Source organism: Carettochelys insculpta, chromosome 2, assembly GCF_033958435.1.
Source record: "Carettochelys insculpta isolate YL-2023 chromosome 2, ASM3395843v1, whole genome shotgun sequence".
NCBI lineage: Eukaryota > Metazoa > Chordata > Testudines > Carettochelyidae > Carettochelys > Carettochelys insculpta.
The window spans coordinates 72852013-73140370 of NC_134138.1; the positions used below are offsets into that span (position 1 = coordinate 72852013).

The following is a 288358-nucleotide window of genomic DNA, read 5'->3' on the forward strand; positions in this document are numbered from 1 at the left end:
ACAGGACTCTAATGCCTTTATTCATATTGGTTAACACTGATAGTATCTGCACCATCAAAATTATCATACTAGTCTTAATCTTGTATCAAGTGCATTATTGGCAAGCATGTTCACTGAAACAGTCAACTTTATGTGAATATCACAGAAGGCTCATAAAACACCAATTTCAAATTTGGAAATATTCATCCCAGAAACTGGTACCATCCTTAGCTACAATTTATTACATATGCTGCTTTGGCCTACCCCTTGCTTATGTATTCAGGGGTTTGCTCTTCCAATCAAACATCTTCCAGACCAGAAGGTGCCCTCTGAGTATCTGAAAAACAAAACTGATTGAAACAAAAACAAAACTGATTGAAACAAAAACAAAAACAAAACTGATTGAAAAATGTTTTAGTAACAAACCACCACATGGGAACACTCATTCTATTTACAAAGGCCAAGAATAAGACGAGACTCTCCCATAGAAGGAAAGCTAGTGGATGAAGAGTGAAAAATGAAGAGGAGAAAATAATATAAGCTGTTTATGTGTAATAATGGCAGTACCTTACCTGTCCCCCCCCACCTCTATGCAACGCCCACGTATTTAATACATAAACAGAAATTGCTTATCATGGTCATAAAATATGCCTACAATTAGTGAGACAAAAGGAAAAGAGATATGGATTGTTTGTGTTATGATTAAATAATACACATTCTTCTGTTGGCTCAGGCTGTGTGCCTGTGTGAATAAAGTGTAATTTGTATTCACTGATTCCCTGCATTGTTTGCCTGGCTCCTATTTATTTGATGCATTGTTTCATACAATTTCACACACTTTAAAAATCAGAAGGGCCCATGAGCTCATCCTCTCTAGCTGCCTGTCTAATGGTACTTTATAGTACGTTTTCTTATACCACGCTGTTCCAGCAGCAAAATTATAATGGCTGGTCTCCAAGGCCTAGCACATCCTACACTAGGGGAACTCCTAGTAGGAGGCCATACCAAGCCAATGGTGTGAGAGCCAGGGCTGAAATTCCAGGAGGGACTTTGAGGGTACATTTACAAAGCAAAAATTATGCCGTTGTAGTGAATCATACAGCCCTTGTTCTGGGGTTGCAGGGCTCATGGTGCATGGCTAAAAATACTGGTGTAGACATTCAGGCTTTCACTGGAGCCAGGCTCTCCATTTGTTTCCCCTCCTCCCCTGGCCAGATTTCGGAGTCTGGTCTCCAGCCCAAGGCCCCTACACAGCTATTTTTTTAGGTACTGCAGCCTGAGCCCCACAAACCTGTCAGTTGACTTGAGCGCTGAGCCCAGCTATCAGGGATCTTTTCTTGCTTTGTAGATGTACCCTATAAGTTCCACCTTCAGCGTAGGCCAAAGATATGGAGTGCCTTTAATAAGCTCAGAACCCTACTGTTGTGTGGGAGAGAAAAAAGGATTTGAGACCAAGAAGATAGGACATGGAGTGCTCTGGAAATATAAAAGAATGGCTACCTTTTGTTTTCTTTTCGTTTAAAGATTGAAGCTGAAGGGAAGATAGCCAGACTACACAATGGATTTTGTACGTATGTCATTTTGCTTGCACAAAACAAAAAAATCCCCAAAAAAGTTCTCCACAGAGGTGAGGGGCTGGATTTTCTTAAACTGGGACAGCTGTATAATTGCCATTCAGCTACACAGATTCTGACCTGGGTTTAGTAAAGAAATGCACTTCCAAAATCTCCTTTTCTTAATACAATTATGCAACAGGATGCGCTATTTGCTGAGTAGCAAACTTATTTGTAGCAGGTAGCAAAGCCTATTTGTTGCCAAGTATCCAGATACCACTTGTAGTTTTTAGTCTCCTTGTTGTGTCGTATTACTTCATTCCTCAGGATACTTCAACCACAATAACAGTAGCTCAACCAACAACATTGTTAACCTTTCAAACTACCAACTCAGCACAGCAGAGGAGTCTCTCTTATCCCGGGGTCTTTCCTTCTGCCCTACCTCCTCCACGAGCTTAATACAATTCTGTGTTGACCTTGAAGCCTTCTTTTGCCGCCTTCGTCTAAAGGAATTTTTCCAGCACACCTCTGAACAACAGTCTGACTCTCTCGACCCCCACTACCAACAACAAAAGAAGAAGAACTCTATGTGGACTCCCCCTGAGGGTCATGGTGAAAGTCTGGACTTCTATGTACAGTGCTTCTGCAACCGTGCTCAGGCTGACATTATACACAAACAATGCCAAATGAGACACAATCTCAACTATGCTGGACGCTATGCTGTCCAGAGTCTCAAAAATAACCCAGACATCATAATCAAACCAGCTGACAAAGGGGGTGCTGTTGTCATCCTGAATAGGTCAGACTATGAACAAGAGGCAGCCAGACAACTCTCCAACACCACATTTTACAGACCTCTCTCCGCTGATCCCACTTTGGAATTGCAAAGGAAATTACAACAACTACTGAAGGAACTCCTTGCTTCTACTCAGGACCTCACTAACTCAGACACACCATCTGAGCCGCAGCCTGGATTATTCTATTTACTTCCCAAAATCCACAAACCTGGAAACCCTGGACACCCTATCATTTCAGGTATTGGCACCCTTACCACCGGACTGTCCAGTTACGTGGACTCCCTCCTCAAACCCTACACCACCAACGCTGCCAGCTATATCCGAGATACCACCGACTTCCTGAGGAAATTGCAAAATGTCGGAAAAGTTCCTGGTAACTCCATCCTTGCCACAATGGATGTAGAGGCTCTGTACACTAATATTCCACATAAAGAGGGATTACAAGCAATCAGGAATACTATCCCTGATGCCACCACAGCCAATCTGGTGTCTGACCTCTGTAACTTTGTTCTCACATACAATCATTTCCGTTTTGGGGACAATTTTTACCTCCAGATTAGTGGAACTGCTATGGGCACCCGCATGGCCCCACAATATGCTAATATATTTATGGCTGACATGGAACAACGATTCCTCAGCTCTCGTCCCCTATTACCACTCCTCTACTTAAGATACATTGATGACATCTTTATGATTTGGACCCATGGTACACAGGCTCTAGAAGAATTCCACAGAGACTTTAACAATCTACACCCCACCATCAGCTTATGCCTCGATTACAACATGCAAGAGATACATTTCCTGGACACTACAGTACTAATCAAGAATGGCCTGATCCGTACCACACTGTACCGAAAATCTACTGATCGCTATACTTATCCACACCCTTCTAGTTTCCATCCTGCACACGTGACTAGATCCATTGTTTACAGTCAAGCTCTTAGGTACAATCGCATTTGCTCTGATCCAACTGACAGAGACCAAAAAGTACAAGAACTTTACCAAATATTCATAAACCTGAATTACCCACCAGGAGAAGTAAAAAAACAACTCGACAGGGCGAGATGAATACCCAGAGACCAGCTACTCCAAGATTGGCCCAAAAAAGCCAAGAACAGAACACCACTGGTCATCACCTACAGCCCCCAACTCAGACCACTGCAACAAATTATTAAAGACCTACAACCTATCCTTAATCAGGATGCCACACTCCAGAAGGCCCTAAGTGACATGCCTGTTCTCTCCTACAGACAACCTCTCAACCTCATGAGGATCCTCACTAACAGCCACAGTCTATACCCCAGGAATACCAGTCCTGGAACCTTTCCCTGCAACAAAGCCCGCTGCCAGCTTTGTCCACATGTCTTCTCTGGAAATACCATCACTGGACCTAACCAGGTTACTCACAGAATCACAGACACTTTCTCATGCTCCTCTACTAACATCATATATGCCATCATGTGCCAACAATGCCCAGATGCTTTGTATATTGGACAGACGTCTAACTCCCTTAGACAAAGGGTCAATGGGCATAAAACAGACATCAAAACACTCCAGATCCACAAACCAGTTAGTCAACATTTTAATGGTATGGGACATTCTGTCAATGACCTAAAGGTATGTGTGTTACTGAAAAGGAATTATCGCACCGTTTTGGAAAGAGAAACAGCCGAGCTGGCTTTTATATTCAAATTCGGCACATTAACACATGGTTTAAATTGTGATGGGAACTTTCTGAGTCACTATAGGGGCTTGTCTGCATACTTGGCTCAATCTAATTCTTGACCTTTCCCCCCGACCCCTCCACTCTCTGATTTGCTCACCTTGATTATCTTTTTCTGATTTGTCCTCCTTGCTTACTGTTTTTGGTTCTCTGTGCCTTAAATATTGAGTCTGTTCTGGTCTGGCTATGGTCTGAAGAAGTGGGTCTGTCCCACGAAAGCTCACCTAATAAACCGTTTTGCTAGTCTTTAAAGTGCTACTTGACTGCTTTTTGTTTTGATAGTGTATAGACTAGCACGGCTTCCTCTCTGTTATTTTCCTACCAGGTGTGCTTTCTGTGGAGGGGGGGCAGACTCAGTGAGGCAAGCTGCTGCCCCTTACAAGAGTGGGGAAGCCGTTCCTGTCAGGGGCAGCAGCCTGACCCTTGCTGCCCTGACAGGAGCTGTTTTCTGCTCCTGTCAGGGGTGGCAGCCGCTCCTGTCAAGGGCAGCAGCCACGAGTTAGGCTGCCGTCCCTGACAGACAGCTATTTGCAGTGCCGGTTCGCCCAGATGGTTTCTCAGGACCATGCCACAGGCCTCTGTCTGTGCACCAGGTTCCCCAGCTAGGAGAACCAACACTGCAAGCAGCTGTCTGAGAGCTGTGCACGCAGCTGGAAGAAGCTGGGGGACACGTGGCTGCTCCTCCATCTTTCCCCCGTTGCTGGCTGTCCCAACCCGCCCCCTATTTACACAAAATTTGATTTACACGGAGGTTGCCCAGGATGCAACCTCTGCATAAATCAAGAGGTTACTGTATTTCTTATCAGGCTATTCAGACGATCTATCACTCTTTACTCACTATATTTTCTGGAGGCTCAACAACTGAAAAAGGTTACATTTTGAAAACCACTGAACAGACACTATGAAAGCACCAGGGAAACAGACAGTTTATAGTACGTTTGCCTAAACATTTTATGACAAATATCAATGCGGCTTGTTTTTTGGCCACAGATGAGAATTTGGAACACCATCACAAACATATAACCAAACGCTCCCATTCATGTCTTATGCCCCCTAGAGAAAGATAGATCGTAGCCCACAGATGCTCTGGTTCTATTGCATTGTCATTTCCTAGCATGGATCTTCCTAGAATGCAGGGGCCTGGAGCAATAGAGGTGAGCTGTTGTCTTCTGCATGTCACCCTTCTGCCTCTCAATGTTCTGGTTTTGTGGCACTGCCATAGAATCTGCCTAGCCTCATCACACAAGCTCATTGCAGTGTTGAAAGGTGACCAAGGAGATGCTTCTGTTACTGCAATGGCAATACTGTGATGTTTTAAATATTGTAGGCCCCAAGTGACCTATATGTAGTATGCAATACATTTCCCAACAGACCATGCAGACATCCTCTTACCCTTCTTCTTTATTCCTGCGATGACTCCCATTTAGATCCTTCACAGGTGAATCAGAGAGGGGCTGCAGGAGAGATAGGGCTGCCGTGCAACAATAGGGGGAGTATTCCCTTGGTCATCTAGGAGATTAGACCTTTCAGATACCCTCCATGCTACATAAAGGCTACGTCTACACGTGAAGCCTACATCAAAGTAGCCTATTTTGATGTGGCGACATCGAAATAGGCTATTTCGATGAATAACATCTACACGTCCTCCAGGGCTGGCAACGTCGACGTTGAACGTCGACGTTGGGCAGCACCACATCGAAATAGGTGCTGCGAGGGAACATCTACATGCCAAAGTAGCACACATCGAAATAAGGGTGCCAGGCACAGCTGCAGACAGGGTCACAGGGCGGACTCAACAGCAAGCCGCTCCCTTAAAGGGCCCCTCCCAGACACAGTTGCACTAAACAACACAAGATACACAGAGCCGACAACTGGTTGCAGACCCTGTGCATGCAGCACGGATCCCCAGCTGCAGCAGCAGCAGCCAGAAGCCCTGGGCTAAGGGCTGCTGCACACGGTGACCATAGAGCCCCGCAGGGGCTGGAGAGAGAGCGTCTCTCAACCCCTCAGCTGATGGCTGCCATGGCGGACCCCATTATTTCGATGTTGCGGGATGCGGATCGTCTACACGTGCCCTACTTCGACGTTCAACTTCGAAGTAGGGCGCTATTCCCATCCCCTCATGGGGTTAGCGACTTCGATGTCTCACCGCCTAACGTCGATTTCAACTTCGAACTAGCGCCCAACACGTGTAGCTGTGACGGGCGCTATTTCGAAGTTAGTGCCGCTACTTCGAAGAAGCGTGCACATGTAGACACGGCTAAACAGTGGTAAGTGTATGGTCCCAAAACAGCTTCATAAGCTGATTTGCAAGGGAACAATGCATCTTGCTGCCTAGTCCTATTAATTCCCTGAGAACACCAGGCACCACAATTTAAAAACCAAGACAATTTTATCTCCATGAAGGTTTTGTAGAAGAATGAAATGTCGATTGAGGCAGTGTGTGTGTTCAGCACATTCTGACAGAATGTGCAGTGCAATTAACAGATTTCCTCCCCTTCGCAGTAGTCCCCGAGATCTGATTTCTACCCGCTTTGTGGCATCATTGCTTCTAGTTGCTGCCCATAGTCCCTCATCAACGTCCATCTGCATGTGTCTGACAAACTAGAAAGATGTTTAAAATAGCGACAAGGTGATTTGCTTTTTGTTTTTCACTATTATTATTTAAGGTCTACTTAAGAACTTGAACCACTTCAGCACATTTTCTAAGCTACATAGTGTTATTGATTTCTCCCATTTCTGCTGCATGGGGCACTTAGTAAAAAAGCAACAACTCAGCTGATCTGCTCAGTAGAGCTGTTTTGCATGCTCAGAATGTGTTGCTGAGTGGTTAAATCAAAGACAATCCTTTTAATGTAGCCAAACTAGTGTGGCAGGCAATCACAAGGAATTGGGGTAACTTTATAAAGATCACTGTCAATACTACAGGTTGAACCTCTCTAATCTGGCACTCATGTGTCTGGCAACATCTGTAGTCCAGCATGATTTTAATTCGCTGGATATCCACTTATCATGGGTGTAGATAAGTTTTCTCTGGTTTCCATAAAGTTTGTTTACAGCTACCAGTTCTGGCTCTCAGTGTTCTGTGCTGATATTTAGCTGTAATTGACCCCTAAATGTCTCCTAAGAGCCCAGTAAGCAGTAGAGGTGTTGGTAGTGTGCTAGACAATATTGACCTCCTCTGGCATGGCAAATTCTCTCGTTCAGCGCTGGTCAGGACCCAAGGCTGCCAGACTAGAGAGGTTCAACATGTACTAATAACGTGTCTGATTCTGATCTTATGTGGGAAGTAACCCCATTTCTTCTTCAAAACTGTGCTCCATTTACTTAATTGGTGCTATATTCAGAACTGGACCCAAAAGCTTCCATTCTGATCAAACAGATCAGTCCATTAAAAGACAGCAGTAACCCCTCCTTCAAGATGAGTGTAGCAAACTGAAAGTTCTGAAGGTGAGAAGACTTGTTTCTGAAGCTCTTACAGAAAAGTGGAATTTTCATCTGCTTCAGATAAAAAATACCCACTGAACTAAAACGTATAGGCTGTTGGATCTTTGAGAAGCGCTGCTGTAATTCAGATCTTTTCACAGGCTTTCTGGGAACCCTTATAGCTCGTTCTCTGCATAAGCATCTTACTGGAATAGTTCTGCCATTTCCAGGTAGATCTTGTATTAGGGGTCATGCAACTTTTGCCATCTACCCCTATTCTGCTTTAATGTCTAACAATTATACCAATTAACTGGATATTCACAAAAAGGACAAAATCTCTCCTTTCCTATTTAAAGCCCCATGAGTTGTGATGGGTGGACAGTGCTGCTTGCATGAAGGGCCTCTGAGCCTCCTAACCAGTGAACGGAGGACGATGCTGTGGATTGTAGCTTAACCCTCACCCAAGAAAGCAAGAGTAGAGGCAAAACTAACAATGGTCCGAACTGAACAGAAAAGTCTCACAGTGAACCTTGAACAAAGTCACAGAGAGATGCTGGCAGAAGTGAAGGGAGTTCACAGGTGGGGTCTCTGGAACAAGGAGCCCTGACAGCTTTGAGATGGGGAGCAAGGACAAAATGATCTCGCTCGACTGCATTGTGTAGGCTGTGGGCTTTATATGCTCTGGGAGGAACCTGGGAGTGCCAGCTGCAATTAAAAACCTTATTTTCAAAGGCAGTTCTCTATTCAGGCAGGGAAAGCAATGCTTCTCACCATTTAAACTCTGAGGCTGCTGTGCTGAGCAAAGGCAGAGCCATTTGCTTTCAAGGGCTGTGTACTCACTGGATTTATGCATATAATGACCTTGGCAGAATTACAGACAAAGCCTTTAATAAAGAGATGAATTGTTTGTACACAGTTTCTTTAAAGAGTAGGCATTAATGTACTTCTCCTCCTCATCACCAGATATACAGATTCTTTGTTCCCTTTTGCCTCCCTTGAATAAATCTATTGTCAAGTGTGGAAAAAAAGCACTCCAGACAGCTGTTCAATTTCCACATTATCGTTCCTATAGCACCCCAAGATAGTACAGATTGCATCTCCCCTGTCTGGCAGGGTTGGGACCTGACAGGTCTCAAACAAGAGAATGTGCTGGATGAGGTGAGTCCAGGGCTTCTGCTCCCCAGACAGCCTGACACTCCCAGGGCTGCTGCAGCCCCAGACACCAGACTCCCTCCTCTGGGACTCTGGCCACAGTCCAGGCTACCAAGGGGCAGGCTTGGCAGGGATCTGCTCCAGGCCCAGCTGTTGTCAGGCAGGCAGGGCTCCCGCACCGGCTCCATGCAACCCGGTACACTCTTGTTGGGCAATATCTGCAGTCCTGCCAAATGAGAGAGAGTACCAGATTTGAGCAGTGCACCCTGTAGATCCAAAACAGTATTGTGTAGCTTTTAGCATCATCCTTCAAGACCCCAGCATCAGAACAGGCTTCAGAAGTAGTCATGTTAGTCAGTTTCAGTGAAAACAAGAAGTCAGGTGGCACCTTAAAGACTAACAATTGTATTAGGACACAGGCTTTTGCGAGTTGTAGTTCACTTCATCAGAAGCATGAAATAAAAGGAAAAGAAATAGATAGTGGGGACACAGGAGGTTAACATGTTCTGTGACTGACTTTTGTATGTTTTCACTCTTGATGTCTGATTTGTGTCCATTTATTCTGTTGCATACAGACAGTCTGGTTTGTCTAATGTCCATAGCAGAGAGGCATTGCTGGTACATGATGGCACATATCACATCAGTAGACATGCAGGTGAGTGAACCTTGGATGGTATAGCTGAGGAGGTTATGTCCTATGTTAGCATCGCCGTTGATGTGTGAACAGAGTTGGCAAAGGGTTTGTTGCAGGTATTGGGTGCTGTATTCATGTTTTTGTGGTGGGGTGTGTGGTTCCTGGTGAATATGTGTTTCATGTGGGGTCGCTATTGGTAAGTGGGAGCTGGCCTGCCTCAAACAGTGACTTTCTACCTTAGTAAGTCCAGGGGGTTTTTTTGGTAATGAAACTGATTTCCCTTAACTGATAGGAAGAGATGCAGTACATTTCCCTTCAGTGGAGAGCATGCAGTGATCTTAGGCAGACAGAGAGTGGGAATTTGGAAGATTCCCAATTTAAATATAGGATTTGCTCTGCTGCATTGAACCATTGTTCCCCTAGCAATTATACATTCCTTTGGCAATGGCTGTCTGTCTGTGCTTCTGAGGAAAATGACAAACTCCCCCTGCAAATTCTGCACCTGGTCATTGCAGTGCAGGGAAGCTAGGGAATTCTTTCCTACCCTGGCAACAAACAGTGTAAACAATGAGGTTTTATTGGCATGTACAATTGCAAGGAATATTATGCGTCAAAATATCTGTCCCACTGTAACACCCAAACAGAGTGTTATCAATTGTTGCAATCTATTGGGGATCGACAGATGTTGTTACTGTCGATCATTTACCAAGTTTTGATTAAGTAAATGCACAGCCAGTTGGATCTCTGAGAAGCATTATTGTAGTTCAGATCTTTTCAGAAGCTTGTGCGTTATAGTTTGTTCTCTCCATAAGTATCTTACTAGAATAGTTGCTACGTTCCTAGGCAGCTACCCATAGGATATACCTACACAACCATAACAAAAAGAAAACTTTATATAGCATCAACGCATTACAAGGAATTCCTGCAACGGTGAATTCTACAGGTTATTGAGCTATCCTACAGCTATCCAGACAGGCAAACTGTACCTATTTTCAAAATAGCAATCATGTCATTTACTCCTTTTACTCCAGTACTGCATGGAAATAGATTACAAAATTTCCTTATCTTCACACAGGCTAATATAATGAAGTACCCCAGGGCAACTGGTAAAAAAATTGTCTTCTAAATAGTCCCAGTCTTTTCAAATCTCTGACGCAGACAGCTTTTTTTTCTTAGTAACTGGAGATATACTATACAGTGCTAGTGATGGGAATGTCTGATAAAGCTTTTGAAGTAGCAAATAGGTGGATTCACCAAACCATTTGTCCTGTCTTTCTTTGGCGATGGTAAAAGTGGCTTAATCCTTTCCAACAAGAAAGCATCACTTTGTTTTATTTATTTTGTGTGACATTAGCCGTGTCTACACGTGCACGCCACTTCGAAGTAGCGGCACTAACTTCGAAATAGCGCCCGTCACGGCTACACGCGCCGGGCGCTATTTCGAAGTTAACTTTGACGTTAGGCGGAGAGACGTCGAAGTCGCTAACCCCATGAGGGGATGGGAATAGCACCCTACTTCGACGTTCAATGTCGAAGTAGGGACCGTGTAGTCGTTGCGCGTCCCGCAACTTCGAAATAGCGGGGTCCGCCATGGCAGCCATCAGCTGAGGGGTTGAGAGATGCTCTCTCTCTATGGTCACCGTGGGCAGCAGCCCTTAGCCCAGGGCTTCTGGCTGCTGCTGCGGCAGCTGGGGATCCATGCTGCAGGCACAGGGTCTGCAACCAGTTGTCGGCTCTGTGTATCTTGTGTTGTTTAGTGCAACTGTGTCTGGGAGCGGCCCTTTAAGGGAGCGGCTTGCTGTTGAGTCCGCCCTGTGACCCTGTCTGCAGCTGTGCCTGGCACCCTTATTTCAATGTGTGCTACTTTGGCGTGTAGACGTTCCCTCGCAGCGCCTATTTCGATGTGGTGCCGCGCAACGTTGAAGTTGAACATCGACGTTGCCAGCCCTGGAGGACGTGTAGACGTTACTCATCGAAATAGCCTATTTCGATGTTGCTACATCGAAATAAGCTATTTCGATGTTGGCTTCACGTGTAGACGTAGCCATTATGCAACAAAATGCTGCTATTTTTCATCTGAATGTTTATTTTTAACCCACCCCAGTGACTTGGCGTTGACTGACTCAGCTATCCGCAATTGCTACAAAAAGGGACATTTACTGAAACAGGCGGCTGACTCCAAATATTTGCACACTTCCAAAAGCCTTTCTCATTCTCCTGTTAAGCAACAGCATGTTCTCCTTATCCACTTTTGAAATATAATTAATCAAAGCAATTTGTCTGCACACATCACATGAAGGAAGTTATCAGGTTATTGACTTACTAGAAGCATAATAGCTTTCATTACAACATGAGATGTTTATAGAGGAGATGTGGTATAATACGCAAGAGAGGCAAAGAAAGCCAGAGACCAAGCAAACAAGAAAAACATGCTACAGTCTGGAAAAGTTTATGATAATATTGTCTTTCTTTTTAAGGTGAACAGTTTCAGAGCTCTGGCTCACCACACACTTAAGGCTGAACCTATATGTTCAAGCTAGCAAGTAACGAAGCGGGTCTATGCCCACAAAAGCATATGCACCAAGATATCTGTTAGTCTATAAGGTGCCACAAGACTTCTTGTTGTTCTCGAAGCTACAGACTAACATGGCTACCTCTCTGATACATGTAACTAGCATTTGTCTGATTGACCTGTCTCTGATTTGCTGACCCTGAAATTGGGTAGTGTGCCTCTTTGTATAAGGACTGATCCAAGGCCCCCTGGAGTCAAGTAAAACATAGTTTGCCTCTGAAAAATGATGTAAGCAAATGTGCATCTAACTGCGCTATTTCAGCACATCAGACAGACAAGGTGAGTGAAGGAATATCTTCTATTGGACCAACTTCTGTTGGAGCAAGAGAAGCTTTTGAATTTACACAGAGATCTTCTTCAGGCTTGCAAACTGACTCAGATCAGGTTTACACTATGGACCGGGGTTAGCAATCTTTCTGAGGCAGAATGCGGAAATTTGACCTTTTGACATCTGTGTAAATTCTGAGTGCCAGTGACAGTTTTAAAAGTCACTAATAGTCCTACTTACAATAGCTTCATTAATAAATAAATACAGATGCAGAGCTTTACCATTTAGGTGGTGGTTGGTTGCATTAGGGGGTCTTTTGTTGATCCCCAGGTGGCAGGGCTTTGAGCAAGTTCCTAGATGCATGTGAGAGGAGGAGTGGCTCATTTAACACTCTTGGCACCCATGCAAGGGGTTGTTGACCCCTGCTATAGACCTATAGCAGTATAATTATGTCACTCTGAGGCATGAAAAATCCCCATCACTGAGAAATGTAATTATATAACCTAACCCGCTGTGAAGGCAGTGCTATGCCAAAGGAAGAGCTTCTCCTGTTGACATTGCTCAAACCTCCCTGGGAGGTAGATTAACTGCATGGGTAGGAGAAGCTCTCCCATCAGTGAAATATGATTGCTCAGAGCTCCAGTATGAGGAAGGAGAAAAGCCAGTTGAGTGTCTTTGGGTTAAGTTTAGAGGTGGAAGTAACAGAGGTGATGTTGTACTTGGTGTCTGTTATAGGCCGCCAGATCAGGGAGAGGAGGTAGATGAGGCTTTCTCCAGGCAGCTTAGTGAAGCTTCCAAATCACAGGCCCTGGTTCTCATGGGAGACTTTAATCATCCAGACATTTGCTGGGAGACCAATACATCAGCACACAGACAATCCAGGAAGTTTTTGGAGACTATTGGGGATAACTTCTTGGTACAAGTGCTGAAGGAACCGACCAGGGGCCATGCGCAACTTGACCTGTTGCTCACAAACAGGGAAGAAATAGTAGAAGAAATAGAAGTGGGTGGGAACCTGGGCTGCAGCAACCATGAGATCGTAGATTTCAGGATCTGGACGAAAGGAAGAAGGGTGAGCAGTAACATACAGACCCTTGATTTCAGGATAGCAGACTTTGACTCCCTGAGAGAATGGATGAGCAGGATCCCTTGGGAAACGAAGATGAAGGGGAAAAGAGTTGAAGAGAACTGACGGTATTTTAAAGAAGTCTTACTGAAGGCACAGGAACAAACAATCCCGCTGCGTAGTAAGAAATGCAAACATGGTAGGCAACCAGCTTGGCTTAACAGGGAAATCCTTAGTCAGCTTAAATTCAAAAAGGATGCACACAAGAAATGGAAATGAGGACAGTTGACTAAGGAGGAGTATAAACATACGGCTGGAGAATGCCGGGCAGTAATCAGGAAAGTGAAAGCACAATTGGAACTGCAGCTGGCAAGGGATGTGAAGAGTAACAAGAAGGGTTTCAACAGGCATGTGAACAATAAATGGGTTATCAGAGAAGGTGTGGGGCCATTACTGGATAAGGGAGGTAACCTAGTGACAGATGATGTAGGAAAAGCTGAAGTACTCAATGCTTTTTTTGCCTCAGTCTTCACGGACAAAGTCAACTTCCCAATGACGGTCCTAGATGATGCAGTATGGGAAGGTGGAGGGCAGCCATCTGTGGGGAAGGAACAAGTTCTGAGCTATCTAGAAACATTAGATGTGCACAAGTCCATGGGTCTGGATTTAATGCACCCCAGGGTACTGAGGGAATTGGCAGAGGTCATTGCTGAACCTTTGGCCCTTATCCTTGAAGACTCTTGGAGATCGGGGGGAGATACCGGATGACTGGAAGAAGGCAAATGTAGTGCCCATCTCTAAAAAAGGAAAGAAGGACAATCCAGGGAACTATAGACCCGTCAGCCTTACCTCAATCCCTGGGAAAATAATGGAGGGAATCCTCAAGGAATCCATTTTGAAGCACTTGGAAGAGGGGAAAGTGATCAAAAGTAGCCAACATGGATTCACCAGGGGCAAGTCCTGCCTGACGAATCCGATTAGCTTCTGTGAGGAGGTAACAAGCTCTGTGGACGTGGGGAAGTCAGTGTATGTGATATACCTTGACTTCAGCAAGGCTTTTGATACGGTCTCCCACAACAGTCTTGTCCATAAGTTAAGGAAATACGGATTGTATCCTTGGACTATAAGATGGATAGAAACCCGGCTTGATGGTCGGGCCCAACGGGTAGTGGTCAATGGCTCAATATCTGGATGGCGGTCTGTTTCAAGTGGAGCGCCTCAAGGATTGGTTCTGGGGCCGGTGTTATTCAACATCTTTATTAATGACCTGGATGAGGGACTGGGTTGCACCCTCAGCAAGTTTGCGGTTGACACAAAACTAGGGGGAGAGGTAGATATGTTGGAGGGCAGAGAGAGAATCCAGAGGGACCTGGATAAATTGGAGGACTGGGCCAAAAGAAATCTGATGCGGTTCAATAAGGAGAAGTGTAGAGTCTTGCACCTGGGGCAGAAGAATCCCAAACATTGTTACAGGCTGGGGACCGACTGGCTCAGCAGCAGTATGATGGAAAGGGACCTAGGGGTTACGGTGGATGAAAGGCTGGATATGAGTAAACAGTGTGCCCTTATAGCCCAGAAAGCTAACGGCATACTGGGGTGCATTAGGAGGAGCATTTCGAGCAGATCTAGAGAAGTAGTTATTCCTCTTTATTTGGCACTGGTGAGGCCACATCTGGAATATTGTGTCCAATTTTGGGCCCCCCAGTATAAAAAGGATGTGGATTTGCTAGAGCAGGTTCAGCAAAGGGCAACAAAAATGATTAAGGGTCTGGAGCACAAGACCTATGAGGATAGGCTGAGGGATTTGGGCTTGTTTAGTTTACAGAAGAGAAGACTTAGAGGTGATTTAATAGCAGCCTTCAACTTCCTGAAGGAGAGCTCTAAAGAGGAGGGGGAGAAACTGTTCTCAGTGGTGTCAGATGGCACAACAAGGAGTAATGGTCAGAAGTTGAAGAGGGAGAGGTGTAGGTTAGATATTGGGAAAAACTACTTCACCAGGAGGGTGGTGAAGCATTGGAATGCGTTGCCCAGAGAGGTGGTGGATTCTCCATCCCTTGAGGTTTTTAAGTCCTGGCTGGACAAGGTCCTGGCTGGGATGACTCAGTAGGGGTTGATCCTCCTTGAAGCAGGGGGCTGGACTAGATGACCTTCTGAGGTCCCTTCCAGCCCTATGAGTCTGTGATTCTGTGGTATCACTTTCTCTAAAGCACTACAGTGGCATGGCTGCACTGTATGTAAGGACAAGGCCTCTGACTGTCACAGCTAAACACAAGGAGAAACAGAGTGCTTAGCCTGTGTAGTTAACACAGTTTAGGGAACCATCAAGGTGAAGTGGATTATTAGGTGATCACAGAGAGGAAAGGTCATGGGGGAGGAGGGAGACAGCTAAGGGACAGAAAGGAGAATGAGGAGCACATTGTAAAAGGCCAGGAGTGGATGATCAAAGAGCGGGAGGAGCAAACAGAGAAGTTGGCGTCCTTAATCATATTCCAGACATACTCCAAGGTTTCTGTGGGCCACACAGAACTGCCTTCTGTGCCTTCTCCAAACTCTTCCTACACAATCCCTGCAACTTCCAGGAAGGCCTCAGTACCTTGTTCACTCAACACCTTGGGACAGCTTCCAAAACCACAGCTGGACTTACAAATATCCATCAGATCCTGCACTGTTATCTCCCTTCCCACCATGCCTTTGACATGTTGTCAGTTGATATGTAATAAAAACAAACTCTCTGAAATAAAACCAAACTTTATTTAGCTCCTATAGATGGTGGTTGCTACTGGTACTAATTTATTGTGGCAGTTTGGTCTCTTGCTGACTACAAGTCCTGGTCAAGAATCATCACAGTTTTCCTACAAGGCAGCAAGTTAACGAAGCAAGGCAGAGTGTTGTATAGAAAGACACATTACAGGTGTTCATTGTCAAAATGTTGCCTCAAAGCCTCCCTGTTCAAATAGTCCTCTGTTGTGCCCCTCTAATAGCCCTGGTATCTGGCTGCTCAAATGTGTCATGCTCCATCCAAGAGGAACTTTCTGTTATGGAGCCCACAGCAAGCTTCTATGAGTGCTGCAATCTTGTCCTCATTTAGATCTAACCTGCCATAGTGACAGCACCAGTGCACTTTTAATCAGCCAAAGGCACATTCTACGGCCATTCGGCACTTGCTCAACCTGTTGTTGACATGCTTTTTGCTGCTGTCCCTGTTTCCCGCATCAGGCTTCCTGAGCCATGGAAGTAAGTGCTAGGCTGAGTCTCACAGGATCAGTTTGGGCATTTCAACATTCCCAAATCTTCTGGAAAGAAAGTCTCAGCTTGGAGCTTTCTACACAAGTCAGTGATCCTGAAGCTGTGTGAGTCATGCACCTTCTCAGACCACCCCATGGTGATGTCAGTGGAATTCCCACAGTGATCCATAAGTGCCTGAAATACCAGAGAGAAGTGTCTTTTTCTATTGATGTATTCTGTTACAAGACTGCAGTCCAGTGCCGAAACTGGAATACACGTGCCATCTGTCACCCTGTCACAGTTAGGGAATCCCATTGTCAAAAAGTCAATCACTATTTCATGTCCACTGCCAAGAGTCACAGTCCTTTTTAGCATGATACTATTAATGGTCCTGCACATTGCTTTTATTTTAAAAAAAAAGAAAAAAAAAGGGAGCCAGTACTCATCTGGCTCTCCAGCCAATACCATGGCAAGGGCTGCCGAGGTCCTAGTACTCGGAGAACTGGCAAGTACCAGCACAAAAAAAGCACTGATTTTGCACATTTGCATTACTGAAGTCCCCACGGTCAATCTCCCAACTCCAAACTGATTCACAACCAAGCAGCAGTGCTCTGGAGTCATCAGCTTCCATGCAGCAATTGCTGTGTGCTTTTTTCTCTGAGAAGGCAGCTCTTGTTTTGGTGTCCCTGAGCTGCAGTGCTGAGCCGAGGACTGCACATGGTTCCTGGAAGGTGGCTTTCCACATCTGAAAGGCCCGTAGCCACTGATTATTATCTCAGACCAGCATAATGCTCTGATCCCAGTATTCAGTGCTTGTGGCCAAAGGCCAAAAATCATGGCGCGCCATGCTCAAGTCCTTTGTGAATGCCCAGAGAAATCTGTGGTGTTTCTTTCCACAACACACATCAAGTCAGGCAGCTCTGATTCCTGTTCAGCCCGGGAGCTCATGATATATTGTTTGACCATCTATGGTGTGGGCATAACAGTAACCACAACAGTAGAGAGCAGTGTGGGATGCACCCTTTCAGACAGAGATGGTGGGTAGACAGTAAACAGGGGCCACTAAAAAGTGCCATGAAATGCCCTGAGAAACAGAAGAAATGCAGGGATGGAAAGAACAGTATCAGGTAACATTGAGCTATACTCACAATGCACTGGGATCACCTCAATAGTCTCGCACCTCTTACTTGCAGGTGGTGGCGCAAGTAGCATAATGAGACTAGGGCTACACTGCAGCCTTATTTAGAAACAAGATACCTTATTTCAAAATAACACAACTACACACCAATGTATTCTAGAATAGCACCCAATATTTCCAAATAGCATTTCTGCACACATAGCTCTATTTCGAAATAGTGCCATTGGAGCCCATTTTGGCTTATTTAGAAATAGCACTATGTTATAACTTAACAGCACCTATTTAGAAATAGCAATGTTGAAATAGGCGTTATTCCTCCAACAATAGCTGCGTCTACACATGCACGCTACTTCGAAGTAGCGGCACCAACTTCGAAATAGCGCCCGTCGCGTCTACACGCGTCGGGCGCTATTTCGAAGTTAACTTCGACGTTAGGCGGCGAGACATCGAAGTCGCTAACCTCATGAGGAGATAGGAATAGCGCCCTACTTCGACGTTCAACGTCGAAGTAGGGACCGTGTAGACGATCCGCGTCCCGCAACGTCGAAATTGCTGGGTCCTCCATGGCGGCCATCAGCTGGGGGGTTGAGAGATGCTCTCTCTCCAGCCCCTGCGGGGCTCTATGGTCACCGTGGGCAGCAGCCCTTAGCCCAGGGCTTCTGGCTGCTTCTGCGGCAGCTGGGGATCTATGCTGCAGGCACAGGGTCTGCAACCAGTTGTCAGCTCTGTGTATCTTGTGTTGTTTAGTGCAACTGTGTCTGGGAGGGGCCCTTTAAGTGAGCGGCTTGCTGTTGAGTCCGCCCTGTGACCCTGTCTGCAGCTGTGTCTGGCATCCCTATTTCGATGTGTGCTACTTTGACGTGTAGACGTTCCCTCGCTGCGCCTATTTCGATGTTGGGCTGAGCAACGTCGAAGTTGAACATCGACGTTGCTGGCCCTGGAGGACGTGTAGGCGTTATTCATCGAAATAGACTATTTCGATGTTGGCTGCACGTGTAGACGTAGCCAATGAGTGTTACCAATTTCAATACAACACACCCGCTAATTCAATTTTATTTCAAAATAGCGCTTGTGTAGTCTAGATGCTAGCAAAGTTATTTCAAAATAACAGCTGTTATTTCAGAACTACTCTGTAGTGTAGTTATAGCCTGAGATAGCTAGTCACTGCACTGTTCTCATTGTGGATACTAAAGCACCAATTTTGGATGCACTCTTCCAACAGAAGGAGTAATGTATAAACACGCACAAGTGTTTTAATTATACTGTTTTTTGGGTTTTGGCATAATTTGCATCAGCAAATCTTTGTTGAGTAGACAAAGCCTGCGATGATGACCTTATCCAGAAGACCTTACTTTTTTCCCCGACATTTTAGAACATTTAAAAAACAAAAAACAAACAACCCTAAAATGATCATATGCAAACAACTCTAAAATGATCAGATGCCCCTCGTTACTTTGATTGCTCTTAGGTGGGGGATGCTGTGTGAGGTATATCTTCTCACAACAGTGCCCAGGAATTTGATAACATACTGAAACAATCATCGTTTGGCGCTCAATGCTATTGTAGTAAGACATACTGTACCCTTCAAATCTGTATCTGTATTAAAGATATTGAAATATGTAGGACCCAGAAACTAAAGGCAATTTGTTTTAAAACCTTAAAAAAGTGAAAAGCATGAGAAGAGTAGTTATGAGCAGCCAGATTTAGCTGACACTAACAATAAAACCAAAAATTGTAAAGGTCTGTGATTTTACATTGTCACAGAAATTTGATACAAGTTTTCATCTCAGCATCAAGCTTAAAAATATCTAATAGAGAGTAAAACCAGACAAGAGCAACCTACAATTTTCAGCATGAAATACAAAGGTTTGGCTGTTGACTAGCTCAGGCTGATCCCCTCTACAGAATATTCTGTCTTCAATAAGCACATCCTTTGGATACCTTTTCATTTTGTCTGATGTATTTTAAAACCTCAATTAAAAGTTTAGGGAGGGATAGCTCAGTGGTTTGAGCAAAGGCCCCCTCAACCTACTGTTCTGAGTTCAGCCCTGGAGGGGGCCATTTAGGGATCTAGGACAAATAGATTTAAAAAAAATGGGGGAGGGATGGTGCTTAGTCCTCCCATAAGAGCACAGGACTAGACTCAATGACCTTCTGAGATCTCTTCCAGCTGTATGGGATGTGTATCTCCATATACAAAACAGAGTGACACCCTTAGAAAAGGAAAACAAAAAGCAGTCAAGTAGCACTTTAAAGACTAGCAAAATGGTTTATTAGGTGAGCTTTCGTGGGACAGACCCACTTCTTCAGACCATAGCCAGACCAGAACAGATTCAATATTAGAAAAGGAAGACTCAATATTAGAAAAGGAAGTTTGCTGTCTAGCCACAGAAGACATGAAGCTCTACCAATGACAATTGAAGATATTTTACACTGCCTAGTGTTTAGATACCACAGTCACAGATGTAGCATAAGTACATAAGATAGACAATTAATGTGCCTCAGCCATATTTTGGATGGAACACAATGGCTATGTCTACATTAGCTCCCAACTCTGAAGGGAGCATGGTAAGTAGGGTGTCGGGAGATTACTAATGAAGTGCTGCAGTCCATATTCAGCACTTCATTAAGCTATTTCTCCCCCCATGGCAACTTCCAAGTAGTTGAGTAACTGAGGAGTAAAGGGACTTCGAAGTAGCCCAGGCACTTCGAAGTACCAGCGGGTTAGCCTCAGCTACACACAAGCCGGCACTTCAAAGTTTGCCACTTCAAAGTTGCCATGGGGGAGAATTAGCTTAATGAAGTGCTGTATATGCACTGCAGCACTTTATTAGCAATCTTCCAACACCCTAGCTCCCTTTGAAGTTTGACTGTGTCTACACTAGCTCCCATGTGAGTGAATGTTCCATTGCATTCACTCCTTACACATTATTACAGTTATAGGTGTACAAAATACACCTTGGGAGATCTTTGAAAATCAGTAATTCACTGGTCAATAATTTCATGATGAAATGCTTAGAAGACTTGTTTAGACCTACTCATTGATCTAGTCTGTACCCAGCTCAGCTCTTGTGACCCATATTGTGTCACACAATGAATCCTGACTGATGCTAAACTGTGGTAACTTTCACAGCTGAGAGAGAGGTTAGAGAGTTTAAATATTCTTGTATGGAGAGGGGAGAGTGGAAGATGGAAACGAAAGGATTTAAATAACATCATATGAATCAGCTGTATTTCCTTTCTTTTTTAAAGCAGAGTCTGTTTCCCAAACACTCCATTTCTATTGTCTTTTGCTCTATTGTACTCTAACACGAAGAGAACAATTTTGCTCAAGAGATTTCTGACAATAGAAAATAGAAGACAAAAGTCCTCACTGATGATTTTTAGGCAACAAATAAAAAGCTGAACAAGACAGTAATTAAAGTAAAAGCCTGAAAGCTCTCCATTCTATGGGGTAAGAAAAAAAAGTCTCCAAATCCCAGTTTAATTTTTCTTGTCATGTAGACTATCCAACTCCAATGAACAGACAAAATGTTCTAGTGTCTCTCCCTTTGTGTATATGTTTTTAATTCTTCTTCTTGTACTTACATTTCAAAAGGTTGAGAAATTGGAAGAAGGCTCACACACAAAAGAAAGTTGCTGAACATTCTTCAGACTATTAGGTTTTAACCCTATTTGAAATAATGAATAGTGATATGTGGTAATTAAATATAAAAAGTAATTAAATAGGTCTTATTAATGAAGCTGACCAAGAACAATTTACTCAAGAGAGTCATATTCACTTTTGTAGAATTGCCTTTCAATGGGAAATGGAATTTTCTTCAGCTTCCATAACTTTAGTCAAGCCTATCTTAAAGGGCATATGCAGTTTTAGATGTTTAAGAATCTGATTGTTTTATGAAACAGAGGCTGTGTCGACACTGATGAAAAACTTTGAAATGGCCATGCTAATAGCCAAATCAAAGAATACTAATGAGGCACTGAAATGAATATTCAGTGCCTCATTAGAATGTTGCCGGCCATGGCTCTTCAACAGCGCCGTGGTTCGCTCTTCTGCAGCTTGTTTACATGGGGGGGTCCTTTTCAAAATGACCTGGTCAACATCAAAATCCCCTTATTCCTATCCTAAAAAGGAAATCCTATCAGCTGATAGAAATGAGAGGATTTCGATGCTGGCAGGGTCCTTTAGAAGGGAACCCCTGTGTAGATGAGCCGCAGGCAAGTGAACCCCAGCACTTTCGAAGTGCCATGGCTGGCGGCATGCTAATGAGGTGCTGAATATTCATTTCAGTGCCTCATTAGTATTCTTCAATTTGGCCATTAGCATGGCCATTTCAAAGTTTTTTTTGGTCAGTGTAGACATAGCTATAGTGTTATAATATGGGAAACAGAAGATGGTCTTGGACTCTGTGGAAGTCACCTCTGTTTACCCAGTTTCTACATCCTGTCACACAGTTGCCTAGATTTTCTGCTGGGTCAAGTATTTACTATCCAGGATTCCACCCTCAACCCTCAGGGCAGAGTGGAGGTGCACAAAGCCAGTTGGATGTAAACTCTACCAGGCAGAGTGGAGCAAACAAACAATCTATATTAAATACCCTGGTTGGCAACACTTAGTGGCAAGAGAAGGATGCAGGTAGAGGAACCTGGGCCTACCCTACGCCACCAGGTTCCAACCCAGGGCCCTGTGGAGTTTGTAAAGTCCCCGTTAAGCACTCACAGTATCAACTCCTATCATATTCCCTGAGTCACTTCCTACTGTTAAGCCAACTTTGAACATCATCTTGGTTGGAAGTGACTTGGCATCCCCATTGGTCTCTGCGATCAGCTGGTCCTGCACAGCAGAATCAGGGTCCACAGCCTTGGTTATCCGAGAGGTTCTTGTGCAATGCACCTTCTTCTTCCTCAGCCAGACCAGACTATGCTGAACAGTTGCCTCTTTATCTAGTTCCTCACACCAGGCAGCAGCAGCAGGAGTTGGGGGTGTGGCCACTTTGGAGAATGTAGTCCAGATTTGTTCTCTGTAGGGAGATAGAGGACCTAAAGAGTTCTTATGTTTCTATAGCTATGATGATAAAAAATACTAAATTAACCCTTATTACAAGACTTCAGGCAAAGACCTGGCTATTTTTTATACATTATACAATTTATTAACATTTTATGGCCCTGATCCTAAACCTTCCCTGCGGGATCTTTGATAAAACCTAGGTTGTGGAGAAAGGGGATGCATTGATACCAATTGCAACCTCTCTTCTCTAGATCTTCATCCATCTGGGTATCTGGCTGGTCCCTGGCATAAATCAAAATAGCCTGAAGGCCCCTCTAATTTATACTCGCAGCAAATGATCTGTAGGGAAGTTACGGTAGTGGAGGAAAAAAACAAGCAATCCTGTAGCATCTTAAAGACTACCTAATAAATGAAATTGTTAATGAGCTTTTGGAGCAAAAATGAGAAAATAAGTGTTACCCATGAAAGCTCATTACCTAATAAATAAAATTGTTAGTCTTTAAGGTGCTACAGGACTGCTTGTTTGTTTGTTTTTTGTGAAAATACAGACTAACAAGGCTGCCCCTCTGAGGCTATTTACAATACCAGAGGTTCACCAAGACAAAGAGACAGCTTGGCAACACACATTATGGCACTGGCCACACCTCTTTGTTTCATGAAACAAATTTTCAAGGGCGTAATTGATTTTACAGGATTTTTCTGCCAATACCCAGCACCCCAGCTGTACAACCCTAGGTACAATTTTGTTCTGAGCCACTCACGTGCAGTGCAGCCATTTTCCCAGAGGCTCAAAGCAAACAGAATAATCCCTTACAATGGAAGGAGTTTTAAAGACAGGAGCTTTTGAAGGCCAAGCATTTTCTGGGCTCTGAGGAGACAGACTGAATAATGAGAACTGGAGACACGGCAGCATCTTCATGCCAATATTTCTTCCACTAGTGCAAGTATTTTCTGTGCTTTGTGGAAACACCAATGAACCTGTGGTAAAGAGGATGTCTGTACATGGTGCATATGCCTGCACACCTAGAAAAGGTCTGTAAACACCCACTATATATATGATAAGCACAGCCCTGATTCTACTGAATCCCTTTCCAAATAACTTTATCCTCCCCTAGTAAACATTTCACAGGACTGTGAGCATCTCAGTTCTTCCTTCATTGACACGATTGCCAGTTCCTTCTTTGTCCCCAGGTTCCCAATAAGGCTATTGTTCTTACCTCCTGCTATCCTGAGTGTCTATTCCTTTGCATGCTTTGGCTACTGGGTTCCTGCCCTATAGCCAAACCATAATTTTCACTATGATTAATTCCCATCACTTACAGGGTGCTCACATTAAACATAAAGCAATACCTTTCCTCAGTACCATGCCATGGTCTTTTTGTAACCCTTGTGTGGCTTACAGGCTAAGGCTTGGTTCCCTGTGTGATTAGAGGAGGACTCGTAGAGAATCAGCCTTTTAGTAGTATAATTTCCAGAAAGATCAAAGTTTAGTTATTAAAATGCAAATATCGCAATCATATGAAACTGAAACATCAAGATGGAACATATCTGCTTTGCAACTCAGAAACCATTCCTACATACTGTGACATTTGGGTAACATCTGAGGACATTTTTTAACAAATCTAACTCTTGGCTTGTCCCTTTGTGTAAACAGGCAGCTTTCCCCTTGGTAAAATAACCTGAAAAATAAACTTGCTTCTGGAGTTACCTTTTCCTTTAAGCACAGTCTGCCTTCAGTTTAGTTCTTTTATTTAATCTGTTTCCCAGGGCAAAAATAGAGCCTTTAGTCTGAATTAATAGATGTGGAATAAAAGCAGCATCAGAACTTGTCTTTACATCTTCTCAAATTACTAACGTACCACAGCGAAAGGCGGAGTGATGGGGAGTACGAAAACTGAGGAGTTATATAAGAAAGATAGACTCAGTTAAAACACTTATTCTCTTTGAGCAATAAAGAAGTATCAATGGCTTCCATTTAAGCCCATTAATTTAGTGTACAGAGATGCCCCTGTTTAAAGTACCATTGCCTGCAGCAAGAGCACAAACAGCTAGTTATCCGGCCAGTGGCATTTCATTATTTTTGCTCCTAGTATCAGCCCTAAATTGAACCAGAATCTAATTTTCATATGCTTTTATTTGGATTAAATGTAAGTTATTATAATGTAAGGTATAGATATACTGACACGACTCTAAATTAGAGAGAGAAGCACATTTGATCAAAGCTATAACAGTTGGCAAGCCATCTCTGTGCCTATGATTTTCCATAAGTTTTGAAGCCTACCAGCCTAATAGAAGTCAATGGAGAAGTTACAAGACACAGTGGCAAATAGTTTTGGCTACCTTGACTATATTGTAATATAGTGGGAATCATCTTCTAGAAATAGGTGTGTGTTTTTTAAAATTAACTGTTAAAGGAGAGACTAGAACCTTTCAAAATAACTGTGTCAATACATTTTTATTGAGGGTTTCCACAAAACCAATGTACTTATGTTGGTGCAATTTAGTAAAAACTATTCTGAGACCAATGCAGAGAAAATTGATATTGATACATGAACTAAGGTATTTTGTTAAGATAAAGTCATCTTCAGATTTAAACTGGTATTGCCCAGCAGAACCAGGCATGGTCAGTTTTAAGCTGTCCTCAAACCAAGGCTTGGAACAAAAAAAAAAAAAAAAACCACAATGAAGATTTGCCAAATGTAAACAGGACAAAAATGAAAAGTTAAAGATTTTAGATTTGTTCTGTTAGGTATTATGGTTCATGGAGGAAGAAATACCTCATAAACCTAAATTTTACACTCTGTGTGAGAGAACTTAGCACTCAGTATTTAAAAGACAGATATCCTGTATCGTAGCTAAGGAGTGCATGTTCACCACAACTGCCAAAGTGCTTAGGTCCTGACCTTGAGAAACCACCTCTGGGCCCCAGATTATATGCACTATTTAAGTGCTCTTTTTCAGTCAAAAATAAAGAGAGACGTACTAACAAAAGGACGACAAAAATGATTAAGGGTTTGGAACAGGTGCCATATGAAGAAAAACTAAAAAGACTGACTTTTTAGCTTAGAAAAGAGGAAACAAAGGGGGTGTAAAATACAGGTCTATAAAATCATGACTGATATGGAAAAAGTGAATAAGGAAAAGTTATTTACTTATGCTCATGACATCAGAACTAGGGGTCACCAAATTAAATTCATGGGTAGCAGGTTTAAAACTAACAAAAGGAAGTTTTTCTTCATACCCCACATGGTAGGCCTGTGGAACTCCTTTTCAGAAGAGGTCATAAAGACCAAGACTTTAACAGGGTTCAGAAAAGAACTAGATAAATTCATGGAGGGTAGGTCCATCAACGGCTATTAGCCAGGATAGGTAGGAATGGTGTCCCTAGCCTCTGTTTGTCAGAGGCTGGAAATGGATGATTGCAGAGGGATCACTTTAGCGATCGCCTGTTCTGTTCCCTCCCTCTGGGGCAACAAGCATAAACCTCTGCTGGAAAACAGGATACTGGGCTAAATGGACATTTTGTCTGACCCATTGTGGCCGTTCTTGTATTCTTAACAATCACACTCCATCTAGCTAACTCACATCAGGAGAAGCTAATGGACTGTGATGGGAGTAATTACCAATGTAAAGGACAGAATATATAAGCAATGACATGACACTGGATGTAATTATTTAAGACATCCAGGCACTTCAGCTGCACAGACCAAATGCTTCAGCCACCTATTGACTATTATAGCAGGTTTATATCATGTTTTCTAAACTAAAAGGAAAACCCCATCTCCTGAGCTATCCATAGCCACAAAAATTAACATACCTGCATCCACAGACACAAAAATTAGCTCTGGAAATCCACATCCACAGCAGTAGATACCTGAAGATTTGCAGGGCTCTACCCATATCAAGTGCTGGTGCTGGATATCTCCCCAGTCAGAAGATTCTGTACATAAAACCACATTTTATAACTCAAACATAACTAGAAAAATTCATGATCCCCCCACCCCAAATGTTCCCCATTTTCCAAAGTGGAAGGAGCAAGTACAGTCTCCAAACTACTTTTAACTCCTTTTTTGAACTTAACTACAATTCAGGCTGACTGTTTCAAAATAATTATGTATCACAGCCGGGAAAACGAAAGCACAAAGGCTAAATGATTTGTCTGAGGAGACAGAGGGAGTCAGCATAAGAGATAGTATTGGGTGGGGGGTCTCAAATTCCTGGCTTGCAGGCTTGGGCAAACAACACTTGCATTTTAAACAGTTTCTGTCAAAAATCAAAATTTACAGACCTACTGCCCTGGCTGTTCATCTGCACCATTCCACAAAGCCAGAGATCAGTTTAGCCTTTTCTTTTGAATGGATATTTTGATAAATTCAGTTATTCAAACCAAATTTGAGCTAACGGAACATGAGCAATGTGGTCATGAGCAGCCGACAATTCAGAAATTTGAAGATTAAGAAGGAAGATGCACCTTAACACCACTCCCTTTCATGTTCTTTATGTTAGTGTATGACCAAGAAATTAGAGAAACCATTTCTCAGACTCTGAACAATAGGCTAAAGGTCCACTGTATAGATAAAACATGCATACGATGAAGTGAGTCTTAGCCCATGAAAGCTTATGCTCTGAACATCTGTTAGTCTATAAGCTACCACGGGACTTCTCATTTTTGCATATGTAGACTAACACAGCTACCTCTGATACTGTATAGATAACTATGCACAGCGTTCCAGTGTGTTTTGTATTGTCTTCTTAGATGCACTCTTCTGTTCTGCTACCCCAGCTCTCATCCTGTGTGCGTGTGGCAGAACTGCCCAGTTTCTGTTGCTCTCTGCATTCTGTGCTTGCTGGATGGCACGATTTGCCCTTGAGATAATTATTAATTTGCTTTATTGAACTGTGGGAATGTCAGCTGCACAGCGGTTGTTTGTGGCAACACTGATCCGGAGGTTTGAAACACAAATCTCGCCAGCAATTCTAAGGTTATTTTATCCACAGTTTATTCTCACTTGACCACATCGTGTTAAAATTTTGCCATATGATAAAATACTATTTATCAACACGGAAGACCAGTAGTTGCTATGGAAATGTTCTTTTGTAGTATAGATAATACTTACTCCTGTCACAAAAGCAGGGGACTGGACTAGATGAGTTCTCGAGGTCCTCACCAGTCCTACGACACTATGATGATTAAATTTATTGTCTTACACATTTAAAATTCTAGGTCAGGGTGATTTTTTACTATATGAGAGTGTAAACACAGAGCTCCTGAAAAGCTTTGTACAAAATAACTCCAAAAGAGTAACGGTGGTGGTATTATTATTCTTTGTTTCCATTATCTGCAATACAACAGGTGCTTTCAGACACACAAGAGAGGGTGAGCCCTGCCTCAGGATGCTCACAGACTAAGGAAAGAAAAAAAGAGAGAGGGGTTAGGGGAACAAGAAAAAAGGATTTTTAAAATATACACATTACCAATATTTGCAACTGGGAACACTGCAAAAGTGACCTTCAGTAGGAAAGTGAAACCCTGACTATGCTGAACTAAACAACAAAATTCCTACTGATCTCTGTGGGGCTTTGACTTCACCAAGCGGGTAAGCCTTGCAAATAAGCTCAGATAGATCAAACCACATATACATAGCATATGGAAAATCTGTGTTATTTATTGTTAGAACCATGTGGGAACACACATCATTTTATTGTAAATATTTGAATCAATTTTCATATGCAACAGCAATATAATGTGATTTGTAGAGTCACTGAAGTCTATTTCAGGTAATTTGTTTGTTGGTACATGCAATCATGTGCTTCATTACCATGGAACACTTTAATGTAATGCTAGAAGCAGTTAAGTAGAAATGTATCACAAAGATGCCTCTGTATGAAAGAAAGCATGTTGTCCAACCTGTATGCTTTTTTTACACATTGGGCTGGACTATAAAAAAAATACTGCACTTTTAATTAGATGATTTTTTATTTATTTATAATGACCAAACTATGCTCTGCAGTAGTTCTGATACAAATTTTAGGAACCAAATTGATTGGGTTTTGTTCTGTTTTCCAGTTCCTCTCCTCCCCGGCCCAGGATTTTCACACTCTGTATTTCTCTCTCATCTAAGTCTCATATTTAACAGTTACCTTAAATGCAATCTTCTCTTCAACCTTTCCTTACAGCTCCACTTCTATTTTATCATTCTATTCTAGTTTATAAGGCAGTGAGTATTCATAGGTAGAACGATATCATTTTAGCAATGGTTACAACACTGCAGGTTGGCTCATATTTAGTGACTGTACAAACAAAACATGGAGGAGCTTAGTTAAGTGTGAGTTATATCAAGCTGGGTCGTAATAAAAACATGCTTGTGTTTGGAACAACTTAATTTGCTTTAAATAAGTTTCATCAGAAAGACTAGCAAGTACACAGAGGAGGAGGGGGAATTACCAGACAGAGCATAATAAATGTAGAAACAAGAACAGTGAAACGATTTCATATGCATGAACAATCCACTGAGCTAAAACATGTAAATACATATTTATATTATCATGACTGCTTGGTGGAACCCAGGACAGGTTAGGATGCAAAGCTGTTTTTTGAGATATAAATTTATTATTACATGCTCATAGATTTGGGAATCATTAACGTTTGGGATGACATTTTTCTGAGCATGGTCCCATGGCCCCTGGCCCTGTCTTATGTCTGATTTTCTGACCTTGCTTTATTGGAACATTTGAATACCAGTTTGGCGTATGTCTGGTGAAACAAACAAACCAACCCATTTTTCATTTTAGAAAATTGCAGGTTTTTTTGGATGCTATTAGAGCAAAATCTTGACTTTTTAAGTCAGCACTGAGCATGTGCAGTAGATAAGTGTTCTTCAGGTGCATGCTGAAAAGCTGTACTGTGTATACGTGCACTGTTGTGGGTTCAAAGTACCTAAGGTCTCCAAGGCAAAGCCAGCAGCATTGGTCAGCTGCTTATGGCAAAGAGGAGTGAGGACCAAGGTTTATAAGTTTCTCTGGTCAGGTGACATCACTCAAGATTTTTTAAAAGAAAGATATACAGGAAATATAGTCAAATGACCCCAAACCCTGTTAACTCAAAGTTGAGGCTGCATGCACAAGTACCTACAGCTAAGGATGTTACAAAAGTAGCTCCAGCAATATTACTTGGACAATTAAACATATATAGTGCTAGACTGTGCCACTCTTATGCTTTGTGGGTGGAACTATCCTGCATAAACCGTTCAATTGATCCTAAGAGCACAGCTAAATGATATGGCAGTAAGAATGCTTGAGCCATGTGTTTCCCCCATGGCTAAGTCTTATGACACTCCACAGGTCTGAATATTGCTCACGCAGAGGCGGCCTAATCTTTTTTAAGGATTCTTGAGTACTGAACACCAGGCCTGAAAGGCATTCACCCAAGAATTCTGATGCAATTTAAGAATGAAGTGCCTGAGCTACTAAGAAAACGACACAAACTGTCTTTCAAATCAGCTACCACACTGGAGTAATGAAGGGTAATAAAAACTGAAGCTGTCTTTTAAAAGTCTTTCAGGATGACACTGGGCATGACAGATTCATGAGTCTAACTCCCGAGTTGCATCAGGTATAGGGTTGAAAAGTCACACAGCATCATATATTTTTCAAGAAGGTCTCCATTTAGCTACAGACCAGATCTTACTCAGCCTAGTTTAAGTGATGTGACAAGTACAAAGCTTAAAGTTGAATCTTGTTTGACAACACCCTTAATTAAATTTCACCCTAGGGTAGTGTCCCAGGTTACCTGTGTGACATGGACCGACCAGGTACCAAGTCTTGCCACGGCTTTAAGGCTCATTTGCATTCATTGCTGGAAATCAGTCCAGCTTGCCTGCATTAAAGTGGTTAAGATGGGTACTGAACTTGGAACAATGCGTTTAGTGTTTAGACTTATATGTTGCTGCATGCATTGATCTAATTTATAATAGCTTAAACATTACTTTATGGAATGTGATAAAGTCTTTGCTTTATAATTATAAAACACTTGCTCTGAAATCACGAATGCATTCAGGAGGGGTAGTTTGCTAACTACCCATGAGGCTTATCGAAACTAAAGAGCCCATTGTGTACCAACAGGTTAAAAAGACTTTACTAATTGCCCCCTCACCATCATGAAGAGACTATGTGCAAAAGGGCCCATCCCAGCAGTTGAATTCTAGAAAAAAGAAATGAAAATTAAGATGAGGTTAGACAAATGCGTGTCAGGGATGGTCTAGATCAGGGGTTCCCAAAGCTTTTGGCATCACGCCCCCCCCTTTAGATTTTTGAGAAACCTTCACATCCCCCAACTCCTCTTCACCATCATCCAAATCCCCTTTTAACAAAAAATTCAGTACCTAATTTAAAATAAACACAAAACTTGATATAAAAATGTTATTTAAAATTAAAAATAAGCACAAGTAGTTTTTCTTGGCTCTTTGTGGGTGCCTGGTGCGGCTCCAGCTGGCCAGTTGCCTGAGCCCCATGCCAACTGCCAGAGCTGCCCATGCCAGCCACCTGCCAGCCCAAGACCTGCACTGCCAGAGGCACCCACCCAAGCCCGCACTGCCGGGGCCAGCCATTTGCCCACCAGCCGCCCGCCCCAGCTGTGGGCCAGGCACCTGAGCCATGCACCCAAGCACCACGCAGGCAGGGCCGGCCAGCCACCCAGGCCCCGTGTTGCTGGGGCCAGCTGCCCATTTGCCAGCCTGAGCTGCCCAAGCCTCCCGCTGCCAGGGTCAGCAGCCCACCCACCAGCCCAAGACACCTGAGCCACATGCTGCTGGGGCCAGCCGCCTGAGCCCCAAAAGCCCTGTGAGCCACCCATTGGAACTCCTCCTCTGTCACAAAGTGAGGCACCCCCAGCCCCCCACTCTTACCCCAACTCCCTCACCCAAGCCAGGCACCCCCAGCCTCCCACCTAACCCTGTTCTTCTTCTCCCCTCATCCCACACTCACCACCTTAGCAGAAGGCAGCTAGCTCCACATGGGTTTTCGCCAGCTGCCTGCTTTTTATAGTGGCTGCGCTGGGTCGCCCATGTAAAATGGCAGGGGCTGAGAGCCAGAAGTAAAGGCTGGCTCTTTCTTCAGGTGGGGAGGGGAATGATGGGGGGAGCTGGGTCATCTCGCGCCCCACCTGGAATTTCCAGGGAGGGACACACCCCAGTTTGGGAAACCATGGTCTAGATGGTACTTGATTCTGCCTTGAGCGCAAGGGACTGGACTTGATGTACTCAAGGTGCCTTCTGGTTAGTCTGTAATTCTAAAACAGTTGACAAGCAAATTTTTCATCTCTTGCTTTTCTTTCAACTCTCACAAGGCTAAGCTATAAATAGAAGCAGAGATCCCCCTATCAACATAGGTTAGCCCTAAAAAAGGTTTGGAGGTGATAGAGGACTACCACTGTCACCTTTTAAAACCATGCACCGCAACTTCCGTGCATATATGTATGCCTGCTTGCTTAAACCTGGTAATATCTCATTTCTTCTTCCTAGTTAATAAATCTTCCATTCTTTATTACAGCATTGACTACAAGCATTATCTTTGGTGTAAGAGCTAAGGTAGAAGTTGATCTGGGGTAACTGACTAGTCCATTGGGACTGGAAGCAATCTGAATCTTTTGTGAGCTTTGGTGTGTAACAACCATCTCTAAATCTATCTTGCTGGGGTGTCAGCATAGATTCTAACTCCTGAGGTGGCTGACTGTGACTCCGTGGTAAGACAGTTATAGTGGTTTAGAAGTTCACATTGGTTATTGGGTTGGTGAAGTCTAATTATAGAACACACAACTAGTTTTAGGTCTCTGCCCTGCTTCTTGACAATCTACCCCAAGGTTAGCGTTCATGGTTGTGAGCCACTGCAGAGAGTGACAGCCATCAAACGGCTACAGAAATGAGCTTCACTCCAAAACCAAGAGAATCTCCTGATCCCCATAGGCGAAAACAAAAGAAGTTGCCTCTTATTTGAATGGCTTATAAGTGACAAAGGTATATCAATTTTAAGTATTCATCTGTGTTTCTCATGGTGAGCATCATGCTCCCAAAGGTGGCATGACAGATTAGGCAGGGGGCAGGGGGGATGAGATGGAAAGATTTCTCAATTGTTCCTTACAACCTCTGCTTCCATTTTCTCTTTAAAGCATAAGTCTCTGGATGTAGTGACTCTGAAGAAAACTTTCAAAACATGAAGGTAGTGTAACTAATCAGCCATCTGCCTCAATTCACGATAGCTCTGAGGCATAAGTACAGCTGTGGGGAGGATTCTGATTGTTTGAGATTTGGATTCATTCTGATTTGGAATGAAAAACAAAACTTTCAAAATTCTCCAGAAAGGGGAAAGTCCTGCGGGGGCCCAGTAGCTGAGGTAGTCTGGCTAGCCAGCCAGCCTGGTCTCTGGAAAATCTGGCAGACTGGACTGCCAAGGAGCTGCAAGCTCACAGCCAGGCATCTAGGCTTTTGTCTCCCACTCAGCCCACCAGGCAGGCTGCTGAAGAGCTGATGGATGAGCTGGCAGCATACTAGTATGTATTCCATCAAACTTTTTCTCAAAAATCAACCCATCTGTTTAGCTTGTTTGGCTGCACTACCCAACACAGAAACATTTTGTCAGAATTTCAGGCCAACTCTAGTCATGAACCGCTGCCTTCTTTTCAATGGGTGCTAACTTACAGGCCAGTGCTAATACTCTAAATCCTAACACTTAACTATTTCACTGCTCATCAAAGAACATAAACCAGGGGAGCAAGATTCAAATTATGACCATCTACTGTACCTTTTGCCGTGGTTTGAGGCATGTGCTGTTATGGTTGGTGCAAAGGATTAATTGGAGGACCTGGACAATGAATAAATCAAAAGGGTTAGAACTTGAACCCCACTAATGGGGAAAGGACATCTGCATGCAGAGACAGTGACCTTCACTTTTCCACAGGGTACCCAGCTTTCCGAAATTTGGAAGCAGGGCAGTAAACAAAGTGGGAATGGGATAAACAGTTCAGTTAAGGGGAGATGAGACCCATAAAGGAGAAGCTGCTGAATGGAAAAGAAAAGAAGGAGAAGAGCCACTGCTACTGCATGATGCAACAGCAAATACTTTATCAAAAATAATGTACAGACATTTTAGGACAACAGTTTAACTTTGGGCATTTCTGACTTGAAAGGGGCTTTGCCCCCTTCCACGTACAATTTTTGTGTATTGAGTCAATTATGTGTGTTTGAGAACTAAATGGGGATCAGAATGACAATTGTTTCTCCTGGGAAATGGACAGCTTGGATTACATTACACATCCCATTGGCTAATCAATCGTTTATCATAATTTGTACTATGCATAGCAAATGTATACAGCCTTGAGTAATGTCTGCTTTGCTCAGATAGACTGGAATGGCTCCAAAGTACTTCCCAAGCATCTGTTTCTAAATCTTCCCGTATATGTACTTATGTATATCCCATGCATTTGTCCATCTTGTTCATTAGTGATGCACTGGAGCAGCTAGCTACTTATCGCACCGGTTAGTAGAAAGGCAACATGGGAGTTACACTTAATAATTAGATTGTCTTCCGAAGGACATAGCAAAAATTGCTGAAAGAAATAAGTGCTGAAACCAGAGGAAACTCAGAGACAAAAATTGCCAGATAAGGAAGATTAATAGTCTGGGTGTAAATTAATGAAAACAATGACACCGTTCAAACTTCAGTTCTGTGCTTAGGAATCTAATCCAGAGATGGGGAGTTGTCAGAAACATTTCAGGGATGAGCCAGCCTGGCAAACAGCGGCACCTATTATTTCTAATATATCACCCTTCAACGTAGGCACAAGGCCATTCAGGCCAAGTAATGTTCAACTCCCTGAATGTTTTACAAAAAAAAATGCATGAGTCAGAAAGGACCCAGTGCTCAAAACCCATTTGAAATGGGACTGGGAGCATGGAGAGAAGGTGGTGGGGGGCATTCCTGTAGGGCAATGCATTTTTGAAGGGCATGCCCCTACTCAGCATGCTAAGAGGCTGTATGGTGAGAGCAGGGCTAAATTGAACAGCTCCTGTACATGCCATTTTCCCTTGCAGCTCACTGGATTTTTATATAAAGATTGATGCGCTGCTGGGAGTGGTAACTTGCTTGTGGAATCTGCCAGACTAGGTATCGTGCAGAGGTGATGGAAAAGTCAATGGCAGTGTGCTTCCAGAGGGAGCATGGGGAAGAGCAATGCTGGCTAAAGGGCTGACATTTTCCAGGACGACTCCTGTCCTTCATGGGGCTGGAGGACACTCCTATTGCCTTCTCAACAGGGTTGGCACCCACCCCGTTTTCACCCCAGGAGTCCAGGTTTTGACTTGGGTGTCTGGTTGCCATTGGGCAAGTTCTGATATCCCATTCCTGCCCCCCCCCAGCAGGGAGGGAGCAGAGGTGCAGCAAGAATGGGGTCTTAGGGAGGAAAGAGAAAAAGAAGCAGGTGGGGCATTGAGGGAAGAGGTGGAGCAGGGATGGCACTTAGGGGAAGAGGTGGAAGAAGGAGTAGGGCTTGGAAGAAGAGGCAGAGGTAGGAGGTGGACTTTGGGGACCCAGTTACCAGCCATTAGAGGGGTAGCAACCCTATTTGTCCCACTCCAACGCCCCTTCCCAGAAAGGAACATTTTTAAAGGAAACTCATTGAGCTGAAATGGTACAATTTCTGGGCCCACTGTCCTCTGCCCCTGAGTTTTCCTGCTAGAAGGTATGTTAAGGACCTAAGGCATCAGAAACAGGCTGAGCCTGTCTCTGTATTCCCAGTCTAAAGCAATTGTAACTTTATATTGAGTCAGGCACCTTGTATTCAGCGCTAGGCACCAGGGTGCTATGGCGAGTCAGAATTATTTTTTTTTTGAGCACTGAAGAATGAAATTGTTTAGCATGATCAGTCTGAGAAGCTTGCTCACTCATCACAACAACTAGCTCTGCCTTTGCAAACTGTTCACAAGAAAGCCCTTGTGGGCAGTGCATCATGGCAAATGTTATTGTCAGACCTTATTTCTACTATCCATTCTCTTCTCCTGTTTGCATCCCCCCTTTCCACTACAGTACACCACTTTTTACCTAGCACTGAGGTGAACCTCAAATGAAGTGAAGCGTATTTTCCCTAAACCTTTAAATAGACTCACGCATTTCAAGACCAGACAGGACCATTGTCATTATCTAGACTGACTTCATATTTAACACAGGCCATGGCCTCTCGAGGTCCCTTCCAGTCCTACTATTCTATGGAATTTCCACAAAGTAGTTCCTATAGCAGATCTTTCAGACAAAGATCCAGGTGCAATTTTAAAAGTGCCAGTGAGGAGAATTTGCCACTCCTTTTAGTAAGCTCTTCCAATGATTATTCTTTTTTCTCTCTTGCATTCTTGTTTTATTGTTATCTGCTAATTATACAGCAGTGCATTGCAGGTTTCAGCAAAAACAAGAAGTCCTGTGACAGCTTATAGATTAACAGATATATTGGAGCATAAGCTTTCATGGGCAAAGACCCACTTTCTTGGATGCCTTTGAAGGTTTCAGGACACCACGGTTTTTAAAGCTTGTAATAACTGTGGGGAAACATACATTTGGAAAAATTAGTGTCTGTTAGGAAAAGCTTTCTGAAAAATCAAAATGTTCTGAAAAGGCTCAACTTCTCCCAGATATTCCCAAACTTTTTGCCTTTGTGACCCATTTTTGAGACTTTCTGTTCTGCGTGACCCCAGACAACACCAAGGCAACATAGCAGTCAAGGAATCCCAGGAATGTATACATTAATTCAATGCTCTTTAATTTGACTCGTAGGCTTGTAGGTTGTGACAGTTTATTGACATCCAGCAGTTTGGTGGAAATCACATCGAGGCTACGTCTACACGTGAAGCCAACATCAAAATAGCTTATTTCGATGTAGCAACATCAAAATAGGCTATTTCGATGAATAACGTCTACACGTCCTCCAGGGCTGGCAACGTCGATGTTCAACTTCGACGTTGTGCGGCACCACATCGAAATAGGCGCTGCGAGGGTACGTCTACACGCCAAAGTAGCACACATCGAAATAAGGGTGCCAGGCACAGCTGCAGACAGGGTCACAGGGCGGACTCAACAGCAAGCCGCTCCCTTAAAGGGCCCCTCCCAGACACAGTTGCACTAAACAACACAAGATACACAGAGCTGACAACTGGTTGCAGACCCTGTGCCTGCAGCATAGATCCCCAGCTGCCGCAGAAGCAGCCAGAAGCCCTGGGCTAAGGGCTGCTGCACACGGTGACCATAGAGCCCCGCAGGGGCTGGAGAGAGAGCATCTCTCAACCCCCCAGCTGATGGCCGCCATGGAGGACCCAGCACTTTTGACGTTGCGGGACGCGGATCGTCTACACAGTCCCTACTTCGACGTTGAACGTTGAAGTAGGGCGCTATTCCGATCCCCTCATGAGGTTAGCGACTTCGACGTCTCGCCGCCTAAATTCGAAGTTAACTTCAAAATAGCGCCCGACGCGTGGAGCCACGACGGGCGCTATTTCGAAGTTGGTGCCACTACTTCGAAGTAGTGTGCACGTGTAGACACAGCTCTAATCTCCAAGGTGACATCAACAGTATGTCACTACTGAGATGATAGACACAAGTGTGCTGAATTCAGCTTCACACAGACATGTGCCCATGAAAGGCAACATCCACTTCAAGGACTGTGCTGAGAGAGAAGGATATTCATTCCTGACAACGAACCAGAACTCCGAGGGAGAAAGCTGAGTGTGTATTCCCCACAAGAACTGATAGCAGGGAAGTTAGATGAGCTGCTCAATTTCAACAGCTGGCAAATCCAGGGCATCAGGCTTGCACTGAAAGGGGTGACACACCCAGTCATATTTGTCACTTTCAAGGTGGGGAGAAAAGGATACAAACTGCTTCTCCAACTGGCTGAGGCTCTCAGCTATCACCTGTGTGGGAAGCTGATGCATTTCATTGTCAGCCAGGAACTTGCAATGCTGTGGGAAGGGTTCCTTGTTTGTCTGCCACAGCTTATTCTTCCAGAAACCAATTTTGTTCATGACTCCTCCGATCACTCAGCTGAAGGATGTGGGTGTTCATTTCTGGCAGACGTGTAGTCAATATATTCAGCCTCCCAGATATATCTGTGATACAGGCAAGAAGGCCCATCTTGCTTTGGTCGCACAAAAAAAAAAATCAACAAAATCATTCTTTTTGCAGTTCATCGCCAAGGCACAAAACTAGTCTGTGTTCAAATAATTGCCCCAGTACTTTTCTTGAGAGTCAATGACCTTCAATGAGGATCACCACCACACAATTGGATCGCAGGCCTTCACACATTTTTGCAAACAGACCCAGGCCAAGAGGCTGAGTCTAGATGTAGTTCATATAATTGTAGAACAGTACATAACAGTAACAAAGAGGTAAATGTGTCAGTCTGTGCTCCAACAAAACAAAACAGCAGAAATGTAGCACTTTAAAGACTAACAAAATGATTTATTTGGTGATGAGCTTTCGTGGGACAGACCCACTTCATCAGATCCAGTGGGTCTGTCCCACGAAAGCTCATCACTGAATAAATCATTTTGTTAGTCTTTAAAGTGCTACATTTCTGCTGTTTTGTTTTGTTGTAGATCAAAATGGTGGCCTCCTACTATGGCCTTTGTGTGGGCAAATGGCACAAGCCTGTGAGCTGACTCTAGCTGGTTGGATCTACGATCCCCATATGCTGATGGTGCAGCCCCACTTGGGAAGCTGGCTCAGTTTGGGAACATAAGCCCTAGCCCAATGAACATCACTGTATCATCTGCACCAGGAGCCAGCACAGTTTAGACAAATACATCTGGCTGGATTACAAATATAGCACAAGATCTTAAAATCTGTCACGTGCTCATATTCAGCCATTTCTTGGACTCACTCTAATATTTGGCACTATGATTCCATCAGCCAATCAACTTGCCATTTACTACCTCTGAATAGTCTGTCAGAATTTGGGTGCTCATTTTGTATGCAATAAATGAAGGCTCAGGGAGCCTTGTTTTCAAAAGTGTTTAATACATTTTGTGCTTTTATGCTCTTATCCATGCGTTGATGCAGCAGACGAACATCAGACCCCATGAGGGCCAGCATCCATGCACGTGCAAGCACGCAGGCTTGCCGAGGGAGGGAAGTAGCAGTGGTGGCAGCTGGACCTTTGGGCCACTTTGAAATGCTGTGGAATGCTGTCTCGCCACTCTGCACACAGCTCCGAGGGAGTGTGGGGGGGAAAACCAGGGCTGACTTCCATAAGACATTCCTCCTCCCCCTTTGGCCCCGCCTCTTGTGGGAGTGGACAGCCAGGTCCCTGCCTCCCACTTTGCCCCCCCAGCCATGGTGGTTGTCGGCACTGCTGCTTGCACAATCATGTGTAACGCACACAGCTAGAAATGTGGTTCACTGTCCCACATAGTGGAAGATAGACCAGTTACAGAGAGAAAGCATGAATGTCCTCTACCGCCTTAGCTGTGAGCCAGCTGGCTTTTAACTCATGCAGTAGCAACTCATGCATGAAGCTGCAGAGGCCTTAGGCTTGAGTCTGCCTATCAGCAGTCACACATGTACATCAGATACCTGTAGCATCTCAGTCATGGGGAAAATTTAGCACTATCTAGGAAGGTTTTTCTGCATTACATTTAAATTACCTTTGTGAAGGCTGAGCAGACCTGTGGGTACTGGTATGTCCATTAGCTAGTTGTTCAGAGCAGTTACAGTGAAGAAAAGGCTTTCCCTCTTTCTTCCACATGCAGAAGATTCAGCAGTTCTGAGAAATAGTCTGTTCCATATTTCATTCACGCCGGCTATGTCTACACTTCGAAATGTAAGTGAGGCACTGATTTACATACCTCATGCTTCATTAGCATAATCTCTTTTTGGAAGATTCTTTAGAAAGAAAAAATGCTGTGTAGATGTGGCTTTTTCAAAAATAAACCCCATTTTCAAAAGAACTCTTCTTCCTGATTTTTTTAGGAATAAGGGTTCCTTCAAAAACACTGCTTTTTTTCCTTTAAAAGAATCTCTTTCAAAAAGACATAATGCAAATGAAGCATGAGATATATAAACTGGTGCCTAATTTGCATTCCTCTTTTGAAAGAGGCCTGCAAGTGTAGATGTAGCTGTGGAAAGTTATAAAGCCTCATTCCTCTTCCATAGTCTGAGGCAAAAACTAGTAATGCAGAAACCTCAAAAAGGGACTAGCAAGGTCAGCTCAGCTTGGCACCCCCGAGTTTGGGGGTGAAACCGCGAACCCCATCAAAGTCAATGGCAACTTTCCCTTTGTCTCCAGTGGCTAAACTTTTTGTAACCCATCCCTCTGCGCAGCTAGGCTGAAAGTGTTATGAGGCGTGGCTTAGTTGTCAGGTTACTGGTACTTCTTGCTGTCTCTTTTGCCCTAGCTCGGCATTTTCACTTTCTAGGTAGTACCAGGAGCTGCAGACTGGGGCATGGGTTGCTATACACAACCCCATCACAGGCGGCAGGTAGGGAGGCTGTGTGTCTCCAAACAGCCAGGTGTGGCTCCATCCACACTCAGGCCCTTGTTTGGATGTGCCAAACAAAGGACTCCAGAGGCTGGAGACAGGCTGCCCACCTTCCTGGAGCTGGGGTGGCTGCAGCTTCACTGCCACATGCTCTTCCTGCTGGTGCTAGCCAGCCCAGAGCAGGGCCACTGGACACAATGTGTGTGTATAGGGGCGGGGGGCTTTGGGATGTGTAGAAGGGGTGGGGTCTTGAGTGGAAGGGTCTGGGGGCTAGCCATCCCCCAACTGTCAGCCATTCAATGTGCCACCCATGTGCCCCCTTGTGACCAGCTGGTAACTTGCCTAGCTCTGTTCTGCTGTGATTTAATCCTCCCCTCATTGCTCCCCACCCCCAGACTCCCTTTGCTTCACTGCAGAAAATGGTTTCTGTGGGGAACCAAGGAGAAGCCGCCCAAGGGCTCCCTCCCCACCTGCCACCACTGCCCCAGTAGCTCAGATGCTCTGATCTGGGTAGCTGGGAGGGAGGTTAATCACGTGGGGGTGGCAAGGGGGGGAGCCTGGGGATGCCCCTAGGTGAAGGGGAGGCGGAGAAAAAGAGATGGAGTTCTCCCTCTTCCTGCCCTGCACAAAGCAGCCAAGGCAGGTCAGATCAACCCCCAGAATCTTCCCCTGGACGCCGGAAGCTCTGTACAGGGGTGGGAGGTAGCTTTGGTGGGGTTGAGGTTAGGGGGTTCGGCCTCTGTGGGAGGTGTTTGGGGCTGGGAAGACAGGGGATGTAGCTTCCTATAGCATGATCCCTCTCACACCCACGTACCCATAACCATCCCACTGAGCTGCACCTGCATTCGGAGACACCCCCTTGCACTGAGAACCCCCCAAAGCACCCACTGAGCCTCACCCCTGCATCAGGAGCCCTCACACCTAGACCTCTACCATACCAAGCCCCAACTAGCTGCGTCCTGACACCCACCTTACTAAGCCCCACTCATTTAGCCCCTCTACATATCTGCCTCTGGATCCCCTGAAAATCCCATTCCCCTGCCCCCAGAACCCTGTGCATCCTGATTCACTCCTAGACCTACCATCAGGCTACCCACACCCAGACTGCACTACACAGAACCCTGGTATTCTTGAGGCAATAGTTTGCCCTTTAAAAAAAAATCTGCAAAGTTGTGTCTATTTTGCTTGTCAAAGCATCACAAAAACACAATCACTATATATGCACACGATGTGCTGTTATTTTTGGTAATTTACTTCAAAACATCAGCAAATAATTCCAAATGGTGCAATTATTAAATCTATATATCTATATCTATATCTATGTATGATACACAATTTAGCAGAATTTTAAGCCATTGTGCACAGAATTTTAAATATTCTGCACCAAAAATTTAAATCTTTTGGCACAGAATTCCCTCAGGAATAATGAGAGAACTGCAAAATGAAGCCGAAATCTATGGTTTCCCACCATTCACACTGGTCTGCAGTCTGGTTTAAAGAACAGGAAGGTCCCAAATATTCCACATTATCCATAGCAGCTGGGCACTCTTCAATCACCTCAAAAATAGCAATTATGATCTAGCAATTAAAGATGCTAAAAGGCTCCCTCTTTAAAGGTCAGGGTAACAGAACAAAGCCACCACCCAACTCCCCATTCTCAATCTTCCTCCGCTTACCGAGTGTCCTCTGGAATGGTGGGTGAAGCATTCAGCATGAAGCTTTGGCATATCTGATACATAAATTCTTCGCGATGCCAACTACAACAGTGCCACGTGGATGGCTGCTCTCACTTTCAGATGACGTTGCAAATGAGTAGCAAGCCGCACTAGCCCCTTAAAATGTAAACAAAATTGTTTGCCTAAGCAATTGGCTGAACAAGGAGGAGGATTTGGTGGAGTCCGAGACTCTAAGGTTTTACGTGGTTTTATTTTTGAATGCAGGGATTTTTGTGCATTATTCCACATTTGAAATTTCAGCTTTCATGATAAAGAGATTGCACTACCAGACTGCTAGTAGGTGAACTGAAAAATACTGCTTCGTTTGGCAGTTTGGACAGTGCAAATATTTGCAATCAAAACCAAAATGGGCACTGTGCACTTCGTGTTCTGTGATGTAATCGAAATCAATATATTTGAAAATTTAAAGACATCCAAAATATTGAAATCATATGCTATTATTAACACCATGATGAATTGTGCAATTAATTGCAATTTTTTTTTTAAGCACTTGACAGCCCTAAAAGAAACGAAAATGCTGGGTGAACTAGGAAAAGACGTGAACAGATTATACTCCCACATGCGGTCACGAAGTGGAGGGCATCCTGCTGCTAATAAAATCGGCAATCAAGAAAAGTGAAACAAGAGCAATCAGAGGCAATAAGACTTCCATGCCACAAGGAACTTCCCTACACGTAGGCAAGAATGTCAAAGATGTGGCAGACACAATCACTGTTCAGCTATGGTGGGAAAAAAAGACAGGAGACACTGGCTATAACGTACTTAGGCCATAACTTTATTCTTAAATGACCAAGAGGAGTCAGTAGATAGACATATACTGTCGTGCTAATTTCATAATCATTTCAGTGTATGCTGGGAGAGGCAGGTTCTGTCAGCCTCCCTGTTGTTCTTCTTGGTCTCCAGCCAACCTGCTGCTGGGATCTCACTGCCACCCCCGAGTGAGGGTGAAGGAGGAGATATAAAGGCAGAGGAGGGGTTGAGTCTGTTCCATGCCGATCATAGGAGCCCCAACCCTTCCATTTTCACTCTTATAAAGAAAATCTCATTTAAATCCTTTACCAAGCCATTTTATCTGATCACTGTATTCCTTCCCTATGGGCTGCCTGCACTGGGCAGCTGCCACAAGGAAGTGTTGGCAATTAGCTTGGCTATCTCCCCCCATACCTAATCAATTTCAGTCATTTCCTAATGTCCCCTTTAATATTGGCCAAACACTGTCAGCTTCTATGTCTGACGGGTGGACTCCATTCTTCCTGAATATTTTATGTCTGGGTATGAAATTACCGACCCCGTTATGACACCCGGGAATTCAGCCACATCCATATTCACTTACTCTTTGTCTTGTCATCCCATAGGGGCAAAACAGCCCATCACCCCGACCCCCAATCACACACTGTGCTGCAGCATATCTAATTAACTTTTACTCCCTGGAAAAGCTCCAGGGTCTGCCCCAGTTCCTCTCAGCTCTGAGCATTAAGGCGACGACTTTACACACTCCACAGGTGAAAGTAAGCCAGCGCCACAGGAAGAGAGTGGCTGGGACTGTGGACACCACTGGGTGCCACACCCTCTCTCCCTCCCTCCCACTCTCCTCCATCACCAGAGCCCAATACTCCAACTCCAAGGGCCCCTGACCCAGCACCAGACGGCTGGGGAAGCGAGACCCCAGCTCCAGCGGACCTGAGTCTGAGCCAGCACCACAGCCCCTGGGTGGTGCAGCCAGAGAGACCCCAGGCTCCAGCTCTGGTGGCTGAGCAGCACAGTGGCCCCACTCCCAGCCCCAAGCTCCCCCCAACTCCCTGTCCTGAGTCCCCAACCCACACTCTAACCTCCTGCCCTTAGTCCCTCACATTCAGAGGTCTAACTGGTGTTGTTGTATCACAACCAGGCAGTGCAACCCCTGCCCTGAGCCTCCCACCTAACCTAACAGCACCTGTAAGAAACATAAGTTACTTTCATCCCTTACATGTTCCCAAATCATTGTCCCCCAGGTGAACCACAATTATATCTTTGGGCCCACACACAGAACGTCAGTTGGTTTCCTAACATGCCCCTCCTCCTGTGCCAGATCAGGATTGATCCACTAGCGAGGCTCAGCTGCAAACTTCTGGACAACTAGAATGCCCACCTATTTGCCCAGTAAACAACACTGAGCAGATCCACACCACCACCTGCCTGGCTTATCTACCAGCATCTGGAATGAAAACACAACAGAAAGTTAATGGAGATTCTCCCGGAGGGTAGGGGAGAAGAGGGTGTCTCATGATCACTCTATGTTTCTGAATGCCTGAAGAACTCATGGATGACAATGGACCACAAAATTGTTCCAGAAACTTTTGCAAATGTAGGGAATGTGGCAGAAGGAACGCAATGCTGCTGAAGGCTGGGAGGAATGTGTCTCCCAGAGGTCATCTGCATGAGAATGCAAAGGTGTGCATGTGTGATACCTTTTCAGGCAAAGCCTAATGGGTAGCAATTAAGCCATGAGATTTGGTCTATTGTAAACATGTAGTTGTAAAATCACAATTTAAGCTGACACAATGTGGGAGTTGTGAGATCTCACCAATGCTCTGGGTTGTTGTGGGGGACAGGGCAGTCACCTTAGCTGTGTAAGACATTGATTACACAGGGCTCCCTGGTTTAAAGCATTGTGAGAAAGAAGGGGAGGGGCACTGGTTGAGCCAGCTTGCTGAGTGCTATGGCCCTGCCTATACCTTGGCCATATAGCTATAAGCCTGGCTTGACTAACCCTCCCCACCTGTTGAAAGATAGAGCTGGATACTAGGGTGTTTGTGAAACCCCATATAAGAGATACCAGGAGCTGAAATCACAGAGTGGCAACTGAGGCCACGCAGAGCTGAAATCACAGGGTTCTGCCTTAGAGCGATCCCAAGCAGTGGGGTTGGGAGTGACAACGGTGACCAGCGGGCGGCTGGTAGGAGCAGCGGCAGATGACAGCGACCAGTGGGCTACGGCGGGCGGCTGGTGGCAGCAAGGGGAGGCTGCAGACAAGTGGACAGCTAGTACTGCCCTGGTGATGTATCTGCGGGCTTTGGGTTTGGGACTGCACCACAGAAGGTACACCCTGTAACTGTGTGTGGGGTAAAGGGCCAAGAGCCCCAGCAAGAGACTGGGTTCTACTGCATATGGGGATGGTATCTGGGTGAAGGAGTTTTGTCTCTTCTTTGCTTAGATATACTGCATCTGTCACTGTAACCTTGGGGTAGGTTATGGTCATTAAACAAGCCATTTCTATCTCAGACTCTGTGCTTGCGAGGGTGGGGGAGAACCGCCTTACAGGCACCCAGCACAGGGGTGAAATTGTCCCAGACCCCTGGGTGGGGGCTCGAGCCAGTTGGTTGTATCCTTGACAGGAAAACCCCACAAGAGTTGAACCTGGCCCTTCTGGCAGGCATCTGGCATTAATAGAAGGGTTACACAAACACCCTATCTGTTCCCAGAATGGAACGGCATGGCTAGGAGAGCAGTCCACATTGTAATAAAGGTTCTTCAGAAATGTAGCCTGGATAACACAATGCCTACTGGGTTAGTGCAGGGGTCGGCAAACTGTGGCTCTTTTAGGAGCCACTTGCGGCTCCAAGCACTGCTGTTGCTGACTCCACTTGTGGCTTTGGAAGCTGCCACCACTTAAAACAAAAAACACAGTTAAAATGGGTTCTAAGTTTTTTTTTCTTGGTTAAGTGGCTGTAGCTTCCAGAGCTGCAAGTGGAGTTAGCTGTGGCAGGGAGCCCTGGAGGGGAAGGCCAGCAGGGCAGGGAGCCACCTACGCACTGCATGTGGGAGAAGGAGAGTGGGGGGAGGGGCGGCCGAGCCTTCCCTGCCAGAGCTGTGCTGGGGAAAAGGAAGAGGAGGCCGGGCAGCTGCTGACCTGCAGAGGGAGAGCGAGAGGGCTCTGCCTCCCCGTCATGTTGGAGCTGCTGTCCAATGTGAAGGGCTGCTCAAACCTCTTGCCACATTCAAATCAGCATGTGCAGGGCTGGACTGCATGGCTTGCCGTGGTTGTGTTGGGCCCAGGGTGCTCACCGGGCACAGTGAATCCACCAAGGCGCTGCCGTGTATCTGTCCTCCATCCTGGGCTTTCAGCTTCTCCCAGATGGAATCAGTCACTCCCCTTTGAACGGCCCTTAAAATAAACACCCACGTGTCAGAGTGGGGCAGCAGGAGAGGTGGTCATCTCAGGCAGGTAAATCTTGTGCATGGGGGGGGGCTGGTTTGGGGCTGACAGGGGTTAAGCCTGGGAGTAGGGTAGTGGTGGTTTGGAGCTGATGTGGCTTAAGCCTGGGGATGGGGGACAGTTTGCAGGATGGAGGTAAAGCTTGGGGATAGGAGGGTGGATTAGGGGCTGAAGTGGGCCAAGCCTGGAGATGGTGGTAACAGCTAAGTTGTACAAACCGTGTGTGCTGTTCTTAAAACAGAGGTGACAAAAAGTACAGTTTGATGTTATTTATTAAGGACGGTCTTCTATTCACACGCTTTGTGGTTCTTGAAGTATTGATTTTGTAACTGAAATTGAAAAAATGGCTCTTCTTGCTATTTAGGTTCCAGACCCCTAGGTTAGTGGGATACACCTATGGGAGAGGCTGAACAACCTTCTCAGCTTCTCATGGGAAAACATCTAAGGACTCAACTTTGAGTGACAAGTCATCACAATTGCTCCAACCCAAGAGGATCCAGGCAGACATACAAATCACACAAAATTGATACAAACAAGGTAGAAGCATTTGATTCATGAAGGCAAAAACTCTATCTCCACTGTAAAATGGAGGAACACTGTATACCCTTCCAAACGGAGCACTGAAACCTGCAAAGGCAATAGACCAACCTGCTGCTCCACAGTCTTATTTTATTGAGACATACGAAGGTGTTATCTAGAAGAAGCAGAAAGGGTTGGATGAGAACTAGGAGAATTGTGCCTGAGGGAAATGAAAATATGAAACAAACAGAATCTGTGTCAACCGTCAGTTCAGAAATGTGAGTGATACAGATCAATCCGCTGAATCTAATGAGCTGAGTGATCAGTTCTAACACAGAAAAAAGATAAAATGGGACACTGACATGCCCCTTATTATCTGTACATGAAATGAGAAGACAATCTGCTAGATACAAAGACTAATTGGTCTTATTATGGATTTAAATAAAAGTCATTGGTGCTAAATTAAGTTTCGATTCAGTTAAGAAACAACGAACTTCAGTTATGTAGGATGAATCTAATGAAATGAAGGAAAGGCAGATGTAATGACAGTAGGGGCTTTGGAGAATGAGCCAAAGTTACTCATAGTATTGAAAAGGGGAATCATTCCATAGTGAGCCTCATTAGAAGCACAGCGCAAGAGCATTTGGAGCATGGCAGGCAATGGGCCACACCAGCTGTACAGGTCTTGGTGATAAGTTAAGGGAAGTGTTCACTGTAAGTTAAAAAGCCTCCCTTATCTTTTCTCGTACTATAATAGCAAGTTGGCAGGAGCTATGACAGAAAGCACTTACTCTGGTTTGCAATGAATTTGTGGATATTTGAAGAACTAGTTAACCAGCATTCATGAGTCTTGAACATTTTATGAATTTGAGCCTGATTGATTATTCATCTGAACATTTGAAATGAAGGAACATTACCGGTTATTTGCTGATAAGGGTCAATTTTCCTGTGTAGACGAGAAAAATATAATCAGTGACAACACCAGGCCATTACAGACCAGTCAGTTTAACTTCAGCACCTCAAAATATAATGGAGTACATAATTAAGCAATTAATTTGCAAACAGCTAGTAGATGGTGATAAGTAACAACCAGAATGGATTTGTCAACAACAAATCATGTCAAATGAGCCTAAAGCTTTCTTTGATGGGGTAACAAGACTTGAGGATGGGGGAATACAGCATGTGTAGTACATCGTGACTTTAGGAAGGTTTTGATATGCTCACCATGACCTTTTCATAAACAAACTAGAGAAAAATAACCTAGAGGAGGTGCAAAAAGAGGGTCCGTAACTGTGGAAAGCCACTCCCAGTTGTTCAGTGTCAAGCCGGCAGGGCAAGTCAAGTATGACCTCACAGGGTCTGATTCTGTTCAATATCTTCATCCATGATTTAGAGAATGGCCTCGAGAATACAAGTATCAGAGGGGTAGCCAAGTTAATCTGTATCTTCATAAATAACAACAAGTCCTGTGGCACCTTATGGACTAGCAGATATTTTGGAGCATAAGCTTTCGTGGGCAAAGACCTGCTTCGTCAGATGCATGAATGGGGGAGTTTCAGAACAGGATTTAAAGAGGGAGTCTCAGTAAAGGGGAGGGCCAGAGCTGACAAGGTCTATTCAATCAGGGTGGTTGTGGCCCATTATCGGTAGTTAATGCGGAGTTGTAAGCATCAAGAGAGGAGAAACTGCTTTTGTAATGGACCAACCGCTCCCAGTCTCTGTTCAATCCTTGGTTGACGGAGACAAATTTGCAAATGAATTATAGCTCTGAAATTTCTCTTTGCATTTTATTTTTGAAATTTTTTTGTAGGACTGCTACTTTTAAATCTATTACTGAGTGTCCAGGGAGATTGAAGTGTTCTCTTACAGGTTTTTGTATGTTACCATTCCTGATGTCTGATTAACGTCCATTTATTCTTTTACATAGAGACTGTCCAGTTTGGCCAATGTAAATGCAGTGAGGCATTGCTGGCACATGAGGGCATATGTTATATTAGTAGATGTGCAGGTGAGAGAGCCCCTGATGGGGTGATTGATGTTAGGTCCTGTGATAATAAAGGTGGTGTAGATATGTGAGCAGAGTTGACAGCGAGGTTTGTTGCAGGGATTGGTTCCAGGTTTAGGGTTATCTACGAGAGGTTACTATATTCAAAGGCAAGTGGATATTAATAAATAAAGCCTTAAGAAGAGAGACACTCTCTTGAACGCATCACAGACACTCTTGGATAGAAATAAGGCTACAAAAAGCTAGGGATTTAGTATACCAGTCAGATATCACCAGTGAAACTAATGACCTGCTAAGGAACTCAAAGGGGTAGCAGTGTTAGCCTGTTTCAGAAAAACAAACAAACAAAAAAACAAAAACAAAACCAACAATGAGTCTGGAGGCACTTTAAAGACTAACAAATTTATTAGTGTTAGGACATAAGCTGTCATGATACCATAAACACCCTAATAAATTTTTTAGTTCTTAAAGTGCTACCAGACTCCTCAGTGTCTTTGGTTTGGTTTGTTTTTTTTTGATAAGTTACTGCAAAGCATGGGCAGACTCCCAAACAAGTCAGCAGAAGGAAACTTAAGGTACATCATGCTCCTGACAAACCCTGGAGTAAGGTGGGAATTGACCATTGTCTTGTTATAATTGACCATGGCTCTGACTTCTGAGAATTAGAGGAACTAATGAACACAGACTAACAGGCAGAGCAATGAACACTTCAGTAGGCATGACATGCTACACTGTGTCATCCCAGATAGAGTGCAGTTCCCCAGCAAGGAACTTGCACACTTCACCAAAATTTAAACATATCATGTTCTCCCCTACAAGAGTCTGTACAATGGCAAAAGTGAATCAGCCATCAAAACTGCAAAAACTCTCTTAAAGACAATCTTACAGGATAAGGAGAATAAGCAGCAAATGATACTATGTTGGAGAAAAACAACCAGGCATGATCAGAAGCTTTGCAAAATATCTAATACCCAAACATTAGAGAACAACAAACTAAAACCTATTATGGCAGGCCGACCATAAACCTTGTAGAGATACAATCTGGAGAATCAAGCGTAATCATTTCCTTAAGTTTGTGGACAGTACCCAGAAAAGGGAAACCTGCACATGGAAAAGGGAAACATGCATGGAGAAGAAAACCCCTTGCCTTACACTACTGTGGCTGTTATCAAAGAACCCATGAATTCATCTGTCCAGTAAAGTATCTTACAGCCAAACAAACCCAGTGCAGGCTGAGAAAGAACTGTGAGATCTTAATAATACAGGTAGAATATAGCAAACTGACTTTCTATCACAAGTACAACAGATATGGAACCAACAGAACATGCCTTCTAATAATGTGAAGGGAAAAGCAAAACTGAGAACACCAACAAACCAAAACCAGTAGCCTTTCCTAACATGATTAAAATGTATGCATGTATGAAGAGAGTTCCAGTCATCATCCAGATACTAAGACTTTGTACTGAGTAAATCACTGGCCCATCCATTCAAATCATCTCATCTGTTACAGTACATTCCATTAAGTACTGTTCTGTTATTTGCTGCATTGTTTTATACACATACTGTTACTGAACAAAAAAGCAGTCCAGTAGCACTTTAAAGACCAACAAAATAATTTATTGGGTGATGAGCTTTCATGGGACAGGCCCACTTCTTCAGATCATAGCCTTACCAGAACAGGCTTAATATTTAACGCACAGAGAACCAAAAATAGTAATCAAGGTTGACAAATCAGAAAATATTATCAAGGTGAGCAAATCAGAAAGTAGAGGGGCAGAAGTGGGGGCGGGGAAGTCAAGAATGAGATAAAGCCAAGTATGCACCAGACCCCTTATAATGTCCTAGAAAATTCCCATCCTGGTTCAAACCACATGTTGATGTGTTGAATTTGAATATAAAAAGTGTTCAGCAGCCTCTCTTTCCAAACTGTTGTGACAGTTCCTTTTCAGTAAGACGCAAACTTTTGGGTCATTAACAGAATGGCCCACTCCATTAAAGTGCTGACTGACAGGTTTGTGAATCAGGAGTGTTTTTATGCCTGTTTTGTGCCCATTAACTCTTTGTCTAAGAGTTTGAAGTCTGTCCAATATACAAAGCATGTGGGCATTGTTGGCACATGATGGCATATATGATGTTAGCTGAGGGACATAAGAATGTGCCCGTGATTCTGTGAATAACCTGGTTAGGTCCAGTGATGGTATCTCTAGAATAGATATGTGAACAAAGTTGGCAACAGGCCTTGTTACAAGGAAAAGTTCTAGGACTGGCGTTCCTGTGGTATAGACTGTGGTTGTAGGTGAGAATCCTCATAAGGTTGGGAGGTTGTCTGTAGGAGAGAACAGGCCTGTCACCTAGAGCCTTCTGGAGTGTAGCATCCTGATTAAGGATAGGTTGTAGGTATTTAATAATGTGTTGCAGTGGTTTGAGTTGGGGTCTGTAGGTAATGACCAGGAGGCTACGTCTACACTAGCCCCAAACTTCGAAATGGCCACGCAAATGGCCATTTCGAAGTTTACTAACGAAGCGCTGAAATGCACATTCAGCGCTTCATTAGCATGCAGGCGGCCGCGGCACTTTGAAATTGATGCGCCTCGCCGCCGCGCGTCTCATCCTGACGCTCATCCCATCAGCTCATGGGAATAAGGGACTTCGAAGTAGGAGGGGTCCTTTCGAAAAGGAGCCCTGTTGGGACGAGCTGCGCGGCGGCGAGGCGCGTCAATTTCAAAGTGCCGCGGCCGCCTGTATGCTAATGAAGTGCTGAATGTGCATTTCAGCGCTTCATTAGTAAACTTCGAAATGGCCATTTGCGTGGCAATTTCGAAGTTTGGGGCTAGTGTAGATGTAGCCAGGGAGTGATGCTACCTGGTTCCAGTAGGACAACCTCAACTTCCAGGAGCCCCTTCGTTGGCACAGATACAATGGCTCCAGTGAACAGTGGGGGTGCCGAGTTCTCAGGGACCTGTCCTGCAAATGACAATGTGGCAGCAAAAGGCTACTGAAGAACCCACACCACTGGTGCCGGGGGGCTGGGGGGCAGAGGTGCACTTTGCATCTGGCAATGCCTGAGGAACACTGTACTGTCCCACTCTCCCTCACTCTCTCTCACAGACCATGCGGGGCTATGGCTGGCTCTCCTTTTTGTCCTCATGGGAGTACAAAAACAATGGGAACTCAGTGACTGAGGGGCAAAGGGTGGATTCCTTCTAAGCTGAGGGTCTGTCAGTGCCAGTGTCAATGGCTCTGGCATATGCACAATGTCTTGCTCCATTAGAAGGTGCAGATATGGCATGGGCTATTTGGAGAAGGTGCCAGGAAGCACGTGGGATTACGCTGCTCCCTCAAAGCCAGCATCTACTCTGGCATGCAGTCTGTGGCACAGTCTTCCTTCTTGGCTCCTTTTTTAGGGAGACAGCAATTTCCTGTTCTCTGCACCCTCTTTTCCTGTTCTCTGCACCCTCTACACAACTGGGCAACACCAACGTACCATGCTGAAGCTAACAGTGGGACACTCCACAACGAAGCACTATCATTTGTTGCTGAGTCCAACCACTGGTCTTGAGATGCAAGTGCAAACTCCATGAGCAAGGCCTTTGACCAGTCTTTAATTGTCCTCAGATGAAAGGACCTGCAGGTTCTGCACTTACCTGAGATGTGACCTTCTCCCAGACAACGAAAGCAATCAGCATAAGGATCTCTCAAGGGCATAGGCCTGAGACACCATGGTAAGCCTGAGACACTATGGACAGGCTCTGAAGCCCCAGCCCCAGGCTAAGCCTCAAAGAGGGGACTATCAGCTATCTAGCACTATGTACAGGTACTTAACAAAGCAAAGAACTAACTGCAAGTGAAAATCCAGGGAGCACTATGCTAAGACTAAGCTGAGCACACAGTTCCAAATACGGTCATAGGTAGCAAGGAACTGAGGAGGAAGGAGGCTAGAGGTGCTCTATACAGCACAGCATGCATGCGCCACTCCAGGGGCATCTAACCCAGCTGCCCAATGGGTACTGCTGAGGAAAAGAAATTTCTGGCACTGGTGCCTGTGGTGCCCACATACACCTATGTTGAATGGACGTGAACAATCACTTGAAGAACAAATTCTTACAACGTGTCTCAAAGCTAGTGCTAAATTCAGCTCTATCACATTCAGTTGGAGTCTGCTTGTTGATTTCAGTAGGTGTTACATTAGGATCTTGGTCATAAGGATTTGCATAAAACTATGTTACAGTTCTCAAGACAGGGGCTCCTGTTTTCAATGACACTAAGGTCCTTTTGCTCACCTCTGGCAGTGTGAAGGAGTCAAAGTGGGTGCTCATTTATTCCAACTGCCAAAATCGCATAAAGAGGTCACATTTCTCACCTACTCCTCCAGCTGTACATAAACAAGTGTCTTAATATGCAGTAAACTATTCTCTCTTCACAATAAATAGTTCTCAGAAAGTCTGTTTCTAGTCTTGATGCACGGTCCTTTCCTGTAACAGAGATTATTCACAGCTCCATGCCCCGGGGCCCCATTAAGCACTTTGTTTTTTATTGAATGAATGCAGTGATTAGAATCAAACATATAAAGCCTCCGTGGAAATTGCAGCGAAAACTGAGAAGTCAGCGATACTGATTGGCTGCATTGTCCAAACATATCTTTGGATGGCTGAATTCCTGCCAAAAACATTTCCTTCAGCGTTTACCCTTCAGAAGCCCTTGATCAATCAGACAGTGCATCTCCTTTTTAACATATGTCTCTAATGCAAAAATCTAATTCAAAACTCTCTATCAACTCAGAACCCTTCAAAACACATTGATTATGACATAATTTAGTAGCTGGAATAATTTTTTAAAATGTCTATCTTATTACTATGTTCTATAACATGAAATAGCGAGTTTTCATATTGACCTCTTTCATGGACAGGGAGTTACACAAAAATTTCCCTCAGTATTTGTACAATATGGCAAACACATTTCAAGATTAACTGCATGATGTCAAGTCAATGACATAAAAACAAAAACTGATATTTTGAAGACAAATTAGAGCTCCCTCTGCTGGAAATATACCTGCATTGTCCTTTGCTGTGACACATTTACCCGTTATCATGCTCAGTTCTAGCATTAGCCTGATTGTTGGTCACTTCAGAGATCCTGCTGATATGTAGACACAGTTTGGCATGAATGTTGCACTTGTTCCAAAGGCCACAGAAATCAGTAAGAAATACACTTCATGTGCATTGTACAAGGTCCTTTTAGAGGTAACAAACAATCTGCAAATACTTGCCAAACCAAGGACGATAGCACTGCATCCCCAGGATAATACCAATGTGTATTTATATAGTATTTTTTCAGATGGATCACAAAGCACTGATAAAAGAACTGACACGCAGTAATAGTGGTGTAGGAGGGGGCACTTGGCTACAAAGATTAAATTGCTATTCTTATTTTAAAAACCAAACCAAATGAAGCTAGAACTGTGAGGTGACTCACGGTAAAGGTGAGTATCTTTAATAACTGGATCCCCTCTGCAGAAACTCTGCCAAGGAACAAAAAAGTCACTCATTTTTCGCAGATGATTAGAAGCCACAGAAAGGTAGCATTTATCAGTCAGTCAATTTGCTCTGTAAACTCTTTTGTATTTAAGCACCTTTGACATTAAAGTTAGGACCCAGTTCTGAAAATCTTACACCAGCAGCCCCAATGATTTCAATTGGATTAACTCAGCGAGTAAAGAGAACTTGCGCAAGCAGGGACTGTCACACCAGACTCTTGGTACTCTGTCAAAAGTGCAACATAAGTTTGTATGAGGAGCTGCTTCATTACAGATAGCTCACCAGCCCAAACCACTGGGGCAGTAAACAGAATTTAGTTAAACGTGCATCCCATTGCTTCATAAGGAATCCTAGGAAGCAAATGCAGAATACTAGCATATGTCTTACTCAGTGACCTACTTACAAAGCTTTCCTATTATTTTCAGCTGCCAATAGCTAGAGATAACATGTTTATCATCATTCTTGAGACACACTAAATAGACAACATAAGAGCATTTTTATTTTGGTTTTATGTTATTTATTTCTTAGCTGTATATTTGCATTACAGTTGGCTTTTAATCCCTTAAAGAATTACTCTCTTTGGCAAAACAGCAACTGAACTGCGTAGAATTCACAGGAAAATACGCTTGAAAAACCAAAGTGATGTCCATGCCAGCTCAAATCCATGAAGCTTCATACACATCAGACTTGTGCTTGTACTTTAAATCTCTCCCCCTCTTTTTGACCTTTGCTGGAAACAACATAGGTGTATGCCATGAATCCACCCAGAAGAACGTGTTATGAAGGTAGGCTGCCTTTTACATGTATTTTCTATTCATGAATAATCACTATGTAAAGATTAAAAAAAATGAACTTTTGTGTTAAGTACTGTATCTCACAAGTGAGTCCATGGGCATGTCTGTACTTCAACTTCAGCCCCTCTCCAAGTCTTCCACACTTGAAAAGAACTGAAAATTCCCTAAAAGAAAGAATGCCGTGCTCAGCTGAGAACGGTAATACTTAAGGTGTAGAGGCTCCTTTAAGTACAATAAACCTGACATGTAAACACTTTTAATACTGAAACGTATACATATGCATTACTGAAGAACAAGTAAGAAGAAATCAGAGATTTGTTGGGAATAGATGCCATTGAAGGGAACAACAGCACTGACAGGTGAGTGTGCGGTAAGAAAGAAGTCCGGACAAACTCTTCTAGTTCTGCCAAAAGATGTTTCTATAGTTACAGTAAAAAGAATCAATGTTCTGCAAAGGGGTTTAGGCAAGAAATCTTCTGCTGGAACTACTATTTATCCAAGATTTACCACAGCAATGCAATTAATTACCCACTATTTTTAACGAAAGGTTAAAAAAAATCTAAAGCAAAGGAAAACCACCACCAAAACCTGCACCAGGAGCTATTTATTAGCATAACACTCTTCTTTTTAAAGATTTAATAACAACTGAAGTATATACAAAGTCTTACAGCATTTACACAATAGAAAAAGTTTCCTATTAGCTGATGAAGTATAAGGTAGTGCTGCAATGTACTTCGAAGCATGAATACAATAATAATGAAGCAGACCACTGTACTTTCAGCTTCTCAGCTACCACATCACAACTGTCAGTTGGAATGACAGTTAGTTAAACCATTGGGAAGACACAGATTGTCAACAAAATTGTAACAGATTGACGTGCAGCACTAACCATCATAAGGGGGAAAAAAAGCTACATACTGTCATGTTTCTACACTTTCCTAGAGCTGTAACAAATTTTCACAGCCTTAGATATAACATATGCAAGACAACATAATTACAATTTCTCAGATATAGTTCAGCTATCGAGTGTATTTACTTCTGAACAGGAGGCTTTATACTGATATGGCTGTGTGTTTCCATTTTTGTTCATGAACTGTTCAAACAGGTCTACAAAAACTTAAAAGATGGCATGGAGTTTGTAGTCACAATGTGCTTGACTAATAAAAGGCATTCAGTCTCAGCTATAGGATCTAATCATTCCTGTCAAAAGTTCAAGACTAGGAATCTTTCTTTAATAAGAAAAGAAACAAAGAACAAAACGAAAACAGAACCCAACATATTACAGAAGACATTGCCATCAATCAACTTTCTTTGACACCTCCTAACTTCTCCAACAGTGTAACATAAAGCCATTAATATTTTTAGACTAACTCAAACTCAAGACACATTTAGGCTAGGAAATGTCAAGCAAATTTGCTAGACTACTTTTGAGGTAAAGATGAGGGAACTTAGAAAATGAAAATCATAAGACACCAACGCCGTTTTTTTTTTAAACAAAGGAGGATTCCTATCCTTTAAGAAAAGACGCATTATTGTCTGCAGTTTAGGTACACTTCTGTGTGAGCCAATAAATCCCATTCCGCAGAAGATCAAGTTTCTTTGCCTATTGTTGTATGTCTAAATCTCTCATTTTGGCCAATTTTGCCTTTTCTTTCGAAAGGATTCAGTTTCAACTTAAAAGCTAGTAATGTCAGTTGGCAATATCTGTATTTAAGACACAAACACATGAGATATAAAACCCACAAAGAACTATATAAATATTGAAGTCATGTAACCTTTTCATGTAAACAATTTGATTATAATGAAGAGCTAATTAGATTCTTGTCTTAAACTTTTGGCAGACAATGTGTACGGTCAGCCAGTATTTGTAGTTAGTTACTGTTCAAGTGGAAGCCAGGTCAGTTCACATGTTGACAGGCATGCAACTGAAAAACATTGCACAACAAGCAACACAAAGAGATTCGAGAAGTGTACAAGACTTCAAGTAGACTTCACAATCCTTCACAACTGAATATTCACAGACAAAGATACAGCCTTTGCTTATTCTACTGTGGATCTCCTCTCACACATGGGATACTTTCTGTGACTCTCTAGCTTGCTTGATGCTATACAACCACTTGATGATTCTGGCATTTCTTTCAATTGCAGAAATCCCATATGGCACACGGTCATTGGCACTATCATCATTTCTAAGGTCACTGTTGCTGTCCTGAGACTGTTCACAGTCTGAGCTAATCATGCTTGCACTGCGAAAATTGAGCGATATAATATCAGAGTTAGCCCTTGCAAAATTTTCCATCCCAAGGTTTTCAAGCTCTTCAGGATCCAGTCCACAGTAATTAAAGAACCGTTCAACATCTGCATCAACACGAAAGTATCTGTCACTTAAGTCTGATTTTGATCGTTGTAGGGAGGGTCGTCGACTGACTCCGCAGCTGGATTCTACTGTGTCGATATCTGGGGATTTCAAGGTGGTGACGGCAGTAATTCTGGGTTTTGGAGGCAGAGGTGGGGCTGAGCTACTGCAGGGTATTGCTTTTAAGGGCTTACCACTAGTTACTTTTCTAATGTCCGATGAGCTGTGGGAAACATGCAAGAAAGTCTCCGCTGACTGTTCTAAGAGCCTTCTGCTCACGTTGGAGTTGCTTTCTTGAGGGCTACTCCGGCCCTGCGTGGGGTAGACCTTTAAAGATTCTGCAAATGAATGCCGGTTCAGCTCCGTTGAATCAGATCTATGAGGAGGCCAGTTTCGTGAACTGAGTTTGTGGCCTGAACCTGAGCTGGAGCCTTCAGAGCTATTAATGATGTTTTTCAAGATCTCAAGTTTTAAATTTTCTCGTTGAACACCACTTTCAGTCTTTGCATTGTTGTTGAATACTTTGAGGGTAGGGCTACCCAATGCTCGCTTGGCGGCAGGGCAAACTGGTGGCTTTGCAAGCACTGCTGGCTTTACAGGCTCTTGTTTGGCATTGATGACCTCTTGGCTCTTTACATATTTTGCCTTATCAGCTTCTAGTCTCTCCACAGCACTAAGTCTTTTTGGATTAGGCTCTGCCTGCCTGCGAAAATAATCTGGTCCTTTGTTTAAGATGCGAAGAGGAACGGCAGATGTGAAAGTGACAGCAGGACTGACAGGTTTCACCATGCTACCTGTCTGTAGTGTTTCTGTAGGCATGTTTGGTGGTCTTTCTCCCGCAGCCGTTTTGGATTCTTCTCTGGGAGCTTCTAAATGCCCGGTGTAGAAACATGTACATTAAGCACAATGAAGAGCAGATGAATCTTGGAATCAGGAGTGTTAGCAGCAGCGCCTCATCTCACCGCTCATTAAATAACACTGTTTCTTTTTCAAAAGGCAGCTTTTGTACAAAAAGGCCACTAGACACAAGTCCGTATTAATCTGCTCTGTTGATTCCTTTCTTCTCGCTGAAAGATGTGGGAGTCTCGTCGTTTTCTTTGTGCTCAACTACAGGCAGTGATCTGAAACATAAAATAACCAACCACATGTTAGTATCAGTGTGTGACATCACAGCTATAGCAACAGAGAAATTGTGTACAATCTTCCTGTTACTGGCTGAGTTACAGCTGTGAGCAGTTCAGAGAAAACAGGCAGTCCCGGTTGAAACATTCTATCAGACCTTTGCCTAGTGGCTTACGTCTTTTTGACAGACTAAACAAACCTGGATTAATCATTCTCTCTTCAAGGATATTTCCACGCATGTATTATAAAGAATTTTTAAAGTAAGATTTTCATTATTAATCACAATCTAAATTTAGTTGCAGAATATTATAATTAAAAACATCTACACATTTAGATATGATTGCTTATATCCCCATTTCCACATCTTACACCCTCTCACTATCCCTTGACTGCCTTTATTTTACCTTTCTTTTCTGGGGGTGGAAGGAAGGGAGGGAATGTGGTGCTGTATGCATTTGGTTGGAATGTGCCAATTTGTGAGTGCTTGTGCAGTCTCACCTAACAAGTGTATTGATAAAGTGGAGTTGGTGAAAGATCATTTTCCCATTGATGTTAGTGTGTTTTAAGCTGGTCAATTCATGCATGTTTTATCTTGAAAGCATTCAGGATATATTGCCCATAAAAATAAAACTTTAAACATCTTCATATTTTCCATCATATTTCTGTACATTAAAGGCTCGGGATGATGAGCATGTTTGCAAAGCTAAGAGCAAGTGGACAGTTGTAATGTTTCAAGTGCACCCAGCAGGCATTACTCTGGTATCAAATTCATAATTAATATATTGTCTAGCAAAAGATACAAGTTGCATTACAAAATCTGTTATAACCTAACTCACTGAACTTTGATGATGAATTTACTTACCAAAATATACTTACTTAAATGTTTCATGGCTTAGATTTGGACAATTTATTTATGAGTCTTGAATGTGTGTAACTTCTGCTTCTTAAATGTTGACACAACTGTCCAAGTATTAAATAGATTAGTTGGGCTAACTGTGAATGAAGTTTACATTATCTGAATTATTTTAAGATTATGTAATTTAATTTTGGTCACACTGAAATAAAAAGCGCAAACTCAGTAACGTTGTTTTCAAGCGCTTTAACAATTTTTCCCTCATGAGACACTCAATGGCACTTATTAATGTTTCTACTTTTCAAAGCAGTGATTCGGTAAGTGACTGTTAGCCTACAACCGCACTATCATGGAAGATCGACCTGCTCAGGGTCAATCTCCCATGATTTTGTTTCACATGTGTGAAATGGCACTTTCTGGGGTCAAAGTCAACCCCGGTACTCCTCATGAGATGGGAGGATTAAGGAAGGCTGAAGGGAGAAACGCTCCCAGCAACCTTCTTGTGTATAGGCAGCCATAGCAGTTGACTGCTGATAAGTCAATTTTAGCTATGCAATTGACATAGCTAAAATTGCATAATAGCAGTTGACTGCTATACCTAGTATAGACACAGCCTTACATGCTTTATTACTTCCCCGTTAAGTTGTTCTGGCCTCGTCAATATCCCACTGCTCTTATCACTGAAATTATTTTTAGGAGCGTCTTTACCAGTATCAAGAAATGCAGGTGAAAGCCTCTTACAGCAGAGAGTGACTGGTTTAGTATATTTTTAACGTGCCAGATACTCAGTGCATTTCCATCATATCAATGATGAACTGAATTATTCTTATCTTCAGTGTTTAGTACTCAGCTGAATTACCACAGAAAGCTAAGTGATTAAAATTAAAGATACACTTATTTTGAATATTCAGGAAGGAGCAAGTATTTGTTTAAGCAGATAAATTATACAGACATTGAATATTCTGTCTAAACCATTCAAGGTCAAAGCAGGCAAATAAAGTATACAAATACCGTAATGAGATTATAAGAGAAAGAGGAGCTCTCCCCATAAGGCCTACTGTTAGATGTATTCTCCAAGTACAAACTAATATATTTGGTTGGGTGATAAAGCAGACACAGTTTCAGTCTACTTGAAAAGGCAGTGCAACGCTAATTAAGTCTCTCTGAGTGGTTTATAAATCTTAGGGTTAACTTCTCAGCAGTCTGACTTCTTTAATTTCAAGACAGTATTTCAGAAAGAAGAAAAGTCCTCTTCCCTCATGGAATCAAAATAGTTATCAATATTTTTGGTTTGTAATTAGGGACCAGATTTTAAAAGATAGTAAGCAGAACTGTGTGCATACACTTGTGTGAACTTATGTATGCAAATATGTAATATGCATACACAAATCAAGTCGAATAGTAACAAAGAGGAAGCAGTGCTAGTCTATACACTATCAAAACAAAAAGCAGTCAAGTAGCACTTTAAGGACTAGCAAAATGGTTTCTTAGGTGAGCTTTCGTGGGACAGACCCACTTCCTCAGACCATAGCCAGATATATTGAGTCTGTTCTGGTCTGGCTATGGTCTGAGGAAGTGGGTCTGTCCCACGAAAGCTCACCTAAGAAACCATTTTGCTAGTCCTTAAAGTGCTACTTGACTGCTTTTTGTTTTGACAAATCAAGTCTGTGCATCTAATCATTTTACAGCTTAGTTCTATGTTTGCACAAATACCTGACCAGTATGTATGTAGGTCATCCATGTGCACAAACTGGGTACACACAAACTGTGTACAAGCATTGGTCATAAATGTCATGAAGAACGATATTTTACACTGAAAAATAGTGCCTGCTCTTCAATTGTTTTAAAAGTATCCAAAGCAAGACCACAACCATCAACTCCCTCCTCAACTGTTGTCATTAGGCCACTATGATCTTGCCTCAGAAAAATGTCTGTTAGCTCCATTCTCCCACCTGGGAAACAGATCAGCACAATACTATGGAGATATTTTGGTTATTCTGGGAAAGCAAAACACTACTACAGTATGAAGATTACTCTGGAAATTCTTGGCATACTACTTAAATAGTCATTGGCTCAGAACAGCCGCAATAAAGAGCAGAGAACATGCTAAGTACCAATCACTGACATCAAATTAGTAATTAAAATAATTAAAAAGAGAACAGGATCAGTGTGTGTGCACGCAAGTAAGCAAGTATGTGGGCAAAGGAACTGAAACAAAAGATCTTTGAAGTGAGTGGAAAGGTTCTTTGAATGGAAGAAAGAAAATCAACCTATCTCTATGGTTTAAATTGTTACTGATGTATTGTACTTAAATAACAAAATACATTTGATTAGAAAAGTCTACAAGCAATTCCAGGTCAGAGAACTGAGTCTACCAGTCAGACGAAGTTACAGAAGATGGTAACTAAAATGTACTAATTTACTGAAATTATACACCACCACCCTAAGTACTCAGCATTTCTGGAATGTACAAGAAACATAAAACAAGCCAAAGTATTCCTCACTAGTACTATTGTCAGTATCACATTCCTGCACAATATTCAAGTTTACTTTTCCAACATACCACTCCAGTCTTACCAAAATGCTAACAACATTAATTGACAAAAAAAAGGGCATTTCATTTCCCTATATCTCTGTTTGCCTTGTGGAGTGTATTCTTTCCGTACCATGCAAGCAGCATACCTTTAACTGTGTTTACATGGGGAGTATCAACAACAGTGGACACTGAAATCATGTTAACACTGAAGCACATCAGTAAAAGGCAAGCGGGGAAATCCTGATCCAAATAATGTCAATGGGAGCTTTGCCATTGACCTCAATGTGGTCACAGTTCTATCCAAGGACAAATGCTCTTCTCACACCAAAAGGGATAAGGCTGGAGGGAAGTGGTATGAAGCATATCAGCAAAACATGATAAAGATGATCAGCCTTATCAGCTTTGTCTTGCCTGAATTTTAAAGGGGGATCTCAATTTTATTTTCAAATTTATAAAACATCTATCACCACCTTTAGATATATTTACAAGTGCACCTCCTTGGTATGGAACCCTGGACGAGGGATTTTGCTAGACCAGGGAGGTAAATGACAGCCACAGCCACTTCTTTGACACCATCTGTTGTTTCTCCAATCCAGGAACCTGGCTTCCAGGTCCTTGCTCGGCCACGGTCGCTGGCTTCCCACCAGTTCCCCAGCCCCATAGCTCCCTGGCAGCACAGGCCCACCATTCACTGCTGGCTCCCTGGCTTCTCAGGCCCCGCTGGCTTCTTCTCCCCAGCTTACCACCCGCAGCTCCCTGCATTCTGCTGGTCCCCCTGTGGCTGTGGCTGCAGCTGCCTGGCCGGGCTAAAGCTCCCAGCCATCAGACTCTGAGCTGGCCCCCGCTCCCAGCTGCTAGGGCTCTCTGATAAAAGAGCCTCAGATTTCAGAGGTTCAACCTGCACATCAACTATATAAATCAGATGAATTAAAAACATAACTTCACACAACGAATTGACATAACAAATACAGCTAATTAACATCAGCTCAAAGGAGTAAAAGGAAATCTCTCATGTCACGAGAGATCTCATTTGCCTTGTGCGGGGTAGAGCAAACACAGGATCCACTGGACCAGTGTGGAGAGTACACTTCAGAGTTGTGGGTCCCATGCTGAAATGAGAGTGGTGCTAAGGACTGACTGATTTAGGGCCCACCCTTCTGGCCTTGGCCCCACCCTTTCCTGTGCATGCAGCCACGCCCCCTCCAATCTTGCCCTGTGCCCGTAGCGGCTGTTGGCTCCACTGCCTGTGGTAGTGAGACTCCAGGGGACACAGAAGACACAAAGCTAAACTAAGCCCCCCGAGCCAAGGTTACATTCAGAAAAGAGGAACTTGTGAGAGAGTATGTGAAAAGAAGAGGCCAAAAATTCAAGGAAGGCTTAGCAATGGTAGTCAGAAGTGCTCACTCGGGCTGTGATATTTTTGTGGCCCCACTAACATAATATCTGAGGGTCTCACAAGAGAGCCTCATATTGGTGAGGTAGAACACTGCTGTCATCCTCATGCCCAGTCTACTTCTAGATTTACAGCACATATCAACATGCACATCTATTCTCTATACTGAACCGCCTAACAAAACGTTTAAAACAATTTTTGAGTCTGCATCTTAATAAATCTAAAAATTCCATCCATTATCATCGAATAAGGAATTCAAAACTTTAATAGAAACAAAAACGCTTTTTAGTTAATTTTCATAAAGACTTGTTTAATGACTTAATTAATCCAACTGAAAGGATTTTTTTTGAAGTTTAAATTAAATATTTCCTTCTAAGATGAAACTATTCATTACCAAAAAACAGCAATCAGTTCATATTAATTCTATTCTACTGTGCAGTTAAACATGAGAAGTTTAGACTTGAATCTGAGCATGCTCTGAAATGCATGAGACTTGTTACAAATGCCAGAATTTAAGCAGAGAAATAGTTTCCAAAAATTCTATTTACATACAAATGCTAATAACGTGGCTGAGCAACCTAGTACCACTAGGTCACAAAGGCAGGATGTAAGTAGATATTCATAGCTTGACAGGAGCTAGAGTATGTCTTCGATGGGAAAAAAAACCAAAAAACAACAACTTCTACAATTAGAAACATTATCGTCAGATGTAGAATGATGCATTGTCATATTTGCAACCCAACAGCCATAATTTACCATCCTGTTTCTGGATAAATACCTTTCCATAAAACTGTCCACAAATACTCAAAAAATATAGAAACAAAACCCCCTTTTTCCCCCCCTTAGAGACCAAAATCATTATGAGACAAGTACAAGTCCCTACATTGTTTAGAGGAATGTTATGAGCTGTATTTGTAAAAGCAATAATGGAAATCAATTCTGTTTTCTCTGAACCAAGGTCTGTTCAGAACAGAATTCACTGAGGGATAAGACTGTCATTTTAAAGTCTCTGGAAGAGACCTAAAAAGGTTTATTAATGCGACTTTTTTGTAAGTACAGCTCTTCAGGAAGATTTTATTCTCAGTGTATGATTGATTAGAATGGTTCACTAAAAACTCTGCAGGGGCTTGAAACATTGCCTTTTCACTCTCATACCTGTAAGACTATGTTTATTTCTATGACATAAACTGATAAATATTTTAATAGATAGATGCATTTTCTATACATGTATCTTATTTCCTTCAAACTTTCAGAGATTGCATACAACTTTGTTAGATGAATTAAGCTTCACTGTAATACCTAAAACTGTAAATATTAAAAAAAAAAACAAAACTCCTCCTCTTGGGTTAATTAAATGCATGGTATTAATAAGGGAAAATGTTAAGTAGTTATTTTTTTCATGATTTATACTAAGAGTTTTACCCTTTGAGCTTTTCTTAGCGCAAAGTTTACTAGGCTATATTTAAGTAGTTTTTACTTTGGGTTTTCATGTACTTGAACATTTATGCAGTATTGATAATGGCAAGGAAATAGCTACCTAAAATATTTTGTTGTGGGGTTGAGGGAGTTATTTTTACATAAAATGTAATGCACTACATATTATAGTTACTATTATTTGTATTACCACAGCATCGGTAATAGGGGAACCAGCCTACGATATGGGACACTTGGGCTCAATTCCTAGCTCCAACACAAATAATATATTTTCTTGGGCAAATCACTTAAGTCCTCTGTACTTCAGTTCTCAATGTACAAAATGGGGACAACACGTTCTTATTTCACTGACATGTTGAGAGGATAAAGATTAGGATGTGCCCTGAAATTTACTCATAAAAAATCTTTTATAAGAAATAGGTATTAATTAATTATTATTATTAAATACAGTATTGTGAGGTGTTGCACAGAAAGATGCTCAGGTTTTAGACACAACCTGGCTGTGAGAACTTGGATTGCTATCAGAGTCAAAGCAAATCCAGTAACATACTCAGGTTCTAGTCTAAACTACACAATAGAATAGAATTAATATGAACTGATGGCAGATGATCCAGTCTAGGTCAATCACAGTAACTGAGAAAGAAGGCAGGAAAGGAGAGCTCTGGGCAAAAGATCAGGAGATCGGGTTTAGCTATGTTGAGCTGACAGCTTGAAATCTGCAAGAGACGTCAGGTGCAGGTTGAGATTTTAGTTTGGATCATCATAGAATCAAAGTGGAGTAGGGTTGGAAGAGACCTCGGGAGGTCATTTTGTCTAACATTCTGCTCAAAGCAGGATCAACATTGACTAAACCATCCCAGCCAGGGCTCTGTCAAGCTGGGCCTTAAGAACTTCTAAGGAAGGAGATTCCACCACCTCCCCTAGGTAACCCATTCCAGTGCTTCACCACCCTCTTACTGAAACAGGTTTTCCTAATATCCAACCGAGACTTCTCCCACTGCAATGTGAGACCATTGCTCCTTGTTCTGTCATCTGTCACCACTGGGAACAGTGTGGCTCCATCCTCTTTGGAACCTCCCTACAAGTTGTTGAAGGCTTCTATAAAATTCCCCCTTTTACTCTTCTCTTCTGCAGACTAAATAACCCCAGTTCCCTCAGTCTCTCCTCACAAATCAAGTGCCCCAGCCCCTAATCATTTTCACTGGTCGCCGATGGACTCTTTCCAATTTGCCTATGCTCAAATGTGGCCTCATCAGTGCAAAAAGGAGCATAATAATCATCTCCTTTGATCTCCTGGTAATGCATCCCAATATGCCATTAGTCTTCTTGGGAACAAAGGAACACTGCTGACTCTCATTCAGCTTTTCGTTCACTGTAATCTCCAGGTCCTTACTCACACAACTACTGCTTAGCCAGTCAGTCCTCAGACTGCAGCAGTGCATGGGATTCTTTTGTCCTAAGTGCAGGACTCTGCACTTGTCTTTCACAGAATCACAGAATTCTAGGACTGGAAGGGGCCTTGAGAGCTCATCGAGTCCAGCCCCCTGCCCTCATGGCAGGACCAAGTACTGTCCAGAGCATCCCTGATAGACATTTATCTAACCTGTTCTTATAGATATCCAGCGATGGAGATTCCACAACCTCCCTAGGCAGTTTATTCCAGTGTTTGACCACCCTGACAGTTAGGAACTTTTTCCTAATGTCCAACCTAAACCTCCCTTGCTGCAGTTTAAGGCCATTGCTTCTTGTTCTATCCTCAGAGGCCAAGTGGAACAAGTTTTCTCCCTCCTCCTTAGGACACCCTTTTAGATATCTGAAAATTGCTATCACGTCCCCCCTTCATCTAGTTTTCTCCAAACTAAACAAGCCCAGTTCTTTCAGCCTTTCTTCATAGGTCATGCTCGCTAGACTTTTGATCATTCTTGTTGCTCTTTTCTGGACTCCTTCCAATTTCTCCACATCTTTATTGAAATGCAGTGCCCAGAACTGGACACAATACTCCAACTGAGGCCTAAGCAGCGCAGAGTAGAGCGGAAGAATGACTTCTCGTGTCTTGTTCACAACACACCTGTTTATGCATCCCAGAATTATGTTTGCTTTTTTTGCAACAGCATCACACTGTTGACTCATATTTAGCTTGTGGTCCACTATAACACCTAGATCCCTTTCTGCCATACTTCTTCCTAGACAGTCGCTTCCCATTCTGTATGTGTGAAGCTGATTGTTCCTTCCTAAGTGGAACACTTTGCATTTGTCTTTATTAAACTTCATCCTGTTTACCTCAGACCATTTCTCCAATTTGTCCAGATCATTTTGAATTTTGACCCTATCCTCCAAAGTAGTTGCAACCTCTCCTAGCTTGGTATCATCCGCAAACTTAATAAGCATACTTTCTATGACAATATCTAAATTGTTCATGAAGACATTGAACAGAACCAGTCCCAATACAGACCCCTGCAGAACCCCACTTGTTATAGCTTTCGAGCAGGATTGAGAGTCATTAATAACTACTCTCTGAGTATGGTTTTTCAGCTAGTTTTGCACCCATCTTATAGTAGCCCCAAAAGTTGTATTTGCCTAGTTTATTGATAAGAATAGCATGTGAGATCGTACCAAATGCCTTACTAAAGTCTAGGTATACCACATTTACCACTTCTCCCCCATCCACAAAGCTCATTATCCTATCAAAGAAAGCTATCAGATTGGTTTGACATGATTTGTTCTTTGCAAATCCATGCTGGCTGTTCCTTATCAGCCACCATCTAAGTGTTTACAGATGATTTCCTTAATTACTTGTTCCATTATCTTTCCCGGCACAGAAGTTAAACTGATTGGTCTGTAGTTTCCTGTGTTGTTCTTATTCCCCTTTTTCTAGATGGGCACTATGTTTGCCTTTTTTCAGTCTTCTGGAATCAGTCCTCTCTCCCATGATTTTCCAAAGATGATCGCTAATGGCTCAGATACCTCCTCTATCAGCTCCTTGAGTATTCTCGGATGCATTTAATCAGGTCCTGGTGACCTGCAGACATCTAACTTTTCTAAGTGATTTTTAACTCATTCTTTTTATTTTTTTCTTTTAAACCTACCCCTTTCCCACTAGTATTCACTAAGTAAGGCATTCCTTCTTCAGACTTCTCAGTGAAGATCAAAACAAAGAAGTCAATAAGCATCTCTGCTATTTCTAAGTTTCCCGTTACTGTTTCTCACTCCTCACTGAGCAATGGGCCTACCCTATCCTTGGTCTTCCTCTTGCTTTTAATGTATTTATAAAAAGTCTTCTTGTTTCCCTTTATGCCAGTAGCTAATTTGAGCTCATTTTGTGCCTTTGCCTTTCTAATCTTGCCCCTGCATTCCTGTGTTGTTTGCCTATTTTCATCTCTTGTAATTTGTCCTAGTTTCCATTTTTTTATGATTCCTTTTTATTTTGAGATCATGCAAGGTCTCCTGGTTAAGCCAAGGTGGCCTTTTGCCATATTTTCTATCTCTCCTACACAGCGGAATATCTTGGTTTTGGGCCCTTAATAATATACTTTTGAAAAACTGCCAACTCTCCTCCTTTGTTTTTCCCCTCAGTCTTGCTGCCCATGGGACCCTACCTACCAGCTCTCTGAGTTTACCAAAATATGTCTTCCTGAAATCCATTGTCTCTATTTTGCTGTTCTCCCTTCTACCCTTCCTTTGCTGAACCTCATCAGATTTATTTTGGCCCAATCCTCTGATTTGTCTAGGTCAATCTGAATTCTATCCCTACCCTCCAGCATATTCACCTCTCCCCACCGCTTAGTGTCATTTGTGAATTCACTGAGGGTGCAATCCATCCCATTGTCCAGATCATTAATGAAGAGGAGGAACAAAACAAGGTTTTGACCTCTGGGGTATTCTGGTTGATACCTACAGTCAACTAGAATTGTTGATTGCTACCTGTTGAGCCTGATGATGTAGCTAGATTTTTATCCAATCCATACTTATTTAACTTGCTGGGAAGAACACTATGGGACCTTGCATCGAAAGCTTTGCTGAAGTCAAGGTATATCACAGCCACCATTTTCCCATATCCATAGAGCCAGTTACATCAGCATAGAAGGCCCTTCATGAATTCACATTGACTATTTCTGATCACATTCCTCTCCTCCAAGGCTACGTGTTCACTTAGGAAAAACTTTGAAATTGCCATGCTAATGGCCAAATTGAAGAATACTAATGAGGCGCTGAAATGAATATTCAGTGCCTCATCAGCATGCTGCTGGATGCAGCACTTCCAAAGTGCCGAGTTTTGCTCACGCATGGCTCATCTACGCAGGAGTCCTTTTCAAAAGGAGCCTGCAAATATTGAAATCCAGTTATTCCTATCAGCTGATAGGAAAAAGGGGCTTTCGATGTTTGCAGGGTCCTTTTGCAAAGGACCCCCCATGTAGATGAGCCACGAGCGAGCGAAATGCAGCACTTTCGAAGTGCTGCAGCTGGCAGCAAGCTAATGGGGAACTGAATATTCATTTCAGCGCCTCATTAGTATTCTTTGATTTGGCCATTAGCATGGCCATTTCAAAGCTTTTCCTAAGTGTAGACACGGCCCAAGTGTTCCAAAATGGATTTCTTGAGAAGCTGATCAATGATTTTTCCACGGACTGCATTGAAGCCGACCAGTCTATAGCTGCTAAGACTCTCCTTCTGCTCTTTTAAAAAGATGGGCACTCTGTTTAGTTTTTCTTAGTCATATGTGATATCATCTTCTCCCTCCCACCCGATCACAATGAGTTTTCAAAGATAATGGCCAATGGCTCTTTAATTGTATCAGCCAACTCTCTCACCATCCTCTGATACATGAGGCCTGGCCCTACAGACTTGTGCATGTCCACCTTTTCTAAACAGTGCTTAATCTGTTCTTCCCCTGAACGCTGCTCACCACCTCTCCTTATGGTGCTGCCCACTGCAGAGGACTGGGAGCTGACCTTGCCTGTGAAGATCAAGGCAAAAAACTACTGAGTACTTCAGCTTTTATCACAACATTTGTCACTAGCTTGCCTTCCCCATTCATTAAGGGTGCTGGCCTGGAGTGGAGCCATCACTGGCCCTGGGCAGGGAGCCCCAGCAGCCAGGGGTAGGGAGCCCCGGTCGCCCATTCAGTAAGGGTGCTCCATCAGTAAGTCCAGTTCAATTCACAGAGGAGTTGTTCCAGTCAATGACCTCTGGGAGAAAGATCAGATACTAAACTGAAAAGCTGGCTTTCGAACAGAGCAGGTAAAACACTGAAACTTTGAGGACTAAATATCTTTCCTTATACAAAAAGATAGTGATATAATTATTATGTAATTTTTCTTCCTGTGATACAGTTTCGGACCTATAAGTACAGCGGAACCTCAGAGTTACAGACACCTTGGGAATGGAGGCTGTTTATGACTCTGAAATGTTTGTAACTGAAGAAAACATTGTGGTCATCCTTTCCAAAGTTTGCAACTGAACATTGACTACGGAGAAGAAAAAATGCTACTTTACCTTTATTTTTATTAGCTTATTTTTAACTTTTAATACTGTACTGTATTAGCTTCACCCACCAACCCCCGCCCAAAAAAGAGCGGGGGAGCAGGTTTGGGTGGGTAGGGTGGGTTGTTGGTTTCCTGCTGCCTGATTGCACACTTCCAGTTCCAATGAGTTGTGTGGGTGACTGGAGTTTGTAACTCTGATGTTCATAACTCTACTATAACTGTCTTTGATAAGATATTATAAAATTGCAGATTGTAAATATTGTAACAATTTGATAATGTATCTCGTTCTCTCCAAATATTGTACCTTATGCTTATTTACATACCAATAGACTGACTTTTGTCTTGTTCACAGCTTTCAGAGTGTGCTAGTGTCCAAGTTCTGGGAACAGCAGTGTTCTTACTGCATTTGCTTTACAAGTGGGAATAACAATGTATTCCTTATGTCCAGAGACTTGTTCTGCTCTCTTCTAAGTAAAGACTATTGCATGAGCTGAAGTTTGCAGGATGGGCGATAAGTCTGTATATTCTTTAAAATTCAAACAATTTTATGCAGAGGCCTGGAGGCACAGAAATTGATGGTGGGAATTATAAAATGCATATGTATGTAGAGTGCAGTGTACATTACTGTATGCACACCTCTAGTAAATAGTACCACGATACTGTGATTGTGTCTCAGAAACACACAACGATAGATTGCTTCACAGGGTTCTTAACTTACATGAATCTAAAAATATAAACCCATTTGAAAGGAAATGCCAACATTTCCCACTTCATTTCAGCTGTGACAAAGCAAGATAAAACACGACCTAATTAATGCAAACCAATCTCTTTCATGAAGTTTTTACCCTCTGGCTCTATCAGTCATAGAGGTCCTTGGATGCTTTCAGCATTTGTCCTCAGCTCTTTCTGTCAAGGATGTATCTTCCCTGCTGATAGCGATTCACATTAAATGCTCTTGGGTATTGTCCAATATTATTGCTCTATCGTCTCTTTGGTCAGTCATCAGGATGGACACCATATGGAAGTCCTTCCAAGAGAAGGTCTGCCTTCCATGATTCTAACTATCTGCCCTGCCCAGTGAAAACCTCCATAACTCTAGAACTCACAATCAATATCCTTACAGAGTTCTACATTGTAAGATACAGATTTGTATGACTTGACAAAGCCAAAATTCACAGTAGCCTACATGTTTATTTTAAATATTAATTGCCTTTTCAGAAACCTTTAGCTCGCTTGCCCCCAGAAAATGGCCTATTCAGATTAATGAACCAACATGACCCTTTATGGACATTACAACTATTCTATTATTTTTATACTGAAACCTGTTCAACATCAATAAGACACACTTAATTCAAACAACAGTAGAGATAGTGCAGGATAGGAACAAATATATTCCCACCCAAGGAAGACAGCAACTTAAGGAGAAAAATAAGTGAGAAGAAAATGGAGGAAAGCAAAAGGGAAGGGTAAATGGAAGCAGGGGAAAAAGAAGAGAGGCAAACTGAATAAAAAAACAAGCAAAGGGGAAAGTCAGGAGCAAGGGGTACTGTGGAACAAGACAAACGAGCAGGAAAAAAAATTACAAAAAAAGGCAAGAAATGGAAGGAAAGGGAACAGGCAGATGAAAAACAGAGAGAAGGGGACCTTTACAGAGATGGGGAAGGAGAGGAAGCTACAGGAACAATATGCAAGTTGCTGATAAGACACAGAAAAGCATGAGATAAAAATGAAAATGGAAATGGGCATGAAAGTCAGATCCATTTCTAGGAGGAGGGGGAAAAAAGACTGTAGATAATCAAGTCAGCTGGGAGTTGCCTGCTGTCAGTCAGGTAAGAGAAAACAGATTTGCTGTAGATTTTATGGCAAATCCAGTTTTCCTTTTGACATTCTTCCTTCTTCCTCTCTCCTACCTTTCCCATTTAAATCTATTGCAATATCAACACGCAAAAGTGCTTTGCTCACAGAGCCCCCTGAAACTTAAAGCACATCCAACATCTTCTCCTCAAAAGAGCCATTATTTAGGAAGATGACTCAGATTAAAGAATGGGAAGCAATTTATCTGCTGAGGTGGCTCCCAGTACTATTGTTATTGGAGCACCTCACAATCATTCGTGTACTTACCTGCTTATCACCCCTGTGAGGCAGAAAGTATTATTATACCCATTTCATAGAGGTAGAACGGAGGCACAACCTATGTAACTGGACTCGGATGCATGGGAGGTTTATGGCTGGGCCAGAAAACAAATACTTCTACAGCACAGACAAGGACCATAACTATAAAAGATAAATAGCCAAGTTCTTAATAGGTGATTCTAAACAGGAGTGGGCAAAATACAGCTCTGGGCAGAGAGTAGCCAGTGGCTTTCTGCTCCATGTAGATCACTGCTCCAGACACTGGGAGGGAAGAAGAGGCTTTGCTTGCTTCTCCCATCTCCATGCAAAATATCTCAGCTCCCACTGGCCAGTTTCCATTTTCTGGCCAACAGGAGCTGAGAGATTTTTGCTTGGGGAAGGGGGTGGGAGAAGCATATGAAGCTTCCCCCTCACCTCTGGCATCAGAAGTAGAGAGCTATGCGAGACAGTCAGCAATTTTGAGTGGTCTGGGTCTGCAGCAGCAGAGATCCTCCCTCAGAGGGCTGCTGGCCAGGAAACATCCAGGTAAATCTCTGGCCAGAGCCTGCCTCTGGCTCTCCAGACCCTCCCTCTGGCCCCCTCCTGCCCTCTCCCTCACATAATCCACTCTTTGCCCCTCCTCCTGCACCCATACCCCCTTCCCAAACTCTTCATCCCATGTCACAACCCTCTCCTGCCCTCGGTCACAGACCAAACCCTGCACACCAGTCCCTTGCCCTGGGTCAAACCCCCTTCTGCCCCTCACTACAGCCAAACCCCCTGGCATTTGCTCCTGCATCCCAGACTCCTACTTCCTCCACCCAATCTCGACCCCAGATGCCACAAGTGCTCCTGCATCCCAATCCCCTACCTAGGCTCCCTTTTGCACTCAGCCTCCGTCCCGGGTCCTGCACCTTCTCCATTAGTATCATGGAAGAGTGTGGCCCTTGACCAGTTTCCAAATTCTTGGTGCACACCCCCATCAAAAATGATTGCTCGCCCCGGTTCTAAAGTCTGGATCACAGAATCCCCCGGGGTCTAGACGCTTGCTACTGCTAGCTGCCACGATAGCAAAGATCCACTTGTCGCTTGATGATTGCGAAGTATGCTTTCCAGGGTCAGCCCTCTGTTAAAAGCAGTACAGTGCTCCTGAGTAAGCCTGCAGACAGATAGTTGCACTGTCATGGCTACTGCTCGTAGACTGACCCGTCTTTTCATTGTGAATGTTTGGAACTTTGTGGGTAACTGAAACTGACAAAAGTCAAGTGAGGCCAGTTTCACATCACTTCTGTGGAAAGCTGTGGCCTGAGGTCCTAAAGCTATTCACATAGAAGGAGTACACAGACATGAAGGATGGGGTACATTTATCCCACTTTTCATGTCATTTTGTACTGGACATACTTATGCATTCTTAGATAATTCCTTCTGTAATTAGTTACACAGAGCACACCCAGGGCTGCAAGTTTGAAGAAGACATGCTGTATGTTTCATACATACATAAGAGGCTGAATCTTCAGCTTCAAGCTGAAGGGCAATGCAACGCGGAAGCATACCCCGAATGCTATTGGGATGAGGAAACTGTGTGCACTGCTGCAAGTGTTGATGTTCACTGACGGATTGTGGCAGCAATAAGTTGACTTTGTGAGGAGCACGTGGGGAGGTGAAGATAGTCAAATTCGAATTTATGAAATCCTGCGTTACAAACTCGATATTAATAAATTCAAATTTATCTCGTAGTGTCGACATAGCCTCAGTCTTCTAAAATGAAAGTCTGAGGTCATGGTAACAGAATACCCAAGGATTTCCACTAAGACTGGCCTTGTTGCCAGCGAATTGTTGCATTTGTCTGGCTTCCCAATAAATAAATTGTGCCAGTTCTCCAGGGTTCCTGAAGAACATACAAAGTAAATTGTGAAATTGCTAGAAAAAGGTCGTGTCACAAGGGATTCACAAAACATGTGCTTGGTCGCAGAATAACAATGACTGCTAAAGGTATACAAATAAAGAGAAGCAAATCAATGTTCTGTGGAGGCTTTAATCATGGTTTTCGTGTCTAATGTGAAGGCTTTGGAGCAAAAGACAAAATTCTGTTCAGTGGTAGTGAAATAAATGTACACTGCAGATGGAGCTAGTAGGCAAAGCTGGCAGAGGAATGAGGAGTCACCAATATAGTTGTTGGCTATGAAAGATAAAAAACAATCAAGGAAGCTAGTTTAATTATTCTTTGTTTCACAATATTTATAGTAACACACACACAGTTTCACTGTTAAGCCTTCAAAGGCTAATCCAGCACAGGACGTACTGTTTTCCCCCCAAAAATCAATAATACCCATAATAGTCTTCATTTTCTGTGTGTGTATGGGTGGCCAACTGGTATTTGGGGCACTGATCTGGGTGTGCTCCAGTACGGAAAGATTTTTGAACCCCTCACCAATCAGAGAATCTATGTACAGGCCAGTCAAAAAATCACCCTGTGGTTGGTGCCAGGGTAAAAGTGCCAGGGAAAACTTAGAGGGAGGTATATTCAGATTACAAAATTGAAATTTTGTAGAGGAGGGAGACGTAATGGCAATTTAATCAACAACTGAATCTGAAACAATCTATGCAGTACCTAAGGAACCTAAAGAATTCATATGTTAAATTCAATATTTAAATGTGACTGTGATGGTAACAAACCTCTGCACAGTTTGTCAGTCCAGCATATTGCTTTTACAAGACATATTCCACATAAATTTATTGATCAACACAATACCAAAGGCAAATCTTAGATTAGACTAAAAGAGACACACGGTGCACTGTTTTACACCTGTGTAAATACACCATATTCTATGGGATGGCACAAAAATTGGTGAAGAATTTAGCCTATACCCTTGATCGACAGAAAATTTAAGTTAAAGCTATTAACCACTCACAAGTACAGTTAAAAGCATGAAATCTTATTTCACCGATGGCCTGCATTAACATAAAAATTAGTCATATATAAAATTATGTTCAATTTCAAACTGTTCATGCAGATAATACAGGTTGAGCCTCTCATCTGGACTCTCTGGTCCAGCAGGACCATGGACATTGCTGGACCAGTGAGCCCCAGACACAGAGGTAGCTAGGGGCTGGGTGCTCAGATGGTCTGGTAGGCACTCCCACCAGCTTGGAGCAGAGCCATTGCTGTCGCTGGTCAGCGAGCCCCAGCAGCCAGGGGTAGGGAGCTGCAGCAGCCCAGGGCAGGAGCCACTCCTCGCCCCAGAGACCAGGGCTGGGGAACTGCCATTGGTCCTGGGTGGGGAACCGCTGTCGGCCATGAGAGGGGAGCCTCGGCAGCAAGGAGCATGGAGCCTCCTGGGACAGGGACCTGATGGGGACAGCGAGTCCCACTGGCTGAAGTGGACGGCCCAGAGTGGCTGGACCTTCCCAGGTCCAGCAAAATCCCTCGTATGGGAAGGCTAAGATCCCAAGGGTGCCAGACCAGGGATGTCCAACCTGTAGCTCTATAACGTAAAGTATTAACTTTTTTGTTTTATGCCAGTTAGCTATTACAGGCCAACATATGTGACATGCACGTTATTTCTCCCTGGTTCTCAGTCTGGCCTCAGGTTTACGGTACAGCAGCCTAGGGGAATCCTCAAGAGATCATACAGCAGATGGAGGCAGCTAGAGCACCACTGTATACACTGCTCCTCTCAGGGGAGGAAAGGAAGGAAGGATGCTGTAGGAATAGGTTACAGGGAAGCTACCACTGGGTACTGCTGCTAACATGAATCAGTTACAGTGAGCCTCTACTCTGAGCTGGCTGCAAAAACAAAATAAGATCTAAAACTACCAACACCCAATGAAGTATTTTCTCTGGTTCTTCTGATTCTTCTTTGTTTCTGGAGCAGAAAGTCCTAAGTTTTATTCTTACTGCATCTGTGCGATTAGATAAGAAATAAGATATGTTTGCATAATTTTTAAAATACTGGATGTATTCTATGGTTTGTGAACATGTGTTGGCATGTTATGATTATTCCCTTGTTATTTTACCTGGCCAAAGTAATTCAGGAGATTTCTGTCAGTGAACAGTGTCTTCTTCAGCATGATGGACAAACTTAGTGTTCCTAATTTTAACCCCTTTTCATCTTGATCCTTCGTTCTCTCACCTGCTATAGGTAATTTAGTAAACTTAGCGATGTGAAATTTCTACCACAGGAACACAGGCTCAGGCCAGAGAGTATGTTTACAAGTTTCCACAAAACTGACTTTTAGGAAAAAGCGCCCACAACAGCATCTTGCGTAACAGTCTTTCACAAGGGCATAATACAGTGCCAAAGCCAAGATGGATGAGTTGCTCCTAAAGCACAGACTGATTCTCAATACTTAATGGCTGTGTTTACACGTGCCCCAAACTTCGAAATGGCCATTTGCATGGCCATTTCGAAGTTTACTAATGAAGCGCTGAAATGCATATTCAGCGCTTCATCAGCATGCGGGCGGCAGCAGAGCTTCGAAATTGACGTGCCTTGCCGCCGCGTGGCGCGTCCAGACGGGGCTCCTTTTCGAAAGCACGCCACCTACTTCGAAGTCCCCTTATTCCCGTGAGATCATGGGAATAAGGGGACTTCGAAGAAGGTGGCGTCCTTTCGAAAAGGAGCCCCGTCTGGACGCGCCGCGCAGCGGCAAGGCTCGTCAATTTCGAAGCGCCGCTGCCGCCCGCATGCTAATGAAGCTCTGAATATGCATTTCAGCGCTTCATTAGTAAACTTCGAAATGGCCATGCAAATGGCCATTTCGAAGTTTGGGGCACGTGTAGACGTAGCCAATAAGTGGTTTAAGAATAGGAGTAAGAAGTACTTATGAGATAACTCAAACAGATTGTCTAGGCCTTCCTAATAGTTTCTTGTTCACTTCCTGTATCAGAAAAAAAAAGGATTCAAGACACCATATCTAGACAGATGTTAGTCTTTTAAACTGATGTTAGTCTTTTAAAACCATGACACATATTAAATTATATCCAGTGCACTAGATAAATTACCTAAATTGCTTCCTGAACTGTTGGACAGAAATCAAAGCTGACCAATCATAAGGTGCAGAAGCAAAACAGTGTAGAATCCATGTCTTATATTCAAACTATGCAAAGTTAATTTTTCTAATGTTACCAAATCAGCCGTTATCCCAAGTGTGCATTTCAATATAAAGGCGTGCAAATATCTAAGAAAGAAACCGTACTCTGCCAGAATATTTTTCAGTAATGAATCCAAGATTGGAAGCCAAGAAGATTGACAAGCCTCAAAAACGTATTGGATCTCATTCTGGGTCTCTACATTTCAAAGTAATAGAGATAAATAAAAATTATTCAATGAAAGCTAACAGTAAGACACCCTCAATGCTGCACTCGAGTAAACTCCGAACTTCACTCCTCAATCAAGCTGCGTCTCTTAACATCCTTAGAGTTGTCAAATCTAAGCTCTTCAATTTTATTATTATTAAATGTCAGAAAACACTCCTGCTGTCTCACTGATGGCTCTGTAGTTGGATAATGTCCATTTAGCACTCCAGCACTGAATTTGCAATAGACTCTGGGAAAACTACCCAGGAACTCGGGTCATGTGGTGGTGTCTAAGCCACAGAAACCTGGTGTACCAATAAGCCACAGAACGACATCCTGATCTCCCAATCTGGATGCAGAATGAAAAGTGAGTGGTCAACTGACTTCCAGGTGATTCTTCTGGGGATACTATATGGGGAGAGAAACAGGGACTCTTCAGTTTAGAAGGACTGATGGAGTAAGTTAGCCATCTGCCTCCGCAGAACATGGTGGGGAGAAGAAGGCCATAGTCACTCTCCAAAGACATCTACAAACATGTCTTTCTCACTAGAACATTACTACAGTATGTGGGGATTCTGATCTGTGGAAAGTAAGTGAGCAAGAAAGAGACTTGAGAGAGAGAGAGTGTGCGTTATCTCACTGTTTTGTGCTGAGACCAGCTAAGAGTGGTTATTGAACTAGGAGTATTTGTTCCCTTCATCGTGAAGCCAGAAAAAGGAGACTTATGTCTCTTTCCTGTAAAGTTAGTTTTACAGCAGCTGGACAATGATCTTCTTCCTCCCCAAACCACAAATGGGGAATGTGGACTCAAAATAGGTCACTTAGCCTGCAGAGTTTGGGGTATTCTAGTCTAGAGCAGAAGGAGAAGGGTTTGCTGCATCTCTAAGAAGGGCAATTCTTTCCCTAGCCTTGAGCTCAAAGAACAGGTGTTCTTAGATTAGGCGCAACAGTGTGTTTTCTCTGCTCCTTGGGAGTGACAGAGTAGCTGCTGATTATTTAGCTGAACCTGGGTAGCCATAAACTTCAAAATTCATGGTATTCATGTGTATTTATAATCAGTTCCCTCTACCACCTGCATTATCACTTCCTGCAGACATGGGGTTTTCCTTGGGGGACTTCCAATCCAAGCATTGACAAGTCTCAACTCTACTTAGAGAGGGCAATCAAATAAAAGCACTATTTATTTTACTAAAGAAAATCATGACAAGGAAAAAACAATTAAATTATAAAACATTTTAATTATTTTATAAAGCAGTAGCCTGCTCTCAGCCTGCCTTTTTTATACAATGATAAAAAATACTTATATATAGTTTGGCTGGCTCTTTACAATTTATTTGGCTTTTTCCCTCCCTTTTTTCCTTTGGTGAGTGAGAGGTTGACCCTAAACAGCATCAGTTAAGCAATACTGCCACAAGAAAAAATAAATATGTGCAACTTTTTCTGAACTGACTGGGAGATTATAGCATACAAACATACACACATACAATGGAGCGGGTCATCTGGAAAGATGCACAGCTACCTCACACGGAAATGAAAAGAAAGAGAATTCAAAGATATAATCAGCTGTTCACTCAGGAATGCAGTGAGTGTATAATACAGCAGGTGGTTAGCATGGGGAATGTATGAGTGAAACTTTTAAGAGCCATGCAGCAGCTCATTTACAACCAAAGTACTGAAAGCTTGAAAATAAAGTAAAATTGATAGTTAAAAAGACCCCTAGCTATATAGTTATCTAAACCTCTCTTCCTCTTGGGCTTTTTCATTCATTTTTCCCAAAATGACCTCTAAACAGAAAGAAAAGATATAGACTAAAGCCATATGGGTCTAACGTTTGATTACCAGGTAGTGAGATCTAAACTTTTGGTGTCAGGCACTGGTTTAAAAATTAGTATAAAATATATCTACTTCAAAGGAAGGGACTAGTGTCAGCTGTAATAATCTCACAGTGAAAATTTAGTGCCAAAGTCAGGATTTCCAGCTCAGGCACTGGCAGCAGAAAAGTAACTATCAAGTCTATTAAACACACATACAAGGTTTTGGAAAGACAACGTGGGTGACGTGATATCTTTTATTACCCAACTTCTTCAGTGAGGGAGATGAGCTTCTCTAGAACTGTGTGTGGTTCAAAACATTTTTCTTTCACCCACAGAAGTTGTCTCCATATAAAATATTACCTCACCCACCTTGTCTTTCTGATATCCTGGGACCAATACAGCTGGGATCACACCGCATACCACTTATTTGTTTTTTTTTAATCTGAAATTTAAAATGACTGGGATGTTTAGCTGTGATAACCCGTGTTTCCTGTAAATTGTGTGTTTGTGAGGCTGCTCAGGAAAGATTCAAATGCCACCTAGCTGATTAGCAGAGTGTCCACAGGTAGTTCTTTTTGTTTCTCATGGTGGTGTACATTCAGACATGCCTTGATGCACATAAAATTTATTCCACGCATGGATGGAAGTAATCCAGACATGACTGGAAAAGACTGGAGGGAACATTGGACATTCTATCACTGCCTGTCTCATCTCAATAAAAAATGGAAAAAAGTGAGGAAAAAGTGAGTGCGAGTACAACCATCCTAATGAGGTAACTGGAACCAGATTTCTGACAGTTAAAACTGAAAATTAGTAACCTTGTACTGAAGAATTTTGAAAAACAACATGAAGTCCTGTGGCACCTTATAGACTAACAGATATTTTGGAGCATAAGCTTTTGTGGGCATAGACCCACTTCATACTGGTTTTCCATGTTTTTTAAATGTAGATTAAGTTCTCTTTCTGGTCTTCCTATCCTTAGTTTTGACTCTGAATAGTACAAGTATCAGATTGTTTTAAAATAAAGCAGTTATTGAGGTGCATTAATAAATAGTACATATAATAACTGTTCTATCAGTGCATAGCATTCTCCACCCAACACCTGAAACCATATTACAACTTAGATATACTATTGTTATCAAGGGGTGCATTATTGGACACATTTTATAGGTGGGTAAATTCTGATACGGAAAGGGTTTTTCTTTCTTTTTTTTACAATTTTCTTTTTAAATTATGGGTTCCTAAATGTGGACACTGGGTCCAATTTTAAGATGTACAAAATGTCACAGTTCAGGGCAACTGCACCTATATTCCCCTTCTGTGGTCACTCCACGCTCCTGGCTCCTCTGCTATTACCTCTCCTAAGTGGAGACCTGTGCTTCTCTCCACTTGAGCTTGGGTTTGTTTTTTCCCCAGGCTCACAGCATGGGCAGGGAACTGAGCATATTCCTGACAAACCAGACTACCTCAGCACGATAGCATCTTAACTTTACTTTCTCTTGAAAAGCTACAACCAGCCATAAGTCCCAAGTTATGTTACAAGTTATCCCTCACATCCTTCTAAGCAAGTACATTTAGTCTGAGGATGAATGTGTTCCAGAGAAAACATACTAAAACCATAAAAGAACCTGCACGCATATGAAGACCACCAGAGATCACCTCCAACTTCAACTAGGGCTCTGGTCAGAGTCAGTCCCTTGAAAACCACACAGGGTGCTTTCTGTCATTACCAAGTCCATAACAGCTCAGAATTTCTGCCACCCTTTATACAGCTTGGGCCTTTTTCCCTGAGATTCTGGGAAGTAATCAGCAGATAATGGCCCCTCTTTAAGAGTGTAATTTCAAAAGCCTGAGTCTTTGCATAACTGAAGATGGGTAATTTGCATTCATTTCTCATAAGAGGTTCCACAGGCAAGCCACTTCACCCTGTTTATCCCAGAAGTTTCTTCTTCTCTGGGCCAGCATTCAGTATACTCCTTGGTGGTTCATAATGCTTCCCAGAATCCACATCCCATCTTCTGCCTCAGAAGATTACATATAATTCCATCCTATGATAATACAGAAACAGAGGTGACCAGTGTGAGGATTGCAGGAGGGGCACTGGTCAAGTGCCCCTCTCCTGCCCCCTCCCCACCCCTGCTCTGCCCATGCCACACTCCTTCCCTGCCCCGCTCGCCTCTGCCTTCCGAAGAGCTGCACTACTTTCTGTGTGCGAAAGGACACTCCCCTTCTAGACTGGAATGGTGCAGTCTAGAAGCAGCGCTTTCAGGCCATGATGCGGCAGGGGAGGGTTGGGCCTGCCCCATACTCGCTGGAAGTGTCACGGTGCTCATGATGGGGGGCAGGGGCATGAAATGTAGGGGTGCATGTGGCCCCTGAACATCCCCCATACATCACCTGTGCGAAACAACTCACTTAGCACAACAGAATGAAAAAACTTTCTTAGATTTAATTCAACAAAGTCTCCCAAGATTAGTGCAGGAAATTGCTATATCTGACACACTGAGCATCATTATCATCACCATCAACCACCACAGGCTTAGTGCCCACTGGTGCCTGATGCCTTCCTCACTATTTCTTTCCATCTTTATGCTGAGAATACACAACTCAAACAGGTCCTGAGTGGTGTGAATGCTCAGCCCTTCTGTAAATCAGAACCAGGAGTCCAAACTTGCAGTACAAGACAGTGGAGGATCAAGTCCTGAGTATTATCATCTACAAGTATCAGCAGCATTTGCAAAAAGCTCAATGGTGTTCAGATGCTGCTACGCATCAGTAAGGGAAAGATGGAATTAAATTCCTAAGACAGACAAACAGTAAGAGAAAAAAAATGCACGTGCCCCCCCCCACCCCCAAAACCAAACCAAACCAAACCAAACCAAAAACACAAGCGAACAGCCCCCTGAAGCACAGTTAGATGACTGCCAATATTATCAACCCATGATACTGGTGTTCAATAGGAATTCAAAGCTTGCTATATTTGTGGGTGTCATCCTTCCATATTTGGCACATTATTTAATAAAGTTTTGTAGGAGATAAAGTAAGAATATTGGTAGCTAAATAGATGCCCTCCTGCAGAGCCAGTCCCTCCCACCACCCAGGCTCCCTATTCTAATTCAAAGCAGGCAACTCACCAGAGCTGCTGCTGGGGCTACCATGTGCTTCTTCCACCAAGCAGTGGGCCATATGCATGGAGCAGGCAGATGGCACTCCCTGTGTGCGGCTCTCCGGAGGAGCCACATTTAAAGGCTCCAAGAGCCACCACGTATTATGACCTAGGTATGAATGCATTCACCATGATGTCATGTCCTATTCTTCATATGTGGCAAGTAGCAAACATATTGGACACCATGGTGTTAAATCCTCTGAAACTAATCACACTGCTTTGGGGAATGTTACAATACTTGGACTAATGTAGGATCTCCAAGAGAGAAATCAGGTGTCTTAGTTTCTCCTTCCTCCACTTTTAGACATGGATAACTGGTCTGTTTATAGTAGATCCACTCAGATTCCTTCATTTCTTTACAAACATAAAATATTGCTGGGGAAGAATCTATATACAGAAAAATTCTCCTAGGCCAGTATCCATAATACTTGATTTGCTGGGTGTCAGCAATACTATACTGACAGCATCTTGGGAAATCATTCGTTTTGCTCTCAAGGAGAAAGTCTTGGGTATTTCCCCAACTACACTCCAGAGCTTCTGGGGAAAAAGGGCCTTTGCGAAGATTAAGAGCAGATTCTGGGCAGTGAGCCAATCCCTGACTGCCCTGCTACACTGAGTCTGGATTTTGCTAGATGAGTATATGGTATCTGCATAAGAGCTCTCAAAGTACCAGAGGCAAATCTGGAAGTTCAGGAGATGTAGAGTTCCAGATTATTTTTCCACTTGAGACTTGAACAAAAATCAATCTTAGATCTGAATGTTTGTTGTTTACTCATTTATGTGTATATCTTCTGTTTTAATTGATGCTGCCACAGAATTATTTTATACTTACATTCAGATATTCACAAGAAATAAAACAACAACAAGATGGTGAAAGCAGGTCCCGAACCCTGAAGTGTCTTCTATCGTAATAAAGGAATTGACAGATAAGAGTATAATACAAACCCACACTAGAAAGAGAGGTGAAGGACAGGTTAGGAGATAATGATTACAGAGTTGCTCATTTTAGGCATCTACATCTCCTGATGCTCAAGTGGGCGCCCGTGAAAGATTTTTTTTTTTGGCGGGAGAATTCTGGATTAACCTGCAGGATGGATAAAATCCTACATAGGTACAAGGGAGAAAAAGATGCCCTCATTGTGAGCCTGTCCTATCGTAGTCCCCATGTCCTATGTCCCTTCCACATCTCCCTCTGGGAGACACCTTTCCTGCCTATTGTTTGCTGAGAACCTTCTCACTCACCCAACAGACTCCTCCTACATGAACCCCAAGATCCATTTGCCTACCACTGGCTTGGAGGTTCTGCCTCACTCCCCCACTGGCCGCAAGACCCCTGCCTGCTTCAACCCCTCTGTTTGCCACTTGCCTCCTCAGTCACCCCCACCCCAGAACACTGCACCCACTGGGAGATCTCATCTCCTCACCCCTTGCCAGACCACCCTGCTTTCCCCTCCCTGCTGCTCATGTCCTCACCCTTGTGCCTCTTCACCCCTCACCTCATCCCCCTTCTTCTCCAGCTGTAAACACACTGTAATTTTTTCCAGGTGGTGCTGCAGTAATGAGTTTTCAGGTGTGATGCGAAGGAGGCTTGAAGTTGGAGAACAGGAGCATGAATTAGAATCTTCGTGGGGTGGAACACATGGGGAAGAGCAGAAAATGATATCGAGACATGTAGCTGAAACTGGACTATTCCAGTCTCGACTCTTCACTAACTTGCCCAACAATGACAGTGTCCTTAGACTCACTCCACCCCCGGCATTCTGCATTCCATCCCTACTCACAAGTCAGCCCTGCTGTGGGCCTGGGCCAGAGAGCTGCAATGGAATGTACACATTAATATTGCTCACAATAGAAGCTCTGCGTGTGCTTCTTTTGGTGGTGACTCTCACTCCCCACACAACAATACATTGCTTACTGTGGCTCAGTCTCTACCTACCCTTCACCTGTGATCTGTTTTCTTGACCTTTCATCCTTGTGACACTGCGACCCCTGTTCTTCACAGTGATATTTTTATGACATGATTACAGCACAATCATAATGTATTTTACGCAAGATAAGCTATGTAAAATGCCATTGGAAAATATTTGCTGAATGTGATTATCCTATTTGTATGCATCTATCATTTTTGCATCTGAAGTTACGAATATTGCCTATGTATCTGTACATCAAATATAGTTACATCAGTCTAGACCAGCGATGGGCAGCCAAGACTAGTGAGTGGGCCACATCAGTGGCCCTCCTCCATCTCAGTGAGCTGCCTGAGCAACCTGCAGCCCACAGCTGACTGGCGTTCCTCCTGCAGCCTGCACACACTCCCTCTTTTCCCCTCCTCCCTAAAGTGCCTCTCCCACACTGGGGCACTAGTGCTCCTCTCTTCCAGCCAATTGGAGCCAAGAGATTTTGCCGGCTGGGGGGAGTTTGAGCTGGAGCCACGTGTGGAGGGTTTGAACTGGGGCCGGGAGTACCCACAGCTGCCACTTCCTTGGGGCTTGGAGCAGCTGGGAGGAGCCGCCCCCCCCGCCGGCAGGGGATGAGCCGGAGCCGTGCGCAGGTGGTGGCTGAGCTGGGGCTGCGGGGTTGAGCCAGGTCCGTGGGCGGGCGGGGGAGAGAGGGATTTTGAGTTGTGCTTAACTTGCACATTTCAAGGGTTTACTGTACTGTATGAACAGACTGTGGAATTGTATGATCATTTGATTCGGTGCCTGTTGATGGTGGGAAAAGAGCTAGGGCAAGGAAAAGTTCATAGCCACACTACAGTCGGGGGGAATTATTAAGGTTGTGTAATCTCTTTTGTTCTGTGTTTGTACAGCACCCAGTATGATGGGCTCCCAGGTGCTATGATTATATAAACAAATAGTAGCATCTCTGAGTTAAAGGAACATTAGGACTGTCTCTACACGGGCACAAATCTTCGAAATAGCCATATTTCGAAGATTACTAATCAGGCACTGAATTGAATATTCAGCACCTCATTAGCATTAGGACACTTCTGGCCACAGCGCTTCAAAAGCACCACTTTCGAAAGCGTGTGGGTCAGTGCGGCTACACGGGGGTCCTTTTCAAAAGGACCCCACACCTTTCGAAATCCCCTTATCCAGCTCACTGACCGGAATAAGGGGATTTCGAAAGGTGCGGGGTCCTTTTGAAAAGGACCCCCATGTAGCCGTGCCAAGCCGCACGCTTTCAAAAGTGGTGCTTTGAAGCACCACAGCCAGAAGCTTCCAAATGCTAATGAGGCACTGAATATTCAATTCAGTGCCTCCTTAGTAATCTTCAAAATGGCCATTAGCATGGCTACTTCAAAGATTTGTGCCCATGTAGACACACCCTTAGAGCTGAATTCTACAAATTGCAGAGATGGTTGTGAAGGTACAGAAAATGAAGGTAGTTGTCAGCAGAGTGTACAGCTGTTCACCCCACATCGAGCAGAGCTTCTTGTTCCTTTACTACTGCAATTATGCTACTGTACGTGTGCCAAACATACAAAATTGGCATGCAAGTGGGCAGAATTAAAGAAAGATTGGGAGCTATGTCTGACCAATTCCACTCTACAGTTATTCCCAAATCACGTGACATTTCTCCAAATCACACATTAGGAAACGGGCAGTTTATCTACAGGGAATCCTATGCAGTCTTCCAGTTTCTGGAGTATATATGACATATGTAGAAATAGACTGGGTTACAGTTATGTGATCTAGTCTTTACAGCTCCTGGCAAGTCACATTCAGTTACAAATTTGCAATAAATAGCTTAATGTAACTGGACCGCATATAACATTCTTTAACTAGCCAAACTAAGGTTTGTTCTGCCTTCCCCAGATCTTCTTTCCTCCACTGCAAAGCCAAAAGAAGTAATATATTTTCACATAATAAAATCTGGCCTGGCATTCCAGGTGGACAAAAACACTGGATGGCTAAGGATATGTTTACACAGCAGCCTTAATTCGAAATAAGCTATGCAGGAAGAGCTGTTTCTGGAATAGTTTATTTCGAAATAAACACTGCCGTACACAAAGTGCATTTCAAAATGGCATGCAGCTAATTAGAAATACAGCACCTACACACACAGAGCCTATTTCAAAAGAGAGCCATTGGATGTACTATAGTTTAGACCAGTGGGGTGGGGGGAACCTGAAATAGGCTCTATTCCCTGTCCACACAACCCCTATTTTGAAAGAGCTCTGAATAGCTATTTCAAAATAGGTGCTATTCCTTGTAGAATGAGGTTTACCAACTTCAAAATAAGCTAACTTCTATTTCAAAATTATTTTGAAATAGCGGTTGCATAGTGTAGATGCTAGGAAAGTTATTTTAGAATAAGGGCTGTTATTTCAAAATAATTTTGCTGTGTAGACGTGCCCTAAGTCACATAAGCTTGCCTTTTCCATTTAGTGGAACTAAATAACGTCATTATTTGAAACTACCAAATTTTCACAGTCAGTACTTCAAAAGCCACTTTTTTCAAAACATAGAAACTCTAGTAAAGATGGCCAGGTGTTTTAAAACATGCAGCTCTGCAACACAGATCCCATTTCTCTCAGTATTAAAAATGGTGACAGCTCCCCTTTCTAATGTACCAATCAACTGAAAACTAAACACATTTAAAATATTCACTTGGTTGAGATTCTTATAAATACAATGTGATACTCAAGCTATTATAAGCAAATCTGGGATGTTGCAACCTCTAAACAAAGATTTTTATGGGGAGCAAAGTGGAGGAACCATTTGACAAAGAATTCAAACTAAGTGTTGCTGAAATACAATCATTTTATGCGTTCCCTAATGTCTAAGTCAGGGTTTCATGGCTGTATATTCTGTTGTATATCACAATGACATTACTCATTTTTGTTAGCTTGAAGTGAACTTTGCAAATGTGATACTAATGCATTCCTTTGAGAAAGATGCAAAACTAGTATATCACCAACACTATAAAAGTTAGAGTTACAAACATTACATTTTAAAAAGAATGCAACTGTTTATTGATGAGCCTCACAAATGCCCCTCCTCCTCAACAATCTGTTCTCTTACAATGTTGGTTGTGCTGCAAATATCTAACTCAGCTATTAAAAAGGTATGCTGTTGACCTGGGATTGCTAACATGCAAAGAGTGGTTTTACTTCAATATCTGCTGTGTTGAGTTAAATGCTTTTAAGTTTCTGTGACTGCACTTTTTAAAAAGGTATCCTAGCTATACCAAATCCTAAAAGACTTATTATGTAATTGGTCCCTTCGTAAAATCAGTTATAGCTTCTGTCTGTGTGTGTGTGCGCGTGTGTGTGCGCGCGTGTGCGTTCAAGAGATACCAATATGGAGAATTAAAGATATACAGAGATGTGATGAAAAAAGTATCTGTTATATTCACTGTCAAAATATTTCCAGTTACTAACGCTATAAATCAGATACATATGTGGCTCACTTATCACTGATAAATTCTGATAAATTGTTTTCATAGATAAATTGCTTTCACTCTATGCAAAAATATACCAGGGTACTACCAAATCTTCAATTATGTGCAACACCTCACTTTTCAGATGCAGTCATAGTTTTTATAAATTATAGGCAGCGGTTCAGGAGCCATTAAGTGCAGACCACTCAACCTAATGTCTGGACATTTCTTTATGTATATGTGAGTTGCAAGTTGCATCTGCTGGGGCTCAGCTCATGGATTCCTGCTCTGAGAAGTGCCCTGCCTTGTCTCTACATATACTAGCTTGCTTAATATGACTATGAACAATAGAGAGGAGCCACACCTGAGGGCACGCCTCCTCGCTCCATTGACTGCATTACATACCAGATTCTGACTACCGCGCATGACCACGACAAAACTACAGAATCACTGCAATGGGAACAGAACTGTGCCTTGTGAAACTACAATGCCAGGTTGATGCTACCATTAACAACATTTTTTCTTCCGAAAATGAAACGTACAACTCACATTCATGATGTCATTGAGGGATAACAGCAACTTATACAGACTGATTCACCCCCACAAAAATTTCACCACCACAACTGTGTGTGAGTCTGTCTTCCCTGACAAATCCACTGCCTTAAAAGAAATAACTAAAAGACCCTCCTCCTGCTGTTTCCTCTCATTTCTTCCATTCCTGTGCAGAATGAAGTTTGTAATGTGCACCAGTGCACGAGTGGGCATGCACCACCAACAGAAATACATGCTGCCAGATGCGGGTGTATTGTAAATCAACTGGGCTGCATCTGACTCTCTCCTGGGTGGCCACCTAAGCGCACAGCTTATAGAGGAAATTAACTTCTAACGTAACTCAGAGGCAATAACTCATTGCCATAGTTTCAGCCCTGAACAATTGTGAGATATCTAAAAAGTATTCTTTTTAAAATGAGGGATGGGAAAACGATGGAAAACAAACTGTAAACACAATCTCTCATATGTTCTATACACCATTTACTATTTGTTTAATCTGTCTGGCCTACAAAAGCCACGACCAAGGCAAGAATGATACCAGGTTACACTTGTCCACTCCTTGATCTGGTGGGTCAGTCTCTTGGTAAGCTTAAAAAGGGTAAAAAAACCAATGCCCTTCCAGAAAACATATGTAATCATATGATATAAATAAAGAGTTCACATGGTTTCTGGACAGTATCTTTAACGATGCATATTAGCTAATCACAAATCATGGCTAAACCATGTTACACAGGAAACACAAGAAAAGGTGCCTGGCAGATTTTAGCTGAGTACCGTTTGCAGTCTGGGAATGCTCACCTCCTCTGCACAATAACTCTTTCTCAGCTGCAGCACTATCTTCCGCTCCTTGTACCAATGTACATTAAAACAAAATAGCCTTGTAATCATAAACTGAGTGCATGTGTCTCCTATCTCAGCCTATGTCGTTTCAGAAGTGGAAGTTAGCCAGTATAAAATCTAAACATCACCACCGGACCCACAAAACGACTCTCAACACATCATTGCACACTCAGTGTGCTGAAATACTTGTGGTGAAGATGCTTATAAATGTTTAATGCCAAAACTGCACAGTTGCTTTAACATGACATGTTTATTGCACACTTTCAAAAAAAACCCTGAATGTCTACCCTCAACATTATGTACACACAGTTGGTGATATTGACGGGTGTCCAAGCATACAGAGATAAAGAGAATTCTATGCTATGTGTACTGCCAATAACGTACATGTAAGCAACTGTTCTGGAATCTGAAAGTTAAGTTTGAATATCTGGAAGGTTAAAATCATGTTAACTCTGTCACTAAATATTGACTGCTCTTTAAAGCGATTAAATGATGTACAGAAGGAGTTGTGCTAAGGAATTAAAAATTCACATTTATCTTTGGATTCGATTACGAAAAAGGAAAGAAAACAAAACTTTTCTTTGTTTTCCATAAATTGTATTTGAAGGGGCCTTAATCTTTAGAGACAAATATTGCTGTGAATCCTTTTTCTATCACAGAGACTTGGTGGGATAATACACACAATTGGAATACAGTAATCCCCCAAGATACGTGAGGGTTGCATTACATGCAAAACTTGCATATCCCAAAATCTGTGCAAGTCAGGGGCTTGGGCAGTGGGTTGGAAGGGAGCAGCGGGGGTTAAACCTGTGGGGGGGTTAGGGCTGCAAGAGACTGGAGGGGTGGAGTTGAGCCAGGTTCATGGGGGTTGGAGCCAGATCTGCAGGGAAGGTTGGAGCTGGGGGGCGCACAACAGAGCCTGGAGGCACCCCCCCCAGCACCTAGGGGAGGATCTGGCTATGCCAGCTCTGCTCCCCTTCGAAGGGTGGGGGTCTCCTTCTCCACGCACCTCGGTGGTTGCCTGGGACTGGAGCTTCCACGGTCCCCCTCCAATTGTGCTAAGGTGAGCTATGTGCATGTAAAGTGTACATCTCTCAGGGATTTATTGTGTACGTATGAATCAGGGGTCAGCCGTGTAAGAGCAGGGTCACGTACTCGGGATTCACTACTCTGAGACCTTACTGTATTGGTATAGAAGTGTCCAGCTTGCTCAGGGAGGAGAGTCAGGAAAAAAGGGAAGAGGTGTTGCCTTATATATTAAAAATTTATACACTTAGACTGAGGTTGAGATGCACATAGGAGACAGATTTGCTGAGAGTCTCTTGTTAAGGTTAAAAAGGTTAAAAAAACCCAACGCAGCTATCATGGTAGGGGTCTAGTACAGACTACACAACAAGGAAGAAGAGGTGGATGAGGCTTTTTTTAAACAACTAACAAAAGCACAGGACTAGATAGTGATGGGGGACTCCAAATATCTGGACATCTATTGGGAAAACAACATAGGCAGGGGACAGATTATCCAACAAGTTCTTGGAATGTATTGGATACTTTTTTTTTTATTTAAAAAGGTGAGGAAAGCTAATGGGGGAAGGCTGTTTCAGATTTAATTTTGATAGATACAGAGGAACTACTTTCAAATTGTCAACCAGAAGGCAGCTTGGGTAAAACTGACCATGAAATGATAGAGTTCATGACTCCAAGGAATGGTAGAAGTGAAAACAAAAAAAGAAAGACAATGGATTTCAAGAAGGCAGACCTTAGCAAACTTAGAGAGCTGGTAAGCAAGGTCCCATGGGAAGCAAGATTAAGAGGAAAAACAACTCACAAAGGGACATTATGCAGGGTACAAGAACACAATTTCCCACTGCATAGCAAAAACAGGCAGTATAGCGAAAGGCTACCCTGGCTTAACCAGAAGATCTTCAATTTTCTAAAAATCAAACAGGAGTCATATAAACAGTGAAAATTAGGTCAAATCACCAAGTATGAATATAAACAAACAACACAAGTAGTACATGGGGTACAATTAGAAAAGGGAAGTCACAAAAAAGAGCTCAATCTAGCTAGAGACAAAGAGTAACAAGAAAACAGTCTACAAATATATTAGAAACAAGAGGAAGACCAAGGACAGAAGAGGTCCATTGCTAAGTGAAGAGGGAAAAACAACAGGAAATGTGGAAATGGCAGAGGTTCTTAACAACTTCTTTATTTTGGTTTTCACCAAGAAGGTTTCCTAAAATAATGAATGCTGGAGAAAAGGAAGCAGGCACAGAAGTTAAAAATTACTTAGAGAAGTTAGATGTCTGCAGTTTGCCAGAGGCTGATGAAATGCATCCTAGAGTACTCAAGGAGCCCAGTGAGGAGATAGCTAAACCATTAGCTATCATCTTTGAAAAGCCATGGAAGACAGGAAAGATTCCAGAACACTGGAAAAGGGCAAATACCGCACCCATCTATAAAAAGGAAAATAAGGACAACCCAGGAAACTGCAGTCTCCTGTGCCAGGAAAGACACTACAGCAAATAATTAAGGAATCTATCTGCAAACACCTGGAAGATAACAAGGTGATGAGTAACAGTCAGGATGAATTTGTCAAGAACAAATCATGTCAAACCAACCTGACAGCTTTATTTGACGGGATAATTACCCTTGTGGATAAGGGGGAAACAGTAGATGAGGCATACCTAGACTTTAGTAAAGCATTTGATACATGATCATCTTATCAATAAACTAGGGAAATACAATGTAGATGGGATTACCATGAAGTGGGTGCATAAGTGTCTGGATAACCATTCCCAGAGAGTGTTATTAATGCTCACAGGTGTGCTGAAAGGGCCTAATGAGTGGGGTCCTGCAGGGATCAGTTCTGGAACCTGTTCTCTTCAACTTCTTCATCAACAATTTATACAATGGCATAGACAGTATACTTATGAAGTTTGTGGATGATATTAGGCTGCAAGAGGTTTCAAGCGCTTTGGAGGATAAGGTTATAATTCAAACTGGAGAAATGGTCTGAGGTAAATAGGATGAAGTTCAGTAATGACAAATGCAAAGTACTCCACTTAGAAAAGATCAATCAGGTGCACACATATAAAATGAGAAACTACTGTTATGGAAGGAGTACTGCAGAAAGGAATCTAGGCATCATAGTGGACCACAAGCTAAATAAAAGGTAATAGTATGACACTGTTGCACGAAAAAAAAAGCAAGCAGATATCATTTGAAGATGCATTAACAGAGGTGCTGTAAGCAAGACATAGAGGTAACTTTTCTGCTCTGCTCTGGGCTGATTAGACCTCAAGTGGAATACCGTATCCTTTTCTGGGCACCACATTTCAAGAAAGATGTGAAGAAATTGGTGAAGGTAGAAAGAGAAGTGACAAAAATTACTAAAGGTCTAGAAAACAATCTATGAGCGATTGTGACAGGATTGAGGTAGACCACATACTAAGCTGGATACGTGCACCTGTCCCCTTAAAGAACATGCCTACCATCCTCCAACCCTAACCTACCTATCCTGCCTTTAATTGTGCTGCTGTGTGGTCTGTTGACCAATGTCAGTCCAGCTGATTTGTTGGGCAGTATGACCCACTGGACAGAGTCACTCTAATTACCCTTGTCTGTAGGGCACCATGTCCCAAATGGCCTCAATTGATATAAAGAGTTCGTCAAAATGCCCTACCCTGTGGGGCAGTGTGGCCCAAAGGCCAGTATCATTGTGTCTGTTCCTAGATGAAGGGGCATGAGGGCAACATCCCCAGTAGGAGAGTCCAGGCCCAACTTTTCCACTGGGCCCCAAACAGAGCCTGGTTAGTGGAGGAGTAGTCCACCACCAGCTGAGCAGGGATTCTTGCCAAAACATGTCGGGCTCTTTGGGGTGGGAGGTACTGCTCACGCACCCTCACTGGGTCACTTCCCACCATCTCCATCAGTCCACCCGATTTTGGAGTCTGTGCTCCTATTCTCCCACAGGGCTTCACAGGTTCTGAAGGACTGTCCCAGTCACTAGAGTCACTGGCTCCTGCTGTTCTGGTTCTGCAGCTGGTCCACCTCTGGAGCATCTCCAGCAAGTCCTTCCCCTCTGGTGGCCTGCCCAGACTGAGTTAAGTTGCTCCCTTTTATATTAGCTCCATATTTGGAGCATGCCCAGTAGAGCAGAAGGGGCATAGTTTTTTCAGCCCTTAGTGCAGAGTTAATCCTCGCATGCCCAGTGCGGGGAGAAGGTACCCAGTCATAGGGATGACTGAAAGAATTAGGTTTGTTTAGGATGGAAAAGGAAGACTGTGAGGAGACATAACAACAGCTTTCAAATACCTAAAAGGCTGTTACAAGGAGGGAGAAAAAATATTTTCCTTAATCTCTGAGGAGAAAACAAGAAGCAAGGGGCATATAATGAAGGAAGGTTTAGGCTGGACATTAGGAAACACTTCCTAACTGTCATAGGGGGGTAAGCACGGGAATAAATTGTCTAGGAAGGTTATGGAATCACCATCATTGGAGCTATTTAAAAGCAGGTTAGATCTGTCAGGTATGTTCTAGATGGGGCCTGACTCTGGCATGAATGCAGGGGAATAGGCTCGATGACCTCTCAGGGTTCCTTCCAGTTCTAGTATTCCATGATTCTTCTCAAACAAAGGAAAAGTTGTGAGAAAGAAACGGGATATTCCTATTTAGTTGGTAGGAATGGTGTAGGCCAGAGGATTCCATACATTAACACAATGTGGACAACATCTAAAAACATGAGATACTGGTCCCTTCTTCTATCTGTGATCAAATAACTTACTTGTGGAACATTAAAGTAATTATTCACATGGTAAAATATAAGCATCCAGTGAATTTTTAGTAGATTTCATGTCAATTCAGGAGCTGAAAACAAGGAGCAGCAGTCAGTAATGTAAGACAATTCTTCATAGGCCATACGTCTAAAAACCATTGGTGCCAACAGTTGTTTGCATCCCATACTAGTTTTCCCTTTGCTTGACTATTGGCAGTTGTCTTGTATACCCAAGCAACTCCAATACAATTTGTACATTCTGCTGCAGTACAAATAAGGGTCACATAATGTGCAGTTTCTCGCACAGTGGTTGTGCCACGTCAAAAACATACTACTTTGCTCTCTGAAACCAAATCCTTCTGGAAGAAAAAGATTCCAGCAACTTGAGGTATGAGTATGAATGTCACTGTCTGAAAAAATGCTAACATTTCTACGGAAAGGTAGCAGTTTTTAAAGAGGTTATGCATGCCACACACTACAGCTGAATTGCGAAGCTTCCTTTACCCTTGAATCTATTATGTTTGTCTTTTATCATATGCGTAGCCAATGCCTTTTCTAATCTCTCTTCTCATTCTTCCAAAGCAGCTGACTACTCCATAACAAGTTCTGGAAAGCATCAAACAACTGCATTAGTGGAGACTTGACTGCCTTGCCTTGAGCCTCACATAGACATTTATAACTGTGTCTAAAGTGAACATGTAACTGCCACGCTGAACGACTAAGTGCAACATTTCTCCACTTCAACATCTGATAAACATTATGACAGATGCACAGCCTTGGAATCTGAGGCTATGGCTACATGGCAGACCTCTCCCTGGTGTAGCTATAACAATGAAGCGGTGTCATCATAGTGGTACTAGTACTGATGTTCTATGCCAGTGGAAGAGAGCTACCCTGTGTACTTAATTACTCCAGCCCTGTGAGCTGAGGTAGTTATTTTGGCAGGAAAAACTAACCTGAGACCTTGGCCTAGCCCCAGAACTCGGACAGACAAAAGACGGTTTAAAATATTTTTCTACACAGAGACTGCAGACAGTTGTCACCAATGCACTGTTAACACTCTCAGGGGCCAACCACATAGAACATGTAACAATACAGCTAGCATGGCAAATATATGGGAGAATGTTAGAGTGGAGTGTTGGACACACAAATTGTGTGGTTCTAATCTTCATGATCTTTTCATGATCACAATCTTTTTCAAGAGAAGAAAGTGGGGATGGCTACACCACACACACAGAAAACCTTCATCCTATGGTTTGTCCGTCAAACTCTCAAATGGAACCCACAAGGAAAGTGCAAAAGAGGAAGACCTCAGATAACATGGAGATCTACTGAGACTGAAGGACAATAACTGGGGTACTCCTGGTGTCAGCTTGAAGTTTTGTCCCGAGACAGAGTGAAGTGAAGGAGACTTGTAGATGACCTGTGCTTCACCTGGAGTACAGGAGTTTAAGTCAAATCTTCATGTGCAGTTACCAGTAATGGCCACTGAGATCTCTACTTGCACATCAAGGCAACTAGCTGCAACTTGTACATGTGCCATGAGCTTGTCTCTAGGGATAGCAGAACCATAAGCCATTGAATTAATCACCAGAAAATCCTAACCCTGTGTGTGTAATTTTTCATTATCCTCCTGCATTCACCATTTTCTGTCATTTATTTCTCCTTTGTGCTAGAACATTCAGACTTCTGTCAAGTTTATGGATTTGGCTTCTTTCTGTATTGTTTTGTAAAATGTTTCTCTGAATCATCTTCTTTTCTTTCTAGGTGGTGTCCGTATTACCATTTGGTATGGAAGTCATGTTGGTGACATTCTTTAAGTATGTCCTAAGTAGGATCATCATCTTATCACACCCAGGCTGTGTCTACACTAGCCCAAAACTGCGAAATGGTCATGCAAATGGCCATTTCAAAGTTTACTAATGAAGCGCTGAAATACATATTCAGTGCCTCATTAGAATGCCAGCAGCTGCGGCACTTCGAAACTGACGTGGCTTGCCGCTGCGCAGCTCATCCAGATGGGGCTCCTTTTCAAAAGGACCCTGCCTACTTCGAAATCTCCTTATTCCTAACAGCAGATCGGAATAAGGGGATTTCGAAGTTGCCAGGGTCCTTTTGAAAAGGAGCCCCATCTGGACGAGCTGCGCAGCAGTGAGCCGCGTCAATTTCGAAGTGCTGTGGCTGCCAGCATTCTAATGAGGCGCTGAATATGTACTTCAGTGCTTCATTAGTAAACTTCGAAACGGCCATTCGCATGGCCATTTCGAAGTTTTGGGCTAGTGTAGACATAGCAATGTTTTAGATTGGTTTGCTCTACTCAGAAAATTGGATGTGTAACAAACTCTTTGCAATGGACTCTGAAGGCATTTACTTTAGAGTGATATGCTCTTCTTACCGGTATCGGTTATAGATTTTCAGTACTCTACTCCATTAAGGAGGCAAGACATGAGGCTGGTGTTAAAAATTAAGATTTTTGTATCTGTGTCATTCATGCTAGTTTTCCAAATGTTTTCAAGTTTTTGAAATTTGTTTGCTGCTTTAATATTCATTGTGTACATCTTACAAAAGATAGCCATCATTGCAGATTTCATTACCTAGACAGGTACAGTGGCTTATTTCTACTAGTGCTTCTTTGTCTCCTCTAATAGTGATTTTATTTTTTGGGGGGTGGGAGGGAGACAAGGATATTTTATGTTTGGTATTTTGTCTTCCCCTTGATGATGAAAAAACAGCATGTTTTGCTGTATTTGCCAAAACCTGGGTCTTCTTTTTTTTTTAATTAAGAGATGCCTTGAAGCAAGCAAGACATCGTCAGAAAACTGAGGGAACCCAATTGTGCTTTGTCATTTGTCCATACAGTTCCTTGGATGCCTTTTGCGATTAATTTCCTTAGGACCACTGCAAACAACAATGGAGATATAATAAGCCCTTGCCTTACTCCAGTTGTCACTGTAAACTATTGGCTTATGTTATCACCAGCTAGACATTTGGCATTATAATATAGATCTTTAATTATTTTAATAATTTTTGCTAGTATTCCACAGTAGTCCAGAGACTGTACACCTTGTCAAAAGCCTTCTGGAAGTCTATAAATTTTATCACAGAAGGTGCTTGCCACTCCACGTTTTGTTCCATAACACATCTGAACACGAATATGATCTGCACATGACTTCAGTACTATAAAATCTGCTTGTTCTACTTTGCACTGAAGGTCTGTTAGTTTCTTGATATGCTCCAGAATGATGGTGCAAATGACTTCCCCAGGCACTGACTGCAATATGATTCCCCTCTAGTTGTTACATTTGGTAAGGGACTTGCAGTTCTTTGCCAATTTTACTGTAAGGCTTCTCTTCTACTGGGTTAGGTTCTTCTCTTCATTCAATATTCTATCAAAAACCCCTCAAAGACAGTCTACAGGACTGTTTCTTTGTCATCTGCTTTAAGCAACTCTTCAGTTGTTTTCTCATTTTTGAGCAAGGCTTTTCTATCTGCTTTGATTGTATCACCTCCTAAGTCAGTGGTGGGCAACATGTGGCCTCCATGTTATGGTGCATTGTGTTATTTAATTGTATAGAAAAAGTCTTTCAGAGCATAAAATGTCTGAAGAAGGAAACACGTTCAATATTCAAAATCTCCAATTTCTTGTTTCACAAAATCTTAGCATAATATTTTGAAGTCTGTGACATTTTAAAGCCCTGTAAAATTAGATTTATAAAAGAATCTGAAACAACCTTAGGTACAGATCATGAAGAGCTACTACAATACTAAGTACAAAAACTTTATGCTTTGGTGAACTACCAGACTGAATCCATTCCCACTGGAACATGCTTTGTTGCTATATTTAGCCATAACCTTTTAGTTGGAGAGCAATTTTCACAATAGCCGTTTCCTATGAAGTGAAAGAGTTTGGCATGGTTGCTGCTGCACAGTTAAAATGGCACTAACTGGCTAATACACAAATGACTTGTGAAGTTTTCTCAAAAGCTGGAAAAGAATGGTTTGGGCTGCAGTGAGCTGTGGCTGAAGGTAAGAGCCAACAGCAAACTGTCGCAACTACACATGGTAATTTGTAACAATTCAAATATTTAAATTTTATATTTTCAAATGTAGAGGCATTTAGAAGACTTATAAACAAGTCAATTTTTCAAATCAAATCCTTTTCCAAACAAAGAGAAACTCTACAAACTCATCTCCTACAAACACACCCCAGGGACCTGGGACATGCTTCTCTACGTACACAAACATGGGGATTCAATCAGACCCACGATATCTGGCCATCAGTCTTGCTGAAAAAATAATGGGACCTGCATAAACCATCCTCAAATCACTTAACACCAAAGGGCCAGCTTCCTTAAGAACTCAATCAACTTCCTCACAAGCTCCACAACATTAACAACCTCTTTCAGAACACTATATTTGTCACCAAGAATGTCAGTTCCCTGTACATCAACCTCCATAACAATGATGACAGAACTGCCTGCCTCAAATATTTACAAGATGATGAACAATTCTGAGATATTCACCCCAAACACATCCACTTCACCCTCACCCAAAATAAATTTACATTCACCACCACCCACTTTCTCCAAACCCTTGGGAAAAGCCATGGTAGGACGGTGTCTCCACAATACGACAACCTCCTTATGAAGACTTTCTGATCAAATGCACCTCAAAATCCATGGATGACATTTTCACCCTAGATTTTCACCACAACTTCAACAACCATGACCCATCCGTCAAACTCTCTGTAGAACACTCCCATATTAGCATGATCTGCGTGACCAGCACAATCAACTTCAACAATGTAACCCCACAGACAACTATATGAAAACAACCCATGGATTGCTACATTTACCTTCATACAATAAGTAACCACACCAAACACACCAAGAAATCTGTTATCTACAGCCAGGTACTCCAATACAACAGAATATGCTCTGAGGAGAAAGTCCAGGAAATAAATACTTCTTAGCACAACTTTCTTCATCAAGCAAGAATATCTACCACAGCAGTGGCTCACATCATAGAATGGGTCATTCAAATACCCGGAAAAAATGAGCTTCAATCAAAACAGAAATAAAACCACCTCTGGCCACACACCCTAATTATCACCTACAACCCCAGGCAGGCATGGATATGGTGAAACAGATACAAATATTGGAGACCACATCCCAAAAGAAATATTTCCTGAACTCCCCCATCCTCTACAAGTTCTTCATCAGAAGCAAGCTTCCCACAGACTAGAACACACCAACTCAAAGCAAGACCAGAACCTGCCAGAACAACAGAAGCAAACCTGAAAACACTACTACTTATAAGCTGTGCGCTTGTATGGCTGCTCAAGAAAAATTCAGATGATGCTCAGCTGATTAGCAGAGCGGCCACAGCTAGGTTTTGAGTTCCTATGACTGATGCACATTTGCACGTGCCTTAGTACACATTAAAAATGTATTCCACACACAGATGGTAAAAAGCCGTACTGGATGGGAAAGCTTAGAGCAAATACCGAGTACTAGAATAATCAACACCCCAACCCCCGGAAATAAACCTTTCAAGATCCAGGCAGTCTCACACATGCCTATCACAACATATGCATTCCTCTTCCAGGGCACTGAATGCCTCAATAAACAACTATGTGGGTGAAACCAGAAAATTTCTACTTTCTTGAATGAGCTTACACAGAAAAGGATAATAGAAAAAAAATGACATATCACTTGTGGGTGAACAATTTTCACAAAGCAGTCACTCTATATCTGACCTATCCGTCATCATCCTCAAAGCAAACCTGTACAGCACTTTCAAAAGATGATATGGGGAACTTAAATTCATAATTTTGCTATACTGTAAGCTAAAAATCATGGTTTTAATAAAGACAGATTTATGGCATATTACAATAATCTTTAACTTACTAACTCCCCATACCTTTTGTCCTAACCCTACAGTAGTGTTAATGTGCCACTTCATCATGAATTCTCTTAGAATATGTGAAAATGAATTATGTTGAACAATCCATTCTACCCTGTATTTAGCTGTCATTAGTGTAACTTTTCCCAGACCAGAGGAAGAGTTCTAGGTAACTCAGAAGCTTATCTCTCTCTCCAACAAAAGTTGGTGCAATAAAAGATATTATCTTACCCATCTTGTCTGTAAAATATCCTCGACCAACATGGCCACAACACCTCTGTGTAAGACCATTCTGTCAAATAAAATCAGATAATTATAAAAAAGCAAATTCAATGGCTGGCTGAGAGACTTTTTTTTTCTTCCTTCTTCACAGTTTCTCTTCAATTGGTATTTTTATTCTCTTAATTACAGTGTTCCTATCCACTCCTAAGATGGTCCATTGTTTGATATAGCCTTCTCAACAAACTCAGAAACAGTCTTTATATTTTAGTAAAAATAAAATATATCAACTACAATTTTATATATATTCTCCACTTGATATCCTGAAGTGAATTACAAAGGCAATACGAGAAATATCTATGCCAGTGATTATGTATTGGCTGAATCAGGTAAATTCACAGGTGTAGTAATACATTCCTACAAAAAACAAAAAGTAGCTTAACAAAATCCATACATTCTCATGGGACTTATGGAGCTAAGGGCCTAATTTTGCTGTGAAATATGCACATAGATTTCATCCACTTCACTGGGGACGAAGGCATCTCTACATTTGTTAGAGAATTACATACCACGAGAGAATGAAAGAATTCTGCAAAAGTTCTTAATCATCTTTTGCCCACATTGTTTATCCTCCTAGTTGCTCTAAAACAGTACTTCTCTTCACTCGCATTTACCATCAAGAACAGAAGGGGAAGACTAACGGTCAAGATTACAAGCGTTACAGAAATTTTTCCAGGCAAGGCAAAGTTAACATTTGGCAAGAGAGCCTGGGAATCTCAGTCGCTTTCTATACTTATGCTTTTGCCATTAGTCCAACTCCAAGAAATCCCCCTCACCACTGCCATCTCTCTCTCTACAGAAAAATGTGAATTCCAACTGCAACATCATTCTGTATAAGGAGGTCTTACCCACAAAAGCTCATGATCTAATAAGTTTGTTGGCTATTAAGGTGCCACAGGACTGCTTGTTACATGTGAAGCTACAGACTAACATGGTTACCCCATGAGATTGATCACATAAGTGGATGCGGTAAACTCAAATTATGGAAGCGAAAAGGAAAGAATCAGTAAGTGGTAGGTTATATACCAAAAATATTTACAAAGTCAATGAGGTCTCAAGGTCCCTTCCAGTCCTAGTATTCTATGATTCTATGAGGAACAATGGGTCACTAAAGAGCAAAATTATTGAATACTTTACTATATATTTGAGAGGGTTTGCCTATGAGTCTGCCTGTCTCTCTCTGTCTGTTTGCTCAAGAACTCCTCCTAAACAGTAAGAGCTAGTAGCACCAAACTTGGTACATGGCTCTATCTTATCATAACTTAAAGCAAGGTAAGCATTTGCTTGTGCCAGGAAAATGTGATGTGACTGGAATGGGACTGTGTCTGATAAAACTATACAGAAGAGAGACAGTCACCAGACAAGCAAAGGGACTGGCTACCCACTCCTCTCCCCCAGCATTCCCCCAGCCCAAAGTTTCACGCCCCAAAGGGGCTCTTTAGGGGTATGTGAACCACCACTTCAAATTCATAGTTGTTGAATTTTACAGAGGTTGTTTCCTCAACTTGTTGGCACAGTAGGTTAATGCTTTTCTGACTTCTGGTAAGCCTGCAGGCTTTGAAAAAACTGTCCACAAAGTTTTGGAGATGAGCATCTTTGTGAGTTGTCACTGATGTGCCATCAGGACAGAGGAAATACTGAGAACATAACAGCCATACTGTGTCAGACCAAGGGTCTGTTTAGTCCAGTATCCTGTCTTCTGACAGCGACCAATGCCAGATGCTCCAGAAGGAGTGAACAGAAGAAGTGGTTGCTGAGTGATCCCTGTCCTGTCATTCATTTCTAGGGATATCATTCCTACGTATCTGGCTGATAGCCACTGATGGACCTAACCTCCAAGAATTCATTTAGTTCTTTTTTGAACCCTGTTAAAGCCCTGGTCTTCACAATATCCCTAGGCAAGTTCTACAGGCTTACTATGCACTATGGGTGCATCTACACTAGCCTGGTACTTCAAAGTAACCGACACAACATCGAAATAGCACCCGTCGCATCTACATGTTAGGCAGCGAGACGTCGAAATCGCTATTCCCATCCGAAGATGGGAACAGCACCCTACTTCGACGTTCAATGTCGAAGTAGGGTGTGTGTAGACGATCCGTGTCCCACTACATCGAAATAGCAGTGTCCTCCATGGCGGCCATCAGCTGAGGGGTTGAGAGATGCTCTGTCCAGCCCCTGAAGGGTTCTGTGGTCACCGCCTGCTGCAGCCCTTAGCGCACCTGCAGCTGGGGGTCCATGCTGTGTGCACAGGGTCTGCAACCAGTTGTTGGCTCTGTGGACCTCGTGCTGTGCAGGCTGTGTGTGTCTGGGAGGGGCCCTTTAAGGCAGCTGCTTGCTCTTGCCCCAGAAGGGCTAGTCCAGCCTGTAACCCCATCCACAGGCTTTGCTGCCCCCTTATTTTGACAGGGAGTGCTTGTGTGTGTGGACACTCCACATTTCCTTCTGGGGCAGCTCCTTTCGATGTTCCCTGTCACTCCTTTGACATTGAATGTCGACGGCACCAGCCCTGGAGGATGTGTAGATGATACGCATCGAACTAGCCTATTTCGATGTTCTTACCTCGAAATAGGCTACTTTGACGTAGTGTGCTAGTGCAGACGTAGCCTTTGTGAAGAAAAACTTCCTTTTGTTAGTTTTAAACCTGCTCCCCATTAATTTCATTTGGTGAAGCTTCCAGTCCAACCTAACAAAAGCCAGTGAGCTGCTTGTATAAACTGGTGTTATTCTCTCTCTCTCTCTCTCTATATATATATATATAGTGTTCATAGTGTTCTCCATGCTAGCTCTCAGAAGGAACAAACAGTGACAATGAACTATACTGCAAATGGTAAATTATTGTAGTTTCCTACTTATTTTGATGACCAATTTATTTGTTGTAGAAATTAGGTAACATATCAAGGATGGTCAGCAATACCTTCTTTTTGTGTTGCTTCTTTCTCTCCCCCTTATTTCCTTTCATTGTGTGTTGCAGACTCCAAATCAAAAACAACTTTAGATTAAGCTGGCAGAATTGCAATCCTCCACAAAAGCATTTTTCTTACATCAGCAACAGCAGAACCAAAACAGTTTGCATCTCAGAAGGGTTAGATTTATTATGGGCTATGGAATGTTTTGCATCTTGGTCACTGGCTCAAATGTAGTCTGGATTATTTGTGACTGTCCGTTGCAGCACCCTAATGTCTGCTTGTTGGGTTTGATACAATATGAGGTGAGACTCTCAGTCCAGTTGAGAGAGGCAGATGTCCACATAGAAGACATCACTATAGCTGATAGTGGAAGAAAATTTCAGCAAAGAGGCTAATAATTTAATTGACATAGGTACCTTTAGAAGTGGTTGTTGTGTCTGACAGCCAGTGGTCAGTTATTAAAATTAATGCAGTCTACATTCATTGGCTGGATTCACAGCCTGTGTGACCTGAACTTTCTGTGAATGACATTTAGACTGGGAGTCATCTGCAGATAAACACACACACGTGAGCAGGAAGGGATCTGCTGAGCCTGCAGCAGATGTGGCTTGTCTCTATTAAAAGTTGTTCTTTGCTTCATAGCTGGGCCTTAATTTCGCACTGAAGCACACATGGGGTGCAGACAGGATGGTACAACTGGTGTCCATTCCGTACACAGAGCATTTTTGTCCCCAAGGTTGTCAAGCTACACAGTATTTCAGCTGCCAAAGTAACCTGTACATAGATATTTGAAACAATTGGGCTAATCATCTGAGCAAATGCTCACTAATGTGAATGAGACATACGGACATAGTCCTTACTACTTAATCAATAACTGAATATGCACAGATGCCTAACCAGCAATAATTTGCTTTAAATACAATAAAGTCTTCATTTCAATAAAGATGAAGAAGAAGAAGAAGAAGAAGAAGTGAAAAAGTAGTTGATGGGGTTAACTCAACTGGCCCCCCAGACACAGCGCAAACACCACATTAAATATTTACTAAATTATAAAAACCATTCAAGAGCCTAAAACATATACAATATACTTCATTGGTACTGACTATGTACAGTGCTTGCCTTTGAAGCATGCATAAATTATTATTTTCAGAAGCAGATTAATTGAATCACAGCAACATTACTGTTGAGTAACATGACCATATATGACACTTTCTAGTACGACTTTGTATTAGCTATTCGTTTATATAGTTCTTTTCATCCTGAAGGATTTTAAATTGCTTCACAAACTTAGACCTTAATCTTACAACTAAATAGTGCAAGAACAAATTCTTGCTGGGAAAACTTATGTAGGCAGAATATCCAACAAGAATATCATTAAACACTTTCATATTCAGTAGCTCTGGGACTGGCAGGTTGCCGGGTATTCAAATATTCTGGATAACAGAGAGGTATACATAGCAATGCATAACACTAAAGAAACTAAAGATTACATATATTGAGAAACAAACAGAAATGTATGCAGGGTACTTTACTTCCAAACAACAGTAGTATTGTATACTTCAAACTTACACTGTATTTGCTATATTTATTTGTATTTACTTTCACTGTACTTATGGAAAACGTAACTAAACTTTATTTATGGTTAAAATGCCAGTTATTTGAGAGTTCTGGATGGTAGGAATGCCAAATAGGAAAGAATTTACTGTACAACCACCACTATGTCCTACAGTACTTTTCTATTCCCTACAGCAAGGGTGGTGGTGGGGGCTGGGGGTGGGAATTTTTTCTATTGGGGCATTGAACCACAGAAAAAAAATCACTTGCGGTCACACACGGTTCCATGTGGGGGATGCAGAAGCTTGGGCTTCCCTTAGTCTCTGAGGCGTGGCCAGAAGTGAGGGACTCAGGGTATGGGAGGGGGCTCTGGGCTGGGGAGCTGGAGCAGGGAGGCTCTAGCTGAGGGTGTGGGCTTGGGAGAGCACTGAAGATGACGTGTTTGGAATGTAGGAGGGGATTCCAAACTGGAGCAAAGGAGTCTGAAGTTAAGGAGGAGGTTCACGGGCAGGGGATTGGGATGAGCGAGGCGGTTTGAGCTGTGGGCTCCAGGAGGGAGTTTGGATGTGGGAGGAGGCTCAGAGCTGGGGTGGGGGAGTGGGCTCTAAAAGGCTGGTGCTTACCTCAGCCAGGACCCAGTTGGCAGCACAGAGGGGATAAGGCAGGTTCCATTCCTGCCCTGGCTTCAAGTTACTCCTGGAAGTGGCCAGAATGTGCAAACTCATAAAGCACTAGAAAGCCTTCCCATGGAACCACAGTCTCCTTGGTCATTCTGTCTATTTTGCCACCCGTGCAAACTGGACTCAGACTGCTACACAGCAAGGACCACAAAAGATTCAGGGACTATGTGATAAAATGGTCAAAAGAGCTGCACAGTGCAGTAGCCAAAAATAATTTAAAAAACCAAAGTATCCCCTGTACTGTATACTGTTGCAGTTTCCACGGCTCAGTCTTTCAAAATGAACAGCATGATTCAATGTAGAAAAATTAATGCAGAGTAGTGTAAGTACATTAGGGTTGCAAGATGAACAGGGAAGAAATCAGTTTGCCTGAACGGAAAATAAATGCTGCTATAAGAATAACTTCTACACCTCAGCTACTTTTATAACATATTACTTTTATAACATATTACTATTATGATTTTTGATATATAACAAATACTCACTCTCCTCCTTAGACAGTTTGTTTTTTAAAAAGATTTTGGATCCACAAGAAAAAAGTTTAGTTAAAAAGCCTAAAACAGCATTTTTATAAAGTTTATTTTTCAAACAAGATATTTTTGGATCTGCATCCAAAAAGTTTAGTAAAAAAGCTTAAAACAGCATTTAAATATTTCAAGGACATCTGGCAATTGGAATGACTGGCAGCAAATTTACAGGCAAATAGCTTACTCTTTCAAGTGAGATTCAGAGAACTGTACCAACAACTAAATACTGAGGCAAAGGTACAATCACACAACCTAATCCTGAAAGTCATGTAAATGTGCTAAACTCCCTTCCATTAATAAATACATAACTCTTTTGTTGTGAGCCAACCATTTGTAATTTTGAATACAAGGCCTAACTATACAGCTTTTCAATACATTCAAAAATTGCGCAGTAGGCGTCCATGGAGTTTTATCAGATGATATTCCACACAATCACATCAATCTGTTTAAGTAAATTTAGTATAGTCACAATATATGACTTAAAAAAGAAAAGTATAGTTGGTTTGCCTTTTAGCGTTGTGAGACTATGACAAGAGAAGGAAATCAAACTCTGGATCAAAGTGTATATTTTTCTATTTATTCTTCTTCAAGCATTTATGATATTTAGAAATTATATTGAAATATTATATTACCAAGATTCAGGCAGTCCACAATTCAGTTACCAAATTCTGTGGCAGGGTTCATGGATTCCAAGGCCTTCTTGAAATTCTACTGCAGCTTCATTTACTTTCTGTTTTATATTATTGTCTGTTCGTTTGCAGAATTCAAATAATTCATTTTGAAGACCCACATATTCAGTTTTCAAGAATACGACACATTTTTGCTTTAATATATAACCATATGTTACAAGGAAAGCTGGAGGTTCTAGCAGTTGGAGTTAAGATAGGCCTGGTCTTTACTGCCAAGTTTTTCCAGCGTAGCTATGTCAGGTAGCATTGTGGGAGATTTAAAATCACACCCCATGACTGACATGGCTATGCTGGCAAAAGTCCTGATGAAGATTCAACCCTCTTGACAACAGTGCTTCTGTCAGCATACCTAATGTTATTTTGTAGCTACATCAGCAGACGAATGCCTTCTGCCAGTTTATACTGCTTCTGCACTAGAGGTTTTTATCTGCGTAGCTATACTGGCCCAGACTCTGTAGTGCAGATAAACAGATAGCATTGGCTTTTGACAGGTGAGCGAATACTGAGACATTCACATTCATTGCATGTTTTGACATTTAAAGTACTTTTGCTGTTTCAGAGTTCACGTCTCAATAAGATGAATAGGACAGTTCAAACATCTCAGCGGTTTTACAGGTAGTCTCCAGACTACAGATTACATTCCTACTTCCATTAGGGCACTCTGAAAATGTAAAGCACCAGAAAGGCTAGAAACCTTTTTTTTTTTTTTTTTAAATCAAAGTTTAGATTCTGAGCCACAATTCATTGCTAAAGGATAGATTCCTTGACACCAAAGAATACACAGGAGTCTGGATATAACAATCTAGTGGCCATCTGTATTTGTCTTGAGACAGAACTGATGAAGTAGTAACCTAATACTAGCCGTCAGTTTCCAGGCCTGTTGATCTAGCAACACTCATAAAATTAAATGGAAAAATAAAGTAATTTTACCAAAATACATTAACAATATATTATTACAGTAAAAACTCTTTCCTATCCTGCAGACCTGAACCTGGGAGGTTGCTGGATATTCAAAAATGCCAGATATGTGGAAGGTTACAATATACTCTAGGCAGGGCAGCGCTCAGGACGGCTCACGCATGGCTGTGCTGTGAGCTGCTCTGGGCAGCTTGTTCATTGTCAAGCCATGGGCTGCACGGGGCGGGGCAGGGCGGTGGGAGCCACTTTGGGCAGCTTGCGCATGGCCGTGCTGGGAGCCATTCTAGGTGGGGCGCTGCTCTGGGTGGCTCACACACAGTCACATCGCGTAAGGAAGTTGCTTTGGGTGGTGGGCGCTGGGCTGGAGATTGGAGGAGCTGCCGGTCTCTCTCTCTCTCTCTCACTCTCTCACACACAGACACACACACACACAGAGGATGGAATGCTGGTTATTTGAGATGTCCAGTTGTTTGAATAATAATTTTTTAAAAAAAAGAGTTTACTGTATAATAAATCAAGCAGCAGACCAAGTCCCCCATGGGGTAAATTTGTTTAATACCTGTCAGCAAAGGAGAGTCTTGTTCAATCAACTTTACTTTTCTGTAATTTCTTGAGACTCCCTTTGCCTTGTCTGTTTCCCTCTGCTACATATTGCAATCATTTCCCAACACAACAGTTAATTACCGTCTATGCCCCACTGACGTCAGCTGCCCTAACCCAGAGATATATAAACAGATGTAGCTCTGAATACTCAACAATCAGACTTCACCATCACATGTTAAATTAGATGCTCATATACATTAGTGTCAATGTGGCATATTTTACTGGAAATGAAATTAACAATGTATAATGCTAATGGGAAACATACTTATCATATCCTATCTCAAAGAACTGGTAGGGACCTTGAGAGGTCATGGAGTCTAGTTCCCTGCCCTCTCCTCAGGACCAAGTACCATCCCTGATAGTATTTTTTTTTTAAATCTAGAACTAGACCCCTAAATGGCCTCCTCAAAGATTGAACTCACAATCCTGGGTTTACACGGGCAATCCTCAAACAAAGAAAAACTGCTTGGCAAGTGGAGTAAGAGGGAAAAATCTAACCAAGGTACCGGGCAACTCCTGTCAGCGCTACATACCCTCCCACCGAATTCAGAAAGTACTGAGGGCATAAAAACATGCACAGAAGGACCAAAGAGATTAATGCAAGAATCATCCTATTATATAGGCACACGTATTTGTAGCCATGAGTGCCACAGATTAATAAATGAAAAACTGAATATGACTAGTGTATATTGGACTTCTGAGCATGGAATTGATCAGAAATTATGATCTCCCTCATTTGGTGTAAGTAGTTATCTCCACAATGATTTTCAAAAGTATTAAATTAAAAATCTAACTTTTGGGGGAAAAACAAGAGAAAAAGGATGTTACCATGTATGGAAGCCAATGCTAATTTGCTTTAACTCACAAATATACTTGTTGATAAGAACACAATGTATTTCCTTGGTGTAAAAAAAATTAGAAAAAATCATTATAGACAGATTTTGTTTTGGGCATGGCTCTGCAGGCACCACAGTAAACATTTAACAGTTACTTAGACACTGGTACTCTTCATGTCTCCTTTGTATACTAGTATAAAGTAAATGTTTTTGAAACTAGCCTGAAGGGCTTCTAAACTAGTAAGTGTTTCCATGGTAACATACTGCATTAACAAAGTGAAATCATTTCACACATTCACTGTAATCAAGCAAGTGACCAGGCATTTTGTAAAACATTTTTTTTTTGGTTTTAATTTTTCAGTATCACTACAAAATTTAGTTTGACTAAAATAGAGTTAAGTAATTCCTCTCTTTTTTACATGGGAAAAGACATTGTGTGTGAAAAATGTACTTCTTGAGACTTGCCAAGGGGTTCTGTATTGCAATTCCCTCGATATTCTATGGTTCAAAACAAAAAAAACCTCAACACTGTCTTGTCTGCCCACTTCTAACCTGTGTACTGTCCAGCCCAGCTGACATACGTGACTAATCATTAACATAACAGTAGCTCCCAAAGGCCTGCTCATTGTGCGGGGCACTATGTACTAATAATAAGACAGTCACTACTACAGAATGTTGCCAACGTAAAGGACAAATCATACTTCAATTTTAGATTACTTTTCACGCTCAGGTCCTGACCGACAACTAGCTTATTTGCAGAGCAGACTGCAAGATTGGGGCAGATAACAAATTACTGGATTTAATCCATTCTAGGGTTACTGTTTCCTATTCCCCACCCAGCCTCCCCTCCCACGCACCCCCCCCCCCGAAAAAAAAGGACACTGCTGGATATGGGAGGGACAAGAAGTGGGGGAGATGGAAGGACAGGTATAATTGAGAGTATTGAAGGGGGTATTTGTGTTGGGTATACTCACTGAAGGTGGTGGGGAGTGTTGCTCCATGTCACTGTGAAAGGGTGACTGATGCAAATACAGAATGCACCAACCACTGTCAACCAGTGCCTTCCATAGGTCTGAGAACTAGAGCCTGAATGAGCAGAATTGGGCAGTTGGGGCACACAAGGAAATAGACCAATCAGCTGCCAATGCGGGGGTGGGAACCAGTTGGGAAGTGGATCAATAGTGCTCTTTCTGCAACCCCCACCCCCAGACATTTCCTGTTATTTGAGAAATACGCTTGGACAAAGAAAGGAAACTCAAAAAAGAGGCTATGTCTGGGAAAACTGCAAGACCTAATCCCTTCTGTATTAGGAGAACACGAAGTTGAACTCCACAGGTAACAGAATTTTAAGGTCTTTACTGGCAAATTTGTATACTTACTATTAAGCAGGCCAGTTAAGCTTTATTTCATTCTGACAAATTAAAGAAAATTAAATTGTAATTATATTTAAATGTAGTTGGTGCCCTTGTATGGTACGGATTGTCTGTATATACAAGCCATACCACATGGGGTCTCCAACCAATGGGCACAACGCAATTCTGTGAAGCAATTCCATAAATGAGAGAAGATGGTTGAGGCAAGTTTTTACACCGACTTTAATGAAATGACAACAACTACTTGACGTGAAAACCTAGAAGACTTATTGTTAAGTATTTCTTCCTAAAATATATCACCTTATTATATGCAAATACCGCTTGTGTTCTTGTCTTAAGCCTACTATGACAACTTCCTTAGGGAATTAACAACTGTCTTGCTGTTCTTAAAACTTGTATAAAATAATCAGGATTATAAATATGAATTTTCTTGACTTCTGCTTTTGTGAAACAACAATGACAGATTTACTATAGTGTCAATAATAGTTAATGGTGTTTGACTTCTTACCTAGTTAATAAAACAGCTGTTTGGTACATCTAACATTGTATAATTCTTTGTCACTCGAAGAGATTTGTTTTTGATTTCAAACGTTTTCAGAACTGGAAGCAATTTAATGTAACATTAAAAAATATGAAAATTCAAGGTTTTCTTTTGCTTATTCTGTTTACAGTGAAAACAGTAGGACAATTTATTTTTTCAAATTTTGAGCTAGGTCAACTGGCTTTGATCTGTTAAATAAATCATATGACATTTCTTCTAGTTTCTAAATTAGATGAGACTATTACATATAGTTGGGAGAGTCAGTAATTTTGAATCATTTTCTGAAATGGCTGGCTCTTTTTAATATTCTCTCAGGAGAAGTAACCAGCCCACATACAGCAGCAAAGAACTGTATCAACAGAGTTATACTGTTATAGTTATACCAATATAACCCATCATATAGATACACTTCCTGGGGAATAAAAGTGATTTTTTTAAATAATTTCAACCAAAAAATTTCAGCACACAGAGCGTCTGTGTGAGGTAAATTAATGCTGGGTTTGGGGCTATGAGGGGTTAAGCCTGTGGGGCTGGGGGCAGTTTGGTGCTGTGAGGGTTTAGACCTGGGGGCAGGGTGGGTTTGGGACTGAGAGGGGTTACACCTGCAGATGAGGGGGCACGTTTGGGGCTGCGAGGGTTAAGGTCTGGGGGCAGATTGGGGCTGAGAGGGTTTAAGCCTGGGGTGGGGGGCATTAAGCTTGCTGATGGGGTGGGGCAGGTTTTGGGTTTAGAGGAATTAAGACTGGGGATGGGGGTGTGGATTTGGGGTTGAGAGGGGTTAAACCTGGAGGTGGGGAGGGTGCAGGTTTTGAGCTATTTTGTGTTCGGCCCCCAAAACATGTAAAAAATTGACATGTGGCCCCCAATGAGAAAAGGCTGGCCACCGTTGGTTTAGCATTAAGTAGTTACCACATATTGCAAGGGACCCTTCAAACTGGAGATTTCCATTAACACTCTGCAGTCATAGAACATAAAGAGGGGCTGACTGCAGAGATGATGACAGACCACTCTGCTTTCAATGGTCCCTTTGACGAGTGAGAAGGAGCCAGGATGCAGTGAGAGAACTGCAGTTATTTGGAGAGCACTCCCATCACCACTGACACAGTGAGAATGGATCTGAATAGAGACTGGGAATGGCTCTCTCATTACAAGAAGTAATTTGACCTATAGGTATTCTCAGCTTCTCATCACTGTTGAAGATGGGCCACACCCACCTAGACTGAATCAGGCTCATTAATAGGACTAACACTTCCATCTCTGCATTTATGTATATATCCCACCTGTCTGAAGCTTTCACTTTCATGCATCTGTCCAAGCGAGCTGCAGCTCACAAAAGCTTATGCCCTAAGAGATTTGTTAGTTTGTAAGGCACCACCGGCCTCCTTGTTTGCTGTGTTGAAACAGAGTAACACAGCTACTCCTCTGAAACTTGTCAGCTGGGCAATGAGACTGGGATCCCTGGAGTCCAGAGAGATTACTGACGAGCCCAGGAAACTGAATAGCATACATCATCTCTTCAGCTGCTCCAGAACCTGCATGAGTTACAATACATCAAAAACGTCCCCACAAAACCCCACAGCCAAGGGTCTGGCAGCTCATGGGGAAGCAGGGCCTCCCTAGTCTACTATACTCACCTCTGCCCATGCCCTCTTGTGTGCCTGTGTTATGACTCAGTCTTTAATTATATCAGCACAGTGTTCTTTTCCACACAGGACATCTGCCTCATTTATTACACAGTATGGACACTGTTCATTTAATAAGCAGCTAATGCATATTCTGTTTCATCTGCATCACTCAGTATGTGGTCCCAAGCCTTATTTACTGTTTGTTATATAAACTGTGCTGTTAAAAACAATACAAAACAAAACAAAAACCCACCCCTCCCCAATTACAGGCCTTCAAATATTTTTTATACTTGGTTTTGTGTGTGTTTATGAAACCCTCAAATGTTAGGAATTCTTGTGATACTTTGGTGTGCACAATGTTTCATCAGTCTCTGCCATTCTTTAATGCTGATCTATAACTAAAATTTAATGGAGGGAAACATGTTAAGATTACACCAGCTATTCTGCAAGAGGTCATGGGATTTATAACTTCCAGCTAAACAACATGTTTATAAACTATGCCTGGTCTGGCTGTTTTGACTGACCGTCTCCTTCTTTTGGGATTATATCATTTACAGTATCAGCTAAAATAATCACAAAACAGCGACTGTTAACAATTTCATCTTAATCATTAAAAATAAAAACAAAAAGCCCACACACCCCCTGCCAAGGAAAAGAACTAACACTTGTTAATGCAAATTAATGGCTTTAGATTAGAAAATCCTCAGTACAGCTGCATTTCCGTGAAATAACAAAATAGAAGCTGTAAAATTAAGTTGCTTGAAAATAAATCCGACAACAAAATTTAATTACTGTCAGCAAGAACATAATAAGTTTAATGGTAAACTGCATGAAACGACCAGCCAATTTCAAACAGCAATAATTTTAACATGGGTCGAATATACAGATCACAATTTCTAGGGAATAACAGGTTGAGATACCGATTTGCTCAGAATTGTAGGATTTATAGCTTAATAACGGGCATGTCAATTGCTGAAATGCTTCACAAATTTTGTACCTCTGAGTGTGCGATTCACTTGGGTGGTACAAAAAATGAATGTTATTTCATCAGATGCACAATTCAAAATCACACCCTCTCTGGCAATGAATGAAAGTAGTCAGCTAGTAAAAAGTTTTTATATGTGTCTCCCACCCTTGTTTGATTCCCAGCTTTAAACTACAAAACCTGTACTGCAGATTTTCATTACCTATCAAAGGAACATTTAGAATACATTCTCCTCTCGTCAGACGCAGTATTTATGAATATGAGAAAATAAAATTGCTCTGACAGAATAGAAGTGCAACAAATTTAGAGTGGGAGCAAGTTATGAAAGAGTTCAAATACCTTTATGTCATCTGGAAAGCTGATGTTCAAAAAACCAGTATGCATGGGGAGGGGATATGGCTCATCTATGGATTTTGGCTGAAACATCATTTCACCTTGCTTATTGCACTCAACTCTTTCTCCTCCTCTACCCTGCTCCAAGTACAGAGGCATATCAAGAAAGAAGAAAGAATCATTTTGGAGTGTCCTGCACACTTTGTAACCTCAATAAAAATCCTACAGAAATTAATCAATAAAATACCACACAAAAGTCAAATTCATGACATGACAAAACATACCCTGTCCCCGCCCCCCCCAATTTTCACGCACATTTTCTACCACCAAAATAAGAAAAAGTTGGACGATATCGACCTTAAGAGAAATAAACGCTGCACTAAGTGGGAATGAAAGATAATTTCTAATCTTGGAAGAACCACTGCAGAGGTTTGATCCAGTCATTTTTGGCTGTCACCATCTACAGACAGAAAACTAAGAATAAAGCAAGACAACCATGAAAATAAAATGTTATCTCTAATGTGAGCTTATCAATTTTAAAGATAACTGAGTGCACAAACCTCCCAAGCCATTTGAAATTCTTAGACCCTCTATTTACTGACCACTTTTCAACCCAAACAAATAATCCCTAAGTACTTTTTAAATTTTACATGTTAACAGGCCAGGATTTAAAACTCAGCATCTGCCTTGAGCACAATGTTTGTGCTTTTCTACTTGGCTGTGGCTACGCTACAGCTCAATTTTGAAAAGCGAACTTTCAAAAGCTACCATCTGAAAATACGCCCTTCGAAAGACAGCCGCTACACACAGAAAGTGGATCGAAGCATCGATCTGCCTTTTTGAAAGAGCCCTTCGACCTTTCGCAAGCAAGCGGCTACACTGCCCCAGGCTCCCTTTCGAAAGAACAAAGCAGGACACGCTGTGGATGGGGTCACATGGCTGACAAGCCTCCTCAGGAGCTGCAGCCTGCTGCTCCCCTAAAGGGCACCTCCCCAACACCATTGCCCTGCACGTGGTGAGCGGTGCCGGGCTGTTCGCAGCACAGCCCACCACATGCACAGAGTAGAGTACAGCAGAGCCACTGCAGAGACCCACAGAGATCTCCAGCACCTCCCCGATGGGGACTTCTGGATGCTGTTGCCAGCTTGCTGGCTGTGCTGCTTGTGGCCATCCTGCAGCGGCTGTGGACAGCCAGTCGCCTAGCCTCTCTCCTGAAGCACACTCCCCCCCCCCAACATTGCAAGGTGCATGCCCCTTCCCCTGGGTCAGATGGCACCTGTGGAGGTTCCCCACTAGTGCTGAGTGGTGGGCCCGACTTGTCATGAGGGACTGGGATGACGACTGCTAGCTCCAGAATTTCCAAATGATGAAGGTCACATTTCTGGAGCTATGTCACTGTCTGGTCCCTGTCCTCCAGCACCAGGACATCCAGATGCGGCCCACACTCCCCCTGGAGAAAAGGGTTGGGATCACACTCTGGAAGCTGGCCACCCCAGACAGCAACTGGCCAGTTGGGCACCAGTTTGGGGCAGGCAAGGCCACCGTTGGGGTCGTCCTTATGAAAGTAAACCAGCTTGGGTCACACACCCGCCATAGAGAGTGGGGAGGGTCCCCGGGGAGAGGACCGGGGAGAGGAGACGGAAGAGGACCGGGGAGAGGACTGGGGGTCCCAGAGCACCCCACCATGTGCTCAGGGGCGCATTTGTCTTCCATCCCACATAGGTCCTCAGGGTGAAAAACCACCTCCTCCTGCACTGGGTTATCCACTTCAGGGACCTTGATGCCACCACCACAGGATTCGCTAAGCTGGGATTTCTAAACTGCCTTGGCATGCTGGATGGGACCCACATTGTGACCCAAACCCCACAACACCGTGTGGGTGGCTACGTCAACTGGAAAGGGTACAACTCCGTGGTAGTCTAGGACCTCATCAACACTAATGGGTGGTTCCTGGATATCTTTGTGGGCTGGTCAGGCTGAGCCCAAAATGCCCAGATCTTCAGAAACTCATGGCTGGAGTGCAGAATGGAGGCAGGGACCTACATACCCTCATGGGAGCTCCTGGTCAGGGACAAGACCATGGCCCCATGCTTAGTGGCTGATGACACCCACTCCATGCACCCGAGGCTCATGTGTTAATTCACGGACCACACAGACCCCAGTCAGGACCTGGTCAACGCCCGCCTCAACCAGGCTGCAACACTACTTAGCGAGCATTTAGGTGCCTGAAAGGGCACATATGGTGCCCTTGATGTGGCTGGAAGTCAGCCTCCAGAACATGTCCACCATTGTAGGGGCATACTGCACTCTCCACAATATTGTGGAGAGCAAGGAAAAGCTATTCGTCCAGCGGTGGGTAGCCAAGGCTGTACCCCACTTCGAGAAACTGGCTGCTGTCCTGTGCTGCTAGGTGGACCAGGTTGGGGTGCTCATTAGGGAGACCCTCTGGGAGACCTTTCCCTGGGATCCCCAGGGTCCCTTCCCCAGGCACCCTCCACCACCACCCCCTCCTGAATGCACACCCCTCACCCCTCCCCCATTGCCACCCCTCCCCCACACCTACCGCTCCCCACTCCTACACCATTCTCACAAATCACTGGGGTGGTGAAAAATAAACCTTTTACTGAAACAACAAACAAGTGACAACATAATTCTTGCAAAGTAATTAGCTGGACTGGGGACGGTGTTTGAACTATATACAACGGGGACAGGGATTGAGTGGGGGTCCATGAGCTGCAGCAGCCAGGGGTGCCCCTACCACCCTGGGTCTGGGGTCCTCTGTGGGGCTAGGATAGAGCAGGGACCACGGGCAAGTAGTGGCATGGCAGGGGTGTGGTGATCTGCCTGGGGTGCACAGGGGAAAAGGTCGGGGTGGGAGGGGCTGTCTCAGGGGTGGACGCACTGGCCACCAGTCAGCACTCGAGTTCCAGCCAGCTGGCCAGGGAGAGGTGGAGTGGGAGCAGGTCAGGGACTCCGAGGGTGGGGGGCTGCAGGAGGGGCTGACACTGGAGCGGGAGCCTGGCCCAGGTGAGTGGTGATGACCTTGGTGAGGGCATCAAGGGCACGAGCAACCCAGTCCAAGGCTGCCCGCTCCATTGTCAGCCACTCCCACGGGATCTGATTTTGTTCCTGTCAGGCAGCTGTCTGGGAGGCATTGGACTCCTCCTTCCTGGGGGCGGCAATATGTCCTCCTGCCGCGGCACATATGCCTTGGTGCAGGAGGTGCCCGACCCCCTCGCCGGCTGTTGCAGGGCTCGCCAGAACTTTGACTGGGCTGGCCCAGCCCCTGGGTGCTGGAGCTGTGGAGACAGATGGGAAGAGAGAGGCAACCCTTCAGTGCCAAGACCTGGCCACAGGGGGATGTGCTCCCTGTCCCCCATACCCAGCCCTCCCTGCCCTTTGCCTGTTGGCCCAAGGGCCCTGGGGCATCCCACGCGCAGAGAGGTCCCAGCATGGGTGGGGCATATGCTGGCCAGGGTCTCACTCCCTCTTCCTGCCCAGGCTGTGTGCCCCATTGTGCTGTCCATGGGATCAGGTGCTGATGGCCACATGCGGGCCTCCCCTTGGCGTGGGGTATGTCCCTACCCCATGCCCCGGTGTGTCCGAAACACCCAGGTTCCACCTAATGGTGCCTCAAGGAACTCGGGGGAGGCCCGGGTGGAGGTGGCCTGGTTGGAGGTCTGGGACAGAATGGCAATCATCAAGGTCCCATTGCTTGACCGCTCCCTGTCACTGTCTGGCTTATGCTCCAGGTCTTGTGGCAGGGGAGGGGCACACTCCAGGGTCATGGTTCCTCCTCTGTTGCTGTGGTGCCATGGGACTTTTTGGGGAGAGAGAGGGTGGGAGGAAACTGTCTCCTTTGGCCCAAGGAGGTGGTTGAGCTCCTCTTAATAGGGGCAGCTTGTGGGTGTTCCCCAAGTGGCCTGCTGCATCCATGGACTTGCAACAGGCCGGCTGCATCTCTTTTACCTTCGACCACACTTGTTCTGGGGTACGGGGTGGGTGCCCCAGGACATGAGTCCAGTGGACAGGCAGACGAAGGCTGTGGTACTCCGTCAGCGCTCCGCGGTCTGCAGCAGGACCTCCTCATCCCCCCACAGGCCGAGGTGGTCCCACAGCTCTGGCTCTGAACAGGACTGAGTTCTTCCCCAGGGTGACGTTGGGGCCCTGGGGGGAGCGGGGGCTGCTGGCCATGGCTGGCTCAGCTGTGTTTGGCTCCTTGTTGGTGTGCTGGAGAGCGTGCGGCTGCAGTCTCATGCTGTCCCTGATGCTAGCATGCTCTCAGCTTCCTGCCACAAGGTTCTGGGTCCCTGGGACTTTAAACATGGCCAGACAAAGGGAGCATAGAGCCCCTCCGGGGCTGGCCAGGGCGTCTCTGCACCCCAGCTGGCTGGCACCAGGGAGGATCCTCTCTTTTGAAAGAGGGCCCCGCAGAGTGGCTACACGAGTTTTCTTTTGAAATTATTTTCAAATAGAGGCACCCTTCCTAACGTGGGAAGGGAAGAGAGATTTTGAAAGTAATTTTGAAGGAGAGCTGGTTGTGTGTAGCCACTCCCCAGGCTATTTCAAAACAGGTCCCGCTTTCAAAAGCATTTTCGAAGGAACTTCCTAATATAGCCACAGCCCTTGTGTGCAAACTCTGTTTATGCGCATAAACTGCGTGCATGCCACCAGTGGACAGGTTAGTCTACTTTTTTAATACAAACATTTCCCCACCACTTGTGACGTATACTAACATCTGTTCTAAATCTTATTTACAAAAGAGCTTCTCACGGTGCATGCTTCCAAACACCATGATGGCTATAGGTTCAGAAATGATGGAACTGAAAAGAGTTAAAAGATATATTAGAACCAGCTTCTGCAGCTGAGGAAGTACACAAATTCTTGGCTAAGGAGGAGGAGCTCTACTGTTTGAGACACGATCTTTTGGAGGAGACAAAACACAAGTCTCTTCTGACTGAACGCGGAAGGGTCTGAGCGCTTTTCGAAAAGATATGAGGGTAACCCTTGCTTCTGCATCAAGAGTCTATTACGGAGTTTGTACAGAACACATTAACAAGCATACATACAGCACTTTATGATTTTACGTAAATGGTTACATAAGATTTAGAGGCCAACCGTTACAGAGCACCGAGCATACAAGAGCTATTATGCATTTAAATGGGAACTGCTTGAAAATTAGGGCATTTACGTAGATAACCTGCAAAACTAATTTCAGACACCCATTTTTGAAAATTCTGGCTTCCACCTTCAAAGAATTAGACAAATATTACCCAGTTACACTCTGCAAGCACCCTGGTTAATATTACGTCTGGTTTACAAATGGAGAGTGTGGGAAAGTGACTCTCTCAAAGACTTACTGCAAGTCAGAGACAGAAGTAGTGTTGGCCTTCAAATTTCAGGCTTCACGGCAGCAGGTAACGTAGGCAAGAGAAGGCATAGTCTACGCTCCCTGGCTGCTCAGGGAGAGCTTGGGTTGTGGTGGTGCAGCCTGGCTCCCCTGGGGAGAGCTGGGGCTGGCACAGCTTCCCAGCTGCTCCGGGAAGGCAGGAGCTGCGGTATGCCTGTGCAGTTCCATAGTAGTAGCCCAGCTGCCTTGGAAGAGCAGGACTGTGGCTGGGATCACAGCAGCCTAGCTGCTTGGAGAGGTCTGGGACCGGGGCAGCCCAGCCACCCAGGGAGGACTGGGGCCAAGGCCATAGCTAGCCAGCTGCCTCTTGAGGGCCCTGGCTGGGACTGTTTTGCCACCTGTGGCGGGTTGGGGATGCGGCTGCACCTGTTCAGCCACCCAGAGAGGGCTAGGGCTAGTGGTGGGGCTAGGATCGAGGCTGTCTAGCCACCCAGCCACAGGCACTGTGGCTGCACAGGAAGGATGGGTCCATGCTAGGCCCGGCAGAAGAAATTAAGGAGTCATGGGCTGGGGGCAATAAGCTGGAGTGGGGGCTGGGCTTGGCTCCATGGGGCACAGTAGCAGCAGAAGGATCGGGCTGGGATCTGCCCCCACACTAGCTGGGTCTTCACCTACTGCCCAGGCCAGGCTTCCACAACAATCAAGTGTTGTGACCGCTAGCCTGCTTCAAGTAGTACAGGGAATTTTGCTGCTAATATCACTGTGTACAACATAAAATTGCTGTGTTCGGTCACATGGTCACTGCACTAATCCTACTTAATCCCTTTGTAAAACACTTGCAAATACACATTGAATTTACTTAGCTTATCCAGCAACGGAAGTGTTATATGACCAAACAAAAACAAACAAACAAACAGACAAACAGAACAAACACCACCCCCTAAAAAAACATTTTATTTTATCATTCCTTTATTCTCTCTGTTTTTCCAGGTTTCTTTTCTACTAACTTTATATCTTTCTCTTCTTTCAGAAAAATATGACCATTCATGCATTTCCTGCAAATGTATCTTATGGCATATACATCCATCAGCTAGACGTGAAACTGGGAACAGATTATATTCTATTCTGATAGATGTTTCTAGCTAGTATGAATACGTACCAAGTCTGACTGAAAAGCAAACAAGAGAATCGGGTGACATTCGCAAGTGTGTGAAGAGTTTTGGTTTTTTCCTTAAATTGGGGACTGTAACAAAGCTGAGCATCTTGAAAATGTGTATTCAGCAACAGGCTGTATGGTTGTGAGACATGAGTGATAATGAAAGATTCAAAAAGAATATTATTGACATTCAAAAGGAGCTGTTACAGAAAGATCCTGAGAATAGGGTGGATGCAGAAGGTCACCAATGAGGAATTATATACAGATACAGCCAAAAGAGAACCTGCTGCAAAAGGTTATAAAATGCAAGCTACAACTATTTGGGCATATTTGCAGAATGAACGATGAAGGAAAAATCAAGACCCTGTATTCGGCATAATGGATGGTTCGAATAGGAGAGGCAGACCCCACAGAGAACGGATAGATGATACAGTAGATTGGTGCGGAGCTAGTCTACAGGAAATAAGCCACTCTGAACTGGACAGAGAAAGATGAAAAGGAACAGTGAGAGAGGCATCAGACACCAAAGGGCGCTGAGCCCATGTTTATTGATGATGATGATGATGATGAAGAACCTACAGGAAGACACTGAACTAAAGATGCATCTGTGGAAAATGGAATACCCACCTACCATGTAGTATTTAATGAATCAGCAAAATCCCTGACCTACTAATTTTATTACGTTAAATTATTTTTCTTTGTCCAAGACCAGGTAAATATTTGATTGAAAGGGCTCCAACATCCAAAGGAGACACGTGTTTAGACATACACATCATTTCTAACAGAAATATGACCCATATGGAAAGACTGTATCCATTGCCATAATCAAAATGCCTCTAGACAGTGTGTAATATACAAAAGTACTATTTGATGATGACTGCTCAAATGTGTGAAATACAACAGCAGGGGTTTTTTTTAATTTGTTTTAAGTTTGAATGACAAAAGACAATAGAGATTTCTTCTGATCTGAGTGGAGGATGGAAAAATGCAGGGAAAAAAATCTAGAGCTGTTGTAAGAGCAATACTGTCTGAAAAGAACACCATGAGCCCTGAGGCTCCTTGAGATATAAGACTCCCAGCTGCCCCACTCATCTAGCTAGTGTAATCACTATTAAGAATGTGACCTTTATTGATTAGAACTGCTAGGACATTTTAGGTATCAGTTGAAAAGAAAGATTCATGAAGACCTTATGATACAATTTTAAAGAGTTTAACTGGGTAAAAGATGTCCAGTAAGTCACAGGTTCTCAACCTTTCTCTGACTCTCCCCTGGTATGCCATATAACTCCACAGCCCACCTTGTCTGCTGGCCCCTTTGAAGTCTGCCTGTGACCTCCAGGAACCTTAGACCCATGGTTGAAAACCACTGCAGTAGGCCTCCTCTAGTAACATCCCTAACAAATCTGTTTTCCTTTTTCTTATATAAATATGTACAATGCACTCCCCCATACACATAATCACAGCCCAGTGAAATGACACAGGAGATAACCTAGTCATCAAACCTGATACAATGTGGGAAAGCAATAGAACATACGTTTAAAAAAGTAAAAGTTAAAAAAATCTGAAAGATTAAATGACATCTTATCACAATTAAAATACACAATTCTCAGCTTCGTGATAAGTCTTGAAAATCAATTTACCCACTCAATAGCATGGAGTAGGAAGGTTTCCCTGGTGATTTCAGAGTCTCACTCACTAATTTATTTAGAATTTAAACTTTTAAATATTTTTTCTGTCTTGAAGAATGACTACAAAAAAGAACATGCATTTATCCCAGTAAAGATACCATGCTTCAGCTACATTCAGAGATCATGTTATAGAGATGATCCAAGAACACACTGTAGCAGGGATATTTTAAAAAAATCTCTTTGGATGCAGTGTGCTAAAAATCATGCTGAATGTGTACAACAGGATTTTAAAATAGACCTGTACTTTATATAGTTTGACTCTCCATATCTTGGGGAAGGAAAAAAAAAACCGTTTGCTGGTAAAAATTATACCAGCCCCAAGTGAAATAAGTTTTACTGGAAAAAGCACTTTTATGTCAATATCACTGTTTACACTCAGGCATTTGTCAGCCTAGAAATGTTGTTTATACACAACACACAAACATATGCACACATGTACTCCCAAGAAGAAATTCCACAACTTCCTTCCAATCTTCCGACGTGTATGCTTTATATATCTATATATATATAGATAGATATAAAATCTATTTTTTAACTGCAGTGGTGACCCCCCACTCTTGTTGACAGTCAGCTGTGACTCCCACATAAGCATCAACTTTCCTACTGTTTCCCAAGCCAGTTCGGCACACTATGAAGCCACCACCTTTTCTCCTTTTACAAATCCCTCCTCAACACACCTTTGCTGATAATATTTTAATCTTAACTGTATTTCCTTTGTCCGCAAAGTAGGAGGGAAAGAGATCTAGGGGGGCTAAACATAAAGGCTATGTCTACATTAGCCAAAAACTTCAAAATGGCCATTTCGAAGTTTACTAATGAAGCACTGAAATACATATTCAGCACCTCATTAGCATGCGGGTGGCCGCGGCACTTCGAAATTGACGCGGCTCACCGCCGCGAGGCTCGTCCAGACGGGGCTCCTTTTTGAAAGGACCCTGCCTACTTCGAACTCCCCTTATTCCTACAAGCAGATGGGAATAAGGGGACTTCGAAGTAGGCAGGGTCCTTTTGAAAAGGAGCCCCATCTGGACCAGCCGCGCGGCAGTGAGCCGCATCAATTTCGAAGTGCTGCAGCTGCCCGCATGCTAATGAGGCGCTGAATATGTATTTCAGCGCTTCATTAGTAAACTTCGAAATGGCCATTTGCATGGCCATTTCAAAGTTTTTGGCTAGTGCAGACACAGTCAAAGACAGGAAAGAACAGGGAAAGTAATAAAGGAAAAGATACTACCTTACGGCTGGTCAGCACCGCAAAATTATTTCAGAATAACGGCCACTAATCTGCAATAACTTTGCGAGTGTGTGCACAGCAAAACTGCTATTTTCAAAATATTTTGAAATAGCACACAGCTTATTTCAAGTTCTGTAGACCTCATTCTCCGAGGAATAGTACCTGTTCTGAAACATATTTAAGAATAGGGACTGTATAAACAGGTAACAGGAGCTATTTCAAAATAAGCTATTTCATAATAGCTAATTCCACAGTAATGCTGCTATGTAGAGGTAGCCCCAAAGTGCTTCCCAGGGCTCTAATCTGAAATAGGTTCTAACGTGTGGGGACATGTTCTTTTGAAATAAGTTTTGCTTATTCCAGGGCTTCCCTATAGCACGGAGGCATTATTCTGGAATACTTTTTTTTTGGAATAACAACTCCATAATATGCTATTCCAGAATAGCTCTGTAGCATTAGGTTGCATCTACACTGCTCTGCCCTTTCAGAAGAGGCATGCTAATGAGCAAAGGGGAACATTCAAATGAGGCATATATTTAAATATCTCACACCTCATTTGCTTATTCCTGCAAGATCTCGCTTCCAGAAGAGGCTCTGTGAGAAGTGAGATATCATGGGAATATGGAAATGAGGTGTGAGATATCTGTGCCCACACCTCATTTACATGTTTCCCATCGCTCATTAGCATGCTGTTTCCAGAAGGGCGGTGAAATGCAGAAGCAGCGTTAGAGATTTATACTGCTGCCATTGACTCTAGAAACTACCTACCCTATCAAAATCAACAGCAGTAAAGTACGCAGTGAACTTCATAGTCTGTCTGGCACTTTTGTGGATACAGCTTGGGCTTTTTGTGTAGGTGGTGGTGGTGGTGGTGGTGGTGGTGGTAAGTGTTTAGGAAAATAAAGTGGTATTCGTGCTATAAGCTTCACTTCTGGAGGACAGGCTTTCTTAAAGAAACATACACGGTGGCTACAGTTACACTGACCTGAATTGCCAGCAGCAGTACGCAAATGGGAGGCCTCAAAAATGCAAATGACCACTCCTTTGCATATTCATTTGCCAGCAGAAAAAAACTGTGTAAATGTGGTTCTGCTGGCGAAACCCCCACTTTGTTGGCAGCCTCTTATACCTAGAAAAAAAAATCAGGCATAAGAGGCTACTGAAAAACAAGGGGTTTCACCAGCAGAACCCCATTTACACAGCTTTTTTTCTGCTGGTAGCAGCCTCTGTTGGAGAGCGAATACGCAAATGAGCAGCCATTTGTATTTTCGAGATTGCTCATTTGCATACCACTGCCAACAGTCCGGATCAGTGTAATCGTAGCCATTGAGTTATTAGAAAGAAAAGAGGGAAAAAGTGAAATGGGGACAGGTAGGTGAAAAAAAAAGGAAGCTATTACTGCAAGTTTTATTTTTTAACCTGTATTTATCATCTATTAATAGAAAGATGTTACAATTACATACAAGGAACAGCACACGACTACTTATTCCTTTAAATTAGTAAAGATTGTGATTGTTATTACTTTTATTACAGGTAGTACTTAAATGCCAAGACTCCTTAGTGCTAGGCACTATCCAAATACAGAACAAAGAGAAGGTCCCAGTCCCAAACAGCTCTCTGTGTGAGGACTTATCTACACTATCACAGAAGATCTACCTGCTCAGCGTCAATCTTCCAGGGTTTGATTTTGAGCATGAGGTGAGGAGTATGGTGAGTTTCTCCCATAGACCCTTCCCTGTTAAGACAGACAAGTTAGCCAAGCATACCTACGTCGATTTTAGCTATGCAATTGGCATAGCTAAAAATGTGTGTCTGCGGTTGACTTCTGTGTCTAGTGCAGGGGTTGACAAATCTGCCAAGGCAGAGTGCTAAAATGTGACCGTTTGACCTCTGTGAGGTCCAAGTGCCTGTGATATTTTTAAAAGTAATTAATAGTTCTACTTACAACAGCTTCGTTAATAAATGAATTAAGGAGCAGAGCTTTTCCATTTCGGTGGTGGTTAGTAGCATTAGCTGGTCTTTTGTTAAGCCTCAGGCGACATGGCTTTGAGCAAGCTCCTGGCTGCAGGCGGAGGAGAGGTGGCTGAGCTCACTTGTCACACGTGCTGAAGGTTGCTGACCCTTGGTCTAGTGAATAAATATTAGACTGGGACTTAGAAGACCTAGGTTCTAGCTGAAGGTCTTAAAATTAACTCTGTGTGGCCATAAGTAAGTTGCTGTCACCTGTGTGTGGCTCTGTTCTCCTTTACCTCTCTCGTCCCTTTAGACTGTACCTTCTTTTGGCTTACGAAGTAGCTGTGTAGACAATCTAGCATGCTGGGGCCTCTAAGCATTGCTGTAATACTGCTGCTCCTTCCATCATCACTGAGAAACCTGGGCAAGTACTTAAGCCTACAAAGTGTTAATTCTACACAAAAATCTTTACTCTCACGCTCATTAACATGTGGACAAATTAGATACCTATCCAAACTCTGATACTTATGTCCATCTCCAGTTCATCAGCATTACTAGCTAACACAGGCCATACCACATATAACACCAGGGATGACTACAAAGGTTTTCTACAGACTTTATACTCAGCAGGAGCCTGTCAGCTGTAGTCCCTGCTCCCAGAAAACAACCTCTCTCACAGCTGGTAGGTAACAAATGATGTATAATTGACTTAATGGAGATAAAAAAGGAGCAGGTGACCTTTTCCCATAAAGCGTGAACTTGCTTTGTTTAACAGAAACATCTGAACCCAAAATCTAAGCGTATTCCATTCACTGTTTGAGTATCTAATTACAAGTTCTTAGGCTAAAGGCCAAACTGCCTCCTGGCTGAGGACGGTAGAGACAAGCTCTACAGAAGGGTATTAAGAGCAGAATCTGCCCCTCAAAATCTTAACATCTAAAACCTTTAGACATAAAATAAGCCACTGAAACAAAAGATAATCGGCATCAGAGGTTCTATTCATGGGTTCTGACAAAGTTATAAGAGTATTTGCAGAATTAAAAATTGGTACTACACTTACAATAGAAACTTCTGCACTTGAACTGAAAAGGCAAAGAAAGGATAAACATACGTGTGACAAATACAGCAAACTCTTGTACTATCTTTGGGCTAACATAATGTACTAAATTTATGTATTATATTGGGTCATATATTGTATGCAATTCTATAGGGGAAGGCAACTACAACTCCTCCAGTGGGGGGACACCATGCAAATTCAATCAGGTCATGATACTTCCAGACAAGTACCCTCCAGTAGTGACCTGCAGATTTCAAATACTACAGGGTCAGCCTCTCTCGTCAAGCATACTCATCCAGTAACATCTGCAACCCAGCTTGATTTTAGTTATCTGGGATCCATGGGTGTAGCCAAGTTTCCTGTGGTCCCATAGTTTGTTCACAGCCATCAGTCCTGGCGCTCAGTGGTCTGCCCTGCTATTTGGCTAAATATCTTCTAAGAGCCCAGTAAGCAGTGGAAGTGTTGGTAATGCTGTTAGACAATATTGATCTTCTGTATCAGATGGGTAGTCATGTTAGTCTGTATCTGTAAAAACAATGAGAAGTCCTGTGGCACCTCACAAACTAACAGATATTTTGGAGCATAAGCATTCGTGGGCAAAGACACACTTCATTGGAGGCATCTGATGAAGTGGGTCTCCGCCCACAAAAGCTCATGCTCCAAAATGTTTGTTAGTGTATCAGGTGCCACAGGACTTCTCATTTTTTTGATTTCCTCTGCTTGGGCAAATTCCCTGGTTTGGCACAGGTCAGGTCCTGAGGGTCCTGGATTAGAGACCTTCACCTTTTAGTTCAAATTGGACTTATCATGATCAACTGACAAAGAAACAGCTTGAGTTTATGTAATGCCAACGGGCAGAATCAAACCTGTGACCTCTGGAGCTGAGTGCATGAGCCTCTATGGCTTGAGCCAAAATCCAGCCGACTGTTACCTAAGGCTGTAGAGGAGATTCATTTGCTCTCTCTGTAGTCACATGGGTTACACTTACACTGACTCAAGACTTCCTTTCTGATCAAGCAAATGGAAAGGACCTTCTTTCCATGGGAGCTTTTCTGGGAAAAGCTGGAAGGATGTTAGCCTTCTGAGGCCCCATTAGACAAACTCTGCTGAGTTTTTAGCAACAATACAGGAAATTTTACAGTTTTCATATGTTCTCTGTAATACTTGCCCCTTCATAATAAACGTGATTGCTCAGAGACAGCTTGGTGATGGCTTGTGATTGCTGGCAGTTATGCTGTTCATAAGCTGTTGGTGAACGAGCAAAGTAAAGATGCTGGCCTGTTTAGACAGCGAGGCTTGCTCTGGTTATCACAATGTAGACAGGGAACTCTGCAACCCGGAAAAACCTGGGTCAGGAGGGAGAACGTCTCCAACCAAGTCTCCAGCCAAGAGAGAGAGCAGCTTCAATATGGAGTTGACAATGCCGCCAAAGTGCAGTGCCAGGCCTGCACTCGGAGCCTGTTATGACTCTGGCTCCTAATGGACTCCGCTGCCAGTTACCTCTAGGCTCTGCCTGCCTTCCCAAGGCTGAGCTGCCTGGGACTGGTATTGAGGTAGGATTGGTCTTGGGCAGTGTGACAGAGTGGTACATAGGGAGGTAAAATCTCATCTAAGTGGTTAACTGGTTAAAGGCTAGATTTAACTGGTTAACCAATTCAACAAGTTGCGTGGGGACAACTGGTGAGGACAGACGCTGCTTCAGCCCGGCTAAGTTCCCCCGCTCATGGCACGCTCCAGCCAGGCCAAAGCAGCCCCAGTCCTGGTGCGCCACACGTGGGAGCACTCCAGCCCAGCCGGAGCAGTCCCTGCCCATGGCGGGGAGCTGGAGCAGCATCCCCAGTCATGCCTTCCCTCTTCAGAGCTCTCCCATCGCTCTGGGGCCACCACAGACAGGGCTACTCTGATCTGTCTGCAGCACCCCGACCATGGCAGCACTGCAGAGCTGAGCAGCCCTCCTTGCACGTGGCAGCCAGGGACCTGCACCAGCCCGCACCACTTATCCAGGTCTGGTAAGACCCCATCCTTTTAGGGTCAGGTTTACCAGTTAACCGGTTAAATTTTAACAACCTTAGTGGTGAAGCACTGGGGGCTTGGCCGAGTATGACTGAACACTGCAAGCTCTGCCCAGTGGAAGCACTCACCTCCCAGCCACACCTGTGAGATCAGCCAGGAGGTAAGGTGCAAAAGAGGGTCTGTCGGTGGTTTGGGTGGTGAGCTGGTCAATGTTTGTGTGCTTTGTGGCACTGGGTGGAGAGAGTCTGTGGGAGAAAGGTCTATGGGCGTTCGGGGGCTGAGCAGTGGGGGACTTGTAAGGGGTGTTGTGCAGTTCTGACAGGACTGTGTGTAGAGGGGCACTGGGCACAGGGGTTTGTGGGTGAGGGTTTGCAGGGCACTGTGCAGCTGTGGGAGTCTCTCTGGCGCTTGGGGCGTACTGGCTACAGCATTTCATTTGTGGGGCCTTGTGGAGTGATGCAGGCTTGCCCCCAAGTGAAGGGACACACTGGTAGTAAAGGGCTAGGTAGGCCTATGTGCATCTGGAGCTGCTGGTTTATAAACAGTGCCCTCATGCTGCATGTTCTCACTGCCCCACCCTCACACATCATTGCCCCAGGCCAGCCCTATGCCCCTGGCACCAACACCCTGTCTCCACGCACAATGCTTCATTATCCCCATGCAGAGCCATAAATATGTTGGTGTCAGGTAAATCTCACCCTGGATAGCTGAAGAGCAGGGAAGCCCAAACGTGGGTGTACCATGGAGGGGAAATAGAGATATAGCTGCCTTCAATTGTGACAATATGCTTTGGGGCACAAAAATCTCACTTTACTTGTTTTAAGACAATTCTAGAAATTTATGTGCTGGCATTCTTGTTTGCTCTTGTTTAACTTCACAAATCAGGAGGCACATGTGCAAATCCCACAGAACAAACACTCAAGCAATACCTTAAATCCCTATGAGTGCTTTCATGCCATCTCTTTTATTGCTAGAAGACTGCAAAAATGCATTACCCCTAAGAATAATCTTTCCTCTTTAGATCTGGCATAATTTTAAGTACAGCAAAATTCACTTAAATATTTAACAGTAAAAAGACATAATACCTTAATAAATGTAAGGCAGTGTAACACTGTTTGTGAGTGGCAGTCAGACTCCCTACTGTATGTACTCAGATTTAGTCTGGATATAATTTTTGCAAGCACAATCAATAATAGGCTAAAAAAGTCAGCAGCCCATTACTGATCTTGAACATATTGGTCAGTGAAATCCATTTATGATGCCACTGGATTGTAATGGGATGCCTACTAAACAGCTAAGATGATAAAACCATAGCAAACCACACAAGAATGTATTTTAGCTACAATAAATTATTCTTAAGTAACTGAATATCTGCACTATGCTAACTGCTGGAACACTACCCTGAATATCACACTTCTATACTCTTACTCTGTTCCTGGACATCAGCAATTTTTCATGTCACAGTAAAGTGAGATTTAGTAGGGAGTATATACAAGATGATGAAAACTACGGCAGTATACAAAGCCACGTATCAGAGGTAGAACAGATATATTTAGTTCACAGTACAATTAATGTGTGTATCCATACATTTCCAAACACTGTACAGTTTTAAAACATGTTTTAGTTTTAAGTCCCCTGCCACTCACTATTTGTTGAAAACCAGCTGAAATACAGGCTAGCTTTAATGTAGTAAAATTCTACTTAGATGTTTTTAAAAAGTTTGTTTTAGCTTAGATGAGTAAATGCAGAAAGGTTATCTTTGTAAATTACTTTTTAAATTGAATTTATTTGCTACTCTTGCTGAAACAGAAAACACATTCCAAATTGAAAACAAAGCCTTCAACTCTAAAAACACAATTTATTTTTCACTGATAATAAAACAATATTACTGTAAGTTACATTGTCATTAATGCTAGTTTCATGCTTTTCAACATTAGCTGCAGCAGAAAAAAAAATCAGTCACACCTAACGGAGAGAGAGCCACTTCTCTCTAAATAACTACTGATAAAACAACAACTCTGTAGAAGTAACTATAACATGCAGTTCTGGTATGAATTTTCTTTTAAGAATATTTTACATGTTTTTAGGTAAGATGACATTATTTTACAGATATACAATATGAGTTCACTGAATATATTTAATTTTCACTTTATGTAACAGTAAGCTGTCTTCTTTTTTTTAATGAACACAGTCCTGCTTTGTTAAGCACATTATTCAGCTAGGGATTTCTACCTACCAACTTCCCTTGACCACTACTCAGCATCTTCAGACGCACCTTGAGAGGCTCATGTTACAAAAAAAGATTCCAGATAATTGCATTAGGAAACCTCTACAGCACGTACAGGACATGGATTAACTTAAAACCGATAGAAGTATAGTTAGATAATAATTCAGAGGAGATGGGGGAAAAGAAATCCTGCTGTATGCTAAGAACATATTGCCTGTACATTCTTCCCATTCATCACTGTCCAGATCCTACCTGTTGCTATGCAGAAAGGATATTTTCAAAGTCTGCACCCATAAAAGCACCCAAGAGCAGAAAAGCTCAGGAAAATGAAGACCATACAAGAGGTCAGTGACTAAGCTCCCTTTATGGTATCAATAATAGCCATTAATAACAACCATTTTTGTTGGCAATACTTTGTCCTATGCTAAAATCAGAATGCCAGTATGCATTTGAAATTTTTAGTTTGTCAAAGATTTTTGAACTAATTTGGATAAAATAGCTTTGTTTTTGAAGTGCTCCACACTATGAAAATGCCTGTACACATTGTATGCATACCATTTATGTAGAAAGTTAAGCGAGTGACAAGATGGAATTTCATGGGCCATTACTTACAGGATTACACTGTTTCAGATTCAGTATTTTAAAAGTGAGCAACCCTACTTTGCAACATTTTGGACTGCACTAACACAAAACTTCATTGGTAGGCGAAGAGAAGGCATAGAAAGCAACCATATCTAAAGTTTCTTATACCTTTCTGATACTAGCTGAAGCAATTTACTGTTACATCAGACGCATGGTGGCAGAGAGCCAGATGAATGAATGGTGACTTAACACACAGGTTTATGTAGGCTCTACAGTCTGACATAGACAAAATCACTAAATAAGTTTTAACCGCCAGCTTTAGGAGTTAAACTACCTTTATAAGAAGATATGACTACACTGCTGCTTGTTTGTCACTCTTTCAAATACCTTCTTAAGTGGGAAACATACCCTCTAAATTGGTATTGTTTTTGTAAGGAAAAGTTCATATTAATTAATATGTAGATCACAAATCTAAAAGATTATAAAATGGTGCTCAAATTATGGAAAATATTTTGGAAGACTCAGAATCACAAAAGAAAAGATTGACATATAGATGTTACTCCTTTTCATTGCTAAAGACAAGCCTTACTACAAATAAAGCTTTGGGAACAATATTTGTGCGTGCAGCAAAGGATATGCTGCAATATACCAATTTGCGGCCTCCCTACCAGATACTTAATGGGGAATTCAAAGAGTGAAACAACGAATCCACTCAAATACTAAAGCTACTAGCGTCTCTCCTGAAACAACAATAGCACATTCCTTGGCCTCTCTGCAACAAACATAAGGATACTTATTGCCCTGATAATTAAAATACATCAGTCAGAATTATCCTTTTAACATCTCATTATTCAGAATACTTTCAAGTCCATGTGAAGAAAGTCCTACATGCCTCTAATTCAATTGTTCTGCAAAGAAACCCAAATAGATGCAATATTGCCATTACAATAACAAAAGGGAACTAATAAAATTGCTCACATGCAGACTCAAGGTTTCACATGAAAGCAAATTTTCCCATATACATATATATTATTTCCCTGCTCAAGCTACTCTGTAATGACATGTTTCATAATCTGATGGCTATCCCACTGGAGTACACGATATTAATGAAAGCAAGCTACAATTAAATAGATGGCATGATTAACGGCATTCATTTCATGCATGACTGTGTTTTATGGGATAGATAAAGACCTGAAAGTAATTACCGTGAATTGAAACTCCTTCACTGACCTCTGCTTGCAGCTAGCAGTCGTTAAGTACTGATTTTTTTATAACAAAAGACCAATGCCTTTCATCTGTGCGCTTTCTTTTAATGCTACAAGCTGAGCATCTCCACCGTTACATGAACATAGTACCTCTGTATCTATGTCTGTAATGCAGCATAAAGATTACTGTGGAAACCTATCAAACTGGCAAGCAGCAACGTCTGCAGCCAATCAGAGAAGGGCACATGAAGAATCCAGCACATGCTCTCTAAGGCTCAGATACTGTCACCACTGTTTAGCAGGCTGCTAATCTAATTATAGCTGTTTGCTAGCACAGTGCTACTGAAGCAAACCACATGAGCAAAACTAAATTTCAATACATTAAACCATTTACCACAATATTTACATTTGGTTTTATTTATAAATTTAAATGCTTAAAGTTAAAAATCCACCACACACAATGAACTGTTTTGACTGTTTTTCCTGAACTCTGAAAAAGAGGCAATATTTAATAGTGTGTTTTCCAAATCAGACATGTAGTTGATTAGTTATATATATTAAAATAAAAGATTTATTACAATATATCGGTTTATTGTGTGTGTCTGAATTCTAATTCTGTTGTATGCTTTACCAGCGTACTGCAGAATTACACAACTCAGCCTGCTTTACTTACAGGGTTTTTCACATAACAATTTAGACCCCAGTTCAGCCAGGTAATTAAGCATATGAGGCTTGGTACATGAATAATCCTACCATGTCAAGGAAATTACTTATGAGATTTAAATTACCAGTGTATAAATACCTTGCTGAACTGGGGACCTCTACGTATGTCTGGAAAAGAAGCTGCAATCAATCTTCTCTCAGGCTACAGTGGAATACCATGTGAACTGCTGCTACTGTACAAACTACTAATCAACCTGGAAACTACTCACGATGAATATATTCCACACATGCATGGTTAATTTAATCAATTAAATCTTAGATGCATGTAGCAAATGCAAGCCGCGTGGTGTAAAATAATTAACCTAGGCTCTAAAACAAATCACACACAGGCTTAGGTATGTAACTGATTTTTAAAATTGCTGACAAGTCCTGCAAATCACTATTTCAATTTTATACTTATCAGATGTACAATGATGAGCAACAGGTGTAATTATCTCACATTCAGCATTTGTCTTCATAACAGCTGGGATCAATGTTGTGGCAATCAATCCACCAGGAGTTGATGTAACATTTCTGGTGAAGACCTATTAAGGTGACCACCAATCACCCTCCCTTCAGCTCTGTTACTCCATTGGAACAAGACGAGTAAGGGAAATTGATGGGAAAGTTTCCCCCATTGACCCAGCACAGTGTGGACTACATGATAAACAGACCTAAACTTTATTAGTTGTTACTAACGGGACTCAAATTGTGTAGCTTAGATCAAGTTTTCCCAATAGTATAGACCTTCCCTTAGTACTCTTGACAGTATACAATAAATCCAGCAACCCCTGTGTAACTCAAATTTTTGCACAAGTTGAGGGGAGACAGGAACCAGGATGCAGCCAGGTGTCCGGCTCCTATGGGCTTGCAGGAGCCAGGACACTGACCAGCCCACCAGGGGGCAGCCTGGTTTCTGTCTTCCTGCCACTTGCGGGACCTGGGAAACTGACCAGCTGGTCAGTTTCCAGGTCCTGCAAGTGGCAGGGAACTGGGAACCAGGCAGCAGCCTGGCTCCCAGCTCCCCACCCCTTGGGGAGCCAGGAAACTGAGCAGCGCAGCAGCTTTGGTCAGTTTCCTGGCTACAGCCAGTGGAGGGGAGCCGGGAACAAGGGGCAGCCTGGCTCTGGGTTCCTCTCCACTCCTTGGAGGCAGGAAACTGACTAGGGCTGCTGTCCTACTCAGTTTCCCAGCTATGCAAGCAGAGGAGATCCGGGAGCCAGGCTGCTGCTTGGTTCCCAACTCTCTGCCACTCTGGGGACTGGGAAGCCACATCTGTCCTGGGCAGCAGCCTGACTTGTGGTCAAGTAATTTCTGTGATCGGCAAGGATGTGTTCTGGTTTTCAGGGTTGATATGGTTCTCTTATGCAATTAGAAGTCTATTGTGGCTGAAGGTTTCAAACATGGACATCTCAAATTAAGCATCTAAATTTATACACTCTTAACTACGATGACCTGATCTTTAGAGAAGCTGAGTATCCACATCTCCCATAGAACTTGCAGCTTGTTGAGATGGTTAGCACTAAAAATAAGGGCACTTTTACATAAATAGCCAGATAGAGAAAATATCCAACCTCAGACAATCAAGGTTGAAAATGTTTCCCTATGTTTCTATTCATATGCATATATACACAATACATACAGGCAGTACTCTCACAGACTTAAACCCAACTACATAGTGAATTGATATGTGCCCACAGCAGCATTTTTCTCCTTAAATCTTTACTTTCTTATCACTAACACCACATGTTATTAATCACTCCCCTACTGTATGGTATTAAATGTCTGCATGTGTTTCTGATAAATCACTTTTACCTAGTAGTAAAAACTGAAATTTGTTACTTAATGAACGTCTCCCACACAAAATATCCATATACTCTCACAAGTTGTCCAAGTTTACTGGCAATTTGAAAATAACTAAACCACAGCTTTTAAAATCTGTTAATAATAGTGCTGTGTTGTACACATATTAGATTCAATTTCTAAAATAATACATGTTCAAAGCTGCATCTGGCTAGGAATTAAAAAAGTTAATGCAGGCAGCATGACATACTGGCTACGTCTACACTACAGCGATCCTTCAAAAGAAGCCCTTTTGGAAGATCTCTTCCAAAAGAACTTCTTTCAAAAGAGTGCGTCCATACTCAAAAAAGTGGATCAAAAGAGTGAGCTGCTCTTTTGAAAGAGAGCATCCATACAACTTCCGCTCTTTCGAAAGAACAGGCCAGGGAACATAAATCAGATCCCATGAGGACTGCTCTTTCGAAAGAAGGCACTTTTCCTGAAAATGGAGTGGAAGAGCAATGTCGAAAGGAGCGCCATGTTCTTTTGAAAGTACTTTCAAAGAACATGTTTTGTGTATAGACGCTCCATGGGATCTTTCAAAAGAGCCCCTTCCTTTCAAAAAATATTTCAGAAGTATGTGCTAATGTAGATGCAGCCATTATTTTTTGCTTCAACTTTTGTTTGCAACATGTAAAATGTTCTAACAGAAAGGGATATGAACAAAAACCAACCAAACAAAAATGAGATGAATAAAAATCAGCTATAAAAGCAAGAATGTATATCCTCAAGTAGGTATTTGCAATGTTAATTTAAAAAATCCTTCCTCTCAGATAAAAATATCCCTATTATTCTTGTGTTTTAGGCTATGTCTACAGTCTCTGAGTTTTTGCACTGTCAGTTTCACTGGTGACAGGACACTGTCAAAAGAAAAGCACTGGTTAGGGTCCTCACTTCCATAGGAACCAATTTTCATTCACCTGTGAGGCACACCCACTGCTGATGAGAGCAGAGCACTGAGGGCAGCTACCCTACACTGCAGCTCTCTCTCTATTTTAAGGGGAGGTCTTGTGGGATGGGAAGCGGTGTCATCCCTGGTCACCTGCACAGACTTCTCTCCCCCAACACCGATCAGCTCCAGTAGCTTAGCATTGCTACAAGGAAGGGGGACGTATAATTTGCTCCTTATCATTGTCACTTGATAAGACAGATAATAAGTAAGCACTTGCCAAGACAACGGGAAGGGGAGTTTCAAAGTTCTCAGGGCTTTGGGGAGGTGTGTGTGTGTGTGGGGGGGCAGATACTTGTTTACCTGGCATCGTAGTAGGTAGAGCTGCTGGCCAGAGTGGTCACTTACCTTAGCTAAAGTGCTATTTTGAATAGTTAATTTTGGAATAAGGTTGCTGTAATAGACATACCTGTAGGTACTGAGAGATATCCTCTGGAGGCTAAAAGCTGTGTAAACAGGAAGGACACATCTTCATTTGTACATCACTGCTCAAGTATTATGGGTAAGGACTGTACACCTCTCGTGGAGGTTGTTTTCTGTTTCTGATGAAACTTCTGAGTTTCACCATAAAAAGTCTTTGGCAAGTGTAGACATTCCCATGGTTTTTGTGCAAAAAAGGGACAGGCATGTCCTACGGATCTGTAAATAAAGAACTGTATAAATTAATAAGTTTTACAACACTGTTCTAAGGCAGGTAGGTAGATTATATATTGAAGATGAGAATGGGAGTCAGAAAGAAGGAATCTGATTCTGAGAGTAGTTGAGAATCCACAATTCCAACAGAAACTGACAAGAAGTTAAGGTGTTCAGTACCTTTGGAAATCAGTCCTTCAGAACTTGTCCAATATTACATCAAGATGAAGTTCATAATAATTGCTTCCATAGTCAAAGGACAAAGGAGGGTTAAAAGTTACAAACTGTTGTAATGAGATATAAAACTAGTGTCTATTGAGTCCATGATTTTTAGTGTATGCATTAAAGCTCTCAAGCTCATCTTTTGAAGGAACAGACTAAGACGTTCATTTTGTGAAAGGTGTTTGCACATGCATGATACTTTTTTATTATTATTATTTTATTTTTGTGTGTGAGTTCACTTGAGAGCAGTTATAAATTAGTTTAATTTAATTAGTTGTTGGGACATTTGCTAATCTGCACGAAATGTACCATATGCTTTTCACAACACGTGCAGGACCCAGTGACAGAGAAAGTATGTTGGGAAAGCAATGACCATCATACACACATCACATCTCAGGGAGCTGGAAGGGACCTCAGGAGACCATCAAGTCCAGTCCCCTACCCTCTTACTAGGACCAAGTACCATCCCTTTTTCGATCTATTTGCCCCAGATTCCTAAATGGCCCCCTCAAGGACTGAACTCTCAACCCTGGAGTTAGCAGGCCAATGCTCAAGCCACTGAGCGATCCCTCCCAGTAGAGCTACGTCTTCAAGTTGTAAACCTGTTATGGAAAGGTCTGGTGTTGTTAGCAGTTGGTGTGTCCTGCTGCAAAGGGACCTTGCTTCTGCTGACAGAGCTCCATGAAGTTGGGAAGTTGTTTGAATGCCAGCAAAGGGGGTTGGAAAAGACTGCTTTCAGGGTGCAGATTTGGATCAAGTATGATTGGTGATTGTTTGATAATGCCCCATATGGGCTCCAGTGTGAGGAAGTAGGTGACAAGTAGGAGTATGCAGAATGTGGAGGGGTTTTTCCATTTATAAAATCATAAAAGACAAAAAAAACCAAACAAACCTATCACTTGTGGACTAGTGACAGAGAGATAGCTGTGTTGGTCTGTATTCTATCAAAACAAAATAGCAGGCATGTAGCACCTTAAAGACCAACAAAATAATTTATTAGGTGATGAGCTTTCGCAGGACAGACCAACTTCTTCAGATCCTTCTGAATCCTTCAGATGTGAAGAAGTGGGTCTGTCCCACAAAAGCTCGTCGCCTAATAAACTATTTTGTTAGTCTTTAAAGTGCTACCTGACTGCTTTTTTATCACTTGGGGGTTATATGTAATCTGGAAGATGCCTCATACACAGGAAAAACTACCAAAAGTAAACTATGTAAGGTCAAAGAGTTTTCCAGTCACACTAAGAAAACAACATATGAGCTTCTTCCTGCAGAGTGGCTTATCATGTAAACCAATGTGAACAGAAGGGAGAATTAGACTTTTTTCCCTTAAAGCCCAGTAATTGCAAGAAGTTTTAAATATTTTGTTATGAACAAATACCAATGAAATAGCTTAGCTCATTTCACTTTTAGAAGGCTAATGAATGCATCAATCTGAGCAAACTATTCATTAAAATAACTGGTTTACTTCAACCTTTCAACGCAACATCTTGAAAATGTATATACTGTTTATGTATAGAAACATCTCAATTCACCACCCTTTCAGTCAACTTATTTTCACTCCATATGACCGGGTACTGTCCTATGCAAAAGAAGAGTAACCATCACATGTTTACAAGTAGCATTTGAAAATCTAAAGTAAAATTTAAGAAGCGTAATATCCAGTGAAACCTGCATTCATAAAATGCACTTACTATATACTGGACCAATACCAGCAATCTGTTGTTGCAAACTGGAGCTGATATCCTACACAAGCTGCTAAACATTGTAAAAGGCTTGGGGAGAAATTATCTTGGAAGTTTCTAATGAAGAAAATCTAGCACTGCATATATTTGTAGTCTATAGCAACAACCTCACAACCCTGACACTTAAAAAAACTAAAAATGATATTCCATTTAAAATTTGAACAGTTTTGAATGTGTCAGCTGAACTGCCATGTACAATCCCCAAAGCAACCGCTCATGATATAGCTTGCCTCCCACCTCATCCAAAAATACCAATTTTATAGCATCTCTGGAAAATTAATCAAATCCATTCTCATGCAGGTCAAAGGTAAATTAAGTTAAGTACAGGTTGAAACTCTCAAAGGCTGTGTCTACGCTATGATATAAAATCAAATTTATTAATATCGATTTTGTAATTGTGGAATTTATAAATTTGATTTTGACTATCCTCACCTCCCCATGTATTCCTCATGAAGTTGACTTATTGCTACCACGCTCAATTGGCAAACATCAACTATTGCAGTAGTGGACTGTGGGAACCTTTCTCGTGGTCTTTGACATCATCTTCCCGCATTGCATTGTCCTCATTCCTCTACTGTGTTCAGCATACTTACATTTTTCCTCTTGGAAGAAAGAAAAAGTAGGAGGTTACAGAAATGTCTTTCTTCTGTAACTGAATTCTCAACCGGCTGTCCACTGAGTGTTCCCCCTCCTGTGATTGCATCTGGTCCCTGAAAATAATACAGGGATCCTGAAAAGCTTGAAGCAAGAGACGATAGGAAAGTTTTTGAAAAAAGAGTTGATGAGGGGAGGGTTTTTGGCCTTCTGGTGCACTATAAGGCTTCTGTGCACAGGCTGTTTCTCAACTGGACATCCACTGAGTGTCTCCCCCCTTGAATTCGAGCTTGATGCTATACCCATCAGGTACCGACAAAATTGTAATCTTTATATTAGTGCTCCCTAAATCAAGCTAATAGTATTTACAGTGAAGACAGTCACGTGGTAATATCGAGCTAAATTTACCTCGTAGTGTAGATGAAGCCTAAGTTTGGCACCCTCAGGACCTGACTGGTGCTGGACAACAGAATTTGTGGGACTATGGAAAGTCAGTATTGCCTAGCAGCATTACCAATACTTCTACTGTTTACTGGGATCTGAAAAGACATTTAGGAGTAAATTATACCTAAACAACAACCCAGAGCACTGAGAGCCAGGACTGGCGACTACAAACAAACTTCGTGGGACTGCTGGAAACTTAGCCACACCCATGGTAAGTGGTCGTCCTGCTGGATAAAATCATGCTGGATTATGGATGTTGCTGGAAGAGAGAGTGCTGAATCAGAGAGGTTCAACCTTTAATACCTTAAACAGGCATATCAGTGTACAAATATCCAATAGCCCTATTGGATGTTTCAGAACATAAGGTCTGGCAGTGGATGTAAAAATATTTGTGCATCTAACTTGCCAGAAAGATCGTGCATTGAAATGAAATATATAAAAAATTCTTTAATACATACAATTCACCCTCATATTTAATACTGCTTTTCTCACACATCTTGTGGCACTAAAGCAAGGATTCTTCTCAGTCACTTGAGATTTTAGCCACCAGAGAAGGAAATGCAACTTTTCCTTCTCCTGCCCTCACCCAGCTCCCTCTTTTTTATATTGAAATGTTGGATGTTTAAATGAATTTAAATCTCTTTTCCCTCTGTTAATCTGAAGGATCACATTCCATTATGGTAAAATAACAATACTTCAGGATGCCAGTTTCTGTTCATGAGTTTGCATCTGACTGTATTGATCTAGCACAACAAGCAAAGATACAAGATACAAAATTGATGACTTTAAAAAAAGATAAAACCCTCTTATTTGAAACTTAAGGTGGAGACCCAACCACCACTGACAAGTGCCCCCGTTTTCTCCGCATATAATTTGAAAGGTATAATTTAAGTAATCAGATCTCTGCTTCATATCAGGGTCTAAATAAAGAACAAGATCAAAATTTGCACACAGTGAAGTCTTAGCTACGTGGAGGCCACCTTGTCTTTCAAGATAAAAATTTGTCTTTCATCTCCACCAAATATTTGGTGAAATTTATGAGGGACTATGCCTGGACATTTCCTTCCTCCCCTCGCCAACCATCTCTGCCACGCCAATACTAACAAAGCTGAAGAGTTAGGGGGTGAATGGGCCTTGTGCTACTCCAAACACTAAGGACTAAATCTGCAAAGAGACTTATGCAATGCAGAGTTGCAGTGCCTAACAACTTAGTAGATTCTACAGTCCTGAGTTAGGTGTCCAGACTTCCAGTACAACACATGGGAAAGACTGGTTCATAAGAGGGGCTTCACAAAAGCTAGCACATTGAGCAGGGAGTCACCTAAGGTAGCCAACAGCAGATGCTGAGGAGAGTGGTGGGGCTTTAACGTTCCCCCTTCAGGCACTTAGGTGCCTAAGTCCAGGCTGGATGAAGGTATTTATTGCTACCTTGTTGTGAATCCTCTCCTGGAGTTTGGTGCCTAAGCTATTTCTTACAAGAAATGCTTGTGCACACCTAAATTCTCCCTCTCAGGAGCATACACTAACTACTACACAATATAGTTATTTCTCTCTCTCTGGCCTAATGCATATTTAATTATTTATCCACAGTGAAACAGCTTCAACAAGATACACCAAAAAAGACCTGCCCTGGAATACCCTGCAGTCCACAGGTGATTAGGGCATTCTCCTGAACAATGGGATACACAGCTTCAAATCTTTTCTGCACAACTGGCAGAGGGGAGAATTCCACTAGGGTCTCTCACATGCTCCTACTTACCACTGGGTAGAGGACTATAAGGGAGGCCTGTACCCCTACCATTTTGTTTTATTTTAGGTGTTCTCTGGGAACAGCTAATATATTAGGACCTGCAGGCAAGCAGAGGAATGTCTTTTTGTGGGGAATCACAAAGGGGCACAGGCCTGGGATAAGCATCAGTCATCAAAAGTGAGATGGCTGTGCAGGAGTCTCAGCACCATTGAAACATCAATAGCACTGTCATGGCTCCTTCCCCACTCTAGCAAGATAAATGCAGAAGTGGGGGCCAGCAAAAGTACCTCCAAAACCTTATCTAGCAGGTTTTGGAATAAACTCCCCTCCCAAAATCCTAAAAACCCTTAGAATTTGGGGATAAAATTTGCTGCCACCACCCAAGTAATAATAAGGAAACCAGGGAGAGGCTACTTGGGAAATCTCAGCCCCAAAAGTAAAAAACCAGGACACAAACATTAACCAATACCAGGTTAATAAAAAGAGAGAGAGAGAACTTTTATTATTACAACAATATCCGTGTTGCAAGCCTCATGACTAGATGGAAGAGTCACAAAGTAAAACACATGGGGAGTCTCCACCATGGGCCTAGAACTTAGTTATAAGGAGAGTAAAAGAACATTTCTAAAAAGTGCACAGGCATCAGATCCCACTTCCCAACCCATAAAACAATAAAGCCTAACAGACTTTATCTAAGCTTTACCCTACTTACAGAAGATTGGAGGGCCTGTTTTTGGAGGGAGATATTCTGTGTCTGTCTCCCTCGTGGCTGGAAAGAAGAAGGAGGAACAGAGAACAGAAAAGGGAGGAGCCAAAATTCAATTCTTACCTACATTCCTATAGGCCAACCACACCTGGCTAAGGAGGTTAACCCTTTTTCTCCCAGGCTGCTGGCTAACCCTCATGATCATGACAAGCACAAATCTAAGTATGGAGGGATTTGGTACCCTGTTGGGTTATGCTATAGCTCAACTAGGGTTCTGGGGATCTCAGTGGCACCCAAATATTGTAAATAGGCACATAATGTGGCCTGAATCCTTTTCAGGATCTGGGCCTTCACCTGCATAGCCCCAATAAATGACAAAATGTGTTTGGGGTGCTGAGGAGTCTAGAAACACAAAGCATGCCTTGCAGGAGGCAGAATCTCCTGCCCACTGCAGAAGTTCTGGGTTTTGAGGTGGGTAAGGCTTTAAAACTGAGCCACGGATCTCCTTACTTTTTATCATGGGAAAAGCCTTCACAATGTCATTGCTGGCTGTATTTCAATACTACCGTTTTAGATCCCTAGGGATCTTAACCATAGCTACTTCAAAAATAGTTATCTAGGCATGTGGCTTTCCTGCTGCAGTGCAAGGGGCAACTAGCACTTGCTAACTGCATCTTGAGCACAGTAGACATTTTACGGATAAGTACATTTAATTCACATAGTCTTCAAGGCAACCAGATGGAAAAATAGTATTGATTTCTTGTCTGAATGCTTATACAGTGTGTGGCTCAATCCACTAATGAGTTAAAAAGGCAGATATCTAAACATGCGATTAGCATTACAGGCTGCAGTATGCTATAGCTTCCCAATGAGCCAAAAAAGTTAATCAAAGCCACATTTTGGAATTGTCTTATCAATAAGCTGAAAAAGGCTCCTAAATGATTCGTTTCCCATTCAATTTTCCCTTGGCATTACATTTTCACCGCTTCCTTCCATAATGTGAATTTCTTAGATAGGCAATGAGCTCTTTCTGAACTGAAGAATTCCTGATTATCTGCCCTGAGTAACCACTGGAAAGCAAACACAACAAACTACTATAGATGGTGAGTAGATGTTACAAGGGAGAACAGTGGGGTGGAAGCTGAAGTGTATATGAGAAGGGGAGAAGGGTATTTCTAGGATTGACGTGAGGCAACACTAGAAATTGCCTTGCTTTTTGCTAACTAACTGGTGCCTTCAGAGCTAGTTTTTTCAAATGCCCAACTCACCTTCAATTCAAAATATAAATCATTCAGCCTACTTATGATTGTATGAGGGGGCTCATCAGCGTTTGGTAAAAGACACCATGAAAGAAGCCAGAAGCCAAAGTCCAGATACACTAGAAGAAACAAAACCCAGAATGGCCTGCAAAGGTATCAGTCCTTCTGATTATGTTCCACACGAGTTAAAATGAAAAGAATTAGGAACAAGAAGGTAACACAACAACAAATGCAAGTAGAGATGTCCAGGGTGAAAACACAGTGGATCTCTCAAGACATGCACACAGGCTCGTGTGTAGTACTGGAGAGAGGTTTGCGGTCACAGTACATGTAGGTACCAACAATACAAGAACAGGTAGGAGAAAAGTCCTGGAGGCCAAATTTAGACTATTATTAGGTGAGAAGTTAAAGCAAAGGATCACCACGGTAGCATTCTTTGAAATGCTTCCAGCTTCATGACAGGGTCAGACAGAGAAGCAGAACTGCAGGATCAAAATGTGCAGATAAGACGATGGGCTTCAGAGGAGAGATTCAGATGTATTAAGAACAGCGGCATCCTCTCAAAAAGGAGCAGCCTGGCTTCATCTAAGCCAAAATGGAACCAGATTGCTGACACGTAAAATTAAAAATGCTACAGTGGAGCTTTTAAACTTAGGGCTGGTGAACAGCTGACATAGGACAGCAGAGGAGCACGGGTTCAGACAGACATCCCATAAGGGAGGCTTTATTAAAGGGGATACTCAATATCCCCATAGACAGAATAGGATGGAGGTTGATAATGTACAGGTAGAAACTACGGAGAAAGTAACACAAGAGTCCCATTCATTACAGCACATAAATTCAAACAAACACAGCAAAGATATGGTAGCTGCACAAGGTAAATGAAGAATTCATGGCTTAAGTCTTCACCTGCAGAGGATATGAGGGGGATTCCCACACCTGTGCCATTCTATTCAGGTGACAAACCCGAGGAACTGTTCTAGGCTGACGAGTCAGTAAGGACATTTGGGAACACACAGATAAATTAAAATGCAGTAAGCCACCAGAACCAGATGGTATTCATCTAAGAGTTCTGAAGGAGCTCAAACATGAAATTGCTGTGTTCCAAGTGCCCTAAACTGAAACAATGCCAATGAGCAACTGAATCCAACTAGCTGATGTTGTCTGCAATAATCATCTTCTGTAGGTAGTGAAAATGTATACCTACTTAGTAAACTCTGCAGGAGCCACATCTTTCTGTGGTTCAAATCCTATCCTACCTTACCACAGAGAGTTAAGGCTAAATGTCCATCCTGCATTTGTTCCTCCTCTTGGTGAGTTTGTTTAGAAGTTTCAAGTACAGATCTACTTTGACTTCCCAATTCTATGGATATTTCACATGTCAAGCAACAAATTCTTGATACTACCTCACAGAAGGGAACTGCTTCTCTGGCAGTGGTACAATTTATATGCTGAACACATTGTCTAGATAGTGTCCTTGGATGCTGGGCACAGGAGGAAACAGTTCTGCTCTGCTACGTAAAATTTGAGTAATGGTGCAAAGGTGCTATCTCCTTGTAGATATTTATGGGCATGTTTTAAAGAGTGAATCATATTCAGTCCAACCTCTATTAGTGGGAAGAGGACTGAGAAGAACGCACTAGAATCATGAGGAGGGGGGAATAAGCACAGTTCAATCTCATCTACATCAAAAAGTTGCATTAATACCACGAATCCGATATTGCAAGTCCACATTGCAGATAGTCTATTGGTTTAAACTATTTCACTTGCAAAATGTTGGGTCAATACACTGTAGTGGTTTCTAGAGAAGTCTTGCAATATAGGTGTATATTTCACAGTGCCGAAAGTTATTATTAAGCTATATGTAGTTGGGTGTTTTTGCAGTCAACTACAGGATGCCTGCTAGCACCCAGTACAACTGTGGGACACCAAGTCTAAGTCCCATGATATCTTCTACTGAATTCCATAGCCCATGTGTGTGCTCACTAGCCAGAATCAAAGAGCTGCCAAGCAGCATGGAGAAAGCAATGCAATCAGGATGATCCTGATTATGGCTACGTCTACACGTGCAGCCAACATCGAAATAGCTTATTTCGATGTTGCGACATCGAAATAGTCTATTTCGATGAATAACGTCTACACGTCCTCCAGGGCCGGCAACGTCGATGTTCAACTTCGACGTTGCTCAGCCCAACATCGAAATAGGCGCTGTGAGGGAACGTCTACACGTCAAAGTAGCACACATCGAAATAGGGATGCCAGGCACAGCTGCAGACAGGGTCACAGGGCGGACTCAACAGCAAGCCGCTCCCTTAAAGGGCCCCTCCCAGACACAGTTGCACTAAACAACACAAGATACACAGAGCTGACAACTGGTTGCAGACCCTGTGCCTGCAGCATAGATCCCCAGCTGCCGCAGAAGCAGCCAGAAGCCCTGGGCTAAGGGCTGCTGCCCAGGGTGACCATAGAGCCCCGCAGGGGCTGGAGAGAGAGCATCTCTCAACCCCCCAGCTGATGGCCGCCATGGAGGACCCAGCAATTTCGACGTTGCGGGACGCGGATCGTCTACACGGTCCCTACTTCGACGTTGAACGTCGAAGTAGGGCGCTATTCCTATCTCCTCATGAGGTTAGCGACTTCGACGTCTCGCCGCCTAACGTCGAAGTTGGTGCCGCTACTTCGAAGTAGCGTGCACGTGTAGACGCAGCTTATAATTAGCATGATTTCATGCAGCTGCTCTTAAAGGAAGAAAGGGGTGTTCCTCTCAATAGCTGCAATCACTGTACTTGCACTTTTGGCCCTTTCTGATCATCCTGATTAGCAAGTAACTGAGGCTGTGTCTATGCTACGAGATAAAATTGATTTTATTAAATTGGATTTCTTAACGCTGGGTTCTATCCATTTGATTTTGAGCATCTTCGCCTTCCCACATGCTCCCCACAAAATTGACTTACTGCTGCCACATACAGGTACCGTAAATCAAGCTTAATCGAATGCTGCTGCAGCATAACCTACCCCACAGTTCTCTGAGCCCTGTTGCATTCTGGCTGCACAAGTAGATTTGAGCATATGACACCACCTTCCCACATTTCATTCCCATCTTTCCCCTGTCATGTTAAGTATGCTTAAGCAGACATGGTTGCTACACAAACTTGAATGAATCATCAGTAATGGGCCTGGTGGCTAAAAGACAGTACCCAGTGGACAGCCACACAAATTGTCACCTTCCATGGAGTGCTTCTCTCAGGCTCGGAGCTGTATTTAGGCCGTCTGAGAAAGAAGACCCTTATACCCAAGTAGACACAGTTGTTACACTGAAACACAAGTGAATCATCAGTAATGGGCCGTGGTGGCTAAAAGACTGTATCCAATTGACAGCCATGCAAATCGTGACTGCCCACAGAGTGCCTCTATCAGGCTTGGAGATGGATGTAGGCTGCCTGCAAAAGAAGACCCTTATGACCAAGTAGAGACCTTTGTTACACTGAAACGTGAATGAATCATCAGGCTGAAAGACCCCAGTCCACAGCCAGGTTCGCACATGGAAAAGAAGATCCTTAGGACACGAATGCCACACTTCGACAATTGTGGTAATTGTAGAGCTAATATATTGCCTTAATCATGACTGCCAAGGGAAACGTCCCCGGCATGGCTAAAAGAGCCCCAGATACAGCCAGCCCCTGAAAATTTTGACCCTCTCCACACACAATCTGCCTGGCACCATGTGCAGCACGTCCTTTTATTGGTTCATGGTCAAGCTACGTGATCTCGTTGCATGCCTTGGCCTTTCTAATTTTGCCCTTAGATACTTGTGTTATCTGTCTATATTCATCCTTTGTAATGTGACATAAGTTCAACTTTTTATACGACTCTTATTTTTAGACCATTGAAGATCTCCTGGTTAAAGTAACTTACCTTACTAAAGGCAGAATTGCCCTACAACTGGTGCAATAGTCTTCTTAGCAAGACAGCAGACTGTGCTGTCTAGTACAGGGACCATAAAGATCTTACAAACATCATGGCTAGTTTACTCAACCTCCTTCCTTTACTAAGGAATTTCCACACAGATAATCTGAGGTTTTCCATTCATGTATAAGAGGACAAAAAGTTCATATTATAATGCTCTTATAAACGAAGTCTCAGTTTAGAGAACTCTTTTTTTAGCCTGTACCATGGGCTTCAATTATTCCTGGAGGAGTAGTCTTTCCTGGAAGTTGTGGTTAATTTTTCAACTGGGAATCTTACAATTATGCTCCCTCTCCTGGGGGTTCACCTCAGGGAGAGAAGAGAAAAGTACTCATTTGTATTCCATTAGGTGTGAGCGCTCATCACAGGCACTGGTGGCAGAAGATTTTCCCTTAGCATAGGGGAGCAGCTCTGGCAACCCCTGGAGTGGTGTCTTCGTGGCATGGTAGACGGATGCTGCATATTTCCCCTCCCCATGCCACCACACCCACTTTTTGCTGAAAACCCTGGCAGTGGAAGGACAGCAAGCCATGAAATGGACACAAGAAACAAACACATCTCAAACACCACCAGTTACTGAACAGGTAACTGTCTTTAAGTACTGAGATGTATGGAGCAAGTGGGCAGGAAGCCACTCTAGTCCTGCTGTGCTGCTGGCTGTTGTGGCGGGGAAGGGACCCCAAGCCCTTTTAAATTGCCCAGGAGTGGCAGATGGGGGCAGAGGAAAGACCTGGTCCTGAAATTTGCTGGACCAGGGACCCAGACAGGAATATTCCTGGACCCATGCAATGTGCCACTCCTGCTGGTGTGATCTGGAATGCATGCTACGGGCGGGGGGTGTTTCACTAACGGACTAGGCACAGCTCCTCCTCTGTATAATTTCAGGACATGTTGGCACTTCCTCACAAGTTTAAACTGTGACACTTTTAATTTTACAATACTGTTCACATTCCGTCATAAGCCATGGGGCTCTTCAGGATTTCCTCTTATACCAACCACCCATTTTGTCAACCATGTTAGAGATCTTGCAGAAGTGAAGTGACCCCAGAATAGGAACAGTAAGGAATATTCACTGCTGGAGCTTAAACAAAGAGGTTACTCCTGAGAGAAGTGATACAAGCTCTTAACTTCATGTTCTTTGCACCTTTGCCCTCTCAAGTGCACAGCGTATTTTCCAGACCCTCCGACTACAGTGTTAGAAATTCCTGTCACGTCCTCCTGTGTCATTGTTACTGCCCCACTGGTCTGACATTCATCCCCACACCTTTTTTATGCCATTTCCGCTATTCCTGGTCTTTCCTGAATACCTACCACAGCCCTAAGAAACCTCCTACCATTTGTCATCTCTTCATCTTCCATTTGCCCTACCTGTTTGCGCTCATCAAAATCTGGGTCTCCACTTCCACCTAGTCTCTGCAGCACAGTTCTCATGGTGGCATTTCCTTCACAGACAAACATCACCCTGACACTTCCAGGAAATAAGACACAGGTGCTGCATTATTCCACCTCTGCTGCAAAAATTATTTCCAAACCCTTTTGCCGACTTTACCTCCTTCAAGTAACTCAAATTCTTCTCTCCTTTCACCCTTGTAGTGGCTGCCTGTGATTTCATCTCCTCTACTCCTTGCTGTTTCCTCCACTCAGTTTCCCACCCTCATCTTCTAGCCATGTCTACACTACGGGTTCTATTGACAAAACACAAGGAGCGTCCACATTAGAAATGCACTCTGTCGAGAAACTGTCGACAGAGGACAGCAGTCTTCTCAGCAGAATTCCATCGCTCCTGTTTGAGAAATAACGCTTCTGTTGACAGAATCTGTCAACAAAAAAATAGTGTAGATGCTCCAGGGGGCCCTCTGTCGACAGAGGTCTTCTGGTTCACCTGGCAGGCCTGTTTGCAGAGCTTCCGGCTGGCTGTTCTGTTGACAGAGGGCTGGGCAGTCTGGCTGCTCTCTGTCAAAAGATGGCATTGACAAGGGGAAGCCTCTGTTAGGTGTGGAAGCATTCCATCAACAGAGGTTCTGTCAGGAAACACGTCCCGTGAGTAACTTCTGTTGACAAAACTCTGTAGTGTAGCACCACCCTCTGTGACTTCAGCATTTCCATTATGTCATGGACTGACCCCTCATCTTCACTCCTGTGTTTGACATTCAAATATAGATCAACTCTTCTACTCAGTAAAATAGGTACTGTTTCAGCTGCATCTCCTCTAAACACCACTCCCTGTCTGATCTTTCTACCACTTCATCTCTTACATACTTACCTCTGCCCTCCTCCCAGCCCTTCTCTGATCTCCAAGCTATGAAGTCCTCTGATCTCTTTGCTGCTCTCATCCCCTCCTTCTCTTTCCTCCATTGATTGAACTGTCAAGTTTTGTTTTCCCCTTTGAATCCTTTGTCCCTTTCATCCACCCTATCTTATATGCACCATCCAATCCTCCACTCCCACTCTGAGGCAACCGAATGACTGAGGAGAAAATCCACTGGCCACTGTTTTCTACAGATTCCTCTTCTTTGCTTTTATAAAATCTAAAAGTCACAGTTTACTCTGGTACACCATGTCAGAGTTGTTAGGGATGTGCATCAGTGAAGATATTATCAGTGTAAACATGTAGGCCCGAGGTATCCTAGAAAATTAAGTTTGTTTAAATACTCAATAAAATAGGATGGAAAAATCCACCCCCCCAACTAAACTGACCTAAGCCTCTATGAAGACAAGGGCTAGATTGCTGGAAGAATACTTACTTTGATTTAGTTACCATGTCTCAGGGATGCAAACGACATATACTGATGGGAGAACCTCTCCCATGAGCTTCAGCTGTCTATGCAGAAGTGCTACAGCAGTGAAGCTGTGTCACACTAGTGTTTTAAAATGTGTAGTGTAAAAAATTCCTACAATGAATGCAGTGCTGGAAGAGAGGAATTCACAATTTCGTCCTCCTAACTGGTTGAGCAATATGCTTCCTGAGATGCTGCAATGAATGAACAGTGGCCCTTCCTGAAAGAGAGTGTGGGGGCTCTAAAGAAGATGGGGAGAGGCTGTTCTCACTAGTGATGGATAGCAGAACAAGGAGCAAAGGTCCTAAGTTACAGAGGGGAGGTGTAGGTCAGATAGTAGGAAAAACTATTTTACCAGGAGGATTGTGAAGCACTGGAATGTGTTACCAAGAGAGGTGGTGGAATCTCCATCCACAGATGTTTTTAAGTCCCAGCTTGACAAAGTTCTGGATGGGATGATTTAGTTAGGGTTGATCCTTCTTTGGGCAGGGGACTGGATGTGACCACCTGCTGAGGTCCTTTCCAGCCATAGGATTCTATAATCTAAAGCAGCAACAGATAAGTGTAAAATCATCCAGGGAAAAATGAACATTTAAGTCCATTAGTTTCAATGGAGCTATACAAGCAGGAAGTTTAGCCATTAATCTGTTTCTTTTGGAGAACTGGGTATTTAATGAAAAATTTGTATAAAGGTAAAAATTGAACATTTACTATCAATCTGATTTTGAATTAATGGGTGACAGAGCTGTCCAAGGACAGAATGTACAAAATTTGTATTTCCTTACAAGCACAAAATACTAAGATTTCACTGTATACAATATAATCACCATAGGCTTTTCTGATAAAATGCAGCATTCACATACTTAAGAATATGGCCTCCAAAACTCAAACACAATCATTTGGAAAATTTTCACTTTGGAGATTTCATACATTCACACTCACATCAGACAGAGAGAAAATTATTGTAGGTTTTTGGGTTTTTTTTTCTTTTGCTATAAGTAGTAAGACTGCAACTGAAATGCAAAGAAATTCAGTGCCAGTAGAGGGAGGCAGCTGCTCTCCAGGCAACACAGCTAACTGTTTGCTGATTCACAGTAGGGAACCAATTGAGTTTGTTTTTGTGGAAGTGAACTCACCCCTCAGCCATTGTGTAAATGTGGCTTTAAATCAAGCTGTAATTAGATTTTGCTGTATTTAACAAAACCCCTCTGTTGCTCTTCTTTCCCAGTCCTAGACAGGAAATAAAAGCATTCATACACAAAAAAGGGTATGTCTCTTCCTTAAGTATGTTCTGGCACACTTAAAATGTAAGTATAGAGGATAAAGCAACTGGCTAGGTTTCTGGGAAGTTTTCTTGATTTTCAAAAAAAAGATCTCCCACCTGGCTATTTAAAATATTAGCCCAAAATTCTGCCTTATTTAGGGTATTGAGGAAGCATTAACAAATCCAACTCTTAATAAAAACTAGTTTGGTTCATAAACTGAATTTACCAGACAAAATACGAATGGAAGGTTTTGGTTTTTTTTTTTTGCAAAAGACGCAAATTAGAACTGCCCCATATTCATTTTGCATGTGTCTTTTCTCCCCTCATTCATTTTAACCATTTCTGTCTTTACAATGCAATTGTACTCCATTCACTGTATACTTTTGCACTTGACTGATATTTATTAAAGTCAAAAATCAGCATCCTTCTCTTTTCAAAATGATTCTACAAAAGCAAAGCACCCTATACTAGGTGTTTTTATTTTGCTTTGGGATTGCTTTACTATCAGCACATAAACAGGGTGCATCACTTTAAGTCTAAGTGATTTAAATTACCAAGCAAGCAACTTAATTATTTAAATCAGTGCATAAAAAACCTTAATTAAAATCATCTATTTAAATTGTGTTTTGTACTCACAATTTTATTTTCTAAACAAAGTTTAAATCTCATTAGTTGGCAATAATTAAAATGTTTATTTACAACTAACTATAGCCTTTAAACTAAATTTCGCTCATCTTGCTAATCAGGAGGATACACTAAATTCAAGCACATTTATTTAATCAATTATATAAACTTCATTTACACTTATTCAGAGTTTTAATTTTTACATTCATAGTGCATTAGAAAATTGTGACAAATGCATTTCTTATTTACCAGAGAATTAAAACAATTTTACTTTGGATTTGTGTCAGCTTACTTGGATGGAAATTTAAATCCAATTAAATTGCATAAAATATATGTTTTATTAAATAGAAGTACCATAAAATTGTGAATACATTAGGAACAAGAATTGCAAAGCATGTTTTGCAATAAAAGATAACTGAACTATTAAAAAAGGAAGCATTATCTGCCGTTAGTGAATTGATATTTTAGATTTTAGAACTAGTAGAGCTCACGCTTTCATCATACCAAGTTTTTATATACAGACTAGAAAAGGAAAAAAACAAGGTTTCCTACTTTTTCATCTCCCCGTTTATTTCTTAACTTTGAATTAGACATTAAAATGAATTGCTGAATAGGCTGAAATGATGAACAAATATAGTCTCTTTGAACCTGCAGAAGAGGCTACTGCTGTCAGAAGTTGGTTTACAACATCAAAAAAGTTGTGTCTACCATTTACTTGTTTGACTTCCTTTAAAATTTGACAGCAAACATGTACATTGTATAAATGCTATATCATATATTTTATGTAAATGTCAAGTTCGTTTAATTTAAATTTGATTATAATGAATTTCAGTCTTTACATAGGTCAGTTTTTTTAAAAAAAATATTTAATTTAAATAAAAATATTACTGCCTTTATCCACCCAGTATGTAAGCAACATCTCAATTATAAGTAACAACCGCTGAAAGTTATGTTACACCCCACTCATGAATAGCAGGTATTGGCATTAATAAAACACTTACCAGAGCTAAAGATTTCAAAGTACTTTACAGAACTGTGTAGTAATTATCCATGTTTTACAGAGGATGAAACTGTGGATAAGGTTAAGTGATCTGTCCAATGGCACATGATCTTCTTTTGGAGTTCATTGCCCTACCTACTGGAACACACTATCTTCACAAGTCAGAATACACAGGTACATGCTCTATATAAAAACGAAAGGGTCCCTTCAGGTAAGAAATTCTAATATCAATACCAATGACTCTTTTAAAAGCAAAAGCCATTGGGTCTTTACAGTTTGCCTACTCTGTGCTTTCAAAACAAATTTATTTAAAAGTGAACATCTAACTGGATATGTCATTGTAACTTCCTCACGAATGTTATAAGTTTTAAGAAAATTGAGGCCATTCCCTATTATTCCAAAGGCGGTCATCTGCTTGAAATTTAGCATGTCTGGATTTTGCTGGTATGTGCTTTCTTTTGGAAACAAGTAAATTTAAATTGAGAATGGAAAACAAATCACAATAATATGTTATAAGTTGCATGGGCTTCAGAGAAGGGTAACTAGAATGATTGAAGGGATGGAAAAAAAACCTCTCTCATTCAGAGAGAGTGAAATGAGTGGGATTACTTACTTTAGACATGAAACAAATAGAGGGGAATAATTAAAAATACAAAAAAAAAACCCCACAACAACGATGAATGATGTAAGAAGGAACATTGAGAGCTTATTTTCCCTCTACAGAAAAATACAAAAGAGGATAGACAAATTAAAAGTGTGATGTTAAAAGTACTTTTCCTCCTTGTACATACCTATATAATTAGACTGGGGAACTCACTGCCACAGAAATTCATGGAAGCCAAAAAACTCTTCAAGACTCAAAAAAAAATTGGGTCCTACATATGCTATGATAATCATAGCTAAAACTTCATAACAGGTATTAAACAATATGGCATGGTGATTACACTAATTTCGAACTAAAAAGACCAGGATGAAATCTTCTATGAACAGAAGATTATCTCACATCTGCTGACTGTGTGGTTACTTTCACCCAACTCTGAAACACTTAGTACTAGCCACTGTTTAAGACGGCATATTGGGATAATAGACAATGGTTAGATCGAACATGGCAATTCCTGTAATACACAGAAAGCTTCTGTTGCAGTTGATGAAGTCAGAAGAAATGAGCTGAACACACATTTCTAAAATTCCCAGACTTAATACACCACAATCCCAAAACACTATTTATCTTTAAGACAAATCCTTACAGGAAATCTAGCATTTGCCATAGCATGCTGGTACATTAAGTGCCGTTATCTTGCTCTGGACACACAAAACATGGATTTTCTTCTTCTTTTGTATGTGTATGGTGCCTACTACAAAGAGGCAACAATGCCAGATTGGGGTTTGTCAATTTGCCTATCCTTGTCAATTACTCAGAGGAAAGTGAAAATAATAAAGCACTCCTATCTAACTGTATAGGTCAGAACTTGAACAGGAACATTCTAAACTAATATCTGTAGGTGAAGGATGAACTATGTTACTCTTATTTTACTTGAGTAACAGCAAGTCTGCATACTGATATTTTGAAACAGATATATTATTAGTCCAAGGAAAAAGTAGTTTTAATGGTTACATTAATGAAAACCCAAGTTTCAAAAGTAGGAAACAATGTAATAGCAACACCTATGCTTGTCAAAGCTAGGACAATAATGACAACCAACAAAAAAAGGTAATATATTTGATCTATGAAAACCAACTAGATTTCAAGTAATATAAAGGCCAAACACACACACTATACTAGCTTACACAAACATTTTACACCAGCTGTACTTTTTGAAGCTTGATTTTCAGTTCATTCTTGGCCAAGGAACTGCTGAACAGTCTCACACCGGAACACTGAACTTGGTTTTATACTCTTCATACTAATGCTGTTCTTCACTTATGTTTTGCCAAGTTTGACTTGCTTGAGAGCATCACCTCTATTTCTCTATTTCTGAATGGCTTTCTGTGTTCCATCTCAAAGCACCAGTTCCTCAAACTGCAGCCCATCTTACGTTCTATAGAGAAATGCTTGCAGCATTAACGCAGAGAATCTTCCGCTTCACAGATTATAAAGAAATGCAGTGTAACTAACATAAGCAAGGCTAGTATCTTTGGCAATACAATCAAAACAGAGTCAGGATCACATTATGAAAAACTAGCAGCAATCCATGGCAAATTACAAATATTCAGTGAGTGAAGAGTGAAAAAGTAAACTGCAATTAACTGTTCTGTAACTGGTGTTTTTCAAGATGTGTTGCTCATGCCCATTCCACATTAGGGGAGCATGCGTGCCACATGCACTGCTGTTGGAAGATTTTCTTTCAGCAGCATCTGTAGAAAAGCAGCTCTGGAGAGGCATCCTAATGACGTGTTATAAGTGGCACTATGTGCTTCCCAAACCTCAGTTCTTATTTTCCAGAAACCCTACAGCACAAAAGAAGGGCAGATCGTGGCACGGGCACGAGCTACACGTCTTGAAGAACACCCATTACAGAATCAGTAACTGTCTTTTATTTTCAAGTACTTGCTCATGTCCACCTCACATTAGGTACCCCTGGAGGCAAGTAGGAGTTCACAGCTGCTTTGACTGTAACACAGCTCTGCCAAACCCAGTGTCATTCTTGCCTTGCTGAACAGTGATCAAGTAGACAGATGCGAACATATGAACTGATGACCCCACTGCAGCTCTACAGATATCTTGGACTGGCAAGTATGTTAAGCATGTTGCTGAAGTCACTTGCGCTCTGGTTGAATGTGCCAAGACAAATGGCAGCAGCAGGACATTTGCTAGCTTGTAACAAATCCATATGAAAGAGACGATCCAGTTGGGAATCCTCTGTGATGAAAGCGGAAGGCCCTTCATCCTATCACCCATGGTGACAAAAGAGGTAGGTTGATTTGCACAAGGGCTTAGTTTGTTGCAGGTAAAAAGCCAAGGCTCTCTGGACATCCAGGGCATGACGACACCTCTCTTCTGCTGTCTTGTGAAGCTTTGGGCAGAACACAGAGTGGACTATGTCTTCGTTTATGTGGAAGAAGAAACTACATTTGGCAGAGAGTTTGGGTGGGATCATAAATGGACTTGACCTTTATGAAATACAGTGTAAGGTGGTTCTGAGGTCAAAGCATTAACCTCCACTACCCGTCTTGCTGATGTCACAGCCCCTAGAAAAGCAACTTCAAAGACAAGTGGGAAAGGTAGCAAAAAGTTAGCGGCTTAAGTGGTAGGCAAGTAAACCTGGAGAGGACCAGGATGAGATCTCACAGCAGCATAGGGTCTCATACCTGTGGAGAGTGTCATTCGAGACCCTTCAGGACCCGGATGGTCATATTATGAGAGAACATCATCTATCCCTGAATTAGCCGGTAGAACACAAAGACCACCACAGGTGTACTCTGATGGATCAATTCGCCAGACACCAGTTTCAGAGCTATAGTTCTCGGGCAGACTGCACTAGAGAGCACAAGGGGGAAAAATGTTACTGTCCAACAACCCCCAACAGGGGAAGCTCATCCACTAGGCCAGGTAAATTCGTCTCGCAGAAGGTCTCCTGCTTCCCAGGAGCACCTGGCTGGATCTCTTCTGAGCATGTATGCTCCCCCAGGCTCAGCCATGAAGCATCCATGCCAAGATTTGCAGAGACTCGAGACTGGAGTTTAGGAGCCCAGCATGGTCCTGTGACAGGAAGTCCAGACAGTAGGAAAGGGGTCAGGGAGGCCCCACTGCAATGTTCATAAGCATACTGAATGCTGGTGGGGCAACTTTGGGGCAATCATGATAACCTGTGTCTCTAAGTCTCTAACTAAGATCCCTCTAGAGCTTTACTAGGACCCAGCTGATGAAGGGCATCAGTTGGAACAGGTGCATCAAGTCCTCAGACCACAACAAGAGAAAAGCATTGGAGAGGGAGCCCTTCTCCAGTCTCTGTCATGAACAAAACCAACAATACTTGCCTTGGGCCATATTTTGCCCACTCCTGTGCTACAGCTTGTGGGACATAAGTCTTGATCCAAGAGATACTAGTCCAAGACTCCTACTAGTGAATGTTAGTATCATAGGAACATATAAAGGTAGGGCTGGAAAGGACACCAATAGGTCACCTAGTACTCAGGTAGGACAAAGTATACCTACACCTTCCCTGACAGATGTTTTTCTAACCTCTTCTTAAAAAACTTCCAGTAACAGGGATTGCACAACCACTCTTAGAAGCCAGTTCCAGAGTGTACCCATCCTTACAGCTGGAAGGCTTTTTCCCTATATCTAACCTAATCATGCATGCAGCAGATTACGTCTATTATTTCTTGTCCTATCGTTAAGTGGACCCAGTGAACAATGCATGACTGTCTCCTGTATTTCAGCATTTAACATATTTGAAGACAATTATCAGGTCCCCACTCAATCATCTTCTCTCAAGACTAAACATATCTAGTTCTTTTAGCTTTTTCTCTGAGGTCAGGTGTTCAGACCTTTTATCATTTTTGTCTCTTTCTTCTGGACTCTCTCCCATTTGGTCACGTCTTTCTTTATGTTCATGTAATGCTGTAGGTGCCATGGACTGAGTGCGGGTAGGGAACAAAGAAGAAGCAGAGGCTTCAGCCAGAGCTGAAGAAGGATCAGGGACCATAGCAATGGGTAGTGTACAAACATAGAACTAGGGCGATTGTTATCCTATAACATCTTGCCCATCCCACTCTCCTTAAGTGAGAAAGGTGTCTCATTTAAAAAAAAAAAAAGGCTGAGAACTATGGACACATAAGACAGTGGCCTGCTGCAACAGTCCACCATCTAAATACAGAGACATTACTCAAATGTTTAGTCTGAATCTCTAAAAATAAATCCACTGAAGATGATGTTGTCTTAAAAATAAAGACATAAAATTTGGCACAATATGAAAACCAGCTATGTCAGCTTTACTTTACAGGATAAATAGCTCTATTGTAAGAACCAACCGGATTTAGCAAAAATTGCATTGCTGCATTTGACCTTCTTAAGCATGTGGGGAGGAACATTAGATAGTCAAGCCTATTTACCATGTCTGAACCTATCTCTGCAGAATGGAAAAGGCATGCTAACCCTTAATTCTCCTCTTAAATGAAGGCTTATCTTTCAAATGTAAAACAAAGGCATTTTTTTCTCTACATAAATGTATTTTAAAGTGAAGCTCCATCAAACTACTGTTGGTGGAAACAGAGTGATTGCTTTTGTCAAGACCCCCCACCATGGCTAAATGTTTTGAACACTTCTGATTCATGAAACACTGAAGTCACAAAATGTATTATTTTATTATTTATTATTTTAAAACCATAAACAGCCTGAAATTTGCTAGAATGACATTTCAATGCATACTTAGTAGAAAGCAGTGTAAAGCAATGAATAAAAGCCCACCCTATAATATCTCAGAAACAAAGTGATGATTAAAGAAATCATAGGTATCAGTTTTGGTTTGCAGTACAAAAGTTTACTTTTGAACATAGCTGGAACTCAGCCAGCTCCCATGACAGCACCTTCAAGCTGAATTGAGATTTCTATGGGAGAAAAGACATAATAAATCTATTTCAACAGTTTTGTGTAATTCTTTTGGTTGGCTTTAGAAGGTAAATTAAATGTTTTCCATTACTATGGTAAAGAAACTATACAGTTTTGTTTTCATTTCAAATAATATCTCCAGTTACGGAACACTTTAGCTAGCATGTGGCAAGAGCTACATATTTAATATTTTTAAAGCCTGCAATTCATGCTTATGTGAAAACAGATGTGTACACTGCACCGTTCCCAGGACTATGGATGCTTTTCTTTTTCTTTTTTTATATAGGCTGTTGATTTTTTGAACTTTTCAGTTAAATAATGAAGGAAATTGAAGCAAAAGCCAGCACTCCCTTTGGGGGCATGGGGAGGGGAGAAACATCAGAAAAATCAAAAGCACATGAGTAAAGCTGTGGAACAATGAAAAATGAAGTATGGTTTTGAAAAGCAATAAGCATAATATCACTTGAGGCAACACGTGAAATTGCCTTGATCAATTATTCATGCAATTTATAGCGACAGTTACAGTTGCATCAGTAGAGGGAAAATAAACTAGGGCAAACACAGTCTTCGTAATTATGAAGTGTGCCCTTGATTTTCACTGGAACATTTGGTAACTCTTTCATGCCATGTGTTTCTGGTTAGTAATACCACCCTCTTTTCCCACCAAAAAAGGGAACAAATTGATTTACTGGAAATAGTAATAGCGTTCAGAACAATGTTTCAATCCCACACTCCCTCAATTATTGATAGCTTCGGATACCTTAAACTTTGTACATGAATCACAAAACCTCCTTTAAGTATTACCCATTGATCACTATGGAATTATTTGATACTTTTTTAAGAAGACTGTACTTCCTCATTATTCTAATAGTGTAAAATCTGACTTTTTAAATACTATTTAAAAGGGATACTATCAACCCAAACATTACATTTCCACCTCAAAATTTTGTCCCTACCGTAGATACCAGCAATCCCCTGAATTAACAGGATGTGAAATATTACAGAAGAAAATATTTTTTTCAGTTTGTTCATTTTCTGTATTTGACAGTTCTGGTATCAGAGTCAGTTTTGCTGTTTTGTTCATGGTGTACAATTTTTCCTGATCCCTGCCAAACTGATGCTTACCAGCAATCAGCTGCACAGATGAATCTTAATGGACAACATGCAAAGAGAAAGGTAAAGTAGAATGAGACAAGGAGGACGGGAATGTATTTGAGGTGTTGCTCTCAGGTATGGCTGAAAGACCCATTCAGGGCCTTTTGGGCAGGGTTCTTGGGTGAAATCCTAGCTATACCGAAGTCAACAGGAGTTTTACTTTGACTTCCCTGAAGGTAGGCCTTCACACCAGGTCTTTGAAAGTGTTTTTATAAGCTTAGTCCAGGTCCAGGGTTGGGATACATATTAGTAAAACTGCTGAACAGAAACACACTTTTTGCAATCAGTCCTAAAAGGAATTCTTAAAACACTTGACCACTTCCTACTTAAAAGGTGTTCAATTAGGAAAAAAATGTTATTGTATTTTGGAGCAGTCTTTTTAAAAATTGGAAGTTTGCAGCTCTTTCATCTTTATGTTCTGCACAAATTTCTTCACCTTCCTCATCAGCTGTTCCTAGAGCCATTCAACCAACTTCTACAGGTAAATAAGCTCTACCAGTGCATCACCATGCTCTCATTTAGCATAGAATAGAAATATGGTGAAAGTCCTGTCTACGCTACATGATAAAACTGTTTTTTAGTCAAGTTCCATGAACCCTGAAGTACTGCTATAGAATCACTGAATCATAAGGTTGGAAGACACCTCAGGAGGCCATCGAGTCCAACCCCCTGCTGAAAGCAGAACCAATCTCAACTAAATTATGTCAACCAGGGCTTTAAAGACCTCTAGGAAAGGAGATTCTACCACCTCCCTAGGTAACTCATTCCAGAGCTTCACCACTCTTCCAGTGAAATAACTTCTCCTAGTATCCAAACTAGATCTCCCCTACTGTAACTTAAGGCCACTGCTCTTTGTTCTGTCCTCTGTCACCCCGGAGAACAGCCTCTCCTCATCCTCTTTGGAACCCCTCACCCCCTCTTCAGATAATTGAAGGCTGCTATCAAATCCCCACTCACTCTTCTCTTCTGTTGACTAAATAAGCCTAAATCCTTCAGCCTCTCCTCATCAGTCATGTGCTCCAGCCCCCTAATCATTTGTGTTGCCCTCTGCTTAACTCTCTCCAGTATGTCCACATCTTTTCTGTAATGGGGGCCCCAGAACTGGATGCAAAATTCCAGATGTGGCCTCACCAGTGCCAGATAAAGGGTAATAATCACTTCCGTAGATCTGCTGGCAATGCTCCTACTAATGTACTGCAATATATTGTTAGCCTTTTTGGCTATAAGGACACACTGTTGGCTCACATCCAGTTTCTCATTCACTGCAATCCCCAGGTCCTTTTCTGCAGAATGCTGCTGAGCCAGCTGGTTCCCAGCCTGCAGCAGTCCTTGGGATTCCTCCATCCTAAGTGCAGGACTTTGCACTTGTACTTGTCAAACCTCAGCAAATTTCTTTGGGTCCAACTTTCCAATTTGTGTAGGTCTCCCTGGACCCTGTCCCTACCCTCCAATGTATCATCCTCTCCCCCTATCCTAGTGTCATCTTCAATCTTGCTGAGGGTGAAATCCATCCCCTCATCCAGGTCACTTATAATGATGCTGAGCAAAACTGATCCCAGAACTGATCCTTGTGGTACTCTTCTTGAGACCAGCCACCAATCAGATATAGTGTCAAGTATCAGAGGGGTAGCCGTGTTAGTCTGGATTTGTAAAAGCAACAAGGGGTCCTGTGGCACCTTATAGACTAACACAAATGTATGAGCATCTGACGAAGTGGGTCTTTGCCCACAAAAGCTTATGCTCATACATTTCTGTTAGTCTATAAGGTGCCACAGACCCCTCGTTCCAATCAGACATAGAGCTGTTCATTATTACTCATGGAGCCCCACAATTTAAACAGGTTTCTACTCACCTTACAGTCCATTTATCCAAGCCATACTTGTTTAACTTGTTGTCAAGGATATGGTGGGAAATCACATGAAAAGCTTTGGTAAAGTCAAGGTATATTATGTCCACCTCCTCTCCCATCTCCTAAAACCCAATTACCTTGTCATAGAAGGCAATCAGTTTGGTCAGGCATAATTTGCCTCTGGTGAATCCATGTTGACTATTCCTGACGACTTTCCTCTCCTCTAAGTGCTTCAGAATGGATTCCTTGAGGATCTTCTCCACAATTTTCTGCAAAGTGAGGTGAACTGACCAGTCTATAGTTGCCCAGATTCTCCTTCCCTTTTTTAAAGATGGGCACGACATTTGTTTTCTTCTAATCACCCAGGACCTCCCTCAATTCCCCCACGTTTTCAAAGATGATGGTCAATTGCTCTGCAATCACATCAGCCAATTCTCTTGGCACTCTCAGAGGCATTTGAGCTGACCCCATGGATATGTGTATGTCCAGCTTTTCTAAATAGGGTTCTCAACCTGTTCTGTCTCCTCTGAGAACTGCCCACCTCATTTCCATACTGTGGTGCCTAGTGTAGCACTCTGGGAACTGACCTTATTTTTGAATACAGAGGCAAAAAAAGCATTGAGTACTTCAGCTTTTTTTCACGTCATCTGTCACTAGGTTCCCTCCCTTATTCATTAAGGATTTGACACTGTCCCTGATCAGCCATTGATTGCTAACATTCCTGTAGAAGCCTCTCTCTAAAGCCTAAAAAAAGTTTTAAGGAAAGGTTTCTACAGGCATTTTCAATAAATTAGTACAACTACTAGGATTGCAGGTCATACTTCTTATTTTCCAGCCTTTAGCTTTTAGAAACATTTATTCAATTAATTAACTTGATACTAAGAAGTAATTATTATACTGATAAACAGAAATTCTCTATATGGAAATCTTAGTCTATCGCTTTTGCTAGTAACTTAATATTTTTGTATTTTCTGGTCACCTGAGAAACTAGTCCTGAATCATGCAATTAAAGTTTGGCACATATTTAAAAAGAGAACACACCACGGACATCTCAAAGCAGGCTGCTCCCCAGTGGATTTAGATTTGTGAAAATTAAATAGTGGCAATCTCTTTCAGCTCTAGAAAGAACTTTTCCCAGTTTCAAATTAAAATATACAGTCTGTATCTGTCATATTTTTCTATGATACCATTAATACTTGGCTGACACAATACTCAGCATAAGATAAATAGATGCAAATCACGTGTATACATTGAATGCACAACAAACACCCTTACCTTGCAAACCTTAGCATCGTAATCTGAAAAATAAATGTCTTACCTGCATATAAGATTTCTGACCATTGGCTATGCCACTCTGAATAAAACTGAGTTTCTTGCATTAGTCTCAAGTTTTTAAATGGAACGAGGGACTGTTCATATCACTATTGGAGGTGGTGCTCTTCATCCAGGAATTCCAGAAGATTCCTTGCAAGGCCTAGAAACACAGCAAAAGTGAAGGATATTTAGTTGATAGTGGTAGGTCTCAGAACCACATTTTGGATCTGAATTGAAAATAGATACAATATCAAAACCACAAGCTGAAACGAAAAGAGAACAGATGCTAAACAAGAAAAAATATACTGGCACTCTTTTGGAAGCAGGGGAGAGGATGGAAAATGAGGGGGGAAGGAGGTAGTTGGTGGCTTATGCAAGCTATGAAATTAGTTGCAATATACTAGATCTGCTAAATTGAGCATCCTAATCCTTAGCAAAGAAAATATACTTTCAAATTATGGGGTGGCTTAATAAAACACTGGTCTCATTGGGAATTGCATTTAAACATGCTTTGGGAACATGAGAGGGCAGTAGGGTGAAATTGTGGCCACAGTGAAGACAGTAGAAGTTATGTCAGGATTTCACCCCAGGAATCACAACCCCTTAAGGCCTGTAGTCTTATGAAGAACATATGTCTTATCATTGAATGCTATCCCGAATGCTACCCCTGTACTGTTATGAAATAAGCAGCATTCTGTTTGGAGAGGAAATGTGGGACTATCCATCAAATTACTCTATCACAATTGATGGAGGAGGCAAAGGCAGATTGATTACTAACCCTCCTTGCTACCGTGCCATTAACAGCCACCTTTGTAAAGCATAACGTACAAAATCATTACTGATTTGAATGTGTCACTGCATGGATTAACCTCTATAATGACAGTTCTGCTTTACATTCTAGTTTGACCTTCGTTACCACTAGAGATAATGGACTCATGCTCTGTAACACAAAAAAGGCAAAAAGAAGAGTTCAGCAATGAATTCCCATTGATATCATGCATATATTTCAATCCTGTACATTTATTCAAATTGTTGGTATTGCAGAAGCTTTAACCTTATGGAGCTTGTTCAGAACTTGATCCTGATTTAAAAAAAAAGACACAAGTCTGCAATTAAGTTTGTCACCTTTCTTTGACTGTGAGCTGAGCACCATCGTAAGTTCTTAAAACATGTTTCTAGGCAAAGCTAACTACATGGCCTACCCATACCCAACATTTTCCACTATAAGACCCTGCTTTCAGTTACTTATACCTTTTCCAAACTTAATAAGAACATAAGAATCATCATACAAAAGCAGTCAACGTGGATTCACCAAAGGCAAGTCCTGCCTCACCAATCTGATTAGCTTCTATTATGAGGTAACTGGCTCTGTGAACATGGGGAAGTCAGTAGACGTGATATACCTTGACTTCAGTAAAGCTTTTGATACAGTCTCCCACAACATTCTTGCCCATAAGTTAAGGAAGTAAGGATTGGATACATGGACTATAAGATGGATAGAAAGCTGGCTTGATGGCTGGGACCAATGGCTAGTGGTCAATGGCTCAATATCTGGATGGCGCTCAGTTTCAAGTGGAGTGCCCCAAGTCTCAGGTCTGGGGCCAGTGTTGTTCAACATCTTTATTAATGACCCGGATGAGAGACTGGATTGTACCCTCAGCAAGTTTGCAGATGGCACCAAACTACGGGAGAGGTAGATACACTGAAGGGTAGAGTGACCTGAACAAACTGCCGGATTGGGTCAAAAGAAATCTCATACAGTTCAACAAGAAGTGTAGAGTCCTGCACTTGGGACAGAAGAATCCAAGCACTGTTACATGATGGGGACCAACTGGCTAAGCAGCAATACCGCAAAAAGGGACTTAAGGATTATGGTGGATGAAAGGCTGGATATGAGTAAACAGTGTGCCCTTCTAGCTAAGAAAGCCAATGGCATATTGGGGTGCATTAGGAAGAGCATTTCAAGCAGATCTAGATAAGTGGTTGTTCCCCTCTATTCGGCACTGGTGAGACCACATCTGGAGTGTTGTGTCCAGTTTTGGGACTCGCAATATAGAAAGGATGTGGATGTGCTGAAGCAGGTTCAGACGAGGGCAACGAAAATGATTAAGGGGCTGGAGCACATGACCTATGAGGAGAGGCTGAGGGATTTGGGCTTATTTAGTTTGCAGAAGAGAAGACTGAGGGGTGATTTAATAGAAGCCTTCAACTTCCTGAAGGGTTGCTCTAAAAGGGATGGAGAGAAACTGTTCTCAGTGGTGAAAGACAGCAGAAAAAGGGGTACTGTTCTGAAGTTACAGAAGGAGGGGAGTAGGTTGGATATTAGGAAAAACTACTTCACCAGGAGGGTGGTGAAGCACTGGAATGTGTTGCCTAGACAGGTGGTGGATTCTCCTGCCCCGGAGGTTTTTAAGTCCCAGCTTGATGTAATCATGGCTGGGATGACTTAGTTGGGGTTCATCCTGCTTGGGGCAGGGGGCTGGACTCAATAACCTCTTGAGGTCCCTTCCAGCTTTATGACTCTATGATACTGGGTCAGACCAAAGGTCCGTCTAAGCCCAGTATCCTCTCCTTCAACAGTGGCCAATGCCAGATGCCCCAGAGGGAGGGAACAGAACAGGAAATTATCAGGTGATCACTCTCCTGTCATCCACTTCCAGCTCTGACAAACAGAGGTCAGGGATATCATCCCTACCCATCCTGGCTAATAACCACTGGTTACTTAATTTTTGAAGCCTGTTAAAAGTCCTGGTCTTCAGAACATCCTCCGGCAAGGAGCTCCACAGACCTACCATGCATGTGTGTGAAGAAAAGCTTCCTTTTGTTAATTTTAAACCTGCTATCCACTGATTAACTTCATCTATTCAGGCTAAAATTTCTGCAGCAGATGTATGCCTCCAGCTGAACTTTTATAGAAAACTTCAGCCAAAATACGTCAGCTGTTGCTGAGATCCAGACTACAGATAGATTGTTTTGCACATTTTAAAAATTCTGGCAAGCTTTCAACAAATTATCCTATACCATATGTCCCCAACCAGAGGAGAAAAGGAGACAAGGGAAGGAGACTGGGACCAGTCCTGGTGGGGAAAGATATTGGGAGACCAGGAACCGATGGGGTGAAAGAAAGGAGGTGGTGAGATAGATCTCATGAGAAGACAAGGTGTGGGGGCAAAAGTGGAACTGGCTGGGCAAAGAGAAGAAAAGGAACTGACACGTGGATGAGCTGGGGGAAGAATACTAAAATTAACGAAAAAGCCCAGAAAAGGAGCAGCCTTCATTCTGACACTCACCAACTTTTAAGTGCTGCAGTCTGTAACATTAATAGAATACTTCTAATGTACACTTGCGTGTGTAGCATTAGAGAAGCTGTACGTGGTCATGTAATTGAATACTATCAGAAAGCATAAGCAAAAAGGAACCAAAAAAACAATACACGTGATGTATTACAATACAAACACAAAATACATATAACAGTTGGCAACTTTGTTTGACTCTGTCTACCCATAAAGTTTCCCACTAACTCAGCTGGCATGAAAGTGAAGTACTTAAAAGATTCTTCGTGTGTGCACTTCGTCACTTGCATCTTTTCAGTATGAAGCTATGTGTCAAAAGTTCTTATAAAAAGCTGGTTGAAATCTTCTCCTGCAGTCAGCATTCCTGTTCAAAGGAGCAATTAGTCAGTATTTCTAAATGTTCATCCTCCCGCCTACTCTTGAACCAGAGGGTTTTTCGTAGATGGCAGTATTTACTTCACTTTACTAGTGAAGTCGTGATGCAGCACATCAGAAATTAATTACTGCTATGACTATAAATTGGGAGACTGAAATTGCTTGGTTCAGAAAATTGTTGATGGTATAGAACCTTTCACCTCTAGGTCATAAGGCAAACTCAGAGCAACTCAGCAGTGACAGAATCTTTCAATTGCCAAAGAATAATGTGAAATCACTTAGTGATGAACATGGGCAACCATTACAAAGCTCAGAATTACTACTGGTGGAATCAGGAGCCACTAGAGAGACAAACCATGGAAGGTGTAAGATACTTATTTCCTAAACTGCTGGTACGGCCGATATTTTCTTTTTTCATTTAAAATAAAGATGCAAAATGTTTCTAGCCCTTCAGGTATGATGATAACCTTATGCCTGTGAATCAGTGCAGAACTGTCTCTCTGTTTTCAAACACCCTGAAGTATTACCTCTAAGTCCATAATTTCGCAAGTGCTGAGCAACTTTCCCTCCTATTAATTTCAAGGGGACCTGATGGTTTGGGCCCCTCACATGCACTGTGGTCAACTCCTACTCATCTTAAATCAGTAAGTGACATGTGGGGATCCTAATTTTCACATTCTCTTGCTTAACGTCAGATATCTAATTCACAGAATCTGAGACATTAAAGCCAGAAGGGACCCACAGATCATCTACTCTAATTTCCTATGCATGACAGGCCACCAGCACGATCTAATATCTGCATATTAAACTCAACAACTAAAATTAGACCAAAGCACTACAGCCCCAATATGCTAGACTACTAAGTGAAATGGGAAGAAAACAGGAAGGAGCAATCCACACCAATGCTCAAAGGAAATGATTAAGTAAGATTATACCCAAATAATCAAGGCAAGTGACCGATCCACTACACAGAAAAGCAAAAATAACCCAAGGTTACTGCCAGTCTGACCTGGGGAGAAATTGCCCACGGATGGCACACAGGTAGATGGTGGATATGTGAGAAAGAACCCTATAGTGAAACACTTGTGAGATCTAACACTCAATGCCACTTCAGAGCCTCAGTGACTCCCATCCAGTGTTCCATTTCCATCACAGCCACCACTGTACCCTTATTTCAAGCCTCAGGTACTATGATTAGATTTGCCTTACACTGTGTCATAATTCACATTGTAAAAATAGCTGTGCTTTTCTGCAGATATGTAAGCAAGTAAGTTTATAAGCAAAAGCATGTGCCAAAATAATTACGTTTAAATAGGCTTTACTGAATATTGTCAGAAGTAGATTTCTGAATTTGTAATGATAAATTTTTACTCTAGAAACCTGATTTTCCAGTTACAATATACACCCATGTGCCCAGTCAAAATAGGAGGAATTTCAAATACTGAAATCTCACAAACCACAGGCTACCTATGGACATTATTTGTTAAGTATCACGAGGAAAAGATTCATTTCAGAAAATATGCAAAGAGAAAAAGAAGCAACATTTGTCTGATATGAATATATTATGAGTTCTCCACACTTAGCCAATAAACTCAGCCAAAGAGACTGGGTCTTAAGAGCAGATATTGCTGACATCCAGGGTGGATAATAATTGATTTCTTTTTTAAAAATAGACTAATAAAATTGAATTTTTATTTAAAGCAGATTTGACTTTTTAAGCATCAATAAAATACTAAATGTCCCACTGAAAAATAATAGTTACAATTAACTCTCATTACAAACATGCTACACATACATTTAACAGTCTCATACATATGCCTTTAGTCTATCCAGCCTAACTACTAGATCTCACTTTTTGGTTTTCAATTTCTGTCTCTCAGCAGATTAAAAAGTAACGTGCAAAGAAAGAGAAAAGCTGGAGTGGACTGATTTTGTTCTGTGCTTATGTGGTGGTGGATTTTTGGCCAAACACAGCAGAATTAGTTAAAACGAGAGACAGAGAGACAATATATAGGAAAGTATGGGGGCAGCATAGAAAGGAACAGTGGAGTGGACTGGAAAGAAAAAAAAAGAAAGTCAGCACACACGCCGCTTCCTATTCCCCCACTTTTCCCACAGAACAACTATCAGTGTCTTGGAGTAAGAGACACCTTATCAGGGACTATTTTGAAGAAATTTGTTCACTGGGTAAAAAAGGAAAATAAGTCAAGTATAAGAAGGGCAATAAGATTCAGTGCCAAGCTGCAAAAAATGAAACAGCAGAAGGAAAACTACTTTGTGGGAGAAAATGGTATAGATGAAGATGTGAATATGGCTGAGTGGATCAACTGGTTAGTAACAAATTCATTTTGTAATGCGTCATTTTTCAAGACTTTCTCTTTGCCTTTTAGCGTAAGTGTGATTTGACAAGTAAATTCTAAAGCTGTTTGTTGTGTTGGATGTTGCTAGAAAAAAAGTTTGCCTTAAATAAGCCTTATGGCTTGTTTAATTAATTAGGTTTAGAATCTAATCCTTTCAGCTTTCCCTGACATGCTTCACACTCAATACAAGAGGATTGCCAATTACTCCCAAGACTGGCATAGCTGTAGGTTTTTCTTTGTTGATGTTCCTGTAACTTGTGTATTTTTATGACAGGGTTGTTAACCCTAAGACAACCCCTTTTACATCAGGGAGAGATGATCCAAATTTGTCTGGTCTCTACCCTTTGACCTGTCCAATCTGGGTGACCCTTCCAGGAGCTCCAGCTCTACCTCCCACTGGCCTAGCTCTCCAGGTGCTTGAGACACACAAGCAATCTCATTATGACAAAGAAAATGCAAAAGAGGAAGACCTCAAAAACATGGAGAAGGTCTACTGAGATTAAAGGACAACAACTGGGGTACTCCTGGAGCCAGCTAGAAGTTTTGTCCCAAGACAGAGAGAAGTGGAAGAGACTTGTACACAACCTTTGCTCCATGTGGAGTACAAGAGTAAAGTAGTAGTAGTAGAACAATCCAATCACTCAACTATGCAACACAAAAAACTGCAGTAAGAGAAATCTAGGAGTTGCCAGTTGCCACTGAGTATCCTTTTCTCATTTTACACTACATAATACGTGCCCATTATTTTGAAATAACAGGGCCATTGACTATTCCCCATTTTATCAAAATAACTCAGTCCTTCTCAGGAAATTCTACACTTGTTTTCTCAAAAAAGAGAAGTAACTGCATTCAACAGGGCTTACTCAAAAATTAAGTTCACATCAAGCCCAGCTAGTCTTTGCTTTTCTGGTAACTCGTTTTAAATCAAATATCAGAGAGATAGCCATGTTAGTTTGAATCCACAAAAACAACAAAAAAATCCTGTGGCACATTATAGTCTAACAGATCTATCAGAGCATAAGCTTTTGTGGGCAAAGACCCACTTTGTCAGATGCAAAATGACAAAGTGTGTCTTTGCCCACGAAATTTTATGCTCCGACGTATCTGTTAGTCTATAAGGTGCCACAGGACCTCTAGTTGTTTTAAAGCAATGATTTTTTTTTTTTGCTTTGGTGATTTAAATCAATTATTTAAAATTGCCTTGATTTAAATCAATCCACCCTGATGTTGTCAGACACTTGTGTTGAAAATCCCACTTGCAGGGTTATATTAGAGATTAAATTTGAGGTGTTCTGTGGAATTGCTGGTATTGTTTCTGTTATTTCAAACAGTGTCAAAGGGTGCCAAGAATAGCGTATGGATGCTTTTTTAAATGTGGTTATAAATCACAAGGAATAAATAAGGCATGATACAAGTGTTATTATTTAGGATTGCATTCTATTATACTTATGTAGGTATTTTACAATTTGAGGTACTGTGCTATTTTAGTTCTGTTTGGTGGAATAACTGAAGAAAATCTACTTATTTTTGAGGTTGAACAGAAAAACACTTTTACAATTCAATACAAAATTTTATTTTGTTATTGAAAATTAACAAATTTTAAATAAAAGTCACTGAAATAATACACTAAAGTGGAAAACTCATCTGTCTTAAAACTGGAGCCACTTCTCTTCCTTCTACACCCTGAGGCTGACTGGAGAAGGACAGCAGAAATTGGCTGATTCAAGTAACCACACAGCCCACCCACGCTTCACCAGAAGTGTGCACCTCATGTACCATAAATGTAGCCACTGTACCTATTCCAGTATTGCCTGTGCAGATGAAAGAAGTTCATGTATACTCTATAGGTGTCTTCAGACTCAGTCAAAATTTTAGTATGATCAATACTTACAGCACAGCAAGAGACTCTACAGCAGGCATCAAGCAGAGAAGTGGTCAAAAATGGTAATTTTGACTTATTAAAAGTAAACTGAATAAAACTATCAAATATCAAAAGCTTTGTCCAGCTTTACAAATCACATTTTGCTTTCCTTGGCTGTTGAAATAAGACCTCTTGGCCTTCTATTTCTCCTGCTAGATAGAGCTGACAGGTGCTGCTGAGGCTAAGTGATGTACGCATTGTAACTCCTGCCTCAGTATTAGGTGCTGCTGACATCATCAACTTGTATAGGAAAGAGAGATCTCTACATTAAGCGAGGATGATTAAATTAATCTTTATATATGTATACTTGTAACAGTCAAAGGACACTGTCTTTTATGAGTGGGAACTACAGGACATTTAGTTCTCACTTAAAGAAAGGATCTTAGATTCCATCCCTGGGAGCCCAGTATATCATCTGCACAGCTTCTAACATATAATTATGTAACCCCTTTCTCTGAACATATCAATAGCTCTCTTGCCATTGAGAAGTCTCAGGACATTCCTTTCAAATAGAAACATGGTGTTTTCCTCGTTTGACATTTTCTGCCCTCTTTTCACTTTCTTGTTTGTGAAGACAATGCAGCTGTAAGGTGAGAAAAAAATGCCCAAGGTAATTTTGAAGCATAATTCCTTATCCTAAGAACACAAAAGCCCCTGTCTAAACCTTCAAACAAAACTGATCTGTGCTGAGGGGTTATACCTATTAAAGAAATAAATTAATCTGCATATTTAATAGCAGAAGATGAAAGATTTGATAAAATACTACCTTGCTGTCACTGGAGGAAAATGGAAAATACAGGAAGAAATATTAGTCTACTTTTAACTGTAATTAGACAGCCAAAGGCTTACCGGCCACATTCAGTTAAACGTAAGAACCCCTCTGTGCTAAGATAAATCTGAATACCTTCTGCTACTGGAAAAAAAAACAAAAACAAAAACAAAAACAACTAGGACTCCTTGCTATCCTTGGGGGGACAGAAATAATTTAACAAAGCAGATAAGGTGTAGGAGGTCCCAGTTTGTGAAACAACTAGAAATAAGGCACCATTCGCCAATCAGTCTACTGAAGGTGTACTCCAAATTTTGAGAGAGGAGAATCATTGCTCTTCTAAATCCATAAATTATTAAATCTCTAATCAGCAAAACCCAGATTCAAGTTTTGAATTAAGAAGGCACAGTGAATTAAGAGCGTGTGACGTTCTTAAAACACCGGAAGTTTTGTTTATAATTTAAGGGCCTATTTTACCTTATGGCAGTAATTTCTCATCCAGTCTCTGGAAATTTATTCAATATATGCAGAACACATCCAGAGATATAGATTAAACCCATGAAAAGATTCAGAAATTAAATATATAAAAGGTCAGAAAATGCAGACGGTAGGTTCCCCACAATGAATTCTAACTCAGCAACACAGTATGTTGTACAGGTTGAACCTCTCTAGTCTGTCACTTTCTCATCTTGCAATAATCATAATCTGGCATGATAAATGGTTGCCTGGCTAATTAAAATCATGGTGTGCCAAGTTTCCCATGGTTCCATGAAGTTTGCTTATAGCCATCAGTCCCAGCTCTCAGATTTCTGTGCTGTTATTTAGCTGTAATTTACCCCTAAAATGTCTTCTAACAGCCCAGTAAGCAGTGGAAGTGTCGGTAATGCTGCTAGAGAACACTGACGTCCCGTGGTCTGGCAAATTTTCTTGTTTGGTGCCAGACAAGAGAGGTTCAATCTGTATTTTACCTGGCCTATATTGTTAATTTCTGCTTTCTATGAATACTTAGCACAAAGTGGCAGAACGGGAATCAACTTCTGAATTTCATGACTTCTGAACAGCCAAAAAAAATTGTCTTTGGATAAAAATGAGAAATAAATGTTTGGGAAAATTATGAGCAACTGACATGAGGAGGTTTGCTGTAATACCAATCAAAGTCTAATTAAAATAATAATAATAATCATCATCATCCATGGGCTCAGTGCCCACTGGTCTCCAATGCCTCTCATTATTTCCCTCCTCCTTTCCCTGTCCAACGTGGAGTGGCTTAGTTTCTGTAGACTAGCTCCACACCCATCTACTATATCATCTACCCATTCTCTGTGGGATCTGTCTTTCCCCGTCGAGCCACCCATCATGCTGAATATTGGGGTGTTGATTTTTTGTTCATCATTCATTCTGCAAATATGCCTGAATAGTTGTAACTTGCAGTGTTTAAGATTCTGCAGTAGGTTATCTTTCAGCTGTATCTTTCTATATAATTCCTCACTGGTGACCTTCTGCATCCATCCTATTCTCAGGATCATTCCATAACAACTCCTCTTGAATGCCAATATTCTTCTCTTCAAATCTTTTATCATCACCCATGTCTCACATCCGTACAACATGTTGCTGAACACACATTTTCAAGACACACAGCTTCATTCCTAAGCTAATCGCTTTGCTTCTCCTGATCTTATCCATAGCCTTCAAACTCTCTCTTGCTTTTGCTGTATACTGGTGACATTTCTGAATGGACACATGTTACAGTAGGGATTTAAAATAAAGAGACGGCCACTTAAGTCATTAGAGTTGTAACAACTCCCTCTAAATTCTAAATTACTGAGATGCCCATGTTTACTGTTCAAATGTCTCCCTGCTCCCAATTAGGCAGGACCCCAAAAATCAGAGTTTAAATCTGAAATTAAATTTAGGGAAATTAGGGGATAGTGTAACTTTAAAAAAAAGTCCACTTTTTCTCTTCACTTGAAAAATAAAAGATAAGTATATAGGTACATATACATATGTGTTCAGGATGAATTAATTTTGTTTTCCTGCTTTCCTTTACTAAGGAGATGTAGCTTATATAACTCTGATTTAAAAATATTAAGTATTCTTCCTGCAATCTGTACCTATGTCTTCTTAGTCCATACAGGTTGTTTGTTTTGAACTTTCCATACAAGGACTTTCTTATGGAAAGATTTCATGTCTGACTGTAGGTTCAGGGCTGTTATTGGTGTAAGGTCTCCACCACATTTGTAGTACTCTCTTTCATTTGGTCTGCCCAAACAGTGTGTTTTACTTATAAAGAATTTAGCCCTGCATTTGTATCCATTACACATTAACCACCAAGTGTATGTTGGAAGTATATACATTTTTGTAGTCAGGGTGTCCTATGCACTGCTGTACTTTGTGTCAGTGAGCATACAATCATTTATAAAAGTACATCGGGCAAAATATTGTACTAGGCCTTACGCAAACAAAAATGAGCAGTTGACCTTGTAAAGTTCCATTTTAAAAGAAAAGGGCAGAATACGTTTCTTTTAATACGCTTTGACTGAAAATCTAACACAGCTGTTTGCATGCATCTGATCTTTCATTAGAAATCATTTTCTACATGTACAACTTCATACCTATGTGAGCGGTACGTATTTCTATGCACATCTTAGAAAACTAGGTAACTGTTTACTTACAAATGAACTTAGATTATAAAAAATGAGGAAAACAATGTGCAGAAGGCAGCAGGGATATTCCACTTGCTATACTCTGCTACATCTTACCAATATTTGATTTTTGTTTTTATCTTTTTTAATTACATGCAGTTTACGTATAGCTACAGGAGGGACATGGCATCTGGCTGAATTTGTATCAACTTCTCTCGAAAAATAAAACCAGTGGGCCAGCATGAACTCAGTGTTCTGTGGTGAAGGAAAGCAGTCTGAATTACTGCTGGCAAGACATCTGCATCACACAGGATACTTCAATACATCATCATTTATCTCTGTCTTATTTAAACTTATACTTCACCACTACCACTTGGGGGTCCTCTTTGATAGCTTGTTGTAAAGCTTCATAGCACTACTTATACATAAAACAATCATATTTAATATATGACCATTTGTGATCTAGAAGCCATTCACAAACACAGAAATACACACTAAATCTTTTTATTTACTAAGGAGAAAGGAACAGTAGATGGAAGACATCAAAATATAATGTAGACATTTGTGTTTGTTTTGTATCCTGACCTTTAGGCATATAGGGCAGAAAAAGAAAGGTTACTCACCGTAGTAACGGTGGTTCTTCGAGATGTGTCCTCGTGGGTGCTCCACATTAGGTGTCGGGCTCTCCCGGCGCCGCAGATCGGATCCTCCAAGCAGTTTCTGCCGGACCGCGCATGCGCCGGTGCGCGCTGCTCCCTTGCGTGCTCCTGGCCACATGCGCGATCCGGTCCCCGCCAGTTCCTTGACCAACCGCCTCGGATGCTCCTGCAAAACACTAAACAGAGATCCGAAGCAGGGAGGATGGGCGGGTAGTGGAGCACCCACGGGGACACATCTCAAAGAACCACCGTTACTACGGTGAGTAATCTTTCTTTCTTCTTCGAGCGTCCCTGTGGGTGCTCCACATTAGGTGACTACCCAGCAGTAATCCAAGATAGCAGGTGGGTAATCGGATTATGTGCAGCTTGTCCCCGAGAGGACCGCTGTCGAGAGACGGGTATCCTCTTGGAATACCCTGTGAAGGGCGTAATGTTTGGCGAAGGTGTCATAGGATGACCAGGTCGCCGCTCTGCAAATGTCTTTTAGCGCAACGCCCTTGAAAAAGGCTGTTGGTGCCGCCACCGCCCTAGTGGAATGAGCCCTGGGCGTGGCCAGTAAAGGAGTCTTTTTGAGTTCGTAGCACATTTTTATGCAGGATACGATGTGCTTCGAGATTCTCTGCGAAGAGAGACCTTCTCCTTTCAATTTGGGAGCGAGAGAGACTAGGAGTCTATCCGTTTTCCGGAAGGACTTGGTCCTGTCCATATAGAAGGCTAGCGTCCTCCTCACGTCCAGGAGGTGTAGGCGCGCCTCTTTGTTAGAGTTATGAGGCTTTGGATAAAACGAGGGTAAAACAATAGGTTCGTTAATGTGAAACTCAGAAGAAACTTTAGGAACAAAGGCTGGATGCAGCCGTATGGTTACCGCCTCCTTGGAAAAAACAGTGCAGGGTGGCGTTGCCATAACTGCCGCAAGCTCGCTCACCCTGCGAGCTGATGTGATTGCAAGAAGAAAGGTCGTCTTTATCATAAGGAGGCGGAGGGAAACCGTGGCCAAAGGCTCGAACGGTGGTCACGTTAGCACATTAAGCACCAGGTCCAAGTTCCACAAAGGTGGAAGCGGTTTCCGAGGGGGGTATAGGTTTACCAACCCTTTGAGGAACCTGGTAACCATGGGATGGGCGAACACCGTGTGCCTTTCCTCTTCGTGTCTGAACGCCGAAATGGCGGCAAGGTGGACCTTTAACGAGGATAGTGAGAGTCCTCCTCTCTTGAGGTCCAGTAAATACTCTAATATTACAGGTATAGGCACCGAAAGGGGGGCTAGTTGTTTGGTAGAACACCATGCCGTGAAGCGAGCCCATTTCTGCTTGTAGGTCTTCCTGCGCGGTCTGGCAGAAACCGCTTGGAAGATCCGATCTGCGGCGCCGGGCGAGCCCGACACCTAATGTGGAGCACCCACGGGGACACTCGAAGAAGAACAATTAGTTATACACTATGGCTATGTCTACACGGGCAGCCTCTGTCAGCGGATGTCACTGTTGGCGGAGTTTCCTTGGCAAAACAACAGTCAACAGATTGCAACTAGATGTAAGTAAACTGCTCTGTCAGCAGAGATCCTGTCAGTAGAGTGGGCCCCTTAACCGCAGAAGCGCAGCCTGCATGGAGGGCGAGCCCTTCCCGGAACACTGACCTGTATGCTCTTAAAGGGTCCTCCCCACAGCCCGTGCCCACACCAAATCATGCATACCCCCTGGAAGCACAGAAAAGCCCATGCAGGCACCCCGGTTCTCAGTGCGAAAACCTGGTCCAGCCACACCAGTACCAAGCCAGAGCAGCCCCTGGGCTCACCCTGAACTGAAGCCTCTCGTCCTCATCAACGTGTTCCACCGCATCCGGTTTGATGACTCCCAGAGGCAGCCCACACAGCACACCCACAGTGCACTGGTGCCTCACCCCACCCTTACACTCAGACAGGTCTGGTGACACTGCACCACCAGGTACTGGTAGGACTGCCTGGTGATGGAGCATTGGGATGACCAGGAGTGGATTACGAACTTCCGAATGAAGAAGGCCATCTTCCTCTAGCTATGTACCTGGTATTCCCCTTACCTGGCCTGTCCCTGTCCTCTGCAGACAGGACACCATCATGCAGCCAGCCCTCACCCTGGAGAAGGTCACTATAGCTCTGTGGAAGCTGGCAACACTTGGTAACTTCTGCTCTGTGTGACACCAATTCGATGCTGGGAGGTCCACCATTGGGGCCATACATAAGGCACCCTCAGACTTCATGGGGGAAGGGGAGTGGGGGCTGTGGGCCTCACTGAGACCCAGGGGTGCGATCCCCTGCCAGTGACTCATGGGCATGTCCATGCCATCAACGAGATCCTCTTACAGAGGCTCATCCACATCACCAGTGTGGACACCCTTTACATGCAGCCAGATACACAGTCCATACATTTGTGCCTGTGATGGGAAGAGTGCCAGCTGGCACCATGGAAGACCACTCTGTTGACAAAAGGATATCATTGACAGAAGCTTTATGGCTATGTGGGAAGGGGTATAACACTGCTGGTGCATGTGCCAGGTTTTGTCAGCAAACTCCCAGAAGAGTGCTTTAAATGTGTTCATGCTCAGCAAGTTTTGCTGACAAAAGCCCAGTTTTTTTAACAGAGGCTGCACATGTAGATGTAGCATGAATGTCTGAATATATACTATGATTTTCTTTCTTTGGCAAACACAATTCAATTTAAAAGATCTCTTCTGAGGACAGCACTATTAGCCATAACGAATACAGTCCCCACCCCCCCATCTCAAATAAAGCATCACCTTACTGATTCTATAATTTAAAAATTCAGATGACAGTCTAAGTACTTATTTTTCCATTTTACTGGGAAAAAAGTATTAATTTTTTTACTGGTTTTTTTCTTTTGTTCTCAAGCTATAATATATGGGTGTTACAAAATTTTGTAACTGAAAGCACAAAAAGACTGGTAGTTGGAAACAGAAAGTCGGGGTATTACCTGTGTCTGAAAAAGCAGGTTCTCCTCCAGTCTGAGAGACAGAGTAGTCAACTACTTTTCAACATAAAGATTTGAAGTTCATTTACTTGCTGAAGCAGACGCTTCTTATGAAAACACAAAATCTTTCATTTTGATGCATGTTTACTTGGGGTCAGATTCCACTACAGGTTGCACCTCTCTCCTCCAACACTTTTGGGACCTGACCGGTCCCGGACAAGGGAACTCACCAGATGAAGGGAGGTCCCCTGCTTCTGGCCACCCAGTCTGCCGCTCCTCCCTGCTGCTGATTCTTCTTTTGCCCTCCTGCTCCCATCTTCAGCACTGTGGCCCTCTTTCCTCCTGCCCAAACTTCGGGCTGCTGGCTATGGAGGTTGGCTCCAGTCAAACTACTGGAAATGGCTCCGCAGGCAATGCTGCCAGCTCCAGCCCTGACCGTACCAGCACCAGGTGCAACCATGGCCCCATAGGCGCTGGATATGACCAGCACAGTCCCTGCCCCACAGCCTCCACCAGCACAGCCCCAGCCTCAGCCTTGTGAAACCTGGCTCCAGCCCTTTCTAGGGTGCTGGCTCCAGCCATGGCCTGGCCACTGGAGCTGGCTGTAACCCCAGCTGGACAGCCAGTGCAGCCATGGCCCAATTGGCACCAGGGTCAGCCCTGGCTAGGCTGTTGGTGTGGCTCCAGCCTCATGGAGGCCTGCTCTGGCAGGGGACACACGCCCTGCTGAGCTACCCAGCCCCCCAAGAGCTGGCTCTGGACCTGGAGGCTTTTTCTGATGCCATCCCTGCAGGCACTGGACAAGGCTATGGCCATAGCTGTGCAGGTGCCCTAGCCCCACAGGTGCTACCAGAGCAGCACTGGCCCAATGCTGTGGAGGCTGGTTCAAGCGTAGGAGGGGGCACCAGCTCCAGCCCCAGCCTGGCCACTGGAGCTGGCTGTGACCCCAGCCAAACTGCCAGCACAGTCATGGTCCAGCAGGCACCAGAGTCAGCCCTGGCCAGAGCTGCTAGCATGTGCCAGGCTGCCAGAAACAGGCTCTGGCCATGGAGACAACCCTTGCTGGGCTCCTCTGCCCACGGTGGCCAGGCTCCTCTATCATTGGGCTCTGGCTGGCCCTCCCTCAAATAGCTTCCCAAACGGGTCTTTGGCCAACTAACATCCACGGTCATGCCGCGTGATGGCTGCTGGCGGATGAGAGAGGTTGATCCTGTACTGTCTTTTGCAGCGAACAACAATATTTCAGAGGAATTACTCATGAAGTATGGTGCTATTCTACATGACCATGAGTACCAGAATCTGGCAGTTGGTTGGTTTCCTGCATTTTACACTGTCCACGTGATAGTTTGTGTGTGTTCTTGCCAGACTGTATTTATGCATTAGTAATTGTTATTTATTTTAACTTTAAACTTTATGCTAACAAGCTGTCATTCAGTACGTATGGTAAAATTTGTCAAGCGCTAAGGAGAACAGAATTGTCTGCTACATTAAATAATAAATTAGGATATCTAAATCTCAGAGTCAAGAGGCTAGGACTGCAAAGAAGTCAAGAAACTTTACTTTCATGCACATAGCAAATAATTAGAAAGAGCAAATAAAAAGTAAGATGGAACACTGGACAATGGGTTTTCTTTTCTTTTTTCTTAAATGGCAATGATTATGAAAGATTGAATACCAAAGAGTTAAACAGGCTGAATAAATTATCCCCTCTTTAAAAGGCAAATATTGTCAGTAGAGCTGGGGATATTAACCAAAATTGTTTAGAAATTCATGTCAAGAGTACTGGGATAGTTTTGATTGAAGCAAGAAAAAATATTTTGGTAATGCTAAAGCAAAACATTTCAACCTAAAAATTGTCATTTTGCTTTTTAGGCATTTTGACAAAGGCAACTGAAAGGAAGCCTTGATCCCCAAAACAACCTAAGAAAGTGGCACATACTCTCTAGGCTTTAGCTTACTAACTAGGGCACTCACCTAGGATGCAGAAGAGACCTATGTTCAATTTCTCTCTCTGGCTTTTGTGGGGAAAGGAGCTGAACACAGGTTTCACACACTGCAGGGAAGACCCTAGCTACTGAACTAAGGGTCATTCTCTTTCTCTGTCTGGCACAGTGGCTACTCATGAATTACTGTGAATTACCACTGTAAATTACAAAGATTTTTTGTTTTAATTTAAGCTTTTGTTTGTTTGTTTTTTCCATTTTCCTCTTACTGAAATTTTTTGAAAATGTTTTTGGTTCAGTTCAAACCTAATTATTGTTTGTTTTGTGTTTGGAACTGACAGAAAATTTAAAAATAAAAAAAAATTTTTTTGCCCAGCTCTGACAGCATTTCTGGTGTGCTTCCAGACCCCTGGGAACAGGCTTTGGCTGGAGGCACAAGCCCTGCCGGGCTCCTCTGCCCATGGTGGCCAGGCTCCCCTATCATGTCACATCTTCCTTTTGTCCTTCAGTAAAGTAGTAAGGGAGCCTGGGGTGGTCAAGAGGAACTGGCTTGAGCCGGTCTGCACACATGATCAAAAGAGTGTGAACAGAGAGACGTGGTGGCAAAGCAGAGAAAAATGGCTATCAGCCACATAGAGGAGGGGCTTCATATTGACCAGACACCTGTTAGTTTTAAGTGAATATGAAAAAAAAATTACTTCTGAATAGGGTTCTTGGATGAGTCCTTTGGTGAGAATTTCAGTTCCTGCAATGCTTAGCTTCTGAGCAAGGATACATTCCACAAGTCCTCCTAGATCTTTTCCCCTAGACTTTATTGGAGGGTCCACCTCTAGACTGTATGATTAGTTCTCTGGCCAAACAGGTACTTTCCACCTTCAACCGTAATTCATTGATTAGATGTTAAATAAATAAATAAATAAATTCACACCTGGGTGGTCTAAGTTTATCAGAGGTATTCAATAATAATTTTTCTTTTTCCATTCATCTGAGAGGAAGAGAACCAAAACCATAAAGAAACATTAATCTACATATGTTAAAACAAACTCTGGTTTAAAAAATGACTGATACACTTTAGTTCAGAGAAATCATATAAACATGCATATAAGAAACCAAGATTAGTTGTTTTCCTTGGGCTTTGAATCTCAGTTTGGTTGCAGTACTATCTGAACCACCACCAAAAATTCCAGTTTAATACTAGTGTAGTTCAGTAGCCAATAGAAACTAAATCTGAATAATGTATTTCTCAAAGAAACTGGAAGCTGGCAAACATGTGAGGGGCAAGCAGCCAAACCAACCATTGAGGTTGAGAACAGTATAAATCATCAGATGAAATCTGAGTATTTCACACTTCACTTTAGAGGACATAAATCACTTACAGCTTCTATTATAAACATTTAATATTAGTGATCTGTCAAATTATAAAAAAGGCAAGTTGGCACCAATGGTCACAGAATTCCTCTCTCTGACCTCAGACTTATACCACTTTTATTTTCAAAGTAACAAATCAGTCCTGAAATTAAACAGTTACAGCATTAATGCACACATTGATTCTTAACTTTTATATTTAATCTTTTAACTAAATTTAACATACATACAAATAAAAATACTGTCTGTGATTTTTCTCCATATATGCTGTTTAATAGCAGGAATTAGCTGACATTGCTTCTCTATAACATGTCATGTATCTGGTTTTCATCTGATAAATCCTATCCGCATTTAACAGCAGTGCAGTCCAAAGAAACAATCATACAATTTTAATGGAAAGCTTGTAAAAATAGGAATGAAATTCATGGTATAGATAGACTACCAATATCAGGCATACTATATAAACAGTGTTTAAATAGCCTTTTACACATCTATGTCACAGCAGCAGGGAAGCAGAAAAGGTGGTAAGACAGAAGATGTTGGAACACTGCAGACTGTTGACAAGCCAAAGGCCATTGGCATTTCACATTTATACTTTATTGTTCCATCAAGCATGCCTCCTCCTCTACACTGAAACTTTAGGAATAATGGCTTAACTCTGCATTTGTAATTGAGAGGCAATTATCTAGTCAACACTTATTTTACAACACCAGAGTTTTAAAGAAATGTTTCAACTGCTACTTTAAATTCTGGAATCCACAGTTAAGTATGTTTTGTCAACCTGTTTGGTCTATAACACACGTTTTCATAAAGAAGGATGCATTGTTTTGGAGATCACTAGCTCATCAGTGAAGATGCTCAGATTTTACCCAAACAAATAAACGAGCAAATGTGCAGGTTCTCAATTATTTTTTGTTCACATTGCTGCTGTAACATACAAACATTTTGTGTCCTCAGTAGCACTACAAAATAAAATACGAAAAGTAGCAATTTCCAGTGTGCCATATGAGCCCTGCCTTCTCGCAAGGAAGGTAATATTGGGTGCATCACAACTTTTTGCTTCTGTACAAACTATAAAAGGTTGGTGTGACTATCCAACAGGCTCCAAGTTGTACCTCCCTGATCTGGCAAGGTCAGGACTTGATCAGTTCTGAACAAGAGATTGCCGTACTGGGGAGCTCACCTGCCACAAGCACCCTGCTTTGCCACCCCCTGCCCCCACTGAGCTGCTCACCCAGCTGCTGCAGAGGACAGCTGGACTCTGGTTTTTTGCTGCAGGGCTCTGACCCTGCACCCCCTAGGGATGTCGTGGTGCTCTGGCTCCAGCCCTGACCCCATGCTGCCACGATGCTGCCAAAAGGCTCCAGCTCTGGACCTGTACTACCGCAAGGCAGCCACTAGACTCCACCCCTGGCCCCATGCACCCTGGGGCTGCGGCAGGGCTCCAGTCTCAGTCCTGTACTGCCCTCCCAGCAAGGCTGCCGAGGCTGTTGTCCCTGGCCCCCCTCCCACTATGGCTCTCAGGCTTTCTTGTCCAGGAGCACCAGTGGTCCAACAGGACCATGAATGTTGCCATACCAGAGAGTGACAAGTTTTAGGAGGTGCTACCTGTGAACTCCTATATTTAAGAGTTACTTAAAAACTAACTCCATTTTCAAAATTCTTCAGAATTTGTTTTGTGGCTAAACAGTGCCCTCTTCCAACGCAGCTGTGTATAAGATGCTTAATTATTAACAATATTCCAAGGAAGTCTCTCTGCACACATGTGAAATAATAAAAGTAAATGTATTTAAATGTCAAGAAAAACGTGAGAAAAAGCGTTGTAAAAACAGCAGCAAGTGAACAAATTTCTGCCTTCATCTGCCCTGCCAATTTATCTTTTCCTCTAATACATTTTTCTGTCTGCTCAAATAATAAATTTTGTATTATATGGATGGTTAAACAATGAGATAAATTTCACTGTTGTACATCTCATACAACCTTATGGAACTCCACAAGGCAGTAGGGGATATAACGGAATGCCTTATAGGTAAAACACCCAGGATCCATCAAAACAGACTGTATTTAAAGAAAAAAGTAGCATTACTTAGCTATTACTCTCTGTTTACAGAAAGAAGCTAATAAATGTAAAAAAGAATTACCCATGTCGCTACAAACATATTTTTGTGAGAAAAGACTGGAATGCACTAAAAAGGAGAATTTTCACTTGTTAGATATTTTAAGTACATGAAAGTAAAAATATATAGAAAATTATTCTTATAGAATACGAAAACTCCAGAATTCCTCAGGAATTTAAACCAATCTATAGTTGAAAGTATGGGAAAACTATTTCAAACTGTCACAGCATAAAAGATTACAGCATTACTATTATTTATTCAAGTATTTCTGGGGATTTTGTTGCATCACTTCCAAGCAAGAAAAAAAGTTTGCTCATTTCATGTGTGAAAGCAAGTTAATTGAAGATTGCTTTTTTACACAGGAAACAAAAGTGTTTAAAAGTGTGTGTGTGTGGGAGAGAGAGAGAAAGAGAGACACACAGTTTAGCCTAAGCTTTGTGTTGACAGTACTTCGGCACTCAGGTTAGAGCCACACTACAGCAGATCAACCTGCTGGGGGTCGATCTTCTGCAGTTTCATTTTGCGCATGCATGAAATGTTGCTCGCAGGGGTCTACATTGACCCCTGCACTCCACGCGAGAGGTAAGGAATAAGGAAGGTTGATGGAGAAATGCTCCTGTCAACCTTCTGCCATGTGGACAGACACAGAAGTTGACCGTGAATAAATCAATTTTAGTTATGCAATTGGCTTGGGGTCCTCTGGCCCACGTCCCACTGGGAGCCACATGCTGGGGAGGAGAGCCCCAAGCCTTGGGGTCTGGATCCAGGCAAGCCATGTTTCGAAACTGGACTGCAGTTCAGGGGGGTTCCCCAACTCTGTTTTAGAATGTGACCTAAAGCCAATAACTCACAAGTGAGTTTTGTATCACAGGCAACTTCTATCACAGCAGATTGGAACTGAAGGTGCCACAGGACCCTTCGTTGCTGTTATAGATCCTGACTAACACGGCTACCCCTCTGATAGCAGATTGGAAGGCTCCCACCTGTACCTCTCACACATTAGTAGAAAATCCACACAGAAGTAACTTGAGAGTGTTACCTTGCACAGTTAGGCAAGTAAAATTAGAAAATCCAGTAGACAGAAGAAAGAAGGAAAGAAAGAAAGAACCAGAAGCCTAAAAATTCAAATGTAAACTTCCATTTGAAAAAACAGAAGAGACAATTTTGATCAGATAGCCTGACCTGCCTAACATATACCACAGGTCTCCCATTAGGTATTCATGCTTCAAGTCCAACAGCTGCTGAACTAGAGTACCTATTTTAGAAAAACACCAGGTCTTAATTTATGAATTTCCAGTAATGCAGAATTCATCAGTCCTTGCTAAATTGTTCCAGAACTTAATTATCCTCACTGCTAAAAAACTGCTCCTTATTTCTAACATACAACTTTAAAGGGGTGCTATCAATTTAATAACTACCACAGCTTTGACATTTTTAATCTATTGTTCTTATAGTAACACAGTCTACCATAACTGAAAGATCCATGAAAAATGTTTCTGTTCTTTCAGTTTACCTTTATTTTTGGCAGCACTTTGCCTATAGTCAGTACAAACATTGGCAGAAGGACTCAAAGCAGAGGCAGCAAACTACTTCTCTTTCTGAAAGTAACAGATACCACTTTTTAATGCATCTTTAATTTTGTCCTTTGTTCCCTATTTACCCTCCACCCCCAAATCATGACTTTGTACAACACAAATTCAATATGCAACCTCTGGTTTTATAATTCTTAATCAGCAAATAGCCCTGCATCCAAAATTCACAAAGTCATTTTCCTGATGGCTCCAGTGATAGATCAATGGAAAAAATACCTGTTTACAATAACACCTTCTATATGCTTGACACTGTCCATACAGTCAAGAAGTCAAAAAAATACAGTCCTAAGGATCTCTTTTTCTGTCATCCCAAGGACAACAGATAGGCAAAGTTTAGGGAGAAAAGGGGAACAATATACCAAAGGTCATATCAAGTGTGAGAGGCTGCGGTGAGAGAAAGCCTGGTGTGACTTACAAAAAAGACTAACAAACAGGCAGTCAAAGGTGTAATGAGGCAAGGTAGAGGGGAAAAGACACAAGGCAAACCCTAGAGATTTTGCAGAAGAAATTAAATTTACAAGATATCAAAATTTAGTTTCTAAATTGGCATTCACAAATCCTTTTTATATTGTTCTTTACAAACACTGGCCAGAGGGAAATTCTGGCTGCTGTGAAGGGTTGTGAGAAACAAATTACAGGTCTGTTGCCAAGATTTGTTTAGCAACAAAATGAAATTTGCTTAGGGTGGAAGTAGGCTCCCTATATTTTCCAGTCAATGTGGCCAGAGAAAATAAAAATTAATTTTAAATCCTACCCTACCACACAGAATTACAACAGCTAACTTTTCCTACCTCCAGGCCTGATTCATATTGTCTGGGAAGGAAAAATAACTTAATCCTGCAGGCCTAGCTCTTGCTAACGTCATCAACTGCTCCTTCACTCTAAGAGAATTCACTCTAAGAGAATCATATATCAAGCTCTCTCTCTCTCTCTGTCGGAATTACATTCAGATGGCTAGGAAACAGATTAATACACATGACTATAGTAAATGCTCATATAGCATTTAAAAACATTAAAAAAATACAGTTTCAAAGAATCCATACACCCAACTCTGTTTTCCCAGAATTCTTACTAATAATTATGATGGAACAAATTCATTAAAAAATAAGTACTCTGCTTACAATATTTTTGCATATGAAAAGAGGACAAAATACATGAATAAATTCTTATGAATGCCTCACCCCAAAGCTACTGTAACAGATGGAATTTACATATAACCCAACAAATCACAAGGGTTTAATGCAGCCTCTCTAGTGATGCTCTTCAATTAGAATAGGAAAGCATATACATGCAATATCACCTACCTCCCAATTTTCTGCTCTTCAGAGTGGCTCAGCCTCACATCTTTGACAAAGGAACTCAGATCCATCAATCAATAGCTCAGTAATTCCCTACTATTGAAGCTATCCAGATGAGATGATCGCTCTAATGAAAACTGTGTCCTGCTTGCATGTAAAGTATTAGTTGGCCTTAACCAAATGGGTCTTCTGTAGTCCCAAAGTCAGCTGAGCAGGGGATTCAGGGAGGTGCCGGTAACCTGACCACTAAATAAAGGATTCATGGACTTGACTAAGTTGAATAGCAGTTGCAGCTTTTGACAAGGTTAAATTTGGGCATGTGTGCAACAGTCCCTGTAATTTTTTCATCCATGTGCAGAATAAATGCTGTTATGTGCACCGAGGCATGTGTGGATGTGCACCGCCAGTAGAAACACTTGCCGCTCTGCCCACGGAGGGAACTCTGCTAATCAGATGAGTGGCAGTTGAATCTCTCCTGGGTGGCTGTCCAAACAGTCAGCTCACAAGGAACACAACATGTCCATCTTATACTCCCTTCCTGGACATGCCCACGTGGATACGAATTAGAGAGCTAGTCAACATTTTCCAACAAGATTGCTTTTCTATGGAAAAACTAGATCACCATCTAAACAGTATTTTATGAAAATTATGTGCTTTCTTTGAAATAAAAAAAACACGTTTTCATTAAAAAAAATGGGATGTCCAAACCCCAAAAACAAAGTGTGCCAATACTGAAATGCTGCTACAATAGCTCATGGGAGCTGTACTTCGCATGTCTCATGGTCCCATTCTTTATGGGCTAGGTTCCCCTCACTAGGGGAGTATCTACACAGCAAAGAAAAGGGCTTTTGCTGTTTATATATACGCTACAATGACAGCCTGTGTGGCACCTTGGGAGATGTATTAGCATGAGGGAACCTGGAAGAAAGAGGTGTAGAAATATTGCTCTGCCAACAAAGAGCATCCAAAAAAAAAAATCACAAAGATGGCTGAAAAAGCCTTTCCAATTAAAATTAATTCCACTGTGCATAATTACACCTCCTTATTCTTATATGGCACTTTTTCAATCTTTAGATTTCCAGGTGTTTGATAAAAGAAATAAGCATGATTGGGGACCCCATTTTAAATGGGGGAAATGGACCGAAAAAAAAAAAAAAAAAAAGGCAGAGAAATGATTTGCCAAGAGTCACTAGGAACAGAACACAGGTGTCTTGTGTTCCAGTCCTGTGCTCTATCAGCTACACTACAGTGTCTCCAAAATTACACATTTATAAATGATGGAGCCAGAAGAGAACACTGTAATAATCTTTTACTATTATTTATTCTATTAGATGATTATTTTCGATTTTAAAAATCTGATCTTGATTTAACTACCAGTGATATAGAATCCACCCCAACCCTGGATAAATTGTTCTAGTAGCTTAATTACCCTCACTGTTCCTATCACAACTTGAAGCATCATGCAAAAACATACATACAGAAGTTTTCACAAAAGTAATTACGCTTACATCAGAAAAGAGGTATTTCAGCATGTTATGGAAATAGGAAAGACCATGCTGGGTGTTTCGGATCAGTGGATTCCCCCCGCAAACTAGGGTTGAAAACTACAGTTCTTGAATCAGAGGCTTTGAAGTCACACAGGATAATTTCTGTGGAACAGAGTTATGAATAAGTTCTTAATGAAACTGACAATCTCTTGACCTATTTTTTTCATAGCTAACCCCTCTCCCTCACCCCAACCAACGACACACAACAGTCATGCCTTTTGAATACCAACATATTATTTCCCACAGGCTGAAACAGATATTCACAAATAACAAAACTGTTTCTACCTTCTTTTCCCATACCCAACTTTGTTTCATGAAAATATGAATACAAATAATAATGTTTCATTAAAATGGAAACTTGAATGTCAGGTGCAATGTATTCATTTTTCAAAATCACTTTCATTTTGATTAACTTTTTTTTTTAGCCTGCTGAGATAATTTATTAAAGCTATATCAGAATTACAAATAACACAGGTGGTGTTTACATGGTTCAAAGAGAAATGATCCCCAAATGGAAAAGGTATTACATTACTGTGCATATACAAAATAAATACACACACACACACGTGTGCACGCGCGCATACACACAGATGTTATTTTGTATATGCGCACTAATATAATATGTTTTTTCCATTTGGAAAACACCAAATGGAAAACCACCTGTGCTACTTGTAATTCTGTTATAGTTTGATCCTATATATATATATATATATATATATATATATATATATATATTTTATACTTGTTCTGACTTTATTCTTCCGTCATTGATATTTTAAACTAGAAGATTAAGGCTTTGTTTTCTTTAAATTTTATACTTATTTCATATCCTAAAAAAATTTTTAAAAATAAGGAACTTAAAAAAAAAATCATACCATAAGAACATATCACCTCTGACACCTAAATATACCTCAGATATATCTGTATCTATCCAGCTATGTATTTTTTACAATTGTATGTATGTGCAAAACAAAAACAAATATAAACACATATTCCAACTGTAATCTGGTCCCAACTGGTCAACTTTTACATATGTATTTATTTTTTTAGAAGATGCAAGGCTATGAAAGTTCAGGATTGGAGGAAAACTTGAAGAGGCTTATGTGAACAATGCCGGATTCCAGTTAATGGTTCTCAATATCAACAGTATTAGATTCAGTCCGAGATTTTTTAAGTTTTTAAAAGAAAAACAATTTTGTATTTCAGTATAATACATACGTACAACAACATACTTCTCAGTACTAAATTTGTGTGTTTTTAAAGTTCTCTCAAAAGTGTAAGGAAACCAGATGAGCTCAAATTACTTCATTGCCAGAAGACAAATCTGTTCAAAATCCTTGCTTATTTTCTTTGCCAATTTTTTACTGCTACAGCTGGAGCACAACTTCCTTACACCCATGAGATCAAGAACTCGTTGAAAAGAAATTCTTGATACAACTACACTCTGTTTCAGCTGGCCGTGACTAATAAAAAAAAAAAAGTGAATTTCTTTTTTGTGAATGTGAATTTCATCAACTACCATCAACCTCTCTCTCAACAAAACCAACTAGCAGGTCACTAATCCCTCATTTATTGCAATACTTAAACAGATTTTAAAGACACATATACATAAATCACACAGGATATAGAGAGTTTAATCTTTGCTCAATGTTCATGGCCAGGCCTTTTTCAAAAGCAAGAGAAAATGTCACCCATTGACTATCAAGAATTGAATTCAGTATTAAAGAAACAACCTTATCCTGCCTATGATAGTGTTTACAAACCCTTCACTAAGGTAAAAAGAGTGATGGAACAGTATTGGGCCAAGTATTGAGTTCTGGGCATGCTCCCTAAGGAGCAATTAGTTCAAAGGGAGATCTGGCAGACAAGCAGTGAAGGTGAATGTAACAAGGCAGGCGGATTGTATTTGGGGCAAGATGCTGATATCGGAGATCATCCAGCAGGAACAATAGCAGCAGCAGACCAAATCACTCCAGCACTTGGCTGCTCAGCAATGACAGCAAGCCTTCTAAAAGCAACAACTATTCACCAGGGAACTAGCAGCTCAGCAAACTGGCCAACAGTCCCAGCCAGCATAGCAGAAAGCCACAATGTTCTACCTGAAGCTTATCATGGGCAGCTCAGCAGAATATGGCTCTACCACAGCCATGAGGCTTCCACTGAAGCTAACAGTAATGAAGTCACAGAATACCCTAAAGGTGTTTGTAGCAAACTTTGAAAGGGTGGCTAGGGGAGCTCCCTGTCCCACATGGAGTTGGGCTACTCTGCTTGACAGGAGTGTCCCAAGCTGTGTATCAGGAGAACACAATACTATGGCTGCACAAGACTACTGTTGACTCAAGGCATTCAATCTAGATGCTTTTGATATTTCCACAAAAAGACATACTGCCATTAATTACAGGGATAAAGTTTCCCATCTGGAGCATAACAACTGACAACAAGCCGGTGCTTATGAGAACATTGCTGATGATGTCTCCAGCCTGATGAAAAGCTGGGAGCCCAAGCAGCCACAAGAACAGTCCTAAACCAGTTCACACACATTCTCCCCAGGGGAGAAAAGAAGCGGGTGATGCGTCACTATTCTGAAGTTGTCTGCAACCATAACCTTGGCAGGGAATTACCAGTTTCTCACAAGCCCCATGGTGGAGACCCATTGGGCCAAGCGAATCCCACCGCCACTAGCTCAGCTGATGGAAGGAAGAATAGGAAGTAGTGAGGGGGCTCAAAAGGACAGAGCTATCTACGCCCAGAAAAGACAGGGAGCAGATGAACAGTGGCTGATGAGGATGCCTCTCTGTCAGCACCAGAGACAAGAAGGACAGCCGCTCCCTGAAGCCTGCAGGAGCGCAGGAGACCAGATAAGGCTTTCCTAGCAAAAGGGACTTGTTCCACATGTGAGGACCCAGGACACTTCCATTATGACACCTTATACACTGAGTGCTTTTATGTCCAGCTATGAGTGGCCAAAATCAGGACCACAAGAGACTGCTAACAAATAGAGTTGTGCCTGAACAAGTCAGTGGTGTTGAGTTACAAGAACTGATTGACTTGGAGTGTGCAAGATGCAGGTAAGGGCAAACAGGAGGGTGCAAGAAACATTTCCCATAGACACCACTTGTTTGCACTGCATCCAGGTGTTCCTTTACCTCATGACGGAGATGCAGCTGAGGGTGCAGGACCAAAATGATGAAATATTGCGGGGGGCGGGGGTGGTCATGTAAGGAATATAGCCCCAAACCCCTGGCACATTCAGTGGTAATCACATATGATGGGGAGTTTTCTAAAGACCTGATGGAATCCAAGAAGAGAGAGCCCCAAGAGGGTTAGATGAAGATGCCAAAGACATTGAAATGGCAGAGTTGCAAGTTTTAGTAGGCAAAGATGAGAAGGATCGCCCAAGAGAAGGAACACTATTTCTCATTGATGATGCTTCCCAAGGGGACCAACCAAGAAGATAAATGAAACAAGCTGCATCAGCCAACATATATTTTCAGACAACATGGATTTTGATGAAGTACAAAGAAATAACCCAACACTGGGATAAGCCTCCAAACAGTTCACCTGTGTCCACACTGAGGTGGTAAAACCTACATTGTTGGCGGGTGGAAGAAAGAAAGACCCCACTTTAAGGTAGAGGGAGAACAGTACGTAGAACACAGAAAGACCACAAAACATACTTTAAAATGGAACTGCCTATCCCAAAGTATTATGTCTTGCACATACCATAGCATACTGAGAACACCTTGGTCATGACAAAATTCTTGATTGACTTCATTTCTATTGCTCAAGCGTCTATCAAGAGGTATATGAGTACAGACTGAATCTCTTTCATTCAGCACTCTCAGGACCTGACTGGTGCCAAACGAGAGAATTTCCAGGTTATTTCCACAGGTTATTAATATCGTCTAGCACATCATCATCATTTCCACTGCTTACTGTGCTCTTAAAAGATGTTTAGAGGTAAATTACAGCTAAATAAGAGCACAGAACACTGAGAGCCAGGACTGATGTCCATAAATCAATTTTATGGAACCATGGGAAACTTGGCCACACCCATGATATGAGGTTGTCTGGATAACTGAAATCATGCTGGATTACGGACGTTGCCAGATGAGAGAATTCCATTTTAGGGAGGTTCAACCCGCACTGCACACTTCCTGCCCAGAAGACAGTGAGAACACCACTCTCCATGATAGGGACCCCTTTTAAGATAACTCACATGGACCTGGGGAGGCCCCTTAGAAAAATATGCAGCTAGTTTCAGGTATGTGCTAGACATATTGGACTATGCCACTGAGTACCCTGAGGAGATTCAACTCTGCTCCACAAGGGCAGCAGCTCTAGCTTCAGAACTCACCAAAGCGTTGGCCACTGGGACCAATTACTTCCACCACTCTTATTCACCACCTGCAGAGTCTCCCAGGCATCAGCAGAGCTCTCCCCATTCAGATTACTATAGTGGACACAGGTAAGGGAAATATTAGATTTCCTGTGAGAGATGTGGGAAGAACAAAGCGCCAAGCTATAGTACAGTACGACAAAGGTAGTACAGTACATGCTATGGCTGAGAGAGAAATTAAAGGCCTAGACAAGCATGTGAGAGAAAAATCCAACCAAGGTGCAACAGATGTAAGTGCATGTTCAGGAGATCCAATCAGCGAACCAGGTGCTTCTCTGAATTCTAAGATGGGAAGCAGAGGCATCTGCTAGATGGCAAGGCCTGTCTAAAGCGATCAGATGACTTGGGACACTGAAAGCCTGAATATGTCAAGAAGGGCTCCATTCTCTGTGGGGTCTGCCTCTCCTATTCGAACCATCCATTATGCCGAATACCAGGGTCTTGATTTTTCATTCTCACTACAGCTGTACAATTTTGCAGTAATCTGTTGAGCAGATTACCACCAGAACATGGACTTCTTTTTGTGGGGTGGAGATGACCCAACCCCATGGGCCAATCCTTCAGCATTCAGCCTGAGAGGGAGGGTGAGTGATGGAATTCAGGGCCCACACTAAGGCAAAAGGAGAGGTGGGCCATGACCCAAAACAGATGAGAAAGTAGGAAAGGCAAGGAACAACGCAGGGGAGCTGATGGAGTAGCAAACAGAAAGGATTGGGTCCCCCTTGCCCCTCCCCTTCCTTTGGGCTCTGGAGTAGGATCCAGTGGAAAGAGAGGACCCACATCCCCCTAACCTTCCTTCCTTCTCCTGGCCTCCTGAGATATCCTGGAGGACCCTGAGGAGGGAAGGAAATGTGGCTTGGCCCCCAAGGTCCCAGACGGCCCACAAGAATCACCTCAAATCTCAAAAGGGACTATTTGGCCTCAGCTTGACCCCCTGACTCCTGGTCCCAAGTTAAGTCCTCTACACTTCCCCAAAATCCACTGGCAGTGAAAGACAAGCCAAATAAATATACGATGTTTATGACACAGCTACTTTCCTGGACTGCTGTATCTCTCAAAACTGAGGCTGCAACAACAGCATGCCTATTTCTTATTTTGAAATTGAGGTGGAACTCCTAATAGACTCAGCAGTGAGCTGTGCAATCATATTTGGTATTAAATGTTTACAATGCAATAGTGCCCAGAAGCTCCACTACATAAGATGCTGTAAAAATTTACATCAATACGTTCCTGGTCTCTCACACATTTTGAAATCCAAGGCCTAAATTCCATAAACTGTTCTGCAGAAGTGGACTTGTGTATCTGCACAGACACTCCGTGACTTCAAATCAATCGCTGCACAGTCATATAGTAGCATGAACGTAGAGCTCATTGGAGAAATGGGGATATCATATCACTTTACATTTTAGGCCCCAACAGAAATTAAGACAAAATACCACTTCCTTTGTTTCTGTTAATTTGTCTGCATGAGAAACATGCTACCATGAACCAGGTCTGGACATTTTAAAAACTTTTCCTACAGACTTCTTAAATTAGAAAAGTGAGGAGTTTATCATTAAGGGCTTGTCTACACTTGCCCCCAACTTCGCATGGGGCATGGTAAATCAGGGCGATTACTAATGAAGTGCTGCGGTGAATACGCAGCACTTTATACGGCTAATTCTCCCCTGCAGCAACTTCGAAGTGCTAGCGTGCGTGTAGCCGTGGGTACTTCAAAGTGCCTGCACTCCTCAAAATTTTGAGGAGAAAGGGCACTTTGAAGTAGTGCCGGCACTTCGAAGTACCAGTATGCATGTAGCCGTGGGCACTTTGAAGGCTGACACTTCGAAGTTGCCGCAGGGGAGAATTACCCTAATGGAGTGCTGCATATTCACTGCAGCATCATTAGTAATCTCCCATCACCCTGATTACCATGCCCCCTTCGAAGCTGGGGGAAGTGTAAAGCCAGCCTACATTATCCTGTATGTTACCATACCTTTATTATTCTAGCTTCTATCTAAATGACTCTCTCATAGGACAGAGCTTAATACACAAATGGAAGAAACAGTGTATGAATGAGAGACCTTCTTCTACACAATAAATCGTTTCACTATTTGAGCTGTTATAAAGAATTTGTGTTCACCAAATTTGTACTGGTCTATGCTGCTGCTTACAACCTGGCCATCAATGTCTCATCCAGCTTGACCTGGTCACAACTACGTTCAAACGTAAATTCTATAACATAGACGAGTCCAAAGGGAAACCGAAGAACATTGACTATGACGTGCTGATTATTCACATATAAAATTCTGAAAAGAATTCCAACCCATTAAAACTAGCATTTTTTTAAAAATACAGAATAGCAACTCTCAGAGTGATCATAGAACAGTCATTTGAGTGGAACTCCCCACTTTACATAACCTTCACTTTGAAAAGGCCTTTGACAGCGTTGAGAGAGACACTTACTGAAGATACAGACTAATACTGCTCACTGAGAAAGTAGGGAAGGTCTACTGAGACTGAAGGACAATAACTGGGGTACTCCTGAAGCCAGCTAGAAGTTCTGTCCCAAGACAGAGCGAAGTGGAGGAGATTTGTAGATGACCTATGCTCTATGCAAATTACAAGGGTTAAGTAGTAGTCACAGTAGTAGTATACCATTACTAATGATGCAGTTATAAGTGGTTAAGGGCTTAAATTTTCAAGGTAAAGCCAATTATGTGGTAATCATAGTACCCAAACTACCATTATTATAAACTGCTTTATCTTATATGAAGTGGCAAATGAAATTTAATGTGGGTAAGTGTAAGGTAATGCATGTTGGAAAAAATAACCCAAATTACACGTACTACATGATGGGGTCAAATTTAGCTACGACAGATCAGGAAAGGGATCTTGGAGTTATAGTGGATAGTTCTCTGAAGACATCCACGCAGTGTGCAGCGGCAGTTAGTAAGGCAAATAGGATGTTAGGAATTATTAAAAAAGGGATCGATAATAAGACAAAAGATATCATACTTCCCCTATATAAAACTATGGTACACCCACATGTTGAGTACTGCGTGCAGATGTGGTCTCCTCACCTCAAAAAAGATATATTGGCATTAGAAAAGGTTCAGAAAAGGGCGACTAAGATGATTAGGGGCTTGGAAAGGGTCCCATGTGGGGAGAGGCTAGAGAGACTGGGACTTTTCAGTTTGGAAAAAAGGCGATTGAGGGGCGATATGATAGAGGTATATAAAATCATGAATGGTGTGGAGAAAGTGAATATAGAAAAATTATTTACCTTTTCCCATAATACAAGAACTAGGGGACACCAAATGAAATTGATGGGTAGTAGGTTCAAAACTAATAAAAGGAAATTTTTCTTCACACAGCGCACAGTCAACCTGTGGAACTCCTTGCCCGAGGAGGCTGTGAAGGCCAGGACTCTATTAGGGTTTAAAAAAGAGCTTGATAAATTTTTGCAGGTTAGGTCCATAAATGGCTATTAGCCAGGGATAAAGTATGGTGCCCTAGCCTTCATAACAAGGGCAGGAGATGGATGGCAGGAGATAAATCACTTGATCATTGTCTTCTGTTCTTCTTCTCTGGGGCACCTGGCATTGGCCACCGTCGGCAGATGGGATGCTGGGCTCGATGGACCTTTGGTCTGACCCAGTATGGCCATTCTTATGTTCTAAGTTATTGGGCAAAATACCAGTCAGCACCTGTATAACAGTGTCACTTGCTTCTAGGTATGTAAAAGCAATCTAATTTCACATGATGTAAGAATAATCTCCAATGGAAAAAAGAATTCCAGTCTTACTTTCCTTGTCAAAAGATTTTTGACACTGAACAAGGCCCCACACAGCACTTTGCCCACTTACCGAAACAGGCAAACAGGCTTTTTTATTTCTTACTCAAATGTGAACTTTTCAGAATCACTTACTGCTTTTAGTAAAGGCCTATTTGGTAAGGGAAATAAAACCAGTGATATGGAAGCTTTTTTTTTTTAAAATGACATATTGAAGAAAATATGTTTTGCAAATATCCACATTTTGATTGTGCTCCATATGAAGACAAAAATCTCAAATCCTGTTTTTACCACAGAGCGCCTTTTCTATCTTCTCCTCATGACTATCAATTTGTATGTCATCTTATGCTGCAGGTGAAAATTTCTTAGAGAGATAATTACTGCCAAACAAAGTAACCAGGTGCATATACTTACTTCAAATACTTTTAATTTACAGGTATTTGAAGAGATTTTCAAGTAGCTTACTGTTATGCTCCCCCCCACCCAAACTTTATAAAACTGGTTTTGAATACGTATAAATTGAAGATGCTTTACACAAAATGCATCATGTTACACATCAATTTTAAGTTATAATCTGTTGAATCTTTCTATCCAACTTTTGCGCATGTATTGTTCTTGTACATGAAGTTACAAATACGGGATGTGAATCTGGTTGTAATTCTAAATGTGCTAATGAGGGCCATTAGTGAAACCAAAGGCCTGTGAATTGTTTTATATTTCCCAGAAGCCTAAACTGTAATTGGTCCTAAAGAGACATGTGAACTTGTCACCTTATACTGGAATCCATCTTAAATCTTGTATTTTTTATGGCAATGGAGAGACTGAACAAAGAATTCTAGCTCTTTAATGAATAGAAAGCAATCAGGTCTTCCTCTTCAGTTAGCCTTTGAAACTATCTCACCCAAATCTGAAAACAAAGGACTCTAAAGAACTATGAAAAAGCTGTAGCCACAAGCCAGAGTAAAAATCAACTCTGAATTGAAGTATTTTACCTGAGATGAGAACAACTGTTTAAAATAAGAATTTGCATGTAACAAGTTTCTTAGTACATTAGAATTAACTGGCTCCTTCCATTTCTTTTAAACTTAGTAACTTAATTTGATCTGTCCATTTTTACCTTCACTCATATCCTACTTTTTATACTTAATAAAAAAAAAACAAACACTTTTGTTAAATATCAAGCCCAGAGTAAATAATTGTTACGGGTTGGGGGTGGAGGGAAGACAGAGAGTAATCACTATGTGTATCTCTCTTTCATTGACAAAGAGGGCTGGACTTACCAGCTTTCTCTGTGTAAAACATTTTACACAGAGCAAGACAATTATTTAGGTTTTGATATCTTTTGGGGGTTGGCTTCCTGGGTGCTACCAGCGACCTTATAGCTGACTCCTCTCAGAGCTGACCCAGTTCAGTGTCTGTGCTGCTGTGCAAGAGGGCGGTAACCCCAACTCTGTGCCTTGGCTGGGGAAGACCAGAGCTTCAATCCCAGCACATCAGAGAAGGCAGAAGGAAGAGACAACCCCAAGAAGATTTTAGCAATCTAATCTGTCACATCTACAGTGAGTTATTGGGAATAATCAGAGCTGTCAAGCAACTAAAAAAACTAATTGCATAACCAATCACACTACTAAACAATAACAGAATAGCATTTATTTAAACATTTTGGATGTTTTCTACCTTTTCAAATGCTTCTATTCAAGAACAACACAGAATATGAATACTTCATATTTATTACAAATATTTGCACTATAAAAAAATTTGTTTGCAATCCTATCAGAAGTAGTGCAATGTGTTTACCATGAAGGTTGAACTTACCAACATAGACTTGGGTACAAAAAATAACTGCATTTAAAATTAAAACAATGTAAAACTGTAGAGCCTATAAATCCACTCAGTCCTACTGCTTTTCCACTCAGGCAAACAAGTCTATTTACATTTGCAGGAAATAACGTTTACCACTTCTTGCTTACAATGTCACCTGAAAGTGAAAACAGATGTCTGTATGGAATTATAGCCAACACTGCAAAATACTTACATGCCAGATGCGTATGCCTGTCCTCACTTCAACCACCATTCCAGAGGACATGCATCCATGCTGCTAACAGTTTCTGCTCACCATCTATGCAAAGCAACATGGACTGACACATGTTCAATTTAATCATCTGAGTCAGATGCCTTTCTGATTTGGTAGGTCCAGTTCTGTAGTTTCCACAGAGTGTTGTTCTCTGAAGACATTTAAAAGCATGTTCCACACCTTATCCCTCAGATTCTGGAAGGCACTTCAGATTCTTAAACCTTGGGTCAAGAGCTGTAGCTATTTTTTAAAAAATCTCATATTGATACCTTCTTTGCATTTTTTTAAATAGGCAGTGCAAGTGTTCTTAAAATAAATACCACATGCTGGGTCATCATCCAAGAGAGCTACAGCATGAAATATACGGCCAAATGCAGGTAAAACATACAGCAGCAACATACAATTATCCCCCAAGGAAGTCAGTCATAAACTTAATTAATGGATAGTATTTTTAACGAGAATCATTAACACAGAAGCATGGCCTCTGGGATAGTGGTCCAACAAAAAGGGCATATGAATGTTTAACACCCCTGGCTGATAAGTACCTAGCAAGGCCTGCTGCAAAAGTGCTACTGGAATGCCTGTTCTCACTTTCAGGCGAAACTGTAAAAAAGAATAGTAACAGAGAGATAGCCAAGTTAGTCTATATACTATCAAAACAAAAAAGCAGTGCAGTAGCACTTTAAAGACTAACAAAATAATTGATTAGGTGGTGAGCTTTCATGGGATAGACTTCAGTGGGTCTATCCCGCTAAAGCTCACCACCTAATCAATTATTTTGTTAGTCTTTAAAGTGCTACTGGAGACTGCTTTGTTGTAAAAAAGAAGTGGGCAGCATTGTTAATTGTTCTGTTATCTAAACTGCTAGCCACTTTAACCAAAATATAGACGTTTTTTGTAATTCATAAATGTCCCTGGCATTCTATGAAATGGGAACAAAATTTTAAGAACTAGAAAGTACATGACAAGGAAACATACTACTTTTGTATATACAGGCCAAATAAGAATCTGTGCCTCTAGATCAGGCGTGTCCAACCCGCGGCCCGCATGCGGCCCTGGACAGCTAGTAATGCGGCCCCACAAGATTGTAAACTTTTAACATTATTATGTGATTTATACACATTAACTATATTATATATTTTATATGCAGCCCAAGACAATTCCTCTTCACTCAATGTGGCCCAGGCAAGCCAAAAGGTTGGACACCCATGCTCTAGATGCTGGTATCTAGTATGTAAAGCTACTGTACAACCTTAACCCAACTAAAATGTAGTATTAATGGCAGCTTATATTGGTAACTACTTAAAGATCACTATCATAGAAGGAAAAACTTTGAATCTTGTTTGAAGAAATTTGACATATAAAAAAGCTGCTGTGCTTGATGTAGTAAAAAAAAAGACTGGTAAACCAGTTACACTGACGTTTTTGATTATATGTTTTTCCTTTATCCAACTACACGTTGTACCGCTCTAGTCTACAATTCTCGGGACCTAAACAGTACAAAACAAGAAAACATGCCAGACTAGGGGAGGTCAATATTGTCTGGCAGCATACCCAACACTTCCACTGCTTGCTGGGCTCTTAGAAGATACCTAAAGCAAATTACAGTGAAATAACAGCACAGAGCATTGGGAGCCAGGATTGGAGACTGTAAACACATTTTATGGGACCACGGGAAACTTGGCCACACCCATGGTAAGTGATCGCCTGGCTAACTGAAATCACACCGGATCACAAGTGTTGCCATACAAAAAAGTTCCAAACTAGAGTGGTTCAACCTGTACTTATATTGTGTGAACAAACAAATAAACCACATTCCTCCAGCTCAGTTGGTTTATATTTGATGTGTTTAGAGATTGAGGGTTGAATACATAATTTAAGACAGTATCATAGCATCCTAAAACTGATCTGAATTATCTAAATGAAAAAGTATCCAAGACTCCATGATAAATACATCACTCTTATCCCAAAGCAGGAAGAGGTTAGTTAGAACTATATGTATGTTTAATCACTTTCAGCTTATATACTCTCTGCATTTTCTCAGGGTCCTGTGTAATGCTATATTTTAAGTTCCCAAAGATATCTAAAGCATAAAAGTGTGAAGACAGTGCTGCAGTGGCATGCTCCCTACTTTCTGAATAGCCTCCAGTGCTACCAAGTGCATCAGAGTGGATGTTTTGAGATGTTATCCTCTCAAATACCTCCAACAGAAATAACAGAGAGAAAGCCATGCTAGACTATATACTATCAAAACAAAAAAGCAGTCCAGTAGCACTTTAAAGACTAACTAAATAATTGATTAGGTGATGAGCTTTTGTGGGACAGACCCACTTCTTCAGATCATAGCCATACCGAACAAACTCAATATTTAAGGCACAGAGAACCAAAAATAGTAATCAGTGTTGACAAATCAGAAAATATTATCAAGGTGAGCAAATCAGAGAGTAGAGGGGCAGAAGGGGGAGGGGGAGAGTCAAGAATGAGATAAAGCCAAGTATGCAAAAGAGCCCCTATAATGACCTAAAAAATTCCCATCCCGGTTCAAACCACATGTTAATGTGTCGAATTTGAATGTGAGAGAGAGTTCAGCAGCCTCTCTTTCCAAAGTGTTGTGAAAATTCCTCTTCAGTAAGATGCAAACTTTCAGGTCATTAACAGAATGGCCCACTCCATTCAAGTGGTGACTGACTGATTCAATCTTGGCTTAATCTAATTCTTGACTACCCCCCGTGCCCCCTGCTGCCCCTCTACTCTCTGATTTGCTCACCTTGATAACATTTTTCTGATTTGTCAACCTTGATTACTATTTTTGGTTCTCTGTGCCTTAAAATATTGAGCCTGTTCTGGTATGGCTATGATCTGAAGAAGTGGGTCTGTCCCACAAAAGCTCATCACCTAATCAATTATTTAGTTAGTCTTTAAAGTGCTGCTGGACCAATAAAAATGCTTCTTCAAGAGGACATTTTGTTATAAATTCTCCAGTGTGAATCTCATGAAGTTTCTTGCATCCTCACTAATATAACCTTTAATTACTGGTTTACCAGGTGTAGACTACAGATTTTGCTACTAAAAATTCCCCCAAAACCCTGTGTTTTTTACTGCTATTTCTATTTTCAGGGTCTCTCTTTGAATTAAGATATATAAATGTACCTATACACAAGTTCTGTATCTGGCTGAAGAAGATAAAACTAAGATGATGTGCGCAATTATATGTCATTTGCACAAAGTTTATAATCTTTGCTTAACAACAGGCTATAAAGATACTCTTCAGACTGTCTTTTCCAGGAGAGCCTAAAACCTTGGTATAAAACATTGAGTCATTCTGTATATGCAAAACAATTTTATACAAGAAACACTTGGTCTTACATTTACTCTATAAAATGAAACGAGGTTCTCATCCTAATACTCCAATTGTTAGGATTATACTTTGTAACAAGTTTATTGAAGTATTTTCTTCTATATGTTCTCCACAAAAGGTGGCATTGTGCACCAAACAGATATATTATGAAAATTCTTAATGAACTCACTGGAAGTCCGTCGTTGCTACCCCAGAAAAGTGGACTGTCTACAATAGATCACAAAAAACTACTCAATTGCTTTCAGTTTAGTATATTATTTTAACAAAGTGTACTTCATTGAGGACAAAGAACTATATTACCACCACCTGCATTGTGCTTGCGAGCATTCATCAGTCTTTTCACTGAAGAAAGAGAGCTGACCTGATTTTCAAGCATTATATTTCTACGACACTGCACTGAATTTGATAAAGTATTCCACAAGAATTAATCTCGATATCCAAGGAACAAATTTTGTTTCTCATCACTTAAAATGAGCAATTATATGAATTTGCAGTAGGTAAAAACAAAAATTGGGAATAATATTAGGGTACCTATGTGTCAGTATGATTTGCAGCAAAAACTAAAACTTGGTAAGCATATGGCACTGTTATTAATTGGTGCAAACACAATCCAATATTAAAAGGAAACATAACCTTAAAATTATTCCATAAATAAGACTGTATTACATTAATAAGTACAGCAATATAACATTAGTTCAAAATAGCATGAGTTGAAACTTGAAGCTACTGTTATTTAGCTACAGTTCCATACTCTTATCTCATGTCCACCATGAATAAGCAGTTGTGTTACAAAGTGAAATGACCCAGGACAATTATATGCTTAAAACTATTTTTTTAAATCACACTGATTCAAAATAGACTCATTTCTCTTCAGTCTGTAAGCTGAACAACCCCTCTTCTTGATGGACCTGTTCTAGAATCCTCAAAAGCTTGCACTTAACATATGTAGACCTCTGCACGTTCCAATGGAATAGTAGGTGACATGGTCAAAGCAAAATTTCTCCATCTGACTCTGAGCACAACAGGCCAGACACCAAACATGTAGAAGATACAAAACATCTGGTACTAAGGTCACTTGTGAATCTTGCCACTGGTGTCTCAAATGGGGCTTTGAATCCTTTCGAAAATTTGGCAAACTTTTGAAAATGTATATTAAGAGGAAAAGAAGTGCAGGAAAACAATGTGTGACTGTACCTGTAGGCTGCATTTTTTATTTTGTATTTTTTCATGAGCACTGGAGCGGACGGTGGAGCAGCTGTCTCCTCAGACATTACTCAAGTGCTACAGTGTCTGCCTCAGTCAGTGTACTATGGGGTCCAATAAGAATGCATCCACAGTAATCCCTCAGACACTAATGCCACAGTTCAGGACAAATGCACCTATATTCCCCCCACCATGGTTCACACAGGTCATCCATTCTATGCTACTGGCTAGTCAGTTGTCATATCTTTTGGGTTAAGATCCATCTCTCTCTTCCTCCTCGCTGGGCGTTTCCCAGGCTGCATAGTTGCCTGCTTACATTGTGATATACCAAGAAATCCACACGGTCTGAACAGGCCAGCATCTGAGGATTTGTCACTATCTGAAATGTGCAGCGGCAGCTACAAGTCACCACGCAATTCTAAGTAAACACATTTATTCTTAAAGTAAAAAAAAAAAAAGAAGAAATACAGTGGAAACATTAAATCAATTGTTAAGAAACCTACATACCCTAACAGGTTTAGCAGATTGCCTCTTGACTCTAGCAGGTTTTTGGTCTTTCAGACTCTGGATGGCTGTTTTTCCTGTTATTACAAGTTCATAACAGCCTTAGCTCAGAACAAAGCCCCCCAGGAATAGGTTCATCATTCATTTCTACATTTTGGGCTTTTAATCTCCAGACTCCAGGAGTAACAACCGGCAGACAATGGTCCTCTCCTCAGTACATAACTTTGAAAGACCAGGTTTCAGTATAACTGGAGGTGGAGAATTTGCATTCACCCCCTTGTAACGAGTCCCCAGGCAAATCACTTTACCCTCTTTGTACCAAAAATCCATTTGTGTCTTGACCCCTGTTCAACACAGTCCTTTGAAATTCATAACATTTCCAGGCTTCACATCACATTTCCTGCCTAGAGGGAGGTTACATACTATCCCAGCCCATAAATATATGTAAGCCATTCACTTAACACAATGGATTTCAAAAATATTTAATATTAATTTAATAAGGCGTTTCAAGGATATTGCAGGGAATTTCCATATGTCACAACTACTCTTCAAGACTGAACAGCTAATGTGGTTGTAGCACTGCACCTCACATTCTCCACAGAGATATTATGATATAATTATGGCATAATTATGATACATTTTGTACAAATTGAGATGTCATTGGAAAAGTTATGATTTACTGAATGTGATTATTCTATTTTTATGCATGTATCATTTTTGTATTTGAAGCTATGATTACTGACTATGTATCAGTATTTCCAATGTAGTTATACCACTGTAGCTTTCAGTCTAGTTAGGTGGTTGGGAAGTAAGCCAATTTGTGTTTTAGGTTTATATATTTTGTACTGTTACTTTTTCTTTCAGTAAATTAAAGCAATACTTTTATCTTAACTAATCTATACCTTAGAACTAATAAATGTTGTGTTGTCCATTAGGTTTTTGACTTGAAAATGTTTGACTCTTCTTGTGAGAGGAAGATGTTTTCCCCCAAGGAGTTATGCAATTTCATATAACAGATGTAAAACCAAAGCTACTTGGTTAAAGTACTGCAGAATTGTTTGTTTTGGGGGAGAGCATGAAGAAAGGAGAAGTGACACTCATAACTAAATCTAAATAAAGGAAGATAGCAGTTCAATCTTTAAAAAAAAAAAAACACCTCTTTGGCAACACAATGCAACCACCATAAGTAAGCTTTAAAGAAACACTGCCAACTTAAAATTTCACACACGTGTATTTCTTAACATGTACCATTACAAGTAACTCCTATAGTTACTACAACAAAGATTAGAGAAAAAATTCACTTTGCTTTCTAACTCACTGAACTGTGCAGTCAACAACACCTTCTATTTCATTAAAATAAACTTCTCCTTTTCTTTACGTGGCCCTTTCACACAGCAAGAAGGGAGAGAAATTTTTAAAAGTAGCAAAATATAGCTTCGAATGTACATAAACTGGCCAAGGTATTCATGGAAGACATGGCACCCAAAAATACCCTTTTTAAACTAAGTCCAAGTTGACAGTTTTCCTGTAACCTATTCAGTCTGCCAAAACAAGCACGGTTACTGGGATGAGATGCATGTGGGCAGACTGTTCTGTCTGCATGGAGCATACCCACTGTGAGACAGGGACAACAAAGTTACCTTAAATAAATGGAAGAAATTATGGAATATATCCGAATAAGTATAAGAAAAAGTAGTGCCTTGGGCCCTGAACCTGCAAAGGGAGCCAGCTGTGTAGCTCTCCCACTGGATCCTCAAAGGACCCATAAAAAAAGACTCTCACGCCCTCTGTGTCACGAGTGTGCCTATGCAGATCCAAAGGCAGCATTAGAGTTCTAATTTCCCATGTGATGGGAGTATTACAATGACTAAGGAAGATTGACTAATCAATCATTTTGATTTGTTGCTGAAGTACTGCATCATATTTTATTTAGTAAACTTATGTAATATATCTGACATCATCTTAAACAGGAAACAGTTACTTTCCCTCATTAGCTGCAGTTCAAATTTTAACATTCAGCATCCCAATTTTTAAAAATAATAAAATAAGAATATCTGGGGAGACCAACAACAAAACACTCCAGAAGCGTTCCTACTTGAAAAGGAAGAAGTAATATGTCCGGAAGGAATCATGCATTTCCACTTAACTTGCGCACTGCAGACTATCAGAATTTTAAACTATGGATCTTTAGATGACTACACTTATTAATGCTGCTGTAAAATTTTCCTCTTTTTAGGTGTTTACTCATCACATTACATACACTACTTGCTGCATCCAAAATTAAAAGAATTCTTAACTCCAAGATATGAACATAAGTACAATTTCATTTTGGGGGAAACAACCGGGACCTGAAGAGCTATGAGACTGATTAGAATCAAATCACTTTAAAATTGCAAATGCATTCTATGAAAAACAGAACTAGAACCATCTAATATAAATGGAAACATATAGCCAAATTCTGCACGGACTTATACCTCATGTAGTCCCACTGACCACAGCTACATTATGTAGTGTGTGTGTGGAGTATATGAATAATAGCATCTGTTGGATTGTTCATCAGCTTATGAGTTGAATAAAGTTGTGATTGTCAATGGCTTCCTGCAAGCAGTTATTAATGCTGCACTTATTTAGCTTTAGCGTTGTGAGGCCCACTGACAAATAAGAGGTCATGGATATAAGTGCTTCTATGGCAGGCTGACAGGCTGGTGACTTTTTCAGGGGCTACCATCTCCTCAGCAGAGAGAGGTGGAGCTTTTTTTTTTTTTTAAGCTTCCTTCCATAGCACAGCTGACAGAGTAGAGGACTGTAGACTTCTGTTTTTTCCAGAGGGAGGGATAGCTCAGTGGTTTGAGCATTGGCCTGCTAAACCCAGGGTTGTAAGCTCAATCCTTGAGGAGGCCATTTAGGGATTGGGGCAAATAGATGTCAGGGAGGGTGCTTGGTCCTGCCAAGCGAGCAGGAGACTAGACCAGGTGATCTCCAGAGGTCCCTTCCAGTTTTAGGAGATGTGTGTGAGAGAGAGAGAGCAATTTGGGTTTTCTAGGCTTGCAACTGGTCTTGCCAGATGATAGGGGCCCATTAGTATTATTTGTTATTTATATTATCATAGCATCTGGGAGCCCTAGTCATGGACTATTGTGCTTGGTGCTTTACAAACAGAGAGCAAGATGACAGACTAAGCTGTCTGGGACAGGGACTAAGAGACAACACTTGGGCACAGGAAGATAGACACAGGAGTTCAAGGAACCAATTACACAAAACTTACATATGAAATGATGTACATAAGGCTGCACTAGTCCACATAGTCCACACAGGAATTAATAACATTCCAGAATGTGAAATCAGATGGACTCATAATGGATGCAGATGCAGCCTTTTCCTTCAGGGAATGTTAATGGGTTCTCAGAACCATAACAGCAGCTAAATGACTAAACTTCAGCTACTAGAGTAAATAACCTTCAATTTTACATATGATGTTTAATGAGATACTGAATTCACACAAATGTGAGATGTGAAACTTTACACTCAATTATCAACCAGGAAACCACCCACTTACCTTTTTTGGAAGCTACTTCTGGGTTTTCTAAAATAAAACAGATACCTGAAGATATTCCTGTCTTTTGTCTGCTTCCCTTCCACGCAACTGGGTGTTGTGGAGAGTTGGAAATAAATAACCCTTCATTTTCCTCTTTAGTTTCCCCAATTCTGTCTTTTCCTTTTTAAAAAAAATAGGCGAATCATGGAAGAATATTTTGATGGGCACCTTTGTGACTTAACAACAAAAATAATCAGAAGTCCTGTGGCATCTTATAGACTAACAAATACTTTGGAGCATAAGCTTTTGTGGGCAAAGATCTGACAAAGCTTCATCAGGTCTTTGCCCACAAAAGCTTATGCTCCAAAATATCTGTTAGTCTACAAGGTGCCACAGGACTTCTTGTTGTTTTTGAAGATACATACTAACTTGGCGAATTCTCTCGGATAACAAAAATAATGATTCACTGCCTTTTTCCTCTGTTACCTCAATCCCACACCCATTAAAAGTTTGTCCTTAGGCTGAAATTTACAACCTTTAACATATACCTATGCTCTTTCCATTTTTTATGCACAAGCTTAATTAATGTTAGCACTACCCCTTTATGACCATATTATGGAATTCACTATTACTTCTATCCACAGCCTCATGTATCTCTCCGCTCTTACATGCCTTTTAGGTTAAGTCTACACGGTCTTTTGGAGACAGCCTCACCAACTGAACTAGGGCTAGCATGAGCTAGGCAACAGTCTAAAAATAGCTGTACAGACAGCGCTTTGAAGTTGTTGCTTGGCTGAAACTCAGGCTCCAAAGCGACAGATAACTTCAAAGTGCTGTTTGCACAGCTATTTTCAAAGTACTAGTCCAAGCCCCTCAGTCCAAGACTATCGACCCAGATTAGGAGACTTGCTCCAGAAAACATTGCATACGCATGCCCTCAGGCTCCTGATCTTGTGCTCCTGTTTTTCTACTTCGTCCATTCTGCCTTTCACCTCATTTGTATCCCCTTTCTTTTCAGTTACTCTCATTTCCTTCCAACTCTCTTCCCTTCCTCTCCTCCTCTACCTGCATTCAAACCCATTCTTCTCATCACACACACATACTTTTCCTTAGCGTTTATCTATACTACAAGAGTTACAGTAGCACCGCTGCCACTACAATGCTGTAGCACTCTAGTGAAACAAGGAAGGGATTTTCTTCTCTTGCTTTAATAAATACCCTCCCGCAGGGGCAACAGCTAAATCGACAAAATTCTGCTGTCTACCTCACACTCATACCTAGGCTTTAAAGTGATTACCTATCTCTCTTAGGAAGGTGAATTTTTCATACCCCTAAGCAACATAGTAGGTTGACCTAAATTTTAGGTGTGGACTGGGGCTCAGTTTGTAAACTGTAGTATCACTGGAGCATCTTGTCTCCCAATTGAGCTTCAATTTTTTTTTCCACTGAGCAGTAGAAGCTTAAAAAATTCTCCTAATTATACATGTAGTTTTTTAAAGTCTCAGATTATAAAGGTAAATTAATAAGGTGATACTTCAGATAAAAGACAGAACCAGGAATGAGGAGATCTACATTACATCCCATACTTTGTGACAGATTTTGTTTGAGTTTCAGTTTGTCTATTTTTTAAAGCACTCATCCCTTGCTCTATGAGCACAATCGGTGCTCAACTTTGTGCTTGTACGCAAAAACTCGTCAGAGGGACACTAAATTACCATTAAAATATATGTAAAACTCTCAGATTGGTTCCTGAAGTTGGGAGAAGGAGCTGCAGCAGATGGCGCTGCTTTTGAAAGGTAAGTGAACCTTGGGTTGGGGGTGTTGGAAAAGGTTAAAGGCTGGGGACAGTTTGGGGCCATGAATGGGAGGGAGGGTTAAAACCTGGTAGCCAGTTGGGTTTGTGGGGGGGGGGGTCAGGCTGCTGAAGGTTGGGTATGTGGTCTGGTGGGTGGGTGAGTCACGCTGTGGTGGGTTAGGTTTAATGGGCTGGCAGGGAAAGAAGGCTGGGGCAGGCTGTGGGGGTGCCAGTGTGCGGGGCCAGGCTGCCGCGGGGCCGGAGGAGGTACACTGGGGAGCCGGCTGCCGCGGGGCCGGCAGAGGTACAAGGGGGAGCAGACTGCCACGGGGCCGGCAGAGGTACAAGGGGGAGCAGACTGCCACGGGGCAGTGCAGGGCAGGGGTGGGGAGATCAGGCTGCCATGGGGCTGGCAGAGGTGGAGGGGGGGAAATCAGGCTGCCACGAAGGGGCATGGGTCAGGCTGCTGCAGGGCCGCTGGGGGGATGGGTGGGGTCAGGCTGCTGTAGTTGGGGCCGCATGGCTGGCGGGGGTCAGACTAGGGCAGGTTGGAGCTGGGGGAGGGGATTAGCCTCGTATTGGCAGGGGGAGTTCACTCGTAGAGTGAACAAAGGTAAGTAAACGCGTCCCTCATTTAAGCGAGTACTCATTAGTAAAGTACTTGTTTAACGAGAGATGAGTGTATTTATCTTACACAAGTGTTGTGGTATTTGACACTAAGAGCTCGTCTACACGAGCCCCCTCCTTTGAAGGGGACATGTAAACGAGCCTGCTCAGTGAACAGCAGAGAGGTGCTGCGCTGCATATGCAGCACCTCATTAGCCTAAATCCCGCTGCATGAACTTCGAAGTTCCTAACCTCAAAGCACTGGTAAGCTGTGTAGCTGCAGGCACTTTCAAGTACCTGCGCAACTTCGAAGTGCCTGCAGCTACATGACTTACCTGCCCCCTAAGGTGAGCAACTTTGAAGTTTGCGTGGTGGGAATTAGGCTAATGAGGTGCTACATATGCAGCGCAGTACCTCATTGCTATTCACCAAGCAGGCTCGTTTACATTCCCCCTTTGAAGGAGGGGGTTAGTTTAGATGAGCCCTAAGAGTCTCAAATAAAAGGAGTTAATAAAAAAATCACAATTTTAATGAACTTTTTTCAATCTTAAGCAACGTGCTCATATAAAGCAAAGACAGAAGTAAATGAAAACATACAATAAACGAATATTAAATGCTACTAAGATATCTATTGCAATTTTCTTGTGATTCTTAAATTATCCTTTTCACTCCTCATTATAGTCTCTTTACACTTATTTCCTAGCAGAAACAGATCTGTCCAGTTTGCTACAGCTCTTCTTGATAGAAAGCATGCATTTAAAGTAACCATTAAAAACCTGAACTATCATACTTGGGATTAATTATGCATGGGCACTTTGTAAGAAAATTATGCATATGCTTTATCAATTAAAAATTAAAAATGGCATAAGGCAATTTCAAAAGCACTGATCTTCCTCTGATACAGAGAACATTATTCAAAAGGTTATACTTTCTTCGTGATTCTTCCAAATATCTATCCACACTAGTGACATACAGTTTCCATCTGTTTAAAGCATACACCTTTGAATTTCAGAAGCCGGAGTCTGCCCATCCCTTGAAGGTGTACCACATGGATGCCTGAAGAGAGGCCCAATTAATTTGACTAGATTCTGCTTGGACCTTAGACTCACAAATATCTGCTAAATTTCTTTTTTAAATGGTCCACATGCACTTTAATTTTGTAGTTGTCCTCCTCCGAGCAAAGGAAACACTTGGCAGCACTTAAAGTCTATTTGGCTACGTCTACACGTGAAGCCTACATCGAAGTAGCCTATTTCGATGTGGCGACATCGAAATAGGCTATTTCGATGAATAACGTCTACACGTCCTCCAGGGCTGGCAACGTCGATGTTCAACATCGACGTTGCGCAGCACCACATCGAAATAGGCGCTGCAAGGGAACGTCTACACGCCACAGTAGCACACATCGAAATAAGGGTGCCAGGCACAGCTGCAGACAGGGTCACAGGGCGGACTCAACAGCCAGCCGCTCCCTTAAAGGGCCCCTCCCAGACACACTTGCACTAAACAGCACAAGATCCACAGAGCCGACAACGAGTTGCAGACCCTGTGCATGCAGCATGAATCCCCTGCTGCAGCAGCAGCAGCCAGAAGCCCTGGGCTAAAGGCTGCTGCACACGGTGACCATAGAGCCCCGCACGGGCTGGAGAGACAGCGTCTCTCAATCCCGCAGCTGATGGCTGCCATGGAGGACCACACAATTTCGACGTTGCGGGACGCGGATCGTCTACATGGTCCCTACTTCGACGTTCAACGTCGAAGTAGGGTGCTATTCCGATCCCCTCATGAGGTTAGCGACTTCGACGTCTCGCCGCCTAACGTCGAAGTTAACTTCGAAATAGCGCCCGGCGCGTGTAGCTGTGACGGGCGCTATTTCGAAGTTAGTGCCGCTACTTCGAAGTAGCGTGCACGTGTAGACACAGCCTTTGTGATTAACAGCTTAGTACGCCAGCTACAGGATCCTGTCAGGCCTTGCTTTCTTTGGTCAAAGAGTGATCTTTAGTGCTTTGGCCCTCTGTTCAGAGAAAAAGTCTGCTCCTTCCAGGATAGCAAATGTCTCAGGCACAGAAATAAATACATAAGCGATTTTCCTAGGACCACAGCAACCACACCTGTTAGAGCTCAAGGTTTCACAACCAACCCTACCTCCCATTTGGCTTGAGATTTCTTTAACCCTCCCTAAGAATGACACGCTACTTGTTCTTAGGCCCCTTATTGTCACTCTCTCATATTCTGGGTCACAGGGACTTCCACAATTAATCAGCTAGGTGGCACAACAAAGGGTGGGGAGGAATACACTTTCTCCGCTACAGGCTCCAACCCAGGACCCTAAACATGAATGCCTTCCACCTGTAACTTCCATCAATGCACTGAACCATTTGCCAAGTGGAGCCAGCAGCAAACAGGACAGGATCTGAAGTCTAGAAGTTCGTTTTCATTGATCAAACACAGAAGTGGCACAAGCCCTCCCCCCACAGTAACCTGAGAAATTCACACGTGATCCCTGGTTGCCATTGTGAGGCAATACTTCCACACACAGAAGCACTGAATCTGCATATACAAAAACTTAAAATAAAAGAGCAGTCAAGTAGCACTTTAAAGACTAACAAACTAATTTATTAGGTGAGCTTTCATGGGACAGACCCACTTCTTCAGACCATAGCCAGACCACAACAGACTCAATATTTAAGGCAGAGAGAATCAAAAATAGTAATCAAGGTTGACAAATCAGAAAAAAATCATCAAGGTGAGCAAATCAGAGAGACAGACTTCAAATATTGGTCAGACTTCAAACTCTCTTAGACAGAGAGTTAATGGGCACAAAACAGACATGAAAACACTCCTGATCCACAGACCGGTCATCCAGCTTTTAATGGAGTGGGCCGTTCTGTTAATGACTTGAAAGTTTGTGTCTTAGTGAAGAGGAGTTTTCACAACAGTCTTGAAAGAGAGGCTGCTGAACTCTCTTTTATATTCAAATTTGACAGATTAACACGTGGTTTGAACTGGGATGGGAATTTTCTGGGTCATTATAGGGGCTCTTTTGCACACTTGGCTTAATCTAATTCTTGACTCCCCCACCCCTTCTGCCACTCTACTCTCTGATTTGCTCACCTTGATAATTTTTTTCTGATTTGTCAACCCTGATTACTATTTTTGGTTCTCTGTGCCTTAAATATTGAGTCTGTTCTGGTACGGCTGTGGTCTGAAGTGGGTCTGTCCCACAAAAGCTCACCACCTAATAAATTATTTTGTTAGTCTTTAAAGTGCTACTGGACTGCTTTTTTGTTTTGATAGTATATAGACTAGCACAGCTTTCTCTCTGTTACTATTAAAATAAAAAGGGGGAAGTAACTTGACAGTACTATGGGAAAACACTGCTAATGGGAGTCATAAGCCTAAACCATGAATAAAAGACCCACCCCCAAGTATGCTGAACAGCGTCGTTTTCTCCTCAGAGTCTTAAGTCCAGCAACCCAAGAGCTCCTTTCACATGCCCAACCCTTCTCTGCAGCCTACTCACAATTGCTGTCCTTGGTCAATGCAGACCCAGAGTTCAGAGGTATGTCTGCAGAGTTCATTTCCCTCCCAAGTGAGGCAAAGAGCCCCCTTACTCGTTCCGTTGCTCAGGCACTCATTCACTGACACTTTCTGCCAGCCACTCTGCTGCTGGCCACTCTCACCAGCTCCCTGCTCACCAGGCCTCACCAACAGCTGCACTGCTGGCTGTTCATCCTGCCTTTCCACTGCCACACATCAGGACATTCATTACACCACTCCGCATCCCCAGCCATGCTGCCTCCCCTGCACATCAGTGTCTTAGCAATTTTCAGCTCTTTCCAGACTGGGCACAAACACTACCCCATTTCATGGGATTCAGCTTTCAGTGATTTTTACCTCTGTGCAGGCAGGGCAGAAGCAATCCCACCACCACTGATTTCAGCTCTGCTTGAGCATCTAACATAACAAAGAGGTTCCTAATGAACCCTATTTAGGTCTTTCTTTGAACAGTGTGGGGATGGAACAAGTTACACCAGCTCAGGGAGGACCCTTGGGAAAGGCTTGCCAGCCTCCCTGTCTAGGACACTTGTCCCCACCACTTTTACTTTCACTAGGGCCATTTCAGTCCCTGGCTTAATGAAGTTATTTCAGCTGAGGGTGCCCTCCTCTACTGCACCAGGTTAAGCAGTCCTATTTCCCTGTATTCCTACAATAATTACAACATAGGTAACTGTGTTTCACTAGCCCTGCATTCAGTACTAAAGTGATCTGCACCTAACACCAGCCACAGGTGATTACTTTGACACTATTCTGTCTTACAAATATCTAAGCAAAGCAAAATCAAGCTGAATTTGCAGAAAGAAACCCAAGTCTCTCCTTCTCCCAACTAGCTGTCAGGGAAACATTCATTCAGACATTACTTACAACACTGTGGTTCCCCAGCTCCCTTCAAAATTAGCGGTTTCTTATCCACACTAGAGAACACAGGAGCAGCAGACAGACCTTAGGTTGCAAATCCTACTCAGCAGACAAACAAGAGCGCTCCATAAGGAACTCTTAGAATAAGCAGTAGCACGCGATTCGAAAGTTTTAGGCAGATGGCCATGAAGCGCAGCATCCTTTTCTCTATCCAGAGGTTCTGGTCATCCATTCTGACCTCACTTCTAAATTTCTCCATTTGCCTACATCTACTCTTACCACGGATGATCAACCACTCAGGTTCGATGTTCTGGGGAGCCATTTTGCGCATGCGCGAAATGGCGCATTCCAGGGTCAGTGTTGGCTCCAGAACGCCTTATGAGATGCAAAGATTAAGGAAGGGCAACAGGAGGAGCGCTCCCGTTGACATTCTGTGAAGACAGCCACAAAAGTCGACAGTTGAAAAGTCAATTTTAGGTATGCGACCGGCGTTCCTAAAATTGCATATCAGCTGTTAACACTCCACGCAAGTATAGGCATAGCCTTTGTGCGCTTTCTTAGGTGTTCGTGTTAGTTTGTGATTTTTTCTTTAGTCATATTTAGGGTGACCAGCCGTCATGTTTTTACTGGGACAGTCCAATATTTTAGGCAGGCATCCTGCCTTTTTTTTTTTTTAAACAAACAAAAAAAGCTTATATTCACTCCCCCGGCCCAGGTAAAATCAATCGGAAGCTGGCCAGGCAGCACGTACTGACTGGCCAGTACAGGCAGCAGCAGGAGAGGGAGCCAGGGGCCCTACCACTAAGGTAAAGCAGGGTATGTTGCAGGGTAGGGCAGTGTGTTTTGTCCTCCCTCTAAGATTTTAAGGGGGACCTAGAGCCCCAGAAGTGCTGGGCTACCCTTCCATGGAGCAGTTGCCCCTGCAGCTGGGAAGACCACTGCAGTTAGGTAGCCCAATCCCCGCCAGACAGCCTCCCTTTTAGAAGTCTCCCCGCTCCCCATGGGGCAGCTGCCTCTGCAGTTAGGGAGCCCCGCAGCCGGGGAGCTCTCCTGTGGGCCAACAGCCCCATTGCCAGCACCCTGAGGTGTGGGGCAACCAAGGAGGTCCCCCAAGGGGCAACAACAACATTGCCAGTGCCTAGGAGGCGTGGGGCAGCTGGGAGCCACGGGACGGCTGGGAGCCGCAGCCACACCCTACAGCCACGGTTCCCTACCCCCATCCTCCGTAGGGCAGCAGACCCCACAGGGCAGCCACAGCTGGAGCCAGGGAACATCCCTGCAGCATTCCCAGAGCCTGGTGGCACGAGGAACCCCTGCAACCAGGGAGCTCCCCCATGGGGAGGCAGCCATGTTCTGGCACTCTGGGGTATGGGGCAGCCAGAGAGACGCACTTGCTTAGCAGCTGCAGCCAGGAAGCTGCACCCCCACACCCCAGGTGTCCCATATTTGGCATAGGGAAATATGGTCACCCAAGTTATATTTCTCAACCTCCCCCATATGAAAAGGGAAAAGAACACTGACCCCCAGTCATGAGGTAGTTTTACTTTATATACCCCCAAGCCATTACAAGAAAGTAAGTGGGGAAGGGGAGGAGTAGTATTCATTCAGTTACCAAGTGCCTACATGTGACACCTTTACTACAGAATTGTTTCCTGTTTCTATTGTTCGGGGGGGCGGGGGGGGGGATAGTGGAGCAGGACCCAAGTTGTTTGAATTAATTGAACTGTACCTTTCCTTATTTTCAAATAATTGCAGGTAATGTTAATTCTGATTTTCCAGTTTGTGGTTAGGAAAACTACAACATATACTTACAGGATTTTTTAACTAAGCAGTCTATACACATTTACAGTTTTTAGTGTGGTTTATACCCATTTTTGGTATGGAAATTATGCTGGGTGTCTTTTTTTTGGAAGTGTATTTAATTACTTGAAATGAAATTTCAGTAACCTCCCCAGTCTGGAATACAGGAATGTACTTTCAGAAAGAGAGTCACATGACTAGGAATGCCCCCACATTGAATGTTTCCAATAACAATAAGAAATTTCATGTTCCCACCATGTCAGAAGTCCGCAACGAACAGCCCTTGAAAATGATCATATTAAACTTAACAACTAAAGAAGAAAGGAAAAAAAGTAGCATCAAAACACACAAGCTAGTTAAGAATCTGCACGTGGAATTGGAAATTACCATGGTGTACTTAGGGTTTCTGCACAATAGAAAGGTTTACCACTTCAACTATGCAAGTTTAGTAAGAACAACCCTCCCAGTTTGGACCCAGTTTATACTGATCTACTGTAGTTATTCCACATGACAATGGAAGTCACCTTTATGCCTGTATAACTATACCCACACAAGTATTTTTACCAGTGTAACTATTTTGGTAAAAATAAAAACCAAAACAAATACTATGACAAAAAAACTTCACACCTAACAAATTATCAGGCTAAGTGTACATTAGGACTTACAGTCATTTTGTCATAGTGAAAAAATACAGGTTTTCATAATGAACACAGACCACATTATCAGCTCTCGTGAAAAAGTCTACCAGAGAAAAAAATTACAGGGAATATTCCATGTGTCTGAGGACACAGGAAACTTGATCACAGTGGGGATGGATCAGCAGCTGGATGAAAGAGGCAAGGGGAATGACTGTTTATTTGCATGGCATCATATCATCTTTATAAAAGCCCTATTGTTGAAGATTTCAAAACTTCCACCCGAGAAAGCCAGCCCCCTCCATTTCCCTATGATGACCACCATCACAGTTAGCTCAGTTTCCACTCAAACTTCATGTTGCATATGCCTGCTACCTCCAAAGACTGTTAACTTCATCTTCAAGATTTATTAGTGAAACACAAACCATTAATCTGTGACAGACTACCATCTACATTTCTGTCCTTTAGACTGGGATCATGGCACGCAGAGTAGTTGTGCTGAGATAAATCTCAGCCACATCTCTCAAGACCTGAGGCAACATTTTTTGCCAGTGCCCTTGAAGGGGCTGCTGGTAATTGTGAAAAATGCTGCACAGCCCCATCTCTGCCACTCTTCCACATACCCCATTTCTGCATATACAACCCATAATCTGGCAATGCTGATGCTTAACTTTAGTTACCGTAGTCTAACAGTTCAAATGACACTAATTTTTTGCTCCACAAACAAACTGCAGTGCATTTACGGTAGAGCTGCCAATTAATCTCAGTTTACACAAGCGATTAATCCAGTTTATTGGTTTGGCATTAAAGAAATGAATTGTGATTAATCACAGTTTAACACACTATAAAAGAACAGAATGTCAATTTAAATTTATTATAAATATTTTGGATTCTTTAATATTTTCAAATATATCGATCCGTTACAACACAGACTATAGAAGTGTACAGTGCTTACCCTGTAATTTTTTGTTTTGCAAATATTTGCACGGTAAAACAAAAATATTTTTCAATTCACTTCATACAAGTACTGCAGAGCAATCACTTTAGTATGAAAATGCAATTTACAAATGTAGATTATTTTTCATAACATAACTTAGGGATGTTACTGTTTAACCAGTAAGGGATGGAACAGCTCCCTCCGTCCACCGTGGGCAGCGCCTGCTCCAGCCCCGCAGGGCCACCACGGGCAGAAGTGCTCCAACCTGGCTGGAGCGGTCCCTGCCCACAGAAACTGGGGGAAGGAGGTGACTGGGGAGGCCGCTCCAGCCCAGTCTCCTGCCATGGACAAGGACTGTTCCAGCCACCTGGAGCACCCCGGTAGGACGACATGGACATGCAGGCGTTAAGTTTTACATAGTTATCTTTGTGAGTGCAGGGCCCTGTGGCCACTGTGGATGGGAGCAGCTCTGGCCAGGCAAAAGCGCACCTGTTTATGGCACACCCAAGCTGGGCTGCTGCAGACAGGGCTGATCCAGCCCTGCTGAAGCCCTACCACCACCTGCAGCAGTGCTGCAGGCAGTAACGCTCCAGTCCTCAGGACTTTGGACACGCCTGCTCACCTGGAGTAGCCCTTGTGCACTGAAGAAGGACTATGCCAGCTGGCAAGAGCGACCTCCCCAGCTGCCCCCACCTTTAATCAGTTAACCGTCTAAACCAATTAATTGGGATTTTATATCCCTATTATGCTCCAAAATATCTGTTAGTCCATAAGGTGCCACAGGACTTCTTGTTGTTTCTGAAGAAACAGACTAACTCGGCTGCGTCTCCGATACTATACCCCTTATGTAATTGCATTCACAAAGAAAACTATGTAAACTTTAGAGCCTACATGTCCACTTAGCCCCACCTCTTGCTCAGTCAATCATTAAGGCAAACAAGTTTGCTTACATTTTCAGAAGATAATGCTGCCCACTTGTTAGTTGCAAGGTCATCCAAAAGTGAGAAAAGGCATTCACATGACTCCTTCATAGCTGGTGTTGCAAGGCCCTTATGTGCCAGATGTTCTAAACATCTGTATCCCCTTCCATGCTTGCATCACCATTTCAGAGAACGTGCTTCCATGCTGTTGACGCTTGTTATAAAAATAATGCATTAATTAAATTTGTGACTGAATTCCTTGCAGGGAGAACTATATACCTCCTGCTTCATGGGTTTAACCCTCCTTTTGCAACATATCTCATGCTATGGCAGTCTCAGATGATGACCCAGCATATGTTGTTCAATTTAAGAAACCTAACTGCAGATCTGGGAAACTGCAAAAAAGGTATCAGTACGAAATTTCTAAACATAGCTGCAGTACTCAACCCCAGGTTAAAGAATCTGAAGTGCCTTCCAAAATCTGAGGGGGGCTAGGGATGTTAAAAAGTGATAATCTGGTAACCAAGTAACCACCAAAATTTCTGTCAGTTACTCAGTTAATTAGGCCCCCACCTCCTCAGTTGGTAGTGTAATTTGATACACTCTATTACATCCCTAACAGGGATGATGTAAGGAACCTGCTATCAGAAGTTTTAAAAGTGCAACACTCTTAAGTGGACACTTAAAAGCCTGGACCCCCCCAAAAAAAGCATATCAGCCTTCTACTGATGGTGTTGGATTCAGATGATGAAAATTAACTCTGCTTGGGACCATTACTGAGCAGATCCCATCACCAGTATTGGAAAGCACATCCTCTGGAATGGTCATCAACACAGGAAGAGATATTCTTATCTATGTGCACTTCTAACTTATTCAGTAAATTGCTCAGTCAAACAAGTAGGACTGAGGCGTGATCTACATTAGACCTTACAGTCGACTGCAGATATGCACTTCTAGCTACAAAAATTGTGTAACTAGAATCAACATATCTGCAGTCAACTCTAAGTTCTGTCCTCACTGAAGGAAGTCGATGAGAGCATTTCTCTCATCAACTTCCCTTACTCCTCATGAAAGCAGGAGTACAGGGGGTCAACTGCAGACCCCAAAGAGATTAATTTTGCACATCTTTACCAGACATGCAAAATCAAAGTCCTGGAGATCAAGCCTGCGAACCAGTAAGTGTAGACGTACCCTGAGTGGACTTGTAAGCTCTAAAGTACTTCACTGTTTTCTTTTAGGTGGAGTTATGTTAAAAAGAAAGCCACGTTTGTAAATTGCACTTTCATGATAAAGCAACTGAACTGTGGTACTTATGTGAGGTGAACTGAAAAGCACTGTTTCTTTTATCTTTTTTCCTGTGCAAATATTGGTAATCAAAAATAATAAAAAGTGAGCACTGTACACTTTGTATTCTGTACTGTAGCTGTAATCAGTATGTCTGAAAATGTAGAAATGTTACAGATTAGGGACTGAGGCTCAAAGGTTTAATTACTTTCCCAAGGTCACCCAGGAAATTTATGGAAGACTTAAGAATGCAACCAGTGTCTACAAACCTGTTACTACATTGTTTTTAAAAAAAAATACTACATTCCCAGATCTTATGTTAAGTCTTTTAGGCAAGAAAACTAATGCTATTATTTAAGTACAATGGACAGTTGTGTATAATGATGGGAAATGCCTATCAGCATTAGTGTGTATGAGATAACCTAAGTGTGATTAATTTTTCATCTTAAAAACATTGATATAACAAGGATCAACATGTAAATAAAATTAAATTTTCACATTAAATAAAACTTACAGTTATAATCTTAATTACATACACTTTAAGATTTTGAAACATTTTCTTATTGCACATTCTATTGCTTAGACTAGGGTTTTGAAAGACTTCACTCCTTCACAGACCCATCTCCTATACATATTTGGTCACCTCACAAGTCACTACCTTTCCAACAGTAACATAAAACAAAGTTAACTTTACTGAACTCTGACCAAGGGCTCTCAGAAAGCATTTGCTAAGAGAAACATATTCATCTTTATCACAGTAACAACAGGAAATACAGAAAAAGTCTCAGTACATTTCTTTTTGGATAAGTCTTCTCTTTTCCCTGACCTTAAGTTTCTCCCCTTAGAGTCAAATCCTCCCTTGAAATGAAAACGAGTCTGCAGTCCTTAAAAAACCAGCTACAAGACAGGCCTCATCTCATGTAATGTTGTGACAGATGTGTACCAGATTCTGAACAGGGCATAAGCCTGACCTAGAAGAAGCAGCCTTGTTCTTTGTCCTGCATCACAGAGAAAAAGAATTAGAGGAGGAAGGAAATCCACACTTGTTTGAGCCAGATACACACATCTGAAGGGTTAAAAAGCCACTCTCAGTTTCTGTCTTCTGGGCCATGTGTTTTCCCTCGACATTAATGAGGAATTTAGGAATAACCAAACTACTTCATTTCTGAGCAGTTTTATGGCAAAGAAAGCAAATTAAAGAAAGAAAGAGTTGTGGGGCTTGTCCTATTACTGGAGTTACAATAACCCGGTCTTAGGTTAAGAAGAACTAACAAAAAATTGGCAACAGAAGTTGTTGCTATGCAGAGAGGCAGCTGGGCTTACAAACAGCTGTGGTTCTCCCCCCCAGTGTTGCACCTTATTCTGAAAGTGAACTCTGCACTACTGCAACAACCAACCTTTCCACTTGTCCTTGTCATGCCCCCACGCCTAAGCCACCACTGCTGTTTAGGTCCCCATCCTGCAAACGCTATGGAATGTGATTGCACTTTTGTGGGTCTTGGCGCATGAAAGTTTATGCTCCAAAATATCTGTTAGCCTATAAGGTGCCACACAACTTCTTGTTGTTCTTAAAGATACTGACTAACACGGCTACCTCTGATGAGTGCACTTTGGCATTCCTTTCAGGGCCACAGTGGCATAAATGTACCCAATGGTGAAACTTTCAGTGCTCCAGGGATGGAGACTTCCACAGCACCCTCCCACCTAGGCACCAGGACCCTGCTGAGTGCATTTGCCCTGTTGAGTTCAGGAGCAGTGCTCCAGTCCCTCCAGCATCAAAGAACTAGGCACCCCCCTGCAAGGAAGAATCCTGGCGGCCAACCCCTCCAGCCCAACTTTCCCCTCTCTTTGCAGCGCCAAGAGCTGCAAACTCCCTCCGCACACAGGCGCAAAACCACCCAGTCCCTCCTCCTCCTCCTCCTCCTCCTCCCCCTCTAAAACCAGCTTTCCGCTTCCCGAGCTACTGGGGAAACTTCCACCTCCTGCTGTCACAACTCCAGCCCCAAGCAGCCCGGGTGGAATTGGGGGATGGGGCAAGGAGCACACAGAGGCTCTTGCAGAATATGCTGGGGGGGGGACCTATGTGCCCCCAGCACCCCCTGCAAAGCTCCGGCGCTAGGGGAGGTGGCGGGAGCTGCAACTACTCTGCACAACAATAAGCGCGTGCAGCGGAGCGGGGCGCTGCGCTGCAGCCCCCAGCACCCCGGCCCCCCGCGCGGCGCCCTTACCTTCCCGGCCGGCCTCCCTCCCTCCCGCGGGGGAGCAGCGAGCCGCGCGGCGACCACCTCCCGTGCAGGCAGCGCTTCCTCCAGGCACTGACTGGGGCTCTCCCGGGCGCTGCTGCTGCTGCTGCTGGCGGCGGGGGCAGGCCGAGCAGCCGGGCTCTTCCCACTGCCCCACGCGCGGAGGGGAGCGGCGCTCCGGGCTCGGCAGCGCCCCCCTGGCCGCTCACACGCCGCCCTCGGCTGCGCCCGCCTCCCGCCCGACCTTTCTCTGCGGAGGGGAAGCGGCCGCTCGGGAGGCGGCCCCGCACGTCTGGCGGCGCGGCGCGGCCCGGGCTGCAATGGTTTGGTCCGCGCTGAAACGGGGAGGGACTGGGCTGGGCTGCGCACACAATGGGCTGAGCGAGCCGGGCGCTGCGCGGGAGCAGCTTCCAGCCTCCGTGGAGCGCCCGCGAAGGGACAGGGCTCTGCGGCGGGGCTGGCGCGGAGCTGCTCCCCGGCACACGCCGGCTCTGGGCACACACCTCCCCGCGCGTTAGACGCGCTCTTATGGCGCTGGAGTGGAGGCCGAGGAGCAGCCCCCGGCCGCGGCCGGCCTGAGATGCCGGGAGAGTCGCCCCCGGCAGCGCCTATTTTACTGTGGGTCGCGCGCTATAAAAGAGGAACGGCGGTAAAAACCAACGGGTGATATGCTGGCCCCGTCCCAAAGGAGTTTTGTTACCGACCTCCGTGGGGAATTCACCCAGAAGAGCCTTAAAAGGGGGAGCCAGGATTGCACCCAGTCGAGCCTGGAGAGGGGGCACCAGCAGCGCATATTTCACCACAGTGCAGTGGTTTTAGCGTTGGCTTTGTAAACCCAAGGCTGTGAGGCCAGCCCTTGAGGGGGCGACGTGGGACAAGTAGATTACCAAATAATCTGTGAGGGATGGCGATTGGTGCTGCGGTGAGCGCAAGCGACTGGGCTTGATGCCTTCTGTAGGTCCCTTCCACTTTTATGAGGTACCTATAAAGTAGATAGAAGGCTCCTAAACTGGGGAGGGTGAAGAAATTCCAGGGGCGGGGTGAGGTGAGGTGACCCAGATCTGCCCCCACCCCAAGAAAGAGCCTGAGCTGGCATTACCTCCTGCAAAAATGGAGTTGTTGCCAACTTCCTGTGGCCGAGAGGGAGTCCTGCAGCTGCACAACAGAGCTGGCGTCTCAGGATGTGTGTGAGCTGCTTCCGCTCTGCGGACAGCTGGTGTGTCTCCTGAAAAGCTGGGTCTCTTGCCCACCTGTGACTTCATTCTGCATGCTGCCTTCCTGGTAGGTGGAGCTGGTGTGGACACGGGACTCCTGTGCAGGAAGGCAGCAGGTCGAAGGAAGTCGCCAGTGGGTAACACCTGGCTTTTCAACACGCTGTTCCTGAGATGCTGGCTGTGGCAGACAGCTACACGTACCAGCGAAGCGGTTCCCTCCCCTTGCCCAGACCATTACAACCATTACCTGCCCCGCTGTCCAGGGCCCCATCAGCATGCTGTCTTGGGTTCAGCTACCCCCGGCTTGCTCCTGTACCCTATTTTCCACCCAAATTCTGCACCCCATCCCTATACCACAAACTGGATTCTTCTTTTTTGCCTCCACTAACCCTAGAACCTCAGAAGAATTAATCTGACCTGAGACATTGAACCTCAGTCCTACCTACCTTCCCTCCATGGGCCTGGAGTGCCAGTGGAGGGACGTGTCTCAGTTGGGGCCACATCTGTGAGATTTGTGGGGGCTTGGATGGTTTGGGGGTTTTTTTTTGGCATCTCACTTGTGTGGTCTCTGACTTATTTTTTTGTGGATCAGTGACCCATGACCCAAAACAGGTTCCCCATCCATCTCATAAAGCCTGGCTAACACGCTCCCAGTTGGGGTCAAACCCCCATCTGGTCAAAGCATCATAACACTCTTGCATCCCCCCACATACCTCAATCCTGAGCCTATCATACACCAGAACCCGCTGTCTTGAGCTCCTCACATCCCCAGTCTTCTGCCACATCACTACTGCACAATCTATGCACTGGAGGTCTGTGTCCTGAGCCCCTCATACTCCTGCACCCTCACATCCACAAACTTGTGGTTTGCTCAGCACCCCAACACTCCACCTGACCCCAACATTCTCCAGCCTGGATCCCCCTCCCTGAGCCAGCAGCCCTCTTTCCACCTCTTCCTGCACCCAAATGGCCTCCCAGAGCTTGCACCTTTCACCCCTTCCCACACCCAAATCCCTCATTCCCACCCTAGCGCCCATACCTCCTATCTAAACCCAGTGAGAATGAGTAAGGGCTGGGGACAGCAAATGATGGAGCGGAGGGGAACTGAGAGGGTGTGGCCTCAAGAAAGGCATGGGATATGGGGGCTTGCCCTGACATTTAAAAATTGATCTTGGATGTAAAAAGATTGGAGACCCCTGTCATTACATTTTAAAGTTCAATTTTCATATCACGAAATGCGAATATTTTGGTTTTGCCTTTTGGCATGTAGGGGTACAAATTGAATAGTAACAGAGAGATAGCCCTGAAATGGGGGGAGGGCTAGCTCAGTGATTTGAGCATTGGCCTGCTAAACCCAGGGTTGTGAGTACAATCCTTGAGAAGGCCAGCTAGGGATTGGGACAAATAGATGCCAGGGATGGTGCTTGGTCACACAAAGACAGCAGAGCACTGGACTAGATGACCTCCCAAGGTCCCTTCCAGCTCTAGGAGGTGCATAGCTCCAATTATATAAAAAGGTTAGTCTATATGCAATCAAAACAAAAAAGCAGTTCAGTAGCACTTTAAAGACTAACAAAATAATTTATTAGGTGAGCTTCCATGCGATAGACCCACTTCTGCAGACCATAGCCATACCAGAACAGACTCAACATTTCATGCACAAAGAACCAAAAATAGTTATCAAGGTTGACAAATCAGAAAAATTGTAATCAAGCTGGGCAGATCAGAAGAGAAGAGGGGCAGTAGGAGGGAGGGAAGTCAAGTCAGATAAAACAGAGCATGTAAAAGAGTCCATATAATGGCCCAAGTAATTGGCATCCCAGTTCAAACCACATGTTAATATGTCAAATTTGAATATAAAAGAGAGCTCAGCACTCTCTCTTTGTAGGTGATTCTTTAAGTTCCTTTTCAGTGAAACACAGACTTTCAGGTCATTAACAGAATGGCCCACTCCATTAAAGTGCTGACTGACGGGATTGTGAGAATTGAATTTTTTGTTAAAAGGGTGTTGGAAGATGGGAGAGAAGAGGTGGCGGGGGCATGAGTGTCTCTTAAAAATCGAAAAGGGGGCATGATGCCGAAAAGTTTGGAAACTTCTGAAATACATGGTTTTCATGAACTATCCCTTTGAGGCAAGGTGGGCTATTGCAGGCAGCATAGGAGCACATCCAAACCTTGTGCCGCTGTAAAAGCAGTGTTCGCTTTCCCTTGGTACAAGAAATGAGAGATTCGCTTGCAGAAGAGGCTTGTTTATTTTGATCACTGTTGATTGGTCTATGTGTTACTGCAGTCAGACTGTGCACCAGTGAAAAATCTAAAGGACTTTCACTGAAGTGAGTGGAGTCCATTGGTAATGTATAATACTCAGAGGAGTATGGCACAGTGGCTACAGCCTCCACTGCTGCAAATCAGCATGGCCACATTGACTTTTGTCCCATTTATGTCCTCTGAGATGCTGATCCATGACCCCTAATTTACACTAAGCTTTTTGTTACATAATTGTCAATCTTAGTAGCAAAGATGGTAAGGAATATTTCTTTTGCATTCACAGCAATCATTGTTGGCCTATACAAAAACTGTAGCAAATGCAAATCGGCAGGGCAGGATTTATGAGGCCCAATGCAGGGTTATTAAACTGGTGCCCCACGAACCCCAGTGTGTGGAGGGGACTACAGCCCCTGCACGAAACCTGCTTGGAGGCTGGGTTGCTCCACACCTGCCCCATAGCCACAGCTGCTCATACGAACTACCAAGGCTTGAATTAAATTTTTGTCTGAAACTGGGGCAAATTTTAAAACTGTTCAAAACATTTTTAAAATAAAAATATGAAAAATGTTAATATATTTTATTTACAGTGTCATTATTCACCCCCTGAACTGGACTTGACCCCCATCTCTCCCTAGACCAGGGATACTGGTGGGCAGAGATGGGGCAAGGAGAACTGGGTCTCCCCCGGGGGTGCTGGTATGGGTGGAGAATGGGGAGGAGGAACTGGGTCTCTGCAAGGGACACTGGTAGGGGGAATGATGTAGAGAGAACTGGGAGTTCCCCGAGGTGCCAGACGGGAGGAGATGTGTGGCAGAACCAGTGCTCTACTTATTCCTTGTGGCCCAGGCCAAGGGGGGTTTACTTGGAGCATGAGTAACTATGAGTCAGGGTCTGTCCACAAAGTGCCTGTGCCTTCTCTGGCCCAGCATTAGAGGTGAATTTATCCAGGTATATATTACTTAGCCTTCTTCCACGAACAGACGTGCATGAGAAAAGCACATGCAAAATGGCTGCATACAGAGGCCTGTGTGCCTCCGACTCACCACATGGGGGAGGAGACAGCTCTGAATAGGCTGACACTAAAGAGCTGGGAAGTAAGGAGACCATCTGTCCCATTTATGGTGGGACAGCCCTATATTTGGGGCACCAGGAAGGCTGCTTCCTGGCTCCCACCTCCCCAAGGCCTGGGCAGCTGGGAGTCCACCCATGCAGCTGCTGCCTGGTTCCTGGCTTCCCATGCCTATGGGGAGCCAAGAGCAGCAACGGCAGCTGCCGCCTCCTTCCTGGCACCTTGAAGCTCAGGGAGCCAGGAGCCCACTCATGTGGCTGCTGCCCAGTGCCTGGCTCCCCGCACCTTTGTGGAGCCAGGTGAAGCTGCTCCACCTTCCTCGTATCTCCCTGTCCCTATTTGGGTTAGGGAGGTATGGCCACCCTCACTGGGTAGGTGAAGAACCAGCAGCCCCAAAAGCCACTGTAGGGGCAGCAGCTCCTATTCCAGCTAATATATTTTAATATTATCCACAAAGTATCAGCGCTGCACATTAACAACCTGTGCACAGGTTATATGTGTGTATTAGATTGTCCAACATCAAAAGTCTTTGTTACTTAGGGTCTATGTGACAAGAAAGGAACACTGTCATACCAAAAAGTAAGCAGGGTTGAATTAAGGCCTGGGGCAGTGGTGGACAACCTGCACCCCACAGGATGCGTTGAGCCCACTGGGGTTCCGCCTGTGGCCTGTGCTACCCTCTGTCTGCCCCCCACATATGCATGACTCTCGCACACTGGGGCAGCGCACATCCTACTCTGCCCCCACCCTCTCCCTCTCAGCACTATCAGAGCACCATGAATCTGCTGATTTGTGCTCTGTCCAGTCTTTTCATCCCCCCTCCCAGAGCTTGGACACTGTGAGTCAGCAATTTGTGGCTGTTGATGCTCTGGGAGGGAGAGGGACAAGTATGAAGTGCAACACTCCAGTTAGTGAGAGACATGGGGGAAGGGAGCAAAGAGGTGGTGTGTGAGGTGCAGGTGGAGCCCCAGTGGGCCACGGGCTGCAGGGTGCCCACCTCAGCCAATTATGCAGCCCACTGGAACAAAGGAGGGCCACTCATATGGCTCACTCACTGGTCTTGGTTGTCCACTGCTTGCATGGAGCTATAAATTCTTTGCCAGAGATGCAGCTCCTGCAACCATTTGATTACATCCGAACCTAAACATTTGTTTAAAAATGAGAAGGTCTCTCGTCTGCATGGTTGGGAAAAAGCATAAAGATGTGAAATAAATGTACAGGTTGCAACGCTCTTATCCAGACCTCTCATCCAGCAACATCCATAATCTGGCATGATTTTAGCTAGCTGGATAACCACTTACCATGGATGTGGTCAAGTTTCCTGTGGTCCCACAAGTTTGCTTACAGACACTGATCCTGGCTCTCAGTGTTCTGTGCTGTTATTTAACCATAATTTACCCCTAAATGTCTTCTAAGAGTCTAGAAGTGTTGGGAATGCTACTAGACTATAGCGACCTACTGTAGTCCATCAAATTCTCTTGTTCAGCACCAGTCAGTTCCCAAGGGTGCCAGATGAGAGAGGTTCAACATTTATTTAATGAAAGGAGTGAGGCTGACTAAGCAGAGAACCTGAAACAACAATAAAACAGCACCATATACCTCACTAGGATATTAACTCCAAGTTCCACTGCTCTGGGGGTCCCTGCCGACAACACCCTTATAAAAAGTCTTTGTGTCAGGGAGAAAAGTACAGTTTTCCTAGCTCACCCAACCAATTAGACACACCCTGATTTCTGGGGTGAATACTAAGAGCTTCCTTCTACCCAGCCAGACTTTGGGAGAAGCACTATGATGCTGCTTTTGAGGGAAAACAGTGTCATTGCCACTACCTTTCTGAGAAAGGTCATTTTGGGGCTCCCTGCCACCCCTTCTCCAACTGAGGACAGGAACAAGGCCCAGGAAGCACAGCTGGAGGACAGAGGCCACAAAGGAGACCAATATTATTTTGTGCCAAGGGCCCTTGGTTGCCTTAATCTGACCTTGAACGTAAGCATTACCAAACACTCTATGAAGAGGCCTACAGAGCTCTTCAATGCCAAAATCTTTCTAAATGCTCAGTTACACGCACTGTAGGTTTGCTGTCATGTCCTTGATAATGAAACAGAGCTGTCCATCAAATTATTTCGTAGACTATTCACTGTCAAATTTGTACTTCCAAACCTCACATGATGGACAGCTTCATTAAATTGCCAATTTATGCTTCTAGGAATAGTGGAATACTACATTTAATAGCTCACTTTATTTATTTCAGTGTAGCCATTTTTGATTCAATATCTTTAGAGTCTGATTTACTTCTTTTCAAATTTAAGCAACCTATATTGAGGCAGTTTTGTTTAGGCCATGGAAGTTACCTCAGAGCTGAAACTTGGCACGCAGGGCCTCAGTCTGAGAATAATTTTTTAAAAGTATTTGTAAAAAAACAAATGCCCTAAAACAAAACTCTAGCAATTTATATTTTAACTTTTAAATGTTATCTATTGAAAATAAATAGCAACTGATTTACAAATGAATCAATGAAAACACATTACAGATTGAATCTCTCTAGCCTAATGCACTGGTAACATCCATGGTCTGGCTTGAATTCAGTTGTCCAGATGTCTACTTATCCTGGGTGTGCCCAACTTTCCCACGATCCCATTGAGTTTGTTTACAGCCACCAGGTTTGGCTGTCTCAATGTTCTGTGTTGTTTTTTAGTTCTAATTGATCCCTAAATGACTTCTAAGAGATCAGTAAGCAACGAAAGCGTTTGTATTGCTGCCAGATAACATTTACCTCTTGTGGTTCCACAAATTCTCTGCTTGGCCCTGGTCAGGGCCCGATGGCACCAGACTAGACGGGGGTGGGAGAGGGGCAAAGCAGTCCTGTAGCACTTTAAAGACTAATAATTTTATTTATTAGGTAATGAGCTTAAATGGGTAAGACCCAGTTCATCATCTAGTCCTCTCAGTCTAGACGGGTTCAGCCTGTATTTAACTGAAGACCCCAATTCCTGTAAACATGCATATGCTTAACTTTAAGTCAAGCCTACAGCGTAACAGAAAATAATCTGCTACAGCTATCCTGGCAAACCATCTTAATTGTAGATACAATTTATACTGTCCAGTAAGTGCTTATGCTGGTTTGGCAAATAAAATAAGTTACGCCTGGCAAAAGTACTGTTATGCCAGAATAACTGTAGCTAGGGCCTTTGCCCAGGATACACATTTTACCTAAATAAATAAATAAATCACACCACTAATCAACATTGGTATACTGGCAAAAGTTTCTAGTGTACACATGGCTTCATGCACTTCAACAGTCCCATTGACATGAGTGGAACTACTGTACACGAATGAAGTTAAGTCCACGCACAAGTGTTTCTAGAAGCTGAATGTAAATGGTGAAAAAAACATTTTAAGAAGACTGTAAGAAAATATATTCATTCTTTGTCTTGTACTCTTCTTATTTAAAATGGCTTTTCACTTTTGTCCACAAATGTTTACATTTACCTAAAAATTAGTAACTATAAAATGTATTTGTCTTATCCATGAAATATTTTGATATTTTAAAAAGAGGCTGAGATACGAAATGTATAAAACCCAGCTTATGCTGCTGATCAGACTCTTCAGAATTCTCCTGTGAAAACACAATATCCTAAATCCCTACCAAAGCAACTGAGTATAAGAACAATGAGAGACTAAAGCCAGGTCTACATGAGACTGCAAAGTTGATTTAAGATACACAATTTCCAGCTACAATTGCATAGGTAGAATTGACATTTCCTAGATCAATTTTTCAGGCTGGCTGCACAGAGGGAGGTTGACAGGAGAAACTCTCCTGTCAACCTCCCTTACTCCTCATGACAATGAGGAATACCAGGGCCAACTGTAAAGCCCTGATGGTTTGATTTAGCACATCCCCACTAAGTGTGCTAAATCAACTTTATTCTTCTAAAATGTATGGGTCCGGTAGGGTTTACCCACAACCAGCATACTCAGGTTGCATCTACAATATGAGCTAAATTTGATACATAATAAAATGGAATACTTAATCTCGATATCATGAATTCGAATAAAGTGTCCACAAAGCTTCTTGAAATTCGACCCACCTTTTGCCCATGTCGAATCTCTGTGTTCCCATTGCCCTGTGCAAGTTTGACAGCATGAGCACTGCATTGTGGGTACCTATCCCACAGTGCCTTACGCTGGTCGCTTGTGGTGTTTCATGTTGGAATCCCAGAATTCCAAACACTATCCTATAATTTACTGCATCAATAACCGCGCGAAAAAAGAACTGGAGATCGCGCCATTTTCTGCTGCAGCATTCCAGCGCAAGCATGGATCCACGAACACTGCAAATCATAGCACAGATCATTTCAGCAACCACAGTGTCTGTCACACAATTTCATAGAATCATAGAATCATAGAAGAGTAGGACTGGAAGGGACCTCGAGAGGCCATCGAATCCAGCCCTCTGCCCTCATGGCAGGACCAAGCATTTTCTAGACCATCCCTGAAAGCCATCTATCTAACCTCTTCTTAAATAGCTCCAGTGATGGAGATTCTACCACCTCCCTTGGCAATTCGTTCCACTGTTTGATCACCCTGACAGTTAGGAACTTTTTCCTAATGTCCAACCTGAACCTTCCCTGCTGCAATTTCAGTCCATTGCCTCTTGTTCTATCCTCAGAGGCAAGGAAGAACAAGTTCCCTCCCTCTGCCTTATGACACCCTTTTAAATTACCTGAAAACTGCTATCATGTCCCCCCTCAATCTTCTCTTTTCCAAACTAAACAAGCCCAATTCTTTCAGCCTTTCTTCATAGGTCATGTTCTCTAGACCTTTGATCATTCTCATTGCTCTCCTCTGGACCCTCTCCAATTTCTCCACATCCTTCCTGAACTGCGGTGCCCAGAACTGGACACAATACTCCAGCTGAGGCCTAACCAGCGCAGAGTAGAGCGGGAGAATGACTTCTCGTGTCTTGTTCACGACACACCTGTTAATGCATCCTAGAATCATGTTTGCCTTTTTTGCAACAGCATCACACTGTTGACTCATATTTAGCTTGTGGTCCACTATAACCCCTAGATCCCTTTCTGCTGTACTCATTCCTAGGCAGTCCTTTCCCATTCTGTATGTGTGACACTGATTGTTTCTTCCTAAGTGGAGCACTTTGCATTTGTCCTTATTAAACTTCATCCTGTTTACCTCAGCCCATTTCTCCAGTTTATCCAGATCCTTTTGAATTATGACCCTATCCTTCAAAGAAGTTGCAACCCCTCCCAGCTTGGTATCATCTGCAAACTTAATAAGTGTACTTTCTATGTCAATATCTAAATCATTAATGAAGATATTGAACAGAACCGGTCCTAAAACGGACCCCTGCGGAACCCCACTAGTTATATTTTTCCAGCTGGATTGAAAACCATTAATAACTACTCTTTGGGTACTGTTATCCAGCCAGTTGTTCACCCACCTTATAGTAGCCCCATCTAAGTTGTATTTGCATAGTTTGTTGATAAGTTTATTATGTGAGACCTTGTCAAATGCTTTACTGAAGTCTAGGTATACCACATCCACCGCTTCTCCCTTATCCACAAGACTCGTTATTCTATCAAAGAAAGCTATTAGATTGGTTTGACATGATCTGTTTTTAACAAAGCCATGCTGGCTGTTCTCTAGCACCTTACCACCTTCCAAATGCTTGCAGATGATTTCTTTAATGACCTGCTCCATTATCTTTCCTGGCACAGAAGTTAAGCTGACTGGCCTGTAGTTTCCCGGGTTATTCTTGTTCCCCTTTTTATAAATGGGTACTATATTTGCCCTTTTCCAGTCTTCTGGAATCTCTGGAATTTGTCCTTCAATTCCAAAGCTTGATGGTGCTTGTCTATCCTAGTGGTGTTGCTGCTGCTGCTGCTGCTGATGATGATGATGATGATGATGAGGAGGAGGAGGAGGAGGAGGAGGAGGAGGATAGTGTTTTGGAACAGCTATTGTGCCAACTGCAGATCAAGAACACTGAGCTGGTGGCTGCCATGAATGCATTGCTGACAGTGGAGTGGTGTTTTTGGACGCGAGAGACCAGCACACACTGGTGTGATCACATCGTTTTGGAGTCCTGGGATGACCAACAGTGAGTGCAGAACTTTCACATGTGCAAGTCCACCTTTAGGGAACTTTGTGATGCACTGGCCTCCACCCTGAAGTGCAGCAACATGAAAACGAGGCAGGCTTTAACGGTACAAAAGTGAGTGGCAATTGCACTGTGGAAGTTTGCAAGCCCCGACAGTTACTGGTCAGTGGCAAATCAGTTTGTCGTGGGCAGATCTACAGTGGGGTCTGTGGTGATGAAGCTGGCCCATGCAATATGTCGGCATCTCCTCAGGAAGACTCTGAGCCTGGGAGATGTACAGGCCATAGTGGATGGCTTTGCTGCCCAGGGCTTTCCTAACGGCAGCGGGGCAACAGATGATGTGCACATCCACATCGTGGCCCTGGCACACCTGGCGTCGGAGAATATTAATCGCAAGGGGTACTTCTTCATGGTCATGCAGGGGTTGGTAGATCACGAAGGTCTTTTTACTGATGTCAACGTTGGCTGGTCAGGGCGGGCTCTCTTGTGAGCCTGAGAAGTGCTAGTCAGGTCACTACCCTAAGTGCTCATGATTGCAGTACCAGGCTACTGATAATTGCTACCTATGCGGTGCGATAGCTACCGATGTGGTGCAAAGTGATGGGCAAAGGGATTTTTTCATAACGAACACCATTTTTATTTGCAGGGCTGGGCTGCTAAATTCCAATTCAATTTTTCATTCAAATTCAAATTCAAATTCAATCCAAGCTTTGCAGGGTTACTTTGACCTTCTTCCTGCACACCTGACAGCTGTGCACAACAAAGGGCCCATACTTGGAGGGTCACCATGTAACTTTGTGGGGTACCTATGGGACGCTTCTGGTGGCTAATTTGAATTAAGGACATGGGGCTTCCACACTAGTTTTGATTTGAGATTTTAAACTTGAGATAGACACTACACCTGTCCTGTAATATCAATATTCTGTAATCGGCATTATGGCTCAATAAATCAAGTTAACAGTATTACCTGTGAAGACAGTCACATTTTAATATCGAGCTAAAGCCTTGAAATTCAAATTTATCTTATAGTGTAGATGCAGCCTCAGTGTTCAACATAACTTTTTTCTGTCTGCATCAATTATAACATCATGTTGATTAACTCAGCTCCTCAAAGTCTTGTTCAAACGCAACCTAATATTCTTGTGATAACAAACCCCACTTGCCACAAATCCACCATTCATCATGGTGCACACTACAGCCATTCTGAACGTTATGTTAATAGTGAGGCTAGGAATGATATGCTCCAAAATCCAGACCCTTCTAACTTGAGCTAAAAGAGAATGTTTAAGTTGTAACCAAAGTATAACAAACAGTTGGAAGGTTCTGATTCTGCCCCAGAACAGGACAGGACAATGAGTCTATTCAGTAGAGGGCAGCAGTTAGTTGTACTGTCATTACAAGATGGACACACATGGTAGTGATGTTATAATTAAGGGCTGATCATAAATTAGGCTGTGTCTACACCACCAGATAAACTTGAATGCAAGGCAGCTAGCTCAATGTTATCATGTGACTGTCTTCATGGTAACTACCATTAGCTCAATTTAGGGAGCACTAGTATCAATATTATAATATCGTTGGTACCTGCTGGGTATAGCATCAAGCTTGAATTCAAAAGTTCAATTAAAGGGCAAAGTGGAAGCGCCACTTCTTAAAATTGAATTTATTAGCCTCCAGAGGTGTCCCGTATGTAACCCAGAATTCCCAAGTACTCTGTTTTGGCTGCTACTCTCCAGCACTGTGTCTACACTGCAAACTTACTTCAAAGTTAACTTCGAACTAAGCTGCTACTTCAAAGTAGCCGGCAGAGTGTCTACGTACATTTTCCCTTAATTCGAAATTAACTTTAGACTAAGGGAGGCTAACTTCAAAGTCACTACTCCATTCCCGGGAATGGAGTAGTGGCTTCCTTCACAGTTTAACTTCAAAGTTAAGTGTGTGTAGATGCCATGCACTCCTTACCTCGAAGTAAGGAGTCCACCAAGGAGGTGGCCCTCACTGGAGGATGGAGACACTCTGGACAGCCCAGCCAGGGCCCTATGGTCCATGCCTGCCACCTTAAAGGAAATAGCTCTGTGACAACCCGAGGTAGGAAGCTGAGACTGTGCCACAAGCAAGGGCAGCATGAGCTCCCAATTGGACTGCCCCTCCTCGAAGCACCAGACCGGCTCAACACCCCTACCCACCACAGCATCATTGCAGGACCCCCCCAACTTCCTAGGGTCCCCAGACGAGGAGTCTGAGGGCTCGCAGCATCCAGGCAAGGGCTGTGCCAGGAGGGAACCCTCCTGGACAAAGAATAAACTGAAGGACTTCCTCTCTCTGTGGGGGGAGGAGGAGGTTGTTCTCCAAACTGGTGCCTGGAAGAAGAATGCAGAGGTCTTTGACTGGCTGGCCAGTGGCCTCGCCACTCAAAGCCACCCCGACCGCACTGGCAGCAGTGTCCACATCAAAGTAAAAGAACTGAGGCAGACCTACCTCAAGGCCTGCAATGCTACCAGAAGGTCAGGAGAATGGCCCATCCACTGCCCCTCCTACCAGGAACACACAGGCTCCTGGGGCGGATGAGGCAGCCACCCCAGAGCACATGGTAGACACCGCCGCTCCCCCACTGTGGACAGAGAGGATGAGGCAGGCCTCTCCGGCACCACAAGCCCCCTATGTGGGGAGCGGCTGACTGAGACTGAGCGTGATTATGAGGGCTCCAGTGACGGGACTCTCATCATTGCCCTCCCCTCCAGGACACACAGTAGAGCCTCCTCCAGTTGAGCCTTGTCTGAGCTCCAGGATGTCACAGCTGGTACATATGGGACAAGCGGGAGATCATCAGGGACAGGGACAGAGACAGGCCCCCCTCCCCTGGAACAACCCCACAGCCAACATGCCTGGGGGATGGGGAGGGAACACAGGCTGACCATCACCAGGTGGGAACCTTTGGGCACCCAGAATCCTATGGGGTTCATGGGCCATCAGGTGGCAGAGGAGGGGGTGGGAGCCAGTGGAGCAGGGGCCCCACCCCCCACCCCCAGGGTTGGAACCCAACACTAACGAGCCGTCCCTCTTTCCCCTTCTGTCTCCACAGATCCATCATTGAGAAGGCGCTGCAGCACACCAGAGCGGTCCGCAGCCGCAGGGGGCCAGGAGACTGCCCCATTGTCCCAGCCTGCATCCCCGTGTGGCCATCAGGGATGAGGACGTGGCTGCTAATTGGGCGGTCGAACAGGAGATGGTTGGGGTGCTCCAGTACTGATTGGCGATGGAGCAGGATATGTGGGTGTGGCTGGATGGCAGCCTGGATGCCATGGCCCAGGTCTTGGCCACCCACCTCACCCAACCACCTGCCCCCTTGCCAGCCCAGCCTGCAGCTGTCCGCCAATAACCACCCCTGCGGCAGCTGCCCATCTCCTGGCAGACATGTTACTGTCTGCCCAACTACAGCTGGCTCGGTGGCTGCTGGCTGAGGTGGGTGCACCTGGCCTAGTCCCAGTGGCCCCCTGCGCACTGTGCGGAGGCTGAGCCCACGGCACCCCCACCTCAGCCCTGCCTCCCTGTGGTTCTGGCCCCATCGCAGCCCCGCAGGACGCCCCAGACCCTGGGTGGTAGGGGAAGCCGTGGCTGATGCAGCTCCCAGCCTCCATGACCGTGGGCAACTGAGCCTTCCCCCACGTAGCCCCCCTCCCAGCTCACTCACCCCACCTAGCCCCCTGCATCCCTCCTGTGGAACGTTCCCCCTGTGCACTGTAAATAGTTTCACATATTGTTCTGTTTGGTTTTGCAAAAATAAGTACGTTACCCCAATAGTAAAGTTTAATGTTCCCACTCTAACCCCATGTCCCCGGTGTTTGGTGGGAGAGTGGTGTGGGGGGAATGAGAGGGGGTGCATTTGGTGGGGGAGTGTGAGGGATGGGAGAGTTGGGGAGCCCCTGCTATGGAGTGTGGCTGGGAGGGTCAGGGCAGGCCCCGCGTGAAGGCCTGGCACAAGGCCTCCCAGACCCTGATCCCATCACTCTGTGGCTCATGCCAAGAGGCAGTGGGCGGCTGCTCATACCCAGGTCCTGGGTCCATGGCCCAGCCTTGGATAAAGGGCTCCCGCCAGCCCGCCACAAGGTTTTGGAGGGCACATCGGGTGGTGATGACTGAGGGGACGTTTAGGAGGCTGACATCCATCCAGTGAAACCTCCCCTTCAGCTTCCCAGATGCCCACTCAACTGTGCCCCTGGCATGGTTGAGGCAACTGCTAAAGGTGTCCTGGGCTGGCGTGGTGCATTCAGTATAGGGCCGCATGAGCCATGGCTACAGCAGGTACGCGGCGTTGGCAATGATGCAGGGAGGCATTGTGATGTCCCCCAGTGGGAACTCCCATGTGGGGATATACATGCCCTCTTGTATCCAGCATCCCAGCCACAAATTCTGGAACACCCCAGTGTCATGGGCCCTGCCCGGCCACCCCACATACACCTACAGGAAATGACCCCTTGCATCCACCAGGGCCTGGATTACCGCCGAGTGGTACCCCTTCCTGTTAATGTAGGCGCCGCCGCTGTGGTCCAGAGCCTGAATTGCCACGTGCATCCCTTTTGGGGCTCCAAAATAATTGGGGAAGCCCAGGTCCACAAACCCAGTGAGGACAGCATCCAGGTCCCCCAGGGTCATGACTCATGGCAAGAGTACCCTGTTGATGGCTCAGACAAGCTGCCGGGGCGGGGGGAGGGAGACATGTCCCCCTGTCCTCTGCCCAATAGCCCTCTCCCCAGGGTGGGTCAGTGGTGGGGGCCAGACTTACCCCAATCATCACCACTGTGACGGTGGCCTTGCTGACGCCAAATTGGTGGCCAATGGACTGGAGGCTGTTGAGGGTGGCCAGCCTCCACAGGGTGATGGCCACCCTCTTCCACACCAGGAGCGCTGGCCGCATCTGTGTGTCTCGGTGCTGGATGACTGGGGTGAGCCAGCAACAGAGGTCTTCAAATGTCTGGCAGGTCATTCTGAAGTTCCTCAGCCACTGCTTGTCATCCCCGTCTTCCAGCACCAGCCGCTCCCACCACTCACTGGTGATGGCAAAGACCCATCAGCTCTGGATCAGGCAGGGGCCAGGGGAGGAGCAGCAGTTCTGTGGCCAGTGTCTGCTTGCTGGGTCCCAGGCAGGTGACCCAGCCATACCACTGGAAGATCAGGGTGGCCAGCATGTCTGGCAGGTTGGCCAGGGTGGGGAGGACCTTGTCCTTGCAGAGGGTGGGAGCGGGCATGTTGCTCATCTGTTCTCCCCAGCATGTGCTCTGTTGTTTTCTGCAGGCTAGCAGTCATGAGCATGTGCAGAGTGGGGGTGTTTGGAGGGACTCTTTAAGGGGTCGGCTGGCTGCAAGCCTGGAAGGGCTTGTCAGGCATGCAACCCCGTGCCTATGTAATTTCCTGGCCCTTCACTTCGAAGTAGGGGTAACTGTGTGTAGACGCTACTTAACTTCAAAGTAGGGGGAAGCCTACTTTGAAGCAAGGGAGGATGCATTTTGAGTGTAGATGCTCTACTTCAAAGTTGCTTACTATAAGCAACTTTGAAGTTATGTTGTAGTGTAGACACAGCCCAGGTGTGCATGAATTAGGTAACAGGAACATCATGAATTTCAAATTGGGACCAGGAAGCCTGAGGCTGTGCGTTTATTTTTGTATGTAAGATATAGATATAGATATAGATATAGGGCTGTGTCTACACTAGCTCCAAACTTCGCAATGGCCACACAAATGGCCATTTCGAAATTTACTAATGAAGCGCTGAAATACATATTCAGCGCCTCATTAGCATGCGGGCAGCCGCGGAGCTTCGAAATTGACGCGGCTCACCGCCGCGCGGCTTTCTCAACGGGGCTCCTTTTCGAAAGGACCCCGCCTTCTTCGAAGTCCCCTTATTCCCATGAGCAGATGGGAATAAGGGGACTTCGAAGTAGGCGGGGTCCTTTCAAAGAGGAGCCCCGTCTGAATGACCCGTGCAGCGGCGAGCCACGTCAATTTCAAAGCGCCGCGGCCGCCCGCATGCTAATGAGGCGCTGAATATGTATTTCAGCGCTTCATTAGTAAACTTCAAAATGGCCATTTGCATGGCCATTTCGAAGTTTGGGGCTAGTGTAGACACGGCCTAGATAATTTAGCTCTGCTGGAACTAGTTGAATTACTCAGTAGTCACACCAGTGTAAATAATATCAGATAATGGCCTTTTTAACTCTTTAAAAGATGTTGTGTGAATAAAGAACAGGGTTTTGAATTTCCTTTCTATTGGGCATTCAATTACAATTCTTAATGTTATTAAATATCATCTGCTTTTATTTAATATGTTGTACACTGTATTTTTACATAGGGTCAGCAAGGACATATCATGAAAAAATACATTCCTTTAGACAAAAGATTTTTGCAAGATGTGAGCTAGTAGATGCCAGAGCCATGTCTGAATTAGTAGATGCCAGAGTAAAGAAATCAAGGATATTTTATTATTTTGATCACAAAAAAATATCAGATTCAAGATCAGAATCAGGGTGGAAAAACTTCACAGTTCCCAGAAATTTAAAAAAAAATTTGGATTGATACATCTTAATCCAGCCAACAGCATTTTCTTTTCTGGAATGATTTAATATAAGGAATTCAGAAAAGTGCATGTGTTTAATTTTTTAAAAAAGATGTTTGTAAAACTTGCCAGAAAAGAATGTCAACTTTAGGATGAAATGCATAACTGATTAAAGAACAATTTGAAGGGGAAAAATGAAACACACACCAAATGGGAAATAAAAAGATGCTATGCACTCCAGACTGAACATTTACAAGAGTACAAAGACTTCAGTGAGGACAAATGTAAAAAATGTACTGTTGTCTAGATGAAGTTGCAACTGACTAAGCGGGTCTTTGCCCACAAAAGCTTATGCTCGAATATATCTGTTAGTTTATAAGGTGCCACAGGACTTCTCATTGTTTTTGCAAATGCAGACTAACATGGCTACCCCTCTGACAGATGCAGTTGCTGAGGGATCAGAATAAGGATATATTACAATAATATGAATAACAGTTTTGTTATGACACGATATTTGTTTGTACGATATTATAAGTGTGCATGGCACTATCAGGTGCGGGTGTTAAACGAAGAAGGGAAGCGGTATGGATTGATTATGAACATCGATAAAACAAAACCAATGGTATTTGGAGATAAGGAAATAGGAAGGAAGATCAGTGTGGATGGTATTGAACTAGAAAATGTAGAGAAGTTCACATATCTGGGGAGCAACATAACGTATGATCTAGACTGTAAGAAGGAAATAGCGACTAGAATAGCGAAAGCAAAAGCGAGCTTGAAGGCGATGGATAAGATCTGGAAAAGCAAAGCAATTAGCTTAAGAACGAAGCTGGGCATCTTGAAAACGTGTATTCAGCAGCATGTTGTATGGATGTGAGACGTGTGATGATGAAAGATTCAAAAAGAAGAATATTGGCGTTCAAAAGGAGTTATGATAGAAAGATTCTGAGAATAGCATGGATGCAGAAGGTTGCCAATGAGGAATTATACAGGAAGATAGAGCCGAAAGAGAACCTGCTGCAGAAGGTTATAAAACAGAAGCTACAACTATTTGGACATATTTGCAGAAGGAACGATGAACAAAAAATCAAGACCCTGGTATTCGGCATAATGGATGGTTCGAATAGGAAAGGCAGACCCCACAGAGAATGGATAGATAATGTTGTAGATTGGTATGGAGCTGGTCTACAGAAACTAAGCCACTCTGCACTGGATAGGGAAAGATGGAAGGACATAGTGAGAGAGGCATCAAACACCAATGGGCGCTGAGCCCATAGTTATTGATGATGACGATGATGATGATGCATGGCACTATTGAGATAACCACAAAAAAACCATATTGAGATGCTTATAACCTAAACAAAAGTAATGAGGCAAGTGAAGACCCTAAGCAAAGTTTGAGTTCTGGAGCATAAGAACCTCATGATTACAGCTGTGAAAGATCATAAAATGTTCATTGTTATGGACAGATCTTGTTAGCTATTATTTTAATTAATGTATTATGTTACTAATGCACACAGTAAATATCCCCTTCTCAGGGTATTTATCTACAAGAGCTCATGTGAGGGGGTAAGATCCTGTCCCCTTTCTGCAAATGGTGGTGAAAATGAAGCAGAAAGCTGCACTAATTGGGTCGTTGTTGATTTCCTCTGTGTGGGAGGCACTCCACCTGGGATTGAACTAGTATAGGTGCTTCCCCACCTCCATTCCTAATTTTGCTGGGGAAGGGGCATGACAGGACAGGAAAAGTACTGTAGCAATCTGTACTGATGCAATAACTTCCTGGGGGTGTTAAGTGGAAGTACATTTACAACAACCCAGAGGCTGCTGTACTCTGCAGCAGGGATGAAACTGCCCACTTGCCAGCGTCAGGAACTGGGTACTGGACTGGGGACTTAAAACCACTTCCCCACTTTGGATCCTGCACCAGTTACAGCAAAACTGGAACCAAGAATCTATTCTCACATTTTTGTGTCTGCCTGCCAGTATTTCTTCCAAAAGTAACTCATGTGAAATGCTGATGCATTGGAATTTGGGCATCATTTCCAGAAACACTTCCTCCAGTCTCACTATTTTGAGCAGTGCTGCAAGTACTCATTTATGTCGAAGTAGAGAAAAAGTGTTAAACACTCAGTGTTGTTTGGATAGGATCTCAGAGTTGGTGCATGGCTTCTGATGATTTTATCTGCTGCTGTGAATAGTGTTATGGTTCAATCTTCTTAAGAGAAACGTATGTAATGTGTCTAAATGTTTTTCCTTTACTGGGTGACATCAATGTTCGTTTGTCCGCATTGTGTTTGCTAAGTGACGTTCTCTGGCTGCATCTACGCTACCCTTCCCTTTTGGAAGGGGCATGTAAATGTGGTGGATCTAAAATGCTAAAGAGGTGCTGAAATTAATATCCAGTGCCTCATTTGCATAATGGCGGCCACTTTCCATGTCGAAAGCCCTGCTTTCGAAATGCAAACTAGCCACATAGATGGGGTTCCTTCAAAAGGAAGCCCCACTTTTGAAAGCACCCTTTTTCCCAATTTGTTTTAGGAAGAAGCGTGCTTTCAAAAGTGGGCTTCCTTCCTTCCTTTCCATCTACATGGCTATTTTGCATTTCAAAAGCAGAGCTTCTGACGTGGTGAGTAGCTGCCATTATGCAAATGAAGTGCTGGATATTCATATCAGTGCCTCATTAGCATTTTTGATCTGCTGTATTTACATGCCCCTCCCAAAAGGGACGGGTAGTGTAGATGCAGCCACTGTGATCTTCATCATGAAGGGTATTTTTATTCTTTTCTGAAATTTAGTGCTAGAGGTATTTTTTAATTTTGGGGAAGATGAGAAATGCTAGAAGTCTAAATACTAAGATGGTGAACTAGAGTGCTTCATATTGAATAAGAATATTGATTGAACAGGTACCACAGAAACTTGGTGGAATGAGAATAATCACAGGTCATAGTAATACCAAGGTACAAAATTTATCGGAAGGGCTGAACAGGTCATGCTGGTGGAGGAGAGATGCAAGAAAGCACAGGATCAAATGAAGTAAAATCTTGAATAAACCAAACTGTTCCATAGAATCTGTTCCGTGCTCTAATAATATGAATATAGCAGTAGGGATATATTATTGACAGGAGGGTGATAGTGACTGTGAAATGCTAAGGGAGATTAGAGAGGCTATAAAACTGAAAACCTAACTAATAATGGGAGATTTCAAGCATTGGCCTTGTAAACTAAGGGTTGTGAGTTCCCTCCCTGAGGGCACCACGCAAGTTTCTGGAGCAGGTTAGGTTAAAAAAAAATTGTGCCAGGGGTGGTGAAAGGTCCTCCTGGGAGGGCAGGGGACTGGACTCAATGATCATTTGAGGTTCCTTCTATTCTATGAGTTATGTGTATCTCCGTGTTTCATTAGATCATTTCAACCATCTCCTATTGACTAGGTATATGTGACCTCAGGACGGCAGGCAGCCTTGAAGTTTCTTGACCTCTTAAATGACTGCTCTTGGAGTTCTGGAACCCACAAGAGGAGAAGCAATTCTTGATTTAGTCCTACATGGATCACAGGCTCAGGTCCAAGAGGTGCATATAGCTGGACCACTTGGAAATGGTGACTATAATATAATTATGGTGAACATTCCTGTGGTGGACAAAACACCATAGTGGCCCAGTACTATGGCATTTAATTTCAGAAAGAGGAGTTACACATAGATAAGGAGATTAGTCAAACAGAAGATGAAATCCCTTCAAGCTGCTTGAAAACTTTTCAAACACAACATAGCAGAGGCTCAGTTTAAATGTATATGCCCAAATTTAAAAAAACAAAGTACAGTAAACCCCAGTTTAATGGACCCTGATATAAGAGACTTCGGAAATAATGGACACTGTCTGCCAGCCTCCCCTGCACCCCAAGTAAATGCCAGCAACTCACTGGAGCTGCCGGACCTGAAAGAGCTGCCGAAGTGGCTGGGGCTGCCGCTGCGGCTGGGGGCCACCAGGGCCGCTGCAGCCCAGCTCTCTCTCCCGAGTCAGCTGCATTTTTCCAAGGTCTCGGACAGAGCACTCCCTGATGTGCCTTGCGAGGTGCCTCCAATCCTGCAGATTATGCTATAACGGACTTTCAGATTTAATGGACAGCTCCTCCCCACTATTAGAGCATTAACTCAACATTCTATTATAAAAGAACCCCAAAAGTGCCACTGGGACTTAACAACCAAATAAGAGAAGCAGTGAGAGATAAAAGGCATTATTTGAAAGTGGAAGTAAAATCTTAGTGAGAAAAATAAGAAGGAGCATAAACTCTGTCAAATGAAGTATAAAACTGTAGTTAGAAAGACCAAAAAGGAATTTGAAGAGCAGCTAACCAAAAACTCGAAAAACAAAAGAAACAAAACAAAATAATTTTAAGTACATCAGAAGAAGGAAGCCTGCTAAACAACCAATGGGGCCACTGGACAATCAAGATGCTAAAGTAACTCTCAAGGATGATAAGGTCATTGTGGAGATACCATATGAATTCTTTACATTAGTCTTCACGGCAAATGACATGAGGGAGATTCCCAAACCTGAACCATTATTTTTAGGTGACAAATCTGAGGAGCTGTTCCGGACTGAGGTGTCATAAGGGGTGGGTCTGGAACAAACTGATAATCTAAACAGTAATAAATTCGCAAGACCAGAAGGCATTAACCAAAAAGTTCTGAAAAATTCACATGTGAATGTGCAGAGCTACTATGGCTATGTTTACACGTGAACGCTACATTGCAGTAGCCTATTTCGATGTAGCGACATCAAAATAGCCTATTTCGATGAATAACGTCTACACATCCTCCAGGGCTGGTGCCGTCGACGTTGAACGTCAACGTTGGGCAGCACCACATCGAAGTAGGTGCTGCGAGGGAACGTCTACACGCCAGAGTAGCACACATCGAAATAAGGGTGCCAGGAACAGCTGCAGACAGGGTCACAGAGCAGACTAGCGCTTCCGGGGCAACAGCTAGCCGCTCCCTTAAAGGGCCCCTCCCAGACACACTCAGCCTGCACAGCACGTGGTCTGCAGAGCCATAGGCACGCACACCTCGAGCGACGCAGTCATGGATCCCCAGCAGCAGCAGCAGCCAGAGGTCCACCCAGCCGCTCCTGTAGGAGCAGTGCTCACCCTGCTCAAGGCCATGCAGAAGGCAGCTGATCACATCATAGCCACAGAGGAGGAGCTGCCCGCAGGGGAGGAGGAAGCAACCCCCAACCCTGCAGCATCCCCCCCTCCCGGCCTCATACGCCACCGGCTGTGGAGCTACCCCACGAGCTCCGACTGGTGGGAGTGGCTGGTGCTCGGAGAGTGGGACGACGACCGCTGGCTCCAGAACTTTCGCATGAGCCGGCAGACATTTCTGGAGCTCTGCCAGTGGCTCACCCCCGCACTGAGGCACCAGGACACCTTCATGTGGCGTGCCCTCAGTGTAGAGAAACGGGTCGGCATCGCTGTCTGGAAGCTGGCCACTCCAGACAGCTACCGATCCATGAGCCAGCAGTTTGGCATGGGCAAGGCCACCGTCGGGGCTGTCCTCATGGAGGTAAGAGGACCCACAGTGGGAGGGGGAGGCAGCCCTGGCAGGGGAGGGCCACACACACCCTGCACACCCCTCACTGGTGCTCTCCCATGTGCTTCCCCTGCAGGTCATCTGCGCCATCAACGCCATGCTCCTCCACAGGCTCGTGAGGCTTGGGGACCCGGATGCTGCCATCGCAGGCTTTGCCACCCTGGGCTTCCCCAATTGCTTTGGGGCTCTGGATGGGACCCACATCCCCATCCGCGCCCCAGAGCACAGTGGAGGATGCTACCTAAACCGGAAGGGCTACCACTCAGTAGTCCTCCAGGCCTTGGTGGACAGCCGGGGCTGCTTCCTGGACATATATGTGGGCTGGCCTGGCAGCACCCACGATGCCCGGGTATTCTGGAACTCAGGCCTGTGCCGCCAGCTGGAGGTGGGGACCTACATCCCCCAGTGGGAGGTCCCTGTGGGGGACACCACCATGCCCCTCTGCATCATCGCAGACGCGGCATACCCCCTCTGGCCCTGGCTCATGCACCCTTACACGGGCCACCTGTCAGCCAGCCAGGAGCGCTTCAACATGCATCTGAACCATGTGCGCCAGGTGGTAGAACGCACATTTGGCCGCCTCAAGGGGCGCTGGAGGTGTCTCCTCACCCGCTTTGATGCGGGCCCCACCAACATCCCCCAGACTGTGGGCACGTGCAGCACCCTCCACAACCTGGTGGAGAGCAAGGGGGAGGCCATCTTTCAGGGCTGGGCTGTGGAAGCCGGCAGGGCCGATGTGCAGCCATGCGCTGCCCCCAGTCGCCAGGTGGACCCCGAAGGGACCTGGGTCCAGGAGGCCCTGCGGGCCCAGTTCGACGAGGCCGCGGGGTGAACATTGGCAGGCCCCCCACTGCACCCCCCCCATCCTCCACAACACTCCCTGCCCCTACGCCCACACTACAGAGCACCCAAGAGCACACCCACCCCCCACTTTTCTTGTAAATAAAAACAGACATGTTTTTTGTGAAACCAGAATGTATATGTTGAACTCTTATTATTATATCATAACTATGTACCGCCAAAATAAACATTATATATATACGTATTATAAGATGAAAGGAAAAAAAGTGGAAGACAAGGAAGGGGAGAACTATTTACATGGGGGAGCAGGTATCATCATAACATAACAGAACAGGGGTCTAATACAAACTACTTACAAAAGATAGGTGAAAGGGATATAGACAAAGGGGGAGGGGGGGCCACATCCTGGGCCCCACACCCCCAATGTCCTGCACTGGGGGTGGGCGGCCATGAGCTGCGCCTCGGCCGCAGCCCATGCCGGGGCTGGCTGGGGGCTGGGCGGACCGGGAGATAAGGCCGGCGGGTGTCAGCTGGTCCCAGGTCCCCCTCGGTGGAAGGGCCCTTGGTGGCAGACGGCGGTGTGATGGCGGGTGGAGCAGCGGGTGGAGCGGCGGGTGGAGCAGGCAGGGCGGGCAGAGCGGCGGCTGGCGCAGCATGGGGGGCCAGGTAGTCTGTGATGCGCTCAAATGTGTGCATGAAGGTCCCCCATGCCTCCTGGCACCAGGCCAGTGCCCACTCCTGGACTTCGAGGCACCACTCCTCCACCTGTAGGTGCTGCTCGGAGAGCTCCAGCTGCCGACGAAGGATGGCCAGCAGCTGGGGGTCCGTCGCTGTCCGTGGGTGGTGCTGGCTCCGCCGTCGTCCCCGCCCTGGGGCCGGTCGGTGCTCCGCCGACGGGCTGGCCTGGAGTGATGGCCCCGGTGGGCTCTCCGGGACCACTGACACCTCGCCAGCGCTCTCCGGTCCTTCCGATGGTGCAGCTGTGGAACACAGGGGGGGAAGAAGAGTGCAGACAGCCATTAGTGTGGGCCCCGAGCCGTGGCCCTTGTCCCCCCACCCCTCTGCTGCTGGTTCCCCATCCCCGTCCCCAGGAGATGGTGCTGCTGCTGATGATGGGTGTCCCAGCCCCTCCCCCGGGGGACCCTAGGTTCCGCTCCCCCCATCCCCAGGGATGGGGCATGGCACTGTAGTGCTGGGGGGGCAGGGGCTGATGCACTCTTCTGAGGGACATGCCACTGCTGTCCTTGGGGCCATGGTCATCTGGGCATGTGGAGGGCCCTGGTCATATCTGTCACCCCTGCCCCTCAACCCCGAGGGTGTGCGCCGGGGGGGTACATACCTGATGGTCCACTCCCACAGTCAGGGGACACCCGGTGGGCGGACGCCCTGCTGGAGCTCCGGGACGGGATGTGGATCCGTAGCCCCGCGTCGCTGGAGGAGGACTCCCCCTCCTCCTCCTCCTCCGGTGCCCCAGGGGTGGGCTTCTGGGGGGGCTCCTGGGGTGCGGGGCTTACCTCCGGGGCAGACTCCACCTCTGGAGCCTGCTGGGGCTCTTCGGCCAAGGTATCAAGAGTGGCCGGAGGGGAGGAGGTGTGCCGGGGGCCCAGGATGGACCTGAGCTCCCTGTAAAAGGGGCAAGTGATGGGGGCGGCCCCAGATCGGCCGGCCGCGTCCCGGGCCCAGGCGTAACCCTGCCGCAGCTCCTTCACCTTACTCCTGATGTGGTCAGGAGTGCAGGCAGGGTGACCCCGGGCAGCCAGGCCCTCGGCCAGCCGAGCGAACAGATCTGCATTCTGCCTCTTGCTCCCTATTACCTGGAGCACCTCTTCCTCACTCCAGAGCCCCAGCAGGTCCCGGATCTCGGCCTCCGTCCAGGAGGGGCCCCGCTGCCTCTTCCCAGCCTGGCTGCTGGGCTGGGAGCCCTGGCTCCCCTTGGGGGGGTGTCCTGGGGGTGCTTAGGGGGCTGGGGGGCGGCCATTGCAGCGGTGGGTGGGCTTCTGTGGCTGCAGAGGGGCGTGCAGGCTGGCCGCGTGGCTGGGCTGCCGCCTGCACGCTCTCTCAGCTTCCTGCACAGGAAGGGAGGGGGCGGGGACCTTTAAGGGGCCGCTGCACCCGGTGACCATCGTGCTCAGGGGCTGGAGAGAGCGTCTCTCAACTCCTCAGCTTATGGCCGCCATGGTGGACCCCGCTATTTCGATGTTGCGGAACGCGCAATGGCTACATGTTCCCTATTTCGATGTTGAACGTCAAAGTAGGGCGCTATTCCCATCTCCTGATGGGGATAGCGACTTCGATGTCTCGCCGCCTTACGTCAATGTCAACTTCGAAATAGCGCCCAACACGTGTAGCTGTGACGGGCGCTATTTCGAAGTTGGTGCAGCTACTTCGAAGTAGCCGGCATGTGTAGACGCGGCTTATGATTTGTAACCTATCCTTTAAATCATCTTCTGTACCAAATGACTGGAGGGATAGCTAGTGTGATGACTATTTTTTAAAAGGACTTTAGAGATTATCCTGGCAATTACAGAGCGGTAAATCGAACTTCAGTACTGGGCAAACTGATTTAAACTACAGTGAAGAATAGAATAGTCAGGCACATATGTGACGGGGTGTGGTCACAGAGGATCTCCTGTGATATTCCCCAGTGTGCTGATCAGGCCATCAATACCTACCTTTTTTCTTTCTGGGGTTCCTCACTACCCCATCCTGCTGAACCAGATTCTTTGCTTTGCCCCATCCAAGGCACAGAGCTGGGGTTACCATCTGCCACCCAAGCAATGCAGATACGGTTTATCCACAACTCTGAGAAGGTACACTTCTAGGGCACAGCACCTGGGAAATCAACCCCAGAAGGGATCAAATCCCCAAGTAAATATGTCTCTCTCTGTGTAGAAGATTTGTATGGGGAGGGCTCATCAGGTAAACCCCCTTTGTCAATGAATGGGAGATATGCACAGTATTAGCCTTCCCAGGTAATAACCATTTACACTGAGCTTGATTATAAATGAAAGAGTCATAAGTAAGCAAATCAGTAGGATTTAAGTGATTATAAGGAAAACAGTGAGTTATCAATTTAAAATGAAAGAAAAGACATAGCTAGTTACATTCCACTAAGAATCTAGCTACTTGTGAGATCTTACCTGAAACAGATGCCTTTATACCAGGTGAAAGTTTCAAGTCAGAAAAGATCCAATTCTGAGCTGGGTCTCCGCTAAACAATAAAGCTACATCTACACAAGCTGCTTCCTTTTGGAAGGGGCATAGGTAATGAGTGAGTTGGGAAGATGTTAATGAGGTGCTCCATGAATATGCAGCACCTCATTAGCATAATGGTGGCTGCTTGTGATTCGAAAGTGCTGCTTTTGAATTGCGTCCCACCCATGTAGATGGGGGCCTTTTGAAAGGACCCCCCAGACTTCAAAAACCCCTTCTTCCTAACACCAAAATAGCAGCCACCATTATGTTAATAAGATGCTGCATATTCGTGGCAGTGCCTCATTAGCATCTTCCCAACTCGCTTATTACCATGCCCCTTCCAAAAGGAAGGGGCTAGTGTAGGCACAGCCTCAAGCACTTCTGTTTTTCCTCAGGGAGTGTTAGGCAATTTCCAAGGCAGGCTGAAGACCCAGGAGCAGAATGATTCCTATTGCTTAACAGGTTTTCCTCCTGGGCAGGGATCTTGTGTTTTAAAATCTCCACAGAAGGCAAAAAACTGAATTCTGAAATGGAGGCCTGTACCAAGTGGCACGTGTTTTTCTAGACCAGCCACCTCCCAGACCTACAAAACAAATGAAGCCATTTACAAGCCATCAGATTACCCTGTTGTTAGGGTGGATAACCCTGTCCTTTGTGTTGTTCTGGAACACCAGTAATGGTTGTTAACAGCACCTTTAAAATATAAACAGACATAGAGTTCATACTTCCAACTTCACAAAGAAGAATGATACAAGTACAAAAACGTGATACACAGATTCAGCAGGTTATAACATCAAAAAAGATAGGTCACAAGCAGCATTTTGTCCAAAGCATCTCTGAGTCATGCATATTTATATCCAGAACCCGTTTTCCTTAAAGCATGGGGTGATTCCATCACTGCATATGTGGACAGAATTTGTTGCTTAAAAGTCCGCATGGTTTCTGAAAAGGGAAATCATGCCTCACCAATCTGATATAATTCTTTGAAGGGAGGTGAACAAGCATGTGGACAGGAGGAACCCATTGGATATATTGTATATATGTTTCAAAAAGCCTTTGACAAGGTCCCTCAACAAAGATTCTTAAGCAGAACGTTGTGTTAGGCTGTGGCCACATTTGGCCAAAACTTTGAAATGGCCATGCTAATGGCTAAATCAAAAAATACTAATGAGGCACTGCACTGAATATTCAGCTCCTCGTTAGCATTTGCACACTTCCAGCCACAGCACTTCAAAAGCTCGGCTTTTGAACGCGTGCTGCTACATGGGGGACCTTTTTGAAAGGACCCCACACATTTTGAAATCCCCTCATTCCCCTCAGCTGAGAGGAATAAGGGGATTTTGAAATGTGTGGGGTCCTTTTGAAAATGACCCCTGTGTAGCTGCACCAAGCCATGCGCATTCGAAACCGGTGTCTTCAAAGCGCTGTGGCCGGAAGTGTGTGAATTCTAATGAGGTGCTGAATATTCAGTTCAGCTCCTCATTAGTATTTTTCGATCTGGCAATTAGCATGACCATTTTGAACTTTTGGCCAAGTGCGGTCACAGCCTTATAGGAAAAGAGGGAAAGTTTTCTTATGAAGTGATCACTGCTTAAAAGATAGGAAACAAAATATAGGAATGATGATTAGTTTTCAGAAGAGAGAGGTAACTAGTGGTGCCCTCAAGAGGTCCATACTGAGACCAATCCTATTCAACATATTCATAAATTATCTGAAGAAATGGGTAATTGTGAAGTGGCCATATTTGCAGATGATGCAAAAGTACTCAAGATAATTAAGTCCAAAGCAGACGGCAAAGAGCTTCCAAAGGATCTCACAAAACTAGGTGACTAGGCAACAAAACGGCAGGTGAATTTTAATATTGATAAATGCAAAGCAATGCATACTGAAAACCATAATCCCAACTATACATATAAAATAATGGAGACGAAATCAGCTGTTACCATTCAAGAGAGAGATCTTAAAGTCTTTGTGGATAGTTCTCTGAAAACATCCATTCAATGTGCAGCAACAGTCAAAAAAGCTAACAGAATGTTAGGAATCATGAAGAAAGGGATAGAGAATAATTCACAAAATATCTTATTGCCTCTCTATAAATCCATGGCACACCTACGCCAGGAATACTGTGTGCAGATGGGGTCACCACATCTCTAAAAACATATCCTGGCATTGGAAAAAAATCAGTGAAGGCCAATAAAATCATTAAGGGCGTGGAATGTCTGCCATATGAGGACAGATTAAAACCTTGGGTTTTTCAGCTTGGAAAAGAGATGTTGGAGGGGGAATATGGTGAAGGTCCATAAAATCATGACTGGTATGGAAAAAGTGAATAAAGAACAGTTATTTACTCCTTTCCATGATACAAGAACTAGAAATCACCAAATGAAATTAATAGGTAGCAGGTTTAAAACACATAAAAGGAAGCACTTCTTCACACAGTCTACCTGTGGAACTCCTTGCCAGAGGATGTTGCAAAGGCCAAGACTACAACAAGGTTCAGAAAAGAGATAGGTAGATTCATGGTCCATCAATGGCTATTAGCCATGATGGGCAGGAACAGTGTCCCTAACGTCTGTCCGTCAGAAGCTGGAAATGGATGACAGGGGATGGATCATTTGATAATTACTGTCAGAAGACAGGATACCGAGTTAGTTGGACCTTTGGTCTAACCCAGTATTGCTGTTCTTATGTTCTTAAGAGAGTCAACTGAGGCTATCTCAAGAGAAATATGTTGGAACTGACGAGCAATGAATAACTGACATCAAGCATAAGTAATATTTGTACTGTGACTTTGGTATGTCATTCTAAAAAAGTTTACATCTATACTACCTTGCAGGAAGGGAGAGTGAGAAGGAAGGACAGAAATGGAGGAGTGAAGATAACAGTAGAAAGGAGCCTGGAAAAGGAGAGTGAAGATTTTTAACAATGAAAAAAGGGCAGGGGGTAGGCAGAAATAATGTAAGTGTAACTCCAGAAACACTGAGGCCATTGACAAGGAAGTCTCTGCTCTACAGGTTGGCTGAAAGCTAGCTGGCTTTTAGCTCATGTGGTAGGGCCCAGGGCTTTGACCCATAAGGTTTCAGGTTCCTTCCCTCCTGCCCACCACCTGGGTTCCTCGGCTTTACGTAAATATAAGAATGGGTCCAAACTGATCGACTATGTGAAAGAGGGAGCATGAGAACTACCATGACCAAAAGGGGAGAATAATTAAGCAGAAGCAAATATATTTGCATAATTATTCTGTATTACTGTATGGAACCACTTAGCATTCAAAAAGCCTATAAACATCTCCAAAGTAAAGACTTGTGAGCGTGCTCAACTTTACATATTATGAATAGTTCCACTGACTTCATAGATACTTCCCTATTACTCAACAACTGTCAAAGGATATATTTTAAATTACACTAAACTCTAATGCATCAGCAGGAGTAAGTGTGTACACATACAGAGAATGACACCTTCCCTTCTCAGAAGCAACTATGGAAGAGTGAATCCTACCCCTGTTCTGCCAGGAATTTCTGCATAGACTGAACCAGAGGGGGACCTGGTATACTTCTGATTGTGGGAGAGGAAATTATCTTAATTTGGGGTCACTGGAGAAGTCCTGCAGCGAAGCCTAAGATTAGCTATAGTTGCTTAGAGAAGCCATATATCGATGACAAAAATAAAATATGCAACTTCATAGGGAGCTTTTAAAGCCAATTCTATTTACAGACTGTTGTTCTGTCTTCCTGTTGTGTCAATTACTGTCTCCATCATCAGGAAGATACATAACATAGCAGGCTGCAAATCTATAAATGCTACAGTTTCATAAACTGGAATCCTTACTTTAGAAAACCAGAACACATAAATATGGGGCACTTCTCACAGGGATAGGTTAATGCACAGAGGTGCAGTACCAGCTCCTCTGTGATTATGCTCCACAGTATTATATTTAAGCAAGTGTTTTTAGGAAAACCAGTTGTCAGATGAGATTCTTTAAATTAGTTAACCCATACTTTCAATATGTGTGGAGTGTACTGAACAACTAAGCAAGAAGGGTAATACCTGAGCCATCTGTTTGCCATTATTGTAACTCTTGAAAAGACTTTTCTGTTCATCTGCCGCCCACCCAGGAGGGAAATCTCTGATATAGAAAAAAAGGTTGATTAATGTTAAACCTGAAAACTGTCAGGAAATCTGTATCCCATTGGTGCTCCACCACTGAGATGCTGTAAGATAATGGAACTATCTCCATACTTAAGTTTCCAGAAGTGGTCACTAGCTTGGGGTCTCCAATTTGCAACACCTAAGAATTGATTCACAGTGGTATTGACCACTTACAGCTTTATTTCAAGTAAATGGGAAATACAGTTACTAAGCACGTTTGAAAATCAGACCCCACTCTTCTCAAGGTGAGTATCCAATAAGCGAGGCAATTGCATTTAGTGACCACTTTGGAAATTTGGACCTCAACTTCTCTAGCTCTCTATTCCCAGTATTTAAAATAAACATAATAAATAGTCCCTTAATTCAAAGGACTTCTGCAGGTTTTAATATAGTAATGCTTGTAAATAATGGTTTGATCCTTGAATAGATAATGATGTGCAGTGTTTTCTAAGTACAAATTATTATAATTGTATAAAAGATTGACCAATAAGTGATCTGCTGTTTTACACTATGAAATCGCATAGATCAATCAGAAGAATAGAAATAAAAGTTCTTGATTTCACATCAGAATAAAGGTTATTTGTGGTTACTTTGTAGATCTGCAGTATTCCCTTAATAAAATCCTCAGATTGCAAGAGTATTATAATCAAGGATCCTAGGTTTCCATGATAAAACCCCTAACATTCTCTAGTGAAAAACCATATCAATCCACATTTTTCCACAACTAAAATGAGATGCTGAACTTTAGTTTCTTTAGCGACAATATATATGGGTATCATTTGAACATAATACAAAGAGCCAGATACAGAAGTTTTGAATAAACAGAGTTCTACTGCATATTTTTATTTTTTTCACAACATTTAAAAATTAAATATGCACTATAAAACACCAATTTTATGTGTTTCTGCATTTTTACTGTGGTAAATGGATTTCTAGGTTACCCGATAATATTTAATAATAAGATGTCTTGAATGGAAAAATGCTGTTTAAAAATATGGTAGCCCTACAGTACTCTATTTAGCTTTCTGGTAACCTTACAGTATCCAAAAAACATGTTACAGAAGAAGGACTTGAAGTAACATTTACTTATTCTTGCTCTATGTAGTTCATGAATTTGCTCAGGAAAAAGAATGAAATATGTGATTCCCATTTTTCTGAGTGGGAGGTGTTTTATTAACTTTACCATGTATTAGAACCTACTTTTCTTTTTCACCTAAAATTCCAATGTGTCTGAAGAATTTTATGCTTTGATGTGATTTGATTTTGTGGACATTTTGGAAGCACAGGGGATCAAGGAAAGATTGCCTATGTTGTTCACACAGATGTTACAGCACTAACCGAATCCATGGCTACAAGAAAAATATTGCATAATATGTGCTTGTATGTTCTTACTGAGATTGCACAGAATACCTTACCATTCATATCTCCTATTTATGCAAATATTTAGCCTAGACACTTAATTCAGGAAGGTGTCACTATTCAGGAAGAGTGCTGCATGCTTAGAGGAATGGACTTCAGCATTTGCTTAACCACTTTCCTGAACTGTTAGCTTTTTTTCTTGTTGATACTACAGATTTTAAGGAAATCAGATGTTCAAGAGCTACAAAAAAGCATTCATTAGATTCAGGTCTGCACTAGGATAAACTTCTTCCTACATCTGTAAAATAACTATGAAGGATGCATTTATTTGGGCATTCTTGGACACAAAAAAGATTTAAAACTATTTTGAAATGTTTGTGACAAATTTATTATGTGACAAAATATTATGCAGTAATTTTCTGATAATTTACAAAGGTGTTATTAATATGATTTATTCATAAAAGAAAGTGACAAAACTGTATTGCTAATCCTCCTGATTCAGTAATAAATTCCTACTATTTGTTCTAATACACATTGCCAATATAGCAGAATATACTTTTCACTACATTTTATCCCCTTGGGCTGAGCAGCTCCAGTTCCTTATGATTATGATATATGCTCCCAGATGAAACAGCTGTTCTTTAGCTCAAAAGTGGCAAGTCTTATTACAATTTATAAAAATCTTAGACCTCTGTAATTGGTGTGGGGAGCATCAGCCAGCCCAACAGAGCCACACACGGTAGAGCAAATTCCACATCTGCCTGAGTGTCGCAGTTTGGAAGGGATGGCATCCCCCAACTTCCTGGCAAAACTATACCCATGATTTTGAAGAAAAGTAACAAACAAAAGAAGAGGAGGCACAGAAGAATTTACTCTCTTTTGTCTTTCTTTAAAAAATATTGGAGTTCGGTTTGGAGCAATGCTCATTTTCGTTCATTGGAGTAAATTAAAATACACCATCCAGGAAAGATTCAGTATGACTGTTAGTTGTGTTGCAGTTAGTTCCCCTTACAGTTTTCAGAAACCTAAACTATACAATATTAAAATTCGTAATAAGCATGCCCAAAAGATTTGTTGACAATGTGATAATTCCCTTTTCTAAGCAAAAATGAGTTAGCATTCCAGTATTGCTGTGGAGGATTAGATATGGAAACAGGTCAGAAATATCTTTTTTTTAAATTATTTTGAACAATAATTGTGCCTGAGTTACAGAGACTGGTTCTAAAACTAGCTATCAGTAAATGAATCAATTAAAATAAATTATAATCAATTAAAAACAGCAATGTAGGAATTCAAAATAATAGGACAGACAGCTATAATTGTGGACAGTTTCCAAAGAATTTTTATCAGCCAAATAGAAATGAGATATGCACTTGTAAGGTATGGATATACCACTATCTGTTTTTTTGACTATTTGTATTCTTAGTATTTCATTAGGTTTTGATTTTCTTTTTTATTATTGTTAGTACTGTAGTAGTAGCTGTAATATATTTCATTTTTCCTGTGCTACCTTCTTCTGTTTAAACAGAATGGAATCTTGGCCCCAATGGCAAACTTTCCATTGATTCAAATGAGACTCATCTCTTGCTTCTGCACAAATCAAATTAGAAAGCATAGGTACAATCTATAACTTTGTGTACAAAAGCTGAAGGGCTAGGATTAGTGTTTAAGTGTTAAACATATGCAGAATCTTATCAGGTCCTGGACCTTAAGGTTAGTAGGATTTGGGCCCATAATTCCCATAAATTCATTTGAAAATCCCAACTGTAATGTTTGTGTCTTAGGTAAGCACACCAGAGGGATTTACTATATGGGCCGTGTCTACACAAGCCCCAAACTTCGAAATGGCCATGCAAATGGCCATTTTGAAGTTTACTAATGAAGCGCTGAAATGCATATTCAGTGCTTCATTAGCATGCAGGCGGCTGCAGCACTTCGAAATTGACACGCTGCGCCGCCGTGCGGCTCGTCCCGACAGGGCTCCTTTTCGAAAGGACCCCGCCTACTTCGAAGTCCCCTTATTCCAATCATGAGCTCATTCCATTTCATGAGCTCATGCATTTCAGCACTTCATTAGTAAACTTCGAAATGGCCATTTGCGTGGCCATTTCGAAGTTTGGGGCTTGTGTAGACATGGCCATGGTGTCTCATCACTTCATCACTGTCTATCTAATCATATTTTTAATTGAACAATTTTACCTCAGTACCAAAGTGGTTCAAAGTCTCTGTGACTCCTTATATTAAGGTTTTGTATATAAATACTGGGTTTGCTTTAGACATCACATGTTTGTAGGACCTTTATACTTTCTTCTCTGACATCCCTTGTATTATAGATTCATCCATTTACAGTAAAATCTTTCATATCCAGCAGCCCTGGGACTGGGACGTCGCTGGATATTCCAATATGCCAAATATGGAGGTTTCAATGTGCTGTGGGTGGCTCGAGCATGGCCACACAGTGTAGGAAGCCACTCTGGGCAGCTTGTGCATTGCCGCAGGGAACTGCTCTGGGCAGGGACCTGGCGCTGGGCTGAGCAGCTTATGCATCGCTGTGCTGCGAGCTGCTCTGGGCAGGGTGGGGAGTCTCTCTGGGTGGCTTGTATATAGCCATGCTGTGAGCCACTTGGGGCAGGGTGGGGCACCACGTGGGGAGCTGCTCTAGGTGGGGCGTTGCTGTGGGAGGCTGATGCATGGCCATGTCACGTGGGGAGCCACTTTGGGTAGCAGGCACTGAGAGGGAGAGCAGATGAGCCACCAGCTGCACACACAGAGGACGGAATGCTGGTTAATTGAGAAGTCTGGGTTTTTGAATACTGGTTAAAACAAAGTTTACGATACGCTAATCCAGAACATGAAGGACAGCAGTTGCATCTTCTCTCTCAGATGTCATGCTGTTAGTTAAAAAATACCAGCTACACAAATTGTTTCAATATTTTCCATATTTTCAGCCATTATAGGTACACAAAACTCAGTCATGCTCATGTCAGTAGAGATGGCACTGGAGTTCATCAAAATCCATGCAGTAGGCCCCCCAAAACTAAGAGGCTGATTTTAAAACAAGACGAGTTTTTATACATGATGTTTGGGTTGTTTCATTTTGTCTTGTGATATTCAGGTATTATTTGCAAGCTTTTCTTTGCAGGTGTCAGGGCTACTTTTTGTCTGTTAAAAAACTCTGAGATTCTCATGTAATTCTCTGATTCCAGTAGCTGGTGCTTCAAGGAAAACACCAAAATAGTGAGATTTACGGTTAAATCATACGGTCTGGCAACAATATGTGTACAGATTAGTGAGGGGCCAAAACCAAAACTACATGCAAACTTTGCATCTTAGCAAAGCCAGATTTGCATCTGAATCTGGATTTTAAATAAGCATGCCCTTACTCTCCACAGGCTAAACCAAACCCTGGATTTATATATCCCTGCACTCGAGGAAAGTGTGCAACCTGATCTGTGTCTGGATGTTGTGTCTTAGTTCATTTTCAATTCTTTTCTAAATAGGTTCTTATGCATATATTCTTCAAACTGCATCTACTAAATTATGCCTTTGAAAGAATGTTTTGGCTTGTGCATTTTCCACCCACAGAGAATGAATGCTTTGCAGAGGGATTTGGGGAAACAATCTCTGCGAATACATTTATTGCACATATATCTTTTCCAGTGCTAGCCACTAGGTAATGTATTGGAGCCCTGACCACATCCATAACCAACCCAAATATGCTCCAATAAGAAGAATGGGGCAGGATGCTATGGAATATACACAACTATATTATGGTTGCTGTCTTCAAGAATGTTATGCGGAGTGAAGAAGGAACTCCCAGAATTCACTTTTCTTCTGAATATACTGTCCTGACCATAAACTACCCACTCAGGCTATGTCTACACTACCCCAAAACTTCGAAATGGCCATGCAAATGGCCATTTCAAAGTGTACTAATGAAGCGCTGAAATACATATTCAGCACCTCGTTAGAATGCTGGCGGCTGGGGCACTTCAAAATTGCTGCAGCTGGCCACCATGCAGCTCATCCAGATGGGGGTCGTTTTCGAAAGGACCCCATCAACTTCAAAATCCCCTTATTCCTATCTGCTTGTCCAGATGGGGGTCCTTTTCAAAAGGACCCAGGGAACTTCGAAATCTGCTGATAGGAATAAGGGGATTTCAAAGTTCCTGGGGTCCTTTTGAAAAGAATCCCCATCTGGATGAGCCATGCAATGGCGAGCTGCAGCAATTTCGAAGTTCTGTGGCCACCGGCATTCTAATGAGGCGCTGAATATGTATTTCAGCGCTTCATTAGTAAACTTCGAAATGGTCATTTGCATGGCCATTTCGAAGTTTTGGGATAGTGTAGACACGGCCTCAGAGATAGCCATAATATGTTCCACATCATATTTTATGTGCGGACAGTCAAGCATGGAGAAGACATATGTGCAGATCTGGTTCCAAAGCAGCTCTGAAAACTAACACAAGGCAAGTGTTATTTAGTCCAGGAGAAGCTCATGCAGGAATAGTGTAAGCAAATTAACAAGAGTAATGCAAATAGAAAAAAGGAAATTTTGTTATGGAAAGTCACTCCTGGGATGGAATTAGGCACTTTTAGATACTATAGTGGAACAAAGTCTTAGCTTGTTTCGTTTTATGGGTACCCTGATGGGAAGAAAACAGTATTATTTTGATAAAATAAGCTTTGGGTTCTTTTAGTTATTTTTTATTCACTGCTTTTGTAATAATCTTATAACACAGGAAACCTCAAGTATGTTTTTACTGGTCAAACAGAATGTTTCTGTCACAGTTCATCCAAGGTAAGAAACACTTTGGCTCTTACCTTGTGTGGACTGTGACAGAAATCATTGTCTCGATGTTATGGTAGAAATTGTTCATGAGAGCTTATAGTATGAACAGTTATGCTGCTAGGAACCATAAAACTTTATATGAAGGCATCAATTCCCTCTGTATATTCCAGCCATATGGTAATCTTGACATTTGGAGAATGCAGGGGAGGGGAGGGCAGGGGAGGGGGGCCCTGGCAGGGGAGGGCCACACACACCCTGCTCACCCCTCATTGGTGCTCTCCCATGTGCTTCCCCTGCAGGTCGTCCGCGCCATTAACGCCATGCTCCTCCACAGGCTCGTGAGGCTTGGGGACCCGGATGCCGCCATCGCAGGCTTTGCCACCCTGGGCTTCCCCAATTGCATCGGGGCTCTGGATGGGACTCACATCACCATCCGCGCCCCGGAGCACAGTGGAGGACGGTACATCAACCGGAAGCGCTACCACTCGGTGGTCCTCCAGGCCTTGGTGGACAGCCAGGGCCGTTTCCTTGACATTTATGTGGGCTGGCCTGGCAGCACCCACGACCCCCAGGTATTCCAGAACTCGGGCCTGTGCCGCCGGCTGGAGGCGGGGACCTACATCCCCCAGTGGGAGATCCCTGTGGGGGACACCACCATGCCCCTCTGCGTCATCGCAGATGCAGCATACCCCCTCCGGCCCTGGCTCATGCACCTGTACACGGGCCATCTGTCTGCCAGCCAGGAGCGCTTCAACCAGCGCCTGAACCACGCGCGCCAGGTGGTGGAGCGCTCATTTGGCCGCCTCTAAGGGTGCTGGAGGTGTCTCCTCACCCGCCTGGATGCAGGCCCCACCAACATCCCCCAGATTGTGGATGCATGCAGCGCCCTCCACAACCTGGTGGAGAGCAAGGGGGACGCCTTCTTTCAGGGCTGGGCTGTGGAGGCCGGCAGGGCTGATGTGCAGACACCTGCTGCCCCCAGTCGCCAGGTGGACCCTGAAGGGACCTGGGTCCAGGAGGCCCTGCGGGCCCAGTTTGATGAGGCCGTGGGGTGAACGCTGGCAGACCACCCACTGCACCCCCCCCATCTTCCACAACACTCCCTCCTCCTACGCCCACACCACAGAGCACCCAACAGCACCCCCCCCACACTTTTCTTGTAAAAATAAAAGCAGACAGTTGTTTGTCAAATCAAACATCTTTTGAACTCTTATTATTAGGGAAATTCTAACTTATATTTGTATATATTATAAAAACAGGGATAACATGAAAGGGGAAGACAAGCAAGGGGAGAACTATTTACATGGGGGGTAAGGATCAGCATTGGAAAATGGGAGTCACAAATACAAACTATTTACAGCAAAAAATAACTTAAAAGTGGGGGGAATATATACAAAGGGGGGGCCACGTCCTGGGCCCCACACCCCTACAGTCCAGTGCTGGGGGTGGGCAGCTGGGATCCCCACCTCGGCCGCAGCCCTGGCTGGGGCTGGCTGGGGGCCGGGTGGACCGGGAGATATGGCCGGCGAGTGTCAGCTGGCCCCAGGTCCCCCTCAGTGGAATGGCCCTCGGTGGCGGGTGGCAGTGCGACGGCGGACGGCACAGCGGGTGGTGCAGTGGGTGGAGCAGCAGGTGGAGCAGGCAGGGCGGGTGCAGCGGTGGCCGGCGCGACATGGGGGGCCAGGTAGTCCACAATGCGGTTAAAGGTCTCCATGTAGGCCCCCCATGCCTCCTGGCGCCAGGCCAGCACCCGCTCCTGCAGGTGGAGGCGGCGTTGCTCCACCCGCAGCCGCTGCTTTGTGACCTCCACCTGCCGGCGGTGGAGGGCCAGCAGCTGGGGGTCCGTCGCCGGCGGCTGCTGGTGCTGGGTCCTCCGTCTTGCCCGCCATGGGGCCAGTCGGTCCTCCACCGAGGGGCTGGCCTGGAGTGATGGCCCCAGAGGGCTTTCTGGGACCACTGACGCCTCGCCGGCAGTCACCGGTCCTTCCGATGGTGCAGCTGTGGAACAAAGGAGGGGGGGAAGAAGAGTGGAGACAGCCGTTAGTGTGGGCCCCGAGCTGTGGCCCTTGTCCCCCCACCCCTGTGCTGCTGGTTCCCCATCCCCGTCACCGGGAGATGCTGCTGTGATGGGGTTCAGGGGTCCCCCTGCACTGCACCCCGTCCGCTGGCAGGAGTGACTCTCACTCAGCAGGTATGACAGGAGAGGTTTATTAGGCAACAGATGCCCAGTTTCTCCCAGAAGTGACAGTACAGCAGTCAGAGACGGTCCTTCCAACCCGTCCTGGGGAGAAGACCCCGAGGGGTGCCCCTCTGGGGTGTAGCTTTCCCCCTCCTCAGGCTGGCTGCCTTCTAGCTCTCCCTTCTCCTAGTCTCTAACTGCCACCCCCGATTCAAACCCAGCTCGGCTCCTCCCTCCTCTTTGCTCAGGGCAGAGGTGTAACCTGCCAGCTGTAGCCCCAGGATCATCCTTAGCCACTGGGAACTATTCAGCTGGTTTCTCATATCTAGCCTGAGTCTCGCATTTGCACTCCCCCCACTCCATCACATGCTGCTGCTGCTGGGTGTCCCACCCCCTCCCCCCAGGGGACCCTAGAGGTTCTGCTCCCCCCAGCCCTGGGGATGGGGCATGGCACTGTCGTGCTGGGGGGTGGGCAGGGGTTGATGGACTCTTCTGAGGACATGCCACTGCTGTCCTTGGGGCCATGGTCATCTGGGCATGTAGAGGGCCCTGGTCATATCTATTACCCCCGCCCCTCAACCCCAAGGGTGTGCACCGGGGGGTTACATACCTGAGGGTCCACTCCCATGGTCAGGGGACACCTGGTGGGCGGAAGCCCGGCTGGAGCTCCGGGATGGCATCATTATTTGGAGCCCGATGTCGCTGGAGGAGGAGTCCCCCTCCTCCTCCTCCTGCTCCGGTGCCCCGGGAGTGGGCTCCTGGGGGGGTCCCCGGGGTGTGGGGCTTGCCTCCGGGGCAGACTCCGCCTCTGGGGCCTGCTGGGGCCCCTCAGCCAAGGTGTCAAGAGTCACCGGAGGGGAGGAGGTGTGCCGGGGGCCCAGGATGTCCCTGAGCTCCCTGTAAAAGGGGCAAGTGACGGGGGCGGCCCCAGATCGGTTGGCCGCATCCCGGGCCTGGGCGTAACCCTGCCACAGCTCCTTCACTTTACTCCAGACATGATCCGGAGTGTGGGCAGGGTGACCCCGGGTGGCCAGGCCCTCAGCCAGCTGAGCGAATGCATCCGCGTTCCGCCTCTTGCTCCCCATTACCTGGAGCACCTCCTCCTCGCTCCAGAGCCCCAGCAGGTCCCAAAGCTCAGCCTCTGTCCTGGAGGGGCCCCGCTGCCGCTTCCCAGGCTGGCTGCTGGGCTATGAGCCCTGGCTTCCCTTGGGAGGCGTTCCCTGGGGGCACTGGGGGGGCTGCTGGGCGGCCATCGAGTCGGCTGGTGGTGTGGGTTGCTGCGGGGGAGCGTGCAGGCTAGCCGTGTGTTACTGCTGCTGCCTGCATGCTCTCTCAGCTTCCTGCACAGGAAGGAAGGGGGCGGGGACGTTTAAGGGGCCACTCCACGCGGCCACCATTGAGCTCAGGGGCTGGAGAGAGCATCTCTCAACCCCTCAGCTGATGGCCGCCATGGAGGACCCCGCAATTTCGATGTTGCGGGACGCGCAACAACTACACGTTCCCTACTTCGATGTTGAACGTCGAAGTAGGGCGCTATTCCCATCCCCTCATGGGGTTAGCGGCTTTGACGTCTCGCCGCCTAACGTCGATGTTAACTTGGAAATAGCACCCAACACGTGTAGCTGTGACGGGAGCTATTTCGAAGTTGGTGCCGCTACTTCGAAGTATCATGCACATGTAGACGTGGCTTGGGTTTCCAGTAAGGAACCCAGTCAATGGCTATGTTTACAGTTGCCCCCTTTTTTGAAGAGGGCATGGTAATCAGCCTGATTGGAGAATACTAATGAAATGCTGCAATGAATATGCAGCACTTCATCTGGCTAATTCTCCCCATGGCAACTTCAAAGTTGGAAACTCCGAAGTGCTGGCATGCCGTGTAGCCGTGGGCCCTCCAAAGTATCCACGCAACTTCAAAGTGCCCTTACGCCTCAAAATTTTGCCGACACAGCCAATGAGAAATAAAGCCCTGTCTACAGGATGCACAGATAGTGGTTGACACACTTCTGCTAAATTCTGAGAAGTGCTTCAATAAGGTGAAGATCACCAACATTTTGACCTGAGAGGCAATGAGCATGAACCACAGTGTGGATGTAACCTTCTTTTTCTCCCAGATAGCCTTCTGAGATCTCTTGGAGTGCTGAGACTCCTTCTGTTTCCTCTTTGGTATCTCCCCTTTCTCTTCATGGTCCCCCAACAGACTGACTTTCTCTTGGCAGAGAAGAGAGAAGTTAAAGTTTCTTCCAGATACTGTCAGTGCCTCTTTCATGATATTCCCACTAACAGAGTATACTGGTACGAAATAACATGAAGAACTTTCTTCTCCCCCAGTGAGCTGTGTGTCGTCATATTACATAAGTGAAACAGAAATGAAGTTGCTGACAGTGTCCTTTTCTTCTGGGGACAGATGTTTGTGATTCTGGTCCATGTGCATTGATTTGGGATTTGGGGGTTGGGCTCTGTGGGCCTAGGGATCGTGGGTGAGTATGGTGATGTTCAGCCTCCTTTTCTCTCCTCCTCCCACAGCCAGGTGTCAATAGAAAGGATGTTGTACCAATGAAGGTGTTATCGTGGGTACAGTTCTCTACATGGGTTAGCTCATCTTTTATCTCTTTCCGGAGACGCCCTACCCCCACCCCTAGAACTGCTGAAGTGAAGCAGCCTCGTGCCACTTGACATAAGCCGGCAGCTGTTGGGAATGGGCAATACAGGAAGTGGCTGATCCTTTTCTTCATATTTGCTTCTAGAGAATAGCTTCTGGTGAGCAGGCCATGGGTCATCAACTCTTTGAGAATCCCTTCAGGTAGCTGTCCTCTTTGGAGAGTTTCATTTGACCAGAAGGGAGGCCCAAACTAGCACTTTTTTGTGTGCAGGCTGATCCCCAGCTCTTTCCTTTTGCTGGCCCATGGAGTAAGTTTGAGGACAGAGCAGGAAGAGCAGATGTTACTGGTTTATGAAAACTCAGTGTTTTCAGTGGTCCCTGTAAAATTGCTCCTGTAGCATCATCATGGGGCCCACAGTGGAAGAGGAGGAGGGTCTGTGTCTGACCTCATAAGACATCTGCCTCTCTTTGTGAATGCGCATGTTGATCTCAAAGGGCTTTTACTTCAGACCTGCGTTGTGAGGAGTGATTCTGTGACAGTGTATGTGCAGTGGCAGCATTTCAGTCCTCCTGTGCTGACTGGGCCTGGAGAACTAAATTCTCCATCCGAAAGCAGGCAGTTCATTCCAGGGGAGTTTGGCATTGTTGGGAAATGTGGATAGGAGCTGCACATTCCCTTTCCATTATCTGTCAAGGGATTGATGGACAGGGAAGTTGACAGGTGGTCTGAACAGTGTGCCAGAGCTGAGTCATGGGTAACTGAGGGGAACACAGCTGAGCTGCTCTAAATCTGGGCCAGAGGTGAAGTCTGTTATCTCTACTCCTGGTCTCGTTTTGTGAGCACTTCAGGAGAGAGAACTGTAACTTCACTAGGTTCCACTTTAAGCTGGCCTTCTCGTCCTGTTAATTGACACTCTTGATCATTCACTCTCCATCAAGATCCTTTTTCTTGGGCCTTTTCCAGATTTTGTCCATGCTTGTTCTTCGCTCCTCAACCTTGTATTCTCTTCCTCCTCCCTCGTCCTTTCTGTGGGCAATTTCCAGACGTTTGTTTTTGGTCCTCTCCTTTTATCCTTCTCATATCACAGTAGCGGAGGAGTAGCCATGTTAGTCTGGATCTGTAACAGCAATGAAGGGTCCTGTTGAGGTGAGGGTCTGATGAAGTGAGTCTGTGCTCATGAAAGCTCATGCTCAAAACTTTTCTGTTAGTCTATAAGGTGCCACAGGACCCTTCGTTGCTGTTACATTACAGTAGGTGACCTCACTTGGTATGTCAACACTGAAGTTAAACACCCATGGCTGGTCCATGCCAGCTGACTTGTGTTCATGGACCTTAGGCTAAAGGGCTTTTTAATCGCAATGTACATTTCTGGCTTGAGCTGGAGCCTGGGTTCTGGGATCTCACGAGATGGAAGTTGTCAAGAGTGCAGACTGCATCGTAAGCTGGAATAACTGTACCACAATTAAAGAGACCTGTAGCCTGAGCTTCATCAGCCTAAGTCAGTTGGCATGGGCCTGCCATGGGCATCTAATTGCAGTGCAGACTTGACCAATGATTCTTGCTTAGCACCATAATTTTGACTGAAATCTATAGTCCTTCTCCATCTATGACTACTTTCCTCTCCCATCAGCCGCATCTACACGTGCCGGCTACTTCGAAGTAGCCACGCCAACTTCGAAATAGCGCCCGCCACGTCTACAGGTGGCGAGCGCTATTTTGAAGTTGAAATCGACGTAAGGCGGCAAGACGTTGAAGTCGCTATCCCCATCAGGGGATGGGAATAGCACCCTAATTCGACGTTGAACGTCGAAGTAGGGCATGTGTAGCCGATCCGCATCCCGCAACATCGAAAGAATGGGGTCTGCCATGGCGGCCATCAGCTGAGGGGTTGAGAGACGCTCTCTCCAGCCCCTGAGCTCTATGGTCGCCGTGTGCAGCGGCCCCTTAAAGCTCCCCGCCCCCTGTGTTCCTGTGCAGGAAGCTGAGAGCACATGCAGGTGGCAGCACTGACACACGGCCTGCCTGCACACCTCCTTGCAGCCCCAATCCACCACCCCCTCTGCAATGGCCGCCCGCCAGCCCCTGAAGCGCCCCCAGGGCACCCCCTCCAAGGGGAGCCAGGGCTCCCAGGCTGGCAGCCAGCCTGGGAAAAGGCAGCGGGGCCCTTCCTGGACAGAGGCCGAGATCCGGGACCTGCTCGGGCTCTGGAGCGAGGAGGAGGTGCTCCAGGTAATGGGGAGCAAGAGGCGGAACGCGGATGCGTTCGCTTGGCTGGCTGAGGGCCTGGCCGCCCAGGGTCACCCTGCCTGCACTCCTGACCACATCAGGAGTAAGGAGAAGGAGCTGCAGCAGGGTTACGCCTGGGCCCGGGATGCAGCCAGCCGATCTGGGGCCGCCCCCACCACTTGCCCCTTTTACAGAGAGCTCAGGTCCATCCTGGGCCCCCGGTACACCTCCTCCCTGCCGGCCACTCTTGACACCTCGGCTGACGAGCCCCAGCAGGTCCCGGAGACGGAGTCCACCCCGGAGGCAAGCCCCACACCCCATGGGCCCCCCCAGGAGCCCACCGCTGGGATGCCGGAGGAGGAGGAGGGAGAATACTCCTCCAGCGACGAGGGGCTGTGGATCGCTATACCATCCTGGAGCTCCAGCAGGGTGTCTGCCCAGAGGGTGTCCCTCGACTGTTGGAGCGGACTGTCAGGTATGTACCCCCCCCGGTGCACACCCCCGGGGTTAAGGGGTGGGGACAACAGACATGACCAGGGACCTCCACATGCCCAGATGACCATGGCCCCAAGGACAGCAGTGGCATGTCCCTCAAAAGAGTGCATCAGCCCCTGCCCCCGCAGCAGGACAGCACCATGCCCCATCCCTGGGGATGGGGGGAGCAGAACCTAGGGTCCCCCAGGGGGGAGGGGGTGGGACACCCATCATCATCATCAGCATTTCCCGGGGACGGGGATGGGGAACCAGCAGCAGAGGGGTGGGGGGACAAGGGCCACGACTCGGGGCCCACACTAACGGCTGTCTCCACTCTTCTTCCCCCCCCCCGTGTTCCACAGCTGCACCATCGGAGGGCCCAGAGAGCGCTGGCGAGGTCTCCGTGGTCCCGGAGAGCCCACCTGGGCCATTGCTGCAGGCCAGCCCCTTGGCGGAGCACCAACCTGCCCCAGGACAGGGCTGACAGTGGAGCTGCCACCAACAGAAGACGGCGACGGACCCCCAGCTGCTCGTGACCCTCTGGCGTCAGCTGGAGGTGTCAGAGCAGTGCCTGTGGGTGGAGGAGCGGCAGCTGGAGCTCCAGGATTGAGCGCTGGCCTGGCACCGGGAGGCATGGGGGGCCTTCATGCGCACATTTGAGCACATAGTGGAATACCTGGCCCCCCATGCCGTGCCACCCGCAGCTCTGCCCGCCCTGCCTGCCACTCCACCCGCTGCTCCAACCGCCGTCCCACTGCCGTCCACCACCTTGGGGCCTTCCGCCGAGGGGGACCTGGGGCCTGCTGACACCCACCGGCCATACCTGCCAGTTTGCCCGGCCCCCAGCCAGCCTCTGCCAGGGCTCAGGCCTAGGCGAGGGTTGCGCCCACCAACCCTGGGCGCCGGACAGTAGAGGGGTGAGGGGCCCAGGACGTGGTCCCCCCCCTTTGTACATATCCCCCATCATATATATTTGTATATAGTTTGTGTTACACCCCTGTTCTGTTATATGGTACCTGCCCCCCCATGTAAATAGTTCCCCCCTTTTGTTCTGCTCTATATAGATATTTGTAGTATGAATAATAAGAAAAATCACCGGCTTTTGGTTTCAAAAACAACAGGTCCATTTTTATTTGCAAGAAAAGTGGGGGAGTGTGTGCTCTTGGGTGCTCTGTGGTGTGGGTGTGGGGGCAGGGAGTGTTGTGGAAGATGGGGGGGTGCAGTGGGAGACCTGCCAGCATTCACCCCACGGCCTGGTAGAAATGGGCCTGCAGGGCCTCCCGGACCCGGATCCCCTCGGGGTCCACCTGGCGACTGGGGGCAGCAGGTGGCTGCATGTCAGCCCTGCCAGCCTCCACAGCCTAGGCCTGGAAGAATGCCTCCCCCTTGCTCTCGAGCAGGTTGTGGAGTGTGCTGCACGCACTCACAACCTGGGGGATGTTGGTGGGGCCTGCATCAAGGTGGATAAGGAGACACCTCCACCACCCTTTGAGGCGGCCAAAAGTGCACTCAACCACCCAGTGGGCATGGTTCAAGCACGTGTTGAACCGCTTCTGGCTGGCTGAGAGATGGCCTGTGTAAGGGTGCATGAGCCAGGGCCGGAGGGGGTACGCCGCATCTGCGACGACACAGAGGGGCATGGTGGTGTCCCCCACAGGGATCTCCCACTGGGGGATGTAGGTCCCCACCTCCAGCAGGCGGCACAGGCCCGAATTCCTGAACACCCGGGAGTCATGGGTGCTGCCAGGCCACTCAACTTAAATGTCCAGGAAGTGGCCCCGGCTGTCCACCAAGGCCTGGAGGACCACAGAATGGTAGCCCTTCCTGTTCAGGAAGTGTCCTCCGCTGTGCTCCAGGGCGCAGATGGGGATATGGGTCCCATCCAGAGCCCCAAAGCAATTTGGGAAGCCCAGGCTGGCAAACCCCGCGATGGCGGCATCCGGGTCCCCAAGCCGCACGAGCCTGTGGAGAAGCAGGGCATTGATGGCGCTGACGACCTGCAGGGGAAGGACATGGGAGAGCACCAGTGAGGGGTGTGCAGGTGTGTCTGGCCCTCCAACCCCAGGGCTCCCCTCTCCCCCCAGGGCTCCCCTCCACCGCAGGGCTGCCCTCCACCCCAGGGCTCCCCTCCACCCCAGGGCTCCTCCCCCCAGGTCCTCTTACCTCCATGAGGACAGCCCCGACGGTGGCCTTGCCCATGCCAAACTGCTACCCCATGGATCGGTAGCTGTCTGGAGTGGCCAGCTTCCAGACAGAGATGCCGACCCGTTTCTCCACGCTGAGGGCACGCCGCATGGAGGTGTCCTCATGCCTCAGTGCGGGGGTGAGCCACTGGCAGAGCTCCAGGAATGTCTGGTGGCTCATGCGAAAGTTCTGGAGCCAGCGCTCATTGTCCCACTCGCCAAGCACCAGCCGCTCCCACCAGTCGGTGCTCGTGGGGTAGCTCCACAGCCGGTGGCGTGTGCGGCCGGGGGATGGGGGGGCGGAGGGCAGGAAGGTCTGGGGCTGCTTCCTCCTCCTCTGGGGGAAGCTCTTCTTCTGTGAATAAAAGGTGGTCAGCTGCCTCCTGCATAGTATTGAGCAGGGCGAGCACTGCTCCTGCAGGGGTGGCTGGGTGGACCTCTGGCTGCTGCTGCTGCTGGGGGTCCATACTGCTTCGATGGGTGTGTGTGCCTGTGGCTCTGCAGACCGCGTGCTGTGCAGGCTGAGTGTGTCTGGGAGGGGCCCTTTAAGGGAGCAGCTTGCTGTTGCCCCGGAAGTGCTAGTCCGCCCTGTGACCCTGTCTGCAGCTGTTCCTGGCACCCTTATTTCGATGTGTGCCGCTTTGGCGTGTAGACGCTCCCCTGCAGCGCCTACTTTGATGTGGTGCTGCCCAACGTCGACGTTGAACATCAACGGCACCAGCCCTGGAGGATGTGTAGACGCTATTCATCGAAATAGCTTATTTCAATGTTGCTACATCAAAATAAGCTAGTTCGATGTAGCATACACGTGTAGACGTAGCTATCCAGACTCTTCAGTATTTTCTATTGCTTTCCAAAATTAAGCATGGCAAAAATGGAACATCTCATTTTTCCTTCTAAAACTCCCCCTTGCCCCCATTACTACATCATGATTCATAACACCACCCTCCTCCCAGCCGGGCAGAGTCTTTGATATTTTCTATTCCTTTATCCTTTACATTCAGGCTCTCACTAAATCTTGTTGCATCTCTTTCCAGAGCATTTCAGAATATACCCCTTCTTCATTGTCAGGATCAAAACTTTCTTTTATCCTGCTTCTCTCTAGCCTGGACAATTGTTACATCCTTTTTTATCCTCCCTGATTCGTCACTCTCCCATCTTTAACCTACACAATGCACAGTTTCCAATATAAACTTCTTTCACCACACAGGAGCCCCCTCCCTTCAAATTCTTTACTGAGCCACTGTGACCCCAATAAAGTTACTTTTCTAGCCCTCATTTTTAAGACTCTGCACTGCTCCACCCACGTTGCATCTCACCACGCACTCTCTTCCTTTAAATCCTGTCTCATAGCCACTTCTTTTGCCTTATTTTCTGCTGCTCTCTTCCACACTCCATCACCCACCTCCTCCTCCTCTTTTGCTGCCAATTCAATTTCTGCTTAAAACAATCTATATTTATATTGGATGCTTTGTATACAACTTTTGTTAACCTATCCAGCTACCAACTCAGCCCAGCAGAAGAGTCTCTTTTATCCCGGGGTCTTTCCTTCTGCCCTACTTCCTCCATGAACTTAATACAATTCTATTACGACCTTGCAGCCTTCTTTCGCCGCCTCTGTCTAAAGGAATTCTTCCAACACAACTATGAACAACAGTCTGACTCTCTCGATCCCCCTCTACCAACACCAAAAGAAGAAGAACTCTATGTGGACTCCCCCTGACGGTCGTAGTGGAAGTCTGGATGTCTACGTACAGTGCTTCCGCAATTGTGCTCAGACTGACATTATGCACAAACAATGTCAAATGAGACACAATCTCAACTATGCTGAATGCTATGCTGTCCAGAGTCTCAAAAATAACCCAGACATTATAATCAAATCTGTTGACAAAGGGGGTGCTGTTTTCATCATGAATTAGTCAGACTATGAGCAGGAGGCTACCACACAACTATCCAACACCACTTTTTACAGACCTCTCTCCTCTGATCCCACTTTGGAATTCCAAAAGAAATTACAACAACTACTTAAGGAACTCCCTGCTGTTACCCGGGACCTTATTCACTCAGACACACCATCTGAGCAGCAGCCTGGATTATTCCATTTACTTCCCAAAATCCACAAACCTGGGAACCCCGTATGACCTCTCATTTTGGGTATTGGCACCCTTACAACTGGACTATCCAGATATGTGGACTCTGTCCTCAAACCCTATGCCACCAACACTCCCAGCTATCTCCTAGATACCACTGACTTCCCCAGGAAATTACAAAACATCAGAAAGGTTCCTGACAACACCATCGTTGCCACCATGGATGTAGAGGCTCTACACTAATATTCCACACGAAGACAGTTTACAAGTGATCAGGAATACCATTCCTGTTATGACCACAGCCAATCTGGTGTCTGACCTCTGAAACTTTGTTCTCACCCACAATTATTTCCTATTTGGGGACAATTTATACCTCCAGATTAGTGGAACTGCTATGGGCACCCACATGACCCCACAACATGCTAATATATTTATGGCTGACCTGGAACAACGATTCCCCAGCTCTCGTCCCCTATTACCTCTCCTCTACTTAAGATACATTGATGACATCTTTATGACTTGGACCCATGGTACACAGGCTCTAGAAGAATTCCACAGAGACTTGATGAATCTGCACCCCACCATCAACTTCTGCCTTGATTACACCACATGAGAGATACATTTCCTGGACCCTACAGTACAAATCAAAGATGGCCTGATCGGTACCACACTGCACCGGAAACCCACTAAACTTACTTACATGCTTCTGGCTTCCATCCCGCACACATAAGTAGATCCATTGTTTACAGTCAAGCCCTTAGGTACAATCACATTTGCTCTGATCCTACTGACAGAGACCAAAAACTACAAGATCTTTACCAAATATTCATAAACCTGAATTACCCACCAGGAGAAATAAAACAACAAATCGACAGGGCCAGACGAATACCCAGAGACTCGCTACTCCAAGATAGGCCCAAAAAAGTCAAGAACAGAACAGCACTTGTCATTACCTACAGCCTCCAACTCAAACCCCTGCAACACATTATTAAAGACCTACAACCTATCCTTAATCAGGATGCCACACTCCAGAAGGCCCGAGGTGACAGGCCTGTTCTCTCCTACAAACAACCTCCCAACCTTATGAGGATTCTCACCAACAGCCACAGTCTATACTACAGGAACACCAGACCTGGGACTTTTCCTTGAAACAAAGCCTGCTGCCAGCTTTGTCCACATATCTATTCTGGAGATACCATCACTGGACCTAACCAGGTTAGTCACAGAATCATGGGCACATTCTCATGTTCCTCAACTAACATCATGTGTGCCATCATGTGCCAACAATGCCCAGATGCTTTGTATATTGGACAGACTTCAAACTCTCTTAGACAAAGAGTTAATGGGCACAAAACAGACATAAAACACTCCTGATCCACAAACTGGTCAGCCGACATTTTGATGGAGTGGGCCATTCTGTTAATGCCTTAAGAGTTTGCGTATTGCTGAAGAAGAATTTTCACAACACTTTGGAAAGAGAGGCTGCTGAACTTTCTTTTATATTCAAATTCAAATCATTAACACATGGTTTGAACCGGGATGCAAATTTCCTGGGTCATTATAGGGGCTCTTTTGCATATTTGGCTTAATCTAACTCTTGACTCCACCCCACCCTCCCCTCTATTCTCTGATTTGCTCAACTTGATAATTTTTTTTCTGATTTGTCAACCTTGATTACTGTTTTTGGTTCCCTATGCCTTAAATATTGAGTCTGTTCTGGTATGGCTGTGGTCTGAAGAAGTGGGTCTGTCACATGAAAGCTCACTTAATAAATTATTTTCTTAGTCTTTAAAGTGCTACTTTACTGCTTTTTTGTTTTGATAGTATAGAGACTAGCACGGCTTTCTCTCTGTTACTAACTCACAACTAGAACATAAGAACATAAGAATGGCCATACTGGGTCAGACCAAAGGTCCATCAAGCCCAGCATCCCATCTGCTGACGGTGGCCAATGCCAGGCGCCCCAGAGAAGGAGAACAGAAGACAAGTGATTTATCTCCTGCCATCCATCTCCTGCCCTTGTTATGAAGGCTAGGGCACCATACTTTATCCCTGGCTAATAGCCATTTATGGACCTGACCTGCAAAAATTTATCAAGCTCTTTTTTAAACCCTAATAGAGTCCTGGCCTTCACAGCCGCCTCGGGCAAGGAGTTCCACAGGTTGACTGTGCGCTGTGTGAAGAAAAATTTCCTTTTATTAGTTTTGAACCCACTACCCATCAATTTCACTAGGTTTCTTTTCCTTTCTGTGTCTAATTCAGGTAGTAAATTCTTTAAAATCTCTAGTGTACCTTGAAAATGTATGATACCACAGTTTGTACCTCCCTCATCCAGCACCCTTGGTAGTTCAGTGGTTCTGGAGAAGGGATTTTACGGGACCCATGGAAGTTAATGCTTTTTGATCCCTGGCCATCCCCACTGGTCTGCAACAGAGGTCTCCCCAGGTGTGGCTCTGTGCAGGACTGCCAGGGGATACCAGCTCCCTTTCCCCAGCTTCGCATAGGGCTGCCAGGGGACACTGGCTCCCCGGCCCTGGCCCACTGCACGAATGCTTGGGGATGCTGCCTCCTGCCCTGACCTCCCTGACACATGTGGGGCTGTGGGAAGGTCAGCTCAGACTGCCCTCCTGCTCTGGCCCTCTGGTCCAGGAGCATCCCTCATTCTGTCAGAAGAGGGATGTTGCTGGACCACAGAATGCCAGGTTTTGAAGGTGCAATCTGTACATACGTACTTCAGCTTAGATACTACAGTGATTGGTGCCTGGTAGCTAAATAGTTTAATGTTTGTTAAGAATAATAATTAGCAAAATGTTAATAATAGACATAGCCCTGTCTCTGAATTTTGTCTATGTTTAGCACTTCGTTAAGTGATTGGGATAAGGGAGGCTATTAATCACACAGTTTTGTAATTACTCAACTGTGCATGCTGCAGAATTCATCAACTATATTGTTTTTCCAAATTGCTTTAACATATCTCTAAAACTCTATACACAATGTTATCTATGCTGCAGTGTCCACAGCAAAACCAATGTACAATGATGGAGCTTTTAACTCCATTTGTCACAGCAAATACAGTCAACTCTCTTAAGGCCCTGATCCAGCAAAGCATTTAAGCACATTTATTCTAAGCATAAGTAGTCCCACTGACATTAAGAAGACTACTTTTGTTAAAGTTAACCATAAAATGAATTGTTTTGCTGAATGGGACCTTTAACAAAGTTGATTGGTTTATGAAATCAGTTTTGCTTTCCAGACATAAAGGAAATTTCAAAAAACTTACTTTTTTGCAAGATGACAAGAATAATAGGTTTTTTGGGTGTGGGGGGTATTCTTCCTACACAATAAAAACATTATTTCCAGTAGAGTCTCCTAACATTGACATGGCTGGACAATAAACATACTATGCCCTGCTCTGTCCGTTTAGAATAACACATTTTTATAACATTACATTTTTAAGTGGATAATTTTTTTTGCTTATAGTAATAAATACACATTTCCACAGCAATAAAGATTAGAGTATAAATAAATATAAAACATATAAATAGAGTACTTGTGTAAAAAATGAGCTATGTTCTTTCCAAGGTACATATAAAGTTATTATAGAATTATTAATAGTGCAAGTAATGTAAAATTTAATTACCGTGTATCCCTTTTTATTAATTCAGAAAGAGTGAATACAGAAAAAAAATAAAAAATAAAAATGATATATACAAATTGAAAATATCCATAAAATATCCAGCAGCATAGGATCAGGAACTAGACAGTTATTAGTCTAAAATTACTTCTATAAGGACATATTTTAGATTGCCAAAGGAGACAAACTTTTCTTTAGCATAAAAATTATGTTTTGCTCTTTTTCAAAACTTTCCATCTCAGGATCTCAAACATTAATGAATTAAGCCTTCGACTTCATTATGACAAAAGTATCATCTTCCAGGTTCACAAATGGGGAAACTGAGGCACAGGGCTGTTCAGTGACTTGCTCATAGTTAAGAATTCACAACAGAGCTGTGACTAGAGCACAATTAGCTTGACTCACAATCTTGGGTTTTAGCCACTTGAGCATCCTCTCTGTCTAAGAAGTTCCACTTATTGGGTTCCTGCATTTATGCAGTTTCATTTTGCTGGGTCTTTTTTGCTAGGTTATATCTAGACTGTCTCAGTAACTTGAAATAATTAACTCATTTTGTGCAACACAAATTGCATAAATTATTTTGATTTAACTTATTCTGAACTTGGTGCCATCCAAATAGCACCAAAATTCAAAATAAGCAGCTATTTTGAGGTTTCCGCTAACCCTCTAATAATGAAGAGTCGTGGAAACCAAATACCATGCTTGAAATAGTGCTGTTATTTCGAGTGCGGCGAGTAACTGTGGTGTTGCTATTTCGGGATAAGTTTGGAACCCAAAATATGAACTATAGTCTAAACATAGCTCTACATATTGTATTGTATACGCAGGTCTATGTATTTTCCAAACACCAGTATGTTCATCTTCCAATTTCTCAGGACTGCAATTTATTTACACTTTCTAAAACATCACTTGTAGCTTTCAAGCCTGGGTGTGAGTTCCAGAGTTCTTTTCCATTGATCAGTATTAAAGAGAACAAATAAAGAGGCATTGTGCATATGAATTCTAATTCAATCCAGCTTTGACGATGACCCAACAATTTCTCTGAGGCTGTTCTGTGCTAAAGAAAAGGAGAAGAAACTTGTGCCAAGCATGACATTGCACCACCAAGTTTAAGCTTAGAACTTTTCCCAGGGAGACCATAACTAGGTTCACATATGTCACAACAAATAACCCTGAAGTAAATAATGATACTTCTCAGCTGGACAACCATGTTAGAATATAACATTTGAACACCAAAGGGTCAATCCTTCATGGTACAGTGTCTGATTCAACAAATGCAAGTTATGTGCTTAGCTCTAAGACCCCTTGTCCTTCACGGGTGCTCAGTGCTTTTGAAAATCAGACCACCTATGTAGAAACATAAGTAAGGATTTAGGAACCTAGTGTTAGGTTCTTATTTTTTAATATCTTGAGCTTTACTTTTCTGGGGTCTGTTGTGATCATGATTTTCCCTCTGAACCAGTACTGCAAGGGTCCCTCTTTCCCTGCCAGTGTTTTGGTCATCAGCCTTCCACCTTGCAGGTGGTTTCTGGGGTAGGGAGCCCAGCCACTGTTTCAGGGACTCCCTCCTCTGATGTCTCTATCTCTATAACTGTTGGTACCGTTTAGATCGATTGATAGATCCCAATCGCTCACTCTTGAGTGGTGGGTTGATTGATTGATCGATTGATCACTCTTCTCTTCTACCACTCCTTCTAGCTGGAGAGGCTTTTACAAGCTCCCAGCAGGCCTGAAGCGAATCAGCTGGCCCCAATCTGTCTAAGCTAGACACTGGACAGCTGCTTCTGATTGTCCTGCAGCCCTTCACATCTCATCAGGAATATTAGAAATACTCAGGCCTTTTACCCTTTTTTGGGCTGCCTTTTCCCTACTCTGCAGCAGCCATTTGGTCTGACATTGCATCAGGTAAAGGGAAGCATGAGTGTGTGTTTCTTTGAATATTTTTTTTTACTTTTTGGCATTTTAAGGTGCTAATTATCACATCAATGTCATGAAATACTGTTGGGTATCTTACATTACTAAAGATGAGGCATGTGCCTCTTGCTGTTACAGGCAGAAAATGGTATTTTATGAGGTCACACTACTTGCAGTTTTCTGTCAGATTCAAGCTTTAAAACTCTGCCTTACTTTTCTGCAAAGTGAGACCTCGATTCAGCAAGGTATTGAGGCATGTGCTTAATTTGACACAAGGAGAATCACCAATTGATTTCACATGCTTAAATATCTTGATGAATAAGATCCTTACTCTCTCTCTTCTTCCTCAGCATCTTTCAGATCAACAGCCCACAATCCAGGGGCTGGTAAAACCAAATCTCTTCTCCAGCACTCCCTTGTTTTCTTAGGCTCTTCTGGGATTTGCTACAGCTTTCTCACTCAGCCACATTATCTTCAAAATCTTCACTTTTTCCACCTGTGTCTGACAGACCTGGATGCAGTGTATTCATACCTGACCTCCCTTTTGCCATTTTTGCTTCTGTTTCTGCTGTAGAGGCATTCCTAAGAGTTTGGAAGGATTTAATTTCTTCAAGCAAAGAAGCCTACATTAGTCGTTACCTTGGTTACCAACTCCTTACCCGATCTTCACTCCAGTCTTTTCAGCCAGCCCTGCAGGACCAAGAATGCTGCTCTCATTTTTTTAAAAATCACTGTCTATATTTGGATAGCATAACTTTAATTTTGACTCCCTGCTTTTGTTCAGGTTTTCTGAGGTAGCTGTTGGCAGCAGGGAGTGGGCTAGGAAGCCATTTCTGGAGGCATTTTATATGCCATAGTTGAATAGGCCTGATTTTGATAACTTAATCTGTTTTATAGCTGGAGTAGTCCCCCAAAGTCAAAGGGCCTTATTCTGATTCACCACCGTGTTACTGTTTTATGCCTTTTTAACTGTATTGAAAGGATAAAAAACTGGAGTAGATACTGTGGTGCGGTATGGTCACTAGAGAGACAATGGTCTAATATTGCATTAAATGAGAGGAGAGTCAGAATAGCTATCTTTTAATCTGCATTCTGTAGAAATGGACAGGTAAAATAATACATGAGAATCATCAGCTTTTTTCAGAATTGATGCAAATAATTTTGGGTTACAATATTTGACCTTTCAAAAAAAGATGATACCCCTGAGAGGCAGTGTATGTGCTTCAGTATCAACCAACTCATGCTGCGTTACTGTGTACTATATGTAACACATTAATACAATGTGAATTGGTAGCTATCAATACAGATACACTCCCTCTCATGGATGCCCTCTTTTTTTATATGGTAACCCTAATTATTAGTTTAATTGAGGACAAAAACTGATTAGCTGACTGAAAAGATGTTTAATGCTAAAGTCAGTTCTGTTTAAACATAGGAATCTTTGGGGACAAATTCCAGGTAGTATGCAACCTTGTATGAGCTTTTATGCTCCATTCCTTTTGGTTCTTTTGGGTCTCTAAAGAAAACTAATATGTGGAGCAGTGTCGAGATTATGAGATTAGCGTGGGCGCCTGTATCAAGAAATCAGAAGACTGCATAATTTAACTGTTAAAGAATCTTCTAGATTAATTTTTAAGTTTATATATGGGGCACGAGCTTATTTAGCCCCACTGTATCCTAACATTTAAAATAATGTATCTTGTCAGCTTTAATATTCACCTAATATCAGAACAGAACTCGACATCAGTTTAAATATCAAAGTTTTTTTTGTAGACTCTTAACTCCTTATCTAATGATTGAGATTAACATCCAACTCGAAATGTAATCTCTCAAAATGAAAGTTTACAATGTTTCAAATCTTTATAATCTCTTCTGGGGCCCATTACAGTAAACATTTTAAATGAAACATAGTCTTTTGCATTTATGCTAATATAATGTGTAATTTCATAGCAAACTTGTTATAATTTAGTGTGAATCAATAGGCTTCATGCCATTCCTATTTATTTAAGAATTTACAGAGGGTAGTTTCAGTGGGCACATTTGAACAAAAGCTTGGTGTTTTTAGCTCACACAAAGTCTACATCTACACTACAGAGATCTTTCGAAAGAGCTTCTTTCAAAAGAGTGCATCCACACACAAAAAAGTGGATCAAAAGAGTGAGCCACTCTTTCAAAAGAGATTGTCCACACAGGCCCTACTCTTTTGAAAGAACGGGCCAGGGAGTGAAAATTAAGACTCTTCTTTCAAAAGAAGGGCTCTGTAGATTGCCTACACATGTTTTCTTCTGAAAGAATCTTCTAAAGGGGTGCACTTTTCCTGAAATGGGACAGGAAGGGTGATTTTGAAAGGAGCACCACATTCTTTCGATTTACTTTCAAAAGAATGCTTTTCGTGTATAGACACTCCATGGGCTCTTTTGAAAGAGCCCCCTTCTTTTGAAAATCTTTCCAAAGAACTTGCTAGTGTAGACTTAGCTGAAAAGACTAAAACAGTTACAAGGACCAGAAAATTTAATTACATAATAGAGCACTCAAAATTTTCTAATTTAATTCTAATTAATTTTTAATACTGGAATAAGACCAAAATCTTCTCTCTGTTACATTTGCAAAAACCTCACTGAAGTTAGTCAGGTGGTATGTGTGAAACTGAATCTAATCTCTGTTTAAACCTACTGGAAACTTTTAAATTATCTCCATTACAGAAGAAGCCCAAATATATAAATAAAGGAGAATTGAGTGTATCATTTTTCTAGAATATCTACAGTGTTGTTGTAGCAACATTGGTCCCAAGTTATTAGAGAGACAAGGTGGATGAGGTAATGTCTTTTACTGGACCAGCTTCTGTTGGCAGGTGGGTCAAGATTTCAAGCTACGGAGGGCTCTTCCTCCAGATGAGAAAATACTGCCTCACCAATACTTATTTTTCTAGTATGTTCTTTCAGAGGAATTAGGGGTTAAACATATCTATTAAATTTTGCAGCATTTCACCACATTTAAGGCATATCTCCAGAATTAGCATTCCCTCATAAGATTTAGTATGAAATTGATAATGATTTTTCCAAGCTGCATCATTAATGTAACTTGTACCTGTCACTTAACTGTGCAGCAGCAGAAGAAAACAGAGACTGCCCCACTCAGAAGAATAGAAACTACTTCCACTTAGGAGTTGTAGTATGATGGGTTTTCTGGGCACAGCTAGAGAAATCAATTCAGGGCATCCTTACTTAAAATCGGCCCACTTAGAGCCCCAGGCTGGGATTTCCTTCTGACTAAGGCAAATCCAATCAGATACAAAAGTACCTCTGCCAGCCCCACTGGCCAGCCAGAAGCCCCAGAAATAAACCCACAGACTTTCCAGCAGCTATACTGGTCCAGACCAACAACCCCCAAACTTAGATAAAAGGTTCTTAAAACCTATTTCACCAACTCCACACAGATTCTTCCAGGCCCCAAAGGGTCCAGCCACAGTTCCAGGTCAATATATGCTTGGATCTTACCCAAAACAACATGCCACCAATCCTTCAGATCTAAACATGTAAAGGTTTATTAACAAAAAAAACCCCAAACAAACAGGGTTAGAGACAAAAATTGTTAAAGCGATACTTTACATACATCAATTACACCTATTGATGCAGGCCAGTGATGTTATTTGCTCATTCTTGGAAGTCTCTGAATGTCCATCCCATAAGGAGTAACATTCCAGAACACACAGTTTTAATAACTGGAGAATTGTAGATCTGGCAAGCTGGAACATGGATCTTTGGAACAGGAACCAGAATGAAGAACAAAAGGCCAAGTCCAGGATGGATGATGTGAGGTCCACCTCATCATTTTCTCATGTCTAGGGACAAAGCCCTTTCTCCTTTTCATCAGGCACTGGAGAGTCAATGTCATCTGACCTAGGTAAGCTGCTGTGGCAAAATGCCCTTGGTCATTGGTTTTGCTAGCATGCCCCAGTCATTTCCATGGCAGGTGGAATGGATGTCTGGGCATCTTATTTCGGTTCCTTTGTTCAGCCCAGGTCACTTTGTCATTCCACTGACAAGTCCCACATTTCTGAGATGTGGATTCGACTGTCTGAGCCTTTGTTTATAATCCATTCATCCTGGCGGGGTAGAGGTCCACCTCCCATTGTGAAAATTAGCACTGAAACAGCTACATAACTAAAATCTATAACTTCACCTACCAACATGATACAGACAAATAAGCAGCATACATAGCTTCAGGGCATCCTCAGCTTTCATTAGACACCTCACACTGCTCCCCGACACACTGTTTGGGGCCAAAGATACAAGGGACACATAAAATGGCTTGCATTTCCAATATAAAAATTCAGTCACATGACAGCAGTCCTACAAATCAATCAAAAAAAGTGGGAACATGGTTCTACCCACCTCATGCAGTAGCCAGAACAGTACTTTAGCTTCATATGGAGAGCCTGGAGCACCATTCTAATGGGACCCTCGATGGTCCAGGAGTGATTGTTCCTCTTCAAAGGCAGTCAAGCTTTTCCTTTGGGTGACACTGATCCCTAAGGAAAGGAGCAGCACAAGGTACACGCGCTACCTAAATCCCAAATCAGCTACTCCACATGCTGATGCACTGGCTTTGTGTGGGCACTTTGCAGGGACAAGTGACAAGGCAGCTAAAAATAGAAAATGGAAATAGCTATATGTAGCCAAAGCTAGAGTGAATTCTGCTCATATAGGCAATGCCTTCAGTATTTTTGCAATCCTGTCAATCATTCCTAACTGCCATTTGGCCTCCCCTCCCTCTTCCAAGAGCTAGAAATACTTGAATGTAATTTATCATGATGGACATTCTGTCTTTTGTGAACAATAGAGAACTATTGTTGAATTTGATGTTAGCTTTGGGAAATCAATTTTTTCCAATATAATCATTTTTTTTGCTGACCTGTGTAACCCCCTTTTCTCTCCTCCCTGGGTTACTTGGGAGCTGGCAGCACTCAGTTGTGTGTCTGTGTGCCTGATGGTTTCAATAGTAAAGGAGATCCTGAGTGTCCCAGTGGTGATGTTGGAGTGTTGGGAATGCCCTTTCCATCTCTGATTTCTAAAGCTCTGTAAAATGGCAGTGCCTCCACCTGGCTGGCCCCTGTACACATTTAATTGTGTGCCTTGGGAACTGCCAGGGAACTTATTCCAGTTATAACCTGGATCTAACTCCCAAAGAGCAATTATAAATAGTGTATGTCTAATAGATGACATTAGAATCAACACACACCTCTTCTTAACAACTTAAGGAGACAGGGTTACAGACTGTACATGAATGAAACCAATGAACAACATACACAGAAATAAATGAAACATAACTTGCATGAACACTGCCATCAGATCTCCCACCCCAGAGTGCACGCTCTTTAGTTATCAGAGTCTCAGTTACTGGCTTGTGTTGACATGCAGCTGTGTTTCCCTGGATTGCAGACACCTTGGTGAGGGTTCTGTGCATCAGTCCAGGCAAAACAACAAGCAGACCGGGCCCCCTGATCCGGAGCTGGCCTCTCGGCACTCTAACAGACACAGATAAGGTTCCTTCAGGGTCTCTCATTCGCAGGCTGCAGCTCCCCAAAGCAGTTCCTGGTTGGGAGAAAACTTCACACTTGCCTTGAAGTGTTCTGTTCAATCAGCCTTAATGCCCCAATGACAGGAGACCAGCATCTTCTTTTTCAGCCTTGCCAAAAAGCCCCCAGTCCTTTCCAAAGCCTCATGGGAGTTTTAGTCTCTCGAGCCAGATTGCAGCACACAGCAAGAGCCAGAGGCTCCCACATACAGAGGGGCCTACACCTATAACCAGAATTCTTTGCTGTCTGACTATCATGTATGCATGTTTTTACCAAAACAGGCAAAATAGGTTCTAAACTTGTGTGTATGAGGGCTGGTTCTAGATTAAGTACCTTCCATTCCCATTGACTTACCACCAGTTTCTTAGGATGGTGCAACATACCCAGTTCCACTGGCTGGTACATTTATCCCAGCCACAGTCTCACCTTTGTGGCAAAGTCAGTGGGAAATGGGGCTCCTTAGCTGAATATCAGTATACGTAGCATGAGCCCAATCCTATCATCCTTCTAACATAAAATAGAGACTTATACTTCTGCAGCTATTCATACAAGTGTAGAGTTTTCTTTTCTTATCATCATGCTTCCATATTTGTGGTTGCTGTCTATTTCACAAAACAACAAGACTGGTTCTTAAAAAACGGAAATGCTTAAGTGACCAGTTTTTGTCATTTCACCTGCTCTTGAAACTTCCCTCATTCCAAAAGTAAATGGGGAATGGGTTAGATTATCTTGAATTATCAGTCAGGATGACTATGAATTTTAGTATCAGATATTTGGAAATAAAGCATTTACTGATGATACTTTTGTGTTTTGGATCTGTTGTTTCTTTGCTTGTGGTGACATAGTTAATGTCATAAATACTGTATGGTTTGATTTATTAAGCTATAAACAGGCTCATCTCAGCTTCCTCTTCTGTAAAATGGGGGTCATGGTGCTGATCTCCTTTGACAAAATACTTCCAGCTCTATGATGAAAAATGCTATACAAGAGCTTGGTGTAATTAATTAATATTACTATTATATTAAGGGGCCTGGCCTACCCTTTCTGACAGACCACACCTCTCCCCATGATACCCCTAGGTATTGTCAGTCGGTGGAGGTGCCCCTTGCTGTGTTACCCTTGATATAACTAAATATGTTATATGCTCTATTCCCCTTAATGTAGGAGAAAGTGGATGCGCGACAGGGCATTTTCCAGAAGGGCCCAGAGCTCTGCTTTCGTTATTTTTCCGGTCATAGATTATTGTGCCAGGCCACTGAAGAAAGTCAGGGGAGACAGAATCACTGGACAATGTGTAGAGTGTATTGTGATGTATATTTAGAGCTGTTGCTTGGGAGAAGTAGGGAAAATTATTGATTTTTTTTTTTAAGTTCTATATTTTAATATACCCAGCAGGGCACTCTGCATCTACCTATGGTACTATTTAGTCTAATAAATCAAAAGAAGTACGCATATTGGTTGTAATTAATAGATTTTACTCTCCATTATTAAGCCAAGTTATTTTTACACATATTTATTATACAAGAACTTTTTAACACCTAAGAAGTTAGGCATCCCCTTTTAACTCCTTGGTAGCAGTAATCTGTATGCATTTTTTACAAATAATAAATGAAAAGGATGTGTAAATTCTATTCCTCAATTAACACTGAAAAACTCTCCAACCTTCTGGTTGGCAAGTGATTTATTGACAGGACACACATGTATATATTATGCTTCTGCATAATCATGGGAGCTCCAAACCTCCTTTTGGTGTGGTGATAGATGGGTCCATAAACATTCAGCCATGAGAAGCCAGGACATTTTTTGCCAAGACACTGTGGAAAAGCTCGTCCGGTTAAAGTTACAGGAAGTAGTAAGGCCTTTTTCTTTTAGTCAATATAATGAACCATTTTGTTTCTGACTGAATAATCACATTATGTGATCTAGTGTTATCAGGAGAAAAATGGAATACAAGAAACACGAATTCAAGACTGATATTAGAGATCTAGTCCTGTAACACTTTAAAAACTAACAAAATAATTTATTATGTGATGAGCTTTTGTGGGACAGAGCCACTTCTTCAGATCTGGAAAATTCTGATAAATGAAACCAGAGATAGAAAAAAATGAAATAAGAACTGACGAATCACCATAGAAAACAGATAGTTTTCCTCACCCACAACTCTTTCTAATTTGGGGACAATTTATATCTCCAGATCATAAGCACTGCCTATGGCTCCACAGTATGCTACCATTTTTATGGATGACTTAGAACAACTTTTCCTAAGTTCCTGTTCCCTATTACCCATCCTTTACTTATACTACATGGATGATATCTTTATAATTTGGACCCATGATAAAGAGATTTGTTAAGAATTCCACAGAGAATTCCACATGCACCCTACTATCAATCTCAGCCTTGACCATTTCACACAAGAGATCCATTTCCTGGACACCACAGAATAAATCACTGATGGCCACATCAATCCCACTCTCTTCTGGAAATCCATGGACCACTATTCTTACCTACATGCCTCCAGCTTCCATCCAAGACATATCACACAATCCATCATTTATAGTGAAGTCCTTAGATACAACCACACATACTCCAATCCCACTGACAGAGACCAAAAACTTCATGGTCTCTTCCAGGCATTCATAAAACTTAATTACCCACAGGGAGAAGTAAAATACATATTGACAGGGCCAGACAAATACCCAGAAACCAGCTACTTCTACATAGCCCCAAGAAGGTTAATAACAGAACACCACTTGTTATCACCTATAGCCCCCAACTCAAACCGCTGCAGCACATTATTGACAATTTACAATCTATACTGGAATATGATGCTACACTCTCACATGCCCTGGGTGAGAGATCTGTCCTTTCCTACAGACAACCACCTAACCTCAGGAAAATTCTCACCAGCGACCAAACGCCACACCACAGAAATATAAATTCTGGAACTTTTCTCTGCAACAAACCTCATTGCCAACTCTGTCCACATATTTACACTGGAGGCACCATCACTGGACCTAACCACATCAGTTACGTGATCAGGGGTTCATATTCCTGTACTTCCACCAATGTGATATATGCCATCATGTGCCAGCTATGCCCCTCTGCTATGTATATTGGACAAACTGGACAATCACTTCGCCAAAGAATGAATGGACACAAATCAGACATTAGGAATCTGAATACATATAAACCTGTCAGTGAGCATTTCACTGGAGCAGGCCATAGCATTCAAGATTTGAAAGCCCACATTCTAAAACAAAGAGACTTTAACACCAGATAACAAAGAGAGACATCTGAATTGGACTTCATTGTCAAGTTCTATATTTTACATCTCAAGTCTCAACAAAGATATCAATTACCTTACTTATTCCAAGGAAAGTTTCCCCATCTTTGATATTTGTAGTGATCTCAGGCAGCCCACTTAACTTAATAGACACTTGCAGTAAGTAATTTTCTCCCCGGCCCAGTCCTTCTGGCCAATGTAGCTGATTCATCACTTTTAATTTCATTTTTTTCTGTTAAATACTCTTCATCTCAGCTTTTATTTTTTGGAATTTTCCAGATCTGAAGAAGTGGGTCTCTCCCACGAAAGCTCACCACCTAATACATTATTTTGTTAGTCCTTTAAAGTGCTGCAGGACTGCTCCATTGTTTTGTGAAGATACAGAGTAATACAGCTACCTCTCTGTGATTATTAGCAAACCAGTTTTTGATGATGAAGCAGACAATGGGAATGAATCAACAAGTTTAATCAACAAGTTTAATAGGAAAACCTTATTATAAGAAACTAAGGCTTCATCTACAATACAATATAAATTCAATTTTATTAAACTTGATTTTTTAACACTGGGTTTTATAAATTCTATTTTGATTATCCTCACCTCCCCACAAAGTTGAGCTAGTGCTGCCGCACTGAATCACCAAACATCGACTGTTGCAGCAGTGCATTGTGGGAACCTACCCCACAGTTCCCTCAGCCCCAAAGCATTCTGGGATTTTTGGATGGTGCAGTATGGGGGGAAAAATACCCTGCAAGTGGTTGTGGGTATGTGATGACATCTTTCCACATCACATTGCCCTCGTTTCCCTCCCATGGAAAGCAAATAGCAATTTTTTCAGAAGGAAAGAAGGAAAAGTAAGAATCACACATGAAAGAAAACCAAATAGGCTGGCTTCAGAAGGTGACTGAACCACATAAACTGGTTGTTCAACTGCTTTTCCCTCATAGAGAGAACACCTTTAGGTACAAATTTTGCCTGACCCCTCTCCTCCCCACCGCCATGTCCACACCTCCCACAGCTGAAAACAAACAGCTAAAGGAATTTTCACGCCATATTTCCAAAGCCTGCTCCTGATTCAGGCCATTTGCTGGAGTGCAACCCAGTGATGCTAGATGATGTCAGAGCACGCTATTTCTGGGCTAATTTGCCCAGAACAGTTGGATAATGGCAAACTGAGGAAAGCGCAAACCATAACAACTAAAGCCAATTCCCTTAGGTAGGGGAAAAGCCTTCAGCTCCCGGTACTCATGAATGGAAGTGCACTGAGTTAGAAAGGGTTTTTGGCTTCCCACTTTGCTACACAGACATGTCCAACATGGGGCATAGAGCTTGTCAGAAGCTACTTGGGAGATCCATGCCCGGGGATCTCCCAGGTGACTGCCATTTTGACTGGTCCCCCAGTCACTTCTCCCCGCACTTGAAGCCACCCCTGTCTAGGCAGAATGGTACAACTTCTATGTATAAGCCAAATAGCTTTCCAGGCAGTGGACAGTCATACGACCCTGGGATCACCCAGGTGATTGTAACTGTTCCATCTCCACTGGTCCCCCAGCTACTCCCCCCATCCCTTAATACCTCCCCTGCCTGGCCAGTATGGTATGACTTCTACCAGAAACATCCTCTCTAAAAATATTAGAGGAACAGATTACAGCCGCCCGCACCCACGTTCAGTGAGGGATGTCATGTGGAAATTGGTGGAAGGGTCAGTTGACAGAGTCCCTTCAGCAGCTTTCTCTGGAAGAGGTGCCAGCACTAAATGCCTGTGACTGGGGTGGCCGCCCCCTCCTTTAATGAGGAATATCATGGGAGAAATTGGTTGAAGGGCCAATTGAGAGGGTTCCTTCAGCAGCTCTCTCTGGTGGTGGGGGAGGTGGGGGAAGCAGCACCAAATGCCTATGACTGTGGGGGCTGCTCCCCCATTCAGTGAGAGATGTTATTCATTGAGGAAATTTTTTGTAATCATTTTTTTTTGCTGACCTGTGTAACCCCTTTTCTCTCCTCCCTGGGTTACTTGGGAGCTGGCAGCACTCAGTTGTGTGTCCATGTGCCTGATGGGTTCAATATTAAAGGAGATCCTGAGTGTCCCAGTGGTCATGTTGGATAGTTGAGAATACTGTTTCCACCCCAATTTCTAAAGCTGGGGATGGGGGAGCTGTCCCTCTACAAAAGTGAACCACAGAAAAGAAGTTTCTCAGCCTCTCATACAAGCATGCTCCCCATAGCCTAAATGCCATGTGGTGCATTGGAGCAGGAGCTGATGTCAACATAGAAACAAAAATCTCGGACTTTACTGTTATATCCTGTGCAGGAAAGAAGCCAGCACCCTGTGTTTAGGGGTATTTTTTCATGGGTAGATGTGATTGCTGCACTGATAATAAAGGAATGAATTTAAAATGGGCCAAGGTGCCCACTTCAATTTCCCAGGTTTCCTGGTGCCGAGTGCAAATTTGCAGGCTTCTTGTTACCTACTTCCTGTGCACCTGGACAGCAGCAGAGATGGAAGCAGGCAGAGTGGACAACCATGGGGCATTGTGAGATTCATACACGACACCTCAGAAGGCCAATAAAGTTGATTTAAAGACATGGTATTTCCACATGAGTATTAATTCAACCTCTTAAATTCAAACTTGATGCTACATCACTCACTTTGTGGGCGTAATAATATCGACCTTAGCACTCCCTAACATTGACCTAATGGCATACACAGTGAAGACAGAAGTGTTGTAAAATTGAACTAACTGTTTTAAAAAGACTTCATGAGGCAGTGTAGACGTAGCCTTAATTAGTTTGGACATACACTAGCATTCAGTCCTTATGTTAATCTGCCCTTTTTAGACAAATCTCCACAAGGCTATAGAAATCAAGAGAAAGACACATAAGGTCAAAATCTGCCTAGACAAAGATAAATATATTGATGCTGAAGTCATTTGAACTAGCACAGTTGCATGTGTAGATGGGATTTAACCCATTCATTATTATACAAAATATGGAGCTGTCTGAGATTGTACAATAAAATTAATGACCATTAATGGGTTTGTTTTACTATCATTCACGATCAGGAATATTTTGATTAAATGTTTTTTTCATTCAAAAATGCCAAAATTGCTTGCAGAGAATTTCCAGTCTCCATTAATTTCTCATTTTGAAATGTTGGAAAAGTGTCAAAATTTTTGCGCACTACAGCATTCTTCACATTAGTGATAGACCAACTTTAAAGGGGCGGCTTCTTTGGTTTGGTTTGCAAACTTACTTGTCATTTATCAAAAAATATACTGGGTGGGGAATCTCTAGAGACAGACCATGAGGTTTCCAGCATTTCCTGTTTCCCATGAAAGTGCAAATACTGTGGAAGTGCTCTTTTTAAGGCTATTTTTATATTTCTGAGACCCATGTTCACAGAAATAGATAGTGATCGGGCATATAAAATGAAAAATAATAATAAAAATATAATCTACTTTTTATGACTTACAAAATGTTTTATTATTATCAGGTGGGTAAAGTTTTATTTCATCTGAACCTATTTTGCCCATGCCTTCAACACAGTAAAACAGTACCACTAGTACCTATCTATTTGCTTTGTATCTAGTTACCTTCAATACGAAATTAATGAAAAGAATAAAATAAAATAAATCTCATTTTGTCTCTGAGTTGGATTGTCACATCTCATGAGTATCTCATGGTGTGAGCTTGCCTGGTTTTATAGAAGTCAAATTGACAGTCAATTCAAGGTGGCCTACCTGGGCTGAAAATTGACTCAGGTAAAAATGCATAGTCATCATTAGTCCCTGACCTGGCCAAGCTTCTTGGGGCAAGATGGGTGAGATCCTTCTTCTCCATTACAACTTCACTTAGTACAGGCCCCTGGAAGAAGCGGACAGCCCTTTTTATTTCTCCTTTTGGGCCGTGATTGGCTTTTCCCTCCTCCCATGACATCTAGCCCTTTGAGGACCAATAGTGATTGGTTCCACCAACCACAGTTCCTGGGTGGCCTTTCTAGGCAGCTCTGAGAGGACTAAACTTTGTGTTCCTTTTCTCTCAAATGACTCCTTTTTTGGGTAGGGTGTGCCAACGTGATGGGATCTCCAGGACACAGCAGCAAAGGCTTGGTACATCCTGTCACATGGACTTTTTGGAAGATATATATTGTGGAAAGTGAGGAATATTACTTTGATAATAGGATTTCATGAATAATAATCCACCATGAATCCCATAAGCTCCTTTCCTTGGGAACAATTTAAAATAGATTTTGTCTA

General features: G+C 43.3%; 1 protein-coding gene across 5 annotated transcripts; it reads right to left on the reverse strand.

Annotated features, from left to right (window-relative positions):
* Positions 1–54541: 54541 nt before the first annotated feature.
* Positions 54542–221017, reverse strand: FAM110B (family with sequence similarity 110 member B). 5 transcript variants are annotated; one of them, XM_074985775.1, is made up of 3 exons: positions 220829–221017; positions 162520–162675; positions 54542–58311 (listed from the first exon to the last, which is right to left on the reverse strand). In XM_074985775.1, exon 3 carries the CDS (start codon positions 58007–58009, stop codon positions 56897–56899), a length of 1113 nt encoding a protein of 370 aa, XP_074841876.1. In that variant the 5' UTR covers positions 58010–58311; positions 162520–162675; positions 220829–221017; the 3' UTR covers positions 54542–56896. The 5 variants fall into 5 exon arrangements, with proteins under 5 accessions (XP_074841876.1, XP_074841879.1, XP_074841878.1 ...); XM_074985778.1 differs by lacking the exons at positions 162520–162675; positions 220829–221017 and adding exons at positions 100089–100149; positions 132172–132236; XM_074985777.1 differs by lacking the exons at positions 162520–162675; positions 220829–221017 and adding an exon at positions 132197–132311.
* Between the last annotated feature and the right edge of the window lie 67341 nt (positions 221018–288358).

What these genes read in the sequence shown, in the direction of transcription:
- FAM110B (XM_074985775.1), bottom strand. Translation starts at nt 58,009, where the DNA reads ATGCCTACAGAAACACTACAGACAGGTAGCATGGTGAAACCTGTCAGT.